The sequence below is a fragment of the Trichosurus vulpecula genome, chromosome 2 (genome assembly GCF_011100635.1).
Source record: "Trichosurus vulpecula isolate mTriVul1 chromosome 2, mTriVul1.pri, whole genome shotgun sequence".
Lineage (NCBI taxonomy): Eukaryota > Metazoa > Chordata > Mammalia > Diprotodontia > Phalangeridae > Trichosurus > Trichosurus vulpecula.
The window spans coordinates 394,312,039-394,542,150 of NC_050574.1; the positions used below are offsets into that span (position 1 = coordinate 394,312,039).

General features: G+C 38.9%; 2 protein-coding genes and 1 non-coding gene across 4 annotated transcripts; 2 read left to right on the forward strand and 1 right to left on the reverse strand.

Annotated features, from left to right (window-relative positions):
• The first annotated feature begins 4,686 nt into the window (after positions 1-4,686).
• NIPA2 (NIPA magnesium transporter 2) lies at positions 4,687-32,733 on the forward strand. The gene is made up of 6 exons (XM_036744851.1): positions 4,687-4,935; positions 21,457-21,687; positions 23,546-23,602; positions 25,719-25,809; positions 26,383-26,543; positions 27,333-32,733. The coding sequence occupies exons 2-6, from the start codon at positions 21,549-21,551 to the stop codon at positions 27,965-27,967; spliced, it is 1,083 nt and encodes a 360-aa protein (XP_036600746.1). The 5' UTR covers positions 4,687-4,935; positions 21,457-21,548; the 3' UTR covers positions 27,968-32,733.
• On the reverse strand, positions 32,734-210,150 carry CYFIP1 (cytoplasmic FMR1 interacting protein 1). 2 transcript variants are annotated; one of them, XM_036744850.1, is made up of 31 exons: positions 209,835-210,150; positions 155,246-155,369; positions 154,849-154,938; positions 153,672-153,749; positions 151,977-152,078; positions 150,392-150,573; positions 143,221-143,317; positions 142,956-143,084; positions 140,975-141,079; positions 140,569-140,660; positions 137,676-137,793; positions 135,674-135,796; positions 131,984-132,109; positions 125,556-125,722; positions 123,678-123,825; positions 122,477-122,624; positions 120,183-120,339; positions 118,455-118,551; positions 114,604-114,680; positions 114,384-114,492; positions 111,051-111,170; positions 107,263-107,462; positions 91,731-91,818; positions 63,857-64,000; positions 53,798-53,888; positions 40,899-41,029; positions 37,005-37,077; positions 36,562-36,656; positions 35,351-35,589; positions 34,256-34,403; positions 32,734-33,527 (listed from the first exon to the last, which is right to left on the reverse strand). In XM_036744850.1, the coding sequence occupies exons 2-31, from the start codon at positions 155,360-155,362 to the stop codon at positions 33,363-33,365; spliced, it is 3,756 nt and encodes a 1,251-aa protein (XP_036600745.1). In that variant the 5' UTR covers positions 155,363-155,369; positions 209,835-210,150; the 3' UTR covers positions 32,734-33,362. The 2 variants fall into 2 exon arrangements, with proteins under 2 accessions (XP_036600745.1, XP_036600744.1); XM_036744849.1 differs by lacking the exon at positions 122,477-122,624 and adding an exon at positions 121,975-122,128 and having other exon boundaries at positions 209,835-210,149.
• Positions 203,475-203,581, forward strand: LOC118840497. Its single transcript, XR_005009686.1, has one exon. It is a non-coding gene; the product is annotated as a U6 spliceosomal RNA (small nuclear RNA).
• Positions 210,151-230,112: the final 19,962 nt, after the last annotated feature.

Here is a 230,112-nt window from a genome sequence, read left to right on the forward strand (position 1 = left end):
GTGAGGACTTTTTTCGTTAGGCTTCCTGGTCATCTTTTCAGTGGCTTGGAGAAGAGATTCTAGTTTCTGGGGATGAAAGCCTTTATACAATGTCAATCATTAAAAGCAATTTGAAAAGTTCTCAGAGAGAGATGAGTCATCTTAATAGATGACTATGAAGATAGTCTGCCGTTTCAACTTTTAAAAACCTATCTTCCAACATTATGTGACTAGCAGGTAGTCAAGCAAGAGGCTTTGGATTACATCAACCAGTTTAGAATTTGTGCTGTGGCATAAGAAAATAATTTTTTTTAAGGAAAAATAGCCAATGATTATCCAACTATTATCTAATGATTCAACAGTAATCTAAAATCAATAGTCATAGATCCAAAAAGTTATATTCAAAATTGATAATCCATACTAGTTAATAATTGACAACCAAGAAAAATTCAATCAATAGCAAAATATTAATGATTGATAACCAATAATTAATAATCACACTATGATTTATAATATAGAACCAAAAATTCCCCCTTTTGTCATGTAATTTCATCACACATCTGAGCAGATAAAAGATTAATTAGTTGGGCAATCAGACTATTAGCTAGGGCCTCTTGATGAGTGCCCAAAATATAAATATCAAAAAGGCTAAGGGGGAGACGGTAATGTTTTATTTCAAACCTCAGCATGAATCCTCTCTCTTATCTCAGTCCCTCAGTCTTTATCTTTATTACATCATATACATTACTCAAATGCCAAAATATACAGCTAATGGTTTTTTCATGTAGAGAAATCACATATCTAAAAAAGGAATCAAATTGTTCATGTCACTATTAAGGACCCATGGTCAGCTTTTCCATTTAGAATGTGGTTATGCATGAAAACACCTAAAATCTAAAACCAATTTTCTATTATATTTTAGAGAATCAAAAATTTCTTTTAATCCTAAAGTTATTTCTGATACTCCATTTTCAGCTGACAAGTTTTTCCCCCATAGAAACTGTTTTGAAAACTTTTCTCAGAGATATGGTTTTTGTAGTTGAAGTTCTACTGTAATATAAACAATTTAGGGAAAAGGCCTTTGTTTTGTCTACATGAGGACCCTGAAGATTCTTTCTATCTCTGCCTTAAAGGTATAGGTCCTAATTAATGAAATAGCCTTTTAGGTAATATGGAAGAGAATGTTGATGGGCACTGCTAAAATATCTTAAGGGTCATAGGCACCTGGAATAGGTATTATTTAAAAAAGCTAAATTCTAAGTTCACATGTTATCTTTTCAAAACTTTTCCCTTTTATGATTGGATAAAAAAAAAGTATAAAGTCCTTTTTACTTTTGTACATATGAGTCCTTTCATTCTTTCTTGGATCTCTTTGGGGGTACAGATTTAGTAGTGACATCATTGCATCAAAGAATAGGGTAAGCACACTTTAATAGCTTTTCAGGGCATGGTTCTAAAATGCTTTCAGAATGGTTCTCAGTGCCACCAACAGTGCATTAATGTACCTGTTTTTTCACAGACCCTTTACCCTTTTTCATTTTTTTTTTCGAAATTTGACAATCTGATGGATGTGAGGTGGTACCTGAGTTTTTAAAATGTGTATTACATTGTTTTAATTTGTGTTAGTGAACTGAATTTTAGAATTGTATTTGTATTAGTATATGGTAATTTGTATTAGTGAATTGAATTTTAGAATGTTTCAAAGGGCTTTAAATTCTCCTCATTGTCTGATATAAGAATTTCACTTTCAAATATTAATTCAGGCTCAGGTTGATTTGACTTTAAGGCTTGTATTTCAAACACATTTAAAAAAAAATCACACTTTATATATCTTTAGGTCACAAAATACAATGCCTTAGTCTCTTTAGGGAAAGTTTAACTCGAAGGACAACATTCAAATCATTGTTTTACGGGGAATGAAGGGCATTAACTTTCCCCTTGAACTTAGCAACTAGTTTCTACCTATGTGGTAGTAACATGTCAGAAAAATAATGTCAGATTAAGTACAGTTTCAACCTCTTTTTTTCTTTATTCAATTTAACAATCCATGGTAAAATCATCATTAAATCCAATATATATAAAAACCTTTAAATATTGTACATATTTTGTGAACCTGATTCCAGCACTTAGTACATAGCACATAGGAGGCACTTACTATTTATTTGTTCCAACTATTTTGATTTTCTCAGGGTTATTTTCTCCTCATGGTAGGGGTGTCATCTATACAATAATTCTTGCTTCCTTTTATTTTTCAAGGCAATAATATCACAGAAGAGGAAAGGAAGACAGAACTCCCTCCTCCATTGGTTATTTTATACTCATTTTCACCTTGAGGGACTGTTTAGAATGAAAAAGAATATTAAAATTTGCTCAAGTTGATTCTAAAAACCTAGATATTTTAAAAACTCTATATATTACTGAAAACATTTCCTTCCTAAAATTAACTACAACTAATTTCTTTACATAGTGATATAAAAATTGTTGAAGGTTTTGGTAGGTATTGCTGCCAATCATACTTACAAACATGAAGAAACATTAAAAAAAAAACCGAAACACAAAAAAACCCAACCCAGTTTGTTGTGCTCAGAGCATAAACTCCTATCATACAACGAACAATGAGCACCTGTTTCAGCAACCTTATATAGATTTTAGGTACATACGCAGGCCCAGCACAACTTTACAGAAGGCAGAAAGGGAAGGTAAAGATTTATACATCAAAGAACAACGGCAGGACGGGAAGATCTTTGTCAGGTTAAATAATTGACTAGTCTCTAAACCCTAGTGATATAGCTGAAATTTGCAGACAAATCACTAAAACCAGTCACAGCTAGTTTCATGACATCTTTTTCTTAAGTAAACAGAGGTAATAAAACCTAGCCAGAGAATCTCTTATCACTAACCAGTTTATCATGGGGGCCACAATTTGATATGTCAGCTTGATTTTGCAGATTCTAGCTAGTTATATGACTGCCTGTCTCAAGCAGATGGCAGTAATAAAGCTAAGTCAGAAAAATTCTTTTATGACAACATAAGTCATATTAAGGAGCTCAAGGCCACAATGTCGGGAGGCAGAGGTTTTTCCCCCTACTCCAGGTGGGAAGGCTCAGCTTGAGAGCAAAACCCCAGGACATACAAAGAGGGAGAGGAATACACCAAACAACATACCCATTTCTTCAAAAGAGTCTGAGACATCTTCCAACAGCTCTCTAGCTCAGGGGACAGATACATAACAGCAAATGAAATAAGATTAACCCTTCTACAACGGTTCATCAAAGCAATGAAAAAGACTCTCTTGTGACTTGTAACCACAGAATTATCATGTATTGATTCTGAAAGTTATCATATTTAATCCAGAGGTCAAGCTATAGACGAACTCTCAAAGCTATCTTGCTACAGACCTAACATAGACCAAAAATACACCCCTGAGAAACCCCTTCCCCTGGTTTCCAGTAGTGAATGACGCTTGTGATCAAGGTTGTAAGTTATCACCTAATCAGCATATCTGCCACATAACTTTTCCTATATAAATAAGCTTTAGCATCATTCCTGTTAGGTTGCAAAGTTCCTTAAGGGGCTCTGCCTGCTATATTGGAGAGCAACAATAAACCTTTGCCACCTTAACTTAAAGGATGCTTGAATCCCTGAATTCATTCCAGGCGACCCTGAAGCCCTTAAGCCACATCAGTATCAGCAAAACATTTATTCTACATGGTTACAAACGTAGGAAGAGAGAATCCACTTGCTCCATGATTGTAACAATGCACAGAACACACTTTTTACAGATTTATATTAATTGTACAAAAACAGGTTGGCTTTTTTAGCCATAATTTCACGTATATGGGAAACATCAACTGGGCTAGTTTTGCTGGAATGCAGGAGTTCAAATTCGGCCTCAGACACTAGCTGTGTGACCCTAGGCAAGTCACTTAACCTTGTTTGCCTCAGTTTTCTCATTTGTAAAATAAGTTGGGGAAGGAAATAGCGAATTATTAAGATGGTACAAAGAAAACCCCAAATGGAGTCATGAACAATGGGGCACGACTGAAAAAACTGAACAGACCAGTAAGGCTGGAGTCGAATTGCGAAGGGTTTTAAAAAGCAGAGGAATTCGTGGGTTTTTTTTTTTTGTTGTTGTTTGTTTTGTTTTTTGGTAAAGACAAGAGGGTGCTGTTGCAGTACTCTGCGCTGGAAAACGCCCTGGGCTGAGAAGACAGCCTGGCACAGCCCGCCTCGAGCTTTAAATGTTTCCTTTAGCCTTGCTGCTGGGTGCAGTTTACGTAGTCCGAGTTAGGGATTTTATTCTCTTCGGCTCTTCTCGGCAGTGATCGGCCCTAGTAACTGCAGACAAGTCCACACCTCCCACTTGCCCTGGGAAGGAGGAGAGTTCGGAGGTCACGTGGCCGGGCATCCAAGGGCCGTAGAATCCTTCGGTCTGGAGCCCCGTCAAAGACGAGGCTGAAGCTGGGAAGGCTCTTAAGGGCTCTGCTTCCCCTAGCCTGACCACTCCGTCCGATCCTCTTTGGCTTCCTCCTGCCCGGTAGCTCGCTCGAGGCCTACAAAGAACCGCACTGAAAAGCAGTCCTAAGAGAACTCCGGGACAAATAGCAGAAAAGAGGAAGCGGACGGAACACAGACGCGCATGCGCGACGTACTGCGTGTCGCGTGCGCGAAGTGCTGCGTGCCCCGAAGGGACCCCGGCCGTGGCTTGCGTCACTCCGCCGGCGCCCGCCCGGAAGCCTTCTCTGGTTCCGCTCCCGCTTTCCACTTGCCCGGGGCGGTGGAGGCCTCGGTGGTTTGTCCTTCCCCGAGGCTTTCATTGAGATTGGCTCACCCTGATGGAGGAAGCAGTGCGCGCGGCCGCTGCCCCGGACCCCAGCAGCTCCGGCTCCACGGTGAAGGAAGAGGGGGAGACTGCGACGGCCCCGGCGGCCTGTATGGGGATGTGAGAAGTCTCAGGTGATTCGGGCAGGGTCGGGTCCGGGGGCCCGGGCGGGGGAGGGGGTCAGGGGTCAGGGGTTTTCCGGCCCCGGCCCTGCTGGTTTCTCTTCTTTCTGCTTTTCTTCAGTCTGAACGGGGCTGGCTGCATTCCACCTGTAGCTTGTCCGGTGAAATGCAGGATCTTCTTTGGGGCATCAGCCCGCCTTCCTGCAAACCCCGGTCGGGAAAAACGAAAGTGTGTGCTTCATCGTGGGAAAGAAAAGGGTGCATGTATGTATGTACCATACATACATATATGTCAGTAAAGTTTGCCAACTAACATGTATGTATGCTTACGTGCCCTACGTGTATGTGTGCTATCAAACTCCATCATATACGTTAATTGTCAAATTAAATGTCTCATTTTTTATCTCATCTGCGATCATATATACTATATGCGCGTATATAAACAAAACTGTAACGTTTGCAAAGTGATTTTCATAAGTTACGTCATTTGATTCCCAACTTTGTGAGGTAGGTGTAATTATCCCCATCTTACAGGTGAAATCACTTGACTTACAAGTCGTGAGCCGTTACTGTGTGCTGGCCTTCGGCCAGGCCATGGGGATGTAACTAGCAAGAGTGAAACCATTCGCTCTCACTAGGTACTTACATTCTAATGGACGAGACAGGTACAAATAAAAATGTATGTGGAATAAATGTGAAACTAACAAGTACTTAAACACCGTAGTTAAAATTAAGGTAATTTGGGAGTGTGGGGCCAGTAGTTGAGGGGATCAGGAAAGGCTTCTTGAAGTAGATAATTGGACTCCGAGGTGAAAGTAAAGAGGAAGTGCTTTCTAGGGAACTGAAGCTAAGTGACTTTCTCGGGTCTTATTCAGGTCTTCTTGACCCCAAGTCCAGCACTCCACCCCCTGTAGACCGCTGTATTCAGAAATGTGCAGGGAGTAGTTGTGTGACATTTGACTCAAACCCTAATTCCTACTAGGAGTGGCATCCTAATAACAATATTATTAATAATAGCAGTTAACATTTTTATAGCACTTACTATGTCCCAGGCACTCTGCTTAGTGCTTAAGTTGAGATATTACAAAAAAAAAATTGAGTTTTAGGATTTAGTTTCTGAGAAGAATCATGGTATAGTGCATAGAAACTTGGCCTTGCAGTCAGGAGCGCCTGACTCTGACACATACTGGCTGTATGCGGCTCCTACTTTTAAAAATCTCTAGTATCTCAGTATTTTCCTAAAAGTAAGCTTTATACCCCCTTTCTGGCATTCTGGGCACTCCACAGGTATAATTTAAAGCACTTGAGAGCAGGGTTTGTTTCATTGTTTTTATTTTTATCCCAGTGCTTTGCATGGTGCTTGGGGGTCTATTGCTTGACACGAAATAGTCATTGCTTGGCACTTCCTTGTCCTTCCACCTTTACCTCATCTTCCCTTCTAAACACTGTAGGTTTTGGCTAAATATTATCACTCTTTATGTATATTATTATATGCATTGTATGTTATGCATGTTTTATAAACTACTTACCTCTCTCAGTTAACACAAGTTTTACAGTTGAAATTGGACCTCTGAGAAATTCAGTGACTTCCCTGTTGTCACACAGTTACGGATAAGTGGAAGAAACTGATCTTTTGATTCTAAGTCCCAATGTTGTTTTCATTACATTGTGTCTTATCCATAAGAAAAACATTCAGTATTTGTGTACATTTATATTTAGTCATAGGCCGTGTGATATGGGGGATAAAGATCTGGTCTCAGGTCAGAATGACCTGCCTCTGATAAGATACTGGCTATGTGATCCTGGGCAAATCACTTTGCATTGGTAGAAGCATTTTCTTATTAGGAATTCTCTCCACTAATAAAATCAAAGATCCAGTAAAAAAAAATTAGGAAATTTTAAGAAGTCCACAATTATTAAAATTAAAACAGTCCCCTTTACATTTTTCTGGTTTTACTATTTCATTTATCAAACTGCTGATAAATTGTGTTTTCTTCAGGCCAATTCCTATTTTTCTTGGAGGCTTTGGATGTAGGGAGCTTTGACTTTGTTATGTTCTTCAGAGTGTGTGTTTTGAACTTCCTTGTCACCATAGTAACTTTCTGTAGTCAGAATTTTTTTTCTGTGGTTTGCTCATTTTTCCAGTGTATCACTTGACTTTTAACTCTTTGTTAAAGTAGGGCTCTACTTCCAGGGTGGAGGGTGTACTGTCCCAAGCTTCAGGGGTTTTGTGCAGCTGTTTTCAGAGCTATTTCTGGGACCTGTAAGTTTTCAGTTCTTCCAAGGTGGTATGATCTAAGGCAGGGCTGTCCAACCTTAAGTTTTTATTGAAACAATAGGCAATATATTTTGATTTGCCGTTTTAGTGAGAGCTCTTTGGTAGCTCGGCTTCCTTTACTAAACATTTATGTAAATTTCTATGCTTGTAGGTGGGCTGCATAAATAGCACTGTGGGGCAGCATGAGCATTTTGGACAGCCTGATGTAAGGAGAGGTGTTTTCTACTCTCTTGGCCTGTGCTCTGGTCTGTGAGTGACCATAAGCATTCTTTTCTGCTCTGGAACTTTGAGGAGGGTCCCCACTCCACTGCTTCTGCAAGCTCTGCTATGCTAGTGTTCCTCCTCACCCTGGGACTGCCACCTAGGACTCTGACCAGGATTCAGGTATGGAGAAAGCAACAGAGTCTTGCCTCAGTGCTAGCAAAAAGACCCCTGTAATTTCCTTCTGACCAGTTTGTTCAACCCTCTTGCTGTCTGTGGGCTCAGATCTCTTGTCTGTGGACTTGGATCTCTAGAAGCAGCAGCTGCCACTGCTGCTGATTCAGTCACTCCCAAGACCTGTTCCTGGTTTGCTGTGGCTGAGACTGCTGGACTGCACTCCTTCCTCACCCTGATGCAGCAGACCTTTCTTGCCAATCTTCCAAGTTGTCTTGGGCTGGAAAATTGTTTCACTACATCTTTTTTGGGCTCTGCTGCTCTAGAATTTGTTTAGAGTCACGTTTTTAAAGGTATTTGGAGGGGTTTGGGAGAGAGCGTAGGTGAGTCCTTGCCTTTACTGTGTCGTCTTGACTCCATCTCCCCCAGACTGTTTAAATTTCTTTTCACTGGTCACAGTGACTGTCACTGACTAGCGGTGTGACATTTGGCTCAAACCTTAACTCCTAGTGCATTTGGGGGCTTCTAAACCAGCCACCTGCCTTATCACCACCCACCCAATCTGCCGCTGTACTCTTGACCAGAGACTGTGCCCTCACATTAATGCTTTCTTGTACAGAAATTTGAGAGAACAGTAGAAATATTTTAAAGTAAATTTTTTATTTACTGTTTGAATATGTTATTATTTAGAATACAGTAGTATTGACAGATCATGGTGGTAGGCACAACTGTCCAAGGTACGTTTCGTGATTTTCCAATGCCACTCCCCCCAACCCTTATTCCTTCATCTCCGCTAGGAGAAGTGAAGTTGACAAGGCTCCAGATGAAGGATCTTAACCTGCAACTCGGGGTCTTGGCTAAGGTGACACTTGACTGTTTGGCTGCTTATCAGCTTGGCCTGGTCTACATTGAATCTCTTAAACATAAAAAGTAACTCTGTAGTCTGTGTCGTGTGATTTGCCTTTTGAAGACAGGAAATTAGAGCAAAGCTGTTTTTAGGTGCATCAAAGAAGTTAATGATCTTAGATGTCATATGAGTTGAAATCCTATTTGCAAGCTCAATTATAATTAAACTATACATTAACTTAGCGCCTATAGACTTTATCACAATCGGAAACTTGAAATTTTATTGTTGCTCTCCTTTTCATTTAACACAGTTTTACCAAATTAGTCTGCTTATGTCTAATGCCAAATCAGTCTGTAATAAAAAATATTCGAGTTCACACTTTCAGGAGGGATACAGAAGTACAAAATAGAGACTCTGTGAGAGGCTTACAGTCTGACAAGACAGTTACTCATCTAATGTGAATCAGAATAATTAAATACTACATTGTGAGAGATTAAATACAGCAAAAGTTTCGCTGAGAGATCTTTGAAGGGGTGGAATTGTTGGAGGAGATAGAACTTAGGCTGAGCCTTGAAGGATGCAATGTTTTAAAATTATTATTGATATCTTTGATTTTCATATTACCTTCATTTCCAGGTATATCTTTCCCTTTTCTTTACCTAGAGAGTCATCCCTTATAACAGAGAGTAGGTGCTAGAGAAGAGCTAAAGGTGTGGGGAAGAGTAATTCTATTGCCTTCCCTCTGATAATTATTTCATACAGTTTATCCTGTATATAGCTTGTTTGCATATTGTCTCTCCCATTAGATTGTGAACTTCTCAACTACAGGGACTGTCTTTTGCATTTCTTTGTATCCTTAGTGCTTAGGATGGTGCCTGGCATAGTGCTTAATAAATGGTTATTGACTTACTAGTGGGGAATAGGGGAAGGAAACAAGCATTTATTAAATATCTATTATGTGCCAGACATTGTGCTAAGGGCTTTGCAAATATTTCCTCATTTTGTCCTCAGAACAATCTTGTGGGGTAGGTACTATTATTATCCCTATTTTATAGTTGAGGAAATAGAGGCAGAAAGAGGTTAAGTGCCTTGCCCAGGCTCACACAGCTAGTAAAGTGCCTAAGGCTGAATTTGAATTCAGGTCTTCCTGACTTCAGGCCAACTGCTCAATTCATGGTGTTGCCTAGTAAGAGCAAAGGTGCTGAGTTGAGAATGAATATCATTTTGTGGGGCATGTGAGAATACCTGCCTGATCCAGGTGAAAGATAGGAAGGATGAGCCCGGATTATGGAAGCATTGAAGGAAAAGCAGAAGAGTTTGGTAGCTGAGCTTTGAGCAGAGGCGTGATACAGTGAAAGTGATGTTTAGAAATATTGTTGGTCTGATAGCAATATAAAAGATTATTTATTGGTGAGAGAGACTAGAGGTAATAAAAATCCCTGACAGAATTTAAGCATCAGGAGTTAAGGGCCCAGATTAAGGTGGTGACATTAGAAAGGAAAGAGTTAACCCCAAAGACATTTTGAAGGAAGAAAAACAGGACTTTGTGACAAATTATATAGAAGGGATTTAGGAGGAGGAAGAATGAAAGGCGACACCAGGATTTCTAGCCTGAAGAAAGGACAGTGGTACACTTCTGCCCCAAATAAAGGAGATGAAAAGAGGAAGTAATAAATTGGATCTCAAACTACCAAGAAATTATTCAGACTACCAAAAATTATTTTATAGAGCTGGATAAAATAATAACAAAATTCATCTGAAAGAACAAAAGGTCCAGAATATCAAGGGAATTAATGAAAAGAAATGCTAGGGAAGGTGGCCTAGCCATACCAGATATTAGACTGTATTATAAAGCAGCAGTCCTCAAAACTATTTGGTACTGGCTAAGAAATAAAGTGCATCAATGGATTAGATTTATGGAGAGGAGAAGAATTTATGACCAAACAAGAGATAGCATTACAAAATGCAAAATGGATAATTTTGATTATGTTAAATTGAAAAGTTTTTGTATAAACAAAGCCATTGCAACAAAAATTAGGAGGGAAGCAGAAAATTGGGAGTTTTTACAACCAGTGTCTTTGATAAAGGCCTAATCTCTAAAATATACAGGGAACTGAGCCAAATTTATAGGAATACAAGTCATTCCCCAATTGAGAAATGGTCAAAGGATATGAACAGGCAGTTTTCAGAGGAAGAAATTAAAGATACCTATAGTCATATGAAAAAAAATGCTCTAAATCACTATTGATTAGAGAAATGTAAATCAAAATAACTCCTAGGTACCACATCTCTCCTGTCAGATTGGCTAACATGACAAAACAGGAAAATGATAAATGCTGGAGAGGATGTGGGAAAATTGGAACACTGTTACATTGCTGGTGGAGTTGTGAACTGATCCAGCCATTCTGGAGAGCAATTTGGAACTATGATCAAAGGACTATAAAAATGTTCATTCCCCTTGACCCAGCAATACCACTCCTAGGACTATATCCCAAAGAGATCACACAAGTGGAAAAAGGACCCGTGTGTACAAAAATATTTATAGCAGTTCTTTTTGCGGTAGCAAAGAATTCGAAATCAAGAGGATGACCATCAATTGGGGAATGGCTGAACAAATTGTGGTATATGAATGTAATGGAATACTTTTGTGTTATAAGAAATGAGGAGCAGACGGACTTCATTATAACCTGGAAAGACTTATATGGACAAAAAAAATAGGATCAGTTATTCTTCATACTTGGCATGAATTACTTGCTTTTATTAAGTTGCTGTTTGAAAAGTTGTATGTATCTTTTTCCTACAAAAGATAGTTAAAATTTTTATTATCATTCATTTTTCCAATCCATAATTACTGAAGAGTCAATTAGCAAGCATTTATTAAGCAATTCTCTGTGCCAGCTGTAAAACCTAATGAGGTAGGTACTCTGCTAGGCACTACAGATAGAATAGATATAGAAATAGAATAGAAATAAATAGAAAATAGAAATGGAAAAATAGAATAAATAGGAAAAAAAAAGCCAGGCTGTCCCTGCTCTCAAGAAGTTTACATTCTATCCAGGGAGATGACATTTGGATATATAATATATATAGAATACATACAGGGTATTCCAAAAGTCTTTGTGTACTTTTAAGCTTGAGACACCCTGTGCGGTGTAGTTTAGGCAGAAAGGCCACTAGCAGATGTGGGGCAGGGGATAGGGATTAGGAAGGGCTTCATGTAGAAGGGAATGTTTGAGCTAAGTCTTAAAGGAAGGGATTTTATGAGTCAGAGGTGAAGAGGGTTTGAATTCTAAGAATAGGGAATGAAAGGCATGGAGAGGGAGTGCCATGTGTGAGGGACAAGAAGACAAGTCTAACTAGACCCTAGACTCCAAGAAGGGGAAGTAGTTGTGAAGTATTTTTATTTTATCATAAAGCAGAAGTTTTTGACCTGGGGTCTCTGCCTGCTACAGCTATGTTTTGATAACTATGTTTCCATAATATAATTCTTTTTTTTTTTTGTAATCCTATATATTTTATGTGTTTACAGTCATTATAGTAAGAAGATCCATAGGCTTCCTTGTAATACTAAAGGTATCCATAAGAACCCTTGCCCTAGGAGCACTTGAAAGCCATCGGAGTTTATTGAGTAGCAGAGACCTGTATACTTAAAGAACAGCACTTTTGCAGCCTGTGAAGTGGAGAGGACTTGGAGCTGGGAGAACAGTTAGGAGGTTTTTGTGGTAGTTTAGGTGAGAGGTAACAAGGACCTAAATTGAGGTGGTACCTGAATGGGAATCGATGGATATGAGAGATGTTGTGGAGGTAGAAACAGGGAAATCAGGCAACTGATTAGAGATGTGGGGGTGAGGGAGAGTGAGGAAGAGTTGGGTTAAAGCCAAAGTTGTAAATCTGGTGGAAGACGAGGAAGATGGTGATACTGTCAGCAGAAATAGAGAGGTTTGGAAGATGATTTAGGGAGAAAGATAATGATTTCTGTCTTGGATATGTTTAGCTTGACATGTCTATGAGATACTTAGTTTGAAACATTCTATAGACAATTTGTGATGCAGTTCTGGTGCTCTGGAGAGAAACCAGAATTGGATATATAGATTTGGGAGTCATCTCTATGGGGTGGGTAGGTGGCTCAGAGTCCTGGAGTCGGGAAGGCTTGAGTTCAGATTTAGCTTCAGACATTTAAAAGCTGTGAGACCTTGGGCAAATCACTTAACCTGTTTGCCTCACTTTCCTCATCTGTAAAATGGGGTTATAATAGCACTTAGCTCAGAGTCTTTGTGAGGATCAAATGAGATAATTATTATAAAGTACTATAGTATGTGCTGTAATTGTTAGTATTATATGTTTTATATATACATTGTTATTAATGAAGTCATGAGTCATGAAAGGGAAAAAAGCAGTTAAATGCCTAGTCTGTCGAGTGCTATGCAAAATGTTAGATGTATGAAAAGAGAACATGAGAAAGTCTGCTTTCAAGGAACTTTCAGTTGCAGGTAAGATAGAAGGACCCAGAAATGGTGCATTAGTGGGTGAAATAACAGTGCCAAGAGATCTGGCAGGCATAACAAGGCAGTCGGTTAGGCCTAGAAGACTTTAGGATGCTGCAGTGGGACATCTGTTAAGGTCTGGTGGTCCTCCATCTCACTTGGAGGCTTAAAGTTATTCCTATACCTTTACCACATGAGGCTGGGCAGCTGGAATTCCTCTGGGGAAGAGTGCTTAAGGGTTCCTCTTCTGAGTTCTTCTTGGACAGATAGAGATGAAAGGCCCTATGTTACAGAGGAAGAGAAAATAAGAGAATAGGCCCCTGACAGCTTTGGGGTATGCTCACAGTTAGATGTGATACAGATGATATATATGCTTGTCCTTCATTCTTGAAGAGGACCAAAATGGCATCACTATGTTAGAGTCAAGGTACGATGTGTACAACTGTGACTGATCAGACCACTTCGAGCTCAGAAGGCTCTACCACAGGTCAGGCACAAATAGTCCATGTGGACATTTGGGGTAGATTCTCTAAATTTGTGCATCTCATGTTTCTTTTGAGCTATTTGGGTTCTATTTTGCTCACAGAGCACAGCACCTTCTCTGATGTGGGCACTCCATGCTGAGTGGTCCTGTGCCAGTGTCTCCCATGTCAATCAATTCCAGTTCTTAAGAGAGACCTTGAGAGTGTCCTTGTATCGCTTCTTCTGACCACCATGTGAGTGTTTGTCCTGTGTGATTTCTCCATAAAATAGTCTTTTTGGCAATAAATATTTTGCATTTGAACAATGTGGCCAGCCCATTGGAGTTTCACTCTATGAAGTAGAGTTTGAATGCTTAAGGACCTCAAGGTACCTTATCCTGCCAGGTGATCTTCAGTATCTTCCTAAGACAATTCAAATGGAAGAGATTCAGTTTCCTGGCATGGCGCTGGTACACTGTCCAGGTTTCACAGGCATAGAACAATGAGGTCAGCACAGTGGCTCTGTAGACCCTCAGTTTGGTAATTGGTCTAATACCTCTTCTCTCCCATACTTTCCTTTGGACTCTCCCAAACACTGACCTCGTTCTGGAATTGCATGTGTCAACCTCGTTATCAGTGTGTACATCCCTGGAAAATACACTACCAAGGTAAATGAACTCATCCACAGCATTCAAAACTTCTCCATTTGCTGTAACTGATGGTTCCACATATGGACGATGTGGTTCTGACTGGTGGAAAACCTTTGTTTTGTTGGTGTTAATTGTTAGGCCAAAATTAGCACAAGCAGCAGAGAATCGATCCATAGTTTGTTGCATCCCAGCTTCAGAGGCTGCTCTGAATGCACAGTCATCTGCAAACAGAAAATCATGCGCCAGCACTCCCTCCACTATGGTCTTGGCTTGTAGCCTTTTCGGGTTGAAGAATTTACCATCAGTGTTGACTTTGATGTCATGTTTGACAACATGGGTGAAAACAGCACAGCATTGTTTCACTCCGTTGGTGACGGGGAAAGTGAGAGAGTATCGTCCATTATCTACAACCTGGACAAGCATGCCATCGTGAACTTGATTTACAATGTTGATGAACTACTCAAGGCAATCAGATTTTGACATAACTTTCCATAAGCCCTCATCACTAACAGTATCAAAGGCCTTGGTCACATCTATAAATGTTGCATACAAACCTCTCTTCTGCTCTCGGCATTTTTCCTGGAGGTTGTCAGGTAGCAAACATTGACCATCCCTTGGCCCTTTCTGAAGCCGCACTAGCTCTCAGGTGAGCTATCTTCCAGGTGAAGGATCAACCTATTAAGGACGACACTGGCAAGAATCTTGCTAGCAGTGACTAAGAGAGAGACCCCCTGTGATTGTTACAGGGTAATCTATTTCCTTTACCTTTATAGAGATGGACAATAGAAGCATCCTTGAACTCCTGGGGGATAACCTCCTCTTGCCATAGAACCCTGGAAAATTTCAGCCAGCTTTTTTATGAGCAGTGGAACACCGCCCCTTCCCCCTCCTCCCCGCCCCAACACCTTGTAAATTTCATCAGTAGATTATCTTGTGAACTTAAACATAATAAAGGAAATCATATTTTCTAAAGTAGGGATTCTTAACATTTTTTAATGTCGTTAGTCCGCTTTGGTGGTTTGGTGAAACCTATGCATCCCTTTTCAGACTTACTGTTTTTTAAATGTATGCAATAAAATTCACAATATTACGAAGGAAACCAACTATACATTTACATAGAATTATCAAAGTTTATAGATCCCAGGTTAAAAACCCCAGATCTTTTCATTAAAAGAATGAGAATGTAGGATAACATTTCCATTATGTTATTGTTTAGTATATTGTCTCTAAGAACTTAGTGACTTAGTGGAAAGAACATTGGAGTTGGAATCAGAAAGCCTGGGTTCAAATCCTAACATTGACACCTCTTAGCTATGTGACTGTGACAAGTCATCTTAACTTCACGAAGTCTTCAGTTCCTCATATGTGAAAGAGAGGTAAATGATACTTTAATTGTTTACCTGGCAGGGCTTTTAAGAGGATCAAATGAAATAAGATCAGTGAAACGGTTCACACAGTGTAAAGCATTGCCTAAAATGACAGCCCTGTACATATACTAAGCTTCAACCAACAGAAAGGATAAACAATTCATTTTTAGTCTTACAGAATTACTGTAGCTTCATGAATGATATTTTGAGTATATTACACATGTTAATCTCATTTATAAATCATGCCTGGTTTATTATTGCACTGTGGGCCGCGGGCCGCATTTTGGACAGCTCTGTTCTAGATAATATAACATACCTATTAACCAAAAACCACAAAATCTAATCTAGATTTTTTTCCTAGGGTTTTATGGTTGCAGAATGATTAAAAGTTAGGTACGAATCTTTTTTGGGTAGATTTGATAGATTTCTGTAAACTGAAAGAATGTAGCTTCTGCTTTTTAACTCTTATCAGTATAACAGCTGTCAGACTGCAGGTAACTCTCTTCCTCTAAGACCATGGTTAGAAATTCCTTTATCCCTGGCTGAGCTGTCATGGGGTTACTCTGAACTCCTTTTTGAGAAGGGGGAAAAGGAAGTATAATGTTCTGAAGTTACATATTCTTCCATTGCTTCTTTTCAGGAGCAGCTTTCATGCCTCTTTCACTTGGGCAAAGAACACTCTTAATTCCCAGTCAGTATTTATTTTCTGGTCCAGGTAGATCTAGATTTACTATTGCTTCACCATTTCCCTTGCTTCTCCAAATAAGATAACATGTAAGGGAAAATGTAGGACAGTAGTTATGGAAGATGTAAATATATAATGCCATTTCTCCCTCTCTGGCTCTTTCTAATTTAATGGAAATAAATATTTCTTGAATTTAGTGATGGATGGCTGTTCTGTTTTTAGAAGCTTGACATGACATCAGGATGACTTGTATTAGTTTGTTTAATTTTAAAATATAATGTTGTCTGTGTTTTCTTGAAAATGCCTGTTGCTTCTATGTTCAGAGGAAATGTCTTAAAACATTTCGTTTCTACAAACATATTTTGGATATACTTCGTGTATAAACAAATATTTTTCAGGGGGAGTGTTGTGTAAAATTAGTTATTTTAAAATAGGGCTAGCTCAGGATAAGTATAGCAGTTATAGCAAAGAAGATAAATTCTAAAACATTTTGTTAAGAACTATACTGCTCTAGTAAGAGTAAGAAAGTTTGTATTAGATCTGGATCGTTGTGTTTTCTGTAAGGTTGGTTATGATATAGAAATCATTAAGTGTTGGGTAACTAATGTTTAATGTGCCAGAAAAGAGAAAGTATGTATCTGGAAGTCTTGAGGCAAAGGGAATAATGTATTATGTATTTTAATCAAAGTGTGATCAGTCTGCCAACAAGTATCAATTATTTATATCAAGTCTGCTCCTTAGGGAAAGAAAAGTAGGAAGGCACTGTTTGCCTGAAGTTGAGAGAGAAGTTGGAGGTAAGAAAAGGTACAAAAATTAAAGGCACAGGATTCACAAGAAAAAACTTGAGGTTTCACAGTTTTGTCAAGAGTTGTCCCTGTTCATTGGGCAGCAGCAGACTTGAGGCGGGAGTGATTGTTGACTTATTGTTATTCACTATTGAATTGGGGGATTTAGAGAAAGCTTTGGAAGCTTGGAGAGTTATCATTTGAACTAATCCTTGAAGTATGAGTAGCATTTCAGCAGATACATGCACATAAATGTACGTGCACATGCATTCCTGGTGTGTGGTATAGTGTAAGAAACATAGTATAATGGAAAGCATTTGGAATATTTGAACACTTCAAATCACCTTTTGGCTTTAGCACCTGATATGTTGGGGTTGCTCGGAAGAAAATGAAAAAATAGATCAGTGGGACATAGGGATTCAAAGGTTAAATCCAAATACATGTATGTTTAGTTTACGATTAAATGTGGTGAAATTAAACAATGGGGAAAAGAGTTGTCGTATAATAAATGCTCTCAGAAAAATTGGATTTTAACGTAGAGGAAAATGAACCATATAGGGTATCTGTAAAGTCTGTGTGCAATTTAAAATAGTTGTAACTTTGTAACTATATGTGATAGAATCTGTAAAAAGCAAAAGAAAGAAGAAACATGTAATTTTTTTTATTGTTCTTGTTAATTTTCAACATGTCCACCATCGTTACTAATATAAAGGGTAATATAATTCTGCAGTTTGTGGAAAACATTTTCAAGCTGATTGTCAGTAATGCCAGCAATCACATCAGTTATTCTAGCTTGCCAAGTCTTCTTTAGATTGAGGTTTGGTTGAATAAACATTAGTTTTCACATGTCCCCATAAAAAGGAATCCAGTGGAGTCAAATCTGGCAAACGTGAAGGCCAAGAAAATGGCAGACTTTGGACAGAAGTGGTAGATTTTAGTTTAGCCAACCAAAGAACACAGTTTACCTTCTCTTCTAGTGAAGCCATGGGTCAACAGTAATCCTGAAAAATAAGTAATTTTTAAGTTGAATTTCTAAAAATAAAAATAAAATAAAATTTCTAAAGACAAAAATAAACTAGCTACATCAAGCTTTCTAATCCTTGTTACAGATTTTTTTTATTACATATAGTTACAAAGTTACAACTATTTTAAATTGCACACAGACTTTATGGACACCCTGTATATAGCAGTAAACTACCTGAAGGTTAATTAGTTTCAAATTCTTTTCGAATGAGCTGTGAGGAAAGGTCCAGACCTATGATTTCATTGGTTTAGGGCAGTGGTATCAAACTCAGAAACAAGGGTCACTAATCTGAACATAAGGATCCCTGCCAGCTGCACATTAGTTTTAAAATGTAATTTTTATTGTATTGTGTTGTGTTTTATTGTATTTTTATTTATTTTGTTAAATATTTCCCAAGTACATTTTAATCTGGTTCAGGCTATTGCAGGGCCTGTGTGCTGCATATTTGACACCTCTGGTGTAGGGAACTCTGGTGAGGAAAGTCCCTTTAACAATACAATTCAGCAACAGGTCATTTTTAGTGTTAGGGAATTGCCTAGGCAATGAGAAGTTTTAAATAGTTTCGAAAATTCATAAAATTTAGAAAAAAAAAGTGCAATAGCATATTTATCACAGATATACAGGGGACATCCTGACTATGAAAGTACAGATAAAACCTGCCTAAATGTTATTAAGGAGTTTGCAGGAGACATGACATTAGGTGAAAGGAATATGGAGGGCAAATAGTTCCACTGCTCTTATGAGTAATCATAGCAATAATATCAATATTGAGGAACTGGCGTTTGGTTTATGTTATTCCGTCCCTGTAACAGAAGAAATGGTGTGGAACATGGTTTGGCATTTTGATAATAAAAATTTTAAATTGCACAGTGAATAGTAGTAAGGTTAAAATAAAAAGAAAGAAACCATGGGTAAAATCGTGGTACTCATTATAAAAAATTTCAAGATTTTCAAGGGATAAATATCAAGTTTATATGGACAGTATTAGTTTCCACTGGCCAGGCAAATGAAATATAACAGAAAGTTTACAAATAGTAAAACACTTAAAAAAGATTCAACTTCACTAATAAATAAAAATTATAACTGTGAGGTAACTCACACCAATTAAATTATCGAATATAAATAAAAATAAGACAACTTTGCAACTCTAGGAAAAAACAGGTACATTTAAACCTCATTGATGGCAATACGTTTTGGTGCCGTTTTTTTAATACTTCAATTTCACAGTGCACCCAAGAGTTGGTCATTAATCCTCACCATACCAAATATGACCTATTGAAATAAAGAGGGGGAAAAAGACTTTCCTATTCAAAGAACTTTAAGGCTGTGCCATATTTAAAAGTTGGCAACAACCCAAATGCCTAGTAACTAGGGAATGACTAAGAAGCATATGATATGTTGATATAAGTATGATTTTACTTTTGTTATAAAGATTGACAGATATGAAGACTACTCAGAATATGGAAACGCTTATGTGAAATAGTGCAAAGTGGAAAAAATAGGACTCTGAGTACTATGTAGCTATTCAGTATGTAGAAATCATTGTGTAAAAATATTGTAAATTGCTGTTTATTTCTACCAGTTTTTTTTATTGTAGTAGTACTGTGAACAAAAAATGATAGCGTTAGAGAAGGCGAATGGGTTTGTTGATTATCATAGCCTTTATTAAACAGTGGAAGAGAGGGTCACCTGATGAACCAATAAAGATGAGAGGAGATGTGTAGTGGTCTCCAAGTGCTTCTGGAACAGGGACAGAAATATGTGTTAGAACTGAAAGCCTCAAGAATTATCAGAAAGCTGGATGGCAATTTCCGTAAACAACTATGTGCCCCATAAGGGAATGAAAATGAAAACTGAACTTTCCACGAACCTGTCTTCCTCCATTCCCACTCTTACAGTTTTTCTAGCACAGCTGTTAGTAACCTGTAGACATGTAGAAGTCTTACCCTCTTACTTTCTATACCTCCTTCCTTTTGGTACTCATGGGTGGTACCCTCTGTTGAGCTGGCAGGGGACTTAAGAGGTCATTTAGGTCAATCTTCTTATTTTACAGATGAGAAAAACTGAGGCCCTGAGAGGTTATGGGACTTGCCTGTGATCATTTGGTGGCAGAGCTGGGGTTTGAAAAGGTTCTTTCTAAAACCAGTGCTCTTTCCATTGTACCAAACTGTCTTAACACTACCCTTCCTCTTTGTGAATTGTTTAAGCCAGTAGCAAAGCAGTCTGGATAAAGTTATTTATACTGAGGTGTGACTATAGATTTATTAATTCCAGAAGGTACTTCCATTTTAAAAGAAGAGTTTGTTATTCCAGATGCATCTTTAATTGTAGAATGTTCTGGGTCTTTCTGAATGGTTTCTTTTAGAATTGCCCCCATGCTAGAACATGGGGAACTACAGTTTGGCACCATTTCTGAAAGCTCTCCCGGACCTGATGGCATCTTTGTCCCAAACACAGAGATTTTATCAGACTTCTGTGACCTCGGACAAGTCATCTTCCCTCTCTGGGCCTCACTTTCCTGTTTGTTGCCTTGCTACTTTGATTTTACTCTGCCACTTCATATTTCATTGGTATTCATTCTCACTACAAATGAATTCTCCAGTTCCAGCAGTAATCCTTGTATTTCCATTTCCATTTTGAGGTTTCACCTCTTCTCCAAGTTTGAAGAGCATTTATAATCAGTATTTAACATTGTATTCAAGTATTTCCTGAATTCAACTGTACCTGATAAAGAATCCTCACTGTAAAATATTAGGCAAGTAGTGGTCATTCAGTTCCTTCCTGCTTGAAGACCTTAGATCTTCCTGTGCCTGAAGGGAAATATGTACTGCAGCAGCATGTCCTTATTAGTTTAGATGTATAAAATGACTCAGTTTACAGGACTTGAGTTAATATTTATTCATCGTGTTATTTCTTTCTTTAAAAAGGATTCTACTTTATTGGATCAAGAACATTGTTATTTAACTATTCAGATCCCTTACAATTTTCTCTTGCCGTAATAGCATTAGTTAAACATTGCCCACAAAAACTTTATCTAACTATTGCTGTAGATGCTCATTAAATCCCTTTTTTGTGGGCTAAGTTTCTATTCCCAGTGAGCTTGTTTTCATTTTTCTCATTAAAAGAAGCTATTTAATATTACAAAAATGAAGAAAAGTGGAGCGTGGTGGCTGTTGCCTGTAATCTGTGGGTCTGGGAGTCTTTTAAAATCAGGGGTTCTGAGCTGCGGTGGACTAAAACTGATTGGTTAACCGCACTGTCTGGCACCAAAATGGGTGAGCCCCTGGGAAAAGGGGCCCATTAGGCTGTGGCTGCCTAAGGAGAGGCAAGCTGGCCTAGGCTAGAAAAACTGAGCATGGCTAACTGTTCTGTGCTGATCATTACTGGGCTAATAAGCCTGGGTGAGATAGGAAGCTGTAGTCTCCAGAAAAAAAGAAAAGACCTTTCCTTTAGGATAAAAGAGAGAGTGTAGAATTTCTATTGTTGAATACTTTTTAAGAATCGTATTTGTGGCTTGGCTATGTTTCTAATAATTTGTTTTTAAAAAAAAATTCTTTTTTACGGTTTTTGTGTTTAGATTTGAAGATTGTGTCACCTGGCCTTTAGTACCAGCAGTTTCTCTGTTCTGTGATCAATGTGACTCACCTGAACACTTCAGTAGTTAACGAGATGAGCCGGGATCGTGGAAAATATGACTTTTATATTGGTCTGGGATTGGCTATGAGCTCCAGCATATTCATTGGAGGAAGCTTCATTTTAAAAAAGAAGGGTCTCTTACGGCTAGCCAGAAAAGGCTCCATGAGAGCAGGTAGGTTACGTGTGTCTTTTATTCCTTCTATAAAGATTCATTCTTGATAAAATTATCTTGTAGGGTAGTAGGCTATTTATATTTAGTTTGCTCATCTCCCTCCCCCCAATTAGGAATAGAGTTCTATATTGCTAACAGAATGAGAGGAATCAGTGTTGTAATGAAACAAATCCCCCCCGCCCCAAAATGCATTGTCCTTAGGCCCAAAGATATTATCTCTTCATGCAGCTGCTTGCTTGTCATCTTCACTTTCCCTTCTTTGTAAATTATGATGTTCCTAAGTATATGAGACCAAAGAAGGAATTAATGTCTTTATTGACAAAGCTCTGCTAATCCCCTCCTAGTAGCAGTAGTGTGATAGCAAGATAGGCACAGAATTTTCATTGACATCTGCCTTATTCATATACCTTTCTTTTTTTTAAGCATTGCATAATTGTTACAGCCATTGTGGTATATCAGGGGGTTAAATCAGAAATTTTCAATTATAAGACACTTGATAACATACCATTTGTAGGCAGGTGGGAGGGTAGGTAGATGTAGCCAAATAACACGGTAAGGAGTTCTCTAGACTAGGCCAGGAATTTGTGTTTGACTCTGTGCTACTAGTTCATTTTTTAAATCAGTGGCTTGAATAAAGGGATAGGTGGTTTATTTATCAAGTCTGCAGATGATCTGAAAGGGATAGTTAAGTCAGAATCCAAAAAATATTGATAAGCTGTTGAACTGGATGAATCTAAAAAGATGAAATGCATTAGGGAAAAATGGAGAGTCTTATACTTGAATGTAAAATTTAACTTTATCAGTACAAGGAAGCAAAGTTAAGAAGCAATTTTTCGGAGGAGCAGGGCAGGGAGAAAGATCTAGGGATTTGGTGGACTGCAAATCAATGAGTCACCAATATAATACAGTAGCCGAAAGCGTTAATGCAAACTTGATTTCATTAAAAGAGTCATAGTTCTAAGAATAAGGAATTGATAGCCCTCCTGAACTCTGCCCTCTCTGGAATATTGTATTTTGTTTTAGACACTACTGTGTAGGAATGACATTGATAAATTGGAGAGCATGCAGTGGAGGTCACCCGGGAATGGTGACGGGCTGGAGAGTTGGTATAAGTTGCAGAGGCCAATTTAGGCTTGATTTCAGGGAAAACTTCCAAACAAGTAGAACTGTTCGGAAATGGGATAGGCTGCCTCAAGAGGTGCTAGGTTCTACTTCCTTGGAGGCCTTGAAACAGAGCTAATATGTTGTTATGGAGAATCCTTTTGGGTAAGTGTTGATTGGATTAGATGGCAACTGATGTTCCTTCCAGTTTTCAAAATCTGTTACTCTGTCAGATTTCCTTACAGATTTGGGTTGTACAAAACTTGACCTATAATCATATTCTCTAAGTGTAGCGAAGGTGAGATTTTGTGGAAAAATAGGGGAAAAGAACAAAAATGTCAAAGATCACGAGAATTGTGATGATAAAAGTGAACAAATGATTTTTATTTGAATTGAGAGAAATCTTTTAAAAGGTTTTCATGATGAATACATTTAATATAGACTTTTTGCTGTGAATATTTCTATTTCAGTTTTCTGGGAAACCTCATTTTAGAGGCATACTTTGATCCAGTGTGATAAACACTGCCATATACCCTCATTGTTCTTTTTTAATATTTCATACTTATGCATATGTTTGCACTGTAAACTTGACAATTTTTTTGCATGTTTGTGAAAGAATATTTTGAAGATACGATTCTCCTTAGTTATTGAACACCTTCCCTCATATTCCCCTTATAATTTTATATATCCTGATTGATTGTGGTTAGAATGTGATGATCTTCCTGAGATCTGAAAAATACTTTTTCTTCATTTCCAGGACAAGGTGGCCATGCATATCTTAAAGAGTGGTTATGGTGGGCTGGACTTCTATCAAGTATGTATTAAATAAAATGACCAGGAAATACTACATTTCTATCTTCAAACGTTTTTTACACCACACCTGGATTATTAGTACAAATTTGAAAGCAGTTTTATGTAAAAAATTATAATTTTGCATTTGCTTCAGAATTATACGTTTTAAGGTTACTGTTATTTTAAATATTTTCTTTTACCCATCCATACCTAGTAGATTATTGTTGTTAACATCCTTCTCCTCCCTCATTATAAGGACAGGTGTTCTTTGAGAGTAATTCCTTTGAAAATTTGATAGCACTGTTATTTGTTGTTAAAATATTAGCAGCAGCATTGGTTGACTCAGAAAAATATACTGCCATTTATTTTAAGTGGTGGTATATTTTTCTGAACCATCCAGTGCTTATTATTATTATATTTTTGTAACAACAATGTTGCTAGCAGCTGTTGTGGGGGTGAAAGACCAATAATACCAGCACACTGGAGGGCTGCTAGGACAGGTTCTTTGATCTGCTTTTCTAAGGAAAGCAACTTTAAGGGTTTACAATCTCACTTTAATCAAACATACATGTATCATTCACTTAGTTCAGGGGAAAAAGTCATCACCCTGGACTTCAGAGAAAAAAGCAAACAAATTACAAGCAGAAATTATATAAACAGAGCAAATAAACACAAATCAACAGACAGGGCTTTTAGCTGACCAAGACATTACATACCTAGTTACCAGAGAGAGAGAGAGAAGCACCAACATCTGGGTTTTCAAAGCCGAGGGGGTTCCTTAATGGCTGCCCAGAGTCTCCACACCAACCCTTTTCTAATGAATGAGCCCCAAACAAAATGCTAAACTAAGAGTACATATACACTTCTTCAGGGTCAGAGAGGTTCATACCTCTTGTGACCTAATTGGCAAAAGGGTGGGCCTTCCTACAAACAAAGGCAAGACTCACTCAAAGGCACTTGATTGCCTTGGTGCTGAGAAGCACTCCAAAAGAAAAAACAATAAAAAGTCCCAATTTGCTTGCCCTTACAATTCTAAAAACAAAAAATAATCTGAATTTCATTAGGCCATTTTAAAGAAGAAATCAAAAAGAGAAATCTTTTTTCCAGTGATTCTTTATCACAAATTGAAATAGGTAATAGTTTTCAGGCTTATTTTAATTATTTTTAAGGGGCATTCAAAGAATGGTGATTCTGAATGCTGAAGACATTTGGCATTTAAATTGTAATTTTTATTGCCCCAAGTTGGAACCAAAAGAAACCTTGAAATAATTTTTTTTTGGGGGGGTGGGGAGACAGACTTCAAAACAAACACTCTCCTTCCTTCAAATTATACCTTTCCTTGTAACCCTTCCACTCCCTCCCCCCAAAAAACACTCAAACGTAATAAAAAACACCCAATACAGAGACTATAGATGATGATATAAAACATTAAAATGTGAAAAGTAGTTACTTTTTTAAGCTGCTGCTTTTAAAAAAAATTCCAATTGAGTATACTACGCTATGCTACAGAGGTGTCAGACTTACTGGCCTGAAACTTCCTGGGAAGTATTTAACAAAATAAATAAAAATACAATAGAGATAATGTTAATTTGTAGTTTTTTAAAGTTTATGTATGGTCTTTTTTATCCAGTTCAATTTTGGTTTGACACCACTAATATATACTATTGTCCTTTGGTTAGGACTAGTCAGATTTTCTTTCATTTCATTTTCTGTGTTTCAGAAAAAGTTTATTGTGCCTTAGCTGGTTTGCACTGTTTGTATTTGTTTCACTGTAGGAACTCTATAATTAAAGTGTCTAACTATTACTTTTTGCACCCTAAATTTAGGCATTAACTTTACATTCTCTCTATATTATTTCAATTAAGCCCTTTGGTTTTATATTGCTTTCTATAGTGGTTCAGTGTATTGTCCCAGAAAGTTTTCTTTAACAAGGTAGAAAGAACCACCCAAAATTAAATCAGGAAAATATTCAGAATACCTAAGTAGATGAAATAATCCATACATAATATTGCAATAAAGTTTAAGTGGTTACTTGTATTAATACCACACGCAAATACAGGATTTTAAAAAATTTGCAATTTTGATCTATAACAATGAAATTGACATTTAACTTTTTTTTTAAAAAATTCATCCCACAGTGGGAGCTGGTGAGGTGGCCAACTTTGCTGCTTATGCATTTGCACCAGCCACATTAGTGACTCCATTAGGAGCTCTTAGTGTTCTTGTAAGGTAAGGAAGTTGTTTTTTGCTTGGCAAAAATAGAAATTTCACATGTAAAATTTGTAGTAGTACTTTCAAACTCCATTTTATTTAATATTACTTGGTTTTGCTTATGAATCTTCTGTTTATTAAGTAACAGTTGGGCTTTGTATGTTACTGTTAGATCACTAATATTAAGTTAAAAAGTCTTTTTATAAGCAGAAATCATTTTAAGCCCAGTGGAAATCAGTACTTAGTGATTTTTAGTTTTACACGGAGAGCTTGTATAGATTCTAGAATCGCGAAAGTAGAAGACTTGCACAGATTATTCATTTAATTCAGTTATTAATTCAGTTAATTAAAAAAACCATTTTTACTTGTCACAAAGTTAAATAATTCTCTGGAAATATTCTTGACAAGTAGCATTTTGTTTGGCATGAGATCTAAAATAATGGTGTAGTTATTCATTATTTTTTATTAGTTCTCAGATTTTTCTCCCCTACTGTTTGGATGGGTATTTGTTTCACATATGCTATAAGGCTAGGAAAGGGAAAGATAAACTAATAATTTTTAATATCTGGGATGATTTTTTTTTCTTTATAGTGCCATCCTTTCGTCATACTTTCTAAATGAAAGACTTAATCTTCATGGAAAAATTGGATGTTTATTAAGTATTTTAGGGTCTACTGTTATGGTAATTCATGCTCCAAAAGAGGAGGAGATAGAGACTTTAAATGAGATGTCTCATAAGCTGGGTGATCCAGGTAAGAAAAAGATCATATAAAATAGTCTCCTTTTTGCATTATTTTTCAAGTTATCCATTTCAAATATGGGCTTCACCTTGTGAGCAAATTCCATGAGATTTCTCACATGTTGCTACTCACTGTGGCAGTTGCCTCCTGTGCTCCTAAATATCTCAGAGTGTCCTTTGAGCATAAGTCAACTGATTTACATTTTTATTGTCATTTTTATGAAGCTGGTTATATTTAATATTTGTGTATTAATTGCTCCCTCTTTGCTATTTTCTGTCTTTATGGTTGTATTGGCATATATTCTGTTACTATGGAGAATGTGTCAGAATAGATAGGACTTTGCCAGGCCCTGAAGCAGATCATGTTAGAAAAATGGAATATACAAAGAACTTGAGCTTTGTAACAATTTTTCTTTATAAGACTGGATTAGCATCACAACTATAACATAGATTGAGATATACATTTTTGGTTTTTGCTTTTAATGAAAATGTAATAAATTTTCCTGTTGTAATTATGCTGAAAGCAGATCTAACAATTTACTCTTTACTTGAGAGTAACTGGCATCATGTAGTGGGAGACCTGGGTTCTGGACCGGCTCTGGTGTGTGATGACTCTGTGAGCTGGGGCCAGTCTTACCTTGGAGATTCAATTTCCTCCTCTGTAAAACAAAAGTTGAATTACAGTTCTGTGGGCTGAAATTGTCATGCCCTCTTTTTTTCCTAGGCTGTGTTACAAAATGCCAGAGGTTTCTCTTAGCACTTAACATTTTTAACTAAACATTATCCTTCTTCTCTCCTCCAGGTTTTGTGGTCTTTGCAACATTGATTGTCATTGTGTCCTTGATATTAATTTTCGTAGTGGGACCTCGCCATGGACAAACAAACATACTTGTTTACATAACAATCTGCTCTGTAATTGGAGCATTTTCCGTCTCTTGTGTTAAAGGCTTGGGAATTGCTATTAAAGAACTTTTTGCAGGGAAGCCTGTGCTGAGGCACCCACTGTCCTGGATTCTGTTGCTAAGCCTTATACTCTGTGTAAGTACACAGATCAATTATTTAAACAGGGCCCTGGATATATTTAATACATCCATAGTGACTCCAATATATTATGTATTCTTCACTACATCTGTTTTAACTTGTTCAGCTATTCTTTTTAAAGAGTGGCAGAACATGCCTGTCGATGACATCATTGGCACTTTGAGTGGCTTCCTTACAATCATTGTGGGAATCTTTTTATTGCATGCCTTTAAAGATGTCAGTTTTAGTCTAGCAAGTCTGCCTGTGTCTTTTAGAAAAGATGAAAAAGTAGTGAATGGCAATCTGTCTGACTTGTACGAAGTCTTTAATAATAATGAAGGAAGCTTAGCCTGCGGAAGTGAGCAACAAACTGGTGAAAACATCTCCAGAAGAAATGGAAATCTGATGACTTTTTGAAAATAGATATAATTTTTAAAGACTTAATCTGTAATTGTGTTTTTTTTTAATTTTTGGCTGTAAAATGAGCTTGTCTGAAAATAGAAATTGTCATTTTAAATGCTGTCTAGAGACAATCTTTTTTTAAATGGTTTCACTAATTTGGGAAAAAAAACAATTATGACTTGGCTTTTTCTTATATATCAAGTATAAGACAGTTCATTAAGATGACCTAAATATGGTTGGTTTGGGTTTCTATTAACACTGTATAATTGTATGATTTTAAATTTCAAATCTTTCATCAAAAATAGCAAACAACTTATTGCACTGAGAGTTTTAATTATAAAAATAAAATGCTTTATTTCTTCGTTGTTGATAAAGATTGAAATGAACACTTGTCATTTACTAAATGACAATGCATTAACATTTCCTTTATCTTCTTCCAGTATGTGGAAGAACAAAATATTCCAATATAGTATCCTGTGGATTACACAGTTGTGACTCATGTTGGATGAGTCATGAATTAATTTATAGTGGACATTAAGAGATTATGGGAAATGAGAAATATATTTACTTTAATTTTGAAGTATTTTGAATGAATCTTAAGTTAGGCAAAATGGGTAAGAAATAGAATAATTTTTGGCTTAATTGTAAGGGTGATTTTCTGAGATAAAGTTTGCTTTGTCAAGCGAATACAGTGTCCCTATAAAATATTTAGGTATTTATGAATGATACTGTTACCACATTGAAAATACTCAATGTACAAATTTGAGGAATTTCTTTAAAATGCAGTTTAACAATTCTTTGCAAAAGTGTTTTCATTCCCTTGTGCCTTGCTGACCTTAAACCATTATATGAATGTGAGTTATTACCAATAATTTTGCATTTTGTACTATTATTAATGTTCTATTGTAGTACCAGTTATTTTACACTGGAAGGACTTCTTAAATCCCTTAACCTATTGAGATTTGTATGGTAGTTTCATTCTCATAGTCAGTTAGAAACTTGGATGTTGTTTAGGATGATATTATGAGGATGGACTTCAGTTTCTAGAGGGTAGCGAAAACTACTTTGTATTTCCACGTAGTAGTTCATATTAGGTCATTTGATATTCATAACGATAGAGTGAAAGAGGCCGGTTAGTGTACTATAGGTGAGGAAAGTGTTACTGGTTAAATGAGGAAACCAAGAATGTATCCAGTTTTCTTTTCCCTAAGCCATAAACTGTATTTTTGAAATACTTTTTGTGAAACAAATTGAGAAAAGAAATGACTTTTCCAAAAGCCAAAGGCCTGTAGAACTGATTTAACTACCATCTTTGTCCTAAGATTGTTTGTGGAATTTATTTTTTTTATAAATTAATTTATTTTTAGTTTTCAACATTCACTTCTATAAGTTTTAAATTTTTCTTCACCTCCCTCCCTTCCCCCCGCCAAAACAGTGTGCAATCCGATCATAGGCTATACATATACATTCTTATTAAACATTTTTGCATTAGTCATGTTGCAAAGAAGAATTAGAACAAATGGGAAGAACCATGAGAAAGAAAAAAAACAGAACAAAAAGAGAACAAATAGTGTGCTTTGATCTGCATTCAGACTTCGTATTTCTTTCTTTGGATGTGGATGGCATTTTCCATCGTGAGTCTTTTGAAATTGTTTTAGGTCCTTGCATCGCTGAGAAGAGCTGAGTCTATCAGTCAGTCATCAAGCACTGTGGTTGTTACTGTGTACAGTGTTCCCCTGGTTCTGCTCACTTCGCTCAGCATTAGTTCATATAAGTCTTCCCAGGTTTTTCTTAAGTCCGCCTGTTCATCATTTCTTATAGCACAATAGTATTCCATTACATTCATATACCACAGCTTGTTCAGCCATTCCCCAATTGATGGGCAACCCTTAATTTCCAGTTCTTGGCCACCACAGAAAGAGCTATATTTTTGTACATGTGGCTCCTTTTCCCATTTTTTTGTTTGTTTTTTTTTTTGCAGGGGGGAAGGCAGGGGCAATTGGGGTTAAGTGACTTGCCCAGGGTCACACAGCTAGTATGTCAAGTGTCTGAGGCTGGATTTGAACTCAGGTTCTCCTGACTCCAGGGCTGGTGCTCTACTCACTGCACCACCTGGCTACCCCACCTTTTCCCATTTTTATGATCTCTTTGGGATACAGCCCTGGAAGTGGTATTGCTGGGTCAAAGGGTATGCACATTTTTATAGCCCTTTGGGCATAGTTCCAAATTGCTCTCCAGATTGGTTGGATCAGTTCATAACTTCAACAATGAATTAATGTGCCAATTTTCCCACATCCTCTCCAACATTTATCATTTTCCTATTTTGTCATGTTAGCCAATCTGATAGATATGATGTGTGGTTCCTCAGAATTGTTTTGATTTGCATTTCTCTAATCAATAGTGACTTAGAGCATTTTTCATATAGATAGTTTTAATTTCTTCCTCTGAAAACTGCCTGTTTATATCCTTTGACCATTTATCAATTGGGGACTTGTATCCTTACCAATTTGACTCAGTTCTCTATATATTTTAGAAATGAGGCCTTTATCAGAGACATTGGCTGTTTGTGGAACTTAGAGATAACTTCTCAAGTCTAGTTTTCCTGATAACCAAATATATTATCCTGGAATTTAATTCCCTATTTTCTAATATAAAATGTGTAATTACCATCTATAAGAGGTTTTTCTTAAAAAAAAAATTTTGCTGGATAATACTGAAAGTAGACAAAAGGGAAAAAAATTTGAATTGAGTCTTTTTTTCAAATCAGTAACTTTAGAGAAGTTTTAGTCAAATGAACTATTGCTTCTGACATGTAAATTTTACAGGATTTAGATTTATAATTGTTTTATCAAATGTATCTAGGAATAAATATTGCTATCACTTGAAGAGCCTTTGTGAACACTATTCACAAATGTGTATTGACAATGTTTCTAGGAATCTTTCTTTTTTAATTTTTAAAAATTATTCATTTATTTTGGAATCTCTTTTTCAATTCCAGGTTAACAACATAGCAAACAAAACTACCTGATTTAATATTTACAAATGATGCCAATGTGAAATTTAAAGTGAAAACCCCTCAAATTTACACAGCCATTTAAAAATTACAGCCTTGTAATTTTTGTACAGAATTGAAGAGTTAGAAGAGATCCCAGACACCATCTAGCCTAGCCTATATAGGAAAAAAATCCCCTTTTACAATGTACTTAATAAGTAGTTATTCAGCTTTTCTTTGAAGACTTGGAGGAAGGGAAAACCTACTCAGGTAGTCCATTCCACTTTTAGTTAGTTCCAAGTGTTAGGAATTTTTTCTGAATACCAAGCCTTAATTTGCTTCTTTGCAAGTTCAAGCCATTGTTCCTAGTTCTACCCTTTGAGGTCAAGCTCAAATCTTAATTCCTTTTCCACATGGCAGCCTTTCAGATTTAATCAGGTTGAGTTACATTCTCCTCCTGAGGCTCTCCTTCATGAAACATCCCTGATTACTTTCACCACTTCTCATCTGGCATGAACATGGAGGCTCTTCACCATCCTGGTCACCCTTCTCTAGATATTCTACCACTTATCAGTGTCCTTCCTGAACTGGGGTGCCCAAAGCTGGAAACAGTATTCCAGAACAAGTCTCACAAGGGGAGAATATAAGTGGGTTGTCACTTCTTTATGCTTGCAAATTATGCTTCTCTTAATAGAGTCCATGATTATGTTAATTTTTTTTGACCACACCAGTTTTCTTGTCTGCCATCTGTATCACACTGGTTGATTTGTGATTAACTTGTTGTGGTTCAGTAAAATCCCCAGATCTTTCTCAAACTGCTACCTAGCTGTATCTCCCTGACTTTCTAAGTATGAAGTGGATTTTTTTTTTTGCACTCTCGAGTGACGCTTTATGTCGTTTCTCTCTCTTAAAGTACTGTTCAGCTAAGTATTCCAACCTAGCCAGATAATTTTTGGACTTTAATCCAGGACTTTGGCTATCCTTCCCAGTTTTGTTACCTGCAAATTTGATTAGAATGCCACCTATGCCTTTGTTCCAGCCATTCTCAATTGATATAAATCATTAACGAATATTCTTTGGGTTATAGCTTTTTAGAATCTACTTGTACACCAGCCCATAACTCACCATATTTTCTGCAACAGGATGAGAATTTATTACATGTTTTTTCTAGGATTTAGGCAAATATATATCACTCTCCTGATTTAACAATTTGCAAATAGGAAATAAGTTTACCTGTTCATGATGAAGTCATGTGGGCCCTTTGATTTTAGAATTTTCTCAAGAATTAAAGTGAAACTTGGTGACCTTTTGTTTTCAATTCTCTCTCCTCTTTAAGAAAATCATACATAAAAAGCAGTCTACTGTATTTCAGTTATAAGAGTAGTTGCTACCAAAAGGATAAAGCTAGGATGTGCTGTTTCTATTAACATGAAGGAAGAGAACATGGCAGAAGTGACTTTCTCTACGTTTGTAGGATGCTAAACATAGATGAATTTCTTCCTTCAGGTACTTTAAGATTTGACTGTGCTTTCTAATTTCCAAAGGCTATAGAGAATTATGCTGTTGCCATTCTGTATTTTAATGTTTTACACTCAAATTTGTTGTGAAGTAACAAGCTGTGAATTTGCCCTAAAACCGACATCTTTTCCCATTTAACAGGCCTAAAAGTGAAAGTATGAGTTTTAGGCTTATTCTGTGACCTCCAGGTCAGCTGGGCCTCAAAAAGGGGTGAGATGCACTTAGGCTTTGTTATACTGGGATGTTTTAGTAAATGAACTGTGAAACAAAATCAAGATTCACTAGTTTTATTTCCATAACTTTAAATCATATCTCTCACATACTATATTTTGACAGTTCTATTGGGGAGGGAGAAATAAGGCAGTAACACCCGTGGCAAGAAAAAGCAACAACTAAAGAATGCATTCATAAAACGCCACCAGAAGATCTTAATAACGCTAAAAAATAATTGAGCATGTAGTTTTATTCTAATACATAGACAATTTTATTACAATTAGCTGGTATATAAAGTGTTTTTCACCCAAGTCCACTATTCTTTCCACTTTTCTTGAACACTGACAACTGATAAATAAATTAACTCAACAGCTTCCTATGTATTAGCTGCTGGGAGTATCAGCTGAAGAACTTCCCAAGATTATGGCAATAACAATAAGCAGCCATTACTTTTCTCAGACATCTTAATTTCCAAAAGCATATAAAATTTTAGTCTAGAAAAATAAGTATAGATTGTATAAAATTAAGCTTTTAGATTGAAATCAAAAGAGCACCACCGTTTTAACAAGCACAAAAAAAAATACTGAAAAATATTTCCTAAACTCTAGCTATTTTAAGGAGGGAAAAGAAAGCATGCTACTGTGATTTACTGGAACCACGCTAAAGATTTGACAAGCTGTACATCCCTCAGGTGCTGGCCAGAGATTGGTGGATGGGGGGTTGGAAGCAGCGCACATGTTCCACAGGAGTGCTTTCTCCATCACCAGATTTCAAGTACTTGTCCAAGATAGTAATTATTTCATCATTTAAGATCTGGAACTTTCGGATTCTCTCAACCATCTTCTTCAAAGGCTGAAAAAAATTTCACATTAGCAAAGTGTTATGATTTAAAAGTCAAATTTGACAACTTGGCAGTAGGTAGGGGCCAAAATTAAAATAGGCTAAACTTCTTCGGGCCACAGATAGGTTAGACAGGGTGTTGGTTGCAGAGGGTCACGTAACAAACAGGAGTGTGTGCAGCCCTACATTTTTTTTGCTGGCCATCCAGAATCCTTTGGTTGGCTACAAGTGGCCCACAGGCCATATACTGTGCAGACCTGAGTTAAACCTTTTATAGTCTCCCATAAGTAGCTCAAAGTCTCTCCTGGCACAAGTGCGAGTATACCGTTAGAATGAAAACTGAAACAGTATACTACACAAGCAGTGATTGCATTGGCGCTGGGAGAGACTTTGATCCATCATTCTAACAGATGGTAGTTGTGAGGTCCTCTTTATGAAGTGGAAGTAGGGGAGTTCTATAGTTTGCCAAATTTACTGTTTCCCTGTTGTGTCTCCCTCCCTCTTATGCTAAGAGTTTTGCTTGAACCTTTTCCACCCATATCTTTTAATTTAACAGCATCTCCCTTCTGGTAAAAATGCAGTTTAAAAAAAAAACCAAACAACAACAACAAAAAACAAATCCTGTTTTGCTCTAAAAAGGTTACATCTATGTGGATGTTAGGAATCCTACTATGCCAAAAACTATACTTTCTGTGTAACTTCTCTAAGTGGGGGGAGGGGGGGGGGGGAAATCAACATACCACATTCTTTATCACTTCATCTTTGCCATCATGTTTTTGTACTTTAAGCAGATGGTAGCAGAAGTCCAGTACATCAAAACGACGCTGTTGTCCTAGAAGCACAATAATCATGCATCCAGCCCAGTGGAGCCCATCTCCAAAGCACTGTCTGGAAAAAAAAAAGTGACAAAGTATAATTGAGCTTTTTTGAATGAAATTAGCGCAATTACATGATTCTTCCCCCCCCCCCCAAAAGGCAGACAAGTACATAAAAGGAGAATTCTATTTAACTAGCTGTATAATTTATAGGCAAATCTTTGAGCCTCAGTTTATTGATTTATAAATACTTCACTGGATTATTGCTAGGCTCAAAGGATAATTAGGTAAAATACTTTCTAAATCTTTTGTGATCTTAGGCATGTCAACCTCTCACAGTTTCCTTTTACATTACACCCTATACATGAAAGACACTGGCTCAGATGATCTCTTAAGTCCCTTTCACTTCAGAATGGAAAAGAAATTACCTTTTCATATTAATAGCTAGCTGCTTTCTGTGATATATCATTGCCCTAAGAAAAATCACAAGTCCCAAATACATCAATTCTCCATTAAAAAATAAAAAAACAAAAAACCAGTAAAGGAAGCTTGCAACGAAAATGGGCAATTTTCTTAGCATGCTTCCAAACTCTCTTTATCCTCACCATGTACTTGTTTAAAGATCTGAAAGTAGGTTTTATCTTCATTGCCTTAAAATAGCTAGCTTAGAGTTGGGGCTTTTTGTCTCTACTTTCTGCTCAGTGCCTGGTGTTTAACTCAGCTGTCCTGAATGCTAGATGTCTGGTTGCTTTGGGTTTGGAGATTTAGGCCCTTGTCTTCATTTTATGTCTTAACTGAGGTCCTGAGGACCTTAAAGGCTGGTATAGGCTTCCAGGTAAGGGTTAAGTGAACCTAAATGAATATTCTAATCCTTCCATACATAAACAGCTACATCTTTAAGTTCCAGGTCATTCTAATGTGGGAATAACGATGGTCCTTTTGGAAACCTATCATTATGCTGGGCATCCTAGCATCTGGCTTTTCAAAAATAGAAGCAGGCTAAAATTTAACAATGCTTACTCTACAGTGAATTCATGTGTTCCTACAGGAATACAGTACACAAATTGCATGGCACTCCAAAGCCTGTGGAATTCCACACATTCATCTACATGCATGACCCCATTGCTTGGGAGAGGTCCACGCCAGATGGGATCATCTAGGAATGTCCGAATCCGGGTCAGGATCACTTCAAACATAGATAAACCACAGCAGAGACGTTCCTTGGTCAGCAAATCTCCTTCTCTTGCTATTGCAATTTGCTAGTATTCAAAAGAAAACAATGACTTTCAGATAAAATAATTATGTTTTTTAACTCTGCCTCCCCCTCCTCCCACTTAAATAGAGCAACGGAGAAAAAATGGGACTTACAGCGTATCCTAAAAAATATGAGTTTAAAGATTGAGGTTCTGGTATCTACCTAAAGGATATTCAATAAATCATCTACCAAGGAAGAATTTGACTATGTGGTCTGCAACTGAGTTCTCCCCTCTTTAGTCTTGTAATGTATGTACACTAGAACTGTGTATCTGGAGATGCTGCTATTGCTTATAGCTTATACTCAACTTATAGCTTAACTCAACACTCCCCTTCATGCTTAGACGTACATCAAGACTGCCCTTTGGTTTTGAGTTGATCAATACAGCTGTCATGTACATATCTGGGACTGAGTCAAGAGACTTGTCAGCTCAAAGCCTGTAAAAGCCATCTATTTCTTATTGTTGCAGCCCAGACACTTACATGTATGTGTGTGTGCGCGTGCACTTTCTGTTGCTTCACAGTGGGCTCTTGTTCTAGAGAGCAGAACTTATTAGTCCATCATTAAAATGCTTTGCTTTGAGCAGTTGGTTTAATAACAACTACTACTTCCATGTAGAAGATAATCTGGATACCTTGTTATCCTTTTTTGTATTTCTTTGCCTCTTCTAATTCTTCTATCAGTCAACTGGCAGCACATGCCCTCAACTGGTATCATTCACTGTCCTGAAAAAGGGTGTTTTTTTCTACATCCTGTTTTTTCTGATCCTGTCTTTTCATTTCCTTCATGTGATCTCAATGACAATAATATAACATTTAAATAGACACCATAAAATACATCATACTCCATACTCATGATCCTTTTAGTAACTGAATCAGTTTCTCAGACTGACTATACATGTTTTTTTGGAGAACAAACAGAAAAGGCTCATTTTCACATTTACATAGGAACTAGCTATAACCCAACAGCTACATACCTGAGGTGTCCCCAGTCTCTCAATTAAAGGAACAAGATGCAATGGAGCATATTTTGATTCTAATCTTTTCATTTTTGCATCAAGTCTTTCACCTTCTGTAATGTAACAACAAAAACAAAATATACATATATCACATCCTAAATTCCCTGGGGGAATGGGGAGTATTTAGTTTGTAAGCAAATAAAATAATGCAAAGATGATTTTTATTTTATGTAATTTCTGTGTTTGCTTCTGGTTAATTAGATAAACATCACACCCAGTAACAAAGTTATATTCACAACTGCCTAACTCACTGCCACATATACTGAAAACCATCTAATTTCAGACAAAAGCCCCAACTTAGGGGTTTGAGCCTTCTACTTGTACGTACTATCAGCTGAGGCAGTGGTAACCTCACTAAATAGTACTGGGCAAAAAGGAACAAAGCGATGCTTCATTCTTACCTTTGACATGAACCCTTGGCAAGATATTCTGGAATGGAGCAGCATGCAGCAAATCACACACCTCTTCTAAGGACTAAAACCAATGAGAAAAAGACAAGTTAGGAAGAAAACAGCCTTTTAACTTACCAAGACAAAAAGGTATTTTTGAATGATCAAGGCCAATTGCTGCTATTTACAGAAGTCACACCAGAGGGCACTGATCCCACAGTTAAACAGGATGGGCTTACTTTTCAGGCCTACCCTAGTCTAGGAGCTGACTCACCAAGCTCTATTCACCCTCAAAGCTATCAGACCTTAAAGAGACAGACCTGAAGCAAATCTTCTGCAGAATGACTCATTTCAATGTTAGGCACAGATGACAAATAAGTCCGTCTTAAATCCAGAGAATGCCTACCTCCTAGGCTTTTCCCAGAAGAAAACCAGGGTTTTTAAAAGCCTCGCTTGTACTTCAGCCAAAAAAGAAATGAGCATCATGGCCTGGAATAGGCTGAGGGATTAATTAATAGCAATAACTCACATTCCTTCAATGCTTCTGGGATTACAAAGCACTTTTTTCAAAACTATCTAGTGAGATAAAGAGTGCAAATACTCTCAAAGAAGAGAAGGCTGAGGCTGAGAGGTTAAGTGACTTGCCCACAATCACTGTTCATTCTGTTACACCACACTGACTAAATCACCTTATAGAAACAAAACAAAAGAAGCTGAAATAACTCAACCACCTCCTATATCTTACATAAAGAAGTAAACATCTCAAAATATTTTGAGTTAGAGAACCTTTCAATAAAATCATAAAAAAAACCAGCAGCTATCCGGCAACATACAAAACACTGAGATAGCAGGAATCACACCTCACTTTATGTCATTGAAATGTCTAGCATAGTGCTTGGCCTTTTTGGATTTGGTCTGGACCAGTGATTTCACTGGGGGTAAGGGGCTCCTTCCTAAAGAAACTCCTATCCTAATTCAGATCAGCAACTGTTATTTATAGTCTTGTAAGGGTAGCTGCCTGGGGACACTGGGAGGTTAAGAGACTTGTCCAGGGTCACATCCAATATGTGTCAGAGGCTGGACTTGAACCTCTTCCTGAGGCCGGCTTTTATCTGCTATACCATGCGGCCTTTCACTTTTCACAGAGTAGACAACTAAGAAATATTCACTGAATTGTATTTAGTTTTATTAGGTATGGTCCATGTCAACCTGGACAAATAAATACAGCAGGCTGAAATCTCAGCAATCCAAGTGACATTTGAACAAGAACCCAGCTCTTCCACTAACTCCTATGCTAGACAAAAGCAGCAGTAAACCCCGCTCTTTAAAACAATAAAACCTAAAAATGAGCAGATACACTTTCAAGTTAGATGGGGGGAGAGAGGGTTGGTGTGTTTTGTCGTTTGTATGTTTTTTGAAACAAGTATAAACATTTGGAAAGATGGAGATTCTTTATTGGGAGGAATCAGTTTTGAAGAAAATCTCAGTTCTTGAAATAAAGTCTTCTTTAGCTGCTGTCCCCACCACCTGAACAGAGAAACCAGGATATGTAAGGAAATTTTACAGTATTATGGCAAAGCCTTGACTATAATACTGGATGCTCTTCTGAGCTCAGCACAGATGTGGTAAGATTCCTCAACTGACCACTGTGGAAAGTGTTTTTGAGGAAAGAGTTATAGGAATAACGTAGAGCTTAAATCCTAATGGATATTCCTTTGGTGGCAAAGGGTCTCAAATATGATCAGGTGACATTTTGAATTTACGTATTTGCCTCTCAAGACATCCAATTCTAGAAATAGGAAATCCTGGCCTTTTCAGTTCTTAGGTGGTTTGGACAGGGGACAGAGCAGACATATTCTACAGGGGAAGTTCTAATTCTGAGTATATTTGATGGTGCTCCACATTCCCACATAACAAAGTCAGTGGCAAAAACCTGTCCCTTGGATGAAGTACAACATTAAGATTTAGAAGGACAAGGAGATACGAGTAGTAGTGTGTATGGGAGACAGGACAGGAAATGGATACATTTAGGTTGCCAGAATGGTGCCAAATTGTAAATATCCTTGAGTTCAAACAGAAAGATGTGCCTAAAGTTGAGGCACTTAGCACTGAGGAGGCAGGGAGACTGAAGCCCTATTCTTAAGAACTGGAAAAGTGAGTCAAATTCCTGATGTATCAATTCCCATTTGTCAGTTGTTTTCTGTTGTTTACCATTTGCCTAGAGAAAATTCTCACTGGAGGCTTAAAAAATAAATGAATGAAAAAATATTTGTCCGGTGCTTGCTATATGCTACCAACTGTGTTAAACATGAGATAAAAACAGAAAAAAAAAGACAGTCTCTTTTCTCAAGGGGCTAATTCCAGTAGGGGTAGGCAACACTCATAAGAGATCAGTAGCAAGGCAGATGGCAAGACCCTTTGGAGTCCTTAGGGTCTACCAAGAGAACAAGCAGTAAAGCTTCCTGGTCCTTCATCTCTTTGGAAAACTTCCAGTTGGTGACTCCCAGCTCATCCAAGTGGTATGAAGAATCATGTCACTTCCCAAGTGGCTGTTCCATTGGGTCAAGAGGGAGTAGCAAAGGGAAGGCCGTCCCTGTTGGTGATGTTTTTCTGCCTGGCTAGGGTCTGGGTGTCCTCAGAGAGCTGAGAAGATGCAGAAGATGTTAAGAAGCTGCTAGAAAGGTTTAGTTTGTTAGGTTATCATTTGAAAGCCCTGGATCTGAGCTCTGAAATGACAGATGTTGTGGGTCTTTTTTTCTTAAGTAGCTAACACAATATGGCCACTGGGAATTCTCAATCAACACTAAATGAAATGCTATTATCACAAATACCCCATAAAGCTGCTCAAATAATATGAGCTCCTTGACACAAGTATGTACTTAGTACATTTTTAGTTCTATTCAAGTTCTAATTTCTATGGTTCTATTGTTCTTCAATATACAAAGTGGTCCTATCTTCTTTTTTTTTAGTTGAGGCAATCTTGGCCAGTACAGCTCTAGTTTAAAAAAAAAAAAAAAAGACCCCACACAAAGAGGAGCAAAATTTGGCTTTTAAGCTGACTTCTGTTACTATGAATACACACATCACCTAACCATTCTATGCTGGTTTACCCAGCTGTAAAAATTCTAAGCTTCTTTTAGAATAATGATAGGTTTGTGGTCTCACTTTTATACCAAAGTATATTCCTGAAAAGTTGCACAAAAAGGTAATTTTTATAAATAATATTTAAACTACACTAGAGAAGTTTGCTATTTTAAAGGAATCCTTCTATAATGTAAATGATCACTGCATAACTTACCTAGCTTAAAATGTAATTCTTATATATTGAAGTTTCTTAAGGTGAGGCACACTTGTATTCCTGGCTAGACAGACTTAAGTGAATTGACCTGGGTCACAAACATTTCTCTCTCTACTCCAACTGCCCTAGTCAGGCCAAACTTCTAAGCCTTGTCTTCTTTATTCACCTTCCAGTCTCCTCAGTAAGTTCCAGTACTAGAAACTTGTAAATTCCTTGAAGGTGGTGTTTCATTTTTGACTTTATTAACCCCAACACCTAGGATAGTTTGGCTCAGAGGAGGCACTCAAAGCTTGTTGAGTAATTGCTCCTATTGTTTTAAAACAAAATTCTCCAATGCCTGTGGGCACCAATCATGATAAGTTAACTACCATTTGATGAACATATGAAAGTAATCCAAAATACAAGACTCCTCTCCCCCTTAAAACAAAACAAACAAAATACTCTTCAAAGAATCCATGTTTTCACATTTTTTGGGAGGAGGGGGTAAGTTTGGAAGGATTAAAAAAAAATCCCTTAAAAAAAAATCTGATTTCTAAAACTTCGTAAAACTAGTGAAGATTGTCAAAGTTTTGTAAATTCTAACTCAGATTACAATCCTGAACACTCACCAAACTCTGCTCTATGAGGAGACAAAAGAGAACAGCATTTCCCACTTCCCTTAGGTTCTGGAAACAGACCGTCTTCAGTTCTGCATATTCAACAATGTCCTTCAGCTGATGGTGGAAAAACTCCAGGATTCCTAGGATTGCAAAAAGAGCCAGTCAATGCTGGACAGAAGAAAGTGAAAACCCCCAAACCACTGTCCCATGTATCCCATGGAATACACACATAGGTACACATACACATACACATTAGCCATGAGGTTTACATGCCTCTAGGGATACATTCTAGTGGGATGCAGGAGTGTAATACACAATTCAATTTTCTAAATTTCTCTCCATAAATGATTTTTCTTGATTAGCCCTCATTTCTCTTCCCTGATAGGGATATTTTTCATATACTCTGTGGTAAGTATTACTTAATCCCAAATCCTAAAAGTTCATGTTTACTTCAAAACTACACAACTCTGAGCAGTGCCACTTCCTCTCAGCAGAGGACTAACCCCTACTTATGTGAGATTACCAAATCCATTCAATTCGAACTCTCCTTTACCCCCTAGAAAGCAAACAAAATCCTTACTTACCCTTTCCTTTTCACTCCAATTTCAGAAAGTGTAATTGTCTCTTTGTCAAGGCTAACTCCTCCACATTTGCCTCGCCTTTAATCTTTCCTCCTTGCCTTTCTCCTTTCCTTCTGTGTACAGACATACTCAAAGTCTTAATTATCTTTAAAAAAAAATTTGACCCTGACATCTTTTCAGGCTATCATTCTCTCTCCTCTCCATCACCTGCCAATCTAGAAAGACAGACTAAACTCAACGCTCATCACCCTGCAATTTCACTCCTCTTTTGACTGCCCTACTGAAAAAAGTCTCATCAAGTTCATTAATGATCTCCTTATTGTGGAATCTAAGGGTTTTGGTTTTTTTTTTACAAAGTTTATTGATGCCTTTTGTTTTTATACTGGTCATTTGTGGATATACTGCTCTCTACTTCCACAGTGAACCTTTTCTTTTCAAAAAGGAAAAGGAATGGTAAGGAAAGCCATTTTATTGTCTGTATCTGATACTGTATTCCAAACTCATTGTTCCCCACCTGTGTTGGTAAGCAAAATAGGCTCCTTAGCACTTAGTTCAACAAGTGCCCTTGAATAGTTTGGCTTTTGTTCCCTTTGAGTAATTCATTGAGCCTTACTGAGAACTCTTTGGTGCAGCAGTGGTGGCGCGCATGACTCTGGGCCAGCCCTTGTTCTGAGCTCTCAGGCTGAACCTAGATGTTGGTAACTATGAATCTGTATTGGGTCTATCTGTTGATGTTTGTACTTTGTTTGTAATTTGCTCTGAAGTTCAGGGTGCTGGCTTTTTTCCCTGAACTGAGTGAATGATATTTTTATGCTGAATTAAAGTAAGCTTGTCAAACCCCTTCACCTTGCTTTCCTTAGTTAAGCAGATCAAAAGAATCTGTGCTGTTGGCAGCTTTCCAAGTGCTGGCTGTGGGTGGATCTTACACCCCCACAGAAGCTGCTAGCTGGACTGTGGAAACACCACCTCTCCAATGAAAGGCAGACAGATACATTCTTCAAATCTTCTCTAGGAGTAAGACTGGTCAGTATAACTACATAGTGTTATTATTACTTTCTGCATAGCCATGTTTATTGTTTTATTGATTCTGCTTATTTTACACTCCATCAGGTTCATACATGTCTGATTTCCTCATGTTTGTAAGTTTTACTGAGAAATAATACTCTGTTGTATTCATGTGACAATTTGTTTACCCATCTCTCCCACCCCCATTAATGTATACTTACTTTGTTACCTATTCTTTATTATCACAAAAAAGTACTGCTACGAAAATTTCAGTGTATATGAGACCTTTATTTTTGTCTTTGCCTTCTTTGGGGTATATGTCCAATAGGGATCTTATACCTTGCAATCCTGTTTGTGATGCCAAATGAGTTGGCAAGGCAATAAACACATCAGCGATAATTGTGAATATGTCTATGTAGTTCTGTATCACAAAATATGAGAGACTCTCCATATAGAAGGTAGAAGTAAAACATTTATTCAGACACCAGAGGACCAAATCTCATAACCAGTAAGTCCAACTCATCCAAGCAGCAACCAACTCTCAAAACCAGTGAGATCATTTTATCATAACAGCAAGGAACTTAAAACACAATTATCACAGCATGGAGCCTCGACATCCCATAACCTTCTGCCCCTCTGCTAAGGCCTTCCCACAAACACACTCACAACACAGCTAGCACAGCTACTGCTCTCCCTCAGTTCTAACTGCTCTGAGAATTTCCTGCTCCACCCTTCCAGTTCCTCTCAGTCAACAAGCTCCTCCCACCACATGTGACTTAGGCTTTCTGTGACATAATCAGATCACATGGACTATTAATGGGTGGGAAAGATCTTCAAATTTAAATTACCATTACAGTCCAATAATGGAATCTTGTGGTCAAAGGATAGGAACTATTTAATCACCTTTTTGGAATAAGTCTAAACTATTTTCAGAATAACTGGAACATTTCTCAACTGTATGAACTATTAGGGAGTCCTTCCCCAGGGGTTTTGTTCTTGTGTTTATAAAATTGAGTTGACTGTTTCCAATTCTTGTTGATTTAGTCTGATCCACTGATTAATTTTTGTATTGGTGTGCCCATCTTTCCTCAGTTTTTCCAACACTGACTTTTTTTTGTCTTCTGTCATTTTTGCCAGTTTGCTGCATGCAAAGTGAAACCTGGGAATTGTTTTAATTTGCATTTCCAATTTTTAGTGATTTGGAGCTAGCTTTCATATAGTTAATATTTTCAAACTTCTTTTGAAACTATCCATATCTTTTAACAATTTATCCGCAAAGAAGTGGCCTATGGTTCGATTTGTGTTTATTTTCTACATATCTTGGATATTAGTCCTTAATCAGAGATATCAAGAGGCAAAATTTATTTTCCCTCAATTGAGAGTTTTCTTAGCCTTGATTTGTTGATGCAAAAGCTTTTCTACTTTATGTAGCTAAAATTACCTTTTATATCTTCTATGATCACCTGTACCTCTTCTTGACTAAAAATTCTCCCCTTAGAGTAAAAAAGGTATCTTCCATTTATTTTCCTCTATTATATACATATATAAAAAAAGATGTGACCTTTTATATTTAGTTTGGAACTTTTTGCACTATAAAGTTTAAGACTTTGGTCTATACTTTTTTTCACAAGGAGAAGAGGAAATTGCTTTTCTAGTTTTCTCAGCAGTTCCTGTCAAAGGTTCTTGGGTTTTAAATAAACATTGGGCTACTGAATTTATTTCTAATTCTTGCTTATCTAGTCTGTTCTGTTCATTCACTTTTTTATTTTTAATCAGTACCATATACTTTTTGAAGATTGCTGCTTTATAATTTGAGATCTGGAAATGCTATCCCCTCCTTATTCCTACCCTTTTCATTATTTCTCTTAAGATTCTATGCTTCTTTTCTCTTGAAATGAATTTTATTATTTTGCCCAATCTTATAAAGTAACCATCTTGTAAATTAAATTGATATAGTACTGACTGTTGATAAATCAATTTACTCAAGAAAGCAAGCAGCATCACATAGTCCACTAGACTCAATCAGGAAGACCTAGATTCAAATCTGACCTCTTGGGCAAATCATTTAACCTCTCTGTGACTCAGTTTCTTTCATCTTAAGATAAGGGTGCTGGATTTGATAGGATATAAAGGACCTCTCCAGCTCTAAATCTAAGAGTTTTTCAACTTCTAATGTAAGTATCATCACTTTTAAAAATTATATTGGAGCAGTCTAGGCATGAGGTATGGATACCCCTCCAACTCTTTTTAAGTCTTTGTTTTGTAAGTATTTGCCATAAAATGTGTCTTACTGAATTGATGTTCCAATTTTGTAGTTATTTTGAATGGGATTTCACTATCATTTCCTCCAGAATTTTGTGGTTACTATGTAGAAATGCTATATCTAATGGCCTTTTTCTCCATTGTGTTCTCATATTCCTTGACAAGGAATTCAGCATTTGACACTGGGTAATTCTCCCGTTCTCCCATTGCCTTGATATTTTTATCTCCTTTCTGTAACACTGTGCTGCCATGGTTCCCCTGCTAGCTCTTTAACTTTAGTTAAGGCCCTAATCTTTTTTGATCTAGAGTTTTTTTTTATCTCAGGATCTCTTTACAATTAAAAAATTATTAAGGATTCCATCAAAGAGCTTTTATTTATGTGAGCCATACCTATGAATATTTTACCATATTTGAAATTAAAATTAAAATGGCTTAGTATCATTATGAAAATAATTTATACTTTACAGAACCCCTGAAAGGGTCTTAGGGACTCCCAGGGGTCCCTGGAACACACTTTGAGAACCACTGATCTAGATATTGAAATATACTAAGTGGTTACCTCATCTTCCAATTATTCACATACCACTGCCCATGCAGACCTCTGAACATATTATTCTACTTAAGTCACACTCTACTCAAAAACCCTAACATGGTTCCCCATTTGTTGCCTTCTGAAACAAGTATAAAAGCCCTACTCCTGATATTTAAACTTTCCATAAACTGTCTTCAATGTACATTTACAGTCTTATTTCACATCACTCCCTTTCACATATGTCGCTGTACTGTCCTCCATTCTGCTCCTTCATCTTCCTCTGCCATGTCTGTGCCTTTGGTTATACTATCCCCCATGCCTTGGATAAACTCCCTCCTCCGGGCCCAACTCAGGGGTCACCTATTCCACGTACCTTTTCCTGAATTCTTAAGTAAGTCATCTCTCTACTCAAATTTCCCATAGTCCTATAATATGTATTCAGTAAATTTGTATTTACTGAATTGTTTCCTTTTATCACAGATGTTTTTACATGCTTCCCCTTATTCATTTGAATATTGATCCTTAAGATAAAATTCTGCATTGTAGCTACTTATTCTCTAATCCTAGCATCATGTCTTGCACAAAACAAGGTGCAAACTGTTTAATTTACCTCTAGGTACCCACAACATAATAGGCAGGTGCCACAAATAAATATGATATGCAGCTCTGGCTTAAGATCATATTTCCTTAGGACTAGCTATTTCATAGGTACTTTCCCTTAAATGACTTTTTAATACAGTTCCCACTCTCCTTTAATAGTCATCTCTAAATCTGTGGTTTATCAGCTATTTTTATCCAATTCAAATCACCTCCAGGAGGGTGGGATAGGATTTTGCCCAGATTATTTCTGATGGTTAGGTTAAAACTAGAGTCCACTAGGAAATACCAGATAATTAATTTAGTATTTTTTTAACTGGGAGGTTGAATTTAATCCGTTCCCTGAAATGGCAGCTGAAGGATTAGGAAACAGCAACTCTGACCACCCCCTCCAGGCAGTACTCTGATCCTTTTACCCTTAAGGTAGGAGGGTGGCTCCTCCTCGTTATGAAACAATCCATAACCAGAAAATCACTGAATCATAACAAAATGACCCAACCTCAAAAATCCAAAGAGGGAATAAGGACTGGAGATTTGCCTTATTTCAGATGCGACTGAGTGGGCAGGGCACCCCAATTTTTTTGTATGAGAATCCTGGAACAAGTTCAAATCATTCTCAACTGAAAATACCAAAAAGAATAGGGGACACACCTTATAGTTTTACTTCAGAGTAGCATATTATGTTTAAGTAAATATATTTTCCAAAGACAAAGCAGCACTTGTATTCTAAATGGTACTTAAAAAATATATTGTTGCTTTGTTTTACACCACTTTTCCTTGCAAAAACAGAAAAACACTGAAGCAAAACCAAAACACAGTGACTATCTAGCTGAGACAGCATAAAGCATTTCCCATCTCTAGTCCTCCACCCTCCTATAATGGAGGTGATTTTTATTATCCATGCTCTAGAACCAAGACTGTTTATTCTGATTAAGAGTTCAGCTGCTTCTCAGGGTCCATATTCATTCAATAAGCATTTATTAAACACCTACTCTATGTAAAACACTGTGCTAAGCACTGAGGATACTAAGACAAAAAACAAGCAGTCCCTGATCCCAGGAAGTCTACACCTGAGTGGATCTGGCTTTAAAGAGTTGGGTTTTATTGTTCAAATATCTGTGGGGAAAAAAAAATCAATACACACACATTTGCTAGGACTTGATTTATTGTCCTTTTTCTTGGCAAATTTACTTTCCTAGAATCAGTAATCCTGACAATCTTCATTAGTAGTATTCCACATGAATCAATACCTTTGGATTGCAAGAGAAGATAGAATTTATCCAGTGACCTCCCACTCTCCAACATTCATAGTTTCACCTTCAGGTATGATCAAGACTTGGAAGCTAGGGGTAGGTCCATAATACTGCCTAGGACATCCCCTCCTATGCCTCTTCCCCCACCCAACTAAACATATTTATGCAGATTAAAAACTCCTTCAAGTGAATGCCAGGGCCCTCTAACCTCTGTGCTGAGCATAGGTAATCACCAGCTGTATAATTACAGTATTATACTTACAATGAGACAGTGTGGTTTAGTGAATAAAGGGTCAGCCCCAGATGAAGAAGATTTGGATTAAAGAACCACATCTGATACATACTGGCTGCTTTTTCCACTACGCTGCACTGCACTGTACTACAGTGTGAGAGGCAAAATTGCTGCCAATCTGCCACTGCTAGTGGTAGTATCTTACCATGAGTTCTCTACGCTACAAAAATCATAGGCCATTTTTTGTTAAGTATAATTAAAATACACACACAGCCCAGATACACAACTGGGCTTTAAACTATCTGGTCCAACCTTTGATTTTACTCCTCTTCACAAGTTCTGTGGTACAGCCAAACTCACTTTCTTTCTGTAGCATTCCATCTCCTGTCTTTATCTTTGCATTGGTTTTCTCCTGTGTCTAGAATAGCCTCTCTTACCTCTTGTATGTAAGGTGAATTTTGTTCTTTTTAAGATACTAGTTCCTAGGATCCACAGCCATAACAATCTACTAGTTCCCAGGCTCATAGCTTGTAAACAGTCTCACCACACTTGTGCATCGTATTATAATCCTAAGATAATGTAAACATTTGAGTTTAGTTGTAAACACCTACTGTGCATGCACTATGCTGAATCATCACAATATTGCTGAAGTTAATATAAACTTGTGAGGCTAGTGTTGACAAACTGCCTTCTTTGTCTGTTACCTTATAAATTAAATGAGCACTGGTCAGTAAATGGGGAACCCAAAGAGGGAATGCACAGACTCAGAGGAATGTAAAGCTGTGCCTGCCTTGACCAGCCCCCATCAAGGCTTAGGGGGTAATGCACAAGAGGCAATGCTGTGCTTGTCTCCACTGGCTGCCACTGAGACTTAGGGGATCCTGTGGGAGTTGGAACTTCCATTCTTGCCTGCCCCTTTGAGAAGATTAATTAGGAGATGCTCTAAGTAGGAGTTGGTGCTCCCATCATCAGCAACCCCTGAGAAGAATAAAGTGAATCAAATAACCCTTTATTGTGTCTCTGTTGCTGTACTTTCGGGGGCCCAGATCAAGAGTGAACCTGCAAGAGGCTGGAGCCCAAAAGCTCCTGTCTGACACATGGCATGGTCAGTGTCTCATCTCCTACACCTCTGCCTCAGCAAATACCTTTCTTCCTTCAAAATGCAGCTCAAGTATCACTTTCTACATGAAGGCCTTCCTGAATCCCCTCAAATGTTCTAGCCTCCCTCCCAAATGACCTTGTGGTTAATACTTCTTTATATTCTCTTTACATTTATTCTGATTATATTTCTCATGTATTGTTTCATTCTTTGTATTTACATTCTCAGCACCTAGCATGATGCCTGTCAAATAGTAGTCCTTTAATAAAATGCTTACTGATTTATATATAACATGCTGTCAAATGAGAGCAAGCTAATGAGTTAAAAATTGTCATAGGCAGTCCTGGCTTCTACTTTTGTAAGCTCCCTGTGGAATACCTCTGCCTGAAAGGATGCCTAAGGGGTGTGTGTTTCCAGAGGAAGAGCCATAGAAATATCACCTGCCTTGTCTGTCTTGGGCAAGAGTTCTTAACCTGGGGTCTGTGAATTAATTTTTAAAATATTCTGATAATTATATTTCAATATAATTGGTTTCCTTTGTAATCCTATGTATTTTATTTTACTTTGTGCATTTAGTGTGAGAAGGCATCCATATAGCCTTCACCAAACTGCCAAAGGGGTTCATGACACCAAAAGGGTTAAGAACTCCTTTTCTAGGGCCAGTGGGATGGTAAACTCTTGATAACTCTTGGGGGCTAAAATAATCTAATGGAGTGGCAGCTCCTTCTAAAAGGCTTTCTAGATAATTTGCTAGATATCAATTTGTGACCCTTACTTCCCCCTCTACCACCCCCATCTACTCTTCAATTCTATATCCTCAGGAGGCAGCATAACAGAGGAAAGAGTGTTGGGTAGGTAGAGGACCTAGGTTCAAATGATGCCTCTTCCACTTATTACTTCATGTGTGACCTCAGGCAAGTCACCTCCCACACTGGACTTCAGTTTCCTTACCTAAATAAATGGGTTAGAATAGATGACCTCTGAGTTCTCTTTTAAATCTAAAATCTTGGCATCAGCAAAATCAGTACCTAAGGACAGAGGAAGGAGCACATGGGCACCAAAATGCAGGTTGCCCCACTCTCGTGCTATGCAGTGTTAGCAGCAACTGTCCCAATGCAGAGCTTAGGAATCAATTTTTTTTTTCAGTAGGCCACTGATTTTATGCAAAAAAAAAAGAAAAAAAAGGTCATCTCTGTTTTTGTACTTAACAGTGTTTATCAAAGGCACCAAGATAAAACATAACCACACTAAAGGCAGTCAAGAACCTCCATCAAGCTATGGTTCTGAAATGGTTCATTCTTCAAACATCCACTGTGTTCAAAGTACCATGATGACCTTTCATGGGTGCATCAGCATCACAGCTTGCTTGGGAGTTTGGAGGAGATTTCCATAAAATGATTAAGCAGCAGAAAAGCTTCTGTCATCAAGTTTATTAAAAGGACAAACCTGAAAAACACTTCTTCTGAAAGCAGCTACCCTTGTCTGACTAAATGCCACGGGCTGAAGAGTTTTCCAAGGTGTTTGAAAGACAAATGCTTTGTTAAGGGGAAGGTTCTAATTCTGATGTCAGCAAGAAGGGGGAAAGTACAGCGTTCAGGACAGCATTTCCTATTACTCATGTGTAACAGTCCTCATTAAAAACAGGCTGGTGAAAATAAATAAACCAAGTAAAGCAGAGGGGATCCACCAAATGTTGGCCTCCCATTTCTGCACCCCAACTGCTATCACTAAAGAGTTTGCGTGGCAGATGCCACATTTCAGCTCTGACGCAAAGCAGCCGAGTAACACTTGAGAATGGGTAGAATTTTGGAAATCTGCGTTCACAATGTGAGGAGTGCTGAAGGGCAGTGATTATGACCAAGAATTTCAAGGACTACCCAGCCTAACTATCTTTGTACAGCTAACACTAATTCCTCAGGCTGGCATTTAAGACCTTTCACAATCTTGTCCCCTCAAATTTTCCCAACTTTACCTCCCACTCTTTCTTCAAGAACCCTCTGCTATAGTCTGACCCACTTCCTCACTGCTCCCTCATCATATATACTATGCTTCAAAACTTTCTTGATGGTATTCTCTGCTAGAAGGCCTTCATTAATTCATCTCTCCTCTTCATCCAAATTCATAGCCTTCATGGTCCAACTCAAGTCTTGCCTTCTACCTAAGGCCCTCTCCAACTAGTCAATCAATAAACATTTATTAAGCATCTACTATATAGCAGGCACTATACCAAGCTACAGAGTTTTCTGGCTTTTCTAAACTTTTCTGGTATTTACTGTCTGGTCCACTCATTCTAGCACTTAATCTCATACCATTTTGTATCTTTAGTTGACTTTTTACATGTGTATTATGTCCCCTAGTTTACAATCTTCTGGAAAGCAAGGACCATGTAAAGATTTCATTTATAACTCCCTTGGTGCCCTAAAACAGTGCTGACCACAGAGTAACTGAAAAATGCATGCATCCCTTTACTTCTCTAGCCAAGATGGTAGGAGAAAGTCCATTGTACTGTGCTGCTACAGTGATAGCTTGAATTTCAACGAATGACTCAATGCCCCAAATCCTGACAACTCAGTTAAACCTATGGCGTAATATATCTTACCTTGGTGGCAGAGTGGATATAAAGGCAGCGTCAAAAATGGGAAGCCCTGGGTTTCAAGTGCCGCCTCTGACACATACTAGCTGTGTGACCTGATCATGTACTCCAGCCTCTCAGTGCTCTGGACAACTCTCTAAGACTAGAAGTTGCAGAGAAGGTATTGCCCTGCATTGGTGGAGGTACTTACCCAGGAGTTCCCTATACCAATAAAATCACAGGTCTAGTCCCTGCCTCCAAGACAAATATTTCTCAGACTACAGACAGAAAACTTTCACTTAAAGTTCTTGTTAACACCATTCTCTCATCTTTCCTCCCGTCTCTCTGTCTTTTCTAACTTTCCTTCCACCCAACCAATAGAAATATTAAAATTTTGGCTCCTTTAGGCATCTAAAGTGGCACTGTGGATAACATGGTGTTAGGAAGATGATTTGAATCCTGCCTCAGATATTTACTAGGCACTGGAAGGAAGGGAAGGAAGAAAGGAAGGAAATTAATATTTATCAAATGCCTAAGGACAAAATGAGATAATATTTGTAAAGTATTTAGCATGTAGTATTTTGTTTTATCCTCACAACAACCCTGGGAGGTAGGTACTTGAGATTCCTGTTTCACGCCTGAGGAAACTGAGGCAAACAGAAGAGAAATGACTTGTTAGGGTCATAAGTTTTCTCAGCTTCAGTTTCCTCATCTTTAAAATAGAGGTCATAAGAGCCCCTACACCTCCCAGGATTATTTCAAGGATAAAATGAGGAGTGCTGTATCAACCTGCTACATAAATGCTATTATTTACTATTTAATGTTGGAATCTCTGATTTTCTCTTGTGAGTACAAACACTGGACACACACACACACACACACACACACACACTCCCCTATGTGTCAGGGATGTAGGAAAGCTTTGTGACAGAGAACTGGCTTTGAAAAACAGTTCTATTAGAAATTTATGATACGTGAGAACATTTTACAACCCATCACAGATGATGTCAACCGTCAAACTCAATTACTTTACCAAGCAAGGAAAATAGTTTCATTTTATATCTTTCAAGGAAAAGAAATTTTTTTTAAAGAAAGAAACTTGTTTTCTTTGTAAAGATAAAAGACTCCTGCGAGGTTCAATTTTCACTAAAAGATGAGACTATGTTGTTGAAATCATTAAAACTGTCTATTTGAATAGCCCCAAAATAAGTATGCTTGCAAGCCACTTTAAGACTGTTACCATGGGAACAGAATCTTTGGTTAAGGTTCCTAAAGACCTAATATGCCCATCTGTAGCTTATGTTCCTTTAAGTAGGGATGAACTCTCATTAGAAGAAAAATCTGTAAAAACAGCCTGGAATGGTTAGAGTCTTATTTAATCAATCAAACCTAATAAAGCCCTCCTAATGAAGCATCTGATTTGGGGAATAAAACTCAGGGACTGCTAAATTACTTAAAGGTAAAATCTGATGTGTAGCCATTAAGCAAAAAGAAACCAGACTGCTCCAGAAATAAGCAGGGATTCAGTGTACTTCAAGGCACTGGAGCCAGAGGTCAAGACATTTCATTCTGGGATGGGGCTAATGAAACTCCCTCAGGCAAGAGAAGTGGGAGTGGCACCACATAGAAGAGACTCGTAAGTGGATGAATATATTGAGCTAGGGTTTCAAAAGAAAGTGATACAAAGTGGAAAGAGCCTTGGATTTAAATAAAGGTCTCTACTCCCTCTGCAAAGAGGGTAATAAGGTGGCTGACCTGGGTCTGCGATTTGTTATTACAACTAATATAAATATAGGAATGAAACAGGCCTTTCATGTCTATCCTTCCTCCTTCCTGGGGGCTGCCTCTCAAATGTACCTGCAAATGCCTGAGTTTCCAAATGGATCAGATCCAAAAGCAAAGATGAGAAAAGTAAGATATAATCGCATATGGCTAGAGACTGCTTTTTTGGCATCACACCCTTCTCCCCAAACCTGAACATCACTAACAAACAGTGGATTCCTTGAGAACAGGGAATCCTAGCTTCATCTTAGCATTAATTTTCTTCGAACACAAACCAGATGACTTAATAATACCAGCCCACACTTTCTCCTTTCCCCATCAGAATTCAATAAAGAATTTAGACACTCATTTCAAAGCCATCAATTTGATGGGTCATAAAGATACAGATAGGTCTTTCCACTTATTTTGTCAGCCTCACTGAACATTATTTTCCTCTCCCTCACTCTCTGATCCAGCCAAACTGGCCTTCTCTCCATTTCTCACGAAACCACTCCACCTCCTCTCCTAGTCTTTGCACCGGCCATGCCACATGTCTAGAAAAGACACCCTTTTTTACCTCTGCTTTACAGATTCCCTCTCTTCCTTCAAGAACCAACTCAAGCACACAGTCTTCTGAATGAAATCTTTCCTGACCCCAAATGTTCCCTCCAAAACTACCTCCAACTACTTTGTATATGTTTATATTTATTTGCTTTATGTTTGTGCAATATGTGAGGTATAGTATATGTACCGGTCCTCTCCATTAGAATGGAAGCCTTTTGAAAGTAGGGACTATTTCATTCTTTGTACTTACAGCCCCAGTGCCTGAAGGCATAGTAGATACTTAATAAAAACTTGTTGCTTAACTCATGGAGGCAGTCCAGTTAATTGTTAACAGCTTATTTAAACTGCATTTCAATAAGGAAAGGGGATAGAGCATGCATGAGTGTGCACGCACGCACGCACACTCACGAGCGCGCACACACACACTCTCTTTCTGTCTCTCTCACTCACCTGGAGAGCCATACTCATGTCTGGGCAATCGACATATCTTTGGCATCACTTCCATCAATGTCTTCACATACTGAAGAATGGTACCTTGCAACTGCAGGGAACAGAAACATTGGTAAACTTGTGTTACTACGAATACTGTGGTAAATCATAAGGTCTGATTTCACCAATGTGAGCGCTCCAGACACTAACAGATCACATCCCCTAAACATTAGAAGACAGTTTCCATGAGCTGATGTGGCTCCAAATATTCACCCCCAGTTACATTTTTCAACCTACCTTCCACTGAACCTTCCCAGTAAATGAAGAAAAACAGGTAAGAAAAACTGAGCAACAAAATATTTGTCTGTTTGGATGCAACATTCTGTACCACAGTTCCTCACATCTCTCTACTGAGAAGGGAAATGTGTTTTATCATCTCTTCTCTTAGGCCCAAGACTGGTCAATGCAATTAAACTGAGCTTGGCTGCCTCTAATGCTATTTTACTTGTGTTACTTGCAGTCACTGCATTTACATTATTCTCTTTTTTCTTAGTTTGCACAGTTAATACAATCCTTCCCATTTTCTGGAATTCTTCAGAGTGGTTGTTTCTGATGGTGCAAATACATTCCATTCCATTTATGCCAGGCAGCTTCCTCAGAAGCTGAGAATTTCTGCTCCCTGTTATGATGTGACTGCCAAAGATTCATGATGCAGAGATGGCAGCTGAGCTTAGAGGTTGATCTCCCCTTATCTACTAAAGGCTCCTACCTACTGAAATGGTTCATTATGAACCATTATCACACTTCATTATGAAACTACAGGGTCTGCACCCCCTCCCCCACAGTGTGTAGGCACTAAAGATGATAACAATGATAGAGACGCTAACCTCAAGGATATCAAATTCAAATAGAAACAGCACCACTAAACTGTATATAAGAATCGCCTGCTGACAGCATGCCGATTTAGAAAACCATAAATCAACATCATCTATGTATTTTTATTTATTTTATTAAACATTTCCCAATTACATCTTCATCTGGTTTCAGCAGCACTCTGGAGTGTTGGGCCCCTTATGTCTGTTATTTCTGTTCTACATGGTACATCTTCAAATTCATTAGTAATGTTGTCCTTAGACCTAAAGACAAGGGCTTCAATGATGAGGAGGTTTCATAATGGTAGAAAGTTCTGGAATCAGAGGATCTGGGTTCAAATTCAACCCTGGATGCTTACTATCAAGTGTGACGTGTTGGACAAGATGCAACAGAGCACTGGACTTGAGTTCAAATCCTACCTCGGAAACTCATGAGCTGGGTGATCTGGGCAAGTCACTTCCAGCTCCACATCCATGATCCATACTATGATTATCATTTCTTTTTCTTATAAAACTCATTTAACACGGCCAGTATTAAATGTTATTAAACATCTTGTGTATTTGTAGAGAGTTAAGAGGCCTAAGGTTTATGCCTGAATTGCTACTGACTTGCTAACTGGCCTAAGATAAATTAATCTGCTCCTCTGTGCTTCAATTTCTATACTATTATTAAGATGGAAGTAATACCAGTGAGCCTTTAACTACCTCAAAGGATTCTTTGGTGAGTCTGGAAAATACTTCTGGCACTGCCAAAGGGAAAATGCTTTTGCACTGAACACCTTGCTATAAAGCACTTTACAAATATTAACTCGATCCTCATAAATCCTTTCGACTTCAACTGCTACTCTTAGGTCTCCCCTGATTATATTGTTGTTGGAGGAAAGTCCTGGGTCCCAGGGATTTATTTTAAATTCATTTTGACTCACCGTATCTGAGGGTTGGTCCAACTGCCAAAGGCCTATCTATAGTTAGGATGTTAGCCATTTTAAGGCAGCAGCCCCTATGACTCAGAGAACCAGAGATCGACAAAAGCAGAAGCTTTTGCTCAGAATAAACCTAGTGCTGCGACAACGCGTCTCAAACTTTTCCATACCCAAGACCAGTGGTGGGGAACACATCACCTTCCAGGTCCCTGGGCTAGGCCTTTTGACTGAATTCAAGATTTACCAAACAAATCCTTTTAATTAAGGACTGTAACCTGAGCAACACTCTTTTTACTGCAGTAGAAAGACAAACAACTTTGAAAGATGTTAAGTACTCCAACTGACAGAATCACCAACCATGATTCCAAAAGACTGATGTTGAAAGGCGGCTACCCATCTTCTGAGAGAAAAGGAACTCAGGGTAGAGAATGATAAATGTTTTTGTGATAGGGTGGGCAATGTGGCCAAAGTAAGAATTTGTTTTGCCTGACTGCATATTTGTCACAAGGATTTCTTCTCTCCCCCCTCCCCGCCACCGACAATGGACCAGGGGTGGAGATAAATTTCTGGTAATTGAAATTTTTTTTGTAAAGATATTACTGAAGGAATATTTTAAAAGCAAGCCCAGAAAGAGGAAATTGCCAAGTATGCTTTCCTTGCACAACTCCAGGGGCACCACTGCCACTACCAAATTATTGCTAAGAACTTTTTGACTCCCTTACGTTCAACCTCTTTGAAAGTCCTTTGGCAAGGTTCCTGGATATTGGAGATCTCCCAGTCTTCAAAGTGATACAATACTAGAATTTACTCCTAAATAGCCATCGTTGTGGTGTAGCAGAAAAGGTACTGGGTTTGTAGGTTCAAAACTCGGGTTCAAAACCCAACTCTGTCACTTTGAGGAAGTCACTCAACCTCTGGCCCTCAGTTTCTTCATCGGTAGAATGAAGGGGCTGGGCTAGATGGCCTGGGGTCCCTCCCAGCTCTGGATTTATGGGTCTATTATCTAACACTAACAATCTCACAGTGATAGTATAAGCCTGTGAATCACAAAAGGCAACATACATATATGGTGGATATAAATAGGTTATATGTAGCATTTTATCAATGATAACCTATATTTGAAGAAATGTGAAAGATATCATCAAAAGCATGAATGACTGAAAAAGGAGATGAGCCAGTCATGAAGAAAGAATCAGAGATAAAAGATGGATTTAGGCCGAGGGATATCTTGGTACATATTGCTGAGTGTGTCTGGTGGATCTTCTACGGAAGAAAGACAATGACAGGAATTTTATAGTAAGAAAAAGAATGGAAGAATTGCAATCTGTACTGGTGAAGGAATTCTATAACCCCTCCATATCAGTAAGATTAAGTATCCATTAAACACATTGGAATCAAATGATTAGTGTTGTAGGGGCTGTAGAAAGATGGGTATACTGATGCATTACTAGTAGAACTGTGAATTAGTTCAACTGTTTTGGAAAATAATCTGGAATTATACAAATTAAATGGATCAAAATGCTGATACTCTTTGACCTAAAAATATGCCACAAGGAAGTCACTGAGGAAAAAAAAAAAGGTTGGGGGGGAGCCCTTCCATATACACCAAAATCTATTATAGCAGCACTTTTCTGTGTTCGCAAAGTACTACAAACGAGGCAAATGCCTACTGATTGGGGAAAAGCTAAGTAAATGGTACTATATGAAATGCAATGGAATATGATTATGTTATAAGATGAACATGATGAACAGAGATTAGTGTGGTAAGACCTATATGAAGTGACTCAAAGTGAAATAAAGAAAACAACATATAAATGGGCTAAAAGAATGTAAATGGAAAGAACACAAACCACAAAACAGAAGAAACTGAATGTTGTGATACTATAAAGATCAAGCTTAGACTCAAAGAAAGGATGCGAAAAGACATTTTCCTTAACTCTTGTGCAGAAGTGGATGTTCATGGGTGTGAAACACTGTATATAACAGTGGAGTTTTTTAATGCAGTTTTGCTGAGGGATTTTTCCCCCCTTTTTCCTTATTTTAAAAAATTATTCTCTGTTAGAAGGGATGGTACTTTGGGAGGGCAAGTGGGGAAGGACACAGAGAGAAATGGGGGTGATGTAAAAGCACCAGATGTCAATAAAAATCTATTTTAAAAAGAATCAAGTGGGCTTTAAAAACTGGAACACATAGGGAGAAAGTTCTAACAGTCACAGTTTCAGAAAATAAGTTTAAAATAATAATAGTGATGGGCATGAACTAGTCAATAATGTACTCTATATTGATGAAAAAAAAACCATTCTTGCCTTGTGTTTATGAGGTGTGTGCTTTATCAGAGAAAGAGAACTCCCACAGTCCTAACCCCAGTGAGTACTGAAGAGTAAGTGGCTAAGCTGTGACTTTTCTGCAGGAGCTCTTATTTACACTGCCTTTCCTTCTCTCTGTGTAATTAGCTACTACCTTAACAACAAGACCACAAGGTCCAGATTCAATGAGACACAGGAAAATGGTAGGTCTTACTAGTTATCATTAAGGGCCAAAAACAGAATATCTATCTCTGTCAACGTTTTTTTTTTTTTACTTTAAAAGGCCTTAAAAATGTCAAGTTACTTCCAAAGTTCTTACTCCCATCCAGTCTAAGTTTTTTTTTTACTACCCTACTTCTTCTATTTTGACGGGTGGTGTGGGATCCTGAAAAAAACAAAAAAACTGGGGGAAGCTAGGTGGCTCAGTGAGTAAAGCACTGGCCCTGAGGACCTGAGTTCAAATCTGGCCTCAGACACTTGACACACTAGCTGTGTGACCTTGAGCAAGTCACTTAATCCCAATTGCCTTGCCTTCTCCCCTCCAAAAAACAAACAAAAAAAAACTTTTGGAGCCAGGAGATCTGAGAACCAATTAATCAATCACCTAATAGTAATAATAATACATGGTACCCTCAAAGCTGGAGATGATGTAAGGAATTAGATCTACAAGATGAGAGGAGAAGACCTGTACTTTGCTTTCCACTCTTACTTATATAAGTCTCCCATTTAGTCAACATTTCTGCTTAGAGAGAGAGGACTAAAGATGGGCAAAATTAGAGTTATTCCATGGCCCTGAACAATCTCTCTTGTATAAGCCATTTTGGAGTTATAAATAGCATCTCCCAGACAAGACAAAACTGCACAATCAAGATCGGGCAGGCGTTCACAGTGGAGTAATAGTTCAATTAACATCTTGCCTCATCAAAGAGAACAGTCCGTAAACTTTTAGCAAGGCCTTGGAGAACCATTTTTTTAAAACCATTAAATCTCTGTGTGACCCTGTCATATAAGCACTATCTGCCTCAGTTTCCTTAACTGTAAAATACAGATAATAACAGGGTTGTTGTGAGGATCAAATGAGATAATATTTGTAAAGCACTTGATACAGTACCTGGAACACAGTAGGTACTTACTAAATGCTTGTTCTCTTTCCTTTCCTTCTCTCTCTCTCTCTCTCTCTCTCACTGTCCTTTCCAATTTCCTTATCAATGGAAGTAATCAAAGACTCATCTTAGCCTGATCATTAACCTAATCTTTTGAGGAAGGAGTCTTTCCTGGAATGGTCAGGAGAGAGAGATTTGGGGGTACAGTTAAAGACTGATAAGGCCTTTCTCCATCTCTCCTCCCCCTTTTTTCTAGGGTAATTTATTACCTGGGCCTTCTCTAGTTGCAGTATTTATGTTTATCTTTCTTCTGTTTCTGCCCTCTGCAGTGTTTGCAAAGCAAATAATCTGTTCAGGTCTGATTTTCTTTACAAGAAATGCCTCTTACAAAGAAAATGTTCAAATGCCTCTTTTTATTGAACATTCTTCTTTTTTTTTTTGTTAGTGGTCAGGCTTAGGTTTACAGGGTACGTTTGTCACCTTGGGTTTACTGGGTATGTCATCTAGAGCTTCTCTGCTCTTCAGAACATATCCTTCCATCTCCTGTGGTTTCTAGTGGATGCAGAATAGTATTGAATTATTCAAATTTCTTTTCCTTTACATTTGAAGCTTTTTCTCCTGGTCACTTGCAGAACTGTTATTTGCCATTCAAACTATAAATTTATCCACTATGTGTTTTGCAGATTGTAGCACAGGACTTTTTTTTTTTATTGGAAGCAATCTATCGATTATTTTGATTGGCACTTTGTTTTCTGTGTTCAGAAGTTCTGGGAAGGTTTCTTGATTAGTTCTTGTATTATGATACGCTGGTTTTTTGACTTGTGTTCTTCTGGGAGACCTATGATCTTTAAGTTGTCTTGATACTAGCTGTTTTTGAGTTCAATATGTTTAGTTTGTATAGAGACTATGTCTTCTTGTGATGTGACTGCTTTTTGCTTCTTTTCTTCCAGATTATCCTTCACTTCTGCCAGGAATGCTCTCCCTCCTCATCTTCACTTACTGGCTTCACTGGTTTCCTTTTGATCATAAGTAAAATCTCATTTCTACAGGAAACTTTTACATTCCCAATCCATTGTTCTTTCTTTGTTTCTTTGATGAGGTTTGCCATAGAGGTACTATTTCTACTCTGCAGGCCATAAAGCCTACTTTCACAACTCTTACTCCTCTCTTGAAACACTGAGAAACATTTTGTTGTGATTTTGTTCTCCTTAGAGAATCCACAGAGTTGTGTGCCTCAATAGGTATTGATTTCATTTTCCTTTGCCTTGTAACATTTATTCATAGATGTCTGGCCATATTTAGATGACCTAGAGGCCATTTTCCCTTCTGTTATTAGCATCAATCAATCAGTACTTATTATGTGCCAGGCACTCCGCTATTTTAACTCAGGATAAGATAAAAAAAGATGCAAAAGACAATCCCTTCCCTTGAGAAGCTTACAACCTAATGGAGGAGATGACATGCCAAGAAAAGCAAGCTATATATATATAAAGGAAATAATTAACAGAAGGAAGGTACTGAAATTAGGAGAGGTTGGGGAAGCCTTCTTGTAGAAGGTGTAATTTTGGCTGGGATGTAAAGGAAGCCAGGGAGGTCAGCAGTCAGAGTGGAGTGCTTATGTTCAAAGCTTTTAATAAAGTGTTCTTCCTCATGAGAGTTTTAATAATTTCAGTCTGTCTTCCTTACTTTTCTCTTATTGCTCACTTTCTGACTCTTTCCCCTTTGGGAGAGGTTTCTCGGTGGGCTGAACATCAAAACTGTCCCCATTCTAGGAAATCCCCATTTCACCAGCCTCAGTCTCTGCCCCAACTACTTCCAGAAGGAAAGAACTGGGCCCATGTGGACTTGCTTTAGGCCCAGTGGATCCACTCACATATTCTGGCATCTCTCTCTGAAGGCGGAGTATTACTGTACTTCCACTTTGCAGTCCCAGACAGAACAAGCTTTTACCATTTTGTATGTCTGTGCCTCAGGATGGAGTTTGGGGTGATACTGAGTTGAGTTCAAGTGCAAGCCACTGGATGGCCTGAGGGTGGCAGATAGGGCAGAAAATGGACCTCATTAGAGTGTCACGTATTGTGAAAACAACTGAAACTGCTTTATCTCTTATACATAATTCTAATTTTGAAGAGGTCTGAAGGGTGAAAAGGATAAGAGAAATTGTCTAGCCTTCCACTTTGTTGGTCGCTTCACCCAGAAGTCTTCCTGATTAAGGCTTTTGGTCAGAATAATGTGGAATGTTTTCAGTGCAGGATTTTTTTTTTTTAAATTTGAACTTAAAGGATGATAAAGTTTCTCTTTCCAGATAAGTCCAAAGGCTTCAGTTTAGAATAACTTTTAGATGCTTTCTTAATATTTTTCAAAAGAGGAAGATGCCTTGATCCACTTCTACAAAGTCAAACAAAGAAAACCCCACAAGAGGCCATTCCAGAAAGTTGCCCAAAAAGGTAAGTAACGATAAAGTTAACAGCACACATAAAAATCTTATTTCACTTTTCATATAGACCTATCCTATACTGCCTTTCTAAAAGAAAACCTCTCAGCTCCCAGTAGGGAAAGAAAGAAGTCTGCTCTTATCTCTCAATACTGGAAATACTTCCTCCCAAATTCACGTTTTAAAAAACAAAGGACTTAGAAGCTCTGGATCTTGGCTCACCTGTGAAGAGTTGGATGAACTGATTCAGAACAAAGTGAACAGAACCAAGGGATACTACAACAATATTATCAAAAACAAACTCTGAAGGACTTCGAATCTCTGACAAACTGTAATGATCAGCCATGATTCCAGAAGACCAATGACGAAGAAATAGGACTACCCATGTCCTGTTGGAGAAGTGATGGAATAAGATGTAGAATGAGACACACTTCTTTGGATATGGCCAATATGTGAATTTATTTTTCATATTTATCCTAAGAATTTTGTTTTTCTATTCTTTTCTTTCTTTTTTTTACTAAGGGGAGAGGAGAGAGAAAAAAAAATTAGTTAATTGGAAAAAAACTTAATTTAAAAAAGAAAACATAGGAGAGTCGGATGAATTAGATGAAGCCACTAATTAGGACTTTGACAGGGGAAGAACTTTAACTGAGGCTCCTTAACAGGTGTGAACATCCCAAGGGAGTAATTAAGTTTTAACAAAGAGGATGATTTAATTAGGTTTGTTGCTGTTCAGTCTTTTCAGTGTGTCAACTCTTTGTGACCACATTTGGGGCTTTCTTGGTAAAGAGAGTGGAGTCATTTGCCATTAACTTCTCCAGCTCATATACAGATGAGCCAACTGACAGAAGCAGGGTTAAGTAACTTGCACAGCACTGCACAGCTAATAAGTGTCTAAGGCTGAATTTGAACTCAGGTCTTCAGACTCCAGGTCCACTGTCCTATCCACTATAAAGTTACATAAGGATGCTTTTAATAGGTCCTCTAAGAGGGAACAGAGCTGATATTCAGCAGAATTACTCAAAGACCAGATACAAGATGTTTGTAAAGCCTATCCCCATGACCCCTAAGACAATGGCTGTGGCCAAGAAATGGCATATGCTCTTGGCTGGAGAGACAGTAGCTCTGAGAGGGGTGCTGTACGTCCAAGAGGTAAGAGTTCCTGAGTCCCATACTTTGGAGAACTGTGAAGAATTTCTGGGCTAAGGATTGATCACTTAAGCTTGAGGAATAGTAAACGGATTGGGTCATGAGGCAGACACAAAGCTAGGACTTTATACTCCCTTAGTACTATGAAATATTCAGACCATGCAGTTCGAGTGTGAATGGGGGTTTCTTCTAGCAAATTCAGGGTTGTTTTCCTTCTGGAGGGGAGGAGAGGGAGAAGAGGGTTGTCTTAATACTTAGGGTTGTACTATAAGGTTTGGAGACCTGTATAGGTCCTTGGGGTAGAAATGGTGCAAGAAAATATAAAGATTAACACTATTGTAGCTCCAAGTCTGTTTCTATTCTGGGATCAATCCCAACCCTTAGGGTAACACTATAAGGTTTGAAACCTGTATAGATTATGACAATATAAACTAGAGGGAAAGAGAGTAAATTGCTTATTTGGGCTCCTGCGAACCTTCTGCATTCTTTCTCTGGCACAAAATAAAAGCTGTCCTATATCTGGCACGCACTATTATCCTCAGTGCTTCTATGACAGCTAGGAACCTTTTATACACGTTGGCATAGTTAAAATTATGAAGTTCCTAAGGAAATCTGTGTAGCAACAAAATGAGCAAATGGGATGTGGTTGAGAGGCCTCCCAAGACTGAATTCAGTCTGTGTAATCCCAAACATAAGACCCTCAGCCACGGGTTATGTTTGCAAAGTGGAGTTTATGTGATCCATCTTACTGGCCCGCATCAGTTGGGAATCTCAGTCACATAAGGAAAGAAAGATGGGAGGAAGAAAAATAAGGGAAAGAGATTTTCTAAAAGTGACCTGTTTAAAATTGTATTTCAATTTCCTCAGCAATAATTTTTCTACAGTGCTTTGATAGTAGGTAGCTTTTTATTTTCCGAATCCAATCCAACAACCAAAATGTTAATGGTACTTTTATGTTTGTATAGTACCTTTCTTTTTAAGGAACAGAAGGCGTGTGTGTGTGTGTGTGTGCGCGCGCGTGTGTGTTTAAACCAGACAAATTCATAAAAATACCCTGGAACTATTCCTTCTTGGATTGCACATAGAGAAGATGGGTGGCAGTCATCCCAACAGGAGTTAAGATATCCATGAGGCTAAATTGTATCCATTCTTTAAAACAAAAATAGGAGAATCACAGTGGACAGAAAGCAAAACAGGATTATCTTACCTACATTTTCTTTCCACTTACATGAATTAAAATGTCCAGATAAAGGAAAAACAATAGAGGGGAGAAATATAAACTTGTAAACTTACCAGGCTCTTGACGACCTTCAGTAACTCTTCCATTACCACAGCAATGCCCTGATAGCCAAGAAGTCTGCAGATGACTTTAAAATGTGGAGGACCCACAAAGTTTCTATAGTTGCTATAAATGCTGGAGTAGGCCAAGTTCAAAGCCTAGAGAATAGGAGAAACAGAAGAGGAAAAGGGAAAATTTTCATTACGAATAACACTGTGGCTTATCACTCAGTGGAAGCAAGAGTGAAATGTACAGCTCTTCATCTACAAAGATGAAAACTAAATTCAAGAATAAATTAATATGCATAATACACAGCACAAATATCAAATAAATTCTATTACAAGAGATTGCTTTAAAAAGTGTGTCTTCAAAATTTTTTATGAAAAGGAATAAAATAATGTTTCAAGCACAGATTCCCCAAGTAGAATGCTAAGCAGAATTAAAAATTAAAGTTTTCTAATCTTTTTAAAGAGGATTTTCATTAAGACAAAATGGCCTCTGCTCAAAGTGAAAAATTGGAATATAGTTTTTTTTTTTCCTTTATTTATTTTTAGTTTACCACACACGGTTCTACATAGTTTTGAGTTCCAGTTTTTCTCCCCTCCCTCCCCCCTCCCTCCCCAAGACGGCATGAAGTCTCATATAACTGTCATGTATAACTTCGCATTGAATTAATTTATGCTCTATTCAAGTCGTGGAGAAGAATTTTGACCAATGGAATGAATCATAAGAAAGAAGAAACAGAACCAAAAAAAAAAAAACAACAAAAAAAAAAACCCAAAACCAAAAACAAAAGAGAAGCAGAAAAGGCGAGCATGTAGTGTGCCTCAGTCTGTATTCAAACTTCGCAGTTCTTTCTCTGAATGAAGATAGCATTCTCCATCGTGAGTCCCCTGGATTTGTCCTTGCCCCTTTAGGTTGCTGAGAGAAGCGCAGTATGTCAGGGTTGGTCCTCACGGAATCCACATATCTGTGGCTGTGCACAACGTTCTCCTGGCTCTGCTCCGCTCACTCAGCATTATGTCGTGTAGGTTTTTCCAGGTTGTTATGAAGTCTGCATCATCCCCATTTCTTATGGCACAATAGTATTCCATCACCTTCATATACCACAGCTTGTTCAGCCATTCCCCAATTGATGGGCATCCCTTTGCTTTCCAATTCTTGGCTACCACAAAGAGAGCTGCTATAAATATTCTTGTACATATGGGTCCTTTTCCCGCTTGCCTGATTTCTTTGGGATACAACCCTAGAAGTGGTATTACTGGGTCAAAGGGTATGAACATTTCTATAGCCCTTTGGGCATAGTTCCACACCGCCCTCCAAAATGGCTGGATCAGCTCGCAACTCCACCAGCAATGCAACAATGTTCCAATTTCCCCACATCCTTTCCAGCATTTATCATTCTCCTGATTTGTTATTTTAGCCAATCTGACAGGAGAGATGTGGTATCTAAGAGTTGTTTTGATTTGCATTTCTCTAATCAGCAGCGATCCAGAGCATTTTTCCATATGCCTGTAGATAGCTTTAATTTCTTCCTCTGAAAACTGCCTGTTCATATCCTTTGACCAAAATTGGAATATAGTTAATAGTTTGGGTGAGGATTTGGAGGTAGGAGGTATTTTTTCACCTCTGTATTTCCTCTGGGTTCAACTCACTTCCTGCCTTCTCTAAATAGTTATCATTAGCACCCCTCAACTCTTCCTAGGCTTGAATTTTTCGTTCCAAATCAGAGTTTTTTAAAAATTATTATGTATTAATTGGCTGATTAGAACACTTGAATAGAAAACAGGGGAGGTCTAACTCCTGTTCGCCAGGAAGTGGAAGTGAATAAAGACTCAAAGGACACATATTCTAGGAAGCTGGGTCAACACTACCAACTGTGATTCACACTATACGCTTGTTATTATAATTATATTTCCCTAAAAACACTGGTAACTGAAGAATTCGAACATTCTTTGGACCAAAAGTTCAGCAGGAAGGAAAAATGCAAGTACTATTTAGTTTAAAAACAGTATTGAGGTCAAATCTAAAGTCATAGGGCTTTCTGATTAACTAGCTCAAAAAATATTAACCAATTATACAGGTATAAGCAAATGAACTGGTTTCAGTGTCAAGAAACTTTGCTATACAAGCTAAGTTCAGATTAGTGTAAATAATAAATCTCTTGAAGTGGTCGTATGTATTTGAATTTGCACTATTTGAAATTGTATGTAAAATACAGTCATGGGTCCAGCCCAACGGAAATATGCAGTACAAAGTCAAATAATATGACCGCTTCGAAGGAATTTATTATTCACACTAATTCCACCAATACTAGTGGAACTAACACTAGCTGCTCACATTTATGTAGTACTATTAACCTTATTTTACAGGCACGGAAACTGGTCCAGAGAGATGAAGTGACTTATCCACAGGCTGAGAACTAATAAGATTACAAACTAGGATTAGAGCCTGGGAATCCTGACACCAAATCTGGTGCTCTTTCCTCCAAACCAGAGTCCAAACCATTTATGGACCCTTGTGAAAAGGGCCTATGAACTAGGATGGGAAGTACTACATCTTTATTTTCACTAAACTTTTTACAAAATTTAGCATTTTCTTCAATTATTTAAAAACATTATTATGAGAAAGGTTCCATAAGCTAAGGAGCCCATGCCAAAGGTCCATGATTTATATTGAACTCTCTCTCCCTCCCCCAACTCTGTGCCTATGCATTCAAGGGTAACCAGAATGAACAGAAGCTTTTACATATTCCTTATATCTGCCAATTTATGACCTCCAGATAACTTCTAAGAAACAAGGCATACCTGAAGGCATATTAAGTCAGGATCACACTTAGGCAGGATCACATCTTGCTTTCTAGACCTAAAAGTTAAAGGCATTTCTAACAGGCCCAGGTTCTTCTCTCCCACCAACAAGATTGCCAGTGAGTCACACCAAGTAATAATGGATCAAAAATGGGATAGTAATGGTTTTTTCTTAGGCCTTCCCAATTCATGAGTCTCAAGGAGCAGTTCATGGAAAATGGAGGAATTTCAGGTGGTGGTTTGGGTCAAGCACAAAGATGAAAAGGTTAAGGGCTCCTTTGACTTTAATCATGCTTTCAAAAAAGAATCTCAGGGCACATACCAAGCCTTTTCATCTAAAATAGTAAGTCTTTTAAGTTTATTTGTTTTTCTAATGGTTAGTTCCAGTTAATTCCTAACACCTACAAAAATATCCAGGAAAGTCAAAACTCTCATAATCTTAAGACCCAGAAATCTCATTTTGGGTACATCCATGTCTAAAAGAAGGTACAGACTGACTAGGTGTGGGTGTTAGCTCTTGCATCTGGGCAAGAGAGAGCATCTGATGCTGGATGCTGGCACAATCTTTGCATAGTTTCTCATACGAAGGGGAGCATAACCATAGAAACAGCCAGATTGCTACCAGTTTGCAAGTTTGAGGATTTGGCTTCAATTTAGAAGTACAGCAAGAGCACAAAGGAATATGGTTTGTAGAAGCTTTGAAAACAGATACTAAAATGTACCCACAGAATTTACCAGTCTGCCCTTTTAATTTAACTCAAGTAATCAAATTGGCTTTCTATTTGTCTGGCACAAATCATACAAAAATGGCTGTGCTAGGATGGCTACAGGAATAAACTAAGAAAAAACGGAGGTCTCCCTCCATAGGAGGACGTAAGAATGTTGGGGTCTATTCATGCTATACTTCAATTTGGAAGCTGTGAAAGCAGAACCTCAAGTGATCCTAATGACCTTCAAATCCAACCCATACTTCCCCCATACACAAACACAAACACAAAAAAACACTCTGCCTCAGACACTTACTAGCTGTGTGACAACCGGGCAAGTCACTTAACCTCTATTGTCTTCCCTCCCAAAAAAAGAATAGTACAAGAGATTTTGTCAAATGGTTTCTAAAACCCAAGGAAATTATATTTACAGTTTTTCTTGGTCTATCCCTAGTAACTGTCAAAAAAAGAAATAAGGTTAGTCTGTCCCGGCTCTGTGATCATGCTTCCTTCCCTAGATAGTCATCAACCAGCCCTTTAATAATAATTTAGAATTTTTCCAGAAGAGAAGGAAAGAGCATATGCATTTTAAGGCACTTACTAATATGCCAAGTTTTATATTATCTCATTTGATCCAGAAGTCAAAGTCAAGTTCAGATACTAGAGAGAACTTAAAGTCACAGGTGAGGAGTGGGGAGGGGCAGGGAATTTGCACCACTGAGAAACCATTTGCCTCAAAAATCTTACAGGACCGTACCATGCTTTTATATTCAATCCTCTGTTACCTTCCTTACTTTCATTATCTGTACCTGTCTTCTAAAAATCAGAGCTGGCTGAATTTCTAGTTCATCAGCTAGTTACCTTTTTAGATGACTCTCTCTTTCCTCCTCACAGCAACTGTTTCCCTGCAGAATTCCAATTCTTGGGATCCTACCTGTCCTTTCTTGGGATTCTCAGAAACAGATTCTTTAAAATCTATAGCGCACATCAGACCAATTTCTTGCTTTCCTCTCTTTTGTGTTTACAGGCCCTCCCCATCCAAGGTTCTTATCACTGGACATGTGACTGCAACGACCTAGCTGCTCATAAGGATTTGATTCAGAATAGAATTTCCTTTTGTTGTGTCCTTCACATTTTGAAAGGATAAAATTATTATTAAGTCAAGACTACGAATCATATGCTGATCCACTTATGGCAGGGGGAGAATTCCAGCCAATATGTGAATAACTGAATTCCGCTATCACTATCACATCATACACCTTTGTGTCATGCTTATAATCTGTTTTCAAAACTCATCTATTTTCTCTTTCAGTCTAGGCAGTCTGTGGTATACTCTGATAACGACACTGCTTCTGTTTCTTACCGTTTTTCTCCGCCCCAGTGCTCTCCTTAAATTTTTCCTCATTAATACACAATTTTTCAATATATAATGCTATCTGTCCCCTTTTCTCTATCCTATTTCTTTTGAATTAGGTACCCTTGTAGATCCACATTCCAGTCACTTATCTTAGTCTTGTGAGGTTGAATTTTCCTTCCTTGCACAGGTTCTCTAATATCACCTGCTAGATATACTTGTAATTTATTACTGATTCCTTTCTTAGAGTTCATTCATCTGTCTTAAACTTCTACATGTTCCCACAACTCTTCTTCTTCCTACATTATACACTTTCCTATGCTACTAGGAGAACAGACGGTATTCTCTACTTGGATGGCAACTCCCATGTGACTGATATATCTGTGTGCAAAACATGGTACTTTGCAGCCACAAGGAGTTTAAAACTCTAGAACTGGTAACTGGAAGATGAATATAAAAATACTCTGTATAGTATTAAGCACTGTAAATGTTAGTTTTGTTTTTAAATTTGCAGATGACACAAAGTTGAGAGGGATAGCTTACATACTGAATGAGAGGATCAATATTCTGTGAGACTAAACTTTAACAAAAAGACCATGCCCACTTTAAAATAAATTTTGCTCTGCATGTCGCTCAACTAAAAAGAAAGCCCTTTCATTGGGATTTATAAGACATAAGACAAATATGCTCTATCAGAACTCCATTCCTGGCCAGGAACCTGTTATTCCTACAGTTTAAGCTATGGTCCAGAAATCCAAATCCTATTCTCAGATACCAATTTCTTAACTAACTACTCACTGCCCAGAGCTGCCTTTTCTTCCTGAATCTATTGCCTTTGATCAGTGCTAGTGATGAAAATAACACTTATGCCCTTAAGAACTCACCTTGTTTGCCAGAAACTTTCTATCTTTAGCTGTGCTTTCTTCTGACTCTATCACTCGTGCTCACATGAATGATACTTTAGATACAGAACCACTTATTTGGTATCCTTAAACTTTGTGTCAGTACGTTGGGTGCAAACTGGTCCCATTTCTATGCTATAGATACATTCCAACAAGTACTTAACAATTATACAGTGATTTAAGGTTATAATGTTCTTTTTCACAACAATCTTGGGAGGTTAAAATTAACACCCTGTTTTACAGGGAGACTCTGGTTAACTGACTTGCTCATAGTCACACAACTATTATGTGCTGAAGCCAGGAACCCATCATTTCCTAAACCAGGGGAGGGGAACCTGTGCCCTTGAGGTCATATGTGGCCCTCTAGGTCCTCAAGTGTAGCCCTTTGACTGAATCTAAACTTTATAGAACAAATCCCATTAATAAAAGGATCTGTTCTGTAAAACTTGGACTCAGTTGAAAGGTCATACTCAAGGACAGGTTCCCCACCCCTGTTAAACCTAAGTCCTTCCACTAATACCTGCTGCTGGAGGAAGAGCTGCCAAGTATATTCTATATACTTGGATGGCAACTCCAATGATTGATGTAGCTGCTGCAGAGTGTGACACTTCACAGCCACAAAGAGAGCGAAATCCCAGGATTGGTATTGAGAATGAATGTACGAATGTTTTGCATGGTATAGAGCACTATAAAATAAAAGCTAATTAGTTTTATTTTCAAATTTGGAGATGACACAAAGTTTGGACGGAATACTGACACTGGATGACAGGCTTGGTATCCCAAAAGACCTTGTCAAACTAAAACATCGAGCTAAATCTAATTAGATGAAATTCAATGGGCATAAATGTTATCTTATAGCTGGGTTCAAAGAAATCAACTAGAAATCTGAGATATGGGAAGCAATGTTAAGCATCAGTCTGTCTGAAAAAGAACTGGAGATTTTAGGGGGCCTGCGGTAAGAGGCATGGCTTTCAGGAATGATCCCCCTGTAATCTGCCTTGATCAGCCCACATCTAGGGTACTGCTTTCAGTTCTAGAAGTTAAACACTGAGGAGAGCAATCAGGAGTGAGAGGCTTTGAGTTCATGGTACATGAGGTTCAGCTGAAGAAACTTGGGATGTTTAGCCTGAAGAGGAAAAGACTCGGGGGAAACATGATGGCTGTTTTGATTCTAGAACACATCTCTAACAAGAACACCTCAGAATGCTTTGTTGTCCATAGAGACATAATTTAATCTGCATGGAGGACTTTGTTATGTACCTGGTGACAGTGCTACACTTTGTGTAAACATGACATACATGCAAAACCATGTGCTATTATTTTCACAAATTCCAAACCTAACAGATGTTTTGAGATTATGAGAAGCTACACACAACAGGACCCTGGAAAAAGTTGGTCTTTGATTAGCACATGAAAGATGACCAGAATCCTGAATTTTATACACTACTGCTCAGTGGGAGCCACAGATTAAAAACATTTTAATATTCTAATGGAGTTGGACGGTGGAACTGAGGAGAAATGAGGCACTCAAAAAGGGAGAGGAAAGGAGAAAGGAGCAACAGTAAAACTACCTGAATGAATAAATTGTGAAAACATAATTCAAATTCATATTAGTGCCTTTCTTAAAACAAAGTTTCACTGTCAGTATCAGAGATTTGGACCAGATTGCTAAAACTGCATTAAATTACTGGACACTAAACCAAACATTAATATTAATTTTTAAATTAAAAAACAATGAATCCCAATTCTTAGTGCATTTTTATAATAGCCTAGTGAATATATTTTGAGCAAAATGACTTAACATGAACTAAAATATTCTCTCAACCAAATTAATGTTTTGCTCAATCCAAGGCTGTGGTCAGCAAGCACGGAGGTGGGAGTAAAGACGGAGAAAGAGTCTGCAAAGGATGCAAGATTTGCTAGTTGAGATAGAATAAGCCATCAATACCTGAACACAATTCTTTAAAAGAGGACAGATTTATTTCTTCCTTAGACACATCTCAGTTACCAATCACTGCAGAGCACATTACCTTGCATATAATAGGGACTTAATAGTTATTGACAGATTACAAAGTGTGAGGGACTGGAGAATATGATATTTGGGGAAGTATTTTTTATCAATCCTGAACATGTAAAAAGGATTCACTTTTTCCGCTAATGTACATAAAACCCCAGGCTGGAAACACTCTAATACAATGTAGAGTAATCTTGCAATACGGTTTCATGTGTTTTTTAGATTCATTCATTTTATTTTTACAGATACTAGTCCTGTTTTTTTTAATCTATTAGAAATCTCAAGTTTCTTTTTTTTTTTTAACAAACATCATTTCTACTATGTGCCATGGTGTTACTTAATGCCACAGCACTCTGCTGAAAACAAAATTAAGTATAGTATATAGTTAATTGTGCTCTTAAATGGCAAAGCTTTCAGCTCTGAACACTTTTCCTCTTTAATATTACAATTTATCTGGCATGATGTTATTGGCTTTTAAAAACTTTATATAATAAATATGTATATTCATATTCCTTGTATTTGCTTAAATGTCATATGCACAAAGCAGCTGGAGAAGAGCCTAACCAAAAATGCTGGTTCAAACTGTGAGGAGGAATTATCAAATCAGAAATGCTGCAAATTGATAAGCAAAGAGGCTGAAACCTGTTACATGAAAGCTCAGGTTGGCTGCATCAAGAAGTTATTTCTTTAAAAAATAAAAATCCTATTTAACCTAAACCCTCTTGCCACCCCTCCCCCATTCCCACTCCTTTCTACACACACACACACACACACACACACACACACACACACACACACACACACACCCCACCCAACCAACCAACCAAAAAAAAAGACTCTTACTCTGCTGATGTCACTGAAATGCTAACATTTTTCATTTGGAGCATCACTGAACTGAGCTACACAATGTAATGGGAATACTCAAGGAAGAAGGGAGCTGTCCAAGAAGAAGCAAGAGAATGCCATCATTTTTTGATGATGGTGGGAGTGGGATGTATTTTATGATAACCACAGCAACTACAATACTTAGGAACGACGTGCTCACAGATGAATACAAGTAGAGGACAGAAAAACAGTATTACCTGGCATCTCTGGAAAATAAAAATGTATCAGGCAACAAGAACTCAGTCTCCAGAGCCTGTAAAGATGATCAAGGGCTTATAGGGCTGCAAGAAGGAATCTTCCCTGGCAGCAGGGACACAGAAAAACTACTCTTTGCTTTCCTTTCAAAAAAATCAAACGCTGAAAAAAAATCTTTACCAAAAGCATTGGATCTTTTTAAGGTGAGTACTGCTATTTTATTCAAACCTCTAGATGGCTTTTTGAGCATACTTATTTAAAAGACTAGCAATTAACTTTCCATAAACCATTTTCCCAAATGACAAAAGTTTTAATTATTTAAAAACTTTTATCAAATTCTACAATTCTACAAACCTAAGTTTTGAAAATAAAGTTAATAAGAGATCATCTTGGTTTTTATAAGGACCCTTCTACACATCAACTTTTTTTTTCCATTTTAATTACTATTATTGAATATAATTTACTTCATTGCTTTTCAATATACATTATTCCCACCAAAACAAACATACAAACCCAAATTCAAAGAAATTTTAAATCCTGAACCAAACTGAGTTTTGGGAAAAATTTTAAACTGTGTGTCCAATACATTAGCTTGACAGGCTAGATCAGATATTCTGAACGTGGGATCCTGTCCTTGGACAGATTTTGGGGAGGGGGGCTATGTCTGTAAACTTGGGTGGGAAAAAAAATTACATCTTTATTTTCATCAACCACTGGTTCCTTTTGTTATCCTATGCATTTTATGGATTTAAAAACATTACTCTGAGAAGGGGTCCATAGGCTTCTCTAGACTTCCAGAGGGGTTCCTGACACAAAAAAAGTTTAAAAATCCTTGGTCTAGATATACAAACTTCTATAAACTGCTAAATACTACTACTACTAATTATAATAATCATGATTCATTATTATATCATATCATTATGATAATCATAATTTTAAAAATAAACCAAAACCTTTATACAACCTGGATCCTATACTCTTAAAATACCTTAGTTTGTTTTGGGGGTTTTTTTTTCCCTCCATCCCTCTTCCTAATCCTGGCCACCTTTTAAGTTTTAGAGTGAAGGACCAAGATTGAGTAGAGATGTACTTAATTCATCTATAATGTTCAATTCGGTATACTGCATGCAAGAGTCCAATTTAAAATCTTTTCTAAAAAAGAATGTATAAAATATATTTGCGTGTATGTATGTACACACACACACACTCTCTCTCTCTCTCTCTCTCACCCACCGAAAAAACAGTAAACTAAAAATGCTTTTAGGTTTGAAAAAAAGTCTCCAAGTATCTAGTGAACTATTATACACTAAGAAATATATTTTGCTCACAATATTATCACCAGAAGCATATACTTAAAAGAATAAAGGATTTTGTGACCCTCTGAATATAAGCCCAATCAAAGCATTAACTAAATATCATTAATGAAGTCTTTAGTATTAGATTTCTGATCCTAGGCCCTGTGCTGCCACATCTGATATTTCATATTTTTTCCTTATTTCAATACTCCATTCCTTATCCTTTGGCATTAAGAAATTCTATCATCTTCATTAGCTACCTTTCACTGAGTTCTATGGAAGCAATACATTCCTCATTCACTGAATACCACCCAGAAAATGTCTCTACATAATATTTATTTTCTCATTTCCTAAATATATAAATTTGAATGTTTTTTCAGCTATAACAAGGAGTTAATCTTTTTGTAGAAAAACAGAAACCTAAACACTGTGTTGTGCCCTTTAAGAGAAAAAAAGAGAAACAAAACCTTGGGAAAGTTTTTTAAGGGATGTCTCCTTAATGGTAACTCATTTTAATAACTTGCCAAAATTTTTTAAAATTTATTTTACCAGTCCCACTTACTTCCTCTCAATAAAAACAACAACCCCCCAACTAAGCTGGTGTGTAAGCTCCTAGTAACCCCAAATTATCAGTTCTCAGTAGGTAAAGATACACCAGCAAAATGTTAAAAATATTAGCAAAAAAAAAATTAGATACATCTCAAGTAAGGGTCAATGAACTAGGTTTCAGGATAAAAATTATCCAATTATGTAGAGGATGAGACGATCTTGTATTGCCATTCCGGGATTAAAACACTGATCATGTTTTGATGAACTACACAAATGTATACTATATCCATTAGACTGCTAATTGATATGTCTAAATCAAAAGATACTAGTGTGTCTGCCAGTATGAGTCCAAATCTATAATCACACTGATATAAAGAACTCCCAATGTATATCCCAAAACATGTCAGCAAATATCACATATTTATACCTATGTTCAACACCTCCAAAAATAAATTGGAATTTTGAATGTTCTCCAAATTAGGATGTTCTTGCAAACATAGTAGAGTCCCAATTATGTTCAATAAGTATAGATGACACAAAATAATATTTTTTAACTGAATTTGGTTCCAGCATTGATATAAATGTCTTTAAGACAAATCCTTCATTTCTTAGCCTCTCTCTAGCCTTTATTTCACTTTGTGCTCAGCCCTACTAACGAAGACAGAATAGACACCATGAGTAAGCCACAATTTGAATAATCAAGTATTTAAAAATGTAGTTTCCCCTTGCCTTCACCTGGGGAAGAACATATAAAATAAACATAATCAGTATTTTTGTTACTCACACAACTTCTTCTTCTTATGATAGCAGGTACCTGTTAACAATTTTATGTTTTAACCCAGAGGCATCAGTTGGTGGCCATGGGAGTAAAACATTTAGCAGGTGTCTTCCCTCATTTTGATTAGGAAATGTGCGTCTAGCAAGGGTATTGAAAGATCAGATCTATACCCAAAGAAGGATGGGATCTTACAACCAAAGGCAGAATTCTTATTCTCTGATGATCTTTTGTGTTATTTTGAGTTGAGCAAATAACCAGGGAGAGGGGAGTTGTGGGAACCCAAAAATGAAGATTAAAAAAAGAGTTCCACAATTACAAGATTTAGGATACTACCATTCAACCAACCAACCAGTCTAGCCCTCTCATTTTTCAGTTAAGGAAACTGAGGTCCCAGGAAGTTATGTGACTTGCCCAAAGTCAGCAAAGTAACAATTTCCTTTCCAAAATGGGTTCTGAGGCCACCAACTCCAGAGCTAATACTCTGTCCAAGCAACAAACATTCATTAAATTTTGCCATTCAATTTGCCAGGCACTGGGCTAGGCAGTGGAAATATAGACGCAAAGACTGAAATAAACCCTCCTCACAATGAACTTAGTCTATTACTACAGCGCTCTTATCAACAGCCCCTGTCACAATCTTCACAAAACAGGTGCTTAAATAAATGGCTGCACAACTACATGGAACTATTACTTAACATACTCTTTTCAAATTCTACATTTCTCTCTCCTGGGGCTCACTTAGCATCTTTCCAAGGCTGATTTCTGCAGTACACTGAAAAAAAGTTATGTTTGTTTTTCAAGGCAGAACTTTTTCCTCAAGGAGCATCAAAATGGGAGTCACCGTGCAAAATGTTACCGGAAGTACCGCAATGGTGATGTGGCCGACTGTGGCCAGCTGTGCTGACAGCTTCTACAGTATTATGTACCACCCCAACTGGGACAGTATGCTGTCTGGATACTCAAGGAAGAGTTTTCAGAGGGAAGAGAGGGTACCTGCTAGCCAGTCCTCATTTGTAATTGAAAATTTAACTCCACTGACTAAGTACATTCTTTGTGTAACCTGCCAATCAGCAAACCCATCCAGTGACCAGTGCAGAATCTTTCAGACAAGGGAACAAGATCCATCATCTGGCGGCAACAGAAAGAAAGACCTGGCCTTGGGCATCTGGCTTACCAGCAGCGCTCTGCTCCTCATCATCGCTGGCATTCTCCTCTATGGGTGTCTGAACATATGGTGCCGCAAGAGACAAGAACATAACGGAGGTCTAAATAGAATGCCGCAACCAAATAAGAGAGAGGACTGTAGAAACAACAGCGACAGGGATCCAGGTGAACTGGAGAAGTCAAGCCAACCGCTGGTTCCAAACCTTGAAGACCAACCAGCTGATGAGGTCCACCTTGCAACAATAAAAGAAAATCTCTGCATTCACACAGACCCTCCTCTGCTGAAATGTAACCACCAGCAAGTGAAGTCAGCGATGGGCCAGCCGCCCCATATTTCTCAGCTAGGAGGGGGTGTAGTTTTGTAGACAGAGGAGTTGAAGAGCCTCAATCAACCATCAAATCATCAACAAGTACTTATTAAGTGCCAGCTATGCGTAAGGCACTGGAAACACAAAGAAAAAGAATGAAATCATTCCTACTTGCAATCAACCTACATTTTCAGTGGGGAAGACAAAAAGTACATACAGCAGAAATATAGTTAATAAATCTATGTTTTGGGGCTCTCATCTGTGTCCCAGTTTCTTTAGGTACAATGTGAGGCTATTATCTGTCCTTGACCACTTTAGAAGTGTGAGAATAAATGAAATAAAAGTAAAAATACTGTAAGAGCTTCAGTAGGAAGGTGTAACATAAATCCACGCAAGAGATGAGTGTACCCTACTATAGAATTGAACCATTAAGAAATAAGAGGTACTCTAAATCCTGTGCCATGTATGACATCTGGTTGGTTACATCTTTCCATGTATCATTTTTCTTCACAGCCTACGCTTTCATGTTCTGTAATGGTTTAAAAAAAATTAAAGGTTTTAAAATAGTTTGCTTAATTCAACTGATGTGTGGGGGAAAAAACCAAAAGAGCTTTCTGATTAGCAGAGGCTATTATACCATTTTAATAAATAAATGTTTAAAAATACGAATGGCAATAAGGGGGGGAGGGAAAAATCAGAGGCATTTTCCTCAAGAAAAACACTACCAACTGTGCTGAAAGCTTTTACAGAAGAGTGTGTGTGTGTGATCACTGGTATCAGCATTACTTGCACCCTGCCAACAACCTGGTATTGTGATTCAACCATAACGACAGGTCCATCAGGGATCCACACTCAAAGCTAGCCTTTATGCTCTGCTGGGATAAGCCCAGGGTCACATCTTCATGCCACAAAGAGGCACCAGATGAGACTTAATATTACCACCATTATTCAAGCAAAGGAAAAGTGGAAAAAATGTGTCATTCTGTGGATAACTTGAACCACAAATACTGACATAAACCTACAGACTGAGTCTATACCATGTGGTAAGGTATGGAAGGAAGGAAGGAAGAGGGAGAGAGGGAAAAGGAGGGAGGGAAGGAGAGAGGGAGGAACTAATGAGTGTAGGGAAAGAACTAATGAATGGAAAGGAAGAGGAAGGAAGGAAGGATTTATTAAGCACTTATTATGTACCAGGCACTGTTGGGCTACATACAGAGAAGTTTAAAGCATAGTCTCTGACTTCAAGAGGCTTATAATTCAATCCATTTGGGGTGGTGAGACGTAAACAGTCAAAACCGAGCTACATGGGTAAATACATTCTTAAAAGAATGCCATTTCAAACCATGTAAGTTGAAATGTTAAATCTAGGAAAAACTTGAAGATTTAAACAAAAACTATGCATACATACATAAATATATGATATAATATATTCTACATATAACTTTTTTACTGAACCTGTGACTCACTGCAATAGTGAACTCCAAATGTGCAAACTCCTTTTACCTCCCAATGGAGATCTGCACTTGTCTGTGGATTTAAAATCTTAAGAGCTGCCCGAGGCACTGAGAGATTAAAGCGCCTTCCTCAAGTTTGAGTGAAAGGCAGTTCTTTCTTTCGGGCTTTGGGGCTGGCTCTCTACGCACTACACCACACTGATTCTGCAACAAGAACGTACAATAGTCTTAATAAAATCTTTTCCCTCAAACTGGAGATGAGTTCAAGGAGTTAAGAAAGGCTTGAAGAGGTAGCAGAAAAATCACATGAAGAAGGTAGGTGACAGAGATAAATACTGACTACTTTGTAATTTGAGGACCAGCCTCAAACCTCTCTGTACCTCCTACAAACCAAAGAAAAAGCAAAACCTCCTTCTGAAAAGTGACACCCAAGAGGAAAAAAGCCCCATGTCCTTTAAACCCTGACAATCTGTAGTTGTAGTAGGATAAGGCAGGAGTCCTGCCCCATTTCTACCAATTAGAAATACATGAAGACTACCCTCATTCTTCAAAAATATAAGGCCTTTTCTATCCCCATTCTTGGTTAAAACAGAAATGATTTCTACTTTTGTTCAAAATAATTCAGTCAAATCATAAGATTGCCTAATACCTACACAAGGTATAAGAATGAAGAGTTTTGACTGGGTGAGTCAATTTTTAATAATGGGACACCTGCGCAGGACTATGCCTATATTAATTTTTTAAAAAAAGGGAAATGTTGAACGATAAACATATTACCTTCTCATTTAATCATTAACTCCAGCCCCAATTAAATTACCATAGATGTAACATTATCTCCACCCCAAGTATGTAGAATTCTACTAGGAGAGGAAATACGGCACTGTGCATTTGGAATCAGAAGAACTAGGTTTGATTGCCACCATAAATACTTCCTAGTTATCTGGCCCTGGAGGCAAGTCTGTAAAATAGGTATTATGATAACAGTACCTCTCCAAAAGGGTTGCTGTGAAGGTCAAATGAGAGAATATATGTAAAGTGATTTAAACTCTGAAGTAGGAGTTATCATCACTTTGCAGTGTCCAATTCTAGCCCTTAAGTCCTAATGCTTCATTATTAAATAAATACAAATCTTAAAGTTACAGATGGGTTACTTGGATTCTCTGTAGAAGATTTACCACTTCAAAAGATTTTAATTTTACAGTGATGTGGTCGTAGACCATGATTAAAAAGTGATTAAGAAGCTTTAATCACTGAAAACACCCACTCAGAATTCAGAGGAACTCTCTTGGAAACAACTGACCCTCACCAAGAAAATCACGACTTCAGTAAACCGAGGGGCAAACAACTAAAGAACTACTGCCCCACAGACACCTTCCAGGAATTAAAGGAGACCATACTGGACCAAGTAAGTTTCTCATACGCTTATTTGACACCTACAGCAATGCCCAAACACAAAAGAACAGCCCTTAAGATACAGGTGTGATGAAAGTGCAGAATTACAACTAAGTTTGACATTGGGGTATTCAGACAATTTTCAGATTGCTTAGTCATTGGGAAATTAGGACTTCAGGCCAAAACTGACTTTAGCAACCAGTGGAGAGAACTGTTTTAAGCCTATTTCTGGGCTTGGCAGTCTCTGGTGTTTTGTTCTTTGGTAAAACTGGAAGAGATCCCGGATGGATCTATACTTATATTTCACAATAAAAACAAATACCAAGTTACAAGTTATACATTATAGAAAAGAAGGAAACAAGCATTTATTAAGCACCTACTAAGTGTGAGGCACTATAGTAGGTATTTTACAAATATCTCATTTGATCCTCACGATAACAATGTAAGTGGACTTATCTCTATTCTACAGGTGAGGAAACAGGCAGACAGGTTTAGTGACTAGCCCAGGGTCATACAGCTAAATGTCTGAGGCTTCATTTGAACTCAGCTCTTCCTGACTCTAGACTTCACACTCTAACCACTGAGCTGCCAGCCGCCTATGGGAAAAGGTGACAATAACAACAGATTTGTGTATTATTATCCACTTTCCAAAGATAACAATATGTCTAACCTCTAGTTGTGGTTAAATTCCCCTTTTCCTCAGATTGAGACCCTATCCATAAAACAATGTTTTCTTCTGCTTAAAATCACAGAACTGGGGGGGGAGATTTTGAGAGATTCTTCTCTGGATTTTACCCTTGAGCAGAAAAGTGCCAGATGAATTTTCATGGGAATAATTGTAAAATAATACAAAAATAACCCTGACTTAGCTCACCAATTTCATAACTAGAGGCAGAACAAGATATGGCCATGATATAGTAAATTATCCAAAAATGATGTGGAGATTTCTGTGAACTCCAAGTTTGATAAGTCAAGCTCGTGATATCTCCAAAAGCTAAGATGATCTTAGAGAGCTTCTAAGCACAGAATCTAACACCATGGAGGCAATGGTCCTATCACACCCTGACCCAATCAGATCACATCTAGAACACCGTGTTCAGTTCTGGGTGACAATCAGTCAAAAGGCACTTATTGAGTACTTGCTATCTGCTAAGCATTGTGAATACCCCTAATCCCCCTAATTAAGCCATCTCATGGTAGGCAGAACAAATCTACATTCTCTTTTAAACGTCCTTCGAAATAACTGAAGACAACTATCATGGCCACTTCATTCTTCTGTCTTCTCCTAACTAACCATCTCAAGCTCCTTCAATTAACACTCCTAATGCATGCATGATCTTGAGAATTGAGGATATGCATAAGATTCCATTTATTTTCGTGGTTTTATGGGTCAGTGGGCTGGCAATAAGACTTTTCTTGGGCTTCTCCTTTTTGACTTTTGTATAAGCTAACATCATTTTATGTGGCTGCAAGTGTTAAACCCCAGTAAACCTGGCCTACAATTTTTTTTTTAGAGGCGGGAAGGCAGAGCAATTGGGGTTAAGGGACTTGCCCAAGGTCACACAGCTAGTAAGTGTGTCAATTATCTGAGACTGGATTTGAACTCGAGTCCTCCTGACTCCAGGGATGGTGCTTTACCCCCTGAGCCCCATTGCTGCCCCATTGGCCTACATTTTTAGAGAATCAGGCCCAGTGCCTCTCTACTAAACAAGAATTCATACCCTAGCCTCAAACTGGGGATTTCATTTAGAAGAGAAATCATATCCCTATATAAAATCCTCCTCTGATTCCTCCTCATGACATGGAGATAACTTTGGGATCTCAAATGCCATAACATAGCAGAACCATAAGCTTCTCTACAAATTCCATCAAGTTCAAAGGACTTTAAGTATATGCCCAATTAATGCCAGGAAGTGATCTATTACAGGAGTGGTAACAACTGGCCTTACAGGAAGGGAAATACACAACAAGGAAATCACAAATCTCTTGAAATAAGCAATCACACAGAATAGAACATTTGCAACAAATAATGAACTCCCCTCGGAAATAAGAGATTATCCCTTAAGACTGAGCCACACTCCATTTAGGAAGAAATCACCTTTTTTAAATGATCCAAGAAATCAATTCAAATGTAGTGCCTGCTTTCTGCTAATGAATTTGGTTCACAGCTGAGCGTTTTTGTGACCATTCCAGCCATCTTAAGAGTCTGACTTACCCCCACTGTAGCTCGATATCCTATGCGTCCCCAAAAGCCAAAAAAAAAAATAGTTAACACAAAATAGAAAATCCACTGTTATCCAGTTGTTGTTCAAAACATGTCAGACTGTCCTTTTGTTGCCTGGCAGGAAGATGCTGGAATGAACCACAAGGGTAAAATAAAACAACCAAACTCATGAAAACAACAAAAATAATCAGGAAAATATTAATTGCAAAAGTCCTGCCTGTTTTACAGAGATGCCACTTTTGCTCCTGGTTGAGAAGAAAGAATATGGTGGAATCAGATACGTTGGAAAGAGGGTGGAAGAATCCTGAGTCATAAATTAATTCGAAAACTGGATAGTGCAGTGGATAGATCTTAGGGCCTGGCATCAGGAAGACCTGAATTCAAATCTGGCCTCAAACACTTACTAGCTATATGATCCTGGGCAAGTCACTAGTAGATGCTCACTCTCTCTCCCTCTCTCCCCGTGTGTATGTGTGTGTGTGTGTGTGTGTGTGTGTGTATATATATATATATGTGTGTGTGTGTGTGTATGTATATATATGTGTGTGTGTATATATATATATATGTATGTATTGTGTGTGTGTGTGTATGTATATATATGTGTGTGTGTGTATATATATATATGTATGTATTGTGTGTGTGTGTGTCTGAACACACACTATTGATGATGATGCAACCAAAGTCACGGCACTTCACCAAAGTCTTTGGATTTCAGTTCCCTCAACTCTAAAATGAGGAGGCTGACCTAGAAGAAGCTATCACATTTCCTCCAGCTCTCACATTCTATGATCCTATGAGATTAGTTAGAAGAGAATGGGAAAGCAGAAAGCATGAATGGCTCTCTGTTATTTTAGAGAAGAGAAAAAAATTGACTACGCACATCCTGGAACATAAGGAACATGCAAATTATCCTTCCTACTCCATTTAAAAACAAAACAATCCAAAACTGAAAAAAGCCCTCCAAATGCACTAGGCACGATAATAATGCAACCTGACTCATCCCTCTTAAAATCACCAGCTAATCCTCAATTTCCTTTGTATTTCAATGCACCATTAATCATGATTAGGTAAATCGAGGGAATATGGGGTGGTTTGGGGGAGTTTTGTTGTTGCTGTTTTAGTCTCTGACAACATGTCAACCAGAGAAGCATCTTCCTTCTGTAACCACAAAATGGGACACACGGCATACTTATCGTCATCTAACTCTAGGTCTGAGAAGTTCTCCAACGCGCCAAACTAGTACACAAGGAAACCATCCCCCCACAGATATGCGGACAACAGAGCTGCCAGCGTTCTGTTTAGATCAAGGTCTGTTACTAAAATGGGAATCAGGAAGGGTCACGGTTATTAATGAAAAGATACAGCAGAAGCCAATCATCTCAGCACCCAGAGGTTAGGAACCCTGCAGTATCTCCTCCTGAAGTGAATCCAGAAGCAAACAAGTGGTCCAAGAGGCAAAGTCCCCATCATGGCTACAGCTGAACACCACCCTGGCCCAGTGTGCTTTGTGGACAACATCACTAGATGTACTACTGCAAAGAGGGCTGGATCTGAGATCGAAGGACCTGAAGTCAGCTACGGGCAGCTACAGGGAGTTGTTGATGGAGCCCTGAGCCTCTGTTTGCCTCAGTTTCCTCTGATGTAAAGTAAGGATGATAATAGCACCCATCTCCCAAGACTGATGGGAGAATCAAAGGAGATAAAAATATTTGTAAAAGCACTTAGCGCAGGTGCTAGTAGTAGTAGTGGTGGTGGTAGTAGTGGTGGTGGTGGTAGTGGTAGTAGTGGTGGTAGTGGTAGTAGTAGTAATAGTTGCTGTTCAAACGCTAGCACTGCCGACTTAATAATAATAGCTAGCATTTATACAGAGCATTAGGTTTGCAAAGTGCTTTACAAATATTCTCTCATTTTATTCTCCACAACCACCCCAGGAAGGAGGCACTTTTATTATCCGCATTTTACAGATGAGGAAACCGAAGTAAACAAAGTGACTTACTTGCCCAGGACTACCCAAGATCGGAGCTGTCCTGAGCCCAAATGTGAGCTCAGGTTGCTGTTTTATACTTCGTATATAAGTTTGGGCAAGTCACTCGCCTTGCCTCTGTTTCCTCATCCGTAAAATAAGCGGGCTGAATGATATGATCTATAAACTCTCTCCCATTTCTAAACCCACGATCTGAAAGAAAACAACATTTTTTCATGAAGATGAGTCAAGTGAGAGCAGAAAGCTGGTGAAGAATGGAGCGCTGCAATGGTTATTGATGGGCAAAGAGGACGTCCTAATTGCTGCTAAGAAAAGTCAGCAGGCATTAAAAGCAGTAACTGTGGTGATTTTATTGAGGGCCATGGATTCAGTCCCTGCCTCTGCATTCCAGTTCATCCTTCACTCATCTATCAAAATGATCTTCCTAAAACACTCCCTCACCCACCCAATCAATAAACTCCACTGGCTCCCGATGACCTCCAGGATCAAATAGAAAATCCTGTGTTTAGCTTTTAAAGCCTTTCATAGCCTTTGTTTCCAGTCTCTCCTCACTCTTTACTTCCCTCTATGTACTTACTCAGTGATGCAGGGATGGCCTTCCTTGCCTCTCCTCGCACAAGACATTCCATCTCCTGAGTCCCCGACTTCTCAATGGCTCACTGACCTCTGTGCCTGGAACATCATTCCTCCTCACTGCTATTTCACAAAATACCTTGTTCCTCTGAGACTCAGATCTAACACTACATCCTACACCCCCTTTCTTAATCCCTCTTCCCTAAGGGCTAAAGTCCTTTCTCCCTAAACTACTGTATATTAAATTTTGCATACTTTCTTTCTACATATCTCCTCAACGGATATCTAAGGGCAAAGACTGTTTCTTTTGGATCTTTGCATCCACTGTACTTGGCACACAGTAGGCACTTAATAAATGCTTGCTGACCGATTCTTTTCCCATTCTCCCCACCCCTCACGAGTAAACCCTACTTTGTGACAAAGAAAAACAATGAAGTGAAAACATCTATCACAGAAATCTTGTCTGACAATATGTACGATACTATGCCTTGAAGTCCCCCACCTCTTGGAGACAAGGAAGAAGGTAAAGAAGACATTTTGGAAATTTGTCTACATATGGCTTGTTCTAATATGTGCGTGTGTCTGTATGTATGTATGTATACACACACACATATTCTCATACCATCATCACCTCAAACTTACAAAAGGATGCATTTTGGGAGGAAGCAGTACTTCAGTGAGTTCATACCCCAAGAATGAGGCAATCAGAATATATGCCATCTTGGAATGGGTAGAAATGGGGAGAAAATTTGTAACTCAAAATCTTGTGGAAATCAATGTTGAAACCTAAAATATTAAATAAAAATGATAAAATTCAAAAGAATTCGTACCCCAAATGGCAATTTTTAGTTGAACTGAAAATGCTATTGTGATTTTCAAACACATCTCCATATATCTCTTTGCCTTCTCTCGTTGACACAGCAACTGTCTCTACTTTGTTATTAAGTGGGCTATTACTTTTATAGCTCTGTGCCCCCTGAAAACACGGGTAGAAGTGATTCCATGGAACAGAATGGTACCTTATGAAAGGAAAAGAACTGGAGGACAACTAGATAAGAAGCCCAGAAGCAGGAGATGCTAAGAGATTCCTTCCTCCCACACCCCTCTTAAACATTTTGGTTCTACATTGCTACACGACTCTCCCAAAATGTACAGTTGCTACTGAAGCCTAGTAATTAGATAAAAGACTAGTAGAGTATACCTATTCTGGGGCTGTGGGAGGCAGGCTATCATACACAGATGCAAAGGGAAAGCACTTTAGGAAACATGTCTAATTTGTCCATTCCAGCACATGGAATTTGAAGACAGCTGAATATAACCTTACAAAGCTGGGATCAAGGGGGAGGAAATTGCCCATGTTATAACACTATATCCGAGAGATGCATTACACATGGGGGTACACAGCTCTATTTATAACTATTCATTACTGAGCCATGATTCTCTATACTTGGTGCCAGTCAAGGTGTTTTGGTACTTAATATTCAGTCAAGAAAAGGAGCACTGGAAATGGTTCCCAGGTGACTGCTGGAGTCATGGAGTTAACCATATATACACGCTCTTCCTTTCTAAATGTATGCAACATTTATTTGCATAGATATGAATAGAAAAATGCAAACTGATTTAAAATAAATACATTCCATCATGGCCATAAGGAATGGAATAATACTAAGAGAGGAAGCAAGAAAGGAGGGAAAAAACAGGGAGATAAAAAGAGGAAGATGTTATAGCTGAAGAAATGACCTTTTTGCACAGAAAGAGGTATTAGAACAGAAGAGCAGATATAAAGAGAGCTAAAAGAAATTAACTGCATTTGGCAGCAGCCTGGGTGTGGGAGAACAGGGAGCCTGAAATAGCATTAACACTGCCCTTTTGGAAGATGAAGAGTTTAACTGAGTTTAACCCACAGTGAAAGGGAAGGAAAAGCATGAGGTCTGGGATTGGGTACCTGGTCTCCATTATGTAGAGTTTAAATGGAGAGTGGTAGAGAAAAATCAGCCACACCCAGGAGGGAGAGTCGGGAAATATTCCAATACTCTGACCCTGACTTATGGTTTTGTGAATTTAAGACATAGGAGGATATACCTGCACAGCAAGCTGTGACCCAAGATGCATTAGGAGTGGTAGATGGCACAGTGGATAGAGTGTTAGGCTTGGAATCTTGAAAGTCCTGAATTCAAATCCAGTATCTTATACTTACTATCTGTGTGACCCTGGAAAAGTCACAGTGTATCCCCTGAGGAAAGGCTGCTAAGGGCCAGGCTGAGCTTCTTCCATCTGCCTCAAAGCAACCAATTCCATCTGTGCCACCACAAGGCATCTGTGCCACCACCTAATGCCAATCTAATCTCCCAGCAGAAATGCAAAGAACAGTGCAAAGAAGAGCAGCCCTCCCTCTGACTTCAGGACTCCCACCACCTGTTATGTCTGTCCTTTAAATGCAGGAGAGTTGGATGCTCCACTCAGTGATATACATCTTCATACCTGGTCACACCTTTCACATCCCAGTGACGCAGAATTCCTCTAAATCATCATCCTAACGCCATTCCATGTCCTCCAACAATGGATTCCTCGTTCCCATCCTCCTCAACCCTCCCACCTGAACCCATCCCCCTGAACCCTCTCACTGGTCAAGACTGGGGAGTTGGAATACTCCTTGCTCCCCATTGCCATTTCCAGGTTCTCCCCCTTCTCCTTCATTCGGTAACCCCCTCTTCCTTTGGGGTTCATGCTATTCACATCTACTACCCAATCAAAATCCTGGTAGCTGCTGTCTACAAAGCTCCAAGTCACTTTCCGTCCTTCCTCAATGAATTCGATACCTGGCTCATAATTTTTCTCTCCTCCTCAACTCCTGCCCCGGTACTGGGGACCTCAATATACATACTGATTCTCTCTCAAATATCCTATCCACTCAGTTCTTCAACCTACTCACTTGCCAAGAGCAACTACTCCAACGTACCTCAGCTACACACAAAAACAGTCAATACCCTTATCTTGCCATCACCCAGTATTGTACCACCTCCATCTTTAAGAATTCTGAAACGCCCTTATCCGACCATAACGTACTGGCTTTTCACCTCTCCTTCTGCCTTCCCTAACAAAATCCTACTCTTCATCCGAGTCATGGCATCCGATTGCTCAACCCCTCAATTCTCTCCCTGGCCACTTCCCCTCTAGCCCTCTGGCACTAGCCAGTCTCTCTTCTCCCCATCTTGACCTCTTGGTGAACCAATTCAACTCTATACTGTCCTCCTCTCTTGAATCCTTATCCCCTTTATCATATCCCTGATTATACCCAGCCAAAACTCAGTTTGGATCACTTCCACCATTTGTCACCTTTACTCCTACGCACATACTGCTGAGCGAAGGCGGAGAAAAATGACACAACTGTTCTGGCTGAGTCTGCTATAAATTTGTGTTACATAATTCAATTAGGCCCTCACTGCTGCTAGGTAATCCTATTATACCTCCCTATCAATTTACTATCCCACTCTCCACAGCAGCTTTTCTAAACCTTTTCATCCCTCCTCAAACCTCCCACTCTCTCAGCTAAGAATCTTGTCTCATATTTTACTGAAACTGAGGCCATCTGCCATGGGCTCCCTCTTCTCCCCTCTTCCGTACCTCCTATCATTCAGTGCCTTCTACCTCTCTCCTCCTTCACTCCTGTCTCACATGATGAAATGACCTTATTCCTCAGCAAGGCAAAACCCTCTACCTGTTCAGATGATCCCATTCCATCCCATCTCCTCCAGCAGATTGCTCCCTCCATCATACCCATTCTTTCACTTTTTTCCAGTCTTTCCCTCTTATTTCCTGCTGCCTACAAACATACTCGTGTCTCCCCTATCCTGAAAAAACCCTCACTTGATCCTTCTATCATCCTATTTGTCTTCACTTTTTGTAGCTAAACTCCCTAAAAAGGCCAGCTACAATATGCGTCTCCACTTTCCTATTACTCTCCTCTTATAATCTTCTACATTCTGGCCTCTGGCCTTATCATTCTACCTGGTGCTATCTCCAAAATTACCAGTGCTCTCTTAGTTGCCACGTCTAATGGCCTTTTCTCAATTCTTACTCTCCTTGACCTCTCTGCAGCCTCTGACACTGTTGATCACTCTCTAATCTCTGGTTCTGGGACACCACTCTCTCCCAGTTCACCTCCTCCCTATTTCCTCTTCTCTGTCTCCTTTGCTGGATCTTCCTCCAGATGACACCCTCTAACTATTCAGAGTTGTGTCCTGGGCCCTCTTCCCTTCTCCCTCTATACTGCTTCACTTGGTGACCTCATCAGCTCCCATGGATTTAATGTCCATCTCTGCACAGATGATTCTTAAGTCTACCTGTCACGCCCCAGGCTCTCCACTTACCTCCAATCTCTCATCTCCAACTGCCTTTCAAACATCCCAAACTACACGTCCAGTAGACAGCTTAAACTCATTGTGTCCAAAACAGAACTCATTGTCTTTTCCCCTAAACCCTCCCTGCTTCCTATTTCCTATTACTGTAGAGGGCAACACCATCCTTCCAGTCTTCCAGGCTCTCAACCTAGGAGTCATCCTGGATTCCTCACTGTCTCTGGCCACCCCTCCCCCAATATCCAATCTGTCCCCAAGGCCTGCCCATTTCACCTTTACATCATCTTTCCAATATGCCCCCTCCTCTCCTCTGTCACTTCCACCATTCCAGGGCAGGTCCTCATCACCTCGCGCCTGGACTTTTACCATGGCCTGCTGGTGGCCTACCTGCATCAAATCTCTTCCCACCCTAGTCCAAATCCCACTCAGTAATATTCCTTAAGGGCAGGTCCAATCGTGTCACACTCCACCCTCCCAGTTACTCAAACTCCAGTGGCTCTCTACTGCCTCCAGGATCAAATACTGAATGTCTGTTTGGTATTCAGAGCCCTTCATAACCTAACTCCCTCCTCCCTTTCTACCTTATTCTTCACCATTTAGTTTTCAATCCTCCTAGCTGTTCCATAAACAAGACATTCCATCCCTCTGCTCTGGGTATTTTCAATGGCTGTCTCCCATGCCTAAAATGTTCTCTCTCCTCCTCTCTGCTTCCTAGCGTTCCTGACTTCCTTCACATCCCAACTAATATCCCACGTCTACAGGAAGCCTTTTCCAACCCTTCTTAATTCCACTGGCTTCCCTCTTTTAACTATCTCCCATTAATCCTGCATGTAGCTTGATTTGTATATATTTGTTTCCATGTTGTCTCGCCCGTCAGACTGTGAGCTCCCTGAGGACAGAGGCTGCCTTTTGCCTCTTTTTGTATCCCCAGCTCTTAGCACAGTGCCTGGCACATAGAAGATTTAATAAATGATTGTGGATTAATTAAAAGAGAAATGACTGAAGGAGTGAGCTCTGCAGAAGATTCCTGTCTCTATAACCAGGGCTCAGGTAACCCAGAGCACCAGCTGGTTAGTCATGAGAAATACAGAAGTATCAGCAATTCTTCTCAAGCCCTATTATGATGCCTCATCATGCTTTAAAGGTGACCCTAAGTCCTTGAAGATTATGGTCACTAGAGTACAAAACAGGAAAGGTGTAAAGTCCAGACCTAACTACTGCCTGGCCAGGTGCATTGACGTTCATCAGGTGTGGGCTGACCTACAAGGAGCGTTGAATATTTTGGGCCTCAGCAACACATGAAGAGCATCTACTGTTTTCTGATAGAGGGAATCTCTATATATGAAATCACAGATTCCTGAGCTGCATGTACTGACACAAACATTAACTTAGTTTTAGAAAACACTTTCCTCCCAACTACCCTGCACAGGAAGAAATGCTAGTTTCCTTAGCTGCATTTTCCAGATGGTGAAACTCAAGCTCCAGCAGGTAATATGATTCGCCCAACATCATACAGCTAGTATCGCACAATATTACGACCTGATAGTACAAAATCTCTTTCTGCTATGCCACTTTGCTTTAACTTTAATCTTGAAGAGGTTCGTCGCTCTTGTACTGCCTACAACCTAAAAATGCATCCCATTTCACAGGCTCTCCCCAAAGCCTCTTATTCAGAACAGACCCAGTTTCTCCTCTGACCTTACTCCGACTAAGAAAACAAACCATAGGAAAGTTTTTGTTTGTTCGGTCGTTTTCAGTCATGTCTGACCCTTCATTTTCTTAGCAAAGATTCTAGAGTGGTTTGCCACTTCCTTCTCCAGCTCATTTTACAGATTGGGAAATGGAGACAAGCAGGGTTAAGCGTCTTGCCGAGGGTCACAAAACCAGTAAGATGTGAGGCTGGATCTGAATTCAGGTCTTCCCGACTCCAGGCCCACATCTCTATCCACTGTACCACCTAGCTGCCCCAAACAGAAGGTCATTACCTTCAGAAGTTTCAGAGGATCTATTGTTGATCATAATGATAACGGATGAATGACGGTATTTTAAAAGGAAAGAAATATTCAAACTCTGGTAATTAAAAGTTACTATCTGGAAATGTCTATCTCCTTGAAGTTTTCAGATAAGTAAGGAAAAAGAAATAAAGCCAAAAATGACTAAGGAGGAATAAAGATGTAACAGTACAGCTATCCACCTCCAAAGAAAGAACTGATGGAATCTGAATACAGATTGAAACATACTTTTTTTTTAAACTTTCTTTATTATTCTTAGTTTTTTTTGATTTGCATTTTCTTTGCAATATGGCTAATATGGAAATGTTTTGCATGATGAACATGTATAATCTATATTAAAATTGTTTGCCTTCTTGAGGAGACAGAAGGGAAGGGATGGAGGGAATGAACAGGGAACTCCAAATTTTTTTTGAAAAATAAATGTTAAAAATCTTTATCATATAATTGAGAAAGAAATAGAAGGGGAAAAAGGAAAAAAAATCTAACAGCACAACTCTGTTAGAAATACTAGTTTAGTCAAGTGACAAGAACATTCTCCACTTTAGAAGCTTCCCATGACCCCAAGGGAAACATACTAACAGCCCTTTGTACAAGGGGAAATGTATTTTACCCCCAAGTGTAAATAAATTAATAGGAAAGTAAAGGGCTTTATAATTTTATGGTTTTACTGAATTTCAAGCTAACTCTACTATTCATTTTCATGTCTGATTTGCAACTGCACAAACCTAAGAATCACTTTTGAAGGATTATTTCTAAGCAAGATGCTAATGAGATGGAAGAAAACTGTACTTTCAACCTTCCTTTTCAATTACAAAGAGCTACAACCAGAGCAATATAAAAAAATCCTGGACTAGGTGTGTGAAGATTAAAATGAGAAACTTATCCCACTGTCACCAAAGGCATTACAATGAGGACAACATAGTGATGGTCTACCTTGGATCCATGAAGATACTGCGGCTGTGCGTTAGGCTGCTTATCTCTTTGAAATTCCTGAGAAAACGGTAACACTGTCCGAACAAATCTAAGAGAAAAAGAATTACATAGAACGTCATTAAAGGAAAAACCTTTGAGCTCAGGAGCTTCAAAATTCAGAATCTTTTTCACTAATTAATCCTCACACTTCCACTAAAGAACAAATGCAGTAACAACAAAAGCTTACACAGTTTAATGTTTTCAGGTTTGCAAAATGCTTTACACAAAATGCCTCTTTACTCTCTGCTATCCAATTTGGGCTCAGAAAGGGATATTTAGGTAAATGGAATCATTGTGTTAACTATATCTATATAAAAAGGAGGATCTGAACCAAGGCTTTTTGACCCCAGAACCAGTGTCATAGTATCTATCTATCTAGGGTAGCTGGATGGTGAAATGGATGGTATGCTGGGCCTAGAATCAGGAAGACTCATCTTCCTGAGTTCAAATCTGGCCTCAGACACTTACTAGCTGTGTGACCTTGGGCAACTCACTCAACCCTGCTTGGCTCAGTTTCTTCATCTATAAAATGAGCTAGAAAAGGAAATGGGAAACCATTCCAGTATCTTTACCAAGAAAACTCCAAAGGAGTCACAAAGAGTTGGACACATCTGAAATGAATGAACAACAAAATATCTATCTACTATGGCAGTGCTTCTAGGATCAAAAGGCCTGAGTTCAAATCCTCCCTCTGATGTTTTCTATCTCTGAGTAAGTCAGTTAACCTACTGGGTTTCCCAATTTCCTTAACTGTAAGCCAATTCCCTTAAGTTCCCTTTTAAAGCTAAATCGACAATCCCTGCAAATATTCAGTTATGAAAGACTTAAAAAAGGAACTGAACATAAAGACAATATTTGACACGATTTTCTCTTTAATGAGCCACAAAATCATTTATTTTCCAAAGTACCTGAAATCAATATTATGCGAAATTTTCTGTTATACTTCATAACAATACATTTACATGGCAGTTTAAATACACAAAAGTATCAGTAACAAGGAGTTCTGGATTTTAGAATTCTGAAGAACAAGGCTTGCTGTACACTTTTCTTCTAGGGTCAAGCAACCCGCAGGCATTTTGATTTGTAGCAAAACCGGCCCCCTGACAGGTGCGGTGGTGTTTCGGGGCCTGACAGGGAATGGTAGGGAGCTCTGAACTCTATAGATCATTCTTCAAGTCTCTCTAAGATAGCTAGGAATGCCTGAATTAAACAAAGCTTCTTCAGTTTGGGATTCAAGTGATCAAGTCTTTTCTTCCCAACCAGAAGATAAATATTTCAAGGGTAGGAACCTTCTCTTACACAATGAATAGGCACTCAATAAATATTTATTGCTTGATTATTCAGTAAATCATTCCTCAATCAAAACAGTTTCTACCTGAACTAAAAACTGAAAAAGGAAACATAATTTAACAAGCATTTACTGAGTCACTACAATCTACCCAGCGCTGAGCTACATTATGCTGGAGATAAAGAGACAAAAATCAAACCGTTTTTGATCTCAAGAAGCTTACAGTGTACAGGGCAAAAAACCTAACAGCTCTAGTTATGTAGAATAGCATATCAAGAAAAGAGATAAAATAGACACGTGGTTGTTGAGTCATTCAATCATGATGACTCTGTGATCCCATGGACCATACTATCCATGGGGTTTTCCTGCAAAGGTACTGGAGTGGTTTGCCATTTACTTGTCCAGATTAAGGCAAACGGAGGTTAAGTGACTTGCTCAGGGTCACACAGCTAGTAAGTATCTGAGGCCACATTTGAATTCTGGGCTTCCTGACTCCAGACCCAATACTCTAAACACTGAGTGACCTAGCTTCCTCATAACAGATATAATGTATCAAGAATAGAGTAATAAATAAATAATAGACTAGTACGTATTAAAAAAGCCTCAGCAACAATGAATTTGTTAAAGGGACAGTTTTCTGAATAAAATAATTTCCAATATTCTGAGGCTTACATCAATATTTCAAGGATCTGTGTTTTCATCAGGATAGATCTGTTCTGGATCTATGGAGATCACAACTTCTGCCATATCTGTGTTGAATTGTTATGGCCCCCAGTAAGTCACCTAGTGGTCAACCTTCTGGTACAGAGTCTTTTTCTGAACTTAGACACAGGCTGGCCTTCGCATGACACACGATAGCCTTTCCACCTTGGTAAGGACCTGCGAGAGCATGTATTACACTCTCTTAGCACTGAAGAGCCCAATGTCATTATGATGAAGAATCAGAGCATGGCTTCAGTAGAAAATGGTAGGGCCAGCTCAGTGTTTCTCACCCTACACTGTAAGGAACCCTGAAACACTGCAAGGTTTTTATTTTTTTTTTAATGAACTTTATGTTATGTTAATAAGTCTTAATTAAAATAATAATTTTTGAGGATTTAATAATAATTAGATTAGAGGATTTAATAATAATGAATAGCACTGACAGCATATTATTAATAGCATATTATAATTAAATAATTATTAATTAATAATAATAGCAACTAACATTTATGTAGTGCTTACCATGTGCCAGACACTGTGCTTCAATAAGCACATTACAAATAATATCTCATTTGATCCCTCACAACAACTCTGCGAAGGAGGTGCTGCTATTATCTCCATATTACAACTGAGAAAATGAGGTAAACAGAGATTAAGTGACTTCCCCAGGGTTACACAACTGGTAAGTATTTGAGACCAGATCTGACCTTCAAGTCTTCCTAACTCCAGCCCTCTTGTGCTCTATCCACTGCCCATACCAAATGGGTTCTGCCAAAGTTTAGTTTAAACTGAAAGGTTCTACCCACCGGGAGCAAATAAATATAATAATTGAAATTATCTTACCATACACAAACCACATTTAAAAAAAAAAAAGCACATTGCACATGCTACCATGAATTCCTTTGACTTGTTCAGATAGCTAAGATTTGGGGGATAGAGTAGGAAGGAGCAAGGACCCCTGGCTAAAAGAAAACAAACAGGACTTTAGGCAAGTCACTTAAACTTGATGGACCTCATCTACCAAAGAAAGGATGGGGAGAAAAGATGGGGAGTTCTTGTTCTTTTTGTGTGTCATGGGAACACATGGTCAAGCCTATGGGTGTCCTTTCTCAGAGAGATTTTTCAAATAATTGAATGAAATACTCTATTTCAGTTAGATGTTAGTGGAGATAAAGATGTGATTTCTTTGCTGAGTTCATACCAGGTGAAATCTATCCATGGACCCCAGAGTTAAGATCCTCAGAGCCAAACAATCTCAGGCTCCAACCTAGCATGACTCAATGGCTCTAACTAAAAATTCCACACATTTACAAGATGGCTATTCACCTTTAAACAATTTCAATTATGTGCAGTCCTGTAAGGTTCATTAAACTATATGCCTGCCACCTGTACGCTTCATTTCAGAGCTAAAAATAAACAAAACCGAGGAATTAGTCTCTCGGAGAGAGGCTGGTTAATACAACAAATACAATGTGACTTCGAAAACACTCATGGAAAAATCCATTTGTTACAGAGATTATAATTATGTCTAAATTCCTAAAATAGCAACGATCCCAGGTTATTCAACCTATTAGTATAGAGCAGGCTTCTCAACATTTTTAATGTTTACACTGCATCACGAAGATGAGCCTTACATTAACCTGAATCCTAGTAACAAGCAATGACCTACCACTATTTCTCCATATACTATTTTCCCCCCGCATTATCAATCCCCTATGCTGCCTCTCTGAAATGTCACTACCCTCGCCTCCCTGACATGAGAAAGCACCATCGAATAAAATGACCCATTTAAAACTGATTACTGTAACACATATCAAATCTGGTGAGATTAGTGAGCAATGCATGCCATCCATTAACAATTTTCCATTTAGTTTCAGCATTAGACGAAATGGGTTATAAAATATCATGTCTGTCTGCATCAAGGAGGAAAGGCAGTTAGAGGAATAATGAGGATAAGAACGACAAGTAACATTTATAATCTCATTTGATCTCCATGACAACCCTCTAAGTGCTATTATCTCCATCTTACAGATGAGGAAACCGAGGCAAACAGAGGTTAAGTGATTTGCTTAGGCCATGGGTAGGGAATCTTTGGCCTCCAGGTCATATGTGGCCCTCGAGGTCCTCAAATAAGGCCCTCGAGGCCACAAGTTCCCCACCCCTGGCCTAGAATCACACAACTACTTACGAGGTCAGATATGAACAGTTCTTCCTGACTCCAATCCAGGCCCTTTATCTACTGTGCGACCTAACTGCCCTAGGAAATTAGTTTGTTGGGAAAGAGTGGTAGGCTGGACTGGCAGTCAGTAGGGTCTTTGGTTCAAATCCTGCCTCCATATCAAGGACTGAGAGCTATAAACTCCAGTGACTCACTACTTCTCCAGCCTTACTGGATGTAATTCCACAAACTCCGTGGTACTCCCCGTCTTACATCACTGCTGCATTTTCACAAGCTCGGCCCATTTCCTGTAGGATACTTCCCTCCTCACTTCTGCCTTCTGTGATCCCTGATTTCCTTCAAAGCTCCATTTGAGAGCTACATTCAGAAGGCCTTTTCCCAGTCCCTGCCAGGGCCACTGCCTTTTACCAACCCTCTCAACAATCACCTTGTATTTATTTCATAGATGTCTTGCAATAAATAAATATGTTTTCCCTAAAAGACTACAAGTGTCTTCAAGGCAGGGACTATTTCATTTTTTGTCTCTGTATCCACTGTATCCACACAGCAGGCACTTGATAAATGCTTGCTCACTGACTGATCTAATCCATTTGGCCTGGAGTCAGGAAGATTTTAATTCAAATCCAGTCTCAGACACTTACTACCTGTGTGACCCTGGACAGCTCACTTAATCGCTGTTGGCCTCAAGTTTCCTCATCTGTAAAGTGGGATAATAACAGCACCTACTTCCCAGGACTGCTGTGTAAATCAAAGGACAGAATAACAATAAAGAGCTTAGAATAGTGTCTGGCACATTGGGATCATTCTATAAATGTCAGCTATCTGGATAAAATCAATCCCATTGAAAAGTGAATTATCCAAAGTCACACAGGTACCAGATCACAGAATGGGAGACCTAGAGCTGGAAGGAACTACGGAAGCCATTGGAAACTGAGGCCCAGAGAGGTTAAGCAATTTGCCTGAGGTCACACAGGTCACGTTAGAAATAAAATTTGAACCCAGATCTTTTGACCCCAAATCCTGCTTCCCTGTCCCTACCTTCTTTGAGCCTGTTTCCTCAATTGTAAAATGGGGTAAATAATACCCATAATACTTCCCCAGGATTATTGTGAGGATCAGATACAACAACCTACATCAAGTGTTCTGTAAAGCTTGAAAAAGAGAATATTATATATGTTTGTGTGTGTGTGTGTGTGTGTGTAATGTATATAGATATATGTACATATATAGTATCTTTACATGTATATATTATATGCACACATGTATATATGTATATGGATATACTATATATATTCATATTATGTATGTACATATCTATATTGTATATAGAGATACTTGTCTATTTTCACATTGTTATAATCCTGCCCTTTCTACTTCTTCAGGTTTTCAGGGATCTTAGATAACTATTTCCTGGGTAGAAGAAACAGAATAAAAATGGACCCATACATAATGAGGTCCTGTAATGGCAAGCAAAGTGAGACTTTTTGTTGTCTTTTGTTTTGGAGTGCTTCTCAGCACTAAGCCAATCAAGTGCCTTTGATTGAGCCTTGCCTTTGTTTGTAGGAAGGCCCACATCCTTTTGCTAGTTAGGTCACCAGAGGTGTGAAACTCTCAACAGGTGGGAAACCCTCTGACCCTGAAGAAGGGTATATATACTCTGAGGTTAGCATTTTGTTTGGGGCTTACTTACTGGAAGAGTGTTGGTGTGGAGACTCTGACTAGCCTTTAAGGAGCCCCCCCACACCCCCGCCGGCTTTGAAAACCCAAATGTTGGTGCTTCTCTTTCTAGTAACTATGTATGCATAGCTTTGGTCAGACAGCTAGAAGCCTGTCTGTTGATATTTTCTTTGTAATTTCTGTTTGTATTTGCTCTGAAGTTGAGGGTGCTGACTTTTCCCCCTGAACTAAGTGAACGGTATATGTATGTTTGATTAAAGTGAGATTGTAAACCCCTTAAAGTTGCTTTCCTTAGAAAAGCAGATCAAAGAACCTGTGCTAGCAGCCCTCCTGTGTGCTGGTGTTGTTGGTCTTACACAGTTACAGTAGCAGTAAGTAGCATTGTTGTTACAGGTCCTAAAGATGACTCTGGAACCAATGAATATTTGTAGTCTCCTAGGCAAGTTATTAGGGAAAAAAAAGTGCCCATGGCTGTATTCTGCAGTGAGGAAATGACTAGATTTGGAGGCAGGGGCATGGTTTTGAACGCCAGTCTGGATGTAACACCTGTGTGAGACTGAGCACGTCATCTGAGCTTGCAGGGCTCCAGCTTCTCTTATGTAACACAAAGGGGCAGGGCTAGATTTTTTTTAGGTCCTCCAACATCTAATTCTATGACCTTGTGATTTTCTTTTCTTTTCTTTTCTTTTTTTTTTTTTTTGGCTGTATGGTATTTGTGTTTATGGGCATCCATCTTTGCCCAGGGCTCCTAAAATGCCGTGCTCTATGGCCCTGGGTTCAACACAGAGTTGATAAATACAAAAGTATTCACGGGCCAAAGCAGTCTTGGCTGCCACCAATGCCCCAAATCACGAGCAGCGGGAGCATGAAATTCAGACCTTTCATTTTCTCTAATAATTGGGAAAACATCCTTCCTCACAAGGGAATCTATTTTCACCAAACAACAATAAAGGCCATTATAATCTGGTGATAAAAATGATTCTTAGTGCAAGCAGGATTTTCAGTCAAGTCAAAAAGCATTTATCAAGCGCTTACGAGGTGCTAATAAGCACTGAGGATACAATGAAATGCAAAAACTGTTCCTGTCCTGGAGAAACTTAAAATCTAAAGGGGGAAACAATATACAAGCAACTATATACATATACATCTACAAGCCACATTGCTGATAATCTCAGGGGGATGGTACTAGCATTAAGGAGAACTGGAAAAGGCATCTTGTACATGGTAGGATTTTAAATGAGGCTTGAAGGAAACCAGAGAAGCCAAGAGACAGAGGTAAGCAGGAAGAGAATTCCAGGTTGGGGGAGTGGGGGTGTAGCAGCAGACAAATGAAAATGCAGGGTGGCAAAGTCGATAAAACACTGGCCCTAGAGTCAAGAGAACCCAGGTTTGAATCCAGCCTCAGGCATCTACTAGCTGTGTGACCCTGGGGAAGTCACTGAACCCCAACTGTGAGGAGAAGAGAGGAAAGGAAAAGGAAATGCATGGATGTGAGAGACAGAGCGCCTCATGTGAGGAAAAGCAAGGTGGCCAATGTCATTCCATCACAGAATGATAGAGGAGAGTAAGATATACAAAGACCAAAAAGTAAGGAAGGGGCCAAGTTATAAAGGGCTTTAAAATTCCAACCATTTTGTAATTGATCTCAGAGGTCACAGAGGGGGACTGGCATGGTCGGACCATCACTTTCGAAAGATTGATAGTTATCTTGACAGTTATCAATACTCCATCACACACACACACACACACACACACACACACACACACACACACACACACACATTTTATATGTATACATGTATATATGTACACACACATACAATTTGCATTCAGCCAGTGAAGAAGTACTGCTTATGCTCTAATGCAGGGTAGGGGAAGAAGAAAGATGGGGTCTGGGGGTGGGGGTGAATTCTTTTTTTTAAGGGCGTGAAGGGGTTTGGACCTGTGATTGGTATCAATGGTATAGGGAACTTCCAGTAAGAAAACTACTCTACTATTGCAGAGACAGGCAAGGTGTTCTTTTCTTTTCTCCCAAATTTATAGTCTTAGAAATTTGCCCAAGGCACTGAGAACTTAAAAAACAGCTTATTCACAGAGTAAGTATGTGTCTGAAGCAGGACTTGAACCCTGGGTATTTCTAACTCGGAGGCTGGCTCTCTATTCATTCTCATCACATTACTTCTCAAAATGCTGACTTCTATAGGCTTTGAAAAAGAATTAATATGGTACATTTGACAAAAATTTCAAAAACCTAATGACTGAAATGACGATGAGGAGTGAATGAAGAAGGAGGGGGGAGAAAAGGAAAGAAGAGAAGGAAGATACATGTGCAGGACTTCAGTTCATCAATTTCTTGTATAGATCACATTAGCATGCCAATTTCTTCTTCAAAAGGGACATTAAAAATGATAGCCACAACCAATTAGAAAAGGAGATCCAGAATCTTACAGAAGAAAATGATTTCTTGAAAATCAGAATTGGGCAAGGGGAAGCCAGTAAAGTTATAAGAGATCAAGAAATAATAATACAAAATATAAAGAATGAAAAAATAGAAGAGAATGTGAAACATCTCATAAGACAAACAACTGATCTGGAGAATAGATCAGGAAAACATAAGAAAAATTGGACTACCTGAAAGCTATGATCTGAAAAAGAAATCTTGATACAATAATACAAGAAATAATTAAAGAAAATTGTCCTGAAGCATTAGAACAAGAGGAGAAAGTAGAAATAGAAAAAAATCCACTGATCACCACCTGAAAGAGATCCTATGATGAAAACCTACAAGAATATTATAGTCATGGGGCAGCTAGGTGGCGCAGAGTGCTGGCCCTGGAGTCAGGAACATCCGAGTTCAAATCCGGCCTCAGACACTTGACACAATTACTAGCACACACACATCTTGGGCAAGTCACTTAACTCCAATTGCCCTGCCTTCACCCCTCAAAAAAAAATATTGTAGTCAAATTCCAAAAGCCCTAGCTAAAGGATAAAATATTACAATTAACAAGAAAAAAACAATTTAAATATGGTGGTGCCACAATTAGAATCACACAAGACCTAACAGCAGTGACACTAAAAGACTGCAGATCTTGGAATGCTACAAAGTGAAGAGCAAAAGAATTGGGGTTCTGGCCGAAAATATCATACCCAGCAAAGCTAAGCATAATCCTAAACAAAAAAATGGACATTTAATGAACTGTCAGAATTTCAGGGCTTTGTTCATCTAAAAAAAAAAAACCAAAACCCTAAACCTAATAGAAGATTTGACATACAAGAGCCAAGAGAAATATAAAGTATCTACCAAAGACTATTTACAAGGGACTCAATAAGGACAGACTGTTTACCTTTTATGTATATAAAATGTAAAATGTATATCTAAAATTGTTATTAGTAATTAGTTAGTTTATAAGAAAGACTGGAGTAAACCTGAGTACGATATGACTTTAAAAAATAAAACCATTTAGGAAGAGCTAAAAAGATTAATTATTTTATACAAATGTGGCGTGAAAGGAAGAACCAACACAGAGGAACTAGATAGGTGAAGAGGAATGTTAGTTCTGGAAACCTACTTTCACTGGGATGGGTTCAAGAAGGAACAATATCTGGAAGAGTAGAAAAGTCTTCTAAATTCAGAAAGAAACAAAACGCTAAAGGGATAGGGAGGGGAGAGAGGATAAGTGAAGGATTTCTAGAGGGGAGGGTGAGGGAATAGGTTAAAACAGGGGGTATAGAAGGGTGTTTTGATTTACGGGAATGGGAAGATGGGCGGGGAGGGGGGGAATCCTTGAACGGAGGGTAGGTTAAGTAATAGGAGGGCTAGGTAAAGGGTAGAAGTAAAGTAGAGGAGTTAGGAGGGATAGGAAATAAGAGATACGTACAAACATAAAAACAAAGATAAGAAGTAGAATTTGTTGGGGAAAGTATATGTCTATATATGCATGTATATATGTATATCTACATCCATATATAAATACATCTGTGCTTAATTGTAGTGGGGGTGGGGGGAGGAAGGAGGGGAAAAAGAACAAAGTAAAAAGTACACAGCAGAGAACAAAAGAAAACTAACAAGGAAGCAAAGAAAAGATGGACAGCTCTCAACATAACGCATAGTATTAATTATACGGACTTTCTTGAAATGGAAATTTGCTATATATTTTGAATCTTCCTATGTTCTGCTATGCACATGACATGCTTTTTTTCTTTTTTTATTTTGCATTTAAGTTTATAATGTTTCTTTTTCTTTTCTTACTGTGTATTTAAGTTTCAGCAATAAAAAACTGGTAGCCATAAGAATTTTAAAAGAACTATAAACCTCCACGAGATTTACAGACTCTCAGCTCATCAATGCCCAAGATGATAAACTGACAATGTAAGTGATAGAGACATCTTGCTTCGTGCTTCATCTCTGTATTAGTGCAAAAAAAAAGGAAAATTAAGACCAAAAAAAATATCACAAAGCAAAGATGTTCCTGAAGGCAAGCCAACTGTAATGCTATATATAAAATTTAATTCCTATATTGTCTCAGAAGAAATTCAAGCACAGGGCAGATGCTTGGTAAATGTTTGTTGATTAATGTACTAGATACTTCATGATCAAGGTTACTTCTTGACACACAGATCATGACGCTAAAGCTCAGAAATTAAAATTTGTTCAGGATGTTTTATATAATCCAGAGCATCTATGAGCCATCTGATCAGTGTTAAGTCCTTAAGTTCCAGAAATTATTTTTGTGGGTTTATTATAATAATGCTCAACTCCACCTTTAATGGTGATCCAAGTAAGCTTTGAGCTGGCCAGAGAGGCTATTGGACTGGCATGCTGATGATGAAGCACCCAAATAAATAAATCCTAAATATCTGTAGATGAGAAATGCTTCAGAAGCCAATTAGTCTTTCCAATGATTCTACACATGAACTCCTTTTCAGAGGAAGTTTCAGTCCTTAGAAAAGTACATAACAAAGCAAAAAAGACTTTTTGGCATATACTTGATTTCAATCATCTCAGAAAACTTTTAAAAACTAAACTCTAGCTCCTCTCTACTTTCTAAAGGGATCACAAGTTATTCTTGAAGGCTCTTAACATTTTAAGCCTTTCAAAGCATGAACGAGCATACTCTGATGAAAATTTGGTAGAAGCAGCTGCTTCTTTAATCCAACTGTGTTTCTCTTCAGAAGAAACTTCTGGGCTCAGCAAGAACTAAAATGAGTGAAGGGAAAAGGATGTTGAGTCCAAAGTTAAAAAAAGGAAAAGTTGTTCTGCCTTCTCTCATATTCCATCCTTTCAAGCCCTTTCTATCTTCCACCTCCCTATTGGACCATTCTTCTACCGGATACTAGGTAAAATGACTACTTAGGGCAGGGCTGTCCAAAATGCAGCCCACCTACGAGCATAGAAATTTACATAAATGCTTTAGTAGAGGAAGCTGAGCTACCACAGAGCTCTCACTAAAATGGCAAATGAAAATATATTGTCCATTGTTTCAATAAAAACCTAAGGTTGGATGGCCCTGACTTAGGGAATAAACTAACAACAGCACAAGAAGATGATTTCTAAATACTTCTAAGTATATCAGATTTCATTGGCCTGGGTACTGGCCACATCTACCCAGATCATAAAATCTGTAGGAGTTGATAGTCTTTCAGGGTTGCTGTGATGTAACAATTTGTTACTCTGTGATCAACAAAGAAATGAATCTCTATGAACTTTAGCAAGGCTGGCCCCCCCAGAAAATATTGTAGACAAGACTTGCCACACAATCCTTACAACTTGGTAGGATCCTCCAGAGCTCTCTTTGCACTCAGGGTTCAGCTCCATACCACAAGAAGTATTTTAGCAGAATATACAACCTTTAAGATCTAGAAAGCTATCAGGAGGAGCATCGTGGAATGTGAGCATCAATTCTGGGCTTTCTGAAATTTAGCTAAGAAGATAACAAGACTCTTACCTAGCAGCTAATCTTCGTAAATTCTGCCTTCAAAATCTGATGACCTGTACTTCCCCTTGGTTTTAAGGCTCATCATGAGAAAAAAAAAAATTAGTTCAAGTCTGGCCTCAGACCCTTCTAAGCTGTCTGATCTTTGGCAAATCATTTAATCTCTGTCTACTTTAGTTTTTGCACCTATAAAATGGGGATAATGATAGTGCCTATATCCCAGGATATAATGAGATACCATGTGTAAAGTGTTTTGCAAACCTTAAAGTAAGATATAAATGCCAGTTATTATCATCACTATTATTTTAGGAAAAAGTGAAATGATGTTAGCACCAAGCTATTCTGTATCAGACGTGCTCTGTAAGACATCTAGGCAGATAAGAATTTTTCCCCCCACGAAGCTCTTTAATATGCATCTCTATTTGTCATATGTCTTTACTTCTGACAGATATTGTAGGTTATTTTTAGGAAGCCACATTTGGTACAGAATTTTACCCCTCTCCTCAAGAGGGAATGTGCTTATTGAATTGTCTCAATTTCTCTGAATTCAAATGCTACGGATAGTTTAGCACTTTTCCTAACTCAGATGCAAAAGTGACAGTTCTGTCAAGTGTCTGAAACACCCAGGCATCAGAAGAAGGGTGGTTTTAGAAAGAGCCCACACATATGTCAAATAAAGTAGGGAAGAAGACGCCTCTTTTTAATTCTAGGGGTGAAATGACAACTGGATGCAAAACCTTGACAGCGCTGCAGGAGGGGAAAGGCCATGGGGATCCCATATTTCCACTTAGAAACCCTCAGGCCTGATGACCATCATTGAACAAAATGGTTTGAGCCCTGAATCTATTACTTCATTACTTACACAATCTATTACTTCAGGGAATTTCTGAACTGAAACAGATTTACTATGTTAAGAATATATGAAATAAAATATGCCATGCAGAGACAGGTAGTGCAGGGAATAGTGTGGAAGTTTTGGTCAGAAAAATCTGAGATCAGGGGCAGCTAGGTGGCGCAGTGAGTAGAGCACTGGCCCGGGACTCAGGAGGACCTGACTTCAAATCTGGCCTCAGACACTTGACACACTTACTAGCTGTGTGACCTTGGGCAAGTCACTTAAGCCGAATTGCCCTGCCTTCCCCCCTACATAAAAAAAAAAAAATCTGAGATCAAATCCTAGCCCAGACCCTTATAGGATGACCCCAGAGAAGTCGCTTAATTTTTTGTCTCAATTTTCTCATCTGTAAAATGTGGATGATACTAACAGCACCAACCTCATACAGCTGTATGAGGATCAAAATGAGGCAATAAATAAAAGCTCTTTAGACACTTGGAAGGGCTGTATAAATTCCATTATTGCTATTATGGAAAACCACATAGAATGACAGCTTCTGTGCCCACCTGGAAAAGAAAATTTTTTTTCTGAGCTAGAAGAAAACTACTGCTAGCCTGTAAACTTGATTAATTTAACTATCCAAACCAGACACATTCTTTTAGCACAGAGACTTAAAAATAATGCGGCTCCCTTCAAAGTCAAGAATCACCTCGAACACTTGACACTCTATTAGTGAATTCCTGGCTACTTCTGACCTCATAATTTTCGAGTACCAAATGAGATAGCGGAGGTAACATATGAAAGTCCCAAGGTGCTATGTCACTTTATTAGTACTCTTTGTTTTGTTTAACCCAACAATGATGTGGTGAAAGGAAAGCCAGAACAAAAAACCCCTAAATATCAGCATAAATAATTTGGATGTATGTTTTAGTTAAGATAGAAGTATTTATTATAATCGAATATCTCTTTAAAATATTTTCCATGGAAACTCACTTTTTTGAGATGTTAATAGTCAAGGACAAAGAACGGGATGACCATTCGATGAAGATAACAATTATATCTTATTCCTCTACTAGCCTTTTAAGATCCACAAGGTTAAGGGTTTTGTGTTATGGGAACTTTTATCAGCAGAATATTTCTACTGTACCTAGACACAGCGCTTTCCACATAGCAAGGATTTAATAAATATTTCTTGAAAATCTGAATGAATATTGTGGGCTTCTGGCATCAGTCAGGGCATCTGGAACAAAGGTGTGTTGTCTTCCCGATAAGAATGTGAGCTTTTTGAGAGCAGAGGCTGCATGACCTTGTACATAGTAAGCAGTTAATAAATGCTTTATTCATTCACTTAATAAATGCTTTATTCATATTCATTCACTCATGGCTTGGGTAGAGGGGGACCCTTCCAACTCTTGCGATCTTAGAGCAATATAAATTTTCATAGTTCAGTTTCATGATAATCTTTTTAGGCCAGGAGTTGATAGAAACCAATATGTTGGAAAAGTAAACAGTGTGCTGCTGAAAACAGGGGATGCATTATCCATCACTTTAGCTCCAGGAACAGCCCTCTCTCCCTCATGCCTTTCTGCAAAAGAGGAATGTGGACATAAGCCCAACTTTATCACCTACCCCAAGGTATTTAGATCGATTATTTTGGCTTTTATTTTTAAAATCAGATATCTACAAAATGGAATTTGCTGTAGTATCCAATTACATTTGGGGACTGAAGTATTTCCATTAGAAAATCTAACAGTGACATCTAGAGGTACCTGAAAAAGGAGCCTTATGATGGAATTAATTGCTAATACAAATCAAATCTCATATACTTTTTTATCCCAAACTACCAGTACCACAGGCAGGCTTGTCTAGGCAACAAGGAACTCAAGAGTTTGGACAAATCCATCAATTAATCAATGAATAAGCATTTACTAATCACCTATGCGCCAGTCGATGGGCTAGTTGCTGGGGATACGAATACTAGACAATGAAATAATACCTACTCAAGGAGCTTACTGCCTTGGCATGGGAGGTGGGTGAAGACATACGTTCATTTCAATTTTAGCTGTAAAAGGGGAAATAGGAAAATCCCTAAAATTTAACAACGCAAACTAAATTACCATGTCTTCCCAAGCATGCCCAAAGACGACTCTACCTAAAAGCAAGAAGGGGGTACAGATATTGAATTAAATAGCTTTCCTCCCTAGTACTTACTACCTTATTTTCTATCCCCAACAAAAATTTTAAGTTAATGCCATTCAACTTAGAATAGTCAGTAATTGTGCTGTCAATTTATAAAGAGTTGGCATTGGACTGTGGAAAGAGTCGATGTTTACTTCTAACAAAACAATAAACAAAGTCCTACCAAACACAAGCCCAAAGGTGCAATGTAAATGGCAGATTATTACTTTGAGTTCAAATTATACTTCAAAGGGATTCTGAGTGTTTCAGTAGTAGAGCAGAAGAGAAAAAAGAAGTTAAGCTTATTATCTGGAGATGATTAAATGGGGAAAGAAGTTCTGGGGAATACTATGGAAGAACAGGGTCACTCCTGGAGAAGTCTGATTTTCGAGCTAATTTCTGCTGATAACTGAATATAGAAAACAGCAAAGTATAGGAGAGAGAGAACTGGTTTTGGACTCAGAGGACCTGGGTTCAAACCCTGCCTCTGCCACTTTCTTAGGCAAGTCACTTAATGTCCTTGTATCTCAGTTTCCTCAACTGTAAAATAGGGAAGTCAAACTAGGTGGTCTTTGAAGTTGCTTCCAACTCTATGACCCAATAAACGAGCAGCCTAAACAAGTGGCTTCCCCCACCTGTGTTCCATTTAGAAATCTGGCATGATTAACATCAGGACGTACAAAGTAGACAATACTAACCTGTTGGTAGACCCATTGTAACAGTAGTTTGGAAGAAAGTCATAGTTGAGTTCCCAAAAGACATGAAGAGTGATTCTTCCATATGGTGCTGATACATTATGATTGGCCTCTCGGAACATCGCATCAAAGCTGTCCAAGGTCATGTACTTGCTTAGTAGCTTGTGGGTCATTCGGTTTATTTCTACAAGACCATCCAGCTCCTGACCACAAAGAGATAAAAAAATACAATGAAGATGACACAGAAGATGTGGAGCATATAACTAGAATATGGACTGACATGGCTAATGCAGAAATGTTTTGCATGACTTCATATGTATAATGGGTATTATATTTCTTGCCCTCTCAATGAGTTGGGAAGGGAGTGGAGGGAGAGAATGTGGGCTTGAAAATAAAGTTTTAAAACAGAATATGGCTTGATATTAACAATAACAATAAACACCTTATATTTGTATACGGCTTTATTCAACAGTTCAATCATCATTTATTAAAAATCTACTAGAGGCAAGGCTCTAAGGATATATAAACAAAGGAAAAAACAATTTCTGCCCTCAAAGAGCTTACTTATGCAATCATTTCTAAAGTGCTTAAAGCTCATCCTTTGGGGCAAAGTAAAGAGAGACTTCTTAATCCTCAGTATGATGGGGTAAGCAATATGGCCCTAAGATAATTCAGAAAGGAGAGTTTTGGATCAAACATATCCATGATGTGAACCATATGCTTAAATACCTTGCTTAAATTTTTAACCATCAGGTTGTGTTTTGACCTGAAAAGTTTAGTATGCCACCTAATCTGCCATGACTGGGATTTGTACATAAACTGCCAATAAGTGACCTGTGAAATTCCTCAAAATCCTGGTTTTGGCCCTCTTATACCCACATATTTTAAGCTGCTGTGTCTCTGGGCTTGGTTCTGACAACCCACCTAAGAAGGGTACCCCATATAATAGGGGCCAGCAAATTTCAGCCCCTAGGCTAAATATGGCTCAAAGCCTGTTTTGGGATGACCTGCAAGCTAAGAATGGCTTTACATTTGCAAATACACAAATTTGTAATTACACAGATGTAAAAAACATTTGAAATCTGCAAGCCCAACATAGAGGTGGGAGTTCAGATTTAGCTAGTGGGACAAAAGTTTACTAATTCCTACTTTATAAGTTATACTAGGTTTAAACACTTGCATAAACCTATTCATATCATATGGAGCTAGAGAAATCACTACTACATCAAGATTTCAAAGGCAGCTACTTGTCTCTTAATTATCTATTATTAAGCAGATTCTGACCCAGAAATTAAATTTAGTTTGACAACATAAATAGTTTATACCTCTAAACATAAAGGAAGCCCTTAAAAATATTTGATTTCCCCCCGGCTTAAGACAGCTTGCCTGTTTCATTTCTTTGTCTTACAGAAGATTGTTAGTTCTTTGACAGAAAGGACTTGCCACTTATTGTTCCTTACAGAAAACTCTGTATTTCTGACTAAAATACGTGCAGATATTAAGATGTCTGAAATGTCCAACTCAATTATGAATACCATTTCTACACTATCCTCATTGTATACTCCTCTAGATCTGACAATGCCTCACACTCAAAATCTCCCCTGATGAATTAATATCGGATTCAGTAGTTTTAAGAAAAACATGGAAATTTCTTTCTGAAAACTGACTGTATCTCCTAACCAATCTCAGACTCTTTTTAAAATACCTAAATAATGATGATAATAATGATAATAAACATTTATAATCAGACCTTCAGGTTGACTGACTTACAGGAGCATTCTAGTTCCAATGTACTTACTGGGGTCTTAGTTCACTCTCCTACCCCACATGCAAGAAAAAAGAGACTACGCTACAAGAGTCACAAACAGAAAAAGGCCACACAATTTTATCTTCAGTTTCATTAGGAAACCTAAAACTGCTCTATTTCATGCTTTCAGTTGGCAATTAGGCATCCCTGGAAGGAAGATTTCAAGAGGCCCATTACAGAGCACTGAAGATAATGATCTCTCTTTTCTCTCTATACTCTCTGATTTGCTGAGCTTGTAAATTTTCATGGTTTCAGCTATCATCTCTGTGCAGATGCTTCCCAGATATATGTATGTGTGTGTGTGTGTATGTATATATACATATTTATGCACACAAACATGTACACACCCCTAGTGTCTCTCAAGCTCCAGTCCTGTACCAAAAACCATTTATTGGATATTTTGAACTGAATGTCCCCTGAGCCTCTCAAACTCATTATAAAACAGAACTCATCATTTTTCCCCATAAACTGACTCCTCTTTCAAACTTCCTTAATTACTGTCAAGAGGACCACAGCCAATCCATCCACATTTATTAAGCACCTATTATGTGCCAAGTATTGTGCTAAGCCCTAAGGATACACCAAGTGGAGTTTACCATCTAATGGGATTCTAGTCCTGAAATCTGGAGACATACTAGATTGTTTTCTTCCTGATCACTCCATATATCCATTAAGTTGCCCAATCTTGTCATTTCTTTTCCTATATCTCTTGCATATGTCCTCTCATCTCCATTCACACAGCCTAGTACACAACCTCATAACCTCCCACCAGGGACTGTTCTAAGAAAATCCTTCTGATGGGATTTCCTGCCTCATATCTCACCCCATTCCAATCTATCCTTTACACAATTGCCAAAATGATTTTCCTGAACTGTACCTTGACCATATCACTCCCCTCCCACCCCCAATATAATAAAATCTAGTAGCTTTCTATTACCCCCAGTTTTAAATGTAAATTTTTCTCTTAGGCATTTAAAGTTCTTTACAATCTTGTCCCTTCTTTTTCCATCCTTTAAACACATTACTCCCTTCAACATACACTATGCCACTTACTATTCTTCATATCGGGTGCTATATTTATAACTAAAAATGTGCAGATATTAAGGAAGTGCTCGAAATATCCAACTTAACTATGAACACCATTTCTATTTGTATATGAAAACCAATCAAAAAAAGAAAAATTAAAAAAAAAGAAAACCAACCTTCTCTTAGGGATAAAGATCTCAGATTTTTGATTAATATAGCAAACAATAATGACTTCAAAAGAATGACTGCAAAATATACCTCCCACTTCTTGACAAAGAGATAATGGACCAGAGATGGAGAATGAGAAACAAATTCTCTGGCAGAGATAATATGTTGATTCTTTTTGCTAGACCACATGTATCTGTTACAAGGAACAGTTTATACTTGGTGAAGTTAGGGTGGAGAAGAATAGGTGGCCCAGAGTTTAGTGGATTGAGACAGACATGCGAAAAGGGGAAAACCAATAAAATATTTTTAAATGTACAGAAGACCACAAAAAAGTCCAGAGAAGGACACAAACAAGGAGAGAACTTGTATTATTAGCTTTCTGAAATATATTATGTACATACATATAACATATATATACACACATATACACAAAATTCAGAAGTATATATGTGTATGTATATGTACTTGTGTGCATATATACATACATATTACATATATACACATATGTGCATATATTTGCACATGTGCATATATGGATACATAACAGAAGCTCACAGTTACTTATACAAGCCTCTTCTTTTTTGTTTACAAATGTGCCTGACACAAAGCAGGCATTTAAAAAATGTTAGCTGTTATAATTTTTATGTTTGCAATTTAAACAAGAAAATTCTAAAAAATTATATAAAAGAAGAGAAAAGCATCCAACTGCATGCATTACTGCTAAAAGAAGGTGGGTCATGGGAATGAACAATGTAACGCCAAGTGACTGCTATGGCACAATGATACTTACAACTATTGAGGTCAGGTCCTCACTTTCAAACCTCCCAATTGCCAGCTCCATCGATTTATACACAGCGGCCGAAATACGCTGGGTAATTAGACGATTGAGGTCTATTGACCTACCAAGAAGCTGAAAGAAAAGTGACCAATTTAAACCAATTAAAAAAAAAGTTTTCTAAACATCCTTCAAGAAACCCGTTTAATAGTTTAAATTTGTTTACTACATAAGAATAAAGGTATTTGTACACAATGTTAAAAGTTCACTGAGATCAGGGGAGTGAATACTTGTTCTAATTCACATAGGCATCACCACCAACACCTTTGTAAGAAAGGCTTCCCTCACAGAGCTACTATTGGAGTCTCCCACGTAGTATGTACCTTAATATGTGTAAAAAAAAATTGGGGAACCTGAAATGGCTAAACGAATGCTGTTGTCATTCGTCCTTTGTTTTCAAAGAGGACCAATGATGTCTTGACTTGTACATGAACTGGATTTAAACTGAACAGTCTTCAGCCTTATTCTCTCTTCCAGTCTTCAAAGTATAGTGGCAAGACAAAAGTTAGAAGGACCTTGCAACAATGTACGACCTTGGCATCTTCATTGTCTGACCAAGCTCTAAGTACCCTACAATGCAAGCTTCAGCTGTACTCACAGCCGTTGGAATGAATTGTTCTATTCCACCTATTCCTCCTGCAGAAGTCTTTCCATGCCTGGGGTAGGCATTCCCCTAACTTACAGACAGGTTTGAGACCTGCTAGTTACTCTTGCCCTAGTTTAGCTTGTCTGCCAAGGTGGTTAAGTGGGTATGGTCACTGAACATGAGGTGAGAGTTGGGTGAAAGATGGGGTCCTCCTGGAATATCCCAAACACACATATACGCACGTAATAGGCACTTAATAAATGCTTTTTGACTTGCTTTCTGGTGTTCTCAACCTATTAACCTTATATTACTACAGTGGAAAACCTAAGGAATTCTTCCCTTCGGTGAATTTTTGTGTATCTTTTTCCATTTGGTCAATTCTGCTTTTTAAGGAGCTCTTCTCTGCAGTGGATTTTGGGCCTCTTTTTCTATTTAGTCTATTCTGTTTTTTAAGGTGTTAATTTTTTTCAGTATTTTTTTTGTCTTTCCTTTACCAAGGCATTGACTCTTTTCTTGGGATTTTCTTGCATCATTCTCATATTTCTTTTCCCAGTTTTTCCTCTACCACTCTTATTTGATTTTAAAAGCCCTTTTAGAGCTCTTCCAAGAATTTCTTTTAGGCCTGAGACCAATGCATATTTTTCTTTAAGGCTTTGAGTGTAGCAGTTTTGACTCTGTTGTCTTCTTCTGAATCTGTCTCGATCTTCCCTATCCCCACAGTAACTTTCTATGGTCATGTCCCTTTTTTGTTGTTTGCTCATTTCCCTAATCTATTTCTTGACTTTTAACATTATGTTAAAGTTGGGTTCTGCTCCTAGTGAAAAGGAGGCTCTGTCCCAAGCTTCATGCTTTCTTTGCAGCTGTTTTTTGAGCTAGTTCTGGTGGATCTGTAAGTTTTCAGTTCTTCCAAGGTGCTATGATCTAAGGAGAGGTGTATTTCTAGTGTCCTGGCCTATGCTCCGATCTGTGAGTCACCACAAGCACTCTTTTCTGCCCTGGAACTGTGACCAGAGTCCTTGCTCCCCAATGGCTGCAAGCTCCGGTATGCTAGTGTTCCTTGTCCTGGGACTGTGATCAGGATCCACATATGGGAACGGAGCCCTGCCTCCAAGACTAACAAAGAGACCCCTGTAATTGCCTTCTGAGCGGTTGTCAGACCTCCTTACTGTCTGAGAGCTCTGGAAGCCACTACTGATTCTGTTGCTCCCAAGGCCAGCAGCTGGTTTTTTGGGGCATGGCCTGTGTTGTTCTGATCTTTCCTGACAACCTTTTAAATTGTCTTGGCTGGAAAATTCTTTAACCTCATCCTTTTGTAGGTTCTGCCACTCCAAAATTCATTTTGAGGTGTTATTTAAAGATGTTTGAGGAGGAACTTGGGAGAGCTCAGTCAGTCCCTAAGTGATTTTCCAATGGCTACATTAATAGCTACACAGTGGTATAAAGCTGGATTAGCGTCCAAGCCTCTTAAACAGTATTCCAGGTATCTTTCCACAACACTAAGCCTCTATTCAGTTTGACAATGATATAAGCAGACCTCCATTATGATGGCCCTGTACTATTTATCAGCTATATTATTAAGATAATTATTATAATACAATGAAATTACCAATTTTATGGCAATTATGAATAATCAAGGCTGGGGAGGAAAAAAACAAAAGTAATTTATATTTGTGATTAAAATATTGTATTTTTATTATTATAATAACTCACATTTAGAGTATAAGATTGATAAAGTGCTTCAGTCACAACAACCCTTAATGGTAAGGTTGTCAGTGTCTTCTCTTTACTTGTCTTCCTTCCTTCCTTGCTTCCTTCCTTCTTTTCCAGATGGGTAAGTCAAGGCTGTGACTTGCTCACAGCCCCACAGCTTCCAAGTGACAAATCCAGGATTCAAACCAGATCTCTGGACCCCAAGTCCAACACTCATCCCACCGTTCCACACTGCCTCCTTTTAATGGTTTTTCCCTGACTCTCCCCAAGCTATGTATTTTTTTATAGGCACTAGAACACTAAATAAGTGACAGAGAAATTCATCAAACGGGTATGTGTGTTTGTGGGGAGATGAAATCAAAATGTCAGCTTCATAGATTTAGAAGCTATGAATAGGCTACGGGAAAAATAAAAAACAACAGAGTCACTCACACATGTCAAGATATTAACTATGAATCTTCTCCCAGGGAAATCCCCAAGCAAAGGCTCTCTTCTTCTCCCTATAATCACTCATGCGTGAAGGGCTTTCAACCACTTCCTCCAGGTGACACACGGAAAAGGGAAACCAACAGTCCTGAGCACCTGCTTCTCAGGGAAACCTGCCAAATTCTGGGGCAAGCAGTCCCTGAACATGAGGGCACAGAGGCTAACCACTACCAGAGCCGTGTCAATGGCAAGTACTCCACAGGGCAACAGGGACTTCATTTCTGACTCTTGGGAAGACATATGATCTCCCTGCTTAAAACTCATATTCTCTTCCCCTACACCCTATGCTACCAGTAAGAGAGCCAGTTCAAGGCCAGATATGAATGTTTATCCATTTCTGTTTGTTCATGGTTGAACAGATTGTTTTTGTAACTTAAGCACCATCCACGCAGGTAGAGACACCATCACACAAATCCCTGCCGATATCCATTTTTATATCCATTGCCAGCTACTAAAAACCAACTGATGCTTTTATATTATAGCAGAAAAAAACCAAGTTCACTTACCTGTACATGTCTCTGCTTTAGTAGTGTCTCATAGCGGTTTGATGGTGGCAAGTGAATCGTTGCTCCTTGATTCTTGCATTCTGACCGTAACCGTTTATCGAGAAGCAAACTAGGATGGAAAGGGAGAGGGAGGAAAGTCTGTCAGCCAACGAACCCCAAATTCTAATAAAAATGTGAAATGTTTTCTTAGGCCAATGCCATAAACCTAATTAGTACTTACCTTCCTGCCATAACTTTGTAATAGGCAAATATCTGGTCTGCTAATTTGTAGACAAATTGGTCAAAACACAAATTCACCTTAAAAAAAAGGAACAATGCACCAAGTTTTTAAAAGTATTGGCAAATCAACCACAATGGCATAAAAAAATAAAAGTTCAAATCCTCACTTCAAATTGTCATTAAGGAGGTATTTAGAGGCATCTTGACAAATAACAATTGACATCTGTGTAGCCCTTTCAACTTGGCAAATTACAACATGTTATCTCAGTTGGTCAACCCTGGAAGGTAAGTACTACAAGGTATTATCTGCTTCATTATACAGATGCAGGAAAGGAGATGCAGGAAAAGATGTGCTGGGGATCAGATAGTTAATAAATGTCTGAGGTCGGATGAGAAACAAAGTTCTTTCTGACTCCAGGGTCCAGCACTCTATTTATTACACCATGCTTGCCCTGGAAAAGAAAAGTCATCACCACTACCATTTAGACTCATGGAATTGTAAAACTGGAAGAGACCTTAAGGATTACTGAAACCTAACCTTTTTATTTTAACAAAGGAGAAACCTAGTCCTTGAGAGCTGAAATGACTTACCCACAGCTACAAACTGAGTTAATGGAAGAGCCAGACCTGGGACTAGAACCCAGATCTTACAGGATCCTAGGTGATACTTTTCTCAAACTATGACACATTGCCCCCGGCCCCCTTAACCACATTCCAGGTTTGAGAGAACCCTAAAGAGAAGACACACTAGCTTCAGTAACTTGTTCCCCATGCTTCCCCCCAAAAGATTCTATGGCCCAAAGTCATATGAAAGTTGGAAGGGGGCCTTAGAAAAAGCTATGATGGACAAAGAATTAGAAACAAAGTTACCCATCAATTAGGGAATAAGTAAACATATTGTGGTACATGAATACAATGAAATATTATTGTATTATTAAGAAATGATGATTGTGTTGAATACAAAGATGCAGGAAAAGACTTATATGCAGTGATGCAAAAAGGAGTAACAAAAGAAAACAATATATACCATGACTCTCACAATGCAAAAGGAAAGAAGGGCAACCAAAAAGGAAGTAAATCCTCAGTATCGCAAAATTATAATAATGAAGCTTGCTGCCAGAGAAGATACATAATGTTGCATCTTTCATTTCTCCTTGGCAGAAATACAGGACCATGGGTATGGCATACTGCATATAACATCAGACTTTTGTGAAACATTGTTTAGTTTCGTCGAAATTGTCTTCTCTTTCTTCCCTTCTTCATACTTTATTATAAGGGACAGTTTGAAAAGAGTGGTTGGGGGAGGAATATCGTGGGAAATACAGATGATGTAAAAACAAAAAGTATCCAATAAACTTTTATTTTTAAAGAGTGCTGGGATGATCATTCTAGTAGGAGAGGCAACTGCTCTTAGGATCTGTTGTAGAATTCTGGAAAATTATTTCTACTCCCTGATAAGACCCCCTATTTTTGCGAGATTGATAAAGAAATGATTGGAGAAGAACTCTTTTTAAGTCATTCAAAGACCAAATATCAGAAATAGCACATTACGATTGCATTAACAATAAGTAAAAAATTGTTGTTTATCCTTCTTTATTGAAAAGGACCATGACATTAGGGAGGTGATGCCATGACATGCGAGTGAAGTGGATTTAACTGAGGGAGGGCTGTGCAAAGTCACCAGCTTCACTTTCTCCTCCAAAGCCATCTGGGTCCAATGGCAAGAAAAAGATCGGGATGACTGGGGGTGTCCTGGATGCAGTGGAAGATGTTAGCCTTTTTAAGCTAAGGTCTTTAACAGGTCTCAGTGTGACTGAGGCAATGCCCATTTAGTAATTAAGGCTAGGAAAGAAATGAGGCAGAGAATGGCCTCTTTACCTAGTCAAATAAAGAGGAAAAAATCAATCTGAGAGAGGAAGAGCCTCAGGGTTTCTGGCCAAAACACCACTGTACTCATCTTATTATAATTTTATCTACTTAGCATTTATTGATCTTTATATCACATTGATTTTTGTATATATATTCCTCCACCCTCCCCACCAAGTTGGCCTATCCTTGAACAAAAAAATTTAAAGGAAAGAAAAGAGGTTCAGTCAAACCAATGAATGTATCAACCACATCTGACAGCACATGCAAAATTTCATACCCAGAGTCACCCAGCTCTGAAGACAGGAGGTGCATTTTCCCAACTTCTCTGTGGGGCCAAGCTGGTCATCATAATTCTACAGCATTCTATTTTGTTTTGTTGTTCCTTTCTTTTATTTTGTTCTAGTCGTTGTACACCTCCTGCCAGTCCCCATTTTCCTTGCTTCACTTGGCATCAGTTCATCTAAATTTCCACGTTTCCCTGAATTCTATATATTCATCATTTCTTACTGCCTATTTAGATTCCATTTCATGCACCAAAATTTATTTGCTCTTCCCCAATTAACGGATACATGCTCTGTTTCCTTTTCTTTGCTACCACACAAAGTGAAACAACAACATGCTACACCTTTCCGTATTTGACCTCTTTGAGGTATGCATCTAACGGCAGTATCTCTGGGTCAAACGACTGTATTATGAGAAGCTGTGTTACTAAAAGTGGTGATAAATGATCATAATAAAGACAATTCAAATTTTGATCTTATTTTTAATAGTGATAAACTAAAATCTCCACCCTTTACATATGCATTTATGTATAACAGCGAATTCAAAAGATATACATGAGGATAATTTTTAATTAAACTCAGAGAATTAAGGGAAATTAAAAAGGACATAATTCACTATGCTTAAATAGTTATGGAAACAGTAGTTAAAGGCAGTCCTCAAAGTACAAAGGACAACCGAAGAAAGAACTATGGCTCACTGACCAATATACTGACTTCCAAGACCTGGAGAGGGCAAGCTATATGATGCCATCATATTACATATGCTCAGTACTTTTAATTTTTTGTGGTACTGTCTGATCTATTGGTTCATCTTATCCTATATTAATATAATATACACTTAGCTAGTCTAATCAACTAATATTAGGACATACTTTACATATAGGGATATTTAGGGATAATTAGATAAGGTTAGATAGAGTCTTTCTTATATTATGCCCCAAAACTTTAAACTACAAGATTATAAGCTCACTTGTTTGTTATGAAGTTCACTTGTTTAATCACAGGAAGCTAACTAGAGGGACCTCCACCCTTTCTTTCTGCTGAGTAGGGGACCAAGCCCAGGGTGGAGATGATGACTTACTGATATGGAAAGTCCCCCAGCTATTTTTGACCTATCCCTCCACCCTTATTGTCCCTTTGTTGGGGAAATGGGCCCGTGGCACTTGGCCAACAGGCCTATGAGCCCTCAACCAATGGGTGACCCTGCCTTTGCAATGCCAGTGCTGTCCATGGCTCTCTATTGCCCAACATGGGCCTAGTGAATGGCATTAGCTCTGCCCATATTTGAACATCCTCTACTCGTCACTGACCATAAATATGAACCAAAAATTCTCTGGGAAGATCAAGATACAGTCTATCAACCAATGAGACTCTGTATTTTACTCTTTATCTTCTATATCATCTGGCTATCAAGCACTCTAAAACTAAGGCTCTGGAAGAAAGGGGCATCTCAGATGACCTGAGGAAGGTCTGAGGTCCCATTCATTTAAGTGGGCCAGGTCCCTTTGATAAATAGTTGTTGACTGGGAGCTCTGCCTCAGTGGTTTTCTTGCAGATTGGATATTTTTGCATCCCACAGATGCCTGAACCAGACTAAAAAACAACTGGAAAATATTTAAGCCATGGACTTCCTTGCATATAGTATAAACTTTAATCAACTGTTGTTCAATTAAAATCTATTTGAATAAACAAAACAACTTACCTCTGCCTCAATTTCATCATAGAGAAACTGCTTTTTGAATTTGGTCAAAGCATAATGAGCACTGTCATTATACAGGTCCAAGGAATAAAGAACATACCTGGAACAAGGAAAAATAAGCTTTTTAAAGGATTTTTCCCAATTTTGTCTAACGCTTTCAACAAAGACAACATTCAGCTCTTACACAAAAATCTCACAATGAAATAATTCTTAATTCAAACATTTAACAACTTTTATGAACCCATGACTAGTAAGACAGTCTCTTTCTACATAAGAAGGAAAAGAAATGAATCTTTCAAATATGGAACACCCCAATGTCTTCACATCCCCATACCCCAACACAACCTATAAGAAGGCAGGGACAGGTTCACTTTATCTTTGTAGTCCCAGGGCCCAGCAGAGTACTTGAGATGACTGATTGTTAAGAATTAGACTCCAACTTGGATGGTTTATTTAGCTTTTATGATAGGTAAGAGGTAATGGCCTTCTGGACCCATCCGACAGTATAAGACCTTTGGAAATGAAATGGCCACCTGAATGATGTCAAAGGCACAGCTAGGTACCTCAGCAGAGCACTGAACTTGGAATCAGAAAGACTTGTGTTCAAAGCTGGCCTCAGACACGTACTAGCTGTGTGACCTTGGGCAAGTCACTTAACTTTGGTTGGCCAATTTCCTCATCTGTTCTCCCAGGATTGTTGTGAGGCTCAAAGAAGATAATATTTGTAAAGCGCCTGAAAAATGTTAAAGGATTACATGAATGCCACCTATGATGACGATGCCCACATACTCCCTTCTTGTCCCATTTGGGAAAACTATCAGAGTTCCCAGAAGAGTATAATGACAAGAAAGGCACATGGCTGGCTGATATTTAAAGTAGAAGTAAAGACAAAGAATAGATGCCATTTTAATAAGTCACAGAAAATTGAGTTAATTGTGACAACCACTAAGGGCATATATCTTCAAACATATATTCCCAGTCAGCCACCTCTATTTTTTTTTTAAAGATTTTACAAAGGGGTAGTTAGTCCAAAACTATAACAAGAACAGAAGTATCAACATTCCACCCACAACACCTGGGGAGCACATCTTCCCCTTTACCAATTCAGTCTCTGGGTGGGGTGGGCCTGCTTCCCCTTTCCTTGTTTTCCAGTTCACACAACTGAGGTTACTGAATCTCAAATACATGTTAATAATTTCCACTCCTGGGGGAAAAAGTCATTTCTTCAAATGACTTAATTTGATGGTTTTCAACAAAACAGACTCATGGGTGATTTTGATTGTCAAGAAATTAATAAATAGTGGGTTAGAACAGAGACGTCCAACATGTTGCCCACACCTCTGAGTATGCCTGAACCAGATTAAAATGCAATTGGGAAATGCTGAATTAAAAAAAATATAACAGAACACAGATGATGTTAATGTATGATGTCCTAAGGCAATATATGGCCTGCAGGGATCACTACAGATGGTTTAGTGGTTCTGTTTCTGTTAGACTGTAACCTTATTCAAAGTAGAGATTGTTTCATTCTTTGTAATTATATCCTTGGTACCAGGTACCACAATGCCAGGTATACAATAGGTACTTAATAAATGCTTGTTGATTGACTGATTGGTATGTCATATTCCTTTGTGTTCTTTATTAAATAAGTCACCATCAAATACCAGTCAGATGACAAACATCCCAGTGTCCCCATCAGCCCCCTAAGAGAAGAAGATGAGAGAAGCTTACTCCATCATGGATGCTTCCTTGGTCTCAAGGATGTGATCTGTCAGGATCCATGGCATGGACATCTCAATCGGGAACTGGATCCTCCTGCCCATGGTCAATTCCAAGAAAAACTCTCGGAACCATAACTGGGAGAGGTCACAGCACTGCTGAAGGGTTTCTTCAGGGATTTAAAATCACACTGCATTAGTCTCTTACATAACCAGAAGCAACCAGAAAAAGCAAGCAAGAATAGTGGCTGCCATTTGTATAAAATGACAATGCAAGGGTTGTTAAAAACTTCCCAGAGCTAGGTAGGAATGGGACTCACTGCACGGGAAAGAAAGGGCAAAACCTCCCAAGTCCCCAACCCCGGGAAAACAAAAATTATATACATATGCATGTCCATACAAACATACATTTATAAAAGCACCCCAATAAGCTACTCAAAGCTTCCCTTTAGTGAAAAAAAAGCTTACCAAAGAATCTACACATGGAAAAAATACAATTTACTCCAAAGCTAAAAGGCAGTGTAGAGGGCTTTAATATATACTGATATAAAGCACTGCAGCTGCTGGAAGTGTCGTCAGGTGAGCAGTAATTACTACTAAACTGCCCACCACTGCAGCTCAAAAGACTTTTGCCAATTCAGATGACCAAAGGTTTAGGGTTGGAAGAGACCACAGAGGTCATCCAATCCTCATTTTACAGAGGAGGAAAGTGAAGTCAAGAGAAGTCGAATGATTTGCATGCGGTCACATAACTAATAAATGTCAAGCTGGGTCCAGAAGTTGGGTTCTCTGACTCCATACACATTGGTCTTTCCACTACACAATTCCTACTCCAACACTGACGTGTCTCTTGGCTAAAAGGGCATTTGAAAGAAGAAACGTGACTTTTTTTTTTAAATGAGAGATGAAACAAGGGTTTGGGCAGAGATATGAAGAATCCCTTTTCTTCTCATTAGGAGAAAATTTCTTTAAGGACTACCAGTAGGAAATGGAGGCACAGTTATCACACAATACAGGTGGGCAGTAATAAAAACAGTTGAAAACTTTGTGAAAAGATACTTAAGATTAAAAAAAAAAAGAATTAATGCCTTCACGATTCTGCCTTCCAATACATGTATAAGCATGAGAGCCAGGACAAATATAGCACTTTAAAAGCCAAGTGCTAGGCAACAAAATCAACATGACAGACAACACAATGGGGTGGTGACAAACACTAGATACATCTGATGGCAGTGGGCGAAATCTACTGGGTAGCATGTTTCCGATTACAATTCAAACAGGAACTAAGGGGTATTCCTGATGAAGAAGAAAAAAGACACACAACTTTGTTTGCCTAAGCTTGGAAGTGAGTTACCGTCTTCCAAATATCAAGTCTAGATATTAAACACTTGTCAATGCTATAATGGGTATGAGGTTAAGAAATAGGGCAACCCATATTATGCGGTGTTCCTTGCAATCCCACTCTGGTCTAAAATTATACATATTTAGCAGACCATTACACACCCTGGCACTCACTTTTGCTAAAGTGACAAAACAGTAAGAGTTACTATATAGTTGTTGCCAAGAGTGCCATAGGCAGGGAAGAACTATCTTTAAAAAAAACAACCACAAGACCAACAACAAAACAGCACAAACACTGAATTATCTAATGTGACCATGGTGCAAAGGTTATGACACTTCACTGTCCTGGGTGAGTAGAAAACAGACTACAGCAAAGTTAACTCTTAAGCAATCGGAAACATTCTGGATGGTGTTAGCGGTGTTAGGACATGCTTGGCTTAACACTGATCGTCTGTATCTCTTACCACTGAAATTTATCAAATGAGTGTAGAAGAATGACTCTCGATGAAATTTTTCTATGTCCAATATGGTGGGCCCCTCAAGGCTACTTCTCAAAGTTTTCTTGGAACCACTTTTGTCTGCAATGAGGGACTCTAGCATGGTTCTCACCATGTAAAGCTGTATCATTCAAGGAAACATTTGTAAAGGGAGGGGGAAAAATACACATGGAACATTAGTTAAGCAAAACTGAGAAAACCAAAGAAAGCGACTGCTCGGCTACAAATTGATAATCCTTGGGGTGTCAGAAAATGGTTACCCTTCTAGGAAGGGGAAAAACAAGCAACAATGTGTCTATCCCATTTTGCTATCCCACCACTGGAGTTGATAAAGCAGTGAGCCAAATACCATGTGGAGAAAGGGCTGGCTTTCTCATTTGGACAATGCACCTACTTCATCTAGAGAGACAACTTGTAGCAGAACAGTTCACCTTATTGCCATAAACTTTTAAAAAAAGTAATGTCTTACCACCAAAGGTTAAAAGAGGTGGATAGATGTAGGACTGCCTCAGAAACTTGTTTACCACATGCAAAAGCTTTTCCATTCCCAAAGACTTGAGCTGCTTCAACAGCTCTGCAGAGTTCAAGGACTCTGCCATAGTGCGCACCATGTAGAGCTAAAAACCAACAGACAGGGAAAGGCGGGGGAGAGAATCCGTTAATAAAACACACATGGGTCAATTAGGAAATGGAAACAGACAACAGGAGAAAATAGATTAGTCTGTTAGGTGTGGAAAGCAATGGAGTCAACATGCCAGTGTAAACTTAGCCACTTGAAAGGAAGCAAGTTTCTTCCGTTTGGGCAAGCCAAATCTAAGCTATAATTCCCTTTTTTTTTTTAAACTTCATGAACACTTTAACATTTCAGATAGCCAGGCATGTGTTTTGCTGACATCTTTCAAAAAGATTTAAATATCACTGAAGGTATTACAAACAACACCTAACAGAAGAAAGCAGTCAGAAGTGTTTAGCCCCAGAAAAAGGAAAAATAAGACAAGAACAACCGATTAAATCAGTTTGTGAAAGGCAATGGTCACAGAAAGCTGCTGAAGTTTAAGGCTCAAACATACCAAAGAGAAGAGAACATTGGTGGTAGTTTAATAATAATGAAACATTAAAGGCACAAAAACTTACAATTGCAACTTTTGTTCTTTACAGAGATTAACATTTTGCAGATTTCCATACATATATCATGACCACATATTTTCAACAAGAACAAAACTACACAAAAGCACAATATAGGGACTATCTATAACCACATATATACATAGCTCTTCACCCAAGTTTTCAGGAAGGGAGGAAGTTAAGTAGGTAAATGAGCTTCTGTACGCAAATAAAGAAATTTGGAAACCTTAAGTATTTTTAAAAATAAATTTGGTTTGCTCCATGACTTCCAAATTTGGATTAAAAAAAAAAAAGCATTTGGTATGGAATGGGAAAGAGCACTGGGAAAAGTCATTATAGGTGGGTAGGTCATTACATAACCAAAATGACACACTTTCACTTTTATCCAGGAGATGAGGTGGAAAGGAACAGAGAAGAGGAATTTAACATTTTGATTTTCCTTTCAATGCCCTATTCATAACATACTTCCACCTTTAGCATGAAAAAATATCCCCATCTCTACTATTGGAGACATACATTGGCACAGGGTGAAGAAAGAGGAATACCTGAGTACTGGATGGTCCCACTGCCCGTCTTGGAACTTTAATGTCAAAGCCAGTCTTTGGGTCCTTCTCTCCTCTTAGAGCAGGATCATTGAATGGCTCATGTCCTGCTTCCCAATCACACACTGTTTTCCTGATAGCCTGTAGAACACTGAGCATACCCACAAAATATTCGATCACCAAAATATGACACAAAAATCACTAAAGCTTTATATTTATTTAAATTTAAAGAGTATTAGCTCATTACAAAACACTTTATACACTTCACTCTCAACTCTAATTTTAAAGGATGAGGGAAAGAGAGATGAATGTAGTATGAAGGTTTCATTTTAACACTAAAGCTCTTTCCTATACGGCTTTAAAATAAATGAATGAATGTGTGTCTGTGTCTGTGTGTGTGTCTACATACACATACATATTTAAAAATATTATTATTATTATTATTATTAATTATATCTCCACCCGAAGGTTCACTTGTTAAGTAGAATTCCAAGATGCTACTTAATATTCATTCAACGAATACAAGTTTTTAATATTTATCCAGTCTTCATTGACACATACTGATTGTGTCACTGTAGACAGGTTATTTAGCCTCCCAGGGTTCTGGGTAACTCTTATAATGCTTTAAGTTTCAGAAAAAGAACCAAAACCTACTTTGGTAGAAGTAAGTTCCTCACCTGGAAGTTCCCTTTATGAATGCTATCTCTATAAAAGTTAGATTCACTATACTACCAGCTGTGAACCAAGGGAAAGGGTACTCAACCTGAGTAGCATGAGAAAAAAAGTTGGCTACATTTCCATGTGAAAAGCAACTGTTTTTCTAGAAAAGAAGTGGTTATATCAAAATAGAGAGGTACCATTTGTACCTCTCTAACCACTGTGTTTTACTTGCTATCCATCAAAATGAATCAAGGCAGAGATGCCCACAGGTCAATTTGTCTACAGGGCTATAAAATGAAAAAACTCACCTCTGTCTGTCCACCAAAAAAAAAGTGTGGTTTTAAAATACCGCTGAGAAATCAAAGCCATTTATAATATAATTTGGGATGTGCTTTTAGGACTTCCACATTGGTCTCAATACAATGAGGAAGATAATCTTTTTTTTTTTTTAAAGAAATGAAACACCACAACATTATATTACTAGAGCACTGGACCTGATATCATGGATCTGGGTTCAATTCCTGGTTTTAATGCTCACTAGTCATATGATTTTGTGCAAGCCATTTAAGGCCTCCAAGCCACAGAAGGTCACAGAAGGAGAGGAATTTTAACAATTAGAGCTGCCCAAAAGTGAGATGAGATGGACCATCCTGACAGGGAGTGGGCTCCATCTCATTGGAGGTCTTCAAGCAGAGGCTGTATGCTGGTATGTTAGAGTGGAGAGTTCTTTAGGTTATGGTTTAAAATTCTATAATTCTGTCAATTACACGTAAGCGATGGCAGCATCACTAGTACAAGGATGGGACCTCCCAACATTACTACTTTGGGAGGAACGCCACCCTTTCAAAGTGTAGACAAAATCAGAAGTTCTTAGATTAGTTTTGGGGATTTTTCCATGTAATTTTATTCATGTGAGGAATTCTCCCTTATGAAAATTCTCTTTATTCATGCAGGTGAGCAACTCTCCTATAATTTCCAACCTGAGAGAGTGCTCTGGTGCACTGATATGCCCAAGATCACACAATTAGTATAAATGCCTATGACAGGACTTAAAAGCAGGTCTTTCAGACTCAAGATCAGCCCTCTGTCCATTATCCCACTTTGCCTTTTTAGTGCATGTACCGAAAAAAAAAAAAAACCAAACACCCACAACCTGTGCAATAATATAATTACAGAAATGTTGTGAACAAGGACAGGAAGGTACGTTAAACAAATATTAACCTCTGAATGACATTTTTCTTCTTTTTGATGGCCTGTCTCAGAGGCTCCCTGAGTGTAACCTGGGAGAAGTCCTGAAGGGCTGCGTAAATGGTATGACGAATGGCATGATTGAACACACTTTCCATCCTCCCCATCAGCACCTGTAAGCCTTTGATCATAGCAATCACCTGCAGAGAGAAACATTACTTTGAACACGTATCTGGATCAAGCCCAAGGGCAGAAAGGAAAATAAACACACATCTATAGAAGCACCCGACCCTCAGTACACCACAAAACAAGAGATAACAAGCTCAGAAGCAGATATGAGATGGATAAAGGGCCAGGCAAGCCCTTTCATAAACAGAAAACATTTCTCCATTTACTTAGTACATGTCAATGCCTGTTTGTTCTACTATGATTCTTCTTGGCAGTAGAAGTATATACATCAAAGTATAACATGAAAACAAAACAGAACTGTCTGAATATTTCACCTCTAACTTGAAATGTACAAGTAAGAGAAGGGCAGAACCCTAGAATAAAGCTCTTTGGAAAATAGCCATCAATCCATCAATAAACATTAATTAAGTACCTACTATGTGCCAGACACTGTGCTAAGAATACAAAAAGAGGCAAAAGATAGTCCCTGCCTTCAAGGAGCTAATGAAGGAGACGTGCAAACAAATGTATACAAAGCAAGCTATATTCATGATAAATAGGAAATAATTAAAAGAGGGAAGGCAGTGGAATTAATAGGAGTTGGGCAAGGCTTCCTGTAGAAAGTAGGATTTCAGTTGGATCTTAAAGGAAGCCAATTGGAGTGGAGGAGGGACCACTCCAGGCATGGCAAGACAAAATGCCCAGAACCAAGATATGGTATGTGTTGTTCACGGATCAGCCAGAAGGCCAGTGTCATTGGATCAGAGAGTAAGTGTTGGGGAGTGAGGTGTGAGAAGACTGAAAAGGTAGGAGGAGGGCTTTGAATGTCAAACAAAGCATTTTGTTTCTTATCCTGGAGGCAATAGGGAGCTACTGGAATGTATTAAGTAAGTAGGTAACATGACTGGATCTGCACCCTAGGAGTCTGGAAATGCTCACTCCTCAACGTCCTTTTTCATTGCAAGCTTTCAAAGAGATGGAAGAGAGCAAACAGCAACCCTAGCTTGGAAGAATACTTTAAATGGAACAAAACAAAACATGGGCATATTTTTTTCTTTTTGGTTTTCATATACCACCAGTGGTTGACACAAGGTTTTTTATCAGTGAAGAACAGCAAAACCATCTTGATTCTCAGGTCAGAGACCTACCACTAGAACCATCTCTCCTGTTTTAAAAGGGGAAAAAGTTGTGGAAAGGTGGGCACAAACAACTGTAGGGTTAATGGAATATAAGATCTTCCCCGTCTTTTAATAGACCTATGTGACCACATGTGTCTCCTTTTTTCCTTGGGACAGGGGCCGTGTTAAAGGTACACAAATATCTCAATCACGGCTGTGATACATCCTGAATCACATAGTCTGTTGAGGGAGGGACCTGCCTAAAGGGCAGCTTGCTTAGGGTAAGCTTGCTTGCAGGAAGGCTTTCACACCTTTTGGTGCTAAGCTATTTAGGCACTGAATCACAAGGGTTGTGATGCCTTCTTGCTCTGAACCTATTAGCCAAAAGTGTATATATAGATGCTGAGGTGAGATTTTGCTTTGGGAGCTTGCTCATCAGAAGGACATTTTGATTTCCTGGACAGGACTCTGGGTAGCCATTTGTTTTTTTTTTCTTTTACATTTTTTTTATTTTTTTTATTTAAATTTATTTATTTAAACATATTTGGTTTTCAGCATTGATTTTCACAACAGTTTGAATTAAATTTTCTCCCCATTTCTACCCTCCCCCCCACTCCAAGATGGCATATATTCTGGTTGCCCTGTTCCCCAGTCAGCCCTCCCCTCTCTCACCCCCCTCCCCTCTCATCCCCTTTTCCCTTCCTTTCTTGTAGGGCAAGATAAATTTCTATGCCCCATTGCCTGTGTATCTTATTTTTTAGTTGCATGCAAAAACTTTTTTTTTTGTTTTTGAACATCTGTTTTTAAAACTTTGAGTTCCAAATTCTCTCCCCTCTTCCCTTCCCACCCACCCTCCCTAAGAAGTCGAGCACTTCAACCTAGGCCACGCATGTATCATTATGTATAACCCTTCCACAATACTCATGTTGTGAAAGGCTAACTACATTTTGCTCCTTCCCAACCCATCCCGCTTTACTGAATTTTCTCCCTTGACCCTGTCCCCTTTCCAAAGTGTTGTTTTGATTACCTCCACCCCCATCTGCCCTCCCCTATATCATCCCCCCCCTTTTATTTTTTTTTTATCTTCCTCTTCTTTCCTGTGGGGTAAGATACCCAACAGAGTATGTATGGTATTCCCTCCTCGGGCAAATCTGATGAGAGCAAGGTTCACTCATTCCCCCCTCACCTGCCCTCTCCCCTCCTCCCACAGAACTGCTTCCTCTTGCCACCTTTATGCGAGATAATCCACCCCATTCTATCTCTCCCTATCTCCCTCTCTCAGTATGTTGCTCTCTCATCCCTTAATTTCATTTTATTTCTTTTAGATATCTTCCCTTCATCTTCAACTCACCCTGTGTCTGCTCTCTCTCTTTTCCATATATATATATATATATATATATATATAAACACACACATATGCATATATACATACATACACATGCATACATATACACATAGATACATACATACATACACATTCACTTATATATATACATAAACATATACATATGCATATTCCCTTCAACTACCCTAATACTGAGGTCTCATGAATCATACACATCATCTTTCCATGTAGGAATGTTTCAACTTTAGTAAGTCCCTTGCAATTTCCATTTCTTGATTACCTTTTCATGCTTCTCTTGATTCTTGTGTTTGAAAGTCAAATTTTCTATTCAGTTCTGGTCTTTTCACTGAGAAAGCTTGAAAGTCCTCTAGGACATGATACTCAGTTTTGCTGGGTAGGTGATTCTAGGTTTTAATCCTAGCTCCATTGACCTACGGAATATCGCATTCCAAGCCCTTTCGATCTCTTAATGTAGAAGCTGCCAGATCTTGGGTTATTCTGATTGGGTTTCCACAATACTCAAATTGTTTCTTTCTGGCTGCTTGCAGTATTTTCTCCTTGATCTGGGAGCTCTGGAATTTGGCAACAATATTCCTAGGAGATTTCTTTTTGGGATCTATTTGAGGAGGTGATCGATGGATTCTTTCAATTTCTATTTTGCCCTGTGGCTCTAGAATATCAGGGCAGTTCTCCTTGATAATTTCTTGAAAGATGGTATCTAGGCTCTTTTTTTGATCATGGCTTTCAGGTAGTCCAATTATTTTTAAATTATCTCTCCTGGATCTATTTTCCAGGTCAGTGGTTTTTCCAAGGAGATATTTCACATTGTCTTCCATTTTTTCATTCCTTTGGTTCTGTTTTATAATATCCTGATTTCTCATAAAGTCACTAGCTTCCACTTGCTCCAATCTAATTTTTAAAGTAGTATTTTCTTCAGTGGTCTTTTGGACCTCCTTTTCCATTTGGCTAATTCTGCCTTTCAAGGCATTCTTCTCCTCATTGGCTTTTTGGAGTTCTTTTGCCATTTGAGTTAGTCTGTTTTTTAAGGTGTTGTTTTCTTCAGTGTATTTTTCAGTATTTTTTTGGGTCTCCTTTAGCAAGTCATTGACTTGTTTTTCATGGTTTTCTCGCATCCTTCTCATTTCTCTCCCCAATTTTTCCTCTACTTCTCTAACTTGCTTTTCCAAGTCCTTTTTGAGCTCTGGGACCAGTTCCTATTTTTCTTGGAGGTTTCTGTTGTAGGCTCTTTGACTTTATTAATTTCTTCTGTCTGTATGTTTTGGTCTTCTTTGTCAGCAAAGAAAGAATGCAAAGCCTGAGACTGAATCTCGGTGCGTTTTCGCTGCCTGGCCATATTCCCAGTCAACTAACTTGACCCTTGAGTTTTTCAGTGGGGTATGACTGCTTGTAGATTACAGAGTTCTATGTTCCACGTTTGGGGGGGAGGTGCCAGCTCTACCACACCAGCACTGCTCCTTCCCCAAGAACCCCAACCCGAACTGGGCTTAGATCTTCGGCAGGCTGTGCACCCCTTCTCTGATCCGCCACTTAATTCCTCCCACCAGGTGGGCCTGGAGCCGGAAGTAACAACAGTTGTAGCTGCCCCACCTCCGCTGCCCCCGGGGCTGGAAGCTGAACCGCGAACTCCTTCCACTCCGGCAGCTTTTCCCACTAACCTTCTCCGCAGTCTTTGGTGTTTGTGGGTTGAGAAGTCTCCTAACTGCCGCAGCTCACTGAATCAGGGCGCTAGGGCCCCCTCCACCCGGCTTCTGGTCTGGATGGTCCACGCCGCTCAGGCTGGGCTCTGCTCCACTCCGTTCCCAGCTCCCAGCTCCGAGCTCCGTGTGGGATAGAACTCACCCAGAGACCATCCAGGCTGTGCTGGGCTGGAGCCCTGCTTCCCTCTGCTGTTTTGTGGGTTCTGCCGTTCTAGAATTGGTTCAGAGCCATTTTTTATAAGTTTTTGGAGGGTCTCCGTACGGAGCTCACACTATTCCCTGCTTACCAGCCGCGATCTTGGCCCTGGGTAGCCATTTGTTAAGGAGTCCCCCAACTACCCAGATGTCGGTGCTCCCTTGGTCGGGTGGTGTATGTAAATGTTAAGTATATATCAAGATTAGTAGACAGTTGGAGCCTGTCTATTGGATCTTTGTGCTAATTTCTCTGCTTGTATTTTCTCCACATTCAGGGTGCTGACCTTTCCCCTGAACTAGTGAATGATATTGTTTAATTAAAATAAGATCGTTAACCCCTTTGGAGTTGCCTTTTCTTTAGAAAAGCAGTTCAAAGAAGCTGTGCTAGCAGGCCATCCTGGATGTGGCAGGCTCTTGCTGATACAACAACTCAAAGCCAACACCAGAGGGCCATTCCCTCTCCCACAAAAAGATGACCCGAGGCTAGAAAACAAGGATGAGCTCAAGAGGGAAATCAGCACTAAGGGTTGGTCTTTGGGAGCTGAGTTAAAGGAAAGGACAGAGGGCTGGTTCTAGCACAAAATCTGTCTCAGTCTAGTGGCTTCACAAAGAAATTAAATGAGTGAAGAATTTTCTACGGACAGCTCTGTAAGAGGCAGGAAAGATAATCCAGTCTCAATAAAGGTCCAAAGATTCTTTAAAGGAAATATTATTGGTATGTAACATTTACTCTCAACCACCAGAGTCTGTAGCAAAAAAGTGGTTCATTAAACTTAGGTCATGCACTTCTTTGGAAAGTATCTCATTCTTTTAACTAGTATTTACTAAATGACAACTGTCTACAGGGTACTAGGTTGGCACGGGCTCAGACACAACATCTGAATGTATTCCAAGCTCACCATCTTCATGAAGGTTACAGTTTGGTAATGAGATGCAAACAGACAATTAGAATGCATAATAGTACACGGTAAATGCATTAGAGTGATGCTAAATGAGAATAAAATGGGAAAGGCATCAGAAAATGCTTCTAGAGAAGGTGATGTTTGAATTGGTGGAATAACAATTTAGATTTGAAGATCTTTCCCCCATTAATAGGCCATGTGACCTGTTTATGTCACAGGAAGCCTAAGTCACATGTGGTAGGAGGAGCTTGCTGAGAGGAAAAGGAAATTGTGTCATAGGAAATGCTGAGAGAGCGGTTACTACAGTTAGAGCTGGGGAAAGAGAGCAGATGTGTAATAGCTATGCTGTGAGTTTGCTTGTTGGTGGCAAGGCCCCAGCAGGGGGCGGAAGGTTGGGATGGAGTGGTTCTCTGCTGTGATATTGTCGATTTATTTTTCAGGATCTGGTCATTTGGTGTCTGAATAAATGGTTTACTTCTTCTACCTTCTATGTGGAATCTCATATGCTTTGCAATAGAGAACCACATATGCATTTTGACAATTATCTATATTATGATTACTGCCTTGCTGACACAATTGGACTGGAAAGGACCAATAGGAAGAAGGGCATTCTCAGAATAGGAAACAGCATGAGCAAAATCATACAGCTGGGACAACAAAGGGCTTATTAGGGGCTCAGCTCACAAGTCCAAGTGTGACACGAAGGGAAAAAATTCAGAAAGCAGGTCCAAAGAAACCAAGATCCAACCTAATGAGTTTTCTTCACAGCCAGCACTATTCATAATTTTGAGATCACTTCTAGGAACACAGATAACTCTGCATACACAGGGATTAAGCCCCCTTTCAACTATCTTACCCTCGTAACATCTAGCATTCTTTCCACTGTCCTATACTACAGATGGAGGAAGAAGGTAAGGAGACAACCTAATGCTGTCCTTTTTTTTTTTTTTTTTTTTAGAGTAAAAAAAAGAATGAGGAAAGAAAGCCAAACCAGAAGGAGGCACAACCCTCTCACCTCCACCAAAGCAAACTTCTCCTCACTGGTGTAGTTATACCGTGTGGCTCGCTCATACTCCTCCGCATTGTCAGGGCAGTCCTTGTTGGAGTACTTGTCAGTCGGGTGCACGAGTTTCCATGAATACTGGTATTGATGGGAAAATTGGAAAACAGAAAGAAAGAACAATGCATGAGACAAATCCCTATTGTATGAAATGTTTTTTATCCACTGCCAAATGCATATTTTTAGTTATTAAGTCATTTCCAAAGGTTTTATAAGGTTAATCACATCATGTGATTTTCCACTACTATGACTCAATAAATCTGCTGACAACTATTTTCACACACAATTCCTATTTTGTTGTGTGAGTCGGTCTGTGTCTTCCATGACTCCATTTGGGGTTTTCTTGGCAAAGACACTGGGGAGGTTTGTCATCTCCTTCTCCAGTTTATTTTACAAATGAAGAAACTGAGGCAAACAGGGTTAAGTGACTTGACTTGCCCAAGATCACATAGGTAGTAAGTGTCTAAAGTCAGATTTGAACTCAGGTCTTCCTAACTCCCGGACCAGCGCTCTATCCACTGTGCCACCCGGCTACCCTGAGATAAAGGTAAAATATGTTCTTTATAGCTTCTTCATAACCTTTCCAAAAAAGCACACATTTTAATGAACAATCAAATTTAAGGAGCTAATGAACAAAGTACTCTGTAGATGTAGCCTTAAGAGCTCTAAAAAGGTGGTGGCTTTTGTGACTTACAAATCACATAAAATTAGAAATATCATTAGTGAGGTTAAAGTACAATTTGCTTGAATAGTTATTATCCAAAATGGAACTAAAAGCATGTGAATAAATTCACAGTGGAAAAATAACAAAGAAATTTCCATTAAATGTTATCTCTCAGTAATGGATCATGTTAAGGGCAGTCACAGAGATATTTTGCATTTCTCATGTAATTTAAGAGAACTATATTAAAATTACCATCGACCTTCAAAAAAGCTTTGTCTGTTTTCTGCTTATTGCTTTGTTACTACCCTATTTTTTTTCCATAACATGATTTTAGAGAGAGCACTACAGTGTTGTTGACCTTACTCTGTCTAATCATACCAACGACTTGGATAAAGACAAAGATGGTGTGGTTTTCAAATTTTTGAATTTCAAGAAGCAGGATGAAAAAATGACCTGGACAAATAGAACAATGGATTGAATGTAAGACAATCATATTTACTGCTATTAAATTTAAAATCCTGCATTTGATTTCAAAAAAAAAAATCAACCAACTGCACACATACCAGAAAGAGAAGGGAGGCATGGCCAGACAACACTTTGTGCAAAAGAGACCTCGCAAGTTTTAGCGGACTGCAAATTCAACAGGTTTAATACAGGAGTCAAAAAGCTAAAGCATTTTTATGCTGCAACAACAGAAATATAGCATGCACATTTCCACTTCCCAATAGAGGCAAGGGACCAAGAGAAAAGAATCGCACACACTACCAGTCCTAGCTCTTCCATCGTCCTGTCTTCTTAACCATCTTTCTGTTACAAAGGAGGCAGAGGCATATTGGGAAATGATCAGTAAGGCTTCTTTACAAAGAAAAAAAAATACAGTGTCCATAACACGGGAGGTAATAATGCAATTATGCCCATACCCAGAGTATCATGTTCCATTCCGGGCAGTGAATTTTAGGAAGAATAATCATAAAGGAACTGAAAACCACGTTATATAAAGAATGGAGGAGAGAAACGTATTTCAAAGTGAAGGTAAAAACAAACGCTATAAACATTTAAAGAGACAGATACAAAGAAAATCTAGTTTCCGTCTCTGTCATTTACTCAATGCCCTCCTAAAAAAATCACCAACATCCTCCTAATGATCAATGGTCTTTCTTAGTACTCATTTCCTTAGTCTCTGCAGCATTTAATATTATTGACCTCCTGCTTCCTTCTTCGGCTTGGAGACACTCCTGGTTATCCTCCCGTGCCTCCCACCGTTTCTCTTTCGCTGGCTGGATCCGCATCTTCTTTTACCTCCTTATGAGGAGAGAAAGAGAGGTCTCCCCAATGACTTTTTTTCTTTTCCATACTTTCCTTGACAATCTCATTCAATCTCTAGGTTTCATCTATTCTCTTTACATAGATGACACCCAAATGTCTTCTTTCTAATCTCTCCTAAATTCCAGATCTACATCTGCAAATTCCTGAAGGACACCTTGACCCAAGCATACAACTAGTACCTCAAACTCCACATGTCCAAAGTCAAGCTTATTATCTTTCCCCAAAATTTCCTCCTCCTGATAAAACATTATTTGTGTCAGCAGCACCACCATTCAATTCAAACATTTATTAAGCACCAACTATATAGGAGGCACTAGACTTCCTCCAGAGTCCTGCGCTTGAACATGCTTTCCTGTTTTTCACTGTGCATACGCCCTCAGTTACGAAGTCCTCCTATTGGTTCCACCATCACAATATTTCTGGATGCTGTCCCTCTTCTGTATTCCTATTGAAACTATCATAGTAGAACCCCTCATTATCACTTGTCTAGACTGCTGCAATAAGCTAGGAACAGGTCCTTTTATGTATTTTTTTTTACCCTTTGGATCATCCTCCACATTGGTGCTAGTATCTACCTTTCACATGCATAGACCTGGTCACGCCATCACTCTGCTCAAAAATCTTCAGTGGCTCCCTACTGCCTAACAAGTAAGATCTGACATACAAGGGTCTTCACAATCTGGTATTAATGTACCTCTTCCTCTTTATCTCATGTTATTTATTCGCTATGTTCACTATGATCCAGTCTGGACCACATGCCCCCACATACACTCTAGACTTTTTGCCTCTATGCCTCTGTTCTTGCCGTAACAGAAAGCCTTTCTAGATTTCTGACCACACCCCTCCACCAAGTTGGTCATGATTTTTAATGTCTTGGGCCTTGCACAGGCTTAGAGATTGTTTTGTACTATAGTTTCTTGGGTATATGTCATAGCCTTTTACTTGAATGGCCTTCTACCTCTACGCAAGGGTAGGGTCTTCCCCAAACTTTGTATCTCCTCTAGCAATTCGTACAGTGCTCTAAATATGGAATAGCTTAAGGAAAGTTTACCATGCTGAGCGGGATAAGATGAGCTCTGAGGTCCCCTTCAACCCAAATATTCTACAATCCTATGTGAGAAATTAGGGCGAAAATTTCCCTCTAGCTGATGAAAATATATTATGAATATCTCTTAGTGTAGCTAAGACAAAAAAGAGAAGGATGAGGGAAAAAAAGCTCTAATTTGTAAGAGTCTAGTTTACACCATTTATAAATAACATGGTATATTTTCCCACAAAAAGGAACAAGATGGATGCAGACAGACATTTGGTCCAACTGCCTAATTCACTGAATGGATGCTTGCCACTTAAAAACCTGCTGTGTTTCATTTGTGAGAGACAAATAAAAGACATTAAAGAGATCATTTTTAAAAAATTAAAATTAGTTCTCACTAATACAGCCAAATTTTAAAAAAAATATGAAAACAAAAGACTTTCTGGTTTCTTCCTCCCTCTTCTTCCCTACCTCATTTATCATGTATTCAATTTATCCAGAGGTCAGAAATTGAGCACTTCTTCCCAGATTCAACTGAATTCATTTCAAATGACTGAATTCTTCTGCTCTTAAACATTCTTCAAGTTCAAAAAGCCCCTTTTTGGGAGTAGAAAGGACCTACCACTTCCATGACATGCGCACTCCACTGAGACAACAGCTGTAATCCTTGGAGAGAGAGATCAAAGAGCTTGCGATACTCGCCATCTGTTTTCTGGGCTTCCTGTCGGCCAGATCCAGTCACTACCTGAAACACAGCAAATAAAAACCCAAGTGTGAAGAAGAATAATGCGTACAGTGCGCAGTGTTAATTAATTTCTAAAATTAAATTCTAAAAATAAAGAGAATTTTAGAGACTTCTCTGAAGGCCTTGAACATATACTGTCAAAATTCTGTGAATTAAACTCTACGCCCCCTGGTGACCGAAAAGGAAAGATTCAAGGGAAATCAGAGCAGTGATTAGTGCAAGGCAACTCTGGGTCTCTCCCACGCAGGTAACGTAAAGGGTTCCCACTGGCCAAAGTGGTAGCCACATCATCCCAAGCTGTTCCTGCCCCCCTCCCCCAGATTCACCTACTCCCCAAATGAGCCTATATGGTCCCCCTCACCTCACAAGCCACAAATGTTAGCTACAGCTCTGTGTTAAATATGTGCTTTCTCAATGAAACATTTTTAAAAATCCCATACACAGAAGACAACAGAAGAAAATTCAGAAGGGGACAGAGGCAAACGGTAGTTTTTGATAAGGTGTCACATTAAATTTAATAGATACTTTAGAAAAACACACAACAAAAGTTAAGTGTCATATACAATTGTCTTTTATGTGTTACTTTACTAGAATGTTCATGTTTGTAGATGTTTGGTAAATTCACAATAAAAAAGAAAAATTTTAAATAAAATATGCATGTATGTTTTGGGTTCTTAAGTTAGAATATGCAGCATAGACAGATGGAGAATTCTGGTACAGAAGACTGCAAATATCAGACAAGATCACTTGTTGATAGATTTTTTTGTGACTATTTTTTTCTTTGTTACAAAGCAGAGTTCAGGGGGTGGGTGTGTGTGAGTGTGTGTGGGTGGGTGTGTTGGGGTATGACTATAATATTAAAAAAGGAGGCTATGCATTTTACAAATAAACTAATTAAACACAACACAAATTCATAAAGAATCTATTCCACTAATTCAAAACCAACTAAACAAACATCTGGCTGGAACTGGAGCTGGACCAAGACCACGGATGGTCACACAGCTCACTATGAACAGTGAATTAAGTAACGAATGAAAACACATTTATTAAATGCATACTATGTGCAAAAATAGTCGGGCTGCAAATAAGACAATCTTTGTTGGAAGACTGTGCGTACTAATGAGGGAAAAACTACAAATAAGGTCTAAACCTTAGGCAAGTCAGATGGAAAGAGCCTGTGGTTCTTAGGGTAAAACAGCAAAGTATTTTAAGCAACCCTAGATCACCTAACAGCAGCACAGTCTACACAGTTCAAGGAAGGATGCTACCTACCTGGCTAACCAATAAACCATGTTTTGACAAATGTGGAACTGATTTTTGAGGCCAAATAGCAGGTCAATAAGAGATGTGCTATATGCAGCAATTTGTCCTTTAGACAAATGCAAGTTTACATTCAAGTAATACCTGCCAATTTTATTAGTAAGAACTACTTAGAAACTGATTCTTTGCAGAAGAGTTACTGAAAAAAAGCTATGCGCCACGCCAGAGTATTAAGAAGCTGGGTAGCACTCAGAAGCGAGGATTCAACTGAAGGAAGAAAGAATGTAAGAAAAGATAAGACTGATGTGTTTTATTTTTTTTCCATTAGAGATTTTTCTTCTGAGAGTTATGTGTGTCTTAAATTATTTTCCCTTTTTCCCAATTATCTCCTCCCAAAAAGTGCAATTTCTGTATGTGTTATTTTCTCCTCACTTAGAAACACACTATAAATTACCACTTTGAGGTTCCTAAAACTCTTGTCTTAAATGTGAGATTAAAAACAGTATTCCAGACTCTAATTGGGAGTTCCAGGCTTGCTCACTGTTTTTCCCGCGGATCAATCTATCAGGTATGCAGTAGGTGTAAAGAAAGTCAACAGTATATCTGTCATGTCACCAACCTCATTATTACTGTAGCGAGCCAGCTCTGAGATGAAACGCATGTGGTCTTCCCTTATCTGGATCATCTGCTCACAGATGTTGTACTGGGGGCTACTACTCGAAGATGTGCACGTCCATCTATTTAAAGAAAGGGCAGAATTTTAGTCGCTTGAAGCAAAAACACGGTACCACAAACTGTCATGACTGAATTGAAACTTTCTCTAGATACTGCTGCCGTATTTGCTCACATGAAACCTCCTCATAAGGCAATTAAAATCCCACCTTCTAAAGTAAGCCTTTCCCAGCCTCTCTTACTCCTAATATCTTCCATCTGTTCATTATTTCCTATTTATCCTGTAAATAACTTGTTTTGTGTATATTTATTTGCATGTTGTCTCTCCCATTAGACACCAAGCTCCTTGAGGTCAGGGACTGTCTTCTGCCTCTTTTTGTATCCCCAACACTTAGTACAGCAACCGATACATAGTAGGCATTTAAATTAATTTAAATTAAATTTAAACTAAATTTTATTTAAGTATTTATTAAACTAACTTTAATTTAAACTAAATTTATACTAATTAATTGGCTTAGACTAGCGTATTACTCCTTAAACTGGCTGAATTAGGGATTTTAGAGGCCCTTGCCAGGTTGCCTGTGGCTCGCTGAACCACCCTTCAGCTAGGCAACATTTCTTCATTTCTTAAAGTCATAGTGTGTTGGAATAAGCTCAGCAGTCAAAATTACAGAAGCATGAAAATAAAAGGAAGTGCAGCCTCCATTTAAAAAAAAAAAAAGGTTTCTGCCTGCTTTCAAATAATATTGAGTAATCCAGCTGTTTTCTAGAGGCAACTGGGTGGGAAAGTGAATAGAGGTCTGGAGTCTGGAAGACCTGAGTTCAAATCAAAACTCAGACACTATGACCATGGACAACTCACTTAACTTTTGTTTGCCGTAGTTTCCTCAACTGCAAGATGGGGATAGTAACAGCACTTACCTTGCAGGATTGTTGGGAGGATTAAATGAGATATCTATAACTTTAATGCATATTCCTTTCCCTATTCTCAAAGAATTTACTTTTTAAAAAAGGGGTTTATTTGGGTGCTAGTTGGTTAGCATCTATTGGGTGAAAACAAGATATAAAAATCAGTTTTTTTCAAAGAAAGAAATGGGCCTCTGGGTGGCAATTTATTTTATTTTGTAATTGAAAAAGACCAGAGATCAGGGAAATGTTCCAACCCATTATAATCAGTGGAAGACAAGATACCCTGCAGACCAAAGCATGCAGAGAACCTGGCTGCATACCTGAATACCTCACTCATCTAATATCACATGGTAATGAGATAGATGCCCTACACAGAAGGGTATTCCGGACAGCCCAGGTCTAAGCATTAAGAAAACAAATCAAAACTTTTTTTTTTCTGTCCTGAGTCTTCCTACCTTGCCAAGGCTAGAAATGCAGCCGTCACTCAAGGGCCTGATCCTATGTACTGATCAGCATGGGAGCTCTGTCTTCTATTTCCAACCTGGTCCTGCTTGCCCCTCTTAACGCAGCTGATGGCAGCTGCTCCTAGGGCAGGGCTCACCTTCCTGCTACCAGACTTAGCACACCTTGGCTAAGCTCAATGCTACTCAGAACTCCAGAGCTCAACAGTCGTTGCTGGTGTGTACCACCAGGCCTGGACAGGAATTCTTTTAAAACATTCTTTGATAAAAATCTTTCTCAATGCATTACCAAGAAAATATGAAAGGTATTACATACTTCCCTAACATTTTAAGGAAAATATTTTTTTGGAGAGTATAGCGGGGAAACCAGACTATGATCTCAGCAGTATAAGGGAACTCCTGGTGAAGAAACCTCTTCTTTTGCATGCAGATGTACATCTTCTCTGCAACCTGGATTATTACTGCCTTGGGACAATACGAGTTTAAGTGATTTCTTCAGGGTCACACCTGTAGTATGTGCAGGAGGTGGGGCTTGAAAGAAGTGGAGTGGTATGGTAGAAAAGAGCATGGCTTTGAATACAAAGGATTTGAGTCCAATTTCTGCCCCTCACTCTCTCTGAGACCCTAAACAAGGCACTTATTCTTTCTGTACCTTAATATCCTTATCAGTAAAATTAGGGTATTGGAATTGATGGCCTCTAAGGTCCCTTCTAGATCTAACCTAGGAGCCTATGAATCCATACCTTCAATCCATAAATATTTATTAAGCACCTATTATGTGCCAAGCACTATGCTAAGGGTGGGGATACAAAAAGAAGCAGAAAACAGTCACCCTCAAGGAACCTAGAGGCCAGCTCTCCATTTACTAGGCCACAGAAGCCCTATGCAAAGCACACCAATCTAACGCTGCTTTTTCTTGATGGGTTATTAGGGTTATTAAAAATAACAATTATACTGAGTTACAACAGAGAACAGTATTGCTCTTACATAAGTACTGAGCTCTGCAGGCCTGTCTGCCCCCACACTCAATGGCCCTGAATTACTGCATTTTTAGAACTAAAATGTGTCTTCCCTTGATGTCTGGCTATCAGTTCTCACCACTATCACTGCACCTGCCTCTATCTACTTCTCTTTCTAATTCATTGCTTTTAAAATCTTTTGGTGTCTAAGAAATCAGGTAACCCAACACACAGAACTATGAGTAATATAAGGTTACTGATTTAAGGCAACAAGTAGAGTACTTTTACTATTTTACAATATTTTAAATATTTTTATTTATTTATGTAAATAAATGTATTTATGTAAATATTTATAATAATTACAAACATTTTACAAAATAAAGACCACTTCTCAGAGATCTGCTTTTGCTTACTTCTGTGTTCTCAGCTGGGTTCTAGAGGGCTGGAGGGGAGGCTAGGAATAAGTAGGGCAACACAAATCTGGCAAATTCACAGTGCAATAGACTCCTACCGAGACTTGTTTTCCTCATAGTGGGCACTGGTCTTAATGTATCGTGCCAATTCAATCTGCATGTCACCGAACAGTGGAACCACCTGAAGTTGCTGCATTCAAAAGAGAAGGAAAAAAGAGGAATGTCACCGTAAATGGTCATTCACCCAATCTATACAGTTTCAAGAACATGGCGCTCCCTCCTCCGTGAAGAGTACCAGTTCTGTATGGCCAGGTGTTGTTCCCTTTCACCAGGCTGACCGATAATGCTAAACGGAAGCAGGGTAATACCTAGAAAAGAAAACCTTCACATTTATTGAGTGTTTACTCTGTGCCAAGCACTACGCTAAGGGATGGGGACACCAAGCAGAGTCTCAATGGCACTTATCCACATCATATAGTTTAAATGACTCTGAAATTAACTCACCTTAAAGAACTTGTCTATTTTAGTTAAATTTATTCTTTTCTTGGCATCTAACTTATAGATATTACTGACGCTTCCATCCATCAGGTACAGTCCAAATCCCATCACCTGCAGAATGACAAAATGTTTCTGTAAGACTACACGTTTAATCACCCTAAATACCATGTCACATACACTATAATTGTTTAATTTCAAATCAAAATTTATTCTTCATACATAAAACATTTTCAATCAAGAATTATCATTTCTCTATGCCAAAAGATTTTCTTGCATGTGCTCTTGTGTTTAACCGTTCTATTTTTATCGGCTAAGTCTCGTCAAACACAACTGTTAAATGTTTTTAGTCACGGCTGGAACAATACAGAGCTTCTCAAAGACGTTACAAATAGTTCCCTGAATTATCAGGTTATGATTCTTCAATTGTTCTGCGTCAATGTAGGAATTTCAAAATTAGCATTCACAGCATAATTGAAGTCTAATGCTTTAGATTAGAGGTTATCCCTAGAGTGCAAGTAACAGGGACCATTCCACACAGGCAGCTGTTTCTCCAAGGATGCTTTGCAAGCAGCATGACTTTATCAAGTGCATAGCTCAAGTCAAAATTATGGGGAAAATGAAATAAAGTATGTTCCTGCTTTTGCTTCAGAATACTGCAAACCACAGGCACTCCCCCAAAATTTGTGAATGGGTTGTGCTCCAAAAGTTCACTTGCATGTCAGTTGTCAGAAATTTGGAATTCATTTTCCAATGGAAATAACTGTGGTTAAGTACCCAGGTTAACCTACAAAATTCTAATGCTCTCCACAATGTGGCCAAACTAAAACCTCGTCAGCCTCTACACTGCTTCTATTTAAAAAAAAAAAAACCCATTTCAAGGTCCAAAAGGAGATAGCAGGAACACATCCCCACCCCATAGAGAAATATTACATTTTCTCCAATTGGTCCAGCTCCTAAATGGGTGGAAGTGAAAAAAGGCGGATTATTAATAGGACACAGCTTCAGTGAAATGGTTAGGGCTATGGAAGCAGCAGCTGGGAATAAATAACCTTCAGCTTAATAAGGGAGCAGAAGAAGGAGGTATGGAATATGGGAAGAGGGAAAGATGGGGAGGGGTGGCAACTGTATATGTCTTTTAAAAGCTAAGTGTTCTCTTAAGTCAAGAGAGTATCTGTCTTGCTGCTCTATTAAACAGACTGAAAATCAGCTAAATTTAAAATATCAAACAAGTGTTAATGAAGTACCTACTATGTACCAGGCACACTGCGCTAAGCACTGAAGACAAAGACAAATGTGAAATATCCCCGCCTTCAAGGAGCTTATGTTCTCATGGGGAAGATAACAGGTCCATATAAAAGGACATGCAGAATACATACGAAATGGATACAAGGTAGTTTAGTACACCACAAGACAAAATATGTGCAATCCTATATTTCTTTGCCAATTTAAGCAAAATGATATTTCAATTTAGGATTCTGCCTAAGAGATGCACTGTGGAAATGCTGGACTTGGCAGTGATAACCTGTGCCTGATACTTCCTAGCTGCGTGACCCTGAGAAAGTCGTTTGTCCCTGATGTACCACCACCTGAGACATCACCCCTGAGAATGACCCTGAAAGATGATTAACAAATAGAGCCTTACTACAAAAGCACTCTGGCAAAACCTATTTCACAGAAATAAGCCATACTTTATCCTGCATCGGATCCATTCATGTCATCACTCAAAAGTACATTTTCTTCTAAAACAGAGCTATAATTACACCCCACTGCTTCCAATTGGCACAATGCACAAATCAAAAAATTTGTCACGAACCGGTACTGTGCCTGCTAGGGAGAGGGAGGAAAATGCCTTTGTAAGCTCCTAAATGAGCACAAGAAAAAAGAAGGGCATTTGTCAAAATGACTCCTGCTCTGTGATTTGGTGAGAACACACGCTGTTCCCTCACTACTGTCTAAGGCTAGCAGCCACTGCTCCCACGCAACTTACTTTGAGAAGCATGTGTTTCTCACTGGGTGTCAAGTACATTTTATTCTCATAGTAGTCCACGCACAAATTTACAATGTCTGCGAGGAGCTCTTCGTAACCGGCAATCACCTCGAGCTGTTGCTGTAGAGACTGGAACACAAAAAATGAGAATGTTTGATTTCGCCCACTGATTCCGCCCACCAGCCAACCCATCGACCATAGACTGCCACAGCATCTGTGCAAGCAGATGTAATTGTGCCTGACTCAACAGCAATGGGAAGCTTACTTGAGTAATCTTGTTGTGGTTTGCCAAGAACATGGAGAGGTTCTGGGACTCCTGGATGGACTGTGGGTCGGCCATTTTACGCAAAAACTGAGCGGCTCTTCAAAAGAAAAAAAAGGGGAAGGGGGTTATTTCCAAGAAGACAATACAATTCCATCTGAATATTTTTAAATAGATAATTTAATGACAACAGAGTTATCTATGGAAAACTGGATTTACAGACACACACCATCCAAGTTCACTTAAGCTTCTCCTCTCCTAAATAATCTAGTCTCCTAAATCAAAGGTTCTTAAACTAGAATCCACGAACTAATTTTCCAAAAATTAGTTCTGATAACTGTACTTCAATAGAATTGGTTTCCTTTTAAATTCAATGTCTTTTACTTTATGCATTTAAAAATAATATTCTGAGAAAAGGTCCACAGATTACACTAGACTGCCAAAGGGAGCCATGAGGACAAAAAAGATTATGAACCCCTTTCCAAAACTAAGGGTGATTCCCTCCAGGGTCATTCAGCGAGGTGCTGTATTTCCTTTGTCAATAATTCACAGAATTTAGAGTGAGAAGGAACCTTTTAGATGCTCTAGATCTACCACCTCCTCTTTATAGAGGAGGAGCCAGAGCAGTTAAGGTATTTGCCCAGGAGCAAGCAGGCAAGCTGAGATTCCAACTGAGCCCTCTGACTACAAATCCAGGACTCCTCCCCACTATACCAAAATGCCATCTGTTTAAAGCTCCAATTGGCTTATGCTTAAATGTGCTAACAAAAATTCACCCATTAATGTTATTGACCCTTCATCTTGTCCTCCATCATCACAAGCAAATCCTATCCATACTGAACCAGGGTGGCCAGCTAGCTTAAGTGGATTTCTATACAACTGAAAACCTTCATGGACTAACTAAAAGAAATGACACGGCAAGAAATCCCTCTTCTGCCCATTTCAAATTTGCTTTGTCTCTTGTCTCTTACACAAAAGTTCTACTCTGATGCCAACAGCCTGTAAGCTCCTTGAGGGCAGTTACGGTTTAATTGTTTCCTCCACATCCCTAGGCATAAGTAGTGTTTGGCACATAGTCAATGCTGCATAAAATCCTGCTGATCTTTTGATCTGAGGTAATCCTGGGTTCTCAAGAGCTATCCCAGTGGAGTGCAGGCTTTGCAAGATCCTATCAAGCTGGAAAAGGATAGAACATGGGTCCAATGTTTAGATGTCTAACTTTCAAGGACCAGCCTAGCTCAGTGAAGAGAGGCTCATCACTAGAAGTCTGGCTGCAAGGTGAATTTTCTTCAACCACAGCAACTGTGTACTGTCCAGGAAGATACAGGGAAGAGAATACCAAACCCAATAAAAGTGGTGGTGTTGTTCAGATGTTTTCAGCTGTATCTGACTCTTCGTGACCCCCCTCTGGGATTTTCTTGGCAAAGATCCTAGAGTGGTTTGCCGTTTCTTTCTAAAGCTCATTTGACATATGAGAAACTGAGGCAAACAGGGTTAAGTGACTTGCTCAGGGTCACGCAGCTAGTAAGCATCTGAGACCAGATTTGAGTACAGAAAAGATGAGTCCTCCTGACTCCTGGCCCAGCATTCTATCCACTGAACCACCTAGCTCCCCAATGAAAGTGTGTTCTCTCAAAGAAATGATGTTTCTTGTTAATAGGTTATTTCTTACTATTTTCTCCATATGATACTTCCATGTGTAATAATCTCTTCTTCCCTCTACTCCCCAAGTATGATTACCTAGAAACAAGCAACTACAGCTAACAGAAAATGTATCCTGGTGGTCTCCAAGCTTTCAAAGTAGATAACTACTTCTTACTTCACCAAGAGTAGAAGAGATTTACATCAAACTCAGAGTGAGGTGGTATTGGTGGGTGTCCAAAAAGTATAGGAAAAGAGCCATGACAATATGTTGTAGCAGAAAGGGGGCCGGACTTGGAATCAGGAAGAGTATGTATTCAAACTCCATTTCTACCATTTACTAGCTGTGTGACCCTGGGTGAGTCACTTAACTTCTTTCATGCTCAATTTTCTCATCTACTGTTTTTGTGAGAATAAATGAGATAATGTATATAAAGTGATCTACAAATGTCAGCTATTATTACTCTAACAATTCAAAGATCTCAGTGATACAAGCATTCCCCCAACAGTTACGTTTTACAACATTCATGCCTGCCTATCCTTTGTGGTTCTCCCATATCAGTTCACCAAAGGGAGCCTACCCAACATGGTGGGGGTCTCATTTGCATTCCTTTGCATCAAAAGGACACCATTTGAACACACACTCTCCACTAGTTAACCCTCATCATATCTTGAGATATGAGACCATTTTTTTTTATTTATGTATTTCTTTGATGACATCCTTTAAACCTCTTCTGCTGAGTATGTACTAGTCCAGAGTATGTTAAAAAAAAAAACAAACTTTTTATGGCCACTATGTATTTCTTCGTTATCCCTCTGGTTTATCTTCAACCTCCATTCTTCAGATGCTATAGGTTCTTCAACAACAATCACCATAAGAACATCTGTGTTTTAAAAAAGGAGAGGGGGGCCCTAGTCTCAGGGAGAAAATTGAACTCATTAAAAAAACCCATTGTGATTTCCTAGAGAAAATCCAGTTCACCGTCCACTTATGGTGTCTTTCTAAGCTATGTACCAACTGATAGATACAGGATTGTATCTATGTAGGATTGTCCATCCACCCACACGTTATCATCTGGACAATAAGCATTCCGAAGTCCACTGCATTTGCTCTAAGTGGGTCAAACTCTACTGAACAATTAGGGATCTTATTTTAGAGGCTTTGTAATGTTCCACAGCTTGATGCAATCCAGCACAATGTCAACTGTCTATTACAGTTATTAGGAACATTGGGAGGATCTTATCTTCTATAGGCAATTTCTCTCACGGAAATTTCTCTCACTCAGCTACGTAACAATAGCAAATGTCCTTGGCAAGAATATGTCTGCTGGTCTTATCTTCTATACGCAATTCCTCTCACTGACGTCCTTGGCAAGAATACGTCTGCCTGTCTTATGTCCTGCATGATATTAATAACCAGAGAGTTGTTCAATGAACACAGCTGTTGCTGTTGTCATAGCATTCAAGGACTCTTGCATAATTTTGACACATAAATAGGAGCCACCTTGTTGGAGGAGAGTCTGTAGGGTTTTTGTATTTACCAAACAATGTTTTTTAAGAAGTTGACCAATCATAATAAGTACAAGGGGCTCTTGTCTTCTCTATAGCTTTCAGTCAACCATGATGGTAAAGATGTGTTCTATACTGCACAGTAAAGACAAATTACTTTGAAAGAATTAGGAAAGGAAATTCTGATCAATGTAATCAACTGTGATTCCAGAGGCCTCTACCCACCTCCAGATAAAGAGGCAGAGGACTGAGGAGGGCAGAATTTGGCATATTTTTATAGGACATAGACAATGAGGAAATTTGTTTTGGTCAACTAGAGATACTTTTAACATTGGTTTTGTTTTTCTTTTGTTCTCACTGGTGGAGGAGATGGTGGTGGTAGATAGGTGCGTAAGGGAGTGGAGTAAGAAAGAGAAAAGGCAGATTTTTGCTGATTTAAAAAATAATAAAATAAAATTTATAAAAACTATATTGGACGCTACACCCTATCACTTGTGAAAGCCTAAGTCATCAAGGATGTGCTCAATGAGCGTGTAGATTACTTACATAAAAAATTTCTATAAATAGGAAAATAAGCATATACATAGGTAGTTTCTAATGTCACTGAATTGCCTTGAGGGCATTAAAATCAAGTCCAAGATCTTTTGAAGACCATGGCTACCTTCTCCTCCTTCAGATACTCTAGCAATCAATCCCAAAACAAGTTAAAAACTGGGTTGTCTCCTCCGTATACATAAAGTCTAGCCCAGACGTCTTTCTCGTCTGTGCCTCTTCCAATGCCATTTCTACTTCCTCAAAAAACATATCTAGGACTTTGGCTCCACTGCCCTCAATAATGAAAAGAATTTGTGATAAAATTTAACACATTTGAGAGATCTTTTCCATTTTTTTTTCTTGTTTGCTGTTCAGCCTTAAATGCCTTTGGAATGATGTTCCCTAACTGGATCTTGTGGCAACCTTTCCTTTCCTTGTTTTTCTTTCTACTGCTCCATTTTTTTCTTTATGGAGGAATACAGTTCATCATCTTCCACAATCCTTCTCCATGAACTGAGTTCTTACACTGTCTAAACTTGCTTTTAGTAACCACATCTCACTGCTTTGCAAATAAAACAAGTGTTTGCTGACTGAAGCAGTTTTTAGTCTCTGTAAGTCTCCTCATTATGGTAATTGACTTACATCAATTAAACTTTTTTATGCAAAATTGTACTTTTCACTATGCACCTCTCATTTTTCAATGTTACTGCCGTAAGCTTGTTTTGATGAGCCTGGAGTTGTTTTAATTAGACACCCTAACTTTTTTCTCATTTTTACTGGTTCTTCTAATTTTCTTGTCAGCAACGTCTACACACAGACAATTGGTTTAACAATATGCCTGATATCAGTAACAAGTCATTTCCTGTCTGTTAAAGTGTAATATATCTCGATTTTCTATGATGTTAATTAGTACTCAACATGTCTAGTATCTCATGATTATTTTATTGAAGATAACAACCATAACAACCATGACATATACTTGTGAGTCTCCAATGTAGTCTGTCTTTGGTTTTTCAATCCTTACTACTTAACTATTTTCCAACATTTTTTGAAATTTTTGCCTATGCCTACGCCTTGAATTGAAGTCAGCAAGTTATCAAAGTAGAGAAGCTGATTTAATGTGGAACATCTTATGAGTTCTTCTATCTCTTTAGCATACATTAGCATGTAAGCTACAATTATTTTCATAGTATTCTTTCTGCAAATTATGATTATAAGCACATCATACAAGGTAATTAAACAGCCCATGAAATGATGTTTCTTCTTGTATTTGAACACATGACAAAACCAGTTCTGCCAACTCCTTTACTTACTTTTCCAAAGCGAGTTTTGGAAGCCACCCTTTCATTTATGTCTAACTTGCTTTTGCTTGCTAGTTTTATTTATACTGATAATTTCAAGATTGAAATGATTCAATTTCTAGACTATCCGCTCAGTCACTGGATGAGGTTCTCATATTTATAGTACCGCCAACTACAAAGTTAATATTTATATACAGTCTATAAACCATATGAATCTAAGCATTCCCAGCTTCAGGCACTGCAAGAGAATTGGGCCACAGGGGGCTAGAGGTCATTTATATTTTTCTCTGTTTCATGAGTTGCTATGACGGTAATAATGATCATGATTATGACGATAATAATTATATTAGAGGTGATGACAATGATGATGGTTTCCAGTCACAGTCCCTTTCCCAAGAAACATCCATAGCTCCTGGGAACAGGAGTATTACAATAGCTGCCAACAATTTCATGGACTGGGCCATATTTCAAAGTCAACTGGCTGGGGAGCCATAGATTTTAAAAACTGAGAGGAACCTTAAAGATCACCTGGTTCCACCTCATCCCTCTAATTTGAAAATACTGAAGCTGAGAGAAGAAGAAAAATGGAATGGAATAAACATTTATATAGTGCCTACTATGTGCCAGGCACTATACTAAGTGCTGATCAATCCTCACAATAACCCTGTAAGGTGGGTGCTGTTACTACTACATTTTATAGATGGGGAAACTGAGGCAAAGTGAGGTTACATTACTGGCCCAAGATCACACAGGTAGTAAGGGTCTTGAATTTAGATTTGAACTCAGGTTTTCCTGACTCCAGGCCTACTGCACCACCTGCTGCATGTAAGAAGAGAAGTAAAGTAACTTCACAAAAGCCAAGTGAGAAGTCAGAAAAAGAAGTAAAGTAGGGGGCAGCTAGGTGGGGTAGTCAGAAGAGCACCGGCCCTGGAGTCAGGAGGACCTGGGTTCAAATTCAGCCTCAGACACTTGATATACTTACTAGCTCTGTGACCTTGGGCAAGTCACTGAACCCCAAGTTCCCTGCCTTCCCCTTTGCAAAAAAAAAAAAAGAAAAGAAATAAAGTAACCTCACAAAACCAAGATTAAAAACCCAAATCTCCTAACCCATTCCAATGCTTTTTATGAAGACTATGGTACACATAGTAGGCATTTAACAAAAGCTTACAAAAAATGTATTATATTTATATAATATATTGTCATGAGGGTTACACTGCTTGGAAGACTAGAGGAATGGATTAAATAAACTTCAGGTATTTCTCCAACCCCAAAAGACTATGAATTTTGTGGGCTCCTTTTAAAGGTCTAAGTCTATACTCATGCCATGCAGTCTAACATCTAGAGACATGACAAGGATCTCTCTCACATCACAGTCCACGAGACCATAGGCTCATTCCTAACTATACAAAATGCTCCATTTGTATTTTGTACTTCCAGCTACTCTAAAAGAGTGTGTGTGTGTGTGTGTGTGTGTGTGAGAGAGAGAGAGAGAGAGAGAGAGAGAGAGAGAGAGAGAGAGAGAGAGAGAGAAGACAGTTCTCAGTTCAGAATTCTCTCCCTCCGTCTTCCCCCTACATGATACATTTTCATATCATCTTGTCAGCCAATGATGGCATGTATTCAAAGGATGCTTAACTCCTAAGATTTGCATCCTGTGTGCAGCCCCTGAGGTATAGTGGTCAACTATTAGAAATGGAAAAAAACCTATTTCCATGGTTAGAGATATTGAAGAACACAGATGCCTACTATTAGTCACCCTTCTAAAGAAGCAGCCTTTGAATGCTCAATCCATATTATTGCAGAATGCAGCACTGCCCATCTTTCTTCAAATTATATACTGCTTATAATGTCTTAATTAGACGGTTCGTCTTGGGCAGGATATGTCTTCTATTTCCCTACGAATTTCACTCCTCATGTGTGCATATGATCAATAAATATTTGTTGATGATGACAACATCCAAAGCTTGACTTGGAAAGAAATGTTTGTGTAATGTACAAAGAGAGAATGAGAGAAAATGTGTGATGCACATATGACTTGGCAGTCGTATTTACCAAGCCATAGAGGAACCTCAGCCCAAATGACCGCCATGACTTAACAATGGCTCCTACCATGTCGTAGGAAATCTGTACCGTGATGCGGTCCCGTGAGCACAGGACTCTCTACACTGGTTTCTGTCAGTGGAGCTCACCGTTTATACGCCGAGTGATCATTCTTCACGCTGCACTTCATATTTTTCAATTCATCCAGAACAGCAAACATGTTGATGAACTTGCCCAGGGTGATTAAATATGCCTCAGATACAAAGTCCTTCCTCCTTTCTGCATGGCACAACCGTCTCACCTCCCCACAGAAACGTTCAATAGCATTTCTCTGAAGAGAGACAGTAAAGAGGAGAATTGCCAAGCTGATGAGAAAATGGTTTTTGCACAATCAATTTGATAAGCATTTACTCAGGGACAATCAATTAATTAACAAGCATTTATTAAGTACTTACTATGTACCAGGCACCATGTTAGGAGCTAGAAATACAAAGACAAAAAAACAGTCCCTGCCCCAGGGAGCTTACACTCCACTGAGGACAAAAAAATGCACATGCGCGCGCACACACACGATAATAAGCGTAAGATAATTTTGGAGGAAATGGCACTAAAAACTGGGATATCAGGAAAGGTTTGATGTAAAAGGTGTAGGTGAGCAGGGTTTTGAAGGAAAACCAAGGCTTCCAAGAGGTATAGGGTAAGGATGGAACTGCATCCCAGTGCACAGTTACTGAGGAACAGCTAGTGCCAAGATCACAAACTTTGGAACGTGGAAGAATCGTGGCGCCTTCAACAGAAATAGCAAAAATTAGAAGATTTGAAGGAAGAGATAATTAAGTTCTGTTTGGGACATGTTGAGTTTGAAACGTCTCCAGGTCATTCAGTTTGAAATGTCTAATAAGAAGCTGGTGACATGGAATTGAAGCTCAGGGAAAAGATTAGGGCTGAATATATAGCCTTTGAGTCATCTGCACATAACCGACAAGACTGACTTTTTATATGTACTAAGCCATAAAAAAATCATAACCTTATAGCCATTTGAAAAATTTGTGCCTTTACAGATAAACCCCAGTGATAAAAATCCTCAGGCAATGCTTAGTATCTAAAACAAATGATCAAGATTGGTCCCTTCTAGGTGAAAGATTTCCACTTGAAAAATAGAAAAGGTTTTAAAGTGTTCTACCTGAAAAAAAAAAAGGCAAGATATTCTCATTTTGCACCATTAGGAACCGTACAAAAGGCAATGAGCTACACTGAAAGAAATAAGAGGCTTCCAAATGAAGAAGCAAGAAGTAGGACTTTGCATGCGCAAAGCGACCTATTCTGAAGATGTAAGTGAAAAGTCAAGTGTCTCCTATATGTGTATATGTACATATATGTATCTATACGGATATGTGTACACGCACACGTACATGTATGCATAAACACACACGTGTGTGTATGCACATGTGTGCACGGCCATGTGCACACATGTCTACACGGGCATTACACACACGTGTGCATGCATGCATGCATGCATACACATGTGCATGCATACAAACAATAAGTTTCCTCATTTTCCTGGAGTCCTATTTAGAAGTGAAGTCCCCTGTAACGAATATACATTATCAGCAGCCAAACATCACATGCTTGTATACACCTTAAATTCAGATCTAGCAATGTTCAACGGGAATTGCTGGCCTGCTGGCATGTCTGCATACACTTAATTCACCTGGCTTATTTTTCTGTACTTACCTGAAAGTACATAAAATTCATCAGTTTGGTGACTTCTGGTTCTAGCACCTCCACAGTCTTCTCATAAATCTCCACTCTGTTCGGTTGTTCGTTGCATTTAACCTGAAGGAAAACAAAGCCACATATGGCATCAAGAAGAAGAGAGTTATTCTTTTTACAAGCGCTACTCCCTGGCAGAAGCCTGGTCCTTGAAATACTTTTTTTTAAAAAATATTTTAATTTTTCCCCAATTATATATAAAAATAATTTTTAACATTTGTTTTTTAAAATTTTTAGGTCCAAATTCTTTCCCTCCCTCCCACTCCTCCCTCAGATGGTAAGCAATCTGATAGAGGTTATATATAAGCAATCATGTAAAACATATTTTCATATTACTCATTTTGTGGAAGAAAATTCAAAATGAAAAAAATAAAATAAAAAGGGAAGTAAAAATAGTATGCTTCGGTCTGTATTCAAATTCCATCAGTTCTTTCTCTGGAGATAGCTAACATTTTTCATCATGGGTCCTTTGGGATTGTCTTGCTGAATAGAGACAATTCCTGCCCTCAAGGACCTTGGCATTTTTTAATTTACCACGTCTTAAAATTCCTGGATTGCTTCAAGATTCGGCTCAAGCAACAGCTTCTGAAGGAGGCCTTTTCAGGTTTCCCTTGTTGCTGGTGCCTTCCCTCTATGGCTACCTTTCTTCTATTTTGTATGTATCATCTGTTGTCTATTTATATACATGTCTTCACTCTGTTTAGAATTTAACTTCCTTTGGTTTCAGAGACACATGGGAAGACCGGTATGAACTGATACAGAGTGAAGTGAGAAGAACCAAGAGAATAATTTATACAATAGCAACATTGCAAATATGAACATCTTTTAAAGACTTAATTACTCTGATCAATGAAGTGACTAGTCAATCAACAATTATTTATTAAGCACCTACTATGTGCCAGGCACTGTGCTTAAGTAATGGAGACAAAGTAAGGAAAAAGAAGTCCATGTTCTCAAGGAGCTCACAGTCTAGCCAGGATTCCAGAGACCTGGCAATGGAACATGGTATTACCTACCTCCTGACCGAGGCGACAGACTCAGGGTACAAATTAAGAAAAACATTTTTGGACATGACTAATGAGGGAATCTGTTTTGCATAACCATGCATATTTTTAATGAGTTTTGTTTTGCTTTATTTTCCTCTAGGATGGGGGGAGGGCAGAGTGGGAGAAAGAGAAAAATAAGACTTTGAAAATACAAAATTTCAATTTTAAAAATGCCAAGATCTTTGAGGGCAGAACGGTCTGTGTAACCCCCATGTCAAGCACAGTGCTTGTATTCTCTCCCCTAATGTGGGCTCAACCCTTCTCTCTGTCACAGTGGGCAGTTTCATGAATGTTAGCCAACAACCAAAGCCCAACTTTGTCTGTTGACCTCTTGACACTTAGCTAAAATGATCCTCAGCCAAGTCACCCATTCCATCACTGGTACCATCTTTGAAACCCTCTGGCTTCACAGAATCAACCAGAGAAAGGATGGGAGAGGAAAAAGAGTGCACCACCGGTGCCATCTTTGAAACCCTCTGGCTTCACAGAATCAACCAGAGAAAGGATGGGAGAGGAAAAAGAGTACATTGCTTCGGCGGGCAGACTGGGCAGAGCTTGAAAGAGATACATGCAAAGTCTATAGGAAGGGCGACATTTTAAATTTCTTTACCTGAGGAATGGCCCTGGAGCAGCTTCTCCATGTGTACAGCATGACAGCATATTCTTGACCTTCCTCCAACATCTCATTCTATAATTAGACACAAAAACACAAAGAAATGCTTTGGCAAAAAAATCTCAAAATGAAGGACAGGTAATTTAAAAAAACTCAAGTACAGAAATGAATCAATCTTTTTAAAAATTAACTGTAATCTTTACTTGATGAGACCAACTGCTCTGAAGAGACTTTTCAATGGACAGAGAGGCCCAAATGCTCTATGTGTCACAATCTGACAGACAGGTCAGTATCGGAAGCCAAAATGGCCTGGTAAGTTAAATATACACGGACACGTGTATAGCAAGTAATGCAACAGTGTGGTTACAATGACATATTAAAACAAATTAAATTGGACCGACTTATTATGTGTGTCCTTAAATCCTGTACAAAAACTACACATTAAGCCTCCCCCCCTCCTTCAATCTTTGGTTTCAGCATCTCCTTTTCCATGGCTTGAATACTCTGCTTCATTGAGATGAAAATGGAGACACCACTAAATTACTAAATGGTATGACGAAGCCTCCAGAACTCTCTACCTCATAATTCTTAATACCAAGCTCTTGCGAAACACTAAATAATGTTTTAACCAATGCTGAGCTGGGTTTGAGGCAGAATGGTTAAACCAAAATGAAAGCCGCTTTGCGCGCCAATGAAACGTTCACTATTTGTCCTCCAGAAAAATGCAAATTTACCTCTAAGTAGTACCTACAAACTTCCTTAACTAGAAACTACTTAATAAAAAACAAAACTGGACCTTGCTTTTTAATATGGAAGAAAGATTGATACTGGAAAAAAAATAAAAACAAAAACCCACGTTCCATCAGGGTATCAAGAGGAGGTAAATTTCCAAGAGTCACAAATGTCATACTTGATGTAAACTCTTTCTGTTGTTGCTTTTCAATAATGCAGAAGTGAAGGAGATATGAATATAACAAATAACAGAACTAATTTTAAGTTTATTTTTCCCACTGTATATTTTTCCTCTTGGTGAGAATGGCACCACCTTTCCTTAATGTTTTCTCCATCACCTACCAACAGAATACCCACAAAAAGGGGCAACTCTCAAAAATCTATTATTCACCATTTAGATTTTCTATTGCAAAGGGTAAATATATACAGAGAGATGAATTACCATGCTAGAATGAACTGTTGCTTGTTCGATGTATCTTGCAATGCCTGTGACAAATGCATTTCTGTCTTCAAAGTTAGTGTTGAAGTTTGGCTAAGAAGAAAAAGCAAAGTAGGGCTTTAGGAGGGAAATGGCAGATTTATTTAAAATAAAATTTTTGCTATCATTAATTGCAATTACTATTTGTTTTGGGTTTAAGAAGCACTATCAGATAATACAAGATTATCCTCATTTTGCAGATGAAGAAACTGAAGATCAGAGACAGTGGGTGGTAAAGCTCGTGTCCGGGTCAAGCCTGGAATCCAGAATTTTTGATTCCAAATTCAGGGCTTTCTTACCACTATACCATGGTGCTCTTTATATATTAATCGTTCAAGTGCAATTGCTGAAAGTCATTTACCTGATAGAGCAAAGAGGACGGTGGGGGCTCAATACACGGCTGCTGGTCTGGCAGCGGCAATTCCTCGAGGAGGTCCACATTGGACAGAGCATCTTCCAGAGTCACCTGGGCAGTCATCTTGATCCTGTCACACAGCCACAAAAAAATGAAACAGGATTCTTAAGCATGGGGAATGTTTTTCAAACTCTCACAAGCCATTAGGGCGATCTAGCGTTCCTTCTTCCTCCTTTCTCCCATGCTGTCCCTCCCTTCTCTTTCTGAGGCTTAAATGTGGAGGAAATGGGACCATTAAAGATACCAAGCCAGAGAAGTTGGAGTGGAAGGAGAGCTATCATTAAGCAACAAGTTGCAAGTTTCCTGATAACCAGTGGACACGACACCTTCCTTTCTCTGATTCCCACTGAAGTCTGTACAGCTCCTCCTGCGGCATTTGGACAATCGACCAAGCCATTGCAGTTAGACATGTGTTATGTCCTCTACTAAGCACAGTCTTATACCTGATGAGACACTTAATATATTTAAAATTTTTAATTACTAAAATATATTTCACTAATGCCCACTGTCATTGTCTTTAAATATATTTCACTATTTAAATATATTTCACTAATACCCACTGTCATTGTCTCTAAACTAAATTCCTGCATAAATTCCTGTCCAAAGATATATGTCTCATTCATTCAGTCTTTTGTGGTTCCTTTTTTCAAGATCCTAGCGATGAGCCAAACCTAAGGTCTGTTTAAGTGACTATCCCAAAATTCCTGCTATAAACAGCCCCATTTAGATGGCCCATCTGGAATAGAAGGGAGCAGTTCTATTCTGGGGTTGGAGCATAATGATTCAGAGATAGATACCTAGGACATCCTGGAACCAGCTTTCTCGAAGTCATAATTGAATGCAAAACTCAATATAAACTCAGACCTAGGGGTCCCTTAGTGGGAGAAGGTAATAAGGCTTCTTGGGCCAGTAGCTCTAATAAATATAAATATATGTATACATATGCATATGTCAATACAATGAATGTATAAAATATAATATATAAATGTATAAAATATATAAAATATATTTCATAATTTCTGTATGTTTCTATGTATGCATTCAAACACATATATAAATTATGAAATATAAGTATAATATAAGATATATATATATATATCCATTCATCATCCAATCAGTAAAATTCTAGGAAACCAATGACATAGAAATCTATACCATCTCTCACTTCATGGACTGCTTAATGAAGATATTAGGATTTTAGACTAGATTCAGGAATCAGTTTCAAGCTTATACACTGCTTTCCTTCCTTTAATTGAGGCATAGTAGAAGCCATCACTCAACCCAGAGTCAAGTGATCAGGACTTTAGTGTCCCTATTCAGCCACCAAGCCTAAGTGTGCTCACATTAAGGAAGCCACAACTTTTTAGTGTTTCTTGCTTCTTCAATAGTAAAATTAATAATATTAACCCAAAAGGTTGTTGAGACAATCATAAAATCACATATGAGAAAGTGCTTTAAAAAATACCATAAAAATATAAATTATCTTGGTGATTAGCTTTTCCACTAGGAGATACTCTGACAGGCTCTCACAAATTTTGATGCCCCATATCCACTCATGCATAAATAAAGAGCCCAAGGGAGAACCAGGATCTGAGGTATGTAAGGCATTCTTGGGAGGCAAATGGACAGGGAAAGACTAGGAGGTCTGATGCAGACCCAGACTTAGGCATGAATGGCTCTTTGGGGTGGGGCTCAAGGGAAAGAACTCCTGGGGGGGGGGGGTGTGTTAAGGATGTAACAGTGCTCTCAGTACCCAGGAATGTAGGCAGACTTCATAATCCCCTCAGAACCATGAAACACTTCAGGATTTGAAACAGATCACTAGCCATAAACACCCTTAAAAAGAAAACTGATGCAATTAAATGTTTAACAACCCCAGAATAAAGGGACGATGGAGGAAATTCTAGAACAAAATGGAAAAATTAAGCTTATTTTTATACTCCACACGTGCTACATAAAAGTATAATGATACAGATCAAATTCCCTACTTAATGTGCTGGAGGAAAAAATATCACCGTCATTTAAACTTTGTCATGAACCCCCAACCCTAGTGTGAACAGACTGGGAATCAGTGCTGGGATGTGGCCAGAGAAAGATGTTTTCTACTTCGAAAAATATAACCTTGGAATTGCTGTTGCTGTCCAACTCTGTGACCCCATTTGGAGGTTTCGTGGCAAAGCCACTGGAATAGTTTGCCATTTCCTTCTCCAGCCCATTTTACAGACAGGGAACTGAGGCCAAAAGTTAAGCGACTTGTCCAGGGTCACACAGCTAGTAAAGGGTCTGAGGCCACATTTGAACCCGGGTCCTCCTGACTCCAGGTCCAGCCTGAACACCAGTTCTCCATCACTTACTACCAATCAGACGTCTCCAATTGGATGTCCCATAAGTACCCTGAACTTCAACATGTCCAAACAGAATTTGCTCCCTTTTCCCACAAACTACCCCTCTTCCTAACTTCCTTATTTGACCTCTATATGATCAAACACCATACCAATAGGTTTTTGTTCTGGCACTCCTAAATACAATATCTGCTGACTCCGGCTAAACTCTATGGACAGTATCCACAAAGCCGTCTTTCTTCAATGCGCGGCGGAGACCTTTTCGATCTTGACCTCAAAAAATATTCTATGTGTAAAGGCAATTTTCTCATTCTGCCTGTGTATTAATTAATAAAGACGGTTGTGGGACATTTTACACCCTCGATGTTTCTCGCTTATTTCTTTAGGACAGTTAGTAATAACGGTAATAACACCTGTCATAGCTGGCATACTGGCAACTAGTGTATACCAGGGGTGAAGTCAGGAAAACCCAAAGCAAGATCCAGGCCTCAGGCTGTGGGCAGGCCATTTAACCTATCTGCCTCAGTTTCCCTAAATGTAAAATTGGAACAATGAGAGCATCCACCTCGCAGGGTTGTTATGAGGATCACAAATGAAATAACCTTTCTAAAGCGCTTAGCACAGTGCATGGCACATGGCATGTGGTTGTTGCTGTCGTTCAATCAGTTTTCAGTTGTGTCTAACTCTCTGTGACCCTATTTGGGGTTTTCTTGGCAAAGATACTAAAGTGGTTTGCCACTTCCTTTTCCAGATCATTTTACATATAAGGAAACTGAGGCAAACAGTGTTAAGTGACTTGCCCAGGGTCACACAGCTAGTAAGTGTCTGAGGCCAGATTTGAACCCAGGTCCTCCTGACTCCAGGTCCAGCCTGAACACCAGTGTTAAGTGACTTGCCCGGGGTGATACAGCTAGTAAGTGTCTGAGGCCAGATTTGAACTCAGGAAGATGACTTTTCCCAACTTCAGGCCAGGCACTCTACGGGTACCATCTGGCTGCCCCAATCTCATATGATTATCATAAAGAATCCTGTGACCATAGGAACTACAGTGATTATTTTCCAACATGAGATCAGAGAGATTAATTAACCTCCCTATAGTCCCAAAATAATATCAGGAGGCCCTCTAGTAAAGTGAAAAGAGCCCCCCGGATTTGCAGTCACAGGACCCGAGTTTGAATCACAGTTCAGCTACTTGTAACTGTATAACTCTGAGCAAATGACTTAATTTCTGTTTCCTCATCGGGAAAATGAGGATGATGCTTCCTTTCGAGGTCTCCATTTGGGATTTTACGACTAGAAGTGGGATCTGAATTCTAGTCTTCCTGACTTCAAATCTAGCACTGTTTCCACTATGCAGACCTTTGTACACTAAAGGAGTGGAGCTCTAGAGTAGATGCATTATGCACAGTGGCAATGACATATATTATACAATACAAGTACACATCAACAATAGTGGGAGGATGCAGAAAAGGTTGAACTGCATGGACCCCTCCAGATCTGCGGACTCCAAGAGGTTTCAAAGGGAGAAACCACACCTCTAAATGGAAAATGACGTCTCCAGAAGAAACAAAATGGCTCTTCGGAACATCACAACAGCCAAGAACTCAAACCTCCCCTCCAGGACACCGCTTAACACCTAGAACGTTACTTTATGAACATGGTGTAAACCTCAAAACAATACCTCGGCACATTTTCTGAGGCTGCACTGGTTTTCTGACCAAAATTAACTAGAGGGGGCCAGGTGGGCAGAGTGTGTCTCAAAACCACAAAGCTTATGAGATGAAACCACAGCCCAACAAATCCAAACAATGAAAACCTTTTGGTGAATTAAAAACTGGTTAGTGGTAAAAAGCCACAAACTTTCTTTTCTTAACCTCCTCCACATCTATGCAACCTGGGGGGGGGGGGGGGAGGGGGTAATTTTCCCCTAAGTATTTTAACCTCACCAAGTGGAGGCTCTTCTAAAGCATGGACAATTTCCTTAACCATCTTGCTTCTAAGTGCTCTGAGGCAAGACTAGGGTAATGAGTGACAAGGTGGCCAGTCTCATGGTTCAGCAACTACTGTCAATGCTACCATGAATTCCTTATTTTACCTAAACAGAGGGATTTCTCAACAGGTGACATGCAACTGGACAAGGTACATTAAGCTGTATTTTAAGTTCATTAATGGAGCTTGCCAATTATTCAAACAAATAATAAGCATGCTCCCCCAACTCCCAACCTTAAAACAGCGTACCAACCAACCCATACACCAGCTATAGTTTTTCACAGATAGCCCACACAAACCAATTTCCTTCAGCTAGCAAAGCTTTGACACAAAAACATTAAGATTCCCTCTCATTTTATCCTTCTCCCTATCTCATTCACATGTTTTACCTTTTCCTACTATACCTTTAAAAAGCTCAATTTCACAATTTCTTGGACACTTATTCAATGTTGGTGGAGTTCTGAAGTGATCCAACCATTCTGAGAGCAATTTGGAACTACGCCTAAAGGGCAACCAAACTGTGCATACCCTTTCATCCATCAATACCACTACTAGGTCTGTATCCCAAAGAGATCATAAAAGGGGGGAAAGGACCTACATGTACAAAAATATTTATAGTAGCTCTTTTTTGTGGTGGCCAAGAACTGGAAATTGAGGGGAAGCTGATCGATTGGGGAATGGCTGAACAAGTTGTGGTATGTGAATGCACTGGAATTCTATTGTGCTATATAAGAAATGATGAGCAGCCAGATTTCAGAAAAACCTGGAAAGACTTAGAGGAACTGATACAAAGTGAAGTCAGCAGAACCCGGAGAACACTGTACACAGTAGCAGCAAAATTATGTGATGATCAACTATGACAGACTTTAGCTCTTCTCAGCAATACAATAATCTAAGACAATTCCAAAAGACTCATGATGGAAAATGCTATCCAAATCCAGGTAGAGAACTATGGAGTCTGAATGCAGATGGAAGCATACTATTTTCACTCTTTTTGGTTTTGGTCTTTATTTTTCATGGTTTTTTCCCTTTTGTTCTGTTTCTTCTTTCACAACATGACTAATGTGGAAATACGATTAACATGATTGCACATGTATAGGCATATACATATAGGCATATGTAGGCATATCAGATTGCTTGGCATCTTGGGGAGGGGGGAGAGGAGGAGGAAACAACTGGAACTCAAAACCTTATAAAAAATGAATGTTGAAAACTATCTTTACATGTAATTGGAAAAAAATATTCAAGTGCAAAAAATAAAATAAAATAAAACAATTTCTTCATCTATTCATTATGCCAATACACGAAACTAACCTAGTCCCTAGATCCTTCAGATTTAATTATCCTGTAACACTTTAAAATAGTTCTCATCCTAAGAATAGATTTTTTTTTAAACAAGGTGGCATGTTAGGGTGGAAAGGCTACTGGATTATCCAAGTCAGAATTGTAATTTGTGGCTCTGCCAAGTACAGCTATATTCAACAATGAACAGGGAAAAGTAACTTTTTTTCACTCATCCTACATGGTCTATATGACCTGGAGCATGTCCCTTACCTTGTCTGAGTCTCAGTATCTCATCTCTAAAATAAGAGAGGGGCATTAGATTGGAGAAATGTCCCTGTACAGCTCTAAATCTAGACTTCTGTAAGTAACTATAGTAAATACTGAGAGAGAAATACACAAAGTATGTTTTCGCAGGCTCTAGCAATCAAAGGAAAAAACTAGAAGGATGAAGGGGAAAAAATTGCGCAAATTTCTGTCTATTTTTATATTAAATGCGATCAGCATGTGGAAGTTAAACAAAAAAGAAAGAAAAGAGAATTTATTTGGGTGACCAAAAATATTATTAATACAATTTCACTGCAAAAACATTTGTTTCTCCCTGCCCAAGCACCTGTTCTAAAATGAAAATTCATCTGTTGAAGGTCAATAATTACATCCATGACTTTCATATATTTTCCTATTTCAAAATGCAGATGGCTGCTTTGCACACTACTATAAATGCAAAACAGGGTACAAATATATTTAAATATTTGCACTGTGAGCTGGGGGAGGGAGGTGCTGCAAAAGAAGGAATTGGGGTTTTTTAAGTTAGCGTGTGGTACTTATTTTAAGAAAATATCCACTTCATTACTGTGGCTCTGCAGCTTTTCCTCCTCAGTTCACCACAAAACCAAGTCCTGAATGAGGAAGAAGTCTTCCTGTTTTCGTGAACATGTTTTGTTGATTCTGCGATAAAGTCATCTACTTCCTTTCTATAAGCTCATCACAAGTGAAGGAGGTACAGAAACTAGACTGCGACAAAATCAACAGAATCTGTCCTCAATTTTTTTTGGACCCCTTTTGGAAGCTGATGAAGTCTTGTATTGTAGACCGCTGTGGCAATTTGATGAAGCCTACGGACTCTTCCTTAGAATAATATTTTCAAATAATTGAAGGAAATGCTCAATTCAGTTAGAGGTTAGTGAAATGGTTATGTTAATTTTTTTTTCCATCTAATTTCATAGGGTCTGAGGACCACAGGTTAAGGACCTTTGGTGTAAGACAGCCTGAAAAGCTTTGTTTAATCTGGGAGAAAAAAAAATGCTTATAGCACCTAGTTAGAAATCATGACTTTCACAAATGAAAAATGCCAAACTGGCCCTAATAAAAAGTGATTAAATTTTAAAAAAAGAAACTAACTGGGGCCCTGAGTTACGTAATGGCTAGCATTAAATAAGTAGTCCATTTGACACTTTGGGCCTCATTTTTTTCCCCACATATAAAATGAGGAGACTGACTTCTATAGCCCCATGCAGGGTTTAGAATAAGCATTTATTAAGTATCTGCTATGTGCTAAGTATTTTACAAATGTTATCTCATCTGTTCCCATCCAGCTTTAATGTTCTAGGGCTCAGTGAAATATGGTTAGAGCTTGAGAAGTCTGGGTAGCCAAAGAAAAGAAATACAAAAATTCAAATGTAAATAAAATTTATTCACTTGTTCAGTCATTTCAGTCGTGTCCAACTCTTCATGACCTCACCTGGGGTCTTCTTGCCAAAGATGCATAAGTAGTTTGACATTTCCTTCTCCAGCTCATTTTACAGATGAAGAAACTGAGGCAAACAGGGTAAAGTGACTTGCCCAGGGTCATACAACTAGTAAGTGTCTGAGGCTGAATTTGAACTCAGGAAGATGAGTCTTCCTGACTCTAGGCCCAGTGCTCTATGCATTATGGCACACCCAGCTGTTCTCATTTACTGTTAGTCCTGGACAAATGAAGCACTACAGTATGGATGAATAAATGTTGGAAGAATAGCAAGGAAAAATGAGTGGATATACAGAAAATCCCTGCCACCTTTTTACCTTTTCAACAGATGTTTTCTCATAAACTATTATGAATATCAAAGACAAGATATAATATGTTCGTTTAAAATGATTTTATCTCTAAGACTGAAAAAAATATTTTTCAAACAAAATAAGCTCTCAAATTTGCAAAAATTTATTGTCAACAAGCCAAAAAAAGAAAATGTCAACAATGAATAGGGAAAAGAAAGTTTGTTTTTTTTCCCCTACTCACCCTACATGCGAGCAAATGCTGTGTCATTCATGGTCTAGTAAACTCCTGATAGCTGCTTGTAATTTGAAAATTCATGTTTCCTCCCAACATTCTTGCTTCCATTAAGGAAACCAAAGCCCTCCCTCAACCTCACAAACTTAAAAGTGGCCTTTAGATCTTTCTCCTACCTCACACTGCCCACCCCCATCCAAACAGTTGTCAAGTCCTACATAGCATCTCTCTCATCCCATATGGGACCCTCTTTCCCCATTCTCAGAGCCAAGTTCTGAACTCACCTCTGCCTCAATGATAATAACTGGCTAACCGGTCTCCATTACTTCAGTTTCTCTTCTCTCTAATCCCTCCTTCACACATTTGCCAAAACCATTTTTCAAATGCAAAGGTGTGACTCTACCATTCACCTGCTCAAAAACCTTCCATGAATGCTAAAGCACACCCAGAGAAATAACTAATGGAGCCTGAATGTGGATTGAAGCAGACTATTTTCACTTTTTTTGTGATTTTTTTCCTTTTGTTCTTTTTCTTCTTTCACAACATGACTAATGTGGAAATATGTTTTACATGACTGCATATGTAAAACCTGTATCAGATTGCTTGCCGTCTTGAGGGGGAGGGGAAAAATTTAGAATGCAAAATCTTTCAAAAAATGAACACTGAGATCCAAGACAATTCCAAAAGATAGAAAATGCCATCCACATCCAGAGAAAGGACTATGGAGTCTAAATGCAGATTCAAGCAGACTATTTTCTCTCTCTCTTTTTTTTTCTTTCTCACGGTTTTTCCTTTTTGTTATGATTCTTCTTTCACAACATGACTAATATGGAAATATGTTTAACGTAATTGTGCATGTATAACCTTAAAAAATGAACATTAAAAATTATCTTTAAACATAATTGGAAAAAATAAAATAGTATTAAATAAAAACCTTCCATGGCTTCCTACTGCCTACAAGACAAAAAGCAACACTTTAGTACATTGATGGTGCGGACTAGAACAGACATTCTGGAGAGCAACATGACAGCATGCAATAAAGCATCAGGCCCCACGGGGCAGTAGAAAGTCCACTGGCTCTTGGGTCAGAAACCTGGATTCAAATCCCAGTTCTACCACTTGATTGTCCTCATCCATTAAACGAAGAGGCTGGAAGATGGCCTTTAAGGTCTTTTCCAAACTCTAAATCTATGATACTAAAAGTTAAAAAAACTGACCTTACTTTCTTACCCAGTATCTTCCACCACTAGGGCACTATCCCAAAAGCAGTGTAAAAAGGAGAAAAAGGAATGTACATGTGTGTGTACGTGTGTGGTGTGTGTGTGTGTGTGTGTGTGTGAATGTGTGTGTGTGCAGTCAAAGTTACTGTAGTTTCAATAGTAAAAAAGGAGGGAAAAATTACCTTTATAGCCAACTGGAAAACTAAATAAATTTTATTCATAATGAATATTGTGATGTCATAAAAAGGATAAATATGAAGCATAAAAATATAGAAAGACCTATTCAAGTAATACAGAGAAAAAAATTAACAGGATTTGAGCTGTATATACTGACTATAGCAAAATTATATGTACTTATTTATTTTTAAAGAAAGATAAAAATGCATTATTGTTTAGTCTGACATCTAAGTACTGCCACAATGGCTCTAATTTACCATTCCTACCTTATTTCTTACCACTTTTACATTTCAGCCCAAATGGCCTATATTCTTGTTTCCAAACTTTTTCCCCCCAATCTCTCTTGTCTCTGCATTCAGAGGCTATCCCAAATGCCTGGAAACATTAGCTCCAAATCTGTACCTATGGAAAACTCTCCTTTCCCAGTACAGGTGTCACCTCCTCCAGAAAACCTTGCCTGGGTCCCCATTTGGAAAAATGATCTCCCTCATGAGACAAATCTGCTGAGAGCACTTTGCTGGGATCTATCTTTTACCCTTATCCTCTGAAAGATAAAAGAACAAAGAATTTAGAGTCAGAGAATGCTGTACAAGTTAATCTGTCAGCAGGTCAGGCAATACGCATTTCTTAAATACTTATTATGGGGTCAGGCATGTTGTTATCAGCTGAAGAGACAAAGAAAGGCAAAAGACAGAGTCTCAGACCTTAAAGAACGTACATTCTAATGAGGAGAGACAATAAACAAATATGTACATACAAAACAGGGAGAGAGAAAGAGAGAGAGACACACACACAGTGATAGACAGACAAAGTGCAAATGGAAAGCACAGTGGAAAGAACCCTGAATTTAAAGTTCAAAGGACTGGGTTTTAAATCCTGACACCCACCACTTATTACCTACATGACCCTGAGTATGTCACTGAGCCTCAGTTTCTGCATGAAAGCAATGGACTAGATAAATCTCTATACTTTCCAAGCTCTAAATCTACGATCCCAAGTAACTCAGCCTCTTCAAGCTTCAGTTTCACCTTGTGAAGGGAAAAAAAAATGGAGATGGCACTACCTGTATTGAGAGGCACCTTGGCACAATGTATCTGCAGCTAACCTCCAAGTCGGGTTCACCAGTTACATACAGGGCTCTGAGCAAGTCGGCAAATCTGCAAGACTATATTGCAGAGCAGTTGGTCATATGCAATGGTAAAGCCAATTTCCTTACCAGCAGTTCCCATACCAATGAAATCTGAGATCTTGGAAAAATAAGAAAATACCTATATTACCTCAATCAAAGAGTTGTTGTGAGGAAAATGCTGTTTAAGCATTTCAGAGCGACACAGAATTGAGTTATCATTACCACTTCTATACCTGCATTGGTTCTGAGTTTCCACAGACAGAATCCTCGTCTTAGAGATACTGACATATTATTATAATATAACGTAATACAATGTAATATAAATTATAATATTATTAAAACTGACATATCTTATTTATCAATGTACTCAGATTATTCAGTAAAAAAAATACTCTGTCAGATGGATGGCTCTCAGGAAAGTTGGGGGGAAGGATACTTGGGATAACTATGGGCTGATGTATGAAACAGAAAATATCAATAAAAACCACCAAAAAAATTTTAAAGAGATTGGTTTTAAAAATCAATTTCTTTAACAGCATTAAACCACACACACACACACACACACATACACACAATGTTTTTGTGTTTTTTTTCCAACAGAAAAGCAGTATGACTAGCTGTACGTCTAGTGATTAAAAAGTTAAAACTGCATACATTTAGCTTGACTAAATATGCAGCTTGCCTTTAGGTTGGCTTGCCCTGAACACCAGAGGACTGGAACCAACACCAGCTTGTCTCCATGACAACAGAACAAGTAAACTCTGGCTATTACGAATACACTGAGAAGAGCATCCAAGTCAAAGGTGGTTTCGAGGCCTGGGGGGCGGGGCACCTCCCCAGTTGCCCAAAAGTGCAGCCAGACACTGAAAGCATGGTTATCTCCAGAGACAATCACTACAATAAATCTAAAATAAAAATTTCAGCATTACCTGGAAGGCAAATACATCAAGGCTGAAAGTTTTTAAAAGATTAAGTCATCTTTAGCTGAACATGTCTCACCAAGGTTAAAAACAAATACGAATCATTTAAAAAAAATCTGTTCATTCAATAAACATTAACTGCATACCATGTACCAGGCACTTTGGACACAAAAATGCCCCTACCCATTTAGGAGTTTATAATGTAACAGGAACAAAATACTTATTACACAAAGTGCATTGATTGTGAGTACATTTCGTACTTGTTGCACCTCCCCGTCTCCCCCCCCCCAAAAAATTAGCTTTCTGAAGGCCAAGTTTGCCTCTGTTTATTCTTGTATTACCATTAGAATGCAAGTTCCTTGAGGGCAAGAGCTATTTTTGCCTTCCTTTTGTTATCTCCAGTGCCTGGCACACAGTAATCTATGTTTAATACATATGGAGATTAATAAATATCTATTGACTTGGTGCCTAGAAATGAATATAATAATAGAGAGAGCGCCAAAGAAGGCTTTATAAAAGAATCAAGGGACCCAAAAAAAATGTTTTTCAAACACTTTCCAAGTGATAAATGCCGGAAATACAAAAACAAGAGTGAGGCAGCCCCCGTACCCATCCTCAAGCGGCATAAAGAAGGAGCTTTTGACTAGGGAGTCTTAAGGATGGCTATTAGCAAGCCCTATCCAAATGCCATGATACTACTGATTGGTCACCAACAATGTGAAACCTCTGGCAATTGCAATTTATTTATTTAGCGCTGTGTACTCATCAAAAATCCCAAAGAATATTTTACAGAGCTTGAAAAATAACAACAAAATTCATATGAAGAGATGAAAATGTCAAAAAATTCAAGGATAATAATGAAAAAAAAAATGAGAAGGAAGGGAATCTCATTAGTACTAGTTTCCCAACTGAACTACCAAAGAGTCATCATTAAGTAATTTGATACTGGTTTAAAAAAGGGTGAGAGGTGATTAGTTGAACTGATCAGGTGTACAATATACAGAAGAAACAAGTATGTTAGCAGAATATATGATAAAACCAAAGACTGACCGCACTGGGTTAGGAAATCACTGTTTGACCAAAAAAAACCTTCCGTGAAACTGGGGAGCAGTCAGGCAGAAGTAAGATTTAGACCAGTACTTCACACTATAAACCACAATAAGCTCCAAATGGATACATAACCCAGATATGAGAAGTCACATCGGAGACAAATTAAGAGCAAAGAAAACATTCCCTCTCAGATTTGTGGGTAGGGGAAGAGTTCATGACTAATGGTCAATTCTGATTACATAAAATTGAAAAGGTTTTTTTTCACAAACAAATCTAATGTACATGTGGTAAAAATTAGACAGGACAGAGGTTACTGAGAGGAAAAAAAAAATCTTTAAAACAAGTTTCTCGGATAAAGGTGTCATTCCCAAGATACATACGGAATTGAGTGAAATTTGTAAGAAATTCAAGTGTATGAGAATAAGAGCCATTCTCTAACAGATACATGGTCAAAAGATACAAACAGTATTTTTTAAATGAAGAAAACCCAAGATATCAACAATCATATGAAAAAACTCTAAATCACTAGTAATTATAAAAATGCAAATTAAAGCAAATTTGACGTTCTTCACCTATCAGAACGGCCGAGACAACAAAAGAAGAAAATAACAGATACTGGAGGGGTTGTGGGAAAACAAGCACACTTAGTGTAGTGTTGACAGAACTGCAAATTGGTCTAGTCGTTCTGGAAAGCAATTTGGAACTATGCCCAGAAAGTTACTAAACTATATACCCTTTGACTCACAATTATACCACTGCTGGGCCCATACTGTTCCCCTTCCCACCACAATAAAAATCAAAGAAAAAGGATCTTTATGTATAACACTACTTATAACAGCTCTTTTTGTAGCAGCTAAAAATTGCAAACTAAGGAGTATCTTCCTATGGGGAAAAGCTAGACAAATTGGGCTTTTGTATGTAATGTAGAATTAGGAACCAGAAGTGATGACACAGATAATATCAGAGGAAACTGGGAAGAGCTTTATGAATTAACCAAGTGATCCGAAAGTGATCAGAAATATAACAATTTGTACAAAGAGAATATAATAGAGAAAAACAACCTTATTGAGGGATTTAAATAATTTTTTCCCCCAATGTGCTCAACCGGGATGGAGGCAGATCATTTTAAATTACTTATTACTTTTTAAAAATGAAATATCAGTTTCTTCATGTGTGGAAAGCCTATTGTACTGAGTTGTTAAGATCAAATAATGTTAAGTCTTTGCAAGTGCCTCCAAAAGTATAAAATGTTATACTATATACATGTTCCCAGTGATCTGGCCACTTCCTTCTTCCAAAACAACTGGGTCCTTGGGCTCTCTCTGACTGATTTCACTTTACTTTGTTTGATCCCAGGTGATGCCCACCTTAGCTCCCTCTATATTCTCTTTTCCTATTAATTAATTAAATTTAATTTCCCTAATTAATTAATTAAAAAATTAATGTAAAGGCAGCTAGGTGGCACAGAGTTCAAATCTTGCCTCAGACACGTACTAGCTGTATGACCCTGGGCAAGTCACTTATCCCTCTTTGCTTCAGTTTCCTCATCTGTAAAATGAGCTGGAGAAGGAAATGGCAAACTACTTCAGTATCTTTGCCAAGAAAACCCCAAATGGGGCTACAAAGAGTTATACTTGACTAAAAAGGACTCAAAAGCAAGAAAAAAATTAGAATGTGAGCTCCCTGTAGATGATAACTGTATTGCCTTTTTTTTTTTGAGTGTGGTAAGGTATCCTCAATGGTTAGCATAGTATCTGGAATTTATTCATTCATTAATACTAGAACTCCTCAACACCCCCTTTGTATCTCATACTCCTGCACGTTCCTCCACCCTCCTTGAAAGCAGGGCCTTGTGTTTCTGCCTTTCTCTGTATCCTCCACATTTAGCTCACTGATGGAATAACATACCTGTTTAACAAATGTTTGCTGAATGACCCGCAGACTGAATACCATTAGAAGGAAAAAGACTTGAAGATTCCCTCCACAAATTGGTATCATAGGATCTTAGATTTAGGGCTGATAGGAATCTTAGGAGGCCACCTAGTCGAACACTCCCGTTTCAGAGATGAGGAACAGAGGGCCAAAAAACATAAGTGACTCGTGTCTAAGGTCATACAGGTAGTCAGTCAGTATTAGAGAAGGAATTCGAATCCAGGTCCTTGGACTCCAAATCTGCTCTATCATGTTGCCTTCTGGTCTCCAGTGGAGCCGTGGTCTGCCTTCATATAAAGACCCAAAATCCCTTCACAAAACATAGGGACTGATCCAACTCCTCACTTGGCTTATGAACCCTCACATTTAGGCCGTGAGCCCCAAGTGCTTCCAAAGCAGTGTGTCAGCTAAGGGCCGTGAGATGACTGCCATAAAATACAACCACCATTATTACATGCTGGAGGCACAAAGCAGAGAATCAAGGCAGCTAATTTCCTGAAAAGAAGGAATGTTCCAATGAGCTCTTTCAAGATCTGACCTTTTTTTCCCCTGAGCAAACTCCATAAGCCAGGAGGGCAGGTCACAGGGGGGTGGAGGGGAGTGTGATCCATTTCCATTCATCTGTCCATTCTATTAACAATTAATAATGGACAAAGAACTTTTACATCTATTCAAAATGCATTTTTAAAGCACTTATAGTCATTACCCTGGGGACAAGGAAAAAAATTATTTAAAAAAAAATTGTTTTAAAACACCACCATCACCACCACAATCCCAACCTTCAATCTGTTGTTTTGGAAGCTGCCAAAAGAATGGACAAGAGTGCCAAAAGGGATGGGCTTTAAAAAAAAAATGAAAATCAAGCTACCGAGGGAAAGGCCGAGCTTTGTAGGACCACTGCAGAGAGGCATAAGGCCAGTTTAGCTCAGAAACAAACCAGATGACTCAACCAACAAAAAAGAAGGGCTGGGGAAGGTGAGCTGGAGTGTTTCTCCACAAGGCAGAAGCATGTGGCAAGGCAAATTAACAGGAGATAAAATTACTTTAGGTCCAGGGAAGAGAATAAAAATACACCAAAATAGGAATCAGCCTCAAGGGTTTTCCTGAAAGGCCCTGTCCATAGATCCCATCTCACTTTCGGGCCTTATCTCACATACCTGGGGCAGCTAGGTGGCATAGACCTGCAAGTCAGGAGGACCTGAATTCAAATTTGACCTCAGACACTTGACACTTACTAGCTATGTGACCTTGGGCAAGTCATTTAACCCCAATTGCCTTGCCCCCCCCAAGACATTCCAGCTGACCAACCCTATCTGCCCCTCCAAATTTCCAATTTTCCCCATCTCTAAGCTATAGCTGACTCTTTTCTGGATGGTCTGGCCCCCCTTCTGTGCCTACTGCCTATTCCAGGAAGCCCTTTCCAGCCAACTGTAAAACACTCTGGACTCCTCTTATGTCCCTCTCCTTTTCTCAGAGTGCTCTGCCAACCTTAAAGTGTGACATAAATGCGAGTTATCGCTATATTGTTATATGTCTTGTGGCCACTCATCCCTGCAGCATTTCCCAGGGCCCAGCACAATATACTATAGAGAGCTCAGTATTTTCAAAGCATCCATGATTTCAACAGTATGGGTCAGTCCCTTCTACCTTTAGTAGGTACATGAGTGGTCCCAAACCTACAATATCTAGCAGCCAATGGCCAAAGTGATACATACATCAATACAAAAGCAGACGGACAAACAGAAAAAATGCGTATTATGTGTGAGGCCTTGGCTCTGTGCTAGAAATACAAATAAAAGCGAGCAAGACACATCATGCCCTCAAGAAGCTTATGTTCTAATAGAAGCTAACAAATAAAGGGGGGCTGAAATGGAGGCACCATGATGTGGAGTTGAGTGGGAAGTAGCTCGGGTGTTGAGCTCTGGGAAAGACAAAAATGCTGATTCAGCGCAGAAAAGACAGAGGGGATTCCAAAGTTTTTGTGGGAAGGAGATAGGAATTACAGCTGGAATGGAGGTGGTAAGGTATGGGGATGGACAGGAAGTAGCTAGGCTGGTCTAACACTGGCAGGTAGCCATAGTATCCTTCTGGGCCTGTTGCTATTGTCTTTACAGTTTGACAGGCTTTACCTTACTTAAGAATCCAGGGTCACTTTGCTATGCTGGTGAGGCACCAGAATGGGGCATCTGTGAAAAGCACCCACACACCATGAAGTCAATTTTTTTTTAAATGATCACACTCAGGAACCTTCAGAGGCCAACTGTCACCCCCTATCAAGTTCTAACTCCCTGCCTGGGTTTTAAAGCCCTTCATAACCTGGCCCCTTTCTATTTTTCCAGTCTTTCTGCCCCTTACTCCCTTCTACGCAGTCCTTCCTCCCTGTTCCTTTTACATAAACTCCGTCTTTCAACTCCATAGGTTTCCACTGCCTGACTTCATGCCTGGAATTTTCTCCCTCTCCATCTGTCTCCTGGCTTCCCTGGCTTCCTGCAAGTGCCGGCTAAAGTCTCACCTTTTACAAGAAACTTCCCCTTCCTAATTAGCTTCGATTTATTCTGTAGATATCTTATTTGTAGATCTCTACACGGTTTCCCCCATCAGACTGTGGGATACTCGAGAGCAAGGGCCATTTATTTTTTTGCTTTTCTTTGTAGCCCCAGCACTTAGCACAATGCCTGGCACACAGTGTTGGCTGACTTGACTGGAGTAGGAAAGAAAAATAAAAGGCAAAGTTGTAAGACTTAAATTGGACAAAGATCTCGCCTTTTTCAATTCATTCACCTGTCTATTAAACTACAGTCTACGATTGGCCATTCTGGCACACAGACAACTAATTGTTTCTGTGTGGCACTGTTGCCTTTGTCAAGTGCTTTCTTCACATGCACCTGTGAGATAAGCAGTACACAGACTATTATCCTCATTTCACAGATGAAGAAACTGAGGCTCAGTGAAGCCACTTGCTCAAGCTCACATCTAGAAAATGGCACTCCCAACATAAGATTCGAGTTTTCTGATTCCAAATCCAGTAGCAGTTCAGGGATTCAACTCTTTAATTTATTTAGTTTCAGCTCCCCAATTAGCCTGGAAGCTCTGTGAGGGCAGGGGTTGTCTGTCAAGGCTTTTATGTATAACCGTTTCTATTCTTAACTCTATCCCATATGTTTAGCCCTAGTGACAATCCGAAGTAAATCTAAAGTATTTCTGGACTGATTACGTACATAATCTCTACATACAAAGTCTCCCTCTTATCATGTAAGTTCTTTGAGGTCAAGGATTGTTTCACTTTTGTCTTCGTATTCACTGCACTTAGTACAGTTCATAGGATAAATGCTTAATAAATAATTTTTGATTAATTAACGGACAAGTTCAGTTTTAGGACAGCCTGAAACTTGGAAGTTAATGACCATTCCAAAATGGTGAGCAGATGTTCAAGATCCTTATTCTGGCTACTGGGGGGCAAAAAGGGATTCAGGTAGAGACAATGGGAAGTGGGAGGTGAAGTTGGGGCATAGACATTTATTTATATTTGGGTGACATAGCTATAGCTCGATAGACTGAGTCTGTTTCTTTATCTGTTGTGTTAGATGAGATGGTTTCTAACGTCCCTTTCAGCTCTGAAATTCCACGTTCTAGATTTGTTTTCAGAAGCATTTGAATTTAACTGATCTTGCAATTCATATTAACAAGGCATGTTCAACAATTGACAGTACTGTCGTTGCTAATCAAGGTTAGGCTTTAATGAAATGTATTAAGTTTTAAGACTATAAATATTAACATCTACAATTAATGAATGTAAAATATTTCTTCCATTAATTAAAATTTGGCAGCAAGATTCATTCACTCCATGCAGGGCACAAACAAAACAATCTCTGCCCTTAAGTACCCTACTCTCCAGATAAAGGGAAGCAAGAAATGAAGGACAAACGTGGGCAGTAAGTAGAAATACAATTAGATAAGAGACAGGGGAAGTGAAAGCTATGAGGAATAGAAAATAACAGCCAGCCTTAGCTCAAAGAATAAACTGAGATGGAAGCACTGTTGACTGTCACTGGGAAGTAGAGGACAAGAATGTACAGGCTGGTCAAATGATTTCTATCTTAAACTTTAAATAGCACATCGGGCTCAAGAAACGGATGTGGAGAGAGCCAATATGATAAACATTTATGAAGTGCCTAGAATGTGTCAGGCATTGGGCTAAACCCTGAAGACACAAATAAGAGAGTTCCTGCCCTCAAGGACCTTACAATCCAATGGGGGAAGTTGTTGCTGCTGCTGTTCAGTCCTTTCAGTCACGTCTGACTCATGGAGAGACCCTATTTGGGGATTTCTTGGCAAAGATACTGAAGTGGTTTGCCATTCCCTTCTCCAACTCACTTTATATGTGAGAAAACTGAGGCAAATAGGGTTAAATGACATTGCCCAAAATTACACAGCTAATAAGTGTCCGAGGCAGGATTTGAACTTGGGTTTTCCTGACTCCAGGTCCTGTACTCTATCCTTTGTCCCCACCTCCTCCAAGGAGGTAAGGGTACCACATGGAGGCAGTGGCCACCAGAGGGTATCCGGCCTGGGAGCATGATATTAGTGAAGTAGAAACCACACAGAAAACAGCTGGAAGGAGATGAAGAGGTCATTGGAAATTCTGAAGCCTCTATAAAGGAAGGTTTTCAAAGGAGTTTTTTGTTCCACCCTCCAATCAAAGGGTAGATTATCTACATATAACAGAAGCCTGGGAAAGGAAACGTTCTTACTAAAAGTCCAAACCACTTAGACCAGCACTCAAAGCTTTCCAGGATATACCACTCCCAACTTACTAACACTGTCTCTTAAGTGAGTTTCCCAGGGTCACAAGTCACTCAATCAACAAGCGATTATTAAGTACCTACTATGTGGCAGGCACTGGGACAGGTACTGGGGATTCAAAGAATGACGTGATTTCTATCCTTGGAACACTTACATTCTAACAGTGGAGTCAATATGTACATGCACAGAGTGGCCCAAAATTCTCAGAGCAATTTAAAGCTACTCAAGGTTAATGAAAGTTCTACATTTTCTAAATAATACAAAGCCTGTCAGTATCAGTTCCAGGGACTCCTTAACAGTCCTTAATAAGTTTCATATTATGTTTATTATCAGAGCTTAATAAAAGCTTCAAATGGAGGTCTAAAACTACACTAAGACTTTTGGGACATCCCATCTAACTTTCATAGAGAATGAAAAAACAATAAAACACAAGATATAGCTAGGGAAGGAGTACACAAAAGCAGGGCACTAGCAGTTGGGGAAGGGCAGAGGAATCAAAAAGGTTTTACACACAGGTAGTGATGTTTAAACCGTGTCTTAGAAGACGAAAGAGATGGTAATGAAGTGGTGAGAAAGGAAAGCAATTCGGGCATGGGCAACAGCCAGTGGAAAGACAGGAAGGCAGGAAATGGAGCACTGGATTGTGTAAACCAGAGAGAAAGCCAGTCTGGCCGGACAGCAGAGCATGGATGGGGGAGTGATGTAGCTAAGGCCCTCAAGATAGGCTGGGCCAAGGGTGTGAATAGCCAAAGCGGAATTCATATTTGATCTTGGTAAGGTAAAGAGACCGAGGAGTTTATGGAAGAGTCATGATTACATCTGTGCTTAAGGGAACACCCAGACAGCTGGATGGGTGATGGACTGGGGTGAGAAGACAACAGGCAGGGGGACCAAATAGGAGGCCACTGTAATAACCTAGGCAAAAGGCAATGAGGGACTGAAATGAGGTGGTGGAAATGCTGATAAAGAGAAGCAATCTGATGGGAGGAATATTCTGGATTGCAAAATAAAAACTCTCCAACTGCTTGGATATGCTGAATGAGGGAGAATAGGAAACTGAGGATAATGCCAATGTCATGAACCTGGGAGATCGCAAGAAGGGTAGTGCCTACAAGAGAAGTGGGGAACTTTGGGAAAAAAGATAATGTAAACATAGACACATAACCAACAAGAGTTGTTGTTTATCCTTTGTTCTTGAAGAGGACCAATGACATCATGTGGGTAATGTCTTGTCTGGCATGTGAATTGGATTGAAGTGAGGCACAGCTGTGCAATGTCACCAGCCTCGCTCTCTCCTCTAGAGGCAAAGCCCAGTAGTAAGGCAAAAGTCAAGATGACCAGCAACGGCCCAGAATGGAGTGGGTGACCTTGGCCTTTCTACACCCCTTCACTTTACAGATGAAGGAACTGAGGAATACAGAAATAACATGACTTGCCTATGATCATACAGTTAGCAAGAGCCTGAGACAGGATTTGAACCCAGATCTTCCCGATACCAACTTCAGTACCATGGCCACTAAACTAGTGGCGTCAAACTCTGATAGAAACAGATACTGACTTAGAAAACCACAAATTAATATTATCTGTGTTGTGTTGTATTTTTATTTATTTTGTTAAACAATTCGCAATTCTGTTCTAATCCGGTTCAGGCTGCAATTGAGAGTTTTGCAAGCTGCTTGTGACTCTGGACTACAAATTTGACACCTCAGCACCATACTATCTACACTTGAGTGGAATACCATGAACTTGAGGGGCCAGTAATGGCTGAAACTAGTGCGGATCACTGGAGAAAAACATAGATGTGGTATCACCTTGGGCATATTCTCCACTCTTCCCAGAAATACGGAAGCCTAGGTATTTCAGAGTTATGTCAGAGAGAGGGCTTGAAACCAAGGCTTCTGACTCCAAGGCCACCTTTCTATCCACTACCCCATGCTGCCTCTCCAATTATTACTGAAAAATACTGGAAGTTGGAGTAATATGTTCCCATTAGACTAAAAGCTCCATGAAGACAAAGACCTAATTTCCCCCGAAGCCCTTGCGAATTCTTGGTACATAGTAGGCACTTAGTAAGTGACTACTGAATGAACCCTTTAAAATGCCACTGGTCCACTAACCCAAGAGAAGAGGCCAGAAAAGTTGTCTGATAATTAGGAAATGGAAAAAAAAAAACAAAGAGGGGAGAGAAAGAGCACACACAAAGCATAGCAGCTGATCCAGAAGGAATCTTAGAGACCTGTAACTTTAACATTTTATAACAAACGGAAAAAAGTAGCCAAGAATTTGCCAAGCTGTCAGACACAACTATATTAAGGGCTTTGTTCCACCCAAGGGTGGGTATATCTCAGAGAGTTTGAAAGTAGTAATTCTTCTATCTGTTTAAAATAGAAACTGCCATAGTAGCTCAACATTAAGGTTGCAAAACATGGTAAATAACCACTAGCCAGAAAATGCAGAAGTTAAGGTTTTAAAAGCCAAGTTAACTCAACCATGTTAAATTTACAATTACTAGGATACATGTGGTATATAACCAACTAGCAATTCAAACCTGCACTGTATGTGAGGGGTTTACATTACAAACATGGTTTTCAAACATGGTTTTCAGAGCCTAAGACTTCAGAATTTTAAAGAAAAACATGTACAAATCTCAAGTCCTAGTAATTCTGCCCAAAAAGATTAATTTTATTATTCAGTCATTTCAGTAATGTCTGACTCTTTGTGACCCCATTTGGGGTTTTCTTGACAAAGATTGTGGAGTAGTTTGCCATTTCCTTTTCCAGCTCATTATACAGATGAGGCAAAAGATGTAAACAGGGGTAAGTGACTTGTTCAGGGTCACACAGCTAATAAGTGCCTGAGGCCACATTTGAACTGAGGTCTTCCCAACTCCAGGCCTGGCATTCTATCAACTGAGCCACCTCACTGCCCAGTGAGACCTATATTACCAGAGGGAAAACCCACATCGAAGAGAGTAAAGATCCAAGGAAGTATTTATATATAAGATGTTTTGTAGAATACTCCATGTCTAATGTTCTTTGATTATATTTAAAAAGTGAACCATAAAAACAAATAAATAAATAAGATGCCTCACTTAAAAAAAAAAAAAAAAGATCTAGTATGGCTAGGCCACCTTCCCTAGCATTTCTTTTCATTAATTCCCTTGATACTCTGGACCTCTGGACCTTTGGTTCTCCCAGATGAATTTTGATATTATTTTTTCTAGCTCTATAAAATAATTTTTTGGAGGTTTGATTGGTATGGCACTGAATAAGTAAATTAACTTAGGTAAAATTGTCATTTTTATTATATTAGCTCAGCCTACGCACAAGCAACTGATATTTTTCCAATTACTTAGATCTGACTTTATTTGTGTGAATAGTGTTTTATAATAGTGTTCATATAGGCCCTGGGTTTGTCTTGGAAGGTAGGCTTTCAAATATTTCATTATGTCTACAGTAAGTTTAAATGGAACTTCTCTATCTCTTGCTGTTGGGCTTTGTTAGTAATAAATACAGAAATGCAGATGATTTATGTGGGTTTATTTTATATCCTGCAACTCTGCTAAAGTTGTTTATTATTTCAAGTAGTTTTTCCCTTGATTCTCTAAGTATATCATCACACCATCTGCAAAGAGTGATAACTTAGTTTCTTCTTTGCCTATTCTAACTCCTTCAATTTCTTTTCCCTCTCTTATTGCTAAAGCCAGCATTTCTAGGACCATATTGAATAACAGTGGTGAAAAGGAGGCAGTTTCAAAGAAATCTGGGGAAACCTGTATGAGCTGATGAAGACGTAAGCAGAACCAGAATGATTCCAACAATAACACTATAAAAACACAATCCTTTGAAAGCCATAAGAGCTCTGACCAATGTAATGACCAGTAACTAGAAAACCAATGATGAAGGACACTACACACCTCCTGACAAGAGAAGTGAGAGACTCAGAGTACAAAATGAGACACGGTTTTTGGACAGAAGCAAAGCAAAGAATTGTTTCTGCTTAACTATGAATGTGTTACAAGGGTATCCCCCCCCCCTTTTTTGCCTAATAATAGAGAGGAGGAAGAGAGAAAAAATGGATTTTTGTTCATTGAAAAATAAACTTAGTTTTAAAAAAGACAGGCTTCATCAGACTGCCAAAAGGACCCACGACATGAAACAGGTTAAGAACCTCTCCCCTCTAGTATCTGTGGGGACCAAGAAAGGCTTCCTGCAGAAGGTAGCACTTTAATGGGGTCTTGAAAAATGAATCTGGATTAGATGATTTCTAAGATTTAACATTCTATCATCTTATGGTTAGCAGTCTTCCTTAACCTTATGCAAATGTTTGTTTCTCTAAACAGTAACTATAAAAAGTCTAGAAATTTTTACTGTTTTTGTGCAACAAGTCCCATATGTAAATTAAGTCATCTGAGAAAGAAAAAAGTATGTTACATAAAAAGTTTCCTGCCTTCTTACAAAAAAAAGAAAGGAAAGAAGGAAGGAAGGGAGGGAGGGAGGGAGGGAGGGATACCAGAGAATTTCAAGAGAAAAATCAAAGTTTGCTTTCCTTAAATCCAAAGGGGGTCTGAGGAGACACAAATGTCTGCTCAGGGAACTTGCTGATCAATTTACATTTTTAAAAGGCAGACACAGAAGATGGAATGAAGGGCAGGTAACATAGGATAGATACAAAAGCAAGGCATGGTGCTATAAACTAGCCAGGAGCCAACTAAACTGAAAGTTGGAATAACCTGAGGCTGGCTAGCTAAAGGAAAAAAATAAAGCTTTATGGCTAAAAGAAGAGATGCAGAGTGGGTAGGACCCCAGTTTCAGAGTGTACAGAACATGATAACAAAGAGCAGACAGATACTTAACTCTTATTTTACTTTTTTTTTTTTCTGCCAGTGAGGTTGATATTTGGAATGGAAAAAAAAAATAGAACAAATCTAACTAATAGAAAGCTGATACTCAAGATAAATAAGGAGATACTCAAAGAGAACCTAACCAGGGCCCTTGCTAAGGGCAGTTCAAGTCGCCTAACCCAGATCAACTACATCTCTGGGTAGGAAAATAACTGGGAAATATAACTGCTGAGTCACTGTCAGTAATCCTTGAAAGACCTCCGAGAACAGGAAGGTTACTAGAGAACTTGAGAAAAGCTAATTTTGACTTGATTTAAGAAAAAAAAAAAAGAGAATAAAATAGAATCTGCAAACCGTAGTCAGAATGCTGGTCTTAGATTCCTGGCAAAATCCTAGGACTTGTTTTTAAGAAGATGGACAATGAACATCTAGGAATAAGTAGTGACCATAAAGCATCAAGGCTGAATCAAACACCATTACCACCATGTTAATTAGAGGAATGGGTAGATAAGAGATTACCTAGATTTTAGCAAAACATTTGATAAGATCTCTCCAGGCAAATCTTATCAACAAGCAGTTATTAGGCACTTATAATATGCAGGTACCAGTGCTAAAAAAGAAAGGCAGATGCAGGCCCTCAAAGAGTTCCAGTTCATTTAGAGGAAGGCAATACACAAAAGGGAGATGAAAAGGGAGTATGTATAATCACCCACCTGGGGGGCATTATGGTAAGGTCCAGAGAAGGAAAGATGGCTGGTCTGGGCCCTTCCTCATAATGGAGGTTCTGGAAGGAACTCACCAATGAGAGAAGGGAGCCATAGGGGTGGAGGGAGAAGGCACCTGAGGCATGGTAGCATGCTAGTTTTATGGACAAGATGTATGAATGTTTAGCTCATATCTTTACAAGTAAAAGAATTCAGAAAGTTTCTGGCTGACCCAAAGAGTAGTTCTTATTGGGTCAATGTCCACTTGGAAGTTTTATATTGCAGAACCCCAGAAATCTGTGCTTGGCTTTGAGTTAATTTTTTTTTAATCAATAACTCAGGTGGCACCAATGGCATGATGATCCAATGTGTAATTGACATAAATCTGGGAGGGGCAGATAACATCCTAGATGGCAGAATCAGGAATCAAAATTTTCTTAGACTAGAAAAGTAGAGTGATACTCTAGTAAAATGAAAAGAGGGACAAATGTAGAGTCTTATACTTGGGTTCCAAAGATCAATTTCATAAGTATTATATAAAATTAATGAGGAAATCCTAGACATAAATTTTTCTAAAATATGAGGCTGATAGTAGCCCCTAAAAGTGTTGTGGCAGCCAAAAAAGTTGGGCTGTATTAGGAGTCACAGCTTATAGGCATAAGGTAGTGATAGTCCTGCGGTACCCTAGCCTGCTCAGACCACACCTACAAAGCATCATGTCCAGAGTTCTGGGTGTCAAATCTTAGGATGGACATCAATAAATTGTAGAATATTTTAGAGGAAGGTAAAAAGAATGGCAGAAGGTGATTTTCACTGTATAAGACTCAGTTGAAGGATCTGGGAATATTTCATCTGTCAAAGAGAAGATAGAAAAGAGGGGATAGCAGTCTTCAAGCACATGAAGGGTTGTCATACCAATGAAGATGACTGGTTTTGCTTCAATTCTGAGGGTAGAACCAGGAGTAAGGTGGCTTAGGGGACAGAATGTTGGACTTGGGAACCACAAAGACCTGAATTTAAATCCTGCCTCAGATACTTTCTGAATAATTGTGTAAATCACTTAGCCTCCCTCACCCAGTTCCCTCATTTGCAAAATGGAGTTAATAACAGCACCTACTTCACAGAGCTGTTGCAAGGAGCAAATTAAATAATATATGTAAAAACACTTTACAAACCTTAAAGCACCACTTAAATATTAGCTATTAAATTGCAAAGAGGCAAATTTAGGCTTGTGGGAAGAAAAAACTTCTAACAGCTATCCAAAAGTGGAAAGTGCTGCCTCGTATTTTCCCCTTCACTGGAGGTCTCCAAAAAAGTAAATGACCATTTGTCAGGTATGTCTGTCAGGAAGAAGAAAGAATTCTTGTTCCGATATTAGTGAGACTGAAAAGGTCTTCAGTGGCTTTCCAGAGACGAAATATAATCTTAATGCTAACAGTCAGAACTTCATTAACTAACCCTAAGAATGCTACAATTAAAACTAAAATGCGTTCCATTTCTTTTAGACTCTTTTAGGCTCATTCCTCATTGCTAGAAGTGAAATCTTTCAAGCAAACATATCTCTAATTCTGCGCTCAAAAGTAATACTATTCCCTTTTGCAAAAAATTAGTCCTCCCTCATTAAGAAGGAAAGGAAAAAAAAAAAATCAAGCTATTTCTTAAATGTCAAAGTTTGAAATCAAGAGTTCCAAACATATTTGTCTAAATGTAACTATATGAAGCTGCCTCTAGCTTCAGCAAGGTTCTTTCTAAAGAAAATGTCTTGTTTCTAAAACATACATGGAAATTAAATCCCAGATATGTTAATTTCAAAGTTGAAATTCAAGTCAGAAAATTTTCAATACAGTTCCCATGGCAACATTTACTCAGTTCTCTAGCATACAATGCCACAAATATGAATAAATTTCACATGAATTTGGACCTAAAATGTTTTCCTGGCTTGAGTGTCTATATTTGTCAATTTATTAATGATGAGAAATCATGGCATGTTTTTCCATACACTGCTTTATAATTTGGGATTCAACAAAATGATAATTATTTAAGATTTAGACCCTGTGACATCCCCATATTCAAATACTAACAATCTGCCTATCCCCTCAGATTAGCTCTAATGTCATCTCTTCCTTGAAGTCTTCCCTCATTTCAGCAGCTAGGAACAATTTTTCCCACACCTGATATGAATTTTATGTATCGCTTGTGTTTATATTCTAATCTGTATTTATTTTTTGGAGTACTTTCAACGAACATTTATTAAGTTTGATGTGTGTGTGTGTGTGTGTGTGTGTGTGTGGATGCGCAGCAGTTCATCAGGCACTAGAGAAAATATTTCATTTAAATAAAATGTGGTTCTGGCCTTCAAGAAAGTTACTGTTTAGAAGGAAAAAACACGTAGACACATAAAAAGATATGCAACATTATATTACAAGTGTGAAAGAAACAAAATAAAAACAAAATGTTACATGAAAGTCTCAGGAGGAAAATTGTTACATATTGTCTTTCTCTCCACATATCTGAGCTCCAGTTCTCATCACTTCTGAGGCGGGCTATATTCCAATAGCCTTTCTCATTGGTCTCCCTGAATCCAGGCTCCTTCCCAATCCAATCTATCCCTAAATAGCTGCCAAATTGACATTACTAAAGCATAAGTCTGACCATGCCCCTCCCAGCCTCAAGAAGCCTGAGATAATACATAAAGTCTTCAGTATGTTATTTAAAGCCCTTCACAATCTGCCCTCAGTCTATTTCCCCAGGATGATTACAATTTTTTCCCCATCACATACTCTATGTTCTAATCTGGGCCAAATGTCACAACTGCTGCTCCTCCTACACAATACTACATCTCTTGCCTCCATGCTCTTCTCCATGCCTGAAATGATCTCCGCCCTTATGTCTGCCTCAGAAGTCACAGCATCCCTCAAGGATCAGCTCAAACGTCACGGTTTCTGAATTTGAGGGGCCTTTTGCACTACTGTATCTATTGTATACATAATCCATTACATAACCTGTATTTATGTGTTGTGAACACGTTGTATGACCTCAGTAGACTTTAAGCAAGTCCCCTATGGACCAAGACACGCTTTTATATTAGTATGCACAGTGCCTGGCATGTAGAAGACAATAAATAAATGTTTACTGACTGGATTCATGAGAGGACCAGGTCTTCCTTCTCTTCATATTTCTACCATTGTCTAGCACAATGCATTACATTGAAGGAGTAAAAGCACACACAATACTGTAGAATGTTAGCTTCCAATAGTCTTACTGGGTTTCCCAAGGGTAAAAGTATTTTATTCATATGATTAATTGCATAATAGCCAGCTGTTTGGGAATGAGATGCATTTCTTAAAAGTTGTTCAACGGGCTGTTGGAAACCAGGCTTGCCATTCTCTCTTGGTAGAGCCATGGAAAGCAGTTTGGAACCATGCCCCCAATGTTACACTCTTTGACCCAGTGATGCTACTTATCCTCTCAGCGTAAGAGATTGCAAAGGGATCCATACGAACAAGAATGTTTATAAGTAGTTTTTTTTTAATAGCAAAGAATGAAGAGGGAAATGAAGAGGGTACTCATCAACTGGGAAATAGCTGAACCTGTAGTGTTAAACATTCACAAAGACCTCCATATTTAAGAGATAAACATAACCACATGAAAATGCATCATTTTGCCCAATCCTCTGATTCTGATTCTAATAACATTAATTAAGTGGTTTCTGGAGCCAAGGAGGAGTAAACATGGGAGACAGAGAAATTATCTCATTTCCTGATAAATCTATTGGGGTGAGGGGTAAGAAATGGAGTTCTTACCTTTAAAAACTGTATTTCAATCTTAAAATAACAAATAAAATAAGCATTTCCATATCCAAAGTGGAACAGAAAAGAGTGAATCTGTGAAACTGAATATTTACCACATATAGCTAGCTTTTTCTTTTATATGACAAGTTCAACACGTAATTTACAAAGCTATCTTGCTTGCCTTTGTCTCCTTTTGACCAATGCCTGTTTTCTTCTGTGAATTTAAAAAAAAAATGCTTCAATGACCTTCTTTGTTTATTTTCTTTTGGCAATCTTATCCCTAATCCTCCCTTGAGATGAAACTCCTCTTCCCCACCCAGACATTGTGAGAGTGGGGAAGCGGGAGAGAGAAAAACCAAATCCTTGTAACATTCATAGTGAGGTAAAACAAATTCCCACATTGTCCATTTCCAAAAACTGATGTCTCATTCTTCATCTTGTGTCCATTCCCTCTTTCTTATGACATGAGTAGCTTGCTTTATCATGGCTTCTCTGGAATCGTTGTTCATCACTGCATTGAACACAGTTTTATAGTGTTTTAATGTTGTCTTCTACAATGTTGTTATAAATTCTTCTCCAGATTCTATTCACTTCAATCTGGATCAGTTCTTTCAAGTCTTCCCAAGTTTCTCTAAAACTATCCCTCACATATTCAGCCATTCCCCGGCTGACTGACTGGGTACCCTCTTCATTTCCAGTTCTTTGACATAAAACAAAAAGCTACTATGAACATTCTTGGACATTCTGATCTCTTGGGCATAAAGGACTAGCAGTGGTATCACCGGATCAAAGAGTGTTAACTTCGGGAGCACAGTTTCAAGCTTTTTTTCCATGATGGTTGGACCATTCAAGGCTGTACCAAAAAAAGCAATGATGGGCTGCCTATTTTCCCACAGAACATCCAACAATTGTAATTTTCCGTTTTTGTCATCTTGGACAATTTTGCAAGGTGTAAGGAGCATTTTTAAAAATATGGCTATTGATGGAATGAACTTTTTTCCTTTGTATTCTTTGATAATTTGTTGGAGAACTGCTCATTTTCATATATTTTAAACAATCTCATATATCTCAGGCATGAGACTTTTGAAAGGCAGTTTGGCAAAGAGGATAAACATTATGCCCCAGAGCCAGGAAAACCTGGGTTCAAATCTTCCTTCCCTCAAGTCCCTAAAACTCTCAAGTCTCCAAGGAACTCCCTAAGACAATGAATTTGCATTGACAGAGTGGGATTCTTCACCTGGGAGTTCCCTATATCAATGAAATCACAAATCCCATCCCTACCCATCAAGATTTTTATCAGATAAATTTGCTGCAAAGATTTTTTTTTTCTTTCCATACTATTTCTATAATTTCCCTCCATGCATTTACGAAAACCCCATCTCTAGCAACTAGATAATCAGGTGGAATATTAAGTTCCTTGGGGACAGAAACTACTCCTTCCCCCTTCCCCACTCCGTGTACCCCACCGAATGGGAGTGCATGGATAGGGGTGTGACTTGATTCCTGTTTACGGAATTAATGATTGGTCTCTTTAATTTGACAAAGGTTGTGTGATTTAATTTAACAAACATGGAACTAGGTTGCTCAGTAGATAGAACTGTCAGTCTGGAGACCTAAAGACCTGAGTTCAGAACTTGCTTCATAAACTTACTAGCTGTGGTGAGCCTGGGCAATTCACTGTCTGCCTGAGTTTCCTCAACCTCAAAATGGGTATAAATAATACTCACTATCTCCTAGAGTTGTTGTGGGGATCAAAATAATATTTGTAAAGCACTTAACACGGTGCCATGCATTTAGTAGCTGTTTAATAAATGCATGATCCCTTCTCCTCTCCTCCCATGCTCCTCTCCCCCCCCCAAAAAAGGAGGGTGTCCTACAAAGTTTAAGTAAGATCAACCATCTGCCACAAGAAGGACTTCAGAAAGTCAACTTCTGATTAACCTGTTATGTCCCAAGGGTACCTGCAGTTTATTTTAGGTATTTTTTAAAAATTCACTATATAAACATTCAACTGTTCCGAACAGAGAATAACCGATTGCTCTCTATTTAGCAGCTGTCTCTAGTTGCTGTTAGCCAGGTATCCACCCATGAAGTCTAGCTAATTCAGGGGACCACCCTGAACAGCTGTCTTTGAGGCTAATTTGGGAACTCCCCCTGAAAATGGTATAGCCCTCCAGAGAGGAAAACATAAACAGTCCTTTAAAAAAAAAAAAGGAAACCTAAAAAACCAGATTTCTCTTTTGAACTTTAAATTATTCTGTTTAAGAGCTCAGGCCACATCAAGACCCTATGAGTCATCGCTATCACAAATGATAGATAAGACTTAACAGCTTAAGTAGTGCAATCTTTCCCCAAGTCAACTGGTGCTTCTCAGAATTGGAGGCTTCAAGGGTGTGTCTCTTTCCTCTTGCAGATGGTTTATTCTAGTCATAACTTCTTTCTTTAAGGACTTCACGAGGTGCAAGATGCCAGATTTAGCACAACAGAAACATTTTACTTAGTTACAGTACATCTTCTAGAGCAACACACATTTTCTGAATCTGATCATTTAAACAAAACATCATCACTTTGGGGAAGAACCAAGACGCAAGCACACAACCTCTTGTGCAGAGGTGAACCTATCTGAATTGTCTCAAAGCCACCTATAAAAGCTGGCCTCACCTTCAAGCCACTGCTGACCTTCAGTGATCGGCCCCACACTGATGCATTTATAATAAACTCCTTTTAATTCTCAAAAAAAAAAATCACCATTTCAATCAAGCTAAGCTTAAAAGCTGCTGAAAGCAGGTATTAAGATGACCAGGGGCCTATCTCATTAATGCTCTAAGTCAACTATGATACCATGCAATCTGAACCCTCAGAGTAGACAAAAGTCTAGGCATTTCTGGTTCACTCAGGACTATTCTAGATTCCTGGAAATGAAGGGATTGAACTGATATACGGACTAGAGATGATAATAATGACAGCTAACATTTAACAACTAACAACAACTGAACTGACCTGAGGACTAGAGATGACAACAACAACAAACATTTACCTAAATATGTTGGGGATTATGCCAACTAAGCATTTTAAAATCATCATTGCATTTGAACCTCACAACAACCCTGGGAGGTAAGTGCATTATTATCCTCATTTCATAGAAGAAGAAACTAAAGCAAACAGAGTGCTAAGTGACTTACCCAGAATCACATAGCTAGACATACAGACTGAACCGCCGTCTCCTTTCTCCAGTATTGGAGGTGGCCCTTCTTGCCAAGGTCAACCCCTTGATTCCATTCCTGTCTCTTCCAGGATCAGGCCCCATCAATTGTTCCCATGCTCATTCCTTCTTTGTCCTTTGCCCTTTCTACTGGCTCCTTCTCTGCTGTCTACAAAACTATTCTGGTCTCCATATGCTTTATAAGGAAAAAAAGAAAAAAAATTCCAAACACCCTTCTTTTTTAGCCTTTCAGCCTCCAATCTATGGTCCCATATCTCTCTTCCTATTCCATACTGAACTCCTAGAAAGGACCCTCTGCTCTACCCTGTTCCATTTCTTCACCAACACCATACCTCTCAATATCCTGCAATCTGGTTTCAGACCCTACCACCTCCACTACAACTTATCTTTCAGAAGTTATCAATGACCTAACTGTTAAATCCAATCCAATTTCATAGGCCTTCACATTCTCCATTTAAGTGCCGCTTTTGGCAATTGGGGGCTATTCCATCTTTCTACTATTCTCCTCCCTTGGCTTTAGCACCACTACTTTCATTTCAAATGTGAAATGTCCAAAATAGAAACCTTATTTTCCTTTCATCTGTTTGGTATCTAAAGGTAAAGCCCTTCACAATCTGGCTCCAACTTACATTTCCTGCCTTGTCATAAGGCTGCTCCCCTTCATGCTTTCTACAATCTGTCCAAACTACCATCTCCCATATCTCTGTGCCTTAACACAACACACCCCTAAATTGCTCTACTGTTTGAGTCAATCAACAAATATGAAGAGCCTACTATGTGCCAGGCATGTGCAGGAGAAAGCTCAGGGGATGAAGTTGTCACCAGATTAGAGGCCTGGTTGCTATAGGCTAATAATAATAACAAGCACTTATAAAGGGCTTTAAGGTTTGCAAAGTCCTCTTATTCATTACCTCATGAGCCTCACAACACCCCTGACTCTACTGCACTTTTTTCTATTATCTCTAACCAGATAAAATCATCTTCAGACCGGGAAGAAATGATCCAGAATAACTGACAGGAAACTGAAAACTATTATAAGCAAGTAGCTACCCTCGGTGAATTCAGCGTACTGGACAATTTTTTTTAATGAGTTATATCTATTGATATTTATCATATTAGAAATAAAAACTCCTTAATATTATGAAATAGTTTTGCTCTCAAAGGCCCCTCACCAAGGATCCCTAGACCGCACTTTGATAATACTGAAAAAATGTTGTGATTGCTCAGCTCCTAGCACCTTCCCCTCTAAAATGATCTCTCTCTCCCCCCCCTCTCTCTCTGTCTCCCTCTCTCTCTCTTTTTTCCTCCCTCCTGCCCCAGATAACATAGATATCTTGTAAGTATCTAACTAGTTATTTATATGTGTGTTATCTCTCCACCATAATGTGAGCTCCCTCAGGGCAGGCTTGTTTTTGCCTCCTTTATGTCTGCAGCTCTCATCAAAGTGCCTGGCACATGACAAGGGCTTGATAAATATTTGTAGACTTAACTGTTGCTGAGCTTTGAAAAATCACGGAGAAAAGGAGAAGAGACACAGGACCAGAGACAAGCAAATGTCCTTATTTTCAAAAAATGGAAGACTATTTAAATTAAAGACTTTTAAATTGTTTATTTATTTAAATGTTTTGTTTGACAACTTTATTTAACTTCATTTAAATTCTTTATTTAAATTCTAAGTTTTATTTTAATTATTTAAAAAAAGAATATTTAAAGACTAGTGGACTTTGCTCCAATTCCTATCAAAATCCACTAATAAAACACAAAAAATATTTTGTGAGTAATTAAAGGAAGTGATTAGCACTACCAGCCAGAAGGATTCATCAAGAACAGGTCATGCTAGCTTCATCACTTTTACATTTTCTTTTTCTTTTTTTAAAACAAGATTAATAGTCTGGTAAGTTAGGGGAATACTACAGACTAAAATATGTCTGGGCAGCTATGCAGTTCAGTGGATTATAGTATGTGTAGTTGTGCAGTGTGTGTAGTATAGTGCCAGGGCTGAGTCAGAAGGCCCTAAGTTCAAATCTGGCCTCAGACACTTACTAGCTGTATGATCCTGGGCAAGTCACTTAACCCCATTTGCCTCAGTTTCCTCAGCTGTTAAAGGAGCTGGGAAAGGGAATGGCTAACCACTCCAGTATCTTTCCAAAGAAAACCCCAAACAGGGTCATGAAGACTTGGACTAGACTGAAACAACTGAACAATAAGGTGGATTTATAACTAACTGAACCAAAGAGTGGTACTAACATCAATCTTCAGGGAGATCTCCAATCAAGTGCCTCAACACTTAATTAGAAGTGTGGCTGAAAACAAAGATAGCATGATAATCAAGTTCAGTCAGATCTATGGATAAGGGAAGAGTCTATGACCAAACAAGAGATGGAGGAGATTACAAGATAATTTTGATTACATGGAATTAAAAAGTTTTTGCACAAACTAATACAGCCAAAATCAGAAGGAAAACAGAAAACTGGCTAAAAATTTTATAGGAAGTTTCTCTGATAAAGGTCCCATTTATCAAATATATAGGGAACTGCACCAAATTTATAAAATTAAGAACATTCTCCAATTGATAAATGGTCAAAGGATATGAACAGGCAGTTTTCAAGAGAAGAAACCAAAGCTATCAATAGTCACATTTAAAAAATACTCCGAATCACTACTGATTAAAGAAATGCAAATTAAGACAACTCTGAGATACCACCTCACACCTACCAGATTGGCTAAAATGACAGAAAAGGAAAATGACAAATGCGGGAGGTGATGTGGGAAAACTGGGACACTAAAGCACTGCGGGTAGAATTTTGAACTGGTCCAACAATTTGGAGAACAACTTGGAACTATGCCCAAAGAGTTATAAAACTGTGCATACCCATTGATCCAGCAAAACCACCACTAGATCTGTATCCCAAAGAGATCAAAGAAAAGGGAAAAAGACCTATACATACAAAAATATTTATAGCAGCTCTTTTTGTGGTAGCCAAGAATTAGAAGTTGAGGGGATGCCCATCAATTGGGGAATGGCTGAACAAGTTGTGGTATATGATTGTGATGGAATACTGTTATAAGAAATGATGAGCAGGCAGACTTCAGAAAAACCTGGAAAGACTTCTATGAACTGATGCTGAGTGAAGTGAGCAGAACCAGGAGAATATTGTACACAGTAACAGCAACACTGTAAAGACGACCAACCGTTAAAGACTTAGATACTTCAGTCAAGAAAATGATCCAAGACAAAGAGAAAGGAACAATAAACTCTGAATGCAGACTGAAGCATACTTTTTTTACTTCCTTTATTTTTATTATTTTGCATTTTCTTTTGCTATATGGCTAATATGGAAATGAGTTTTGTATGACCTCGCATGTATAATCAAAGTCAAAGTGTCAGCCCTTCTCAAGGAGGGTAATAAGGGTGGGAGGGAGGGAGAGAATTTGGAACTCAAAAGTTTAAAAAACAATTGTTAAATTTTTTAAACTTGTAATTGGGAAATATTTAATGAAATGGATAAAAATATTTTTTTTAAATAATAAAGTGTGTGCGGACGGGAAGGGGAGCGGCTTACAAAGCTGGGAAATAAGGGTAGCTGGGTTGGAGACATAGTTAACCTGTTGAACAATGGATAGTAATGACTTTTGGATCAAATCCATGATTTTCACTGGTACAAGGAACTATTTCTCAACCAAAATAAATTAAACAAATAAATACGGGCTGTGTATTACCCTATCTTCAAAATCACAGGTTGAACAGACTATAGGAAGTAAAGGATTAATTTCTTGTTGCTTCCAGGTGTTATTATTTGTATTTGTCATGTTTTTACTCATAGAAGAACTCTCCTTTTCTGTGGTTTTGCCACATAAATGTTGCTCTGCTACCCATTTATTGGGGGTAACACTAAAATGTTCACTGTGTTGCAGAAGTGAATGCTTTAGAAATATGGGCACATGAATGAACTGCTTATGGCACTATGACTTGGTCCAACCCTTCTGGAAAGCAATTCAGAATTATGTTAAGAAAGTGACTACGGTGTCCATGACCTTTGACCCAGAGATCTCACTGCCACTCATGAACCCAAGGAGGACAATAACACAAAGGTCTCATTGACAGCAAAATACATATGGCAGCATTTTTTGTGGTAGCAAAGAAATAGAAACATTGAGTAGAGAATGGCTAAACAAGTTGTGGTGTGTGAATGTAATGGAATATGCCCTAAGAAACAATATGCATGGAATTGAGAGCATAGGAAGACTTACTGTATATCTAAATGATATGGAGTAAAGCATGTAGAACCAGAAAAACAATAAATTACAAGATACATAGAAAAAATGAGAAAACAAAAGAATGTTGTATAATTTCGGTGATCAAGCTCGTCCCTTGAAAAGGGGAAAGATCAACAGATTCAGTTAGAATCCGGGTTGAAACCTGCTTTGGCCAGTTGCTACCTGTGTTATTTGGACAAGCAAACTGACCTCTTTGGGCCTAAATTTCCTAAGTGGGTTGGACTAGATGGCCTCTAAAGGGCCTTCCATTTCAAAACCTAGGATCCTATTAACTCAAAAAGAGAAAACTCTTTCTAGTGATGCAAATTTGCATCTGCTCTGCACCTTGTAGGGGAAGTTGGTGGCACAGTGAACAGAACACTGGCCCTGGGATCAGAAGGACCTGAATTCAAATGTGATCTCGGACACTTACTAGCTGTGTGACCCTAGGCAAGTCAGGTCACCTCATTTGCCTCAGTTTCCTCATCTGTAAAGTGAGCTGGAAAAGGAAATGGCAAACCACTCCAGTATTTTTGCCAAGAAAACCCCAAATGGGGTCACGGAGAGTTGGACATGACTGAAACAACTCAACAACCACTGCATCTTATAATCCTTTTTAAAAGATGTATCACTATATTTTTACATTACCTTCATATCATCTACTTCTACCTCCGAGTGGACTTACGACAGACAGAAGGAAAAACAGATAGTTCGCCAAAACTAATCAATCCATAAAACAAAACCAACATTATGTGCAGTGTTCCACAATCCCCCAACTCTGCAAAGAGACGGAAGTCTGCAATTTATATTAAAAAATCAAGACAGAGAGAGGTCAAAGGACTTGCCCAAGGTCCCCCTCACACTGTGTCTGTAATGACAAGCAAAGTGGGACTTTCTGTTTTGCTCTTTTTTCTTCTGGAGTTCTAGTTCTTCTTAGCACTAAGGTAATCAAGTGCCTTTGATTGACACTTGCCTTTGTTTAATAAAAGTGTAAAGTCCTATACTTTAAGACTTTTTTTTAATTATGTAAGTGAAAAAGACTAGGGGTTTTAAGTGCCTACTAACTCAATACCAGTTAGGAGTGGTGGTTTTCTAAGTCAGTATTCGGTCTCCAGGATCTGTTTCTATTTGAGAAATCATGGTATTTGTTTGTCCTTTTTTTTGGGGGGGGGGGGGAGACACGACACAATCTACTACTTGAATAATTCGACGATCTATACAATCCGACCTCAACCTATCTTTGCAGCCTGACCCCTTATCACCTCGTGCCCAAGTTATTACAATAATTTACTAACGGGTCTCCCTGAATCTAGTCTCCTCTTTTAGTCCATTCTCCAGACTGCTGCCAATATCATTTTCTTCAAGCACAGATTTGACCATATCACTCCTCTTATTCAATAAGCTCAAGTGGCTCCCTATTGACTAAAAAGATCAAATATCAAATCCTCCATCTAGTTTCTAGGTCCAGCCCATCTTTCCCATCCCATTGGACATTACCTTTGCTGATCCTCTCAACTGCTGGTGTTCTCCCTATCAAACTGTCTCATATTTGATTACTATATTTATTCTGTACATATGCACATGCATCTTTATTGTTCCCCAACCCAAGAATGTAAACTCCTTAGGAAGAGGGATTACTTCATTCATTGTATCTGTATCACTATCACCCAACAGTGTCTGTCACATAGTAGGCACTTCACAAGTAATTCTTGATCGACTGATTTCAAACATACTCCATGTGTACTTGGCCATACGGACTCTCCAGGCAAACAGCTCTACTCACCAACCCTAAAACACCTTACATGCATGTTCCTACCTCTTCTCCTTCAACTATGCTAGTCCCTAAAATGTGGGTTACCTGTCCACACTCAATATTTACCTATGACTATACAACCTATCCTTGAAGGCCCTGACCAAATGCCATCTTCTCAATTAAGGCTTCTTTTATCATCATAATCCAACATGATCGTTTTTTAATCCAAATTCTTAACACTTCTCTGCCATTTGTCAAATATCTGTCTTTGTATATGTCCTGCCACAACTAACAGATTGTAATCTTCTTCGGGGACAGGATCCTGTCACTGATTTTTCTATTCCCCTCCTCCCAAAATCCAAAACATGCGGTAGAGTGGCCTCAACTACAAAAGGCACTCAAATATTTGCTGAATGAATGAATAAGCTCCAGAGACTAATAAAGAAAGGGTGTATATAATGTAGTCATTCCTGAAATTCTAGATGATATCACTAATTATAAAAACCCAGGGGCTTAAGGATACACCCTAATCATATGTGTTAAGTAACAAGTAAGTATGCTATTCACTTGGGAGACTTTGGTTACTTGGAGCTCAATGGTACATCAGATTGAGGGCTGGGCCTGGAGTCAGGAAGATCTGACTGTCAGAACAGGGTGAATATGAGAGATGAAGGTAGAAAAACAGGCTTTGACAACTAACTGTAGATTGGAGGGAGTAAGAGAGAATGAGGAATTAAGAAAGACATCTCCACACCATGATGGGGAGGTGATTGGAAGTCCTGAGAATTTTGGTTGTTTTGTCTTTTTTGTTTAGCTGTTTTCCTTTGCTACAAATGAGGGTTCAGTAGGGGTGGGGGAAATGCATGAGGAAATAACCGTGATGTAAAAAAAAAAAAAAACCACCAACACAAAAGGCATCAATTTTTAAAATGGAAAAAAATGTGACACTGGAAAAGTCACTTAACCTCCTCTGTCTTCAGTTTCCTCCTCTGCACAATGGAAAGGACAGATTAAATGGCCTCTGAGGTCTTTTTCAGCTCTCCATCTATTGTTGTCCAGTCATTTTTCAGTCATGTCTAACTCTCTGTGACCTCATTTTGGGGTTTTCTTGGCAAAGATACTAGAGTGGTTTGCCATTTCCTTCTCCAGCTCATTTTAGAGATGAGGAAACTGAGGTACACAGGGTGAAGTGACTTGCCCAGGGTCACACAGCTAGTGCCTGAGGCCAGATTTGAATTCAGGAAGATGAATCTTCCTGGTACTCTATCCACAATGCTACCTAACTGCTCACGATAATACCAAAACAAACAAAAAAGACCCGTGAGCTCACTGACAATAACTTTAGCTAAGCACACTCCACTAGTAAATAAATTTTGCATCCACTGAAGCATGGTACTGGCAAGTGCATGAAGACTGAGCTAGGGGCACTCTAAACCTTGCTTTTCTCACAAACAAAACCCCATTCAAGAACAAATTAAAGGAAAAAAAAAACAAGCTTCTTTTATTCTGCCAAATTGTGTGCCATGGTTTGGAGAAATGTACGAATCAGACCTAAGTCAATCAAATTTGGAATTTTTCAGTATTTTTCAGATTTGACATCAAAGACAATCTCTCTCCACTGTGATGGGCACTAAGAGATGCAATGTTACTTTCACTGAAGTCCTTCCCCTGTGTTTCATCACAGCAGGGTGACGTTGCTGGGTTCTCAAAGGCTGTGGAAGCCAAGCGTAAGCTCTGGCCCGGCCTACCAACCTGAAAAGGCTTCAATTCAAGTCCTCCAGCCAGGTGACTGTTGGTCCCTCTGAGTACCAATCTTGCTGAATCTGGAGTGAAACATGTCCACAAAGACTGGCCACCAGGTCATTTTTTTACCACAGCAATTCAATCAACCAATAAGTATTTATTAAATGTCTCCTCTGTACCAGGAACTTGGCTAAATCCTGAAGATACAAACACAATGAATGAAACTATCTCTACTAGCAAGGTGTTTTATTCTAATTTAATTCTAAATCTAAGGGGATAAGTGTGCATATGTACACATGCACACACGCCCATTTATCTTAACTTAGTGTGTGTGATATACACATTACATTAAGAAAAATAAATACAAAGTAGTTGAATAGAAATACAGTTTGAGAGGGAAGGCATTAGCAATTGTGGGAGGGAAATCAGGAAAGACTTCAAGTAGAAGGTGGTATTTGAGTTAAGTCTCAGAGGAAAAAAAGGTGAAGGTGAGGAGGGAGCACATTCCAGGCTTGGGAGATAGTCAGTACAAAGGCAACAAGGTGGGTGAGGGAGTGTTATGTATGAGGAATAAATGGGAGGTCCGTTTGGCTAGACTGCTGGGTGCAGAAGGAAGTGTCACATACAATGAACCTGGAAAGATGGGTTGGGGTCAAGTTGTGAAGGGCTTTAACAGCTAAAAAGAAGAGCTTATATTTGATTCAGGGGTAGCTGGGTGGCACACAAGAACTAGACCTGGAGTCAGGAAGACTCACCTTCCTGAGTTCAAATCTGGCCTCAGACACATACCAGCTATGTGACCCTGGGCAAGTCACTTAACCTCATTTGCCTCATTTTCCTCATCTAAAAAATGCCAGAGAAAGAAATGGCAAAGCACTCCAGGATCTTTGCCAAGAAAACCCCAAGTGGGGTCAGAGAGAGTCAGACACACCTGAAAAGCAACTGAACGACAACCAACAACATATTTGATTCTACAAGCAACAGTAGCAGTTAGCATGTATAGTGTGCTTTAAGTTTGCAAAGCATTTTACATATTTTTATCTCATTCAGTCTTCACAACAACACTAGATGTTATCATTCCATTGAAGAAACTGAGACAGACAGACATTAAGAAACTTACTCAGGGCCGTGAGCTAGTGTCGGAGACCAGATGTGAACTCAAGTATTCCTGCCCTTAAGACAAACACTCTATTCACTGTGACACTGAGCTGCCTCATAGGGGGCCACTGGAGTTCGTGGAGTGGTCAGATCTGTTCTTCAGGAAAATCACTAACCACAAAATGATCTGGAGTGACGAAAGGCCTAAGGTAAGGAGACCAATAAAGAGGCAATAATCTAGGTTAGAAGTGAAGAAGGCCTAAAAATGGTGGCAGTGTGAGAAGGATGGAAAGGAGAATGTGGGAGAGATGGCTGTGGACATAGAGATGTCGAGACCTGGAAAATGTGGGGTGCGGGAAGAGTGAGTTACAGGTAACGCTAAAGTGATGAACCTGGGAGACTGGACAGATGGTGTCACTTCTAAAATCACAGAGTCAGGGTCTGAATGCAGCATGGGACCCTCCCCTTTCTTCTCTATTACTGAATTCAAGCAGTTTTTCCAAACGTCAATCCTCTTCCCCCTTCAAAAGAGATAGAGAATTCTGGAAGAGAGGTGAGTTTGGAAGGAAAGACAATGAATTGTTTTGTATATGTACAGTTGGAAAGAATCCCAAGATATCCAGGTTGAAATTATCTAAGAGTCAATTGGTGATAAGGGATTGAAATTCAAAGGAGAGGCTGAGGGTTAGATAAGTAGATCTGCCAGTCACATGCAAAGAGATGATGATAATGGCTACCAAGTGAGAGAGTATAGAGAGAGAAGGGTAAGGGGTCTAGGACTGTGTCTTAGGGAAGAAACATAGAGTTAGAATGTGTGATCTGGATGGCAAGCCCTCAAAAGAGACAAAAGACTGTTCAGACAAATAGAGGAAACAGTAGAGAATGTCACAAAAAGCCAGAGAGGAAGGGGGGGAGGGAAGGAGTGAGAGAGGGAGAGAGAGGGAAAGAGAAATAAAGAGAGAGAGAGGGAGGGAAGGAGGGAGAGAGAGAGAAGAGAGAAAAAGAGAGAGAAAGGGAGGGAGAGAGAGAGGAGAGAGAAAAAGAGAGAGAGGAGAGAGAGGGGAGGGAGAGGGGAGAGGCATGTCAAGAAGGATAGGGTCTATTAGATATGACAATTTGAGAGATCCTTAGTAACTTTGGAGAGAATAATTTTAACTGAATGATGAGATCAGAAGTCAGATTGTAAAGGGTAGAGCAATGAGTGAGAGGAAAGAAAGGGGAAGCAGCAGATTGAGACACTTTTTTTTTTCCCAAGGAGTATGGCTGAAAAAGGGAGGAGATATAGGACAACAGCTTGAGGGGATGGTAATGTCCAATGAAGGTTTATGGATGGGGGAGATTTGGGTATGTTTCAAATCAGTAAAGAAGGAACCACTTGATGGAGAGAAGGTGAAGATGTGAGAGAAGAGATGACCAAGGTTGAAATCTACTGGAGAAGTTGGAAGGAGAGGGAAGATCAAGGGTGCATGTAGAGCGCAAGGAGAAGAGCCATCTCATTGTCAGAGACTGGCAGAAAGGGAGAAAAAAATAGAGGAGATGATATCAAGGGGTATTAAGATGAAGAGAAAAGAAGAGGTAGCTCAAATCAAATAGCCTCAGTTTTCTCAATAAAGAAGGCAATTCCTCATCTTAGAAGGAGGCACAGGGAGGCAACTAGGTGGCACAGTGAGTAGAGTACCAGCCCTGGAGTTCAGCAGGACCCGAGTTCAAATCTGTCCCCAGACACTTAACACTTAGTAGCTGTGTGACCTTGGGCAAGTCAGAAACCCCAATTGCCCTGCCTTCCCCACTCCAAAAAAAAAAAATCTAAAAAAGGAGGCACAGGAAGCAAAAAAAAAAAATCTAAAAAAGGAGGCACAGGAAGCTTAAAAAAAGAAGGTTTGGAGGGCGGCAAAGGAACTTCTATGGGGAATGATAGGGAATCAATAGGGGAAGAATAAAAAGACTTTGAACACAAAGAGGGTCCAGGTAAAGTTGGATAACATTAATTTGTAATGCACCCAGTCAGCACGGTTGTACGGCTTCCTCTCCATTCAGCTGCCTATAAGTAAGTGCTGCAGGAGTGGCTTGAGATAATCCAAGGATGAGGCTTAGCACTGAGAGAACAAGGGTTCGAGGCATTAGAGAGTAGAAGACAGTGTAGGTCTGAACCAGCTAACTACAATGTCAAGACTACCCTGAGAGGAGTAAAGTCAGGGCAGAGATAATGATCTGAGAAATAAGTGAAAGGCAGAGGGACTGGAGATCTGGATGAGACTAAAGAATGGGTTTAATGCTAATACCTCAAAAGATTATCTCCAGTTTATTCTATCTATATCTTGTTTGTACACGGTTCTTTCTTTACATGCTGTCTCCCCACATTAGACTGTAAGCTCCTTGAGAACATGGACTGTTTTCTGTCTTTTCTTTGTATCTTTGGTGCTTAGCCCACTGCCTGGCACAGACTAAGTGCTGAGATGAACTGACTTGATTTAGGAGGACCTATGGAATGAGAAGCTGTGGTCAGACAGAGGTATGTCAAGAATTTTTAATTAGGAATTACTTCTTGATTACCCTCAGAATGTCTACATAGAAGGTTTTTTCTTAACCTGTGGATTGGTGGAAGATAGAAATGAAAGAGAGGAAATCAAAAAGACGAAATGATTGTTTCTCTGAAGAACTAAATTATACGAGGCTACCAAGGAAGACTGATATGAAGGAAAGGAATTACGAGAGAAATGGAGTGCTCTTAGCAACTATCTATGGGAAAGAGAAAAAGAACAGTGGTCTGGGAATATTAAACAGGGTTTTAACAGAAACTTTCACACCAAATCCTTCAATTGAAGTTGAAAGATGTACTAGACATGAAAATCACCAATGAGAAATTATTAAAAACCTCCCCATAATTCTGAATAACCAAGTGTATCAACACACAGACCAATTCCTTCAGTAACCCAGGATTACACTCAAGATTTTTCTCTCCCAAATATTTTTGTAGTCATGTGAAGAGAGAGCTTTACAGACACACCATCCCTACAAGGGGAGTTCTGTTTGTGAATGCCAAACTGTCCTGGAAAAGCCTTTTCCTGCTTTTATCATTTGCTCTAATATGATTTTTCTAGGCCAAATCAGCCTCTCAGAGTTGACAGTTCTAAGATATTCTAACTCAGTATTCTTCAGGCTGTACTGCAAAAATACTGCCTTCTATTTATAAAAAATGTTCCAAACTTCCATCTTTAATTACATACAATTTTGGCACAAGGTTGATTTCTACAATCTTAAAAAGAAATTACAGAACATGCAGAAGAATATGAACAAGCGATCATTTCAAATTGCTACAAGTGGTCAGGAAGAGTCTAATAAAATGGGAAGATAGCCAAATTCCAGGATGAGTTTCAATAGTCATAAACTAGAGAGGGAAATTTAACTCAATTCACCAAGTATCTGCTAAATGCCTACTATGTGCAAGGCACTATGCTACTGCTGTAGATCCAGGAGATAAAACAGAGGGGAAAAAAACTACTACTACTACCTTGGAGAAGCTTACATTCTAATATGTGGATGTAAGATTAGACAATTTAAAATTCAATTCAGAAAGTATTTAAATGCGTAGTTACTATATGTCAGACACTGTGGATACAAAGATAGAAATCAAACCATTCCTATTCTGAGGGAGTTTATATTCTTTTGAGAGGGAAACAACAAATATACATGATGAGTAAGAAAAAAACACACAGCAAAATAATCTGGGTAAAGTCAGGAAAATCCTAATAATTGGGAGAGTGAGGAAGATGACAGCTGAGATGTTATTGAGGAGGGAGAGCATTCTAGGCATTGAAATGATAGCAACAGGCAATAACTTCAATGGCCCGATAAGTGGTTGTTGTCCTTCATTCTCAAAGAGGACCAAAGTGACATCCTATGTCATTGAGTGAAGATTCAATGTGTCCGACTGTGGCTGACCAGGCCAATACAAGCTTGGAATGCTCTACCATGGGTCAGGCACAGATAGTCCGTGTGAACATTTGGGGTGGATACTCCAAACTTGCGCATGCTGCGTTTCCTTTGAGCTGTTTCAATTCTGCTTTGCTCATAGAGCACAGCGCCTTCTCTGATGTGGGCACGCCATGCTGAGTGGTCCTGTGCCAATGTCTCCCATGTCACACAATCAATTCCAAAGTTCTTGAGAGAGACCTTGAGAGTGTCCCAAGAAGAGAAGGCCCCGACAAACATCTCAAATGAATCTATAGACACTGAACTGAAACCAACAAGCATGCTTATAGTCGCTTACCACTCCAAGTTCATTCCAAAATTTTAAACTCTCTACACCTTTTAATTTGAGCAGTCAGAAACCACCTCTTCAAAAAAAGAAGAATATCCAAGATTCCCATATCCAATCACTTACCAAGTCCAGTTGTTTGCTTCTTGATAACATACCTCATCTTCTCCCCCTTCTCCTCTGACACTGCCATCACTCTGGTGCAAACCATCACCTCACACCGAGATCACTGTAACAGCTTTCTCGTTGGTCTCCTTGCCTCAAGTCTCTCCCCATTCCAGTCCATCCTCCATTCAGAGTTGTTAAATTGATCTTCTTAAAGCACAAATCTGACCATGTCATCCCTACCCCCAAACCCATTCAGTAAACTCTAGTGGTTCCAGGATCAAATATAAAATCCTGTGTTTTTGTTTTTAAAGTCCTTCATAAATGGGTCCCCTCTTTTCCGGTCTTCTTATACCTTTCTCCCCTCCATACACTCTGTGATCAGGTGATAATGACCTAGACACTCCTTTCCTAACTCCTAATGCTTTTACTGGCTGTCCCCCATGCCTAGAATTCTGCCTCTCCTCATGTCTGCCTCCTGGCTTCCCTCAATTCTAACCTACCTTCTGCAAAGAAAGTTCCAGTCCTCCTTAATTAAGATTCCTGCTCTGTGAGATTATCCCGAATTTGTCCTGTCTATATCTTGTTTGTATCTAATTGTCTGCAGTACTATCTCCCCCACTATACTGTGAGAACGGACTGGTTTTTTACCTTTCTTTGCCTTCCTCAGTGCTTAGCAGTGTCTAGCACATAAGAGTACTTAATAAATACTTGACAAAAAACTGTTAAAGTCTGTTTATTTTCTTATCCGACAAAACCAAAAAAAAATCAAAAAGGTGATATTTTCACTTTACAAAATCTTTTCTTTTTAAACCAAAGCATTCATAGAACTCTGAGAGTTGAATATTGTGGTAGGAACAATATCTGTCCGGCAGGGGCAGCTAGTATTTCCTTAAAAAGTAATGAAACCATCCTTGTTGATTGACTGGATTTTATCTTACACATAAATCAGAAGATAACCCTAAAAATTAGTGGCAAACTTTATACCTTAAATGACTACTAGTGAACACTCTATTTCAACCTAAGCAGCTGACAGGGAAGTAGCAAGAAGGGACTTCCACATTAGGTCTGAGGTGGTACTGTTTTAGACTGCTCTTAGGGTCCAGAACTAGAATGAAATGAGACACTTGTGAACCACTTAACAGATAATATGGAAAGGATACCCAGCATGGATACAGCATCAATTCACTTAGTGCAGCCTCCCTTAGCCTGCATCTGTCATTCCTGAGGAAGAGGGACTACGGAATCCTCCCACACTGGGAGGATACTTATGTACTTGGGCCATAGGAAGCTATGTCACCTGAGCCTAAGACCCCTACTACGTGTCAAACACTATGCTGGGATCTGGAGATGGAAGTACAAAGAATGAAACAATTCTACTTACCATTACCATTTTGTTTTATGCACGACTCAGTCTTAAAACCATTACTCAATGCCAATGATATAACACGAGGACATTTTAATTTCTAATGTGGTAAATATTGATAGATATAACCCCTATAAAGAAAAGTTCTTTGAGGTGGGCAGGTGGGAGAATACGAGTTGTAAAGGAGTCTCGAAACTAAAATAAATAAATAAATAGATTGGTTACTGCTGCTCAAGGCCATCCATTTAGTCTCTATAACTATAGACACAATCATGGTAAAATGTGTTAAGTTAGGGTTCACACTAGAAAAAGAACTTTCAATCAATGTCTCTTCAGAACTAACAGGCCACTAATGAATTTTTACAACACTAGCCTCAAAGCCCTTCTGGTTCTTTCCGACTCTAAATTCCACGTGTTTTTCAATTGAAGGAATTGTAACTGCAAAAAGACTTTAAAATTTATAAACAGAAGTCAGACTCTTAAGAGCATAATTAGAAAATAGAGATCTAAATAATAGCCTCATTCTTCCAGCTTCTCTTGGTTTAGCAACAACTTGTCTAAACCTGGGGTAGGGTATAAAAATGTGGACATGTTGCACATTGCAAAAGAGGATTTTTTTTTAGAAGTTCATTGCTTTGAGATTATGTAAAGCAAGTGGCTCATACAAGCTATTTGTTACAAATGCAAGGCTATTGTTTTTGTAATGATTTAATAACTCCCTCTAAGGTAGTGTAAGACCCACAAATCATTGAAGTTTACTTAGTAGGGACTGTCTTCTGCCTTTTTTTGTACCTTGAACACTATTAAAAAATTTATTTTATCTACTTTTTTAGTATTATTTTTCTTTCAAAAAGCTGAGACAATTTACTTTTTGTCCTGTGCAGTTTTCACTTATGATTTTTTGAAATGTAGCTCTGAAAAATACAGGCTTTAAAAAAGCCCATTTCGTTTCAAATGGAGCTACCTGACTAGCCTTTAAATCCAAATCACTCTGGCTTTCATTGAATGGCCAGTAACACCCCCCAGGCCCAAGTCTCTGTGGCTCATAGTTTAGGTTTTGATGGCTTAAAATGAGTGTGAATAGCAATTATTTTCTGCTCTGACCAGAAATTTTGAGGGTCTTCCCTTCCCAGACTGGTATTTTTGTGAGAGTAAATGAGGTCATCTTTTGTCTCATTTCTTCCCTACACTGAATGGGCCTTACCTCAAACAAACTGAAGCCTGGGAAAGACCTTAATTTAGAAAGGCCAAGGTCATCCACTGCCTCCCACCAGGCCATTGCCAGTCATCTTGACCTTTGTCCCACCACTGGACTTCAATGACTCCAGAGGACACAGTGAGGCTGATGACTTTGAGCAGTTCTGCCTCACTTAAATCTAATTAATCAGCAAGTCAGGACTTCAATGCCATGGGTCCTCTTTGAAAATGAAGGATGAACAATCCTGGACACCTAGCACACTTCCTGGCACACAATAGGCACTTAATAAATGCTTGTTGACTTGACTTGCCAGAATTCATGGGGTTTATGAAAAACACGGTATTAGGACCCCGACATCCCTAGCTGCTCATTCTTAAAGTCTCATGAAGTTTGCTCTCATGCCGCTTAATTGTCTACACCCCACCAAAATGGACTCTGTAGACGCCACAGTAGAAATAGTGTCAGTCATTTATTTTACTGCCTCTACGTGACACCATTTGCGCAAAAGATTTGTCCTAAAAGGGTGGGGAAACCACAAACTGATTTCCACAACTGGCTAACTCAGGTAAAAGTTCTACCTTGATTATATTTAAGAAACTAACATGACATTAATAGAGGCAGCGTAAGATAGCTCCAAGGCACTGGAACAGGTGTCAACAGGCCTCAGGTAAACTACGTAGTCTCTCAGCCCCTTGCACTTCTTCACCTGAAAATGGGAATGACAGTGCTGGCTTTGGCGGCACATACACTAAAACTGGAACTAGACAAAGAAGATTAGCATGGCCCCTGTAAAAGGAGGACAGGTTATCCGTGGACAATTCCAAATGTTTTTTCGGATGAGATATTTGTAAAGCTCTTAGCACACTGCCTGGCACTCAGTGTATAAATGTTTAATAAAAATAAATAAAATGAGGATGTTAACAATGCATGTCCATCCTACCTTACAGAGTTATAAATGGCAAAAAAAGTTAAAATTATTTGTAAGCTATAGATCATATGGATTTGTGGCGGTATTGTTGTGACAGATAGGAAGAATGAGCTACATCTGCCTGCAGATATTCTGAACAGCCAATCTAAAAACGATTTTAACATTTAGCTGGAGGAAAGACTTTATTAATTTAGGATTCAAAGATAATGTCCTCTTGGACACTTAAGTTTTGTCCCCAAATCAGGAAATTTTCTCCCCACCAAGATTAGCCTGATATCAGGAAAGTGAGAAGTGCTTAACACTATAGAATCAAAGGATTTAGGGATAAAAGAGACCCTGGATTGCATCTAGTCCAATTCTCCTATTTTACAGATGAAGAAACTAAGACCCAGATGATGTGAAGTGACTTGCCTGAGGTCACACAATCAACAACACTTGGTGCCCACATGTTTCAAGCACTCACTGTTCTAGATGCTGGGAATACAAAGACTGAAATGAAATAGCCCCTCAAAGGACTTACATTCTATCAGGGGAGAAATGTACATATAATTACATACAATAAATATGAAATAACTTTTTTGGGTGGGGAAAGGACACTAGCAACTGAGGGTAGCAGAAGAGGCTTCGTGGAGAAGGTGGTGGATAAGCTGGGTTTTGAAGCAAAACAGGAATTCTAAAAGGCAGGGGGTGCATGGGGGCCAGATATGCAAAAGCCCAGAAATGGACTGTTGTGTATGAAGGAAGCACTAGCCTATGAAGGCAGCGTGAGGACAGCTCAAAGGCATGAACTTGGTTCTAGGATCTCAGCCGCACTAGTGCTGGGGTGGGGAACCTGAGACCTGGCCTCGAGGCCACATATGGCCCTCTAGGTCCTCAAGTGCAGCCCTTTGACTGAATCCAAACTTCACCTTGGACTGAAATTTGGATTCAGTCAAAGGGCCATACTTGAGGACCTAGAGGGCCACTTGTAGCCTCAAGGCGGAAAGGTTTCCCACCCCTGCACTAGTGTACAAAGGGAAGTAATTTATAAGAAGGCTGGAGAGGTAAGCTGGAGGCAGATTGTGAAGGGGCTTTAACTGCCCAACAGAGGAGTTTGTATTCAATCTCAGAGGTGACAGGTGAAAGAAGAGGGGGCAAGGACAGTCTTGGCATTTACCCACATTGAAGGAGTATATTTTGGACGATGAGCCAGCAAAGGAAACAGAGAAGGAGCCATCAAAAAGCTAAGAGGAAAACCAAGAAAAAACAGTGTCACAAACCACCCCCAAAACCCCCCCAAAAAAGAATATCCAGGAGAGGATGGTCAACAGTGTGAAAAACTGCCAAGAGTCAAGAAGGGCTAGGACTGAGGAAAAAAAAACATTATATCTGGAAATTAAGAGATTACTAGTAACTTTGGAAAGAGCCGTCTCCAATGATGAGGAGACAGAATCGAGACTGCAGAGGGCTGAAAAGTGAATGACAGGAGGCTATGTGGAGGCATAGACGAGACATTTTTTTTTCTTTCTAGGAGTCTGGTTGTAAAAAGGAAGAGCTTTGTAAGAAAATAGCTTGAAGGAATAGAATAATCTAGTAAGGATTTTTTCTTAAAGGATGGGAGAGACTTCGGATGTTCATAGATAAAAAGGAAGAGAAAGAAGATGGGGGGGAGGGAGTGGACAATTAGTTTTTATCATTATCCCACTGTTGCTCTCCCAACCCATTCACTCCAATAGTTTTCTCCATTCTGCTTGTTTTTAGACAAAGGAAGTCAGTGTGATTCTTTTCTAGCTTTGTATCAAGTGCAGATATTCCAGTGAGCTGATCAATAAATACTTAACTGAATTATAAGCACCTTAAAGGGAGGAACCATTTCTTCTGTATTCCCTGAAGAGTCTAGGTTTCCTGAAGCATGTAATAGACCCTTGATATAATTTGTTAAGTTGAATCACAGAAAGGACTCAAAGAATGGACTGTCTCCAAGGAGTTCACCCTTTTAGGGAAGTCAAGATCCCTTAATGACTAATGTAAGCCTTATAGATGAGCATGTGTTTGAAGTTCTGCTAATAACAGCCAATGAGGATGCCTGCTGCCTGCCAAGTCTATACCACAGCACTGTAAAAGTACTGATGGTACTTCTCCATTGAATAAGCAAAATCAAGTTCTATTCATAGAGCCAGGGAACTGGCGTGGGTAGCTCTCCTTGTCTTCATGTGAAACTCAGCCCACAGAGGAATTGGTATTACCATGATGTCACCATCATAATTATATCTCTACTTCACATCTGCACAACATTTTACTGGTCACATACATTATGTATGTATGTATGTATGTATATATATATTTTTTTTTATTTGGTTAAGAAACCCCCTCCACCAATGCAGACCTGCAATTGTTTTTACAACTTAAGAGTCTTCAAGGGATGCCAAGGATACTGCTGGGTTAAGTGACTTGCCCTGACAGGGTTACATAACCAGCAGTATTTCAGGTTTTCTTGACTGAGGCCAACAAATGGCCTCATTTGTTGTTCAGTCATGTTCGACTCTTTGTGACCCCATGGACCATAACACACCAATACTGTCCATGGGGTTTTCTCAGCAAAGATACTCAAGTGGTTTGCCATTTTCTTCTCCAGTGGACTAAGGAAAGCAGAGGTCTAGGGTCACCCAGATAAGGGTCTGAAGCTAGATTTGAACTCGGATCTCCCTGACTGTAGGCCCAGTGCTCTATGCACTGAACCACCTAGGTTGCCTGTGTCTCTCTCAATACATTCTAATTTGAGCTTGACAATTACTTTGGGTCAAAAAGATCTTAGTTGGAGTCCTAGATCCAGCAACCAGCACCAAGCTGTATCACCTTGGGTAAGTCACATTCCCTGCCTCAGGTCCATCAGTTGTTTTATCTCCACAGTGATTTACAAATTCCGGAGAACAACTTGGAACTATGCCCAAAGGGCTATAAATTTGTACATACCCTTTAACCCAGTAATACCACTACTAGGTCTGTATCCCAAAGAGATCAAAGAAAAGGGAAAATGACCTATCTGTAGCTTATTTATAAAACTGTAACTACAAACTATTGTATTTTTTCAATATCTGAATCCTTTGCTCAGTTAGTAGAGTATGTGTGAGTGTGTGTGTGTGTGTGTGTGTGTGTGTGTGTGTGTGTATTCAAATAGATCTATCGGAATAAGCCACAAAAAGGGGCTGAGTGAGGGTATATGGATGGATCAGTGGAAATCCACTACTGTTACTGAGAAAAAAAAAATCAAAATCAAAATCACAGGTTCTCCTGATGGTAACTAGTACCACCATCATAAATTAAGAATTAGAATAAGCACAGTATAAATGACTTGAGAATTTGGCTCAAAAGATAACATTTTTAATTAAAATTATATAACCTTAAGAAAGTCATTTCATCCCTCTGGGCCTCAGTTGACTCACTAATAAAAAGAGGAATGGACTAGATCAGGGATTCTTAATTTTTTATGTGTTATGGACCCCTTCTGCTATCTGGTGAAACCAAGTCTTCATCTAAAAATAATATTTTCCAATGCATAAAATATATATGTTACAAAGGAAATCAATTATATTAAAATACAATTATCAAACTATTCAAGACAAATTTCATGGACTATTTCACTACTAAAAGCACTTGTGATGGAGAGTGAACACGAACAAACACACACACACAAAGCTTACAAACCTTTGTTTTTTTTTTTTGGCCCAGGGAACCTTCAACACCATAACCCTATTTTAGACAGAACGGTGTAACAGCTACAGGAGCAAGCACCAGTAGACTTGGAAATAGCAATATAATGGCAATATTTACAATTTCTTTTTTTTAAAGGAGGTTACATTTACCTATCACACCATTTAAAAGTTTTGTTTAATTTCTTTCAGGCCCCAAGTTAATTTATGTGACATCATTTTCTTCAAGAGAAAACGTCAAGTAAAGGTGCTCCAGGAATAACAAAATAGCAAATGCAAATCTAACATCTTACATGTACATGTAGGATAATGTACAGTTTTAAGAATGACAGCCTTTCTTAGTTGTCAGACTCTTGACAAGAGTGGTCAAATGTTCCAATGCACTCACCAATGTGCAATGGAATTTTTTCTAGTTGAGACACTGCTTTAAGTCTATCCTGCAGACAGCTCATAATCAGTGATTAATTACCATTTTACACCCTCAAGACAAAATGAACATAAATTACGGTAAATGACATACTGAGGCATACAGTATTGAAATTGTCTATTAGTATCAAATATTGAGATACCAAAGCTTCAGCTGCCCAAACACAACAAATAATACAATTCAGGCTTTAATAAGCAACTACAGTCTGTCATTGTGAAGCCATCAACCCCAAGATTGGCAGTGGATCCTCCTCTTGGCTTTAAAAATGATGCTTAAACTTAACTCTTCAATTAGTCTTTCTTTCCTTTTCATGTACTCACACAAACTGTGACATTTCCAGCTACGTACATTTCATACTTAAAATATAAGTTACTGATTTTTTTTTGTCATAACATTTTTAAAACTCACAATCAGGAGAGGAGAAATGACTGTTTCTTCCACAATACTGGCCACTGAGCACAAAACACATCAACAGGAAGACTCAGGCAAATCTTGCTTTATACTCTCTGTCCTGCAAAATCAATTTACTTTAGAACGCTCTCTCCCAAGGGAAAGGCACTGCATTAAAAAAGTTGTTTAAAGTCTTGATCTATCATCTTCATGCAAGATTAACAGGCTTGCATAAGTGACCTACACTTTCCATTACTTAACCTCTCTCGAGCCTCAGTTTACTAAAAGGATATTAAGACTTGCTTCCCAGAACAGTAGTGAGTTTCAAATGAGATGAAACATTTTGCAAGCCTTAAAGAACTATATAAAAGTCAGCTATGATTATTATTAACATCTACATTGCTCTACACACTACTGGTGTTCAGTAATTGACTTCTATCGCAAATTCTCTAACTTTGAAATTGATCTCTTGTCCTTTTGAAAGGAAAAACACGTAAAGGGGTTTCCCATATTTAAAAAGGGAGGTTTCAATCTTACAAGGCCAACCCTACACCACTATACTAGGTGAGTGTGCACCTAATAGGTGTCTCTTTTATACACGGTGGATTATTTCTATTTCGTGGTTTGGAGACAGAAAAAAGAAAGCATAGGGCATAAAGCAGAGTGAGTTTTATGCATTTAAAAAAAAAAGAGTTCATAAAAGATCTTTGAATTGCTTAACATCCTGTAGTGATATAATAACCTAGCCACTACTGATGTGAACCATACACGACCCAAACCACCCCAAATCTGTGCCACTGTAATTCACATGGCCCTCAGGGACTCTTTGAAATGTATCTGTAAGCACCGGATTTGAGGCCTCCTTCTCCAAAGAGGGTACTAGGGCTCGGTGGGGAAGAGTAAACCACTGGTGAAAGTCAGGGGGTTAATTACATCCACTCCCAGTCACCTCTTGCATCTTTTTATTAGGGGTGATTTCAAGAAGTGATATTCCGGGGTGCCAGGAAGGTATAGGACTCTGAAAACAAACAGACCCAGCTCGGGGCGTGGGGTTTCCCACTCCCGGTAACCTTTTGCATCTTTTTTCTTGGAGTTGATTTCAAGGAGTGACATTCCAGGGGACCAAGAAGGTATGGGGCTCTTACACTTACAGCTTGGGGCGTGAGGTTTCTCAAGATGCGTGGGCCACCCCTTCCCCAAAATAAGTCCCAGGGCTGAGCTCCGCTCGCCCCCTCCTCTTCCCCAAGAGGACCCCGAGGCTCTGAGTCAACTCGGAAGGACGAAGGAAGGCGGCGGGGGCTGGGGCAGGCTCCCACCCCCGCACAGCGCGATCCGCAGCCCACTGGCCCTCCACGCCGGCCCCCGCGCACCGGCTCGGATGCAGACACTGGCCGCGGGGTAAGCGCCCCGAAGCGCCCCTAGTAAAGGGGCTCCCCTAACTCCGGTTCGGACGAGACGAGAAGCCCCCCGCCCCGCACCCAGCTATGGGGCCACCGCGTGGGGGTGGAGGGAGCGGTGGTGCAAACGCTGGTGGGGGAGGGTGAAAAGAGGCGGTGGGGTCTCCCTGCCTGTCCTCTCCAAGCTCCCACGCCCCGCGCACTGTGCGGGCCCCAGGGGAGAGAGAGAGAGAAGCGAAGAAAAGTTTCTTACCGGGCGGTGGGGGAGGCGCCTCTGCCCAGCTGCTACTCCCCAGCAAGGCGTCCCTAGCCCCCGGGCAGGGCGGAGGGGCTTGCTCCCGGGACCCCGCGCTCCCCAGCTCGGGCTGGCCGGTCCTGGGGAATTTCCTGCTTTGAGTCACTCGGACTGGGAACAGCCCTTGGGAAACACCCTTCCTTCTCTTCCTCCTCCTCCCAAGTACACAGACACAGTCCCGACGGCTCCTCCTCCTCGCTGCTACTGCCGCTGCAGCGGTGGTGGTGGAGGGGGGGGCGGCCCCAGCTGCTCCGGCGGCGGCTGCTGCTGCTACTATCCCATCCCTTCCCCTTCCTCCCAAACAGCTCCACCTCCCGCTCTTCTCGTCCTCTCCCTTCCCCTTCCTCCCTCAAACACGCCGAGCCCCGCCTTCTCTAGTCCAGTCCCGAGGAGTCCGGCGCTGGCGCCGCCCAGCTCCGTCCAGCCGGGCTGGGGTGACTCCGAAAGCCGCTCCGCCCCCAGGGTCTTAGGCTGCCCTCCTAGAGTCCTCTCTTGTCTTCTCCTCCCCGCCCTCAACTATGGAGCTCCAGTTTTCCCAGATTTTCATTCCCGTTCCTCCCGGCTCCCCTTCTCATCGCCGCCCCCCATTCCACCAGGTTCAGGGAGCAAAGCTCAAGTCTGGACAATTCCCCGCCCTCCCTAGTGCGCGCACACACATGCACACACATAGACTCACACACAAACCTCCCCCGCTTCCCTCCTCCCCAGCACGCCCCCACGATCTGGTGAAGAAGGAGGATGGAAGGAGCCAGGCTATTGTTCCCCCGCCCCGGGTTTGCTAGGGAGTTTCCTGCCTTTACAAAATGGAGCCTGGGCCCTTTTATTTGGGAGCCAGGACGAAAAGCCCTAGTCAACTAAGAAGGAAGCTGCGCTGGAAAACTAGCCGTCCTCGGGAAAAGAGAAGGTGTCCCTGTTCTCCTACAGCGTGGGGAGAACGTGTGTTTCTTCCTTTGCAGAAAATCCTAGAGGGGTTTGCAAACTTTTGAAAAAAAATTCTAAGGAACTCTGGTGTACTGGGGACACGCAAGAGTGGGGTCATAAACTATGGTTGAAGAGTTTTTCTTAAGTTTCAGATCACCAAAGAACACCCTCTCCAAAAATTGATGGGCTATCCCGTTGAGGGTGTCCCGACCTCTGGGTCGGCAGGAAGAAGATTCAGTTCAACAAATGTTAGTACCCACCCTGGGCACAGCACCACGTTTGGTGCCAGAGATTCAAAGACAAGTGTGATGAGCTGATGAAATACCAGTTTTACAACCTTGACTTAGTTCATGAATGCACATCAATGAGAAAGTACACCCAGACTGTTTCTGTGTGTTTATTTAAATAATCTGGGAGGGATTTACATTTTCATACTTGTCAAGCCTCCCCTAAAAAAAACGATAAGCCAAAACACAAACGCAAAACCACCATCAGAATCTGACTGATGGCACAGTTCAAAGAGTACCAGGGGAATTACATTTTACTTTCTCTAGTTCATCAGGTGCCAGGGTGACTACACTATTGTCGGATCCACGCATGGAGCTTATTGAAAGCAAGATCACTCCTGCTTGTACCAAGCAGCTGTCAACAATCTCACCTGCCCCTTTTAACACGATTGCAAAGGAATGCACGGCAGTCTGCTATTATATACTCATGTGTATATCCCTAAAATTTATGTGCTAAAAACTGCAGCATCTAAATTTATCGTTAAACTAGGAGGAAGTTGGTCAGTGTCCTGACTAGACCCCTGTGTAATTTGGGCTAATAGATATAAACTTTTTGGAGCCTCAGTTTTCTCATCTGTAAAATGTAGACAAGCATGACGATAATACTTGCACTGCCAACTTTCACAAAGGTTATTGAGATAGCACATTAAAGGGCTTTGCGAGTAATAGAATGCTATTCCAACCTAAGGTATTACTATTAAATAATTTTTCTGACACACCCCAGGTACAAGGAAGTTGAGGGTTCCTTCAGCTGCTCTCTAGTTTCTCTATATTGTGTAAACAAACAAAAAAAAGTGACCTTATCACTGAACAGACAGTGATTTCTCCAAAGTTACCAATGATATCTTAATTACCAAATTTTATGATCTTTTTCAGTCTTAGTGCTTCTCGACCTATTTGCTGTCTTTTATACTATTTACAATTCCCTCCTCCCAAATACTCTTTACTCTCTGGGGTTTTGTCTTGCAATACTCTCCTGTCTCCTATCAGCCTAACTGCTCCTTTCTCCTTTGATTCATTGGCTGGATCACACCTCACTCCAACCACGATTGCTCCTCTAGATTCTGTCCTAGGTTTACTACAATCTCTACCCTCTCTCCCTTGGTAACCACATTAGCTCCCATGGGTTTGATCATCATCTTTATTCTGATGCCTCCCAAGTCCCCATATCCTGTCTTAGTTTGTCAGTTTTCTATTGGACATTTCAGTGGATGTCTCAGAGATGTTTCAAACTCAGTTAATGAATGGACAACTGGAGTTCCAGTTGTCAGTTATCTATTGAATGTTTCAGTGGATGTCTCAGAGATGTTTCAAACTCAAAATGGAACTCATTATCTTTCCTGTCCAATCCCATTCCTCTTCCAAACTTCCCTATATCTATCAAAGGCACTCCATTTCTTCCACTCTCCCAGTATCATACATACCCTCAATATTATGCTTCACTCTCCCTCATTCCACATATCCAATCACTTGCCAGATCTCGAAGTTTCTATCTCCCCAATGGCTCTTCCATACACCTTCACTCTACTCACATAGCTACTAACTTACTTCAGGCTCTTACTATTTCTCAACTAGATTATTTCAAGCTTAATTGGTTTTCCTGCCTCATCTCTGTCTTTCTTCCACAATGCTACCAAAGTCATTTTTTTTAAGGCACAGTTTGTACCACGTCATTCCCTCTACTCCATAGACTCCAGTGACTCTTTTGCTTCTAGAATCAAATCTAAATATCTCTGTCTAGATTTTAAAGCCCTTCAAAACTTGAGCTCAACCTAACTTCCCAACCTCATTATACATTAACCTCCCTCCCACCCCAGGCAATCTAGCCACACTGTTCTCTTTATTCTTCACAGGAGACACTCCTACCTCTTTGACTTTGCATAGGCCATTCCCCCATGAAGGAATGCACTCTCTCCTCACTTCTAACTTCATAGAATCTCTCTCTTTAAAAGACAACTCAAAGATTACCTTTTTTTAACCTAAATTTTTTTATTAAATTTTTTCAATTAACAAAAATAAATTTTCTCTTCCTCCACCCCAACTACTGTTGAAAAAAAAATCTTTCTAACAAATATGCACAGTCAAGCAAAACAAATTCCCCCATTGGCCATGTCCAAAAAATTATGTCTCTTTCTGATCTCTTAGTCCTTTACCTCTCTCCCAGGAGATGAGGAGCATACTTTATCAGTAGCCCTATAGAATCATGATTGGTCATTGAACTCATCAGAATTCTTGTCTTTCAAAGTTATTTGTTTGTATGGTGGTGTTGTGTTGTATAAATTGTATTCTACACGTTGTTTTGCATAAATTGTTCACCTAGCTGTGCTCACTTCATTGTCAGTTCATTCAGGTATCCCCATGTTTCACTGAAATCATCCCTTTCATTATTTTTTATGGCGTAATAGTATTCCGTATCATTTGTATATCATAATTTGTTCAGCCATCCCCCACTTCACTTCCAGTTTGGGGCTGAAATGAAAGGAGCTGCTATAAATATTTTTGTACATCTGGGTCCTTTTCATCTTCCTTTGATCTCTTTAGGGCACAGGTCTGCTAGTGACATTGCTGGGTCAAAGGGTGTGTACAGTTTAATGACTTTGGGGGCAGAATTCTAAATTTGAATGCCATATACGATATGATTCCACTGCTAGTGCCCTCCTCAGACTACCTTTATTTAACTACTTTGCATTTGTCCTTTTTATATACACTCTGTATTTATATATTGTTCTTGTTATCTCCCCTTAAGAGGAGAGGTTCACTCATTGTATTTGTGTCTCCCACACTGGCACATGTCGTTGTCAACCAGACAGAACCAGCCTCCAACCTATGGGTGGCAGGAGCCGAACAGAGTAGTCTAGAGCCAGGAAAGTCAGGAATCAAACAGAAGTCTGATTTCAAAGTGAGGGAGACAGCTTGCAAGCAAGGAGGGAATAAGACACATGTGCCAGGGCCCTGTCCCTAGTGGGGGGACCCGAGGCATTGTAGGTAGATCTCAATACTTATACCTGTGGCTGTACAGTGAGCTGTAGCCCTGACGATGGCTAACAGCTACAATGAGACAAGTTTGATTCATGGTGAGACTTCATGACCAAAACATGGGCACTTGTCTGAGCTTGTTTGGTGCTTGTCCGAGCTCAGAGAACAAACTTGTGCATCTCAAAGCAATATGATAATTCTGTGATTTTTGCCAAAGGGTGAGATCATCCAGAGGGTGAGTGCAAAGGATTGTTGTCATGCCAAGCTCAGAGCACAGCTTGCTTGCTGGGCATTAGCTTTGGAAAACAGAGTGTCTCCTAATATCTTGGCATTTACCCCTTTTGGCCAAAGGAAGGGGGTCTGAAAGAACCCCTACCCTTCCAGCCAATAAAGGAGAGGCAGGTATGAGCCAAGATGCCACAAGGGGCCAGTTGGACCAGGACAAGCATTTTTATCCCAGTCAGTTAGTTCCTTGAGGGGACCTATTGGGGAAGTATGTCCCAAGTTTCATTGCTACCCATTGTTTGCTTACAAGCAGAAAAGAGAAGGGGAGCTGAGAATGTAGAGGGAGAAAATGCCAACACACGCTTGAATCAGGGTTGGGCACATAACAAAAGGGAAGAGGAAAAAAAACCGGAACGTATACTCAGTCCTTTTCCAGAATCTTGGGACAGCAGTCTCATCTGGATATTGGCTGTTTCTGCGTCTGTATTAGATGCCCCTTGAGGTCCCTGCAGGGTTCTGCCATCCACTTAAGAGCAGGGGTTTTCTTCAGATGATCCAGAAATCCATATCCAGAAGTTTGGCAGCTGTGGGAGCAGTCAGAAGGGCCTGATAGGGGCCCTTAGATAAAACTCCTTGCAGCAATCTTTGAATCTGAGTTTCTGGTCAGCATAACATAGGTCCTTAGTTAAGAGCCTCTAAACAACACATTGAGATGATCCAGTTTCCCAGCCGCACAGGGCTAGGTTCAAACAATGCAATCAAGTTTTCTCACAATTCCCATAATTGTATAATTACATTGGTACAGATCAGACTACTTAAAGGTCTCACCATGAGGTCTCACTTAGAGGTCTGACAATACATGTTACCAAGGTAACCAAGGAAACTTAAACATAACTAAAATCAAATCTCATATTCTAGTGACCCATTCTCAATATTCATTTAACATTTTGAGTACCAGATGTCTCATGTAGTAATCTGGTCCCTGTATGTTTTTTCTTGGACAATAGACTTTATTATCAGGACAGCTCTAGAGGGGTCTCTGCTCCTCTGGTTCCAAATCTGAAAGTTCCTAGATAATTCTGAAACTTGAGAGAATTTCAGTTCATATACCATTTGTTATTTCTATTCTTACCTAAATCCTGTACCTGATATAAGAACCTTTTTAAAATTTATGAGAATCCAACTGCAAAATGAACTCTTCGGCCTTTTAAAGTTATCAGATACTTTAATAATGAGAAAATAATTTGGAGGTAGAGCCAAGATAGCAGAATAATGGCAGGGACTCCTGAGCTCTCCCCCAAATCCCTCCAAATACCTTTAAAAAATGACTCTAAACAAATTCTAGAGCAGTAGAACCCACAAAAGAACCGAGTAAAACAAATTTCCAGACCAAGATAACTTGGCAGGAAAGATCTGTCACACCAGGGTGAGAGAGTAGCGCAGTCCAGTACAGGCCGCATCAGTGCAGGCCAGGCCCCAGCAAACCCGGAGCAGGTCTTAGGGCAAATGAATCACTGGCAGCAGTGGTGATTTTTCAGACCTCTCAGCCCACAGATGCTAAAGACAATTCAGAAGTTCAGCAGGAAAGGTCTGTCACACATGAATGAGAGTGGAGCACAGTCCAGTGCAGGCCACACCAGCACAAACCCCAGCCCCAGAAAACCGGGAGCAGGCCTTGGAAGTGACTGAATCAGCAGCAGCAGCAGCAGCAGCTATTTCTGGAGCCCTCAGCCAACAGAAGGTAGGGGGGTTGAACAATTGATCAGAAGGAGATTACAGGGATCTTTTTGCTAGCACTGAGGCAGGACTCTGTTGCTTTGCGCATACTCAGGTCTGGGTGGCAGTCACGGGTACCAGTCCCTGGGTGAGGAGGAGCACTAGTATAGCGGGGCTGGCAGTCCCAGTGGAGGGGGGGACCCTCCTCACAGTTTCAGGACAGAAAAGAGTTCTGGTGGTCGCTCACAGACCAGACAGAGCACAGGCCAGGAGAGTAGAAAACACCTCTTCTTAGGTTATAACACCTTGGAATAACTGAAAACTTACAAGTCCCTAGAAGTGTCTGAAAACAGCTGCACAAAACCCCTGAAGCTTGGGCCAGTACAACCTCAACCCTGGAAGCAGAGCCCTACTTTAACAAAGAATAAAAAGTCAAGTAATAGGCTGGGAAATTGAGCAAATAACAGAAAAAAAATGACTATAGAAAGTTACTATGATGACAAGGAAGATCAAAATACATACTCAAAAGAGGACAATGAAGTCAAAGCCCCCACATCCAAAGCCTCCAAGAAAAATATGAATTGTTCTTAGGCTATGGAAGAGCTCAAAAAGGATTTTGAAAATCAAGTAAGAGAGGTAGAGAAAAATTTGGAAAAGGAAATGAGAGTGATGCAAGAAAATCATGAAAAATGAGTCTACAGCTTGGTAAAGGAAACACAAAAAAATACTGAAGAAAATAACACCATAAAGAACAGAGGCAAAAGGGTAAAAGAAATCCAAAAAGCCAATGTGGAGAAGAATGCCTTAAAAAGCAGAACTGGCCAAATGGAAAAGGAGGTACAAAAGCTAACTGAAGAAAATAATTCTTTAAAAATTAGAATGGAGAAAATGGAAGCTAATGACTTTATGAGAAATCAAGAAATGATAAAACAAAACCAAAAGGATGAGAAAAAAAGAAGACGATGTGAAATTTCTCACTGGAAAAACAACTGACCTGGAAAACAGATCCAGGAGAGATAATTTAAAAATTATTGGACTACCTGAAAGACATCACCAAAAAAAGAGCCTGGAGGCAGCTAGGTGACGTGGTGAGTAGAGCACTGGCCCTGGAGTCAGGAGGACCTGAGTTCAAATCTGGCCTCAGACACTTGACACACTTACTAGCTGTGTGACCTTGGGTAAGTCACTTAACCCCAATTGCCCTGCCTTCACCCCTGCAAAAAAAAAAAGGAAAAAAAAAGAAAAAAAAAGAGCCTAGACATCATCTTTCAAGAAACTATCAAGGAAAACTGCCCTGATATTCTAGAACCCAAGGGTAAAATGGAAATTGAAAAAAATCCACCAATCACCTCCTGAAAGAGATCCCAAAAGGAAAACTGCCAGGAATATCATAGACAAATTGCAGAGTTCCCAGGTCAAGGAGAAAATATTGCAAGTAGCCAGAAAGAAACAATTCAAGTATTGTGGAGCTACAGTCAGGATAGCACAAGATTTAGCAGCTTCTACATTAAAGGACTGGAGGGCTTGGAACATGATATTCTAGAGCAGAGCTATCCGAAATGCAGCCTGTGGGCCACATGTGGCCCACAGTGCAGTTTATACAGCCCACCTACAAGCATAGAAATTTACATAAATGCTTTAATAAATGAAGCCAAGCTGCCGCAGAGCTCTCACTAAAACAGCAAATCAAAATATATTGTCTATTGTTTCAATAAAAACCTAAGGCTGAACAGCCCTGTTCTAGAGGGCAAAGAAGTTAGGATTACAACCAAGAATCACCTACCCAGCAAAACTGAGTTTAATCCTTTAGGGGAAAAATGAATATTCAATGAGATAGAGGACTTTCAAGCATTCTTGATGAAAAGACCAGAGCTAAACAGAAAATTTAACTTTCAAATACAAGACTCAAGCAAAGCATAAAAAGGTAAACAGGAAAGGGAAATCATAAGGGATTTGATAAGGTTAAACTGTTTACATTCCTACATGGGAAGCTGATATTTGTAACTCATAAGACCTTTCTCATTATTAGGGTAGTTAGAAGAGGTATATATAGCCAGTGGGTACAGGTGTGAGTTGAATATGAAGGCATGATATCTAAAAAATAAAATTAAGGGGTGAGAGAGGAATGTACTGGGAAAAAGGGAAAGGGAGAGATAGAATGGGGTAAATTATCTCACATAAAAGAGGCAAGAAAAAGCTTTTACAGTGGAGGGGAAGAGTGGGGAGGTGAAGGGGAGGGAGTGAACCTTGCTGTCATCAGAATTGGCTCAAAGAGGGAATAACATACACACTCAGTTGGGTATAGAAAATCTATCTTACCCTACAGGAAAGTAGGAGAGGAAGGGGATAAGAGAAAAGGGGGGGGGGTAGTAGAAGGGAGGGCAGATTCAAGGAGGTAGTAGTCAGAAGCAAAACACTTTTGAGGAGGGACAGGGTAAAAGGAGAGAGCATAGAATAAATGGTGGAGGGGATAGGATGGTGGAAAATACAGTTAGCAATAGTAATTGTGAAAAAAAAATTTGAAGCAGGTTTTTCTGATAAAGGCCTCATTTCTCAAACAGAGAATAGAGTCAAATTTATAAAAATGAGAACCATTCCCCAGCTGATAAATGATCAAAAGATCTGAACAGTTTTCAGATGAAGTAATCAAAGCTTATGAAAAAAAAGAAAAAATATGAAAAAAGTAATCAAAGCACATGAAAAAATACTCTAACACTATTGATAGGAGAAATGCAAATTAAAACAATTCTGAAGTACTACCTTATACTTGTTAGACTGGCTAATAGGACAGAAAAGGTAAATGACAAATATTGGAGGGGATGTGGAAAAAATGAGACATTAATACACTGTTGGTGGAGTTGTGAACTGATTCAACCTTTCTGTAGAGCAATTTGGAACTATGCCCAAAGGGCTATAAAACCATGCATACCCTTGTATTGGTAACTAAGGTGGGACTTTTTTTTTTACTGTTTTCTCTTTTAGAATGCTAAAATAATCAAGTACCTTTGATTAAGTCTTGCTAAGTGCTAAGCCCCAGGCCCTCACCCTTTTGCTGATTAGATGTGAAGCCTTCAGGCCCTAAGAAAGGTATATAAACCCAGAGGTTAGCATTTTGTTTGAGGCTCTCACTCAGTGGAAGAGTGTCATGTGCTTTTACTAGACAAGACTCTGGGCAACCGTTGTTAAGAGCCCCATGGCTTTGAAAAAACCTGGATGTTGGTGCTTCTCTGGTAACTATGTGTATTGTGATTTGGTTAGACAGAAATGTTGATCTGTTTATATTGTCTCTGTTTATAATTTCTGTTATCTGCTCTTAAGTTCAGGGTGCTGGCTTTCCCCTCTCAACTAAGTGAATGTATGTATGTTTAATTAAAGTGAGATTATTAACCCCTTAAAGTTGCTTTCCTTAGAAAAGCAGATCAAAGAACCTGTGCTAGTAGCCCTTCTGTGTGCTTGATCAAAGTTATTAAACATCATAACTTTATGATAGATTTGGCTCTTCTCAGCAATATAAGGTTCAAAGACAGCTCCAAAAGACTCAGGATGGGAAAAGTCTAAATGCAGATTGAGGCAAACTATTTGTTCTTTTTTTTTTCTTTCTTCTTTTTTGGTTTTGTTTCTTCTTTCTCATGATTCATTCCATTGGCTATAATTCTTCTTTACAACTTGACTATTGTGTAAATAAGTTTAATGCAAAGGTATGTGTAGAGCCTATATCGGATTACATGCCATCTTGGGGCGGGGGGGGGGGAGGAAAGGGAGAGGAAGAAAAATGGAACTCAAAAACTTGTGAAACTGAGTGTTGTAAACTAAAAATTAAAAAAAAATTAAAAAAAGGAAAATTCATGGGAGAGGGGTAGTGAAATAAGTCTGGAAATAAATGTTTGTGATGATGTAAAGATCTTCAGATGCCAAGGAAACAAGCTCACACTCACCTTGTAGGCAATGGGGAGCCATTGAATGTGTTTGCCAGGGAAACGACATGATAAAAATGTTGTTTAGTAACATATCTCTCTACCTCATTATAATCTCTTTTACCTTACCAGTAAAAGAGGGGATCAGACTATATGGTCCTTAAGGTTCCTTCCACCTCTAAATCCATGGTCTTGAGGAAGAATAATTTGACAGCTCACATGTAATAGATACGGAAGTGGAAAGAACTTTGAGGCAAAGAAATTGCCTCAGAACCGATTTCTTCATGACCAGTCACCTTCATGAAGCTTTCCCTGACATCTCCCTCCAGAATTCTCATAGCATTTTTTGATTTCTTATTCTATTTCTGTATTCTGTTTATTTGCATATAAGTTTCATCTCCCCAACTTAATAGTAGAGATAGCCTTCTGTATCTTTGTCTCTCTCTTGGCTTTTATTGTAGCATTGCAATTAATAATAGATGGATGAATGAATGAATGAAAAAGCATTTATTAAGCATTTACTATGAGCTAAGTGCTGGGATACAAATACAAAAGCAAGAACTCAAGGGGCTCCTGCCCTCAGGGAACTTTTTTTGTGGAAAACATGTGTTTATTAATTTTCAAACTTCCTTCATGCAAGGCCATAAAAAAATTCTCTATTTTCATTATACATGAGTCTAACTTCTTTCTACCTAGTTACAATGACGTATATATTTATACTTTGTGCTTATATTTTAATAGGAATAAAGAGCATGTAAGCTCACACATGTTTGCAGCTGCGAGGCTAATGGTATGACCCAGAGGTCCCTTTAGTCTCAGAACAAGGTCTGGTTTTCCAGAGGGTACAGTGGCAGAGGAAATAACAAAACCAGGATTTCTGGATAAATGCTTGTTTCTGGATAAATATTAGTCACTTTTTGTTGAGTTGAAATTTCTAGAATTTTGGATTAACAAGATAGAATGATATAGGTATACGGGAATCGTGATTTGGATAAGATTTGTACAGTAGGAGCACAGGGAGAGTGAAGCATCAAAAATTACTCCAAGATGTAATGACAGATTGATTGAGAAGAATGGTTGGTTTGGGGGGAAAGATGAGTTTGGGTTTTAGATATTTTGAGGGGATGAAAAGAGGATGAGAGCTTGAAGAAACCTTAGCAATCATTTGGTCTAACCTCAGTATCTGGCAAGAAAGGAAACCTAAGCCCAGAAGAGTTAATAAGTGATTTACCCAGGGCCTCACAAGTTAGTGTGCCCTTTATAAGTTAGAATTGCTCTTTATAGTGTATACCACAGCTACCACTGAAAAAGAAGGAAACTTGGAAGATATGGAAATACAGAGCTGGAGCTTAGGAGAGTGACATCAGGGTTAGAGATACATATATTTGGAGATCATTCTTATAGAGCTGAAGTTGTAGAAATGTATAAGATCTCAGAGAAAGTGTAGAGAAGAAAGAATAAGAATCAAAGACTTCCTGCTACAAGACTTGATGTCCGGCCACACCAAAAGAACTCCTACATCAATCTCACCCACTTCCCGTGGAGCCCCAGGCTTAGATTTGGTCTGTTACAGAAAGAGGGAAGCCTGATGATTCTAAACACCAACAGAGTTTCCAGGACTCTGATTTGTACTTGGGGATCAAGTGTTCTTCGATGCAAAACTACTGGAATTGCTATGACACTTTGAGGGGTTGCCCGTGTCACACAGGACGTGTGTGGCCCAGACAGAACTTGAGCCCAGGTATTCCTGACTCAAAGGCTATCTGTCTATTCACTACCCCCATGCTGCCTTGCTGCAACAAATTCATCTCTGTTTCTTTTAGAATGCAACATGCAGCACTTTCTGAGAAAGGAAAAGATAAGAACGAAGAAAGGGGGCTCTCTCATAGATCTTGCCAAAGCAATTTTAACTGTATCTCAAGCTAATAAAACCCCATACAATATACATCTATCCAGAGCTTATATATATCTATATCTATCTATCTATATATATATATATACACATATATACATATATATACACACACACATATATATACATATATATATATACACACACATATATATGTGTGTGTGTATGTGTATGTATGTATATGGTAGAACCAGCATGGTATAAGGAAAAGGCATTATTTGTCTTCTCCATGGATAGGACACAAATAAATGGCTGTGGGAAGAATGAGCACCGGATTGCCAGTCAACAGATCTAAATTCTAGTCTTGGCTCTGTCATGTACTTGCAGTATAAAATAGATGTTTAGTAGATTGAGCACTATATAAAGTAGAATGTACTTCATGAATATTAATTATAAGTATAAACAAATCAACAGGTACTTATTAGGGGCATACTATATTCTAGGCACTGTGCTAAGGACTACAAATTCAGGTTTAAGATACAGTTATCCCTTCTATGTTGCAATTTTCCCCATTGAGGTTTCAATATATCTTGGGTTGGCATAAGAAATTAAATGGGAATTTCTTGGGAGTTTTCTGGAAGCTGCAGACAACATGCAAAAGCTAGCAAACAACACTGAAGAAGCTTAGAAACTCAGAAATACATAAAATATGTTGATAGTATTTAATACCATAATAATTCAGAGTTCTTCTCCAGTACAAAAGGAGGGCTAAAAAACTTTACATGGATTTTCCAGATTGAGGCAGTGCCGCACCCCTAACCCCTGCAATGTGGAAGAGACAACTGTGGTTCCTATTCTCAAGAAGTTTACATTCCAATGGGAGATAGAACACACACATACATGTATATGTACAATCTATGTACATATATGTGTACATATATACATATCTATGTACACACACATATCTACACAAAGCAAGCATGGTAACTCGAGAGAGGAAGGCACCAGTAGCCATGGTAACCTGCAAAGGCCTCTGGATGTAAAATGTTACTTCAGTCATTTTTACACCTTTAATATTTAGAACCACTGAAGAAAATAAAGTTTGTTCAGAAGAAAGCTGGTTGGTGTGAACATCATGATGCCTGAGAGCATCATAGTTCCACTGTTTCTCTTCCCTGTAATCAAGACTTTAAGTTCACTGTGAGAATTGTTTTATTTCTCTGTTTTATACAACAGCCAACATTCACTGATGGCTTAAAAATAAATTTCATCTACAAATTACTGAACCAAGAGGACTATATCTGTAGTTTTATATTCACTTGTTTAAATTTGGTATTTTTAAAAAACCTTAGCCTCTAGATGGCACTGATGCATGCTTTTTCCTTTCAGAAGCCATTATTTACCACAATGCTATATAATATTTGGCTTTTGAAAAAAATGTAAATCTATGGACCGTAGGTATAGGGCAGTACCCAAAATATTTCTTGACCTAAATCTCAACAGATAAGCATGATTATTTTCTAAATGAGAGACACCATCATTTACGTTGCTGATAAACTTTTTTTTCTTTTAAACTAATCTGTGATTTCATCTATATAGGGAAATTGTGGTGAGGCACTTTCTCTATCAAAATAGGTCAGTAGCTTCCTAGTAAATTATTTCCTCAGATAGCTGCATGGGGCACTGAAAGGTTAAGTGATTTGCCTAGGTTACCACATCCCATATGTGACAGAGGAGAAACTTGAACTCAGTTTTTCCTTACTCCAAGGCCCGCTATGACACGATGGTGATAAAACATAATGAATTGCAGTCAGTATTATTTGAGCAGTTTTGGTATCAAGTTCAAAGTTTAGCACTGAGCTTTTTAGTGATGCATCCAAAGTTGTATCATTGAAATGATCATTTCAGGTATGATTCCAGTTTGATCTGATATGGAAAGGTGTACAAAACTATTTTTCTTTATAAAAGAATCTTTTCCTTCATGGAAAGATTTGCCATGGGAATTCATTTGTTCATTTAAATAATGAGTTTCCCTGGTATATTGTAAATGATTCTGTTTACAAAAATTCATTTTGTAATATTTATGCACACCTTTCTAGGACCACATGTACTGGGTAAATAATGTAAGAAATACCATACTAGGCACTAGATCAGCTTTTCCCAAACTATGCTCTTTCTTCACTGTAACTATAAGAAAATGTCAATGCTAGCAACATTTGTCTCTCTAAAGTATTAAATGTTATATTTGTTACAAGCAACAATCTGAGAATGTGGATAAAAACTTAATTATAGAATCAAAGATTCTCAGAGTTGGAATACACTTTGGAGGCCTTCGAGTCCAACTTATATCTGACCACACATTTCCTGTACAAACATACTCAATAGCTGGTCATTCAGCTTCTGCTTAAATACTTACATTTTTAAAAAAATTTAATATTATTTTGTTTTTCTAATTACATGTAAAGCTAATTTTCAGCATGCACTTTTGAAAGATTTTGAGTTCTAAATTTTTCTCCCTCTCTCCCTTTCCTCCCACCTCCCCAAGACAGCAAGCAATCTTATATTGGTTATACATGTGCAATCATGTATTTCCACATTAGTCATGTTGTGAAAGAAGAAAGAAAAGGGAAAAAAACATGAAAAAAGTGAAAATTGTATGTTTCTATTTGCATTCAGACTCTAGTTCTTTCTCTGGATGTGGATAGCATTTTTCATCATGAGTCTTTTGGAGTTGTCTTAGATCATTGTATTGCTGAGAAGAGCTAAGTTTATCATAGTTGATCATCTCACAGTGTTGCTGTTACTGTGTACAGTGTTCTCCTGGTTCTGCTTATTTCATTCAGCATCAGTTCATGTAAATCTTTCCAGGTTTTTCTGAAATCTGCCTGCTCATCATTTCTTTTTTTTCTTTTTTAAAATTTTATTTCTTTTTACTTTTCAACATTCACTTCTATAAGATTTTGATTTCTAATTTTTCTCCTCTTCCCTCTGTTCCCTCCTTCCCAAGACAGCATGCAATCTGATATAGGCTATACATATACGATCATATTAGATGGATTTCCACATTAGTTGTGTTGTAAAGATGAATTAGAACCAAAGGGAAAAACCTTGAGAAAGGAACAAACAAAAAAATAGCATGCTTCAATCTGCATTCAGACTCCATGGTTCTTTTTTATTTTTATTTTCTAGTTTTAGTTTTCAACATTCACTTCCGTAAGATTTTGACTTCTAAATTTTCTCTCCTTTTCTTTCCCCTCCCCAAGACTATACATATATACATTCATATTAAACATATTTTCACATTAATCATGTTGTAAAGAAAAATTAGAACCAATGGGAGGAACGACAAGAAAGAAGACAATAACAACAACAAAAAGGGGGCAAATAGTCTGCTTCCATCTGCACTCAGACTCCATAGTTCTTTCTTCGGATGTCAATGGTATTTTCTATCATGAGTCTTGGAGTTGTCTTAGATCCTTGCATTGCTGAGAAGAGTTAAGTCTGTCGAAGTTGATCATCACACAGTGTTGCTGTAACTGTGTACCGTGGTCTCCTGATTCTGCTTACTTCACTCAGCATCAGTTCATGTAGTCTTTCCAGGTTTTTCTGAAATCTGCCCCCTCATCATGTCTTATAGCACAATAGTATTCCATTACATTCATATACCACATCTTGTTCAGCCATTCCCCAATTGATAGGCAGCCCTTCAATTTCCAATTCTTGGCCGCCACAAAAAAAGCTGCTATATTTTTGAACATATGTGTCCTTTTCCCATTTTTATGATCTCTTTGGGATACAGCCCTAGAAGTGGTATTACTGGGTCAAAGGGTATGCACAGTTTTATAACCTTTTGGGCATAGTTCCAAATTCCTCTCTAGAATGGTTGGATCAATTCACAACTTCACCAACGATGCATTAGTGTTCCAATTTTCCCATATCTTCTCCAACATTTATCATTTTCCTGTTTCATCATGTTAAGCCAATGTGACAGGTGTGATGTGGTACCTCAGAATTGTTAATCAATAGCAATTTAGAGCATTTTTGTTCATATGACTATAGATGGCTTTACTTTCTTCATCTTGAAAATTGTCTGTTCATATCTTTGACCATTTATCAATTGGGGAATGACTTGTATTCTTACAAATTTGACTTAGTTCTCTCTATATGTTAGAAATGAGGCGTTTATCAGAGATACTGGCTGTAAAAATTGTCTCCCAGCTTTCTGGTTCCCTTCTAATCTTGGTTGCATTGGCTTTGCTTGTGCAAAACCTTTTTTTGAATGTAATGAACATTATCCATTTTGCATTTCATAATGTTCTCTATCTCTTGTTTGGTCATACATTCTTCCATTCTCCATAGATTCATCATTTTTTATGGAACAATAGAATCGAATACTTCTAATAAGGGGGAAACCACTACCTCTGTTCCACTTTTGGATAGCTCTAATTGTTTGGAAGTTTTTTCATATATCAACTCTAAACCTTAAGTTCTTACCCATTGTTGCTAGTTATGCCCTCTAACAAATTTAATCCCTCTTCCACCATAACCCTTCAGACACTTAAACATAGCTAGCTATCACGTCCCCGCCAAGTTCTCTCTTCTCCAGACTAACCTGGTCCAATTTCTTCAAACAATCCTTTTCAAAGCCTTTCACCATCTTGGCTGCCCTCCTCTGGATACTCTCCAGCTTACCAGTATTCTTCCAAAAACGGGGTATCCAAAATAAAACACAGTACTCTAGATGTGTCCTGACTAGAGCCCAACTTCTTAGCCCTGGACCATAGATATAGAACTGGAAGAGGGCTCTCAGAGGCCATCTAATCTAAACTCCCTATTTTATGGATGAGAAAATTGAAGTCTGGAGAGGTCAATCAACTTCCCCAAGGTCACAGAGGTTACCCAGGTCCTCTGGAACTGTTTGCAATGCACCATACTGCTTTTCAATGCAGGCTAAGCCCACGTTAGCTTTTTGGCCAACATATTGTTGACTCATTATGAGCTTGTGGTCCACTAACCTCCACCCTACATTTATTTCTGGATAAATTATTTATCTAACAATACTTTGCTCATCTTGAACTCATGAGGTTGGTTTATATTGAACTTTAATGTAAGAATTTATATTCATTCCTATTCATTTCATTTTTAGATTCAGCCCAGCACTCTAGGCTACTGAGATCATAGCAGTATGACCCTGGGTGAGTCACTTAACCTCGTCTGCCTATTTCCTGTAAAATGGGGATGATAGCATCTATCTCCTAGAGTTGTTGTGAGGATAAAATAAGAAATCTGTAAAGCATTTTGCGAACTTTAAAGCACTATGAAAATAATAGCTATTATTTTAAATCTTGTCATCTCACGTGTTAGTTATTTATCCCAGTCATCTGAAAATGTCATAAACCTCTGCTGTGCTATAATATTTCCTGCTGTTTTCAACCACCTTTGCTTCCCTTTCACTCCTATTTATTGAAGGCATATTGCATAACCCCAGACCAGCATTTATGGACTTGCAAGTCCCAAGTGTTCTGTGCCCAAATCAATTTTAGAAAACGCTGTACTAAAAATATAGCCAGTAGCTTCTCATAGAAAGAGGTGGTTCCATATACACTAAATAGCTTTTTGGAAGAAGGAATTAATTCATGAGATAATCACCTTCAATTCTGAAGGCTGGATGCTGAGAGATGCCCGATTACTATTCATTCAACAAACAATTATTAAACTTTTTTTTCAAGATTTTTTCAAACTACTTTTTTCAAGACACTGGTCTAGTATCCGATGTTGACATTTTAATAGTACACTTTCATCTCAAGAAAATGAGGGGAAAGCTAACAACTCTATGATTATGCTGAGTAAAGAACAAATTCTGAGGAAAAAAATAACAGCAGCAAATGAGCAGAAGCATGCAATATTCTAACATGAAGGAAAAGTTGATGAGCTCACATTGAGTTGATGGACTATAGTTGGGTACAGTGCAGTTAAACCAGATGGCTAGGAGATATTAAATGGTTATAATCAGTGGAGTTATAATCAGTGAAATGTTGCATTAGGAAATAGAGTTTACAACACTGCTCTTTTTTTCTCACAGGGACCATATAATATGTTAAGTTAGATCTCTAAATGAATCTACTGATAAAAGATATAGATTTATTTCTAACTTTTATGTCTAAGACTCTGATACTATAACTTTTAAAAATATTTTTCTGAAAATATGTGCTAGCTCAACTATTCGGTTTCCCATCTACAAAAAATTGGATTAGATTATTTCTGAGGTCTTTTCCAGTTCTGACATTTTTTCATTCCATGATTCTTACTTCTTCTAAATATTTAGATAAAGGTCACTTAATCCTGGTTGCTTCTATCAAATAAGATCCAAGAAGCTGTGGCATGCACAATGGCCACACTCTAGTAAACCATTTTGGCAAATGGGCTGAACCAGGTTGAGGGTAACCAAGGGGTCTCAGACCCATTGGTGAATTAGGGGGGGTGTCTACCCCAAGCATGTGAAGACTTCCCCTGGTGGAATGGGCGGATGAGGACAATTTGTTCCAACGGCCATGAAAGCAGCTGAAGCAGGTGCTGTGGATTGCTTAGAGCTTGGTCAGACATCAAAGATACCAAGGTCATCCACTGCCTCTTGAGCCATCACTAGTCATCTTGATTCTGTCCTGCCACTGGACTGTGATGACTCTGGAAGAGAGAGTGAGGCTAACGACTTCATGCAACTCTGCCTCACTTAAATCCAATTTACACATGAATCAAAAGACATCACCCATACCATTTTACCATTATCCCTATCTCAAAGTCCTTTGGCTACAGGCAAGTGACAAAGCAGCAGGTGCGGATACACCGGGAGCTGTAGTCGCAACGCTTCACACAGGCAGCCCAGGCCATAGGATTGTTTCTCACTGGAAGCAGCAGTGGGATTCGGCAGCTTCCTGGGTATCTGAGCAACCTTTTAAGGATCGCACTGCTCACCTCCTGGTGTGAGAAAGGGGCTAGAAAAGGTCACCTAAAAATTGTCTGCTTACCCAACCCTGGCCTGATTACCACGGCAGGCGGGGGAATCCCACTCTGTGGTCAAAACACAAAAAAAAAATGTACAAAAATGTCCACAAAGACGATTCCACTCACCATTGGCACATGGAATGTGCTTACATTTATAGACAACACAAAATCCAGTAGACCTGAAAGATGATCAGCTCTTGTTGCAAGAGAACTCAGCAGGTATTGCATCCAAATAGCAGCCCTGAGTAAAACAAAGCTGGCAAATGAAGGTCAGCTTACTGAAGTCAGAGCTGGATACACATTTTTTGGAGTGGCCGCAGTGAAGGGGAACACCATGAAGCTGGTGTAGGTTTTGCAATCAAAACTAATCTAGTCAACAAGCTTGTATGCCTGCCAAAAGGAATGACAGGCTCATGACAATGCAACTGCCACTTGCGGGAAAATGTCATGCTACCATCATCACTGCCTGTGCTCCCACCATGACAAACCCCGATGAGATCAAAGGAAAATTTTATGAAAACTTGGAGATACATCATCAATGTGCCAAAAGACGACAAGCCCATGATTCTGGGTGACTTTAATGCTAGAGTAGGCTCAGACTACCAGGCATGGCAGAGCATCCTTGGAAGGAATGGAGTTGGGAGCAGCAGTAACAATGGTCACTAACTACTGAAGACTTGTGCATCTCATGACCTTCTCATCACCAACACTGTCTTCCATTTACCTAAATGCTATAAAACTTCATGGATGCACCCTTGCAGCGAACATTGGCATTTAATAGACTATGTGATTGTAAGGAGAAGAGACAGGATGTGAGAGTGATGAAGGCAATGTGTGGTGCAGGTGCTGGACTGATCATAGACTTATCTTTTCGAAGCTAAATATTCGCATTCATCAAAAGCGGCATTCCCAAGGCAAGATGACTTCCAGAAGAATTAATGTTAACAGATTAGAGCTCTTCTCTGAGGGGGAACAGTTTGTTGCTAACTTGGACGGAAAATTGAGCCAACACACAGTTGGCAACAGTGGAGCAGAAAAGGGGCAGGCAGTTTTCAGAGATTTGGTGTATAGCACTGCATTTGCTCATCTGGGTCAGAACACATGCAAACACCAAGACTGGTTTGATGAAAATGATGGGGAAATTCAGAAGCTGCTAAATGGAAAATGAGAACTCCACAGGGTTTACCAGCAGGAGAGTACATCCATCTCTAAGAAAGCAGCATTTAATTCCATCAAAAGTAAAGTACAACTAAAACTTAGATGCAGGATTCTTGGCTCAGTAAGAAGGCAGATGAAATTCAGTTTTATGCTGATAGTAGTAATCCAAAGTGCTTTTATGATGC

Excerpts from the sequence above, each read along its gene's own strand:
- NIPA2 (XM_036744851.1), top strand. The coding sequence starts at position 21,549 with ATGAGCCGGGATCGTGGAAAATATGACTTTTATATTGGTCTGGGATTG. Across the intron at positions 25,810-26,382 it reads GCTCTTAGTGTTCTTGTAAG|TGCCATCCTTTCGTCATACT; the intron begins GTAAGGAAGTTG and ends TTTTCTTTATAG. Across the intron at positions 26,544-27,332 it reads TCATAAGCTGGGTGATCCAG|GTTTTGTGGTCTTTGCAACA; the intron begins GTAAGAAAAAGA and ends TCTCTCCTCCAG.
- CYFIP1 (XM_036744849.1), bottom strand. The coding sequence starts at position 155,362 with ATGACTGCCCAGGTGACTCTGGAAGATGCTCTGTCCAATGTGGACCTC. Across the intron at positions 143,085-143,220 it reads ACCACAACAAGATTACTCAA|TCTCTACAGCAACAGCTCGA; the intron begins GTAAGCTTCCCA and ends TTTGTGTTCCAG. Across the intron at positions 34,404-35,350 it reads ACACATGAATTCACTGTAGA|ACAGTGCTTTGGAGATGGGC; the intron begins GTAAGCATTGTT and ends TTTTTTTTCCAG.